Source organism: Rhinoderma darwinii, chromosome 7, assembly GCF_050947455.1.
Source record: "Rhinoderma darwinii isolate aRhiDar2 chromosome 7, aRhiDar2.hap1, whole genome shotgun sequence".
Classification (NCBI taxonomy): Eukaryota; Metazoa; Chordata; class Amphibia; order Anura; family Rhinodermatidae; genus Rhinoderma; species Rhinoderma darwinii.
The window spans coordinates 46,569,779-46,858,136 of NC_134693.1; the positions used below are offsets into that span (position 1 = coordinate 46,569,779).

General features: G+C 42.4%; 2 protein-coding genes across 2 annotated transcripts; one reads left to right on the top strand and one right to left on the bottom strand.

Moving 5' to 3' along the window:
- Positions 1–63,498: 63,498 nt before the first annotated feature.
- Positions 63,499–74,965, top strand: RGS4 (regulator of G protein signaling 4). The gene is made up of 5 exons (XM_075833329.1): positions 63,499–63,743; positions 69,687–69,785; positions 70,595–70,656; positions 71,714–71,880; positions 72,656–74,965. The coding sequence occupies exons 1-5, from the start codon at positions 63,577–63,579 to the stop codon at positions 72,890–72,892; spliced, it is 732 nt and encodes a 243-aa protein (XP_075689444.1). The 5' UTR covers positions 63,499–63,576; the 3' UTR covers positions 72,893–74,965.
- A 15,032-nt stretch (positions 74,966–89,997) lies between these two features.
- On the bottom strand, positions 89,998–206,658 carry RGS5 (regulator of G protein signaling 5). The gene is made up of 5 exons (XM_075833330.1): positions 206,389–206,658; positions 169,795–169,905; positions 162,980–163,041; positions 145,463–145,629; positions 89,998–97,582 (listed from the first exon to the last, which is right to left on the bottom strand). The coding sequence occupies exons 1-5, from the start codon at positions 206,430–206,432 to the stop codon at positions 97,421–97,423; spliced, it is 546 nt and encodes a 181-aa protein (XP_075689445.1). The 5' UTR covers positions 206,433–206,658; the 3' UTR covers positions 89,998–97,420.
- Positions 206,659–288,358: the final 81,700 nt, after the last annotated feature.

A 288,358-nucleotide genomic window follows, 5' to 3' on the forward strand; every position in this document is an offset into this window, starting at 1 on the left:
TATTTTGTTTGCGGCGTTCACAGTGCGGGAAAAATAACATTATAGTTTGGGTCGTTACAAACCCGGTGATACCAAATATGTGCACTTATTTTAACGGTTTAATTTTTTTCCTATAATATATTACTTATTATTGGAAAAAAAAACTTTTATTTTTACACTTTTATAAAATATTTTTCTAAACTTTTTTTTACTTTTTACACTCTGTTTTTACCTGCAGCTCTAATCACTGCTAGAATACATGACACCACTTAGTAGTGTAATGTATTCCAACTGTCAGTGTGACGTCACAGTCACTCTGACAGTAAGGGTATGTGCACACGATAGCTGCATTTACGTCTGAAATTACGGAGCTGTTTTCAGGAGAAAACAGCTTCTAAATTTCAGACATAATTGCTCGTACTCGCGTTTTGCGGGGCGTCCATTACGGACGTAATTTGGAGCTGTTCTTCATTGGATTCAATGAAAAACGACTCCAATTACGTCCCAAGAAGTGTTCTGCACTTTGACGAGGCTCTTATTTTACGCGCCGTCTTTTGACAGCGACGCGTAAAATTACCGGTCGTCGGCGCAGTACATCGGCATACCCATTGAAATGAATGGGCAGATGTTTGCCGACGTATTGGAGCTGTGTTTTCAGGCGTAATTCGAGGCGTAAAACGCCTCGTTTACACCTGAAAATAGGTCGTGTGAACCCAGCCTAAGTCTATGAGGACCAGCTAGAGGCTGGTCCTCATAGGCTTCCATACATGGCAGACCCGGAGGCCGTTGCCTGGCCTCCAGATGCCATCACAACCTTCAGCAACCCCCACATGGGGGCTGCCGATGTGCTCTAAACGCGGCGATCGCAAACGATCGCCACATTTAAAGGTGTTAATTGCCGAAACCAGTGTCAGTGACAGCTGACCTACCGGTTCCGGTCGCCGACAGTCTGCATCGGGAACGACTGTGACTTCCTGTCACTCTGACAGGAAGCCCATCAGGACCAGCTGGAGGTTGTCCATGGCAGACACGGAGGCCATTGTTTGGCTTCTGTTCGCCATGCTAACTATCGGCAAACCCTGCGATTTCAGACCGGGGTCTGCCAATATGCTAGAAACCCCTAAAATGCCGCGATCGCAACCGATTGCCGCATTTAAGGGGTTAATTCGCCTAAATCAGTGGCAAAGGACCGCTGGCCGGCAAGAGTGGAGTGTCAGCTGTTGGCGACAGCTGACCTCTCGGTTCCCGGTGCACACTGTCGCCGACAGCATGCACCAGAAACAATTTAGTAACTATACGTCCTCGGGCGGGAAGTAACCTCCCGCGACGACGTATAGTTACTTACTCGTGCGGATAGGGGTTAAGGGGATGATTGAGATAGAGCCTTAGTTCAGGCGTAGCCAACATTGTGCAGCAATGTACTCTTGACGTAGTCAATCATTAAGGTAACGTCAAAATCAAATAAAAAGCAGACGTATATTTCAACAGACATTAATTTATTTTATAAAAACAAAGGCATATTACAGTTGAAAGTTATTAAAATATGTCAGGCAAATAAACTTTAAAAAAAAAAAAAAGGGACATTTAGTAAATATTTACAGAAAAAAAATACATGTACAGATCAAAAAACACAGGAACAACAAATATTTACAGCTAATCAATGACAGGCGTAGCCGATAGGTACAACTCCACAGTTACAGATTTAACTAATTTACAACAGGCAATATCATATCAAAGAGTCTCCTTGACAGTGGGCGACCTGGGGGTGCAGATAAACTTGGGGAACCTAAAGAAACATTGAGGGGTGTAGAATGCCTTTTCTGAAGTGTTAAGGGCTTAGTCACGGGTGAATTATCAGACTTATTGTTAAGCATTTCTAAATGATCCAGGTGCTGTCTAGTAGATGCATTAACAACAATTGTAGACGGCAGCATTTAACCATGGAACCCAGAAAAGTGTTCCAACCGGGAGGGGCTTTGCTGTCGGTGATGTTACGGTTCTGTGTAACAGTGCGGATTAAGTCCAGTATATTAGAGCCGGGTATAACACAGCCTTTATAAACAAATTCACCTTTGTCATTCCAGGATGTAGTTTGCTTGGCTTGCGACATTTTACAGAGTAACAATTCATCATTTTTCTTATAGCGGTCGTTTACAGAGCTAATTATCTCACTAATCACAGGGTCGGCGCTGTCCAAAGACTTTAACGGGTGAGCTTGTAAAGGCGGCGGCATTGTTGGGTCAAATACATCAGGGGGCAGTAAAAGAGTTCAGCTCGTCTTTTCCGGTTTAAGTTGCATGCAACAAGTATTTCTGCAACACAGTTGTTATACCTCTTGATCTTTTCATCTTCTGATAAAAAAATTTTTTTTAAGTATCTCAGAAATTTCTGAATCGAGTCTTTGTGTAAACGAAATAAGTTTGTCGTCGTTATTCAGAGAATTTCTCTGTAAACGATCCAAATTGTGTTTAGGAACCATGTACATTTTCTCTGCATATTCCTTTATCGGTTAGTCAGAAGTCCAGTCAACAGAGGTATAGCAAAACCCAGCAGGGAGCCAAGAAATCCGCCCGACTGCTTCACAAGACGCTTACGCTCGGCAATTGAGCATTTCCTGATGCTCAGTGTTTTTATAACATTATGCCACTTTTTGAGAATACCTACATGGCGTTGTTTTAAGGGTATTTTGCCTTTCAGCACATTGAGCGCTCTTTCGCACAAAATAGACTTTCTTTGCTGTGGCGATGCGCTCATTAGAGCTTTCAAGCTCTAACAATTGCGGCGTATCCCCTCAGAATTACTAACAGCCTTCAAAGGATCTTACAGGAATGAACATATCCCAGAAAGTCAGCTAATTTTAGATTTTCAAAAACATACAAAGGGGGCGGAAAGTGACTGGTTCTTAAATGGTATCACCGGCGAATCTTAACTGAACAAAATCATTGGGCCCCACATCAGCCCCCCGGTAGACTGTCTATATTTGCAAATCTTAAGTGCTGATAATGCTCAGAGTTAAAATTGACAAAATTCCTACGGTACCGGTTGTTGAGTTCCAAAAATACAGGCTCTTCTGCAGCACCGTTGGGGTTATTCAATTTATACACTTCTTCAACATCATTCTCTGGGCCAGTAGAACCATGGCGTACGGGCGATGCATGCGGCGCTAGTTCATTATGTGTAGGGGGTGTTAGACATTCTACCGGTAAAGACAAAAAATTCTCAGGAGAATTTTCTCTGAAACCTACCACTTCCACAATATTTTGCATACTGTAAGGCACTTTTCGGCATCAAAGACGATTTAAGGTTTTTACCGCTTTCTTGACAGACCTACAATACCTGTAGTTCATTGTTTTATTGACAGACCTACTATACCTGTAGTTTGTATGTCGTCTGTGTGTCGTCAACCGTTCTCTACAACATTTAAGACCGTCCCCAGGCATGTCTAGTCAGAGTTATTTTATTGCTTTTAAACCTTTGTGAAAATCACCGCTACTTCTCGTGATTTTTAATTCAGAATATACACCTGACACCCGCTGACGATGGTGCGGGCTCAGCTTCTGAGCCCGCATCGGCAACACAGCGTATCAGTATGTTGTGTTGTGTTAAGTCCTTAACGACAACGACGTACCATTACGTTGGATGTCGTTAAGAGGTTAAATATAAAATGTTTATTACACATGTTGCGTTTATAAGGCATGGGTCATCATTTTATAACAACTGTCACAGGTTTGCATTATCATCCTCCGTGATACAATTCTCTTATTTATACGTCATTGATATTTTAGCACAAAACTTTCCACTAAATTGTCATTCTGTTTTAACGATTCATTAAAATAATTTATTATATTTCTAAATGACAACCCTTTACACATTTGAATGACAAAAAATATGCAATATTGTCCACATACAAATGAGAGAGTTCTCTGAAATTGTGTGTTTTGAAACACAACGTTGGTAGGATTTATATGTAAAAATTTCAATATTTCTTTATGGTATATCAAACTTTCACGTGAAAGCCTGTATGAGTTTAAAAAAAAGCCCTGTTTTCGGAAGTAATGTAAAGCGCCAGCCAGTGCTCGCCCGGTGTTCTAGAGTCATGGGTATTTACAATAAAGGCAGCAGGCACGGATTCCAGGCACCAACAGCTGACACTCCACTCTTGCCGGCCAGCGGTCCTTTGCTGCTGATTTTGGTGAATTAACCCCTTAAATTCGGCGACCGGTTGTAATCGCCAAATTTTTGTGGTTTCTAGCATATCGGCAGACCCCGGTCCGAAATCTCGGGGTTTTCCGATAGTTAGCATGGCAAACGGAAGCCAAACAATGGCCTCCGTGTCTGCCATGGATGGATGCCCCTCAGGACCAACCTTTGGGAACTGGGAGGTCAGCTGTTCCCTGTTCAATTAACCCGATAAATGCGGTGCTCGATTACGATCGCCACATTTAGGGGGTTTGTAGCACATCAGCAGCCCCCATGCAATTGTGGGGGTTGCTGATGCTTCTGCTGGCATCCGGAAGCCAGGCCTCCGGTTCTGCCATGTATGGAAGCCTATGAGGACCAGCCTCTGGTGGTCTTTTCTTTGTAAAAGTAGTAATATATAAAAAAAAACTATGGGTGCCTATGGGTGATGGATGCCACTGTATGGCATCCGATGCAGGTATACATTAAACGTATACCTCCAGGAGCTCCCAACATCACTGTCCATATATAGACAGTGTCGTCAGGAGCAGTGTTGGAGTCCTCGGGCAGAGTGCTAGTTCCTAGTGGCAAATTAGGGCCTAGATACGGGGCCCAGTATAACAAAGGTAAGCTTAGATAAAGGGCCCAGCATACAGTCTGACCATGTGATAGTGTCTATGACCAAAAAGCACAGCATGGATCTAGAGTGGTTCAAAATAAAGTAAAGATGCGGCTGTCAGCAAGCATGTTAAATATGAACCAGATCCAGGGGTGTATACCCATAGGGCATCCAAAGCATGATATATGACCGAAAAGAGAACAGATGCCAATGCACAAGAACATTTAGAAAAATGAGCAAAATATTTTATTCAAAATGACATATACATACAAAATGATACATTTGTGTGTGTCATCTTGGTTTTTGCGTCAATACAACCATTAGTGTAATATTTTGTGCACCTTTTAACCAATTTTGTCAAAAGACGTTAAATTAAACTTAATTTTATATTGTCACTTTTTCACATTATTTACCTTAGTTGTGTGCATATAAACACATATATATAAACACAATCATTCTTTTCTCTTTTTTCTTTCACTGCACCGCTCATCCATTGGGCATTACTCACTCTACTTATTTTTATATATATTTTTTCATTCATTCTATATTCATTCATTCACTTACTTTCACAAAACACATACATACACATACACATATTCCCTCATCTAATATATTCTTCACTTTCATTACATATATTCTTTTCACGTATTTTTGCATGTTTCCATCATTTATTATTTTACTGATGCAGGAATTTATTTATCATTTTTATTTTTTCTTGCTCCTAGTACTTAGGCACTGTTTTTCAGTGCATTTGTCTTTTTCCTCACGATTTATTAAAATTCATTCGGTATAATTTCACGGTTCACATCATTTCATCATCTTTTCACCATAGAGCTATTTAGCATTCATGTTTCTTTAAGTTGTCTTTTGTCATAATGTTACACTTCATTCAAATTTGTCTGCTTATATGTGTGCTATACTGAAACATACGTTGTTTTTGACGTTTTGAATAATTTGGCACTTCATAATGTTACACTTCATTCAAATTTGTCTGCTTATATGTGTGCTATACTGAAACATACGTTGTTTTTGACGTTTTGAATAATTTGGCTTCACGGCCAATTCTGTATATACTGTCCTATCCTGGGTTACTTACCTTTTCGCTGTGTCGCTCCTTCTGATTGGTAGAGGGGTGCCCGGCCTCCGTCCCGCCCTCATGATGCGCCGGGTTTCGGATCCACGTGACCGCGTCCTCTGACGCGATGACGTGCATCCGACCCTGGCCTCTCGTGATTGGCGTTTCTGGTAGGTGCGGCCACCGGCTTCACCACGAGGTAAGCGACCGGTAAACATGCAGCGAAACATGTATTATTACATGTTTATACTTGGGTTTCTCCCCCTTTCTTTTATTCTACGATCGGCTGGCCCATCCCCATATATAGTGGTATACACATCATTTAAAACGCTACCCCCAGACGAAGGCAGTTGCGCCGAAACGCGCGTTGGGGCAGACACATCGCCGTGCTTCCATCTGGTTGATCAATGGGTATGTGCTTGATGTTCATACATTTTCTTGCATTTATTCACTAATGTATTATTCATACTTATGCATTTATGTACCCTGATTATTAGATCATATCTTTTGGTTGTCATTATTGTACGTCAACTTCAGACGTTACCTTCCTTATATATTGTATGGCGGTTTGGTCTTTTTAACCTGTTGGTTTATGGATTCTTTTTATCATTTTGTATGTATATGTCATTTTGAATAAAATATTTTGCTCATTTTTCTAAATGTTCTTGTGCATTGGCATCTGTTCTCTTTTCGGTCATATATCATGCTTTGGATGCCCTATGGGTATACACCCCTGGATCTGGTTCATATTTAACATGCTTGCTGACAGCCGCATCTTTACTTTATTTTGAACCACTCTAGATCCATGCTGTGCTTTTTGGTCATATCATTTGCTTTGTTTCTGTTTTTTACAGATATTTCCAGCAATCCAACCATGGATTTTCGGGCCAGGGAACAATCCTGGCTTTCTCAAATTTCTAATGTTTTTAAAGACGGATCCATGGCCACAGGTGCTGGCAGTCAGAGAGATGTCAGGGAGTCTCAAAATTATTTTAAAAATCTTATGCACAAAAGAATGAAGATATGGTGGAATCGTGCTTTTCTTCAGAATTATCTGCAGTATAATCTTATACCGAGGGGCCTGAGGGTCCAGGTGTTCCCATCGTTTCCCATTGAGGATGAGTCCTTCACATCCTCATGGGAAAACAATTGTAACGCCTGTTCCCGCAAGATGATGGAGTTGCTCATTGATCTCAACACTAAATCCATTAATACAATGGATGTTGAGCTAGAATCGATCCAGTCACGCTTTAAATTGGAGATGCCTAGGGAAAGTCTTGAGACTTTTAACATCCATTTGGAACAACAATGTACCATCTGGGAGAAGGAAATCGAATCAATTAAAACTAAAAAATTGATTCGTGATCACGATGATTTCACCCAAAAACGGATGTACAGATGGAACCGCCGTGGAGCTCCTTTGAACACTAGTCGCTCTCCGTCTGTTTCATCCGCATCATCCCTTAGTGATCAATATGATATGACTACACGCAATACAGGCCCCGGACGTATTAACACCAGACAAAAACGCAAAGTCAACTATAATAATTCAGTCTATCCAAAAAGAAGAGTCAATAGAGAAACTGATTACAACTCCAGACAAGTGCATCCCACTTTTACTCCGGCTTCCAATTTGGGTCCTCCACAGCTTAAGGTAATCAACCTGTCTCAACATTTACTCACACCAAGTGACATGTCTCTTTTGGAAAGGGGGTTAACTTTTTCCCCCGCCTCTTCTTTTGATCATTTTTCAGCAGTAAAGGATCTGCAACTCTTCGGCAGATCTCTGATTTTTAAAAAATGGTACTTTAGAGAGGAGGACAGTATCTTCACGACAGTACAAGAAAAAGAGACACTGCGTATTTTAGAAGAGTTACTTGATCAAGATGAGAGTACACCCAGAGGTAAGATACCATTATGCATTAGGAATAAGTCAACCAAATTTCCACCTTTGTCCATTTGTCCAGCAGTTGACCTATTTGTCAAACTTGTTTCTAAGGATTGGGGTACTATACCTAGTGGCATCGATCATGACAATCTGAATCGGTCTGAGCGAGCAAGTCTCAATAAAATGAAAGCTTGGGACGATATTTTGATAAAACCGGCGGATAAGGGGGGTAACGTGGTACTTTGGCCACGCCAATTATACATTCACGAAGCTAACCGCCAACTAAGGAATACAACTTGCTATCAAAAGCTTACTTACAACCCCTTGTCTTCCTTTAGATCGAAGTACCATGGAATTTTGCAAAATGCTGTGGCAAAAGGCACTATTACAAAATCTTTGAGTGAGTCTTTATTCGTGTCAGAACCTACCATACCAACGATGTACTTATTGCCCAAAATTCACAAGGATGCCAAGAACCCACCAGGTAGGCCTATCATTTCGGGCACCGGAGGCCTCATGGAAAAAGCATGTAGGTGGATTGATTTTCATCTGAAACCCCTTGTTGAGTGTTTACCATCCTATTTGCGTGACTCAGCCGATCTTTTATTGAAGGTCGAGGGGATTCACATTGATTCAGATTACTTATTAGTTACATGTGATGTTGAATCCCTTTACACCAGCATCCAACATAGCGATGGTCTACATGCAGTCAAGAGCTTCCTATCCATGAGTGACATTGAAGGTGAAATTTCTCAACTCATATTGTTGTTGTTGGATTTCACACTCAAACATAATTTTTTCACCTTCAATGGATCGTTTTTCCTACAGCTCCAGGGGACGGCGATGGGGGCAGCCTGTGCACCCTCATATGCCAATCTGTTCCTGGGGCTGTGGGAGAGAGATCTCTTCCTGTCAGATCATGGGCCGTCAATGAGTCGTGTCCCCTTTTGGGCACGGTTCATTGATGACATTTTCATGATCTGGCAGGGCACTCCTGAAGATCTTTCGGATTTCATTAAAGTTCTGAATTGTAACCTACTTAACATCAAACTCACATATAAGTGGAGTTACTCTAATGTCGATTTTTTGGATATATTAATCAAGAAAGATGGCAATGGTTTCTTACAGACGGATTTATACCGTAAGGAAACCTCAACCAATTCACTTTTGCATGCCACTTCATCGCACCCTCGCCATACCATCGATGCTATTCCAGTGGTTCAATTTTTACGTGTAAAGAAGATTTGTTCCACCAATGAAGATCTCAAATTTCGCTTCAAAGAACTAGGCGACAGGTTTACTCAAAGGGGTTACAGTCAACGCAGTATACGCAAAGCTCGGGATCGAGCGTCAAAGACCAATCGACAACAACTGTTGCAAGTTACTCAAAGGTCGGGCACAGAACCTAAGGTGAGATTTATTACCACCTTCAACTCTCGGTGGACAGAAATGCGCAGTGTCTTGAATAAATTCTGGCCTATATTGCTGACCGATCCCATCTTATCGAAAGTTCTTCCTCCCTATCCTGCCATGGCACCCCGCAGAGCTCCCAATCTGCGTGATGCCATGGTACGCAGCTATCTCTCACCTACTCAACCTGGTAAGGCGTTTGGGACTAAGGGACCAAAATGGGGCTGCAAACCTTGCGGTGACTGTATCAGTTGTCCTAATATCGAACGAATAGGAAAATTTACGGACTCTAGTGGCAAACATGATTTTAAAATCTGTTGGCCCATATCTTGTGGAACTAAGGGTGTCATATACTATGCTCTTTGCCCCTGTCCGAAAATATACGTAGGTATGACTACCCGTGAGCTTCGGTTGAGGGTAAGGGAACATGTACGGGATATCGAGAATGCAAAAACGGCTGATAATATCGAGCAGCTCAAGACAATCCCTAGGCACTTCCGATCACACCATGCCTGTAACTCCAAGATGCTTAAAATCAGGGGCATCGACCATATTAATCTTGGGATGCGTGGGGGTGATCTCAAAAAATGTTTACTGCAACGTGAGTGCAAATGGATATGGAGACTCCAAACTATGTACCCCGCAGGTCTCAATGAGACCGCTGGATATTCATCATTTCTCTGACTGTCAGCAGTTTTTAATGGTGTTGGAGTTCATTTTTTCATATAGGATCCTGTGTGTTTATATGATTTTAACATTTTTTTATTTATTTACAGATTAGATCTTTGATGTGATTCTCTTCCTTTCATTATTTGGATTCCTTGTTTTCCACTCCTTGGGATGCCAGCATATCTTTCCATCGATTTCGTTTACTCATGATGCGCAGTGACCAGTCAATATAGAAATTTTCATCCACATTTGTGTGTGTCATCTTGGTTTTTGCGTCAATACAACCATTAGTGTAATATTTTGTGCACCTTTTAACCAATTTTGTCAAAAGACGTTAAATTAAACTTAATTTTAAATTGTCACTTTTTCACATTATTTACCTTAGTTGTGTGCATATAAACACATATATATAAACACAATCATTCTTTTCTCTTTTTTCTTTCACTGCACCGCTCATCCATTGGGCATTACTCACTCTACTTATTTTTATATATATTTTTTCATTCATTCTATATTCATTCATTCACTTACTTTCACAAAACACATACATACACATACACATATTCCCTCATCTAATATATTCTTCACTTTCATTACATATATTCTTTTCACGTATTTTTGCATGTTTCCATCATTTATTATTTTACTGATGCAGGAATTTATTTATCATTTTTATTTTTTCTTGCTCCTAGTACTTAGGCACTGTTTTTCAGTGCATTTGTCTTTTTCCTCACGATTTATTAAAATTCATTCGGTATAATTTCACGGTTCACATCATTTCATCATCTTTTCACCATAGAGCTATTTAGCATTCATGTTTCTTTAAGTTGTCTTTTGTCATAATGTTACACTTCATTCAAATTTGTCTGCTTATATGTGTGCTATACTGAAACATACGTTGTTTTTGACGTTTTGAATAATTTGGCACTTCATAATGTTACACTTCATTCAAATTTGTCTGCTTATATGTGTGCTATACTGAAACATACGTTGTTTTTGACGTTTTGAATAATTTGGCTTCACGGCCAATTCTGTATATACTGTCCTATCCTGGGTTACTTACCTTTTCGCTGTGTCGCTCCTTCTGATTGGTAGAGGGGTGCCCGGCCTCCGTCCCGCCCTCATGATGCGCCGGGTTTCGGATCCACGTGACCGCGTCCTCTGACGCGATGACGTGCATCCGACCCTGGCCTCTCGTGATTGGCGTTTCTGGTAGGTGCGGCCACCGGCTTCACCACGAGGTAAGCGACCGGTAAACATGCAGCGAAATTATTACATGTTTATACTTGGGTTTCTCCCCCTTTCTTTTATTCTACGATCGGCTGGCCCATCCCCATATATAGTGGTATACACATCATTTAAAACGCTACCCCCAGACGAAGGCAGTTGCGCCGAAACGCGCGTTGGGGCAGACACATCGCCGTGCTTCCAATTGGTTGATCAATGGGTATGTGCTTGATGTTCATACATTTTCTTGCATTTATTCACTAATGTATTATTCATACTTATGCATTTATGTACCCTGATTATTAGATCATATCTTTTGGTTGTCATTATTGTACGTCAACTTCAGACGTTACCTTCCTTATATATTGTATGGCGGTTTGGTCTTTTTAACCTGTTGGTTTATGGATTCTTTTTATCATTTTGTATGTATATGTCATTTTGAATAAAATATTTTGCTCATTTTTCTAAATGTTCTTGTGCATTGGCATCTGTTCTCTTTTCGGTCATATGTGATAGTGTCTGCTGGGCCCTGTAGCTAAGCCTACCACATGGTAGGCTTAGATACAGGGCCCATGTGTGATACTGTCTGCTGAGCCCTGTATCTGATCCTACCACATGCTAGGCTTAGATACGGGGCCCAGCAGACAGTATCACACATGCGGGATACTGTCTGCTGGGCCCTGTATCTAAGCCTACCACATGGTAGGCTTTGATACAAGTCCAATGTTTGATACCTTCTGCTGGGACCTGTATCTAAGCCTACCACAAGGTAGACTTATATACAGGGCATATGTGTGATACTTTCTGCTGGGCCCTGTACCTAAGCCTACAACAAGGTAGGCTTAGAAACAGGGCCCAGCAGACAGTAACACACCATGCGTGATACTGTCTGCTGGGCCCTGTATCTAAGCCTACCACATGGTAGGCTTAGATACATGGCCTCAGCAGCCAAAAAACGTATACTTACCCTCCTCTTCGGCTCCGGGCATGGTGCAGGTCCTGACACCATACAGCGTCATGACGTTGTACTTGGTGCATTTTGCGTCGTGACGTCATGACTCTAAAGTCATCTGGACCAGCGCTGCGCCTGGAGCAAGGAGGGTAAGTATAAAGTTACTTTAGTAACAGGGGCCCATGTAGTATATTACATTGGCCCCAGTTACTATAGTAACTGTAAATAGGTGTGGTGTGGGGGACCATGGGCTCCCTTGGCTTTGGGGCCAGTCGCAATTGCGACAGCTGCGACCCCTATAGCTATGCCACTGTCTCTGGTGGTCTAAGATGAAGAAAAGGGATTGATCTACTTTATAAAATCTATTCATGGGTAAATATCTAACATCCCTGGTGCTTTAGTGGTTAACACTTAACCATTTTTTGTAATTATATTATTATAAAATATTATCATGTTTAGGATAGTGCATGGGTTAGTGGTGGTCCCGGACATAAATGTGTACCTAAAATTTGACGTCATTTAGCCACTTCCCAACATCCACTGTATACATACGGTGGAGATCGGGTGGTGGAGTATGGAGCGGGCTCACGGGCTGAGCCCACTCTATAGAACGAGCATGTTAGCTGCATGCTACAGCTGACACTTCAATGCACTAGCTGATTATCATTAGGGCGGTTCGGGCGGCCGCCTGGGGCCCAAGGTTCCCGGGGGGCCCATGGCCGACCGAACCGCACATGATCGCACGGACCCCCTCATGCCCGGTGGCATTGCTAGCACCGGAGGGGGCCTCAGGACTTAGATACAAATGAATACTATAGGCTGAAGCCGGTCACGTTCGGCTTGCAACCTATAAGGCGCTGGGAAGACTCCCTGCGCAGGCCAGCATGATGAGGTACTGCATCACGCCGGTCTGCGTATGCGTCTAGTCTGGAGGATTCACACGCGTCCAGCTGGAGTGGCCGCCACTGTGTAAAGTAAGTAAACTTTATATATTTTTTTAGTTGGGGACTATCGCTGTGTATATATTCAAGGAGGGGGGGATTGCTCCATTACACTTTATACAAGGGGGAGTGCTGGATGGCCATATATACAAGGGGGAGGGTAGCGCTGTTTGGGCCTGTATACAAAGGGGGGGAGTGCTCTGTGACACTATATACAAGGGGGGTAGTGCTGTGTGGCACTATATACAAAGGGGGGGGGGAGCGCTGAGTACACCATATACAAGGGGGGAGTGCTATGTGGCCCTATATGCAAGCGGGAGCGCTGTGTCGCCCTATATACAAAGGGGAGCGCTGTGTGACACTATATACAAAGGGGGGTGCGCTGTATGACATTATATACAAAGGGGGAGGGCTGTGCAGCACTATATACAAGGGGTCTGTATGGCACTATCTATAGGGAGCTGTGTGTAACGCTCTCTACGGGGGGGAATGTGTGATATCTACAGGGGGCTGTGTGTGGCGCTATCTATGGGGGTGTGTAATATCTACAGGGGCTGTGTGTGGAACTATGTACAGGGGGCTGTGTGTGGCACTATGAACAGGGGGCTGTGTGTATGTGATGTTTTACAGTGTGTGGTATTATTATATTCAGGCGCACAGTGTTTGGTGCTATTATATTTAGGGGCACAGTATGTAGCACCATAATAACTTTATTTTCGTTTATAGGTGTGGAAATGTTGGAAAAGTGAGGAGCCGAAGACATCTGAGTGGCAAATTCTGCAGAAACGAGCCAAGGCCGGGAGAAGTCGTCATGAGCTCTGGACCGGATGGAGAAGAAAAGAGGAAAAAAAACTACTAGAATCTGAGACGTCGTCACCTGTGAGTCACTAGATTTATAGAGAATCTTTCACCTCTCCTGACATGTTTATTATAGGAAATCTTTGTATTTCACAAAAAGGTCTTTCTGTAGTCCAGGACTGATAGACAATTCCCCTTGTCAGGAAGATGTGTCCCAGCACAGTGGGATATTGTCAGTATGTAGGGACACAGCACTGTGACAGGGGGAATTGTAACACCCATTTGTTAATGCTTGCCCAAAAAGGTAGTGTTAAAAATAGTTATGGCACGGCAGGGCGGCGGTGCGGAAGGGGGGGCCCAAGTTTGGTTAACAGCCCAGGGCCCATGGTCTACTTAATCCGCCACTGCTTCAGTGTAATGGGCGGACCCCTTAGATGCTGCGGTCATCAGCAATTGCAGTATCTAAGCCATTAGAAACAAATGGGCGGCCCTCCTCTGACGTTCCATCCCCCCACCACGCGATTGCGAAGCGCTGATGGTTGCCATGGCAGCCTGGAAGCCTAATGAATGCCCCCATGTCTGCCATCTTTGTATTCATATTAAGCCCTGCCGAATTTATGGTTCATAATGATGAGTTCACAATGCAGGGCTTAAAAGGAGCCTTTCATAATCATGATATACTGCAATACATTAGGCTAAGTTCACACGGGCTATTTTCAGCCGTATTTTGGGGCGTAAACGGGCCGAAAAACGGCTAAAAAATCAGAAGCAGAACGCCAACAAACATCTGCCTGTTGTAACCGTAGTAAAACATAAAAAATACTATATCAATTTTGCCATAATCGTATTGACATGCAGAATAAAGTTAACATGTCGTTTTTATTGCACGGTGAACTCAGTTTAAACGAAACCCAACTACAACTTGTCCCACAAAAAACAAACACTCATAAGGCTATATTGACGGAAAAATAAAAAAGTTATGGCTTTTTATAAAAATGGCTGAGGAGGGAAGGGGTTAATAAATAGGTCTAGAACACGCTGTGATTTCAGGCATAAATCGGGGGGGTTTACGCACCAAAATACGCCTGAAAACACAGAGTGTGAACATACCCTGAGGATATGTTCACACGCTTAACAAAAAAAGGCTGTAAAATACGGAGCTGTTTTCAAGGGAAAATAGCCTCTGATTTTCAGGCGTTTTTTAAACAACTTGCGTTTTTTACGGCAGTTTTATTGTAAGGGTATGATCACACGGCTTATTTTCGGCCGTTTTTCGGGACATAAACGCCCTGAAAAATGTTTGAAAATACGGGGGCTGAATGCCTATAAACATCTGCCCGTTTTTAAAAACGCCCCGTAAAAAAATGCCCCGTAAAAAAGAAGTGCATGTCACTTCTTGAGAAGATTTTGCAGCTGTTTTTCATTGACTCAATAGAAAATCAGCTCCAAAAATGGCTGTAAAATATGCCGCAAAAACCGCAAGTTTTTAAAAAACGGCTGAAAATCAGGGGCTGTTTTAGTTTGAAAACAGCTCCGCATTTTACGACCATTTTTTGTTAAGCATGTGAACGTAGCCTTATAGTGTAACATGATAAAATTCTCTCTCCCTGCAGCTGCCACTAGGGGAGCCTACTGTATAGGAAATCAATAAAAAAAAGTAATGTGCAGTGTGGGCAGAAAGAATTTCTGGTTCTCACACAGTGTAAAAACGGCGGAATTTCCACAATCGAATTTCGTGCAAAGAATTCTGCGGCATTTACAGTAGCAGCAAAGTGGATGAGATTTTCCAAATTTTAGGCCCACACTGAGGAAATAAATCACAGAAAATTGTCCTGCGGTGTGATTTTCATATACACAGCATGTCAATTTATGCTACATATTCTGTGCCGAGATTCTGCGTTTTTGGCCCATAGACTTCTATAGGGAGCGTAAACTCCACACTAAACATCGCATGTTGAGTTGTGTTGCGGTTTGTACAGCGATTCTGCAAAAGAATCACAGTAAAATATGCAGAAAATCCGCAGGTGCACATAAAGTTTGCTATAATCAATGCTACACACTAAATCCAGTGATAAAACCGCTGCCGGTTTCCGCAGCAATATGGGTCACAAAAACGCAATATTTGCTGACGATTTCTGTGACTGATTTACATGCGTTTTTTTTAGATTCCACTGCAGATTTCCTGCATGCTGCAATGTCTATAGAATCACTTACTAACTAGTTTAAAAAGTAAAGAGTAACAAGTTTATTTTAAAGGAAAGGTGTCATGATTTTTTTTTAAATTTATTAATTTGTTTTTGTTTAATAAAATATTATATTTACTTTATTAATTTTTTCACACACAACGTTTTTTTTTATTAACACTTTTTTACACTACTGGGGGCTGTCATGTTTTCTTTCATCTCTGTATGTGTCTCTTAACGATGGAACACAGATGGAATACGACAGCTACAGTGCATAGGACATAATGAACGGGAGCCGTTCGTTACATCCTCTGCCGCTGCCGTTTAGCTCTGTACTGTGCATGCGCAGTTCAGAGCGACCCAGCATGGAAGCTGGTTTGTAGGGTGAAAGTCGGCGCCATTTTGGAGGTAAGGTGTGTGTGTATGTGTGTGTGATACACAGAAAAAAAGGGGAAATAGATATAATAAAAAAAAACACAAAAACAGGCCATACTTACTAAATGGGCAGGTAAGTAAGTATGGCCTGTTTTAGTAAGTATGGCCTGTTTTTGTGTTTTTTTGAGTATATCTATGTCCCCCTTTTTTCTGTGTATTGCTTTTATATAGGGAAAGAAAAGTTCTAGCATAGGGAGTCGCAAGACGGTGAGGACCCTTGACATGGGTTGCGAGCTTGCGTATTTTGACCAAAATAACAACTAATACCTCATGTTTATCATGGATACTTTTACTGTATACACTTTTTTCCGGATGCAGCCAGGTATTATAATGTTGGGAGAGCATGGTGTTCCAGTGTCTGGTGTGGCGTGCAGGGCAGCCCGCCTGATCTAATAGTATGGGCGTGAATAATAGGCTGTGATCTGGCAAGATACGCTACGCCTTGCGACTGGCACATTATTTGAAGCTTTGGTTGTGTGCAGTGATAAGACTGAGCAGCCCTTCCCCTCAAGAGTAGTGGGAGTCGATATTACTATTTAATGCACCTGAGCCCTCACTCTCTGTAGCATTTTTAACTTGTCTGCGTCCTGTTGGGAACTGGTGTATACCTGCCCATTTTGTAAATATGGCCTGTTTTTGTATGTGTGTGTGTGCGCGTGGGGGTTTGTGTGTGGGGGGGGGGGTTGTGTATGGAGCGGTTGCATGTTTGTGGGGGTTTGTGTGTGGGGGGGGTGGTGTGTGTGTGTGGGGGGGGGCGCTCGACAGAGCAGCTGTGCTCGCCGCGCTTCCTTCAAAACAGCTGATTGGTGGCTATGAAGGATCAAGTATTATTGGAAAAGGGGGAGAAAGATGTGTTGTACCAAAAAATAAAAAAACTTTATTATAGGCACCGCTGATCCTTCATAGCACGTCGTTTTTTAAAAATAAATAAATTAAAAAGTGTCATGGGGTCCCCCCATTTTCATAACCAGCTAGCTACAACACACCAGCAGCCTAGCATTACAAGGGTGGGAAGGGCCATGGTTTTTGGCTCTTCCCAGCCTCATAATAGCAGCCTGCAGCCGCCCCAGTACCCGACCGTCACTACAGATGGTCAGGTACTGGATCGTACCCGACTCTTCTCGATACCCCTGATGGTAGTGGGTAGCGGGGTAATAATGGGGGTTAGTGCTAGCCTTTTTACTGGCTAACACTAACCCCAACCTTAGTAATGGACGCAGTCAAACAGACAACTGCCATTACTTAGGCACTAATAAAGTATTAAAAAAAACACAGACATAAGAAAATATTTTTATTTAAATAAAAATTCCCCCACACAATCCTCGTTAACCAATTTATTTAAAAAAAACAACTCAGATCATCGCAGTAGTCCATCAAATCTACGACATAGTCCAATAGGTCCAGCGGAACCTGCAAAAAAATAAAATAAAGTTAGGCCTCAAGCGCACTTCAGTGAAATGATTCAGTGTGCTATCCGTTTTTTTTAACGGATAGCACAGTGACCCATTCATTTCTATGGGACCATTCACACTTCCATTTTTTCTTTGCAGGGTTTTTTTGCGCTTTTTGCGTGTGCTTTTTGCACGTTTTTTGGCGCGTAATTAGGACTCCCATTGACTATGGGAACATCTGGCGCATTTTACATGTAAAATAATTGACTCGGCACTTCGTTATTTACACAACGCGTGTATTAACAAAATGCGTTGTATGTACTAACAGTGCGCTTTCCCATTTAAGTAAATGAAAAGCATAATCAAGCGTGTTTTGATGTGGTTTTCGGCATGTAAAATGCTAAAAAAAAAACGTGGCAAATACACGCCGTGCGAACCTGTCAACTGAAAAGTTATTCACCGTAGGGTCCCTCGTGACTTCCATGATTCTCAGCCTTTTACCAGCTGCCATTGTAAAAGCACTCCCAAATGGGAGCTGGACAATGCTTAGTAATTTGAAGACACCTTTTTCTGGCTTGTATCCAAAAATAGGGAGGGGGTGAGTCTCCCTCCCACATTTACAGCAGCTGTAAGTCAGGCTGCTTTGCCTGATTCACCTTGCTGTAACTCTGGGAAGTGCTCCCTCTGGTGGCCAACATAGGAAACATAAATTATTATTTAATTTTTAATACTTTCCACTTTGTGGAAGAAAAAGAAAAATACAGCTAAAAAACTATTAGAAAAATAAGTAACTTAGATAATTTTTTTAAACATTTCGACACATTCCCTTTAACCCAATGTTGGGCCTCATAAAAAAGGCAATTTAGACTTGTACAATTGTTTGTATCGGCAAAACTTCATATTGCAGGTTAACATTTGCTCCACTATTAGTAGCAATAACTGAACCCAAGCACCAAGCCTATAATTTATTCACCCTTTCAATTCCCTGTTGAGCTATTAAGCGCAATCGTTTTTGAGAAATCAATTTAATTCAGATGCATTAGTAGGTTCTTGTTCTTCAACTGTTTACTTCTTGCCGATCCCCAGAGTACATGAAGTTATATGGAATATATTAGTCTGGAAAGGTTAAAAACTAATTTAGAAAACTCTGGTGAGTACCATCATCTCTAAAAGACTGGAAACAGTGGTGAAAAGTTCTGCGAGGACACGGTGAAAACTCATCCAAGAAGTCAAAAAGGATCCCGGACAAAATGTATGAACTGCAGGCTACTCTAGCTGGAGCTAAGGCGTCCATGACAGCACAATAAGAGAGACGGCAAAAATGGGATTAAGACTAGCAAGAATAAGTAAAAAATGCATGAAATGGTGCATATTTTCCGCAGCGGCATGTCTTCTAGTTGATGCGTAAATGCTGCGTACATTTTCTGCAGCAAATCTTTTACTTGTGGACAAGCCCTTTGACTCGAGTTTGGTTCAATTATTGCTGCTAAAGGTTGTGCAACTGGTTAAAGGGTATTTAAAGGGGCAGTTTATCTCATGGGTGATATATGGATGTTGGATAGCTTTATTCCTTAAATGAGTTGTCAGTTTAAGATAAGTTTAGTAGCAGCGGTAGTTATTTAAAGAGATCCGGTACCAACTGATTAATAGTAGATGAGGCAAATGCGGGCTGTAGCTAGCTCATCCATGCCAATGTCACTGATATAATCACATGGTCACCTTGTCCATGACCTCAGGCTGGGCACTATAAGACACCTTGCATCTCATCTATCCTTGTATCATATTATCCATGAATGGTCATTTCCTTTCAATTCTTGTAATTTGGTATATTTAAATGGGTTTTCCCTGGTCAAAAATAAAATAATCTGCTCAAAAACCTTCATCTATACAATAAAAAAGGTTAAATTATTATCTTTTTGATCTTTTCTCGAGGATCTGATGCAACAGACATGCGCCGTTTGTTTACATACGCCATTTCTGGGCCAGAAGCCCCATAGACTACTTATTCCTTAGTGCCTTGCACTGGCATCTCAGCCAGCTCTGTATCCGATCCATAAATTCACTTAATGGGCAAAACAGCACATGCTCAGTAGAAGGAGCAGCTACTATGGCCCAGTGTACGCAACGTAAGGGATTTAGACACTGATTCTTCCAGAAGGGATGCCGGTAGGAACGAATGGGACATCAGTGGAAGAAAGGAACTTTGTAGGCGGCATCATGTGACCCGCAGGCAGAACTAGAAATTGGAACACTTTCAAAAGCACAAGTATATTATAAACTTGCTTTCTTTTACTAGTTTTATTAATAGATGGTTGTATTTTGGACTCGGAAAACCTCTTAAGCCCTGTTCACACAGAGTATTTTGACAAGCTTTTTGGAGCGGAAACCGCTCCACAAAACTCGTCAAAAACCGGCCGAAAATACCTCCCATTGATTTCAATGGGAAGCGGGGTTGGTTTTCTCCCGCGAGGTGTAAAACCGCCTCGCGAGAGAGAGAAGGGACATGCCATATCTTCGCACGTTTACGCCTCTGACCTCCCATTGACATCAATATGAGGCAGAGAAAGCGTATTTCAGTGAGTTTTTTGCCCGTAGCACTCAATGGCCACGGGCGAAAAATGCGACGAAAATCGCATCAAACGACGTGCAGGAAGGACAAAATCTGCCTCAAAATCCCAAACAGAATTTTGAGGCACAATTTTCCTCCTGCAAAAAATTCTGTGTGAACGAAGAGTACTTAGAACTGTATTATGTGTTTACGCAGACTCAATGTCAAATATTACGTTGTGTAAATAACACATAACCGTACAGTCTGACAAATATGCAATAATAGATGCAAGGAAGCATATATACCATAGATATATATATATATATATATATATATATATATATATATATATATGTATAGCACACAAGAAAATGGCGACAGTACACTACGAACACTAATGACTCCTAAGCAGCCAAATATAAATAAATATGCATCACTGCTAGATCTGCTTACAATAGGGAGGTTCTTAGTGCACATTTTGATCAAATTGTGTGAGCCCACCTACCATAATATATATATATATCTATCTATAGCCAAAAAATAAAATCGAGATTTTTTTCAACCCCGTGAGCAATTTTCGATTTGAATCTCAATTTTCTTATTACTATTAAATAAACTGAAAAAAATACCAAGAGATAATTTAAAGAAGAACTCCCATGAAATTTTTTATTGCTTTGCCCGTTTGAAATGGGCACCTTGTACACGTATATGATATTTATTTCCTCACTGAGCATCTAGCTTTCAATACATAGGCTCCGTTTGGCTCCCCCATGTGGTCACGTGATCTTTAAATTGATTCGCTGATTCACACAGCGTCTTATGTGTGGACCGGAAGCCGGTTTCTCTATGTAAGGCCTCATTTACACAAGCGTAATATACGCGCGTGCTTTTCACGCGTGTCGTACGCACCTAAATTAGTCTATGGGGCAGTGTAGACGATGCGTGAATTTTGCGCAGCACGAGTGCGTTGCGTAAAACTCACGACATGTTCTATAATCGTGCGTTTTTCGCGCATCACGCACCCATTGAAGTCAATGGGTGCGTGAAAACCACGCATGCCGCACAGAAGCACTTCCGTGCGAACTGCGTGATTCGCGCAAGAGCTGTCAAAAGGATGAATGTAAACAGAAAAGCACCACGTGCTTTTCTGTTTACAAACATCCAAACGGAGTGTCAAATTAGAGATAGGCGCACCGAACTTCACCGGGTTCGGCCGAACTCGTTTTGACCGAACCCGGCAAAAAATGTTCGGGTACGCGATGGCAGGAGACAGTCACTGTCCACGGTGCTGAAAGAGTTATACTGGTTCAGCACCATGGACAGTGACTTCCGATCACAATATACATATACGTGTAAAAAAAAAAGAAGTTCTGACTTACCGAGAACTCCCGGCTTCTTCCTCCAGTCTGACCTCCCGGGATGACAATTCAGTCCAAGTGACAGCTGCAGCCAATCACAGGCCAAGCACAGCCTGCAGCCAATCACAGGCTGCAGCGGTCTCATGGACTGCCGCGTCATCCTGGGAGGTGGGGCCGGATGACAAGAGAGGGACGCGTCACCAAGGCAACGGCCGGGAGACCGGACTGGAGGAAGCAGGAAGTTCATGGTAAGTATGAAAGTCTTTTTTTGATTCACAGGTTACTCGATATGGTGATCGGAACTCACTGTCGAGGGTGCTGAAAGAGTTACTGCCGATCAGTTAGCTCTTTCAGCACCTTGGACAGTGACGGGCGTCGACTAGCCTCATCTCTATGATGGCGGCTGCGCGAAAATCACGCAGCCGCGCATCATACACGGATGACACACGGAGCTGTCAAATGCCTTTTGCGCGCGCAAAACGCAGCGTTTTTTGCGCGTGCAAAACGCACACGCTCGTGTAAATCAGGCCTAAGTCTATGTATTGAAAGATAGACACTTGGAGAGGAAATAAATAAAATATACGTGTACAAGTTTCACCATTACCAACGGGCAGAGCAATAAAAACTTTCAAGGGAGTACTTCATTCATAAATTATTTTCTTTATGTAAATAACTTGTTAACATATATTACTATGGTAATTGTACGTAACTTCACAACTTTTAACCTCTGCAAATACTGTTTTCTATCAGAAATACAATTATTTATTTACTTTTTATAAAATTGTGCATCAGTGTGTTTGGTGAAACTTTGTAATTACATCTTATTAAAAATTATTTTAACTTTTTGAGATACAGCTGCTTTGTATCCTGTATACAGAGCAGCTGTATCTAGTGCTGAAACCTGAATCCGTCAAGTCCGCGGGATACCTGGGGCTCTGAGGAACAGCTAATTTTTAGCCGCTTATTCACCTAGCACATGTAGCCTATAAAATGCGGAAAGAATTAGCCCTGCCTCTCATTCTTTTATATACAAATAGCCAGCCTGCCCTCTCCAACCCTGCCCACCAATCAGGGTTGGCTCCAGGTTTATGTGGGCCGTTGGGCGACACAGACTTAGTGGTCCACTTTGCGGGGGAACTCATGGCGGCAGTAAAATGGCAGAAAACGTCACTTTGTGCCCCATATTCGAAGTTAGGCCCTGTTTATGCCCCCATAAAGAAGTTAGGCCCAAGTTTGTACCCCCATAGATTTAATGCCCACTGTAGATAGTGCCACACAGCCCCCCTCCCTGGTAGTGCCACACAGCCCCTCCTCCCAGGTAGTGCCACACAGCCCCCTCCCAAGTAGTGCCACACAGCTCCCCTCCAAGGTAGTGCCACACAGCCCCTCCTCCAAGGTAGTGCCACACAGCCCCTCCTCCGAGGTAGTGTCACTCAGCCCCCCACCCAGGTAGTGCCACACAGCCCCCACCAGGTAGTGCCATACAGCCCCAAATCCTAGATTGTGCCACACAGCCCCCTTCCCTGGTAGTGCCACACAGCCCCCCTACCTTTAGGTAGCGCCTTTGGGGCTCCCTCTAGTAGTGGAATCCCCAACCAGAGCATTGCCGGAACTCTGGCCAGGGATTTCACTTCAGGAGGAGCCCCTAACATCACTGTCCATATATGGTCCTGGGCAGAGTGCTATTAGCACTCTGCCTAGGACTCCTGCTCTGCTCCTGACATAACTGTCCATATATGGTCCTGGGCAGAGCGCTATTAGCACTTTGCCTAGGACTCCTGCTCTGCCCCTGACATCACTGTCCTTATATGGATAGTTGTAATGTCCGTGGCTGCGGGCTGTCAGCTCCAGCCTCCCGCTGACAGCCGCAGCCACGAGTCGGCAAGCGCTGGCCCCAGCCTCCTCCTCAGGAGACGCCAGCGATTGCATCCACTCACCTCCCCCGGAGCCCGCAGGGTGCGCGCGCACGCTCGTCCCCGCTCTTAAAGGGGCAGCGCGCGCACCGGACATCTTGAACAACCTTTGACCCGTGAGTACCCTGGGCTATAAGAGGGGTCCAGCCCCCTAGTTCGATGCCTGAGCGTTGTTAGTTTTCCCAGTCTGTCTTGCAAATGGTCCCTTAGTGTTTCCTGTTCCTGTTGTTACCCGTACCTTGTTCCCCGTTCCTGTTTCCCGTGCTTTGCCCTAGTATCAAGTCGTGCCACGTCCTGTGTCATCTGCCACGTCCAGAGGAATCCACCACGTCCTGTGTCATCTGCCACGTCCGGAGGAATCCGCCACTTTGTGTCATCTGCCACGTCCGGAGGAATCTGCCACGTCCTGTGTCATCTGCCACACCCGGAGGAATCCGCCACGTCCTGTGTCATCTGCCACGTCCGGAGGAATCCGCCACGTCCTGTGTCATCTGCCACGTCCGGAGGAATCCACCACGTCTGGCGCAACTTGCGGCTCCTGTGTCATCCGCCACGTTTGGCGCCATCTGCTGCACCCATCTCATCTGTGCCAGAGCTGCGGCCACCATCTGGACTATTCAGGTACCCTTGTGCGGGACATTGTATTTCTGGGGTGTCCTGTTGTTTGGCCAGCTGCCTCCCCACTGCGGTGGTACGGCCTAGTGGGTCCACTAACCCGCCTCGTGACAATAGTCATGTCTGGAGCAGAGCTGAAGTCCCGGGCAGAGCGCTAGTAAAGGCTCTGCTCCGGTACTCCGGCTCTAGGGAAGCCCCTGACATCACTGTCCATATATGGATAGTGATGTCAGGGGTAATCCCAGAGCCATAGTGCCAGGCAGAGCAGTACTAGCACTCTACTTGGGACACTGCTCCCGACATTGTCCATATATGGACAGTGATGTCAGGGGCTTCCCCAGAGACTAAGTTCCGGAGCAGAGCTGCTTCTACCGCTTTGCCTGGGACTCCTTCTGTCCTCCTGGCATCACTGTCCATATATGGAATGGGATGTCAGGGGCTTCCCCAGAGACGGAGTCCTGGACTCATCTCTGTTTACACCCCCCCATCCCTTTTCTGAATGTCCTCCTGCCATTGGCTGGCAGCATATGACTTCATAAGCTGCCAGCCAATAGAAGACCAACAGATGCAGTACTGGCATTCCATGCCAGTACTGCTGAGCATTACGTCGGGCAGCTACAGGAAGAGGTGGGAGGAGACAGCATTGTTGTGTCCTGTACACTGTCTCCTCTCTCCTCACTGAATTTATGGAATGGTGGCCAGCGTCAGCGCAGGGGAGCAACAGTGGTAAATGAGACTCAATTTTAGTCACAGGTGATTATGCGGTGGGGCGGGGACAAACGGTGGGGCGGAGCTTCCTCCTGTAGCTCAGCCCGATGGTGAAATTATGAAATTGATTCAACGATTCTGTTTAAAAACTGAAGTGACAGGTTTCCAGGGCGAATGAATCAAATTAATTTGATTAATCGCTCAGCCCTAATATATACTGCATATATTTTTACAGTACTCTAGGGAAAGCTTACTCTTCTATTATGAGCTTTTGAGGTAATTATTATTAATGGATTGGTTTAGTAGATGGAATCTTAATAGGTAAGACCCTGAGCAGGATGATATACAACTTCAGGGTTACAACAGTATCTGGAAACCAGGGAAGTTCTACCTGGAAACAAACTCTGAGCTATGAGCACAACTAGGTACTGTATATACCTATGGGTGTAAACATGAATGTTTTTATCCACTGATAGCAAACATAGGTCTTGAAAATGGTGAGGATTTGAAACACAAAGTGTAATAAAAAAAGTTGGTGTTCATGATACCAAGATTAATTAAGACTGAATTTCTTGCTATTTAGTGTGAGGGATAAAGTCATTATGTATCTCTAGTCCAAAAAAACAAAGAATTTATCAGAGCATTTATTTTAATTAACTAGAGCAGTGGTCTGCAACCTATGGCTTTTCAGCTGTGGTTAAACTGCAACCCCCAGCATGCTCTGAAAGCCTGCAGTTTTGCAGGTCATGTTGGGACTGGTTTCACCACAGCTGGAGAGCCACAGGTTGCAGACCACTGTCCTAGAAGAATTATTCACTTTACACAGTATTAAAGGGTAACTAAATGTTCAACAAACTTCTGACATGTTATAGTGACATGTCAGAAGTTTTGATTGGTGGGGGTCCGAGCACTGAGACCCCACCAATTGCTAAAACAAAGTGGCAGAAGCGCTCGTGTGAATGCTGAGCTGCTTTGTTTCTGTTCAGCTTTTTCTGGAAATCGATGTAGCGGTGTGCGGACTCAATAGAAAGTCTATGGGCCCATACACCGCTACATCGGCTTTCCAGTAAAAGCCAAACAGAACAGAAACAAAGTGCAGCCCCGACTATGACATGTCAGAAGTTTGTTGAACGTTTAGTTATTCTTTAAAGCATTCATCTAATAAATTTTTTTAAATGACACATTTCTTAGTTGGAGCACACATAACTTTTCAGGTGACTTTTCAGAATAAGCTGTCATATGTGTGTACATGAGGAATAACACTATTTCTGGCCATTATATGACTTGTGTATGACATTATTTAGCAGTTTTCCCCTCTGCAGGCTCTATATCTAATTCTCAGTTGTCTCTGAGCTAGGGGGTGGAGCCTAATAGCTATCAAGTCTTCTATACACAGCACACAAAGAAGAGGAGAATCCTGCTCTCCTATCTCAATCTAGCACATATTTAGAAACTGCAGCAGCATAGAGGACATTATGCGGGAGTAATGAGCAGTGTAGCTGAGAATCCAAAACCCGGGTGACATAGGAAGCTAACCAGCAGCTTCAGCACATCGGTGTCTTTCTCACCCCTCTCCTGCTCCTTCTTCCTGCTCCCCTTCCCCTCTCCTTAGACTTGTATTGGCAGTGTGTCTGTGTCTGACTCACTCTCTTCTCCCTCCTCCTGCACCCCCTCTCTTCTTCATAGACTTGTATAGGCAGGCAGTGAAAAGACACCCCCCCCCCCACCTTATGCAGCCCGTCAATTCTTCTCTGTAACCAGGGACGAACCTTTCTTGACAATGGGGGGTGGACAGCAGATTACAGAGTTTTCATGGATAAAACAACATTTTAACAGTAAGTAAATGACAAAGTTGATCTATGTCAGGTATACTATTAGATTATTAGTATAAGTCGTTTGAAAAGTTAGTGTCCATTTAACAATGAGCATCTAAAGTAATTTCATTATTTAAGTCCTAGTTTTAAGCATATATGTTGCATTTAAATTTAGTAACTCACAGTAGTAATGTTTGAATAATATATGACCATTTTATTTTGTTCTGATCCTCTGAGGCCCTGATATGACCTTGCAATCTTCTGCGTACAATAATATTCATGCTCAGATAGTACATCTTAGCCGAATCAGCTGGTCGTATAGATGCCACTGAATGATTCCTCTGTGTTGGATGGAAAAAATGAGCTAGCACAAATATTTGTAAAGTGGATTTTCAATGGATCAAGTGCTAATGAATTGCTCTGGAAACATTTCCATGTAAGCCGCAGGCAAAGGTTTATATTACCTAAAACAAGAGTAACCCTTGCTCTGTCTGCCTCATTGTAGTCCAGAATTTTAGAAATAGAAATACCAGTCCTTCTCAATGAATTAGAAAATCATAAAAAAGTGAAATCTATATTATATAGATTCATTACACAGAGTGATCTATTTCCAGCATTTTTGTCTTTTAATGTTGATGATTATGGTAACAGTTAATGAAAACCCAAAATGTAGTATCTCATAAAAATAGCATATTAAATAAGCCCAATTTCAAAAATGGTTTTTTAATAAATAAATGTAGGCCTACTGAAAAGTATGTACAGTATATGCCCTCAATACTTGGTCAGGGCTCCTTTTGCATGAATTACTGCATCAATGCGGCGTGGCATGGAGGTGATCAGCCTGTGGCACTGCTGAGGTGTTATCAATGTGGCGTGGCATGGAGGCGATCAGCCTGTGGCACTGCTGAGGTGTTATGGAAGCCCAGGTTGCTTTGATAGCGGCCTTCAGTTCGTCTGCATTGTTGGGTCTGGTGTCTCTCACAGTGGCGGATTAAGTAGACTATGGGCCCTGGGCTGTTACCCAAACTTGGGCCCCCCTTCTCCCCCGCCGAGCAGTAACACTACCTTTTTGTGCAAGCATTAACAAATGGGTGTTACGATTCGCCTTGTCAAAGGGCTGTGTCCCTACATACTGACAGTCTCCAACCATCGCTGACAGTATCACACTGTGCAGGGACACATCCTCTTAACAAGGGGAATGGTAACATGTATTTGTCTATCAGTCCTGGACAGCACAAAGACTTTTAGTGAAACACAAGGATTTCCTATAATAAACATGTCAGGAGAGGTGACAGATTCTCTATAAATCCAGTGACTCACAGGTGACGACTCCTCAGATTCTGGTAACTTTTTTCCTCTTTTCTTCTCCATCCGGTCCAGACTTCATGACGACTTCTGACGGCCATGACCCATTTCTGCAGAATTTGCCACTTAGATGTCTTCTGTTGCTCACTTTTCCAACATTTCTACACCTATAAACGAAAACAAAATGATCATGGTGCCACAGACTGTGTCTCTAACTATAATAGCACCAAACACTGCACCCCTGAATATAATTGTGTCAAACACTGTATAGTAAAGCACCACGTGCACAAAGGCCCCTGTATATAGCGTCACACACATCCCCCTGTATATAGCGTCACACACACATCCCCCTGTATATAGCGTCACACACACATCCCCCTGTATATAGTATCACACACACACACAGCCCCTGTATATAGCATCACACACACAGCCCCTGTATATAGCATCACACACACAGCCCCTGTATATAGCATCACACACACACAGCCCCTGTATATAGCATCACACACACACAGCCCCTGTATATAGCATCACACACACACAGCCCCTGTATATAGCTTCACACACACACACAGCCCCTGTATATAGCATCACACACACAGCCCCTGTATATAGCATCACACACACACAGCCCCTGTATATAGCATCACACACACACAGCCCCTGTATATAGCATCACACACACAGCCCCTGTATATAGCATCACACACACACAGCCCCTGTATGTAGCATCACACACACACAGCCCCTGTATATAGCATCACACACACAGCCCCTGTATATAGCATCACACACACACACAGCCCCTGTATAAAGCATCACACACACAGCCCCTGTATATAGCATCACACACACACAGCCCCTGTATATAGCATCACACACACAGCCCCTGTATATAGCATCACACACACAGCCTCTGTATATAGCATCACACACACAGCCCCTGTATATAGCATCACACACACACAGCCCCTGTATATAGCATCACACACACACAGCCCCTGTATATAGCATCACACACACAGCCCCTGTATATAGCATCACACACACACACACACACACACACACACACACACACACACACACACACACACAGCCCCTGTATATAGCATCACACACACACAGACCCTGTATATAGCATCACACACACACAGCCCCTGTATATAGCATCACACACACAGCCCCTGTATATAGCATCACACACACACACAGCCCCTGTATATAGCATCACACACACACAGCCCCTGTATATAGCATCACACACACACACAGCCCCTGTATATAGCATCACACACACACACAGCCCCTGTATATAGCATCACACACACACACAGCCCCTGTATATAGCATCACACACACACAGCCCCTGTATATAGCATCACACACACAGCCCCTGTATATAGCATCACACACACACAACCCCTGTATATAGCATCACACACACACACACAGCCCCTGTATATAGCATCACACACACACAGCCCCTGTATATAGCATCACACACACACAGCCCCTGTATATAGCATCACACACACACAGCCCCTGTATATAGCATCACACACACACACACAGCCCCTGTATATAGCATCACACACACATCCCCTGTATATAGCATCACACACACACAGCCCCTGTATATTGCATCACACACACAGCCCCTGTATATAGCATCACACACACAGCCCCTGTATATAGCATCACACACACACAGCCCCTGTATATAGCATCACACACACACAGCCCCTGTATATAGCATCACACACACACAGCCCCTGTATATAGCATCACACACACACAGCCCCTGTATATAGCATCACACACACAGCCCCTGTATATAGCATCACACACACACAGCCCCTGTATATAGCATCACACACACACAGCCCCTGTATATAGCATCACACACACAGCCCCTGTATATAGCATCACACACACAGCCCCTGTATATAGCATCACACACACACACACAGCCCCTGTATATAGCATCACACACACACAGCCCCTGTATATAGCATCACACACACAGCCCCTGTATATAGCATCACACACACACACAGCCCCTGTAGATAGCATCACACACAGCAGTGATTAAGGGAGGGAGTGAGTTATGGAAGAATGAAGGGAGGGAAGAACAGATGGAGGGAGGGAGTGATGAAGGGATGGGGGTTTGGAAAAGCACTCACCAGCCTGGAGCGCTGTGTAAAAACTTGACTGGTGGGCGGGCCTTCTTCCATGCAGATATTCTGCTCCTTCACTGTGATAGACAGACCTGATTGGTGGGCGGGGGTCACATGGGCACGACGTGATCAAAGGTCCTTTAGCCTTCAATTCGGAGCACATTTATGTAGAGGTAACGTTCACTATCCCGGCTAAGCCTGCCCCGAATTGTTCTGCCTGCACCTTTTCTCTGCAGTGACAGTTAGCGCTGCATAGTTTTTACGATTATGTGCAGTTCGGGAAGCAATGGGCCCTCTGAGTGCCTCGGGCCCCGGGCGACCGCCCGAAACGCCCATATGATGATCCGCCATTGGTCTCTCATCTTCCTCTTGACAATACCCCATAGATTCTCTATGGGGTTTAGGTCAGGCGAGTTGGCTGGCCAATCAAGCACAGCGATACTGTGGTTATTAAACCAGGTATTGGTACTTTTGGCAGGGTGGGCAGGTGCCAAGTTCTGCTGGAAAATTAAATCAGCATCTCCATAAAGCTTGTCAGCAGAGGGAAGCATGAAGTGCTCGAAAATTTCCTAGTAGGCGGCTGCGTTGGCTCTGGACTTGATATAACACAGTGGACCAACACCAGCAGATGACATGGCTCCCCCAACCATCACTGACTGTGGAAACTTCACACTGGACCACAAGCAACTTGGATTGATGCCTCTCCCCTCTTCCTCCAGACTCTGGGACTGAGATTTCCAAATGAAATGCAAAATTTACTTTCATCTGAAAACAGGACTTTGGACACTGAGCAACAGACCAGTCCTTGTAAAGGCTTAGGAAACCTTTGCAGGTGTTTTGTGTTGATTAGCTGATTAGAGTGTCACACCATAAGTCTACAGTCTTCAACTTTTACCCAATATTCTAATTTTCTGAGACACTAAATTTTGGGTTTTCATTAACGGTTAGCCATAATCATCAACATTAAAAGAAAATAATGCTGGAAATAGATCACTCTGTGTGTAATGAATCTGTATAATATATGAGTTTCACTTTTTGAATTGAATAACTGAAATAGATTTACTTTTAGATGATATTCTAATTCATTGAGAAGGACTAGTAATAGCAAGCCGTGGAAAAAGCCATCATTGTAAGGATCAGGATGAGGTGGCTATTCACTGAACACAGTTGATGGCTTACTGAAGTGCTTTTATAAGTTTTACCAATAAAATCTCATTGAAGCTTTCAAAGAGTGCTGTGCAAATGTCTGATACCTATGGAGAATAGCTGTAGTGGCTATAAAGAAAAACACAGCCAACCTTTTAGGTCAGATGTGGCGTAATATTTCCGCTGCAAATGTTGGTGCAGATTCGGGGCAATTACGCAACAAAATCTGCGCCAACATTTGCATATTTGACAGGTAATTCAGACGTTGCGGATTTCACAGCAGAATTGCCAAAGATTTGAATTTTTGCATTGCAAAGGCTGAAGTCCGCAGTGAAATTTCGCTGCTTCTCCGCAACATAATGTGCATGCTGCGGAGGGGAAATTCTGCACCGCAGCCTAAATTCCGCACAGTTATTTTCCGCAACGTCTGAACAAAGTTTCCTAAAAATGTGTAGAAACCAATGTAAAAAACGGCTGCTGCAGAATTCCACTGCGGACTGTCCACAGCGGAATACAACAGCAATAACGCCACGTCTGAATGTGCCCTAATAATCAGTATAGCACATGAGATTTTGTGTTTAAGCAGTGTCATCACAGCTCGACTTCTTGTTTTCTGTGTCGAAGTCTGAGATACTATTAGGCCGAGTTCACATGTTACGTAAATACTGCAGATTTTCCGCAACTAATTTTGTTGCAGAAAATGTGCAGCATTATGCAGTAGCAGCAGAGTGGATGAGATTTGAACGAATCTCATCCACATGCTGCGTAAATGATAAGTGGAAAAACGCTCAGAAATTGACCTGCGGTGCGCTTTTTTAGTCTGCAGCATTTTAATTATATTTGCGGATCACTGCTTCTTTGTTGCGGGTTTACCCCATTGAATTCAATGGGGAGGTAAAGCCCGCAACAAACAGCAGATGTTGCAATTTTTGCCGCGGAAAATCTGCAATTCCGCCGCAAAAATCGCAATTCAGAATCTTATACTTACCCAGAATTCTGGGCTTCTTCCTCCAGGCCGGCCTCCTAGAATGACATTTTATCCTATGTGACCGCTGCAGCCAATCACAGGCTGCAGCGGTCACATGGGATGAAACGTCATCCCAAGGCTGCTGAATGTCAGGTCGTCGGACGGATGCGTCACCATGGTAAGTATAGCCGGGGGTTTTTTTAATTGCGGACATTCCGGGTGAAAAACTGCACCACAATTTGGGTTCCCACAAGTCGGATACGCTGCGTAAAAATCACGCAGCGTGCCCAACCAGGAACCCGCAGTACATTCCATCCGAAAAATTGCACCACATTGTAGTGCGGTTCTTCAGGTGGAATTTCCGCTGTGTGAAGCAGCGTTTATAAACAAAATGAAAAACGTTGATACTTACTTACTCCCTCCCTCTTCTCTGAGTGTAGTCTGGCCTCCTACGATGACGTTGCAGGCCATGTGACGCTGCAGCCTGTGATTGGCTGCAGCGGTCACATGGAATTAAACATCATCCCAGGAGGCGGGACTGCAGGAAGAAGGGGGGCATTCTGGGTAAGTACGATTAGGAACGCAAAAGTCACAAAACTTGGCTTTCTATTGCGGGTTTTGCATCCCATTGAATTCAATTGGGAAAACCCGCAACAGAAAATCAACAAAAACGCAGCATAAATTGACATGCTGGGGAATTAAATTCCGCACCGCAGGTCAATTTATTAACATTTTCGCTGCGTTTTTTTTCCTGCAGCGTGGGTATGAGATTTTCTAAATCTTATTAACTTTGCTGCTACTGTAAATGCTGCGGGATTTCGGCACAGAATTCCGTTGCGGAAATTCCACAGGGTTTATGCTACATGGGAACCCGGCCTAAGGTTTCAGAGAGAAAGCCACAAACTTAGCTTTTTTATCAGAGTGATTTTCTCATTGGTTCTCCCTGCTCAGTCTGCTTCTGGCATTGGGAAATTCCACATTATATTGTAATCCTGCCCTCGAAACTTGCGCAAATTTATCAGACTTTCTGTATTATCCAATGCAGAATTAAAAGGATTTCACTGTTTTTACCCAAAATTCACACTTTATTCTGTTTTCTGTAGCAACAGAGTGAAAATGAGAAAGAGAACAAGTTTACAATCTTTGTATCAGTTCATCTTGTAGATGCAGTCAGGACATCTGGGTGGAGGATGGTTTTGATATCGCACTGGTCAGGAATTCCATAATGACTTTCATGTTCTGAATATGGCTGAAGTGAACTGCCCTGCGCCGGTCTGGATGCTTCACTGATCAGAGTTGGATTACACATGGAGGTTAAGATGAATTGTTGTTCGTGTCACTGTGTAGAGATTGATTTTCTGAAGGTTTCTAAGGCTCAATAGAGCAGTACATTGTACCTTCTAGTGCCGCCATATAGAGAAAGCCGAGTTACATACGTTTAAAAAAGGCAACATCTATAAAGTTCATCCCCTCTCAGACATAGCTGTTTGGTTGAGAGAAATGCAGATCAGAACCCCTGAGCAATCCTTCCATAGCATATAAGTGTGAATTCACACGTGGCTATTTTGTGGCTTTTTTTTTTCACAAAATACATCTTGAGTTTAATAAAATTAACTCTATACCTTCCCTTATTAATCATAACTCTCAGTGCCATTTCTCCACACCGACTACGGTACTTCTTCCGTCAAAACGACGGAACCCTTGCACAACGGAGACTAAGGCTTCATTCATACGAACGGGAATTACGTCCGTGCAACGCGCGTGATTTTCACGCGCGTCGCACGGACCTATATTAGTCTATGGGGCCGTGCGGACATGTGCGTGATTTTTACTCAGCGTGAGTCCGCTGAAAAAAAGTCACGACATGTCCGTTCTTTCGGCGTTTTGAGCGAATCACACACTCATTGAAGTCAATGGGTGCGTGAAAACCACGCATGCCGCACGGAAGCACTTCTGTGTGAACTGCGTGATTCGCGCAACAGCTGTCAAAAGGATGATTGTAAACTGAAAAGCACCACGTGCTTTTCTGTTTACAAACATCCAAATGGAGTGTCATAATGATGGCGGCTTGCGCGAAAAGCACGCAGCCGCGCATCATACACTGATGACACACGGAGCTGTTAAGTGGTTTTTGCGCACGCAAAACGCAGCGTTTTTGCGTGCGCAAAAACGCCACGCTCGTGTGAATCCAGCCTAACGGAATCCATTTGCACCGGATCCGTCACCATTGAAATCAATGGTGTTGCAAACGGAAACCGGTTTGTTTCAGTCATGGGTTCCCCTGACGGAAAGCTCCGAGGGAATGCCTGAACGGAGCCCTGACGCAGATGTGAACGAAGCCTAACGTAGAAATTAAATTCTACTGCTAAACTCTAGCAGGAAGGCACAAAGTCCACTGATGCCCGCCCCCTCTATAACCGTGCTAATAAAAAAAATCAATACTTCCCAAGTAAATTCACAATCCAGTGGGGCTTACTGGTTATCACTGTTGATTTGCAGCACTGGGGTCTTGGGTTCGAACTTCTGCAGGCAGTTTGTTTCTTCTTCCAGTTCTTGTGTGGGTTTCCTCTGGGTACACTGGTTTCCTCACACTTTTCAAAAACATTCTAATAGGTTTAATGGAGTTCTATGAAATAGGCCCCAGTGTGTTTGAGTCTTAGATGGGGAAATTAGGTTGTGAGCTCCATAGGGGAACAAGGTCTGATGTGAATGCTGCCAATCTCTGTGCTGCAGAATATGTTGGTGCTTCCTGTTCACACAGAGTTTTTTGACGAGTTTTTTGATGCGGAACCGCGCCGCAAAACTCGTCAAAAACCGCCCGAAAATGGCTCCCATTGATTTCAATGGGAGTTGGACGAGTTTTTTACCGCGAGTAAAAAAAACACATCGCGGTAAAAAGAAGCGTCATGACCCATCTTGAGGCGGTTTCCGCCTCCAAAACCCCATTTCAATCAGTCAGAAAGAGGAAAAAAACGCCTCAACGAGTGTTTTGACGAGTTTTTGTCAAACCACTGAAGCAGTTTTTGCAGGAGGAATTTTCCTCCTGCAAAATACTCTGTGTGAACACGGCCTATAAGCAACAATGACTAAATAAAAAAATTAAAAAGCCCTTCTGTGATTTGGTGATTGAGAATGCCATCTCCACATTAGTAATTAGATCTGGCAGTGCCACCACTAGCCATGTTCCTAAGAAGCAACCAGCACATATTTGGGCCACTGCTTAGACATTTGGCAATCTGAAATGCTCCCTAATGAAGGACAAAAGGAAACTCAGCATTATAGCCTTCTGACCATAAATGAAGGCTTTAGACCACGTTCACACGTGGCAGAATTTTTCCGCTGCAAATGTTGGTGCAGATTCGGGGCAATTACGTAACGAATCTGCACCAAGATTTGCATACTTGACAGGTAATTCAGACGTTAACCACCAAAAAAGGCCATACTTACAAATGGACACAGCCAGGTCAGAAACGCTGATGAAGGAGTGAGCAGGTGCTTTAAAGGCAATGTGTTGCCAGAAAAACATGTTGTTTTTTTTTAGATTAAACATTTAGTGTATAGGTGATTAAACATTGTTCAAATTTTTTTTATTTTTTTCACGAGTCAGGAAATATTATAAATTGGATTCAATTGGATTCAAATTTATAGTATTTACCATTTCTGGTCACTAGATGGAGCCATTCCCAAAAGCATGTGGTAAAGCAACCACATAGCTTTTCTGCTGCAAAATTGGGTAAAAAGCCCTCGCTCTAGTGAGCTCTCAGCATCCCCCCCCTCCTTTATCCTGGCTAGTGCCGGGATAAACGAGGGGTTTGAACGGTGTAACCTCCTACACTGTGTGTCGCCATTTTTTGAGCTAACACACAGTGTAGTAGGTTTACATACAGTAGTAAACACACACAAACACGAACATACATTGAAATCTCTTACCTGCTCCTGCCGCCGCGGCTCCCTCCGGCCCGTCCGCTCCGTCTGCTGCCGCTGGTCCAAGTGCACAAGTCCGGAAGCCGCGACCGGAAGTAGTAATATTACTGTCCGGCCGCGACTTCCGGTCCACAGGAAAATGGCGCCGGACGGCGCCAATTTCAAATTGGACTGTGTGGGAGCGGCGCATGCGCAGTTCCCACACAGACGCCGTACACACAAGTGAATGGGACGGGAGCCGTTCGCAGTCCCTATGGGACTGTGGCTGCCGTATTCCATGTCTGTATGTGTCGTTAATCGACACACACAGAAATGGAACAAAAAATGGCAGCCCCCATAGGGAAGAAAAAGTGTAAAAATAAGAAAAAGTAAAACACAAACACACAAATAAATATAAACGTTTTTAATAAAGCACTAACATCTTGAACATATGAAAATTTTTTTGTGATGACACTGTTCCTTTAAATAATAATAGCCACTCCCACTGGTCTTGAGGGGAGTGGTGTGGGGTGCATGGGAAGTGTAGTAAGAAATAATAAATGAATAGTGTGTGTGCAAGTGTAATACTATAAGTGAAATATAGGGGGCAGTAATGAGTGAAGTGCCTCAATAGAAATAAATGGATAATGGGGTGCAAGCGTGTGAAACATGGAGGGATAGTGTGTACGTCATGAGGCACAACGTGTATAGCCAGGTAGAAGCCTATTTGTGACGCCTTTATAGTTCATAGAGCGGGCTACCCTGCTTGCTATGCCAAACAACAACACACCATGCTCTCCCAGCATCAAAGACCCGGCTGTGTCCAAGAGAAGCGAATATACGTAGTAATGAAAAATACCTGGGGTATTAGTAATCATTTTGGCCAAAAAGACGCAAGCTCGCAATCCACGACAAGGATCCCTAGACTTGCGAGTCCCTAACTCCTTAAATGGAACATAATGTTCCTGATGTACAGACAGAACCGATAAAAACAAGGGGACATATACAAAATGGACACAGCCAGGTCAGAAACGTTGCAGATATCACAGCGGACTTGCCAGAGATTTCAGTTTTTGCATTGCAAAGGCTGAAGTCCGCAGTGAAATTCCACTTCTTCTCCGCAACGTCATGAGCATGCTGAGGAGGGAAAATTCTGCACCGCAGCCTGATTTCCGCACAGTTATTTTCTGTAACGTCTGAACTAACTTTCCTAAAAATGTATAGAAACAAATGTAAAAAACGGCTGCTGCAGAATTCTACTGCGGACTGTACGCAGCGGAATTTAATAGCAATTACGCCACATCTGAACGTGGCCTTAGGCCTCATGCACATGGCCGTGCAGTGTTAGGGCTTATTCAGACGAACGTGTAATACGTCCGTGCAACGCGCGTGATTTTCACGCGCGTCGCACGGACCTATGTTAGTCTATGAGGCCGTTCAGACTGTCAGTGATTTTGACGCAGCGTATGGCCACTGCATAAAACTCACGACATGTCCTATCTTCCGTGTGACGCGCGTGATTCGCGCAACAGCGGTAAAAACTATGAATGGAAACAGAAAAGCACCACGTGATTTTCTGTTTACAAACATACAAACAGAGTGTCATAATGATGGCGGCTGCGCGAAAATCACGCAGCCACGCATCATACGCAGCTTACACGCGGAGCTGTTATGTACCTTTTGCGCCCGCAAAATGCAGCGTTTTTTGCGCGTGCAAAACGCACACGCTTGTGTGAATCCGGCCTTAAAGTCAGTAAATACTGGATGGACGGGCCGCGGGCGGACCACAGACTGTCCACCCACTGTCCATCCATTTGCGGGCGTACTCACATTAAAAAGTATATAAGCATGTCCCGTAAATGCAAAAAATAGGATATGCCATTAATTCCTACGGCCCGGACACACACCGGGAATTTTTCCGTGTCCGATAGAAAAATAATGAATCAGTATTTTTATCCGCAATTACGGATCCGTAATTGCGGATAAAAATTACGGTCATGTGCATGAGGCCTGGAATGTAAATTACAACCATTACCATACAGTACATCTATGGCTGTGTTCACATCTGACCATTTTGCCACTGTTTGGCAAAATGGCATGAAGATTGGTCTCCTTATGAAAAAAGCCTAGTGGAAAGAATTGATTGGATCCCATTGATTCTCTTATTGGAGATCCACTATATGTAGGTTTATCAGTCTATATAGGATGAGCAGCTAATGAAGTCGTAAAATGTGATTCTTATGTCAGCATATAATCATGTTACCCACTTATTGTGTATATTTTGAAAAATTGAGTTTGCAAACCAGTATATATTTAGCCACTGTATGATATCAGACAATAAACGAATGCCATGTCCTAAGGCCAACTTATGAAAGGGAAGGATGAAAGGTGGTTGTTTAGTTTTGGTTCTGAATTCTAACAAAGTATTTAGCTGATTGTATCCCAATGTAAATAATTTTTAGTACCAGATTTTCATTTTGGAATATAGAGAAAAAGAGCTTAAGGTGTAATAACAATCAACTAGTACTACTTTTTCCTTACCTTTTTTTAATATTAGAAGAAATAATATGAGCATTAAAAAAATGTGATGGCATCCCATTATCCCAATGTAACAATCATATATCAGTTACTGTGCCCTAAGCGATTCCCTCACCATGACCTCCTAGAATTGATGACTTAAATGACTTTTTCTTATCTTATAATATGAAAACACATCATTTGTATATAGTGGAACTTCCAGAAAGAGATTAGACCCGTGACGGCTGTATGAGCAGGGACGATTGTGACCACCATGTGCATCCAAAATTTACAGTACAAAGTAAGTCGTTTTTTTTTTTTCCATGCTCTGATCTTCAGGGTCGTGAGATGAATCTTGTTTATTTCCTGTCATGTTACTGGAATGGTCCCAAGAACGTTTGCAACCAAGAGTTTATATAAATGTTGTCTAGGAGAAATGTACTCTACAACGTATTCAACATAAAATATGGAACGGAATATGAACACTGGAAAGGTAATGAATTCTGGTGACACCTAATAAAGTTGTGAGCGGTAAACCCAAGGTAAAAAGTTGAACTCAACTCATTGTCATTGTTTTAAAGCCTATGTTCCTAAGGAAGCAGTTCTAGGAAAGTTCTAGGTTTCTATGATTGCTTCTACACAGATCACCATTGTGGTGGCATATACAACTCCATTTTTCTATTCTTTATTAATGAATACATCATAACAAATTTCAAGAAATAAAAGACAAGTGCGACCATGTATGCAACACCAATTTATAAATATATTCTGTGGTTTTTACTTGCGGTTTTATATGCTGTATCCTTCCTAGAGTTGAAATTACTCCCTTTAGTAATGACTTTTGGATGTTTTATATAGTCTTTGTCCCATTCACAGATTATTGTCTGCTGTAAATGGCAGTCTGTAGTCAGCAGATCACAGAACAAATATTGGAAATGTGAATTATCTCACTGCTAAAGGATGTGGTCCTGATAATAACAGAAGAGAAGTAACTAAATACAGTTCTGTTCACATCTGCGTAGGAGCCTCTGTCGCAGATTCATTATATTTAAAGGCCGGACATCAAGTCAGGTCTGATTGGTGTCCTTCGTGTGCCCGATTCGGCACTCCACCAATTTAGTTTTTCTGCTTCTAGGAGCAGGTGTGAACCCAGCCTTAGTCATTTAGCTCTTTGGCAGTAGTGTACCTGTCATGTCCATGGCCGCGGGCCGTCAGGTTCACTCACCTTCTGACGGCTGCAGCCATGGGTCTGCGAGCGCTGGCCCCAGTCTCCTCCTCAGGAGATGCCAGCACTTACTTCCGCTTACCTTGGCTGGGTCCCGAAGGAGGTGCGCTCGCACGCTCGTGCCCGCTCATAAATGGCCAGCGCGCGCACCGGAGTTTAATGTCAAAATGATCCCATGAGTACCCTGGACTATATGAAGGGCCCAGCCCCTTCCTCCTATGCCTGAGCGTTGTTGTTGTACCCTAAGTTTGTCTAGCAAATGGTCTCCTAGTGTTTTCCAGTTCCCCGTGTTCTCTGTTCCTTTACCTGTATCCTGTATCCCATGCTACCTGGTCAAGTGCCGTGCTGAGCTGTAGTTGTGCTGTGCTGTATCCCACGCTTGTCCTGCTACTCCATGCCTGACGTCTGCCTGCTGCCTAAGTCCCAGCTGAGCCTGTCTTGCTACTGTCCGAGCTGCCACAGGTACACTATACGAACTATAGACTGTGACCTGCGTCTTGTTGGCCAGCTGCTATACCGTCAAGGTGGTATGGCCCAGTGGGTCCACGCACCCAATGTGACAGTGCCTACCACAGAGGCAAAACGAGCTACTGCCTGTGCGGCCTAGTGGAAAGAATGGCCTCAACACGATGTAAAACAAATATAACACAAACCATATATCAAAAACTTAGCTCTACTCAATGTTTAATACTTTATAATGCTTCTGGTTTCAAGGAAAAAACCTAAAACATTTTTAAAAAACCTATCACAACCCTCAAGTATTAGCCAGAGTGAAGAGGGACTTGCCATTTATTTTGAAGGGTACTATATAAAACTTAATTTCCCCTATGGTGGTGCCATAGGATTTTTTTCTAGGTTCCCCCGCAGATTACAGGTGGACCCATCAGTGGGACACCCTGTGATCAGCTTTAAACAAAAAGGGATTGTCCAAAGCCTACATGCCCTTTATCCAGCATTTATGTGATAAGAAGCTTTTCTTCATAAATAATCTAGAAAATAAGTATTTGTTTGAAGTGAATTAAGGGATTCTGACTTTACTACTACTACTACTACTACTACTACTACTACTACTACTACTACTACTACTACTACTACTACTACTCTTGCTACTACTCTTGCTACTACTACTACTACTACTACTCTTGCTACTACTCTTGCTACTACTCTTGCTACTACTACTACTACTACTACTACTACTACTACTACTACTGCTACTACTGCTACTACTACTGCTACTACTGCTACTACTACTGAGCCGCTATTATAAATAAATGTGTAGCATGTTACATGGCTGGATAATTTGTGGTTTTAAAAATGGTGTCAGTGATTCTTATTGTTAGAAATTTCTTTCTTCTGTTCTTTTTATCTACAAAGTTAGTATTGTCATAAAGCGCAATGTAAACATTTATCTACAGATTAGAGAGTTGATTTCTGCATTTAGTTTCCCCTTTCCTGTATCTTTATAATCCACTGCTACACCTTAGTCTAAAGGTCCATTCACTTCCTCACAGTGACTTCATTCATATGAGCTGACCTCATCGTTTTAACTCCGTCATTCTCTGCTAATCAATAAATTGCCCAATTATACTGACTTAGCCACTACAACAGAGATAAAGTGCGTGCCGGCATGTATTTTTTTTTTACAGCAAATCTGCATGATTTTGGAGTGCTTCTTTATGCTTGCCGTTTTTGCCTGCTGCATATGGCTTTATCCTTGAAGTGACATTTAAAAGATATGTCCACCTTCAAAACCAATTTTTTTTATTGTCCCAATTCATCTAAAATGAATCTAAAGCAACTTTGCAATAGGTCTTGATTAATAATGTCCTTTAGTTTTGTCTGTACTGCTCCTCTGCAGACCTACAGTATGAGTTTCCAAGGTAACAGACAACATACAAATCCTGTGCTGTCGGATTCTTCAGTCATAATCTCTTCCATCTGTCTCAACTTCTTGCCAATCTACCAAATGTATGTTAGCATAAAGTAGGGAACAGATGGAAAGATGTATGACTACATAATCAGACTCCACAGGGTTTGTATGTTGTCTGTTACCATGGAGACTCATAGTTCTGCATAACGGCTGTACATACTAAACAATAGAATATTTTTAATGAAGACATTGCAGAGCTGCTTTATTTTTCATTTTAGATGCATCGAAGGAATACTTTAAGCCATTCATGCTGTATTTTAGCACCCGTGCAACCTTGGCCTTGGTCTTTCAACCTCATTAACAGGCAGTCAAAACAATGAACTCATTTACAATTACATTTTTAAGTTTCAATTATTTTCACAACCTCTTTATTTCCGTTTCTGTGGTCCCCTTATTGAACCGTCTTTCGTAACTAGAGTCAACATTTTCCAGTAAAAAGAGCCTGGTAAAACCCACTCACTATCCAGTGAGAAAGATTTCCCGGCATCCTTGGAAAAGTATTTCAAACAGGCTGGGACGTGTTTGGCTATGAATTCCCAATGACATGTCCTTATATGAAAATCCCCCTGCTAAAAATATCCCTTGTCTCCGAGACACATGTATTACACAATGGTCAACCAATATCTCTTTGTTGTGAAGCAGCAGCATGTGACAAGACGGCCGCTCTGATCATTTCCAGAAACAGTACTGCTGTATATACAAACTTTCATCAGTAAAATACGTTTATAATTTGATATTACGGCTTAGTACCTTGGTTTGCAGTTTGAACTCTTTTGCAACTGTGTCTGTGGACGTTATTATTACAATGAACAGTTCAATGTGTGAATTCCAGTTATAAGAGTTGCAAGTGCCAGATATTTAAACTATAAAAACAATACAGATGTCGTTTTTAGAGAAGTTTTCTCATCACCAACAACCCTTTAATATGAGAGCCGCCACAGGAATCAGCAGATCACATTGGATCCGGCTCCCAAGACCACCAGCCAACAGCTAATTTTGCCAGGAGAAAATTTGGCTACACAAATGTTGTATTACATGTAATGCATGGATGGCCTGAGAACCACCATAGTGAGAGCCGCTGCTTGCTAGCTCTCTTCTCTATCTTATTTAGTATATGAAAAGGGATGTCTTGAAGATAATGCAAGTTTGTCTGTAAACGACTGTCCTTAAAAATAAAGATAATGCTGATTTTATGTTCTTTTGAATTAAAATAGATGGAACCACGAATGCTATGTTAAAAGGATGTACTTAAAGAGTAACCGTCCTTCAGTGGGGCTCTGGGTGCTGAGAACCCCACCGATGCTGAAACAAAGGTATGGAAGAGCTCAGCTGAGCGCTCTGCGCCTTCGGTTGTGATCGGCGCTCCTTGTTAGACTGAAGACGGGCTCATAGATGTTCTATGTGAGTTTGTCTTCAGGCTAACGGGGAGCGCTGATCACAACCGAAGGTGCTGAGAGCTTTTTACACCTTTGTTTCAGCAACAATGGTATTTTCAAAAGTTTTCTGAAAGTACAGTTACTCTTTAAAGAAGAAAAAAAATAATCTGTATCTAAACTCCTTGTTGTGTGTTAAAATTTTTATAAAAGGCTTCCTGTATGGAGTTATTGGAGGCCTTCCTAAAACCCCTTCCCTCCTATTTTTTGGATTTTCACTTTTGTTTTTTCCTCCCCACCTTCCAAAAGCTATAATTTTTTTATTTTTCCATCTACATAGCCATACAAGGGCTTGTTTTTTGCGGGACAAGTTGTAGTTTTTCATGGCACCATTTAGTGTACAGCATAGCGTACTGGGAAACTAAAAAAATTATTTGTGGGCTGAAATGGGCAAAAAAAAAATCTAAATTTGGGGGGGGGGGGGGGGGTTTGTTTTTACGGCATCCATCAGGCGGTAAAAACTACATTTTCACCTTATTCTACAGGTTGATATGATTACGGTGATACCAAATTTATATGTTTTGTTTTATGTTTTACCACTTTTAAAAAAATAAAACTGTTTGCTAAATGAAAAAAATCTTTTGTGTCGCCGTATTCTGAGAGCCATAACTATTTCATTTTTCCATCAATTTAGTGATGTGAGGGCTTAAATTTTGCGGGGCAAGCTGTAGTTTTCAAGTTTTCAATGATACCATTTTGGGGTATATACGACTTTTTGATCACTTTTTATTTCATTTTTGTTGGAGCGCTAAAGTGACCAAAAAACAGCAATTTGTATGTTTTATATATATTTTTTATGGCATTCACCGAGCGGGTTAAACAAATGCTATATTGTGATAGTTTGGACTTTTACGGACGTGGTCATACCAGTTTACTTTTATTTTTTTAGCATTGATTTAGGGAAAAAAATTGAAAAGGGTTTTTTTTTTAACTTCTAATACTTAATTTTTTTTTCGAACATAACAAAAAACTTTATTTAACAGTTTTTTTTTACTTTTTTTTTATTAGTCCCCCTAGGAGACTTGAAGCAGCGATCGTTGGATCGCTTGCATGATATACTGCAATACTAATGTATTGCATTATATCGTAATTCTGACAGTCTCCTTTGAAGCCCTGCCGGAGGCACAGCTTCAAAGGAGTACAAAGATGGCAGACTTGGGGGCCTTTGTAAGGCCTTTGTTAGGCCCCCAGGCTGCCATAGCAACCATTGTTACCAGCCGATCGTGCCGTGGGGGGCGCGATGGCTTGTTTGAGGGGGCGCCCCCTGATTCTAACACTTTAAATGCCGTGGTCGCTCCGTTCTTCCCATTAACCTTTATCACGTACAGTTACGTGATTTTGCGTTAAGGGGTTAACCCCTTCCCGTCATCCGCTTTATATATATATATATATATATGGGGCTGTCAGGCTGGTGTTCCCGCAAACTGCAGTACCATTATGTCGCGTAATAATGCAGGCTCAGGAGCTGCTACAGCTGACACCCTGCTCTAGCGGTTAGGACCAGAGCTAGCCTCCGATCCGGCCGATTAACCCCTCAGATGCTGCGTTCAATAGAAATGGCAGCATCTGAGGGTTTTTTAGCCCCTGGCACCCCAGCAACGTGATCGCCGGGTAACCGGTGGCTGCAGAGGCAAATACTGGCCTCCTGCTCTGTCAGCTACGGAAGCCTCCTATGCCCCGCTCGAAGGCGGGGCCTAAAAGGCTTCCAGTACCAACGGCAAGATGTCGCCTGATCATCAGCAGTGGATGTCCGCTGTATGTTACAGCAGGCACCCTGCTGTGTAACGTCAGGAACCGGAGCTAGCTCCGACCCCTCCTTACAATGGTCTCTTGGTCTGCCATTACGGAAGTCGGTTACGTCTCCATAGGTAGTGCAATGTATTAGAAAAGCAATCAAACAGTTGGACCTTCAAGTCCCCTAGTGGGACTAAAAAAAGTGTGTAAAATAAAAGTATAAATAAAAGTTGTAAAAAATAAAATAAATGTTTCAAGTAATGAAAGTAATTTATTATTGAAAAAAATAAAAATAAACCATAAATATTTGCTATCACCACGTCCGTAATGGCCTGATCTAAAAAAATATTATGTTGTTTATCCCGCGCAGTGAACGCCGTAAATAAAAAAACAACCTAAAAAACATTGCCACAATTGCTTTTTTTGGTCACTTTGTCTTCCAAAAATTGAAATAAAAAGTGATCAAAAAGTCTCATGTATCCAAAAATGGTACCTTTACCAATGGTTGCCCTCATACAGATTAGTCGACGAAAAAATTAAAAAGTTATGACTCTTACAACATGGCGACAAAATACATTCTTTTTACTAAAGTAATTTTATTGTGCAATAAGTTGTAAAACATAAAAAAGCGCTATAAATTTGGTATCGCCGGAATCATACTGACCCGCAGAATAAAGTTAGCATGTAATTTATAAAGCGTGGTGAACGCTATATAGAAAAAAACAAAAAAAACGATGCCAGAATTGCTGTTTTTTGGTCATCTTGCCTTCCAAAAAAAAAAGATAAAAAGTAATCAAAAAGTCACCTGTACCCCAAAATGGTACCAATAAAAACTACAGCTCGTCTCGCAAAATAACAGCCCTCATACCACTACGTCTATGAAAAAATAAAATAAGTTATGGCTCCAATAAGTCAGGAAAGAAAAAATATGCGGTTGTGCAGGCCCGAGGGGAACATTTCTTCTGTTTCAAGTGGCGATTTATCAAGGCCCTAAAATTAGGGAACCAGGTAGGGGAGGGCCCCAACATATGTGCTGGAAGGAGAAGGAAGGGGAATAAGAAAATACATTAATCAAAGTGACACTGGCCTGTGCAGAAAGGATTGCTTCACAGCGTAACACACATCTATGGATTATTTTATTGTTTTTTTTACCCTATTATTATACCACCTGATTATGCCCTGATGTACTCTGCCCGGCTTACATTTGCCCCCACATTATAAACTAAAATACCAGTAAAACTCCAAACAAATCTACTACCAAGCAAAATCCATGCTCCAAAAGCCAAATGGCGCTACCTCCCTTCTGAACCCTACAGCGTGCCCAAACAGCAGTTTGCTTCCACATATATGGCATCGCCAAACCCTAACCAGGGAGAACCCTTTTATCAATTTTTGGGGTATATTGTCTCCAGTGGCACAAGCTGGGCACGACATATTTGCCACCGAAATGGCATATCTAGGGAAAAATTTAATGTTTTACTTTGCATCATCCGCAATACAATAATTTACGGAAATGACCTGTGGGGTGAAAGTGCTCGCTACACCCCCTAACAAATGCCTTGAGGGGTGTAGTTTCCAAAATGGGGTCACTTCTCAGGGGTTTATTTTATTATTTCACATCAGAGCCTCTGCAATTGTGAACCAATACTTTTTAAGTCGCCAAATTAGGCCTCAATTTTGCATGGTACTCTTTCACTCCTGACACCTTTCGATCGTCCAGGTAAAAGATTAGGGCTACATTTAGGGTGTTTCCAAAATCATGAAACACAGCATAATAATTAGAGAGCTGTGTTTTCATTGTGGCAAAAGCTGGGCACCACATATTGGAATATCTATGGAGAAGTTGCCATTTTCACTATGCAACATCGAGTGTACACTAATTTCTGTAAAACACTTGCGGGGTTAACATTCTCACTACACCCCTAGGTGTACACCTTGAGGGGTGTAGTTTCCAAAATGGGGTCACTTCTGATTGATAATAAAATCTATGAAACACCTGTGGGTTCAAAATGCTCACTACACCCCTAGATAAATTCCTTGTGGGGAGTAGTTTCCAAAATGGGGTATTTTTCAGGGAGCTTCCTTTGTTTTGGCATCTCAAGACCTCTTCAAACCTGGCATGCTGCCTAAAATATATTCTAATAAAAAGAAGGCCCCAAAATCCACTAGGTGCTACTTTGCTTCTGAGGCCTGTGCTCCACGTCCATTAGCACACTAGGGCAACGTGTGGGATATTTCTAAAAACTGCAGAGTCTGGGAAATAAATATTAAGTTTCATTTATCTCGTAAAACCTTCTGGGTTACAGAAAAAAAAGAATTAAAAATTAATTTCTGCAAAAAGAATAAAATTTGTAAATTCACCCCTACACTGCTAGAATTCTTGGGAAATGCCTACTAGGGTTAAGAAACTTTCTATATGCTGTTTTGAATACTTTGAGGGGTGCAGTTTTTAGAATGGGGTGATTTATGGTGGATTTCTAATATATAAGGCCCTCAAAGCCACTTCAGAACTGAACTGGTACATGAAAAAAATAGCCTTTTGAAATTTTCTTGAAAATGTGAGAAATTGCTGCTAAAGTTCTAAGCCTTGTAACGTCCTAGAAAAATAAAAAAACTTTAAAAAAAGATGCAAACATAAAGTAGTCATATGCGAAATGTAAACTAGTGACTATTTTGTGTGGTATTCCAATCTGTCTTACAAGCAGATACATACAAATACATACAAATTTTTGCTAATTTTCTCTAAACTTTGTGTTTTTCACAAATAAATATTGAACTTATCGACTACATTTTTTCACTAAGATGAAGTCCAATTTGTCACTAATTTTTTTTTATCAGAATCGCTTGGATAGGTAAAAGCATTCCAAAGTTATTACCACATAAACTGACACATGTTAGATTTGAAAAATAAGGTCAAAAGTGTCCAAAGAGAGAAGGGGTTAACGGATATGGACTAATAAACATTAGAAAATTTTATCTCCAGTGCTGGCTGAACATTTGTATATTGTCAGTGACCACCGTTGTTGTAGGAAGGTAGTCCGTGCACGGAGAACTGGCTGACATTATGCCAAGGGTTAATGGCCCTGCAGTTCTTCTTTCGTTTGCTAATTAAAACACATGGTGGCTTATATGGCCAAAAAGGATTTCAGTGCTTAATAACTAGTTCAATTACGTGGTATGTTAGGGTGTCCCCACACTATGCAGCCAACACGTGGTAATTGCATCCGAGAACCGCACAACAAAAAAATGCACACGGTTTAACATGAATTGACATTGTTTTTCGGCAAGTACAGGTAAAGCACATAAAACCATGTTCTTCACCTCTCCTTACAGCCAGACCAGAGAAATTTTTGTCAAACCGTTTGAGGGGCCACCTCATGTTCAAGCACTCTTAATAAATCTAATCAGAAAATGTCTGAACCTTTCAGCCAATTTGGCACCACACATGTGTGGTTAAATACTATCTTAAGGGTGTCCGCACACATAGGCGCTTGTGCTGCATGGCCGGGGACTGCCCGGCAAAAACTGCAAATGGTTTACTGTGAATTGTCATGGTTTTGTGTTGTGGTTTTGAGCCTCGCGGAAAGTACAGGTAAAGCACATGGTGTAACTGCGTGGCAACTACAACGGCTCGGGCGCAATGTGTACGGGCACCCTAATAAATATGACTGACATCTGCTCTCTTGTTACATTGAACAAATATCTTCCATACTCTCAAGGAAAAGTCCCATAATGTCCACTGTGCAATTGTGTCCTAGGTTACTTGACCACAAATGATGTATTATATTTGGGGTAATGCCTTAGGATTTAGATGGGAGTCAACTAACTCAATCATCGAAATCCTGTATGATTTAAGGATGTTAGGAAACATTATTAATAAAATAAATGGTAACTGGATTACTACATAAAGATGTGATATCTACCCAGAATTATGTGGACAGTTCCTGTATTTCTAGTATAAAAATGTCATCATGAAAAATCTCACCAGCTTTAGCTAGAGCAATGCGTTGACTGATTTATTGCAAGTCACAGCATGATTGTGTTTATGGCAACCAGGTTTCCAGGCGCAGGCTACTCTCCTGACAGCTATACTTAATTGTACTGTCCTTCAGGGTAACAGAAGCATCATGCTCTTTCTTCAAGAGTTTCCGTCTCTCATCTCCCATTGACATCGATAGAAGGCTGTGTTTTTTTGCCATCGACGCACAATGGTCACAGCCGAAAAATGCAGCGAAAAACGCTGCACAAAACGCGGCACAGAGAGTGCAGGCAGGTCAAAATCTGCCTCAAAATTTTTCAGATTTTCTGCCTGCAAAAAACTCAGTCTGAACATACTCTTAAAATGTTTTTCGACAAAATAAGAATAGAACTTGACATGTGCTATTCACTGCATTGATGACGTGTCTGCCTTACTATTACAAATAATAGAGAACTAAAGAACCTAATAGATTGTTAGACCCTGGAAATTGTATACGTTCTTACCAGCTGTAATAGTGCTCCTAGGTAAGCCTACAAATACATTATTTCACTATAAACTATTCCTGCTTCACTATAGTATATCCAAAGGAAAAATGTCTGGTTATTGAGCAGCGTATGAAGACGTCTGGGAAATATAAATAATTATATGTAATGCATAACTATGTACTTTACATTTATATTATTTCTAAGTATAGTATTGGTGTCATGTTCCTAAAAGGATACTATGATGGCTATCCCATATTAAAAGGCTGTGTTATTGAGTGTCTCTCTTCCTAGCGGACCTGTTCATCTCAATGTTGCCAGCCAATGGCAATTTGTAATATGTATGATCAGCATTGTCCATGGGCTGAGGTTGAATACTTGTTTCTGCGCTTTTTCAGACTGCTATGAGCAGATTGCGCATAGGATGAGGTACGGGTTTGCAGACTTAGGCCCCATGCACATGACCGTATATTCCATCCGTAATTACGGACCCATTCATTTCTATTGGCCACGGACACCTTTCCGTATTTTTACACCGGATGGGTGTCTGTGCTGTGCCTATGGGTGCTTCCGTAAATATGGACGGCTACAGGTGTTAATCCGTAAACCATCCGTATTTACAGAAGCATTGCTATGTAACATGTTGGGGACATCATTTGCAGCCTCCCTCTTTTTTTAACGGATACGTATATGCGGATCAAATACGTATGCACTACGGACCGTAATTGCAGATACCGTTCCGTATATACGGATAAGTTACGGATGACTATGGCTCCGTATTTGCGGACAGTATTTACGGATTGATGAAAATGCGGTCGTGTGCATGGGGTAGCACATAAATGATGTGGTCACATGACCATATAGCATGTTATGTTATATGGACAAGGTTTATGCGTTGTCGGCACGCAACATTGAGACAAATATTAGGGGAGATTCATGAAAACTGTCTAACAGTCTTTGTTGTCCATAGCAACTAGTCCCTATGGGCAACAAAGAGAGAATGATTCTCACCCATTGTGTTAGTAAGTGGCTTATATAAATATTGTATGTTTGTGGCCAACCCACTTGATTTACTCGATAGGGCAATGTTGTATTGCCTAAGGCTATGTTCACACAGAGTTTTTTGCAGGAGGAATATCTGCCTCAAAATTCCGTTTGGAAGTTTGAGGCAGATTTTCCTCTCCCTGCACGCCGATTTTCGCTGCGTTTTTCGCCCGCCGCCATTGAGCGCCGCGGGCATAAAACACAGCGAAATACGCTTTCTCTGCCTCCCATTGAAATCAATGGGGGGTCAGAGGCGTAAATGCCCAAAGATAGGGCATGTCGCTTCTTTTTCCCGCGAGGCAGTTTTACTGCTTGCGGGAAAAAGACGCCGACGCCTCCCATTGAAATCAATGGGAGGCATTTTTGTGCCATTTTTGACTAATTTTGCGATGCGGTTTCCGCGTCAAAAAACTCGTCAAAATACTCTGTGTGAACATAGCCTAATAGTTTCTAAGAGGTTTTAGTGCAGCTAAACGTGTAACAAACTTCTGACATGTCATAGTGACATGTCAGAAGTTTGGATTGGTGGGGGTCCGAGCACTGAGACCCCCACCAATCGCTAGAATGAAGCAGCTGAAGCGCTCGTGTGAGCACTCAGCCACTTAGTTTCTGTTCGGCTTTTTTCGGAAATCAATGTATCGGAGGACAGACTCAATAGATAGTCTATGAGCCTGTACTCCGGTACATCAGCCTTCCCGGAAAAAGCTCAACAGAAACGAAGCGTCTGAGCACTCACACGAGCGCTTCAGCTGCTTCATTTTAGTGATTAGTGGGGGTCTCAGTGCTCGAACCCCTACCAATCAAAACGTCTCACGTGTCACTATGACTTGTCAGAAGTTTGTTAAACGTTTAGCTACACTTTAATTTAACAGACTCAATGTAACATAATATAGCATAGGCAAAAAAATGCCAGATGAATTTTAATGTTGATAAATGTAAAGTAATGCACCATGAACGCAATAATATTATTAACGCATACACAATAAATGAAATAATATTGGGGATAACAGAACAAGAGAAGGACTTGGGTATTCTGGTAACAAATAAGCTACGCAGCAGCACTCAATGTCAGGCAGCAGCTGCAAAAGTGAATAGGTTTTTAGTGTGTTTAAAAAATAAAAAAAAGGAGATTAAAATCTGTGATTCAAATGTAATATTACACCTCTATAAATCAGTTTTAAGGCCACATCTTGAATTTGGAATTCAGTTTTCGGCTCCAAAATGTGAAAAGGATATAGGAGAACTGGAGAGGGTACAAAGGCGGGCAACTAGAATATTAGATGGGATGGAAGGTGTCCCTTACAGTGAAAGGCAAGAGAAATTGGGCTTGTTCAGCTTGGAAAAAAGACGTCTTAGAGGTGATCTTAATAACATGTATAAGTATATGTGTGGTCAATACAAAGAACTATCACATAATCTGTTCTTTCCAAGGACTCTACTAAAGACCAAGGGACATTCATTGCGTGTGGAAGAAAGACATTTCAGACATCAATATAGGAAAGGGTTCTTTACAGTTAGAGTAGTCGAACTATGGCATACCCTATCCCTAGAGGTAGTAATGGCAGATACTATGTCAGCATTAAAAAAAAGCTAGATGATTATTTACTGACAAATTGCATTAAAGGCTATAACTAATCTAGCAATGAATGACATATAATTGATCGAGAAAGGATTGAACTTGATGGACCTGTGTCTTTTTTCAACCTATGTAACATTGTAACTATATGGAAAATGCTAGATTCTGTTGGCACTCAGCTATATCAGGATTGACACTGGGTGAAGGTGCTAGAAATTAAGAAAACTGCCCCATTCATCATTTAGCTCTTGAAATATTCATTTTCTCAGCACAGGCTAACTTCTGGTATATGTTAAAACGGGGTCTCAAACACGCAGCCCACATGCGGCCCCCGAGGCTTTAGCCTGCGGCCCGCGGGGCACTGAAGCAGAAGAGGAGAGAGCAGGCCGAAGGAGGAGCGTGCTGGCGCTCCTTCTGAACGTTGTGAAGGAGCGCAGTCCCTTTCCCGCGATGCTGGATTGTTGGTGGTATGTGAGCAATGGCCACACAGCCCCCTGTAGATAGTGCAACCCCCCCGTGGATAACGCCCCACACACCCCACGCTGTTGACAGTGCTACACCCCTCCTCACTGCAGTTAGCTCCATTGGGGCTCCCTCTAGGAGTGGATTCCCCAGCTAGAGCGTTGCCGATGCTCGGGCCGGGGATTCCTCTGCTGGAGGAGTCTCTTAGGTCACTGTTCATATATGGACAGGGGCTTCTCAAGCAGAGGAATGCCCGGCCAGAGTGTCGGCAACGCTCTGGCTGGGGATTCTACACCTAGAGGGAGCCCCAATGGAGCTATCAATAGGGGGAGGTTGGCACTATCTACAGGGTGTGTGTGTGTGTGTGGCACTATCTACAGAGGGCATTGTGGTACAATCTACGGAGGGCACTGTGGCATTGACAGAGGGATCTGTGGCATTATCTACAGAGGGCAATGTGGCACCATCTACAGAGGGCACTGTGGCATTATCTACAAAGGGCACTGTCGCATTATCTACAGAGGATACCGTGGCATTATCTGGGGGGGTTGGCAGTATCTACAAAGGGCACTGTGGCAGTATCTAAAAAGGGCCTGCCCAATCTTGACATTCTTGCCAAACGCTGCCAACTGAGAAGCCAGACTGCATGTAGCGACACTTAAACTGGAAAACTGGATTCTTAAAATAAGAACTTGGAGTAAACTCGCAAGTTTCCAGTAAGTTTAGACCTAGCGGTATTATTATAGTAATGTAGTATTGTTATAGTAATATCGTATTATAGTAATGTAGTATTATAGTAATGTAGTATTATAGTAATGTTGTATTGTTTATAGTAGTTCAAATAGCTAATTCATTAACAATAATTTTGTATTGTATCAAATTTGAAAGTAATGCGGCCCTTTAACTTCAATTTTTTTCTATGTGCGGCCCATTTACCCGGCTGAGTTTCAGACCCCTGTGTTAAACTATATTCTTACATGAGTTCCTATCCCCAGTTTGTATAAAATGTTACATTTATGGTAAGTTTGTAAAAGTAAAATCTAGTTATACAGGTAGATAGATATCTGGGGCAAATTTAACTCAAACCCTAAAAATCTAATAAGGATACATAAAATGTGATTGTTACAGCCAAAGAAATTAATAATAATAAAAACTATAAAGATAATGCTTTTCTTTAATTTTATAAATTTAGAGATACCAGTACCCAGTCTTACTTATACATTTATGGTATTTGAAATGGATGACAGCCCTCAAACTATTCTACATTGATTATCTATCCATTTTGGTGACATTCCTTAGGTGCAAGAACCTTGTGAACAGGATCATAGCAGCTCAAACAAGCATGGTTGGTTTTATGGGCAGATTATGAACAAATTGTTCTTTGCAAGCTGTGTTTTTTTCAATTCTTAAACCGATTAACCCTATTGTGAGTATCTCTGTGTGTTTATCTTAAAGGACTACATAAAGAAGTACAAGACAAAATATATGATAGGCCCATACTCACCCCGTTCAGCCCATAAAGTATCCAGCTCCCATAGTGCCTCCCCATAGTATAATGTCTCTATAGAACCCCCACACAGTGTAATGCCCCCATATAACCCCCCACAGTATATTGCCCCTATAGCTGCCCCCACACAGCATAATACCCCATAGTGCCTACCACAGAGTATAATGCCAAATAGCTGCCCCATACAGTATAATGCCCCATAGATGCACCCATACATTATAATGCTCACACAGATGTCCCCATACAGTATAATGCCCACACAGATGCCCCCAAGCAGTATAAAGTCCCCATAGTTGCCTCCATACAGTATAATGCCCCCATAGCAGCTCATATACAGTATAATGTTCCCATAGCTGCCCCCATACAGTATAATGCCCCCATATAGTATAATGCCCCCATAGATGCACCCATTCAGTATAATGCTCACACAGATGTCCCCATACAATATAATGCCCACACACATGCCCCATGCAGTAGAATGCCCTAATAGCGGCCCATATACAGTATAATGTTCCCATAGCTGCCCCCATACAGTATAATGCCCCCATAGCTGCCCCCATAGAGTATATTTCTTTCTTAGCTGCCCCCGTACAGTATAATTCCCCCTTTAGCAGGTGCCCCTTTAGCAGGTGACCGCATACAATATAATACGCCCCTAGCAGGTGCCCTCATACAGTATAATGTCCCCTTAGCAGGTGCCCCATACAGAATAATGCCCCATAGTGCCTAATAAAAATAAAATAAAAAATACTTACCTAGCCCTATTCCCGCGAGAAGTGGAGGAGATCCCTCTGCTCCTCTACTCTGTGCTGAGTGGCTCAGTGCAGACAGACGCGGTGAAGTCACTGCATTGCGCCTGTCTGTGTCGAGCCTCTCACGACTGCTTACACAGTGAATAATAATACACAGTGAATTCTGAAGCAGGGAGCTAACGGTTCCCTGCTTCAGCATTGGATTCAACTGTGTCTGCATACTGAGAGGACGCAGATACAGCAGAAACAAGGACAAACCACCGGCCGCCCAGGACAGCGGGACACTGGAATCAAGGACTGTCTTGCTGAATCCAGAATGGTTGGAAGGCATGCATATACACAGATAAGTGCCACTATTTAAGCCAAATAAAATGTTAACATTGAGCTGAATAGTGATTTGGAGCTACACATATTACTGAAGTTGACAGAATTCAAAGCAGGAAATGTTAAAATAGGATCATAGGAATAATGGAAATGCGGGCTTCTCGTCTGTGACGTCAAGCACTGATAACACAGCATAGAAGTCAGATATTTGAAACTGTCTCAGATAAATTTATGTATGGTAGGTATTCTTTAGTTTAAAGGGAATGTGTCGCTAGAATTTTTTTTTTTTTTTTAGTTAAACAATTAATATTTAAGTGATTACACATTGTTTTAATTTTTTACATTTTTTCACAAGTCAGGAAATATTATAAATTAGATTCTAATTTATAACATTTCCATGTGCTGGGCACTAGAGGGAGCAGTTCCAAAAATTGCAGCATGGTCAATGTGGTAAAGCAACCTCATTGCTTTATGCTGCAAATTTGGGGTAGACACACTCGCTCTAGTGTCCTCACACAATCCCCCCTCCCTTATTCTGGCTAGTGCCAGGAGATGGAGGGGTTTGAATCTTCAAACCTCCTACACTGTGTGCCGGCATTTTTTGAGCGACTGTACTGTGTAGTAGGATTAGATACAGTGCTCAGCAGACAGTATAAGGCCCGATTCACACGAGCGTGTGCGTATTGCGTGCGCAAAAAACGCTGCGTATTGCGTGCGCAAAAAACGCTGCGTTTTGCACGCGCAAAAGGTACATAACAGCTCCGTGTGTCAGTAGCATATGATGCGTGGCTGCGTGATTTTCGTGCAGCCACCATCATTATGGCACTCTGTATGTTTGTAAACAGAAAAGCATGCGGTGCTTTTCTGTTTTCATTCATACTTTTTACCGCTGTTGCGCGAATCATGCGCGTCACACGGAAGTGCTTCCGTGTGCTGCACGTGATTTTCACGCACCCATTGAGTTCAATGGGTGCGTGATGCGTGAAAAACGCACAAATATAGGACATGTCGTGAGTTTTACGCAGCGGACATACGCTGCGTGAAAATCACGGACAGTCTGAATGGCCCCATTGACTAACATAGGTCCGTGCGAGGCGCGTGAAAGTCACGGACGTATTACACGTTCGTCTGAATAAGCCCTAACACGAACATACATGAACATAATACACACATCACATACACGAACATAAGTTACCTGCTCCTGCCGCCTCCACTCCTATGCCTTGCGCCTTCGCTTCCTTGAACATATGGCCGGAAGCCGCGGCCGGAAGTCGTCATCTTACTGTCCGGCAGCGGATTCCGGTCCACAAGAAAATGGCGCTGGAATTCGCTCAGCAAACGATCTTCGTTTTGGTCTGTGTGGAAGCGGCGCATGCGCCGTTCCCACACAGACGGCGTACGCTGCAGAGAATGGAACGGCTCCCATTCACATTTTCTATGGGGCTGTATGTGCCGTATTCCATCTCTGTATGTGTCATTAATCGACACATACAGAGATGAAAAAAAAAAATGCCAGCCCCCATAGAGAAGTAAGAAAAAAGTAAAAAGTAGAACACAAGAACACAAATAAATAAAATGTATTTTAATATCATACTAAAAGAAATATTATTAAAAAAAAATCTATATTTCATGACACCTTCCCTTTAAAGTGAAGCCCCACATCAGGAATATTATATTAGGCAATTGCAGTTAACAATTTCAAAATGTTATGATATTATTGGAATAAACAGGGGCTGCAATGAATTTAACATTTCTCGCTCTTGCAGTAAAAGGTTTTTATCTACTTCAAGTTGCAACATTTATGAAGTGTTCTATGACATATTCATTAATATGTTGCAGATTCCAGGGAATCACATTGCCAAATATGCCATACAAGTAACACTTACAGATGTTACATTACTCCATGATCTGAACTTTGGAGTTGGTTAAAAAATAAATAAAGGCAAGGGACGCAGAGAAAAGATCCTGTCATGTGGAAGATGTGCATGCTTGATTTGTACCAGACTTAGCATTTTCCATTAGGGCAAAGCCACACGTGGCGGAATTGCTCTTGAATTCCGCTGCGGACACTCCGCAGCGTTAATCTGCAGCGGAGCCGTTTCTCCATTGCCTTCCACTTCTTTTTAGTAGGCTTCGTTTAGACAAGGCTGAAAATTCCGCTGCGGAGCATAGGCTGCGGTGCGGAATTTGGTGTCCACAGCATACAATGGATGTTGCGGACCAGTGGCGGACTGGTTGCGGACTCATGGCGGAAGTTCTCCATTGACTTCAATGGAGATTCTAAATTCCGCAATGAAGTCCGCAGCTGTCATGCACATGTTATGTGTGCTGCGGATGCGTCTTGCTTTTTTGACATGACATTTCTTCATTCTGGCTGGACCTACAGTGAAGGAAATAAGTATTTGATCCCTTGCTGATTTTGTAAGTTTGCCCACTGTCAAAGACATGAACAGTCTAGAATTTTTAGGCTAGGTTAATTTTACCATTGAGAGATAGATTATATATAAAAAAAAAAAAAGAAAATCGCATAGTCAAAATTATATATATTTATTTGCATTGTGCACAGAGAAATAACTATTTGATCCCTTTGGCAAACAAGACTTAATACTTGGTGGCGAAACCCTTGTTGGCAAGCACAGCAGTCAGACGTTTTTTGTAGTTGATGATGAGGTTTGCACACATGTTAGATGGAATTTTGGCCCACTCCTCTTTGCAGATCATCTGTAAATCATTAAGATTTCGAGGCTGTCGCTTGGCAACTCAGATCTTCAGCTCCCTCCATAAGTTTTCGATGGGATTAAGGTCTGGAGACTGGCTAGGCCACTCCATGACCTTAATGTGCTTCTTTTTGAGCCACTCCTTTGTTGCCTTGGCTGTATGTTTCGGGTCATTGTCGCGCTGGAAGACCCAGCCACGAGCCATTTTTAATGTCCTGGTGGAGGGAAGGAGGTTGTCACTCAGGATTTGACGGTACATGGCTCCATCCATTCTCCCATTGATGCGGTGAAGTAGTCCTGTGCCCTTAGCAGAGAAACACCCCCAAAACATAATGTTTCCACCTCCATGCTTGACAGTGGGGACGGTGTTCTTTGGGTCATAGGCAGCATTTCTCTTCCTCCAAACACGACATGTTGAGTTAATGCCAAACAGCTCAATTTTAGTCTCATCTGACCACAGCACCTTCTCCCAATCACTCTCAGAATCATCCAGATGTTCATTTTCAAACTTCAGACGGGCCTGTACATGTGCCTTCTTGAGCAGGGGGACCTTGCGGGCACTGCAGGATTTTAATCTATTACAGCGTAATGTGTTACCAATGGTTTTCTTGGTGACTGTGGTCCCAGCTGCCTTGAGATCATTAACAAGTTCCCCCCGTGTAGTTTTCGGCTGAGCTCTCACCTTCCTCAGGATCAAGGATACCCCACGAGGTGAGATTTTGCATGGAGCCCCAGATCGATGTCGATTGACAGTCATTTTGTATGTCTTCCATTTTCTTACTATTGCACCAACAGTTGTCTCCTTCTCACCCAGCGTCTTACTTATGGTTTTGTAGCCAATTTCAGCCTTGTGCAGGTCTATGATCTTGTCCCTGACATCCTTAGAAAGCTCTTTGGTCTCGCCCATGTTGTAGAGGTTAGAGTCAGACTGATTAATTGAGTCTGTGGACAGGAGTCTTTTATACTGGTGACCATGTAAGACAGCTGTCTTTAATGCAGGCACCAAGTTGATTTGGAGCGTGTAACTGGTCTGGAGGAGGCTGAACTCTTAATGGTTGGTAGGGGATCAAATACTTATTTCTCTGTGCACAATGCAAATAAATATATATAATTTTGACAATGTGATTTTCTTTTCTTTTTTAATATAATCTATCTCTCACTGGTAAAATTAACCTAGCCTAAAAATTCTAGACTGTTCATGACTTTGACAGTGGGCAAACTTACAAAATCAGCAAGGGATCAAATACTTATTTCCTTCACTGTATGTATTTCTAGGTCTACAGCCAGACTGAGGAAGTCAATGGGGCTCCCGTGATTACGGGAGCGTTGCTAGGCGACGTCAGTAAATAGTCACTGTCGAGGGTGCTGAGTTAAGCGATCGGCAGTAACTGTTTCTGCACCCTGGACAGTGACTACCGATCCCAATATACAGCAACCTGTAAAAAAAATAGAAGTTCATACTTACCGAGAACTCCCTGCTTCTGTCTCCAGTCCGGCTTCCCAGGATGACGTTTCAGTCTAAGTGACGGCTGCAGCCAATCACAGGCTGCAGCGGTCACATGGACTGCCGCGTCATCCAGGGAGGTTGGGCTGGATGCCGAAAGAGGGACGCGTCACCAAGACAACGGCCGGTAAGTATGAAATTCGTTTACTTTCACGAGGGAAAGGGCTGTCCCTTCTCTCTATCCTGCACTGATAGAGAGAAGGGAAGCACTTTTACCGCAGTCCGCAGCAGCTAGTCCACATCAATTTACTGCACATTTTGGGCAGAACCGCCGCAGAATCTGCAACGCAGATTCTGTGCGGCATTGATGCGGACAGTTACGGAGGAAATCCGCCACGTGTGGGCATGCCCTTAGTTTTCCATAAACTGAGTTTAATGCGCCAATTTCAAGACATAGCTGCCTGTGACGTTCTCATCATTCACTGTGGTCATATAGATTTAAGCAATAGAAATAATCAAAAATGTCTACATGAGGAATACTGAGATGTGAGTTCTCTTACAATCAATGTACTAAAAGCACAAAAGTTTACAAATGACATAGTTTACCTTTTATTTTACTTCTAATGCTGCAATGTTCAAGGTCTACAAGAGAAATTAAGGATGGTGATGATCATCTCCTCATCTTCATCATCATTTAGTATATGTAGCACCTGTGCTGACTAAAGCATGTTGCTAGTTATCAAGCAGTACACATAGTGGACAGGCAGCCCAATAGAAAACAAAATAATGATGGGGTCTCCTTCCTTGTGGTCCATGCCACTGCTCAACCCCTTCATCCTGGACAGAGACCTAGAGTTTGGATTTGTCTTCTCTATTCTGTTCGAAAGCCTTCCCATGCCTTGTATGAAAGATGAGCATTGTCACCACAGGGCTTATTCCCCAATTTAATGTGCAGAACGCTGCAATGAGAAAGAAACATGGTGCCAAGTTAGCACTGCTCTCTGCAGAGGCCCAATAGCAGATGCATGAGCTGCATTTATGGTACATGCTTCATTTTTGGTAAGGCTGTATAATCTGCTAAATTACATGCACAGGCTGTCCTGATGGTGTCAATAAACCTGACAGGTACAGGCTGACCTGATGGTGACATTAGACCTGACAGGTACAGACTGACCTGATGGTGTCAATAAACCTGACAGGTACAGGCTGACCTGATGGTGACATTAGACCTGACAGGTACAGGCTGACCTGATGGTGACATTAGACCTGACAGGTACAGGCTGACCTGATGATGTCATTAGACCTGACAGGTACAGGCTGACCTGATGGTGTCAATAAACCTGACAGGTACAGGCTGACCCGTTTGTGACATTAGACCTGACAGTTACAGACTGACCTGATGGTGACATTAGACCTGACAGGTACTGACTAACCTGATGGTAACATTAGACCTGACAGGTACAGGCTGACCTGATGATTATTAGACCTGACAGGTACAGGCTGACCTGATGGTGTCAATAAACCTGACAGGTACAGGCTGACCTGTTTGTGACATTAGACCTGACAGTTACAGACTGACCTGATGGTGACATTAGACCTGACAGGTACTGACTAACCTGATGGTAACATTAGACCTGACAGGTACAGGCTGACCTGATGATTATTAGACCTGACAGGTACAGGCTGACCTGATGATGTCATTAGACCTGACAGGTACAGGCTGACCTGATGATGTCATTAGACCTGACAGGTACAGGCTGACCTGATGATGTCATTAGAACTGACAGGTACAGGCTGACCTGATGATGTCATTAGACCTGACAGGTACAGGCTGACCTGATGATGTCATTAGACCTGACAAGTACAGGCTGACCTGATGATGTCATTAGAACTGACAGGTACAGGATAACCTGATGGTGTCATCAGTGCGGGCTAATCTAATGGTATCAACAGGCCTATAATTACAGGTTTGCTAATTATAATGGATTACAGTAGCTTGACGTTTTGTTTCTTTTATGCAATTTTTGGGGATTTGCTCTCCTGGGTGATCTAGGGATTAAATTATGTGATCCTGGACCTTTAAAGTTTTAGAACAAGCCCCAGTTCACAAAGTGATCATTATTCAGATGAAGGAAATTATTGTAATTTAGGGCACGGCCAGACGTGGCAGAGTTTTTCCGCTGCAAATGTTGGTGCAGATTTGGGGCAATTACGCAACGAATCTGCACCAACATTTGCATATTTGACAGGTAATTCACACGTTGCAGAAAAGACAGCGGACTTGCCACAGATTTCAGTTTTTGCATTGCAAAGGCTGAAATCCGTAGTGAAATTCTGCTTCTTCTCCGCAACAGACAGTGCATGCTGCGGAGGGAAAATTCCGCACCGCAGCCTATGGTCCGCAGCGGCGTTTTCCGCCACGTCTGAACTAACTTTCCTAAAAATGTATTGAAACAAATGTAAAAAGCGGCCGCTGGAGAATTCCACCGCAATTCCGCCACATCTGGCCGTGCCCTTATAGTGATAATTGCTCTGTGATAATGAACAAAATGACCAATGATGAACAATAAAAACATTGCCCATTATTGATCCTTTGTATAAGCTCTAATGCTTTCAAAAAAGTTCTGTTTGTCATGTGCAAAAAGAAGTCTTTATGAATCCAACCACTTTGCCACTCAGCAACTGCTTAATAGCGATCACTTTTTTTTTTGGGGGGGAGTATGGCAGATCATAGAAGGATATTGGCAAATAAAGAATGATGACGAGGTATCTTTCTAAGGCTTCATTCAGATGGCTGTAAAGTAGCAGCATTCTAGTATCTGTATTATGGAAACAAGTCCCAGCTCTGCCGGTGGTATCATGTTTCAAACTAACACATTGCAGATCCCTATGATGCTGGCAGTTCAGGTCATTAGAATTACATTCAGGTCGGGACGTGCGGACGTAATATGGACACTACAATGTGGCCACTTTACAGCTGTCCGAATGAGAAAGGTAGAAATGCATAAATGGGCAGTTTGACCTTCTTTTGCAGTAGCGCGTGTACATGGTCCCATCAGCAAAACTCCTTGTGATCAGCTTATCGCCAGGGGGCTCATCTGACAAAAAGGGATTATTAAAAGTGGACAACCCTTTATGTGCAGAGAGAATTTTCTGTAATATTGTCTACCCCTTAAGGCCTCATGCACACGAACATGTTTTTGCGTCCGCAATTCATCCGCAAAAATGCGGATGAATTGCGGACCCATTCATTTCTATGGACCCATTCACACGACCGTGGTTTCCATGGTCCGTGCATTGGCCGGGAGCCCGGACCGCAAAAAAATAGGGCAAGTCATTTTACGGGCCGCATTTGCGGTCCGGGCTCATTGAAATCAATGTATAATATATATATATTAACATTGTGCATCTCCTTTAAAATGCCATATTAATGGCTGTACTTTGTTGGGTTCCCCTGTAATAGTTCTTTAATAACTGCAGCTTCTAGAAAGCATTTTTAATATCCTTTTCACATATACGTGTACATATTTCTGGAGTTGTGTGACTGCTTGGGGAGGCCAATCTTTTTCTGGACTCTTCAGTCATTCTATTGAAGAACACTACATACGGATTCTCCCCAGCTTGAGATGGCTGATAACAGGGAGCAAGAGATTCTATTTAACTGCACAGCAAATGCAGATACAATAAAGCTTAGGTTTGGTGTCTGTTTACTAGGACTGTGTTGAGATGAGCATAATATCCCCCTAGAAGTTTGTCTTTTTATCCCATTGCTTAGGACATAATAACTTTAGCCTCCCGCTGGGTCAGACTGATTCAGAGCCCAGTTGGTACCAGCATGGAGAACTCTTGAGGACCATGAGTCAGACATAAATAAGTGGTTGCGCTTAATGCGCCTTCTCGCTGTGTAAATATTGCTTATTCCCATAACTCTTAGTGTTGGATAAACATTTCCAGACTTTGCCCCACATCAGCCCACAACCTTTCAGGTTCAGTGTTACAAACTCTTCCCTGATCACCTCCCTGGCAGCTCTGGCGTCTGCTTCTCCTCCTCCTCACACGTCAACACTGGTTTATTTCTCCCACTAAACCAAGAGGAGGAGAGGAAAAAAAGGGAAATCAAAAAAGCGAAAGGGAGGGATGATGCTTGGAGGGGGTGGGAGGATGCTGACAGCAGATCAGGGGGTGGATGTCATTGGCTGCTGACTGCATCGGAGTCCTTCTGTTTGAGGCTATAAAAAGATGAGAGGATGGGAAGCAGCAGCAGCAGAGCAGTGACAAGCTGGACACACAAATCCAGCGAGACAGAAACAAAACAGAAAAATAATACTCTCCACATCTGGGAACCTGACCGCACAGCCAAGATGTGCAAAGGACTTGCTGGAGTGACCTCCTTCCCCGCCACCTGCCTGAAAAGGTGAGGCTGCAATCTGCTCTGCAACACACAATGGCCATTCAATTGTAAATATGGGGTATGCAGGACCTTCAGAAAAGGGACATGTCCATTGCAGAGTAGAAGATCTTCATATGGTGGGCATTGCGTTGTTGTGGGGGCTTCCTATGCTCCTATACAGCACTGCAGAGCATTTCATCCCAGGTCCGGGAGCCTCAAGCGAAGGCTTCCAAGCAGCAATTATTATTGGTTCCTTATCCCAAGGTGTTAACCCACTGTGAGATGGTTGCTTATAGCTTGCGTTGCATGGAGTTTAGGCCAGGATCAGATTTTAATTTGGGTTTAGACACGACTTGTTTTTTTTTAGACCCAGATTTTTACGTGGCTTCAGGATGTTTGATTCTGCTTGAAATGAATATTTTACTGGTTACCAGATAAGATGGCCGTAGACTGTGCCGGGATTAGGTGAACATTGCAATACTCGACTATTTCTATATGCCGTACATGTTTTGTTATTATCATAAGAATTCAATACAGTCATTTCTGAATCTCATTTGCATTAGCTCAAATGGAAAATGTCTTAGGCTGAATTCACACGCAGCGTTTTGCTGCATTTTTTTTTTGTGCGTTTTTTGCTGCGTTTTTTAGTGCGGCCAGATGTTACATCAAAGTCTAGAGTAAAATATCAAATGCACTACACACAACTGCATTTCAGTTTGTGGAGTTTTTGAGAAAATTTTGTGGTCGGTGGCATTTTTTACAAAAGCAGCATGCACTGGGTATGGCTTTTGTTTTTCAGGTGTTTTTCCCATAGACTTCTCCATGGGACTTCAAAAACTCTAGAAAAAAACCATGTACAAAATGACACCAAATAAAAAAACGCCACTAAAATCGCCTTAAAAAACGAATGTTCCAGTTTAATAACGCTAGCGTTTTGAGAAGTCCTTTTCGATGCAGTTTAAAATGGCACAAATGTTGTTTGCGTGAAGGAGGCCCTATGAATGCTGTATGCTATAATAATAAGTACAATCTTTCAGCAGGTCCGATACATTTAACACCTGGTAAAATAGATTTCCATTGGTCGGAGCCAATCATATTGTTACCGGAGAACCCCTCACTATCAATTGGGAAAGCTGAATTATCAAGAATAGTTACATGGGCACTCAAATAAATATAATATAACATATAATATAACATATAACATATGCTGTTATAACACAAGTGACTGGCATATGTCCCGCATTCATAGAAGACTTTGGCAAACAGCCTGAAACCACTAGCCATAAAATGTCATCGTAATGGCAGTGTTTAATGCTAAAATAGCGTACACTGTAAACCACAGGATGTTATTGGGTAAATACCCTGTGATATAGTGGTAGTTATTACATAACCAGCTCTAAAGTAACAATGTATCTCGCTGAATGTTGTGTGAAACTGAGATGATAATATTAGTGCATATTATATATAAATATTTACTGAGTAAACTAAATATTTACTAAATAACATTAAACATTTATTAAACATGGCAATACATTATTTTACTGTTAGGCTATGTTCACACGGGGTCTTTTGCCGAGTTTTTTGACGCGGAAACCGCGTCGCAAAACTCGGCAGAAACGGCCCGAGAACGCCTTCCATTGATTTCAATGGGAGGCGTCGGCGTCTTTTTCCCGCGAGCAGTAAAACTGCCTCGCGGGAAAAAGAAGCGACATGCCCTATCTTCGGGCGCTTCCGCCTCCGACCTCCCATTGACTTCAATGGGAGGCAGGAGAAAGCGTGTTTTATGCCCGCGGCGCTCAATGGCCGCGGGCGAAAAACGGCGCGATAATTGCTATTCACACGGAGTATTTTGGGGGAAGAATATCTGCCTCAAAATTCCGTTTGGAGCTTTGAGGCAGATATTCCTCCCCCAAAATACTCCGTGTGAACATAGCCTTACTGTTGTGTATGCTTTTATATATACCTGATGTAGTAATGGCGAAAGCAATGAACACGTAGAGACACTTTACTGCAGTGCTATAGGAACTATCCCTGGAGATGACAATGTAGCAGTCATGTATGTATTAGGGCATGTTCACACTGCTTATTTTCGGACATTTTTCAGGCTGTAAACGTCCCGAAAAACGACTGAAAAATCGTAAGCAGAACGCATACAAACATCTGGCCATAGATTTCAATGGGAAATACGGCGTTCTGTTCTGACGGGGCGTTATTTTACGCCTCATTGTCAAATAACGGCGCGTAAAAAGGTGCCCCGTAAAAAGAAGTGCATTTCACTTCTTGAGAGGATTTTGGTGCCGGTTTTCATTGTCTCATTAGAAAAACAGCTCCAAGAACGGCCATAAAAAACTCTCTTTCTCTCTCTCTCTCTCTCTCTCTCTCTCTCTCTCGTTCCCATTCCTTATATAGCACCACCATATTCCATAGCACTGCTCATTATAATCACTCTCATCAGTCCCTTTCTCCAGTGAGGCTCGCAATCTAATTTCCCTATGTCACATACATGCATGCAAACGAGGGTCATAAGAAGCCAATGAACTTATTAGTGTGTCTTTCGAGAGTGGGAGGAAGCCAGAGTATGCCGAAGAAACCCACACGATAAACAGGAGAGCGTTCAGACTCCGTGCTGATCTTGCCCCTGCTTAAAGTCGGGAACCCTGTGCTGTAAACATAATCACTATATATACAGATGTAGCAGAGCTGAATATGTCATGAAACTGTTTCTTTTGTGTATTGTCATAAGATAATACAGTCACTTTTTAGCCTTCGTTCACATCCTCGTCAGGGTCCCGTTCTGATGTTTCATCGGAGGTTCCCGTCAGAACGGGACCCTGAGTGACATAAACGGAAACCATAGGTTTTCATTTGCATCATCATTGATTTCAATGGTGGCATATCTGGTGTCAATGGTTTCCGTTTGTCTCAGTTGTGCAAGGGTTCCGTCGTCTTGACTGAATGAATAGCGTAGTCCACTTCAGTGAGGGTCCCATTCTGACGCGAAGCTCCGACGGAACGTCAGAACGGGACCCTGACGCAGATCTGAACAAAGCCTTACCTGTAGCTTTATGTTGATAACACAACAAGATCTGAACCGAATGACAATCTCAACCCTGCTACATCTTGTTTGGTGCTGCGTTATCAGCTCACCGATCTGAGCTTTTGTAGCAACACTTTTTGATATAACCTTGAGTTGAACTCAAAGGGCAAACTCAGCTCTGCTACATCTGTGCTGTGCTATAGGGAAAATGCTTCATTACTGGCAATAAGGTAAAAGGAACATTACAGAGGTAAAACGCAGATAGTTGAAAGTAAACAATGTTTCTTCATCGCTGTTGGCACGTGTTGTAAAATATTGAACATACTGCAGACTATTATATATATGGCTCCCACTGCATCGATGCTAGATTATTCTACACGTCTGTGTGGGAGTACAGGTTCTGTTTTGAATCGGTTGCGGGACAATGGGTTGTTATATATTCACATGTCATTGTGCTCTAGCTTTCACATATAATTCTGGTGACGTATAATAATATCGATATAGATGAGTTAGGTCTGCCCTAAAGAGCTTACAATCATTATACCACCACAACACTGTGTAAATGTTGTTGATGTGTGTATACATCAGTACCATAAGGATAATTATCAATCTAGGGGAAAATGTTATATTTTTCACACTACTTTACTAACCAGTAGGCGGGGCTTCAATGAATGGGTGTGGCCTCCGACAAATTTGCTCTAATTTACCCCAAAAACTGGCAGAAATTATAGCGCATATTATTCCGGCTCGTAGCTGGGGTGGATTTGACTTTCTTGCGCATAGACGGCGGCTCCTAATAAATTAGGGGTATCTTACTCCAGCGCTCTTTAGATTAAGACTGGCGTCTGAAACGGCAGTCTAATTATATTTCCCCCTAGTGTCTGTAGGCTGAAATCTGGTCCATCTCAAAGTGAAGTTTAAATTAGGACTGCTTTCTATATGGCTGGGGAATGATGAGAATCTGCCTTTGGTCTATGTCACTGTATGACAGGGCAGGTTAATCCTATTTTATTGCTGTGAGATATAAGGCACCAGGCACAGTCTGACTCATATATAGTGTCTTTTATCGCTCATCTGCCTTCCCACATCATTGTCCCTGATATAAGGGACTTCACATGATATATTATGATGGCACCATTAATGAATGATTTATTGTACAGCACTTTATTAAGGATAGTCCAGACTTACATCATTGTTTATCAACCAGGGTGTAGTATGTACCATGTGAAATTCATATGTGATATCATCACGATTATCATTTATTGAGCAATTATATTTCATACCATACATAACAGTTAGATTACAGGGGATATATGTTACTGCAATTCCTGTACCTTCTAATATAAAATAACATGGAATCAGTAGTACAGTCTAAAGCCCCATGCACACGACCGTAAAAATTCTCAGCAATTACGGACCTATTCAGTTCTATTGGCCACGGACACCTTTCCGTATCGCTATGGATAGGTGTCCGTGCCATAGAACTGTACCGCAAAATATAGAACATGTCCTATCTTTTGCGTCTTACGGGCTGTGCCCCCATACTATGTATGGGAGCACGATCCCAAAATCCGGGGCGGCTGTCCGTGGCCGTCAGCGGATGGCTGTGCCCGCAATCGCAGCCCGTGATTACGGGCACGGCCGTGAGTGTGAGACCTAAGTAGAGCGCGAATAAACTCAGCCTCCTCTAACTTCGCCCCTGAGTTTTCTTCGTTGGCGTACTCACTTATTTTTTTATTAGAGTCAGTGGCTGCCTGTCTGTGTTCATATAATAATGACAGGATATTACAACCGAAATTTGCATCTCCTTTTGATATAGCACAAAGTCCATGATATTTTTATATCATTGATGAATCATTCAGCTTGCTCCACTTGCAGAACAGATTCTAATAATCATTGCTGCGTCACTACAGTTTACAAGCAGCGATAGTGGAGATGGGCGATATCAGTCTTGGAAAATTGCATAGTCTTTATGTTACTGCCACATTCCCAGTCATCCCTTTATGGACCTTGCTTAATGTAATTGGGCACAGTCATGCTGGAAAAGAAAAGGGTCTTCCAAAAACTGTTCCCACAAAGTTGGAAACATATAATTGTCCAGCATTAAGATTTCCCTTCACTAGAACTAAGGGGCCTAGACCAACCCATGAAAAACAACCCCATAGCATTCTCTTTCCCCCACCAAATTTACAATTGCCACAATGTGGTCAGGCAGGTAATGCTCTCCCGGCATTCACCAAACCCAGACTCGTCCATCAGACTGCCAGATAGAGGACAATGATTCGTCACTCTACAAAACATGTTTCCACTTCTCCAGAGTCCAGTGACGGCGTGCTCTACACCACTCCCTCCGACGCTTGGCATTGTGCTTGGTGATGTAAGGCTAGCATGCAACTGCTCGGCCATGGAAACCCATGCCATGAAGCTCCCGGTGCACAGTTTTTGCAGCACAGCGTTGGTGACTTTTATGCACTATGAGCCTCATCACTTGGTGACCACGATCTGTAACTTTACATGCTCAGCCACTCGGTGGCTGAGTTGCTGTGGTTCCTAAACGCTTCCACTTTGCAATAATACCGCTCACAGCTGATGGTGGAATATCTAGGAGGGAAGAAATGTCATGAACTGACTTGTTGCAATGTTGGCATCCTATTACAGTACCACGCTCAAATTCCGTGAGCTCTTTAGAACGACCCATTCTTTCAGAAATATTTGTAAAGGCGGCTGCATGGTGAAGTGCTGGATTTTATACGCCAGTGGCAACGGGACCAAATGAAACACCTGAATTCAATGATTAAGAGGATTGTCCCAATATTTTTGTCCATATAGTGTGTGTAATGTATTTGCCTGAATTGTACTTTGTAAAATTTGTCACAATCACATAAAATGTAACTGATTACTATTTACACATTTGTTTTGTTTCCTTACAGCGCCAAAGATATGAAGCATCGACTAGGATTTTTTCTGCAGAAATCTGATTCTTGTGATAACAGCACTTCCGTGAAGAAAGACAAACCTGGATGTCAGAGGTAAGTCATCCTGTCTCTTGTGTGTGTTTATGATTTACACAAATGACATAATAATTGCCAGTAACCCATAGATCATTGCTGATGGGAAGCTCTGTGTAGCTCTAGGGAATGGAAATCCATCCATAAAGTATAATAAGCAGCACTGTTTACTAATCACATCTCTGGGCTACTGGTGAAATACTCATCTGGTCCAGGGTTTTATGTAATACTTTATCACTGCACGCTCAGCCAGGATCGCTAATACCTGAGAATAGTTATTACTACTAAATTGTCTGGATCCTACAGTGAAATCAATATTTACAACTAGTCAATTTTGGGATAAGAATAATGTATCTGTACAAATGTATGCACCAGACAACATACAGTACAGAGTTCAATGAAGTTGTCAGATGGAAACCTGACTTTGTCTGATTGATCTTAGGCCAGATCTCTATTCGCAAATCATTATAGCTCTTTGCGATCGCCGTCGATTTTTTTGGTCACTTTTTCTGCAATCGCAAAAGAGATGAATGCACAAACAGGCAGAACCGGGATTACAGCATCAGACTACCTGAACTGAAATTACACAATACATATTTACACATTTAATACACATAAAAGACCACACACTTAAGAGTTGTACCCAATCTTAGAATCCTACACACCCATGTGGAAATGTACAATGAATAAAAAATGATGATGTATTTATTGATTAGAGAAAATAACTCATAGCATGGGTCAAAAGTAGAAGTTTTCAAATGTTGTTGTATAGTCTATGGTCTGAATTATTATATTGTAAAACTTATAGAATATATCTTTCTGTTTTCCAGGCTAACTCAAGAAGAAGTTAAGAAATGGGCAGAGTGTTTGGAAAATCTGGTTAACAATGAATGTAAGTGAGCAGCTGTCAAGTTAAGATCAATATCAACAAGTCAGGAAAATAAATATGCTATTAAAGTAAAAAACAGTGAGACCCCCACCGATCGCTAGAGCAAAGGGTCTGTGGACCTTTTCTGATCAAAGTGCCCATTAGGCTCTCCTCAGACTCTCTCGGCTTTACTCAGGAGAAATACTTTTGGACTGTAATGATCCCTCAGCCCTTTTCTTTTTAGAAATCAATGGCGGTGTCACTGGTCTTCACATTAAGAACACGGGATGATATTTTAGAACCTAGTAGCTGGGCTAGAAACCAAAACACATGCAGCATCCTTCAGCAGATTGGATATAATTAAAGTTCATCCACAGCTGAAGACTCACCAGATTGTTAAATCCCTGAACTAAATTTTTAACTGTATGCTTTCTAGACATGTTGACCTGGAGACCCTTCCATAGTCTGTAGTTGTGTATACGTGACTTAAGTCAGCTAGGAAGACCAAAATGGTTTGGACGTCACGTGAGAAACTCGACTTAGAGATATTACTCTTAGTGTATTAGGAATTTTAGAACTTCACTACAGATTTCAATGACGTCAATTTAGGGTCACTTCTTGTCTCATAGGGCCTTGGTTTGGCCGTCGTACAAGACACTGAATGTTGTTACTAGTCCCTGGAGACAAAAAAATGTAAATTGATTTGCTAGTTCCACTGCATTGTGGTTCCCAGATTAAATAATTTTTGCTGCTTCCTGACCTATAATACATGAGTCAGATGTTGAGATGTTAGACATACGGTGAGAGCTGCTGGTTGGTCCTTCATCATTAAGTCCAACCTTCACTATTTTTTCATACTGTATGTAGAAGGTCAAGAAACTTTATGATGCAATACAATAAAACACATCTTAGCATGGGTAATATGTTTAAGATTTTCTGTAGTTTAGGACATGTAAAGTAGTACTTGTGCTTCTTCTACTACTTATGGCATTATCTGAAGGACATTGTTGGACAAAAGTGTTTAGAGAATTTATAGACAATTGTCTTCTTCAACTTCTAATGGAATTAATGTTACTTTTAGGTGGCATAGTGGCTTTTAGATCCTTCCTTCAATCAGAGTACAGTGAAGAAAACCTTGATTTTTGGCTGGCATGTGAAGATTACAAAAAGACAAAATCAACATCAAAGCTTTCAAGCAAAGCCCCAAAAATCTACGAGGACTTCATTTCCGTGGAGGCTTCCAGAGAAGTAAGTTTCCAATATTTCTGACTTACCCAAGTAACTTGATGATAAAGAAGTAACACAACCATCTCACGGGGTGCTCATTTTAGTTATAGATGACCCCTTGAGAATTATACCTCACCATTCTAAAGCTGAAATCCAGAAAAAAAAAGTTTAAAATAGGAACAAAACTTTGGAAAGCTGACACATATAATTGTCAACCAATTAAATTTTTATTGGGGTTTAAAATGTTACTTAACTTAGAGGAACATCTTGACAGTAAGAAACGTAGGAATGTTATAACTTCAGTTACAGCAAATTGTAACATTAACATTATTTGGTGCCACATTTAGGGATGTCATATAAGGAAACATCTAAAATGGAAAAAGCTAAATGAAACATTGACCAACATATATATTAAAGCTAATTCATTCCCATAATAGGAGGTGGGAAGCTTAGAAGAACTGGTAATCTTTCTAGTGCTTTATGCAATAATTAAAAATGATTAGGACTTTTTCCATAAATGATAAGACCTGGTGTAAGAATATGGGGTGAAGGTTGTAAAACATCCAGCCACCTTAATTTTGAGAACAGTCTGTCTCCTCTATTTTTTTGTGGAGATCCAATGTGTACATCAGACCTCCTAGCTGGATATATCTAGAATTCCACTTTACATATAATTAAGTATCTGTCAAAGCAATATTCTTTTCTTGTGTCAAAACCAATATTCTATTGTTTTTTTGCTTAGTCCCCTCCCAAGCAATAGTATCTAAAATATTTTTATTTCTTTACCTTTGTTCAGGTCAACCTGGATTCAACTACTCGAGAAGAGACAAACAAGAGTATTCTTCACCCAACACATTCTACTTTTGACCAGGCCCAGCACAGAATATTTACGTTAATGGAGAAGGATTCATACCGACGCTTTCTCAAGTCAAATTTCTACCTGGACCTTGTCCACTCTACCACTGGTGGAAGTACAAAGAAGATGAAAGGTCTTAGCACTGACAGCAACCCCTTCATTCCTCAGTGCGCCTAAGACACAGACTGTGGATGGCCACAGCTACGAACTAATCGTCTATGTGCTCTTATCTATACTCTACAATGGCTCAGATCCAATCTTGAGCTAGCGCCTCTTATTTATTAGATGTGTGTGTCTTGCATGCATTTCTGTTCTATTGGGGCGAGCTGGAAGAAGCATTCAGACGCTTCCAATGTTGTACAGACTAGGGACTCGCTGGTAAATGAGTGAGGCAGGTCTTATAAAATATTCTCAGGTGACACTTGTGAAAGATTTAAGGTGCCTTCATTATGAAGGACGTAGCTAATCTATCTTGTACAAGACATGATGCTATAGCGCGCCAACTGACGCTAGCCGGCAGAGCATGACGTTAACTAGCCTTGTAATTGTAAATGTACAGGCATACGAGCTTCCCTTTGAGTGAGAAGACGAGGTCAGGATCAACAGCAAAGATGTTCAACCTTCTCTAACCAAGGGAAGCCATTAAATAGCAATATTTTATTGCTGTATTACAGTGTCATATGTCAATAGATGGATACTAGAAACTACTGACTGAAGCAGACAACACTGCAATTATTTTATTACAGATATTTATTTTGACAATGCTGTTTTTAAGTTATTTACATGCATTTGCCTTTTTCTAAGCATATTTGGTGTTTATTTTGCTTTTTATGCATTGCTTTTATAATTTATATTTTTGTTAAAACAAAAAGAATTGTTCTCATGGAGATTTCATTTATTAAACACCTTGTCAATGAGCAGCTGAGAGAGACAAAAGCAGAACAAGGATGGTGATGAAAGTCGGCAACTTTTGCTGGTTTTGTCAAGGAACAATCCTTTAATTCAATAGTGTTAGGAGCATTTCTGCCTGGGTCCCTCATAACATGTGCATGTTTGTGATATCAAAAACGTATGTGACGCTAAACGTCATGTAAATAGTGTTATATTGTAGAGACGGCATGCTGGGGTATATTACCCAGTGCAGACACACTGGACGTGTGATGAGTATATTCTCAGGCACTTAATAAAGGAATGAATGTCTAATCCAAAGAGATGGAAATGTTTATTTCAGTCAAGCCACATTTACTACCTAGATACCATTTTGGTGTCTGAATATTATAGTTTAAAAAGCTCAACTACTGGAACATAGACACAGACTTAATTCCCATGTATTGTATGCAACCGACTGGAGGCCATATACTACTATGAAGCATATATACTGTAAGTTTCCCCATGGAGAGAAAAGGTTAATATGGGCCTGCTATCAATAAAACAATTGAGACAGACATTTTTTGCTGAGCTATCATTTATTTGTACTCTATCACCAGGAACTAGAGACTTCCTGAGGTTTGAGGCACTCTGTACACCTTCCTGGCACAACATGGCTGCCTCCATTGTGGGTAGATAATGTGTCCATTGGATGGAGTAAATCTACAGGTTCATAAAAGAATAGAGGGCATATTATGGGGCCAATAGGATTCTATGATACAAAAATTCTCAATAATGTATGCTAGTAATACAAGTAACAAAAACACTAAATACTGGCAAACATGCGCCATAAACATTACACCGAAAGGCATATTGGATTTAATTTTTCAGCATAATGATAGGGCAGTGCCAATATTTTTGTATCACTCTTTTAAATATATTTCTAAAGGAGCATAAAAGCCTTGGTTGCTTTGATCCAGTATAAAATAGCGACACGTGTTCGAAAGGCGTTCATACGTGAGAATGCGAGAAATAATGCTGTGATTCATTGGCAACCATAGGCTGCCATCAGCTTTGTGTTTTAGTGAAAATTAAGTCAAATATGCCTAAATATTTTAACAACTTGTAAAGGCTGTGGAAATAAAAACGTGGTAAAGGGAAAGACCTTTTGTGATTAACATTGTATTTGTCAGATAATCTCTGACTGTACATATGTTCCCTATAAGATTTGTGTGTAGCTCTTCTGTAATGTTAGTATGCAGTACATGGTGTTAACAGCATACTTTATATATTCTGTGTTTGGGTCATGCCATATGTTGCTGGATTTGAATCTATTTATTGTATTACTTGAAATAAAGATGTTTCCTAATGACAAACCCTGAATATTGATGTTGTGTCGACTTTTGTGTATTTGCGGTGTGTTACTTAGATTCTCTTACAACAAAATAGTAGGTTTTAGGTACAAAGATTGACACAATTTTTTTGCGTCACAAAGAAACGATGCATTTAATGTCCCATATTTACCTATGCTCTTTATTAGTTAGACAGTGTAAACTTAGACTACTCAGGCACAAAATGTAACTGCACCAATTTGCACCAAAATTTGATGCATTTTTCAACACTTTCTAGACACAGAGAGAGTAGGAAATCTGCCCCAATATGTTTCTGTCCGGTAGGTCATTGATATTAATTGAGGGATTGGGGCTATTGATATTAATGGTGGGACAGATGAGAATGATCTGTGTCCGTCGTTCCCATTCAGCCATGCTTTTTAAAGGCACTGAACTGATCCCCCTCCGGAATATATAATAATAATAATAATAATAATAATAATAATAATAATAATAATGAACTATAGCTTGCCATTAAATATGTTTGCATTATTTGACAGTTAGCAGTGGTGATGCCTCTGGCCTATACTATATTGTGGTGATTAAAACTCCAGGCCAGGGCCGGCTCCAGGTTTATGTGGGCCCTTGGGCGACTCCGACTTAGTGAGCCCCTTTGCAGGAGAACTGATGGCGGCAGTAAAACGGCAGAAAACTGAAATTAGGCCCTGTTTTTGCCCCATATAGAAATTAGGCCCACAATTTGTGCCCCCCATATAGAAGTTAGGCCCTGTTTATGCCCCCATATAAAAATTAGGCCCCCTTTATGTCCCCATGAAGAAGTTAGGCTTACCAGTTTGCGAGCCCCATATATATACAGTGCCCTATGTAGATAATGCCACAGTGCCCTCTGTAGATGCCACAATGCCCTCTGTAGATAGTGCCACAGTGCCCTCTGTAGATAGTGCCACAGCGCCCTCTGTAAATAGTGCCACAGTGCCCTCTGTTGATAGTGCCATAGTGCCCCCTGTAGATAATGCCACAGTTCCCATTGTAGATAGTGCTACACACCCCTGTAGATTGTGCCACACAGCCCTTTGTAGATAGTGCCACACAGAACCCTTGTAGATAGTGCCATTCTCACCCCCTTGTATAGAGTGCCATGCACACCCCCTTGTAGATAGTAACACACACACACACACACACACACACACACACCCTTGTAGATAGTGCCACACACATCCCCTTGTAGATAGTGCCACGCACACCCCCTTGTAGATAGTGCCACGCATACCCCTTTGTAGATAGTGCCACACACCCCTGTAGATAGCGCCACCCCCTCCCTGTAGAGAACACCACAGGGGCTCCCTCTAGGAATGGAATCCGCCGCCAAAGCATTGCAGACACTATGGCCGGGGATTCCTCTCCTGGAGAAACCCTTGATGTCACTGTCCATATATGATCGTCCGCAACGCTCTGGGTGGGGAATTCCGCTCCTAGACAGGGGCTCCTTCTAGAAGCAGAATACCTGGCAAGAACGTCGGCAATGCTCTGGCCTGGGATTACGCTCCTGGAGGAGCCATGACGGCAGCGTAATGTAGAGAGTTAGATAGATATTTTGCCCTGGGTGATTTTAATTTGTTTAATACTAGTTCCCACCATCCCCACATATATGTAGGTTTAGTCCAAGTTCTGGGTGTATGAGCAGCGTTAGGGACCCACCTTATAGGGGTCGCCTTGTTGTGGCAGGTGGGCTCACACAATTTGAACAAAATGTGCGCTAAGAATCTCATTATTGTAAGTAGATTCAGCAGCAATGCATATTTATTTATTTATATTTAGTGGTTTTGGTGGCATTGGTGTTCACAGTGTGCTGTCGCCATTTTCTTGTGTGCTGTAGATAGATAAATGTCATGATTCCGGGGTATGTGTACCCACTAGGCCGCTCCGCCATACCGGAGTGGCAGCTGACAAGACAACAGTCAATGGAAAGTCTAAGTACAAGAGTACCTGTTTGAAAGTCCAGACAGACACGAGATGTAGCAGGTGCTTTGGCACAGATGATTCGTGGCACCATGCTTGGCGTGCCAGACGACACTGGAGGTGGTAGATTACACATGACATGGCAAATGACACCAGACATGGCAAATGACATAAGACGTGGCAGAAGACTCCAACACGACTCCAACACTAGACTTTAGCTCGGCAACAAACACAGTTACTGGATACGAGAAACAGGATACGGGAACACTGGGAACAGGATACAACTAAGGAACCATTTGTTTAACTAACATGGAATGACAACAATAGCGCTCAGGCACAGGATGGTGGGCAGGGCGGATTAAAGTAGGGCAGGGTGGACAGGGATGAGTTAGGGAATGAAATAGTGGTGCGCGCGCTGGCTCTAGAAGAGGAGACCAGGGCGCGCACGTGCACCCTATGGGAATGAGCAGCAGGGAGAAGCAGTACTTCCTGGCATCTCCGGTCTCCGCTGGCGCTATAATAGAAAGATATATCGATAGAGATCTGAAATGATAGATAGATAGATAGATAGATAGATAGATGGATTTGAGATAGATAGTTCAGAGAATCTTGTGTCATCAGCCTCCCTACAGAGTGAGCAAGACTTTGCAAAATTAAGCGTAGCTTATCTTTATTATTATATAAAATGTATAAATTAAAAAAAAATCTTTAACTTTTTTTAAGTTAAAAGTTTATTTAATCATTCCAAACACCCACATTATAATAAATGTCTAATATAATAAGCTACAAGGACCTTCATAAAGTGGATGGTCTTCACAGACATTAGAATGTGTTCCCAAGGTTTCTGTTAGTTTCCGGACTAAAAGTCACAATTAGAAATCATTGGTGACCACCATCTGCTCAGTGTGGAGGACTCTGCCAAATAAATCCATATAGCTCAGCTTTTGATACTCCTGTGAGTGTGACATTGATGAGGGGAGATATTTTTGTCAACTGGGAAATAAACTCACAAGAATAAATTTAACCTGAAAAACATTGTGCTCTCATATGCAATCTTAAGGCATTAAAAGATTAACTGGATAAAGTAAAACTTACTCTATATATGGATCTGTGTATCTTCCAGACGGGACCAAAGATCAATACCAACCACTGCGCATGGACTGGTCTTATTACTCCTGTGCGGGCGTTCTATTATTACTACTGCACTAAGCATCTAACAGAGCTATCATCGCCTGGCCATCAAACAACTGCGCTGGCACTAGCAATGTGGATGGCGCCTGCATGTTTGGCTTCAGATCTCCACCAATAGAATATCAGTGAGGAATATTACCATGGAGATGCAAGATGCGTCTCTCTGGTAATGATCATAACAATATAGACAGGAAGGTTGTATTTAAAGGACTATTGCAAATATGAATTGGGCTTTCCCTTGCTGAATGCTTAGTCACTTGCGCTTTAGGGTAATTGACCATGTGCCCCCTCTTCGTAGGGGTGGGGATAGGCAGACTTTGCAACAGAAAAAGGAATTATGGTGGATATTATAATTGTTCCGACAGAGCAATTACAAGAATTAAAAAGCAATGTTTCGGTGTTGCAGGATCCTTTTCAGGTTCGGCGAGTCAGGTTGTGGGTACATTTTGGAAATTCTACTCTATAGAGGCTATTTTCTTTTGGTGATAAACAGTCTGGGCTCGGAAAGCTGCTGACTGGATTCAAACCATGGTGGAACTACCCATAGTCCTATAGGTTGTCCCTAGTTTAAGCCAGAATTGTGCACCACTTCCTAGCTTGGCCAGGCCTTTAATGGTTTTGTTTGCTGATTGGCCAGTTACTGTAATAACTAGAGCATTTCGTACTTTTGTCTAGTATTTCTACTGTCTAGTACTTCTACTGTGGTTGTTATTTCAATGATTTTAATCAAAGCTGTGGCAATTTATCAACCCAATAAAAGTGTGTTATTTATTTTAGCTTGCATTCATCTGTTGTTTGGATAAATTGCTTTAAAGTAGGGGGTACCATTCTGTATCCAAAAGTCATAAATGTAGTTTCATAAAGTTACTAATAAAAAAGCAAAAAATCCCAAGTTAAAAAAAAAAGGAAAAACCCATCTTTTGCCCTAACAAAAAGCTTTATGGAAAAAGCTACATTTAATTGCTATTGTCGTGTCCATAACAACCCAAACGTTAAAATCATAATATTATTTAACCCGCAAGATGAACGCCGTAACAAAAAATAACATAAAAGCAATGCTGAGTTTCTGTTTTCTGTTCATCCTGCCTTCCAAAAAAATGCTATAACTAGTGATCAAAAAGCCATATGTTTTTCTAAATGGTACCAATAAAAACAATAAGTCATCCTACAAAAAAATAACCCCTCATAAAGCTGCGTCGGCAGAAAAATAAAAAAGTTTTGGCTTTTGGAATATGGGGACATAAAACAAATACTTAAAAAAAGAGTTTTATTGTGCAAAAACCTAAAAAAAACTTACAAATGTGGTAATAAAAAAACGTAATAAAAGTTGATTAATAAACTATATGTAATCTTGTCCCGCAAAAAACAAGCCCTCACATGGATATGCCTACGAAAAAATAAAAAAGTTATGGCTTTTTAAATGCGACGTTCGAAAAACGAAAAAAATTGCTCCTTCATTAAGGCCCAAAAATAGGCTGGTTACTAAAGGGTTAAAGAAGTGTTTTTGTTTTTTTTAAAGTTTAAAATAATTTCTGTATAAAATCTATATCTTCACTGTAATATTATTATTCGTTAATAGTACGTGCTCTTTCAGTACTTTACCCCTTAATATTTAGATTATGAAGTTGTAACATATTTAACCTCCAGACAACAATAAAGTAAATAAAAGGAAATACATTATTAATTGAAAACTAAAGCCATGGTTTGGGAAGCCATCTCCCAGGCTTATTCTGGGTCCCAGCCAGAGAAGCTTCAGAACCTTAGCTCGAATAACATATAATAATTCCCTTGTAATACCATGACTACAGGACGTGATTATATTGTCATATTCTGTTAAATCTAAGTAAAACGTCTCTAAAATTATACATATAAATATATCCAGACTGTAATAATATCCGGCATCTTGATTTTTCCAGTACTATACTTGGTCTCTCACAATGAACACATTTGGCATCAATTTGATTGGATCATGATCGTGATGACCAAATCGGTAATGTACAGTACGTTGCCACACAATCATTCGATTTAGCAGCTGGGTTTCAATATGTATTCAATATGCATCAATTTGCCTTGTTATTTAACCCAATGCTTAGAATTTGATCAAGTTGCATGATACGAAAGGTGCTTAAAGCTATGTAAATATTTAGGAGGCAATTTTTTTAAAATAAATTGACATATTTATTGATAAAATATTTGGAGTTAACTTTTATTAAAAATTGTGTTTATTTTTCGAGACGCAGCTTCTTTGCATTCCCTATATATAGAAGCTGCATCTCGGCGCTTAAGGCTGGATTCACACGACCATGTTACGTCCGTAATGGACAGAACGTATTTCGGCCGCAAGTCCCGGACCGAACACACTGCAGGGAGCCGGGCTCCTAGCATCATAGTTATGTATGACGCTAGGAGTCCCTGCCTCGCTGCCGGACAACTGTCCCGTACTGTAATCATGTTTTCAGTACGGGACAGTAGTTCCACAGAGAGGCAGGGACTCCTAGCATCGTACATAACTATGATGCTAGGAGCCCGGCTCCCTGCAGTGTGTTTGGTCCGGGACTTGCGGCCGAAATACGTTCCATCCATTACGGACGTAACATGGTCGTGTGAACCCAGCCTAAAGCTGCATTCGTCAGTGAACTGCACTGACGCCATGGCTGTCAGCATTTACTGTGTCCCTCTGATGCCTTCCATAACCCTATTACCGGATCATATCTAAATTGATCAGATTAGATGTGATCGGTAACGGCCCGGTTGGGACAGGCTGCAGAGCCTGAAGTCACTTTGGCACAGCCCGTCTTGGTGGAAACCCCTGAGGAGCTGAGATCTCCAATGTCGGTGTAGGACCGCTCAATAACGGGTGTGCTACTGTAAAGTAAGAGAGTTCAACTGCAAAATCCATGTAATCTCTTGAAGACCCTGTTACAAGTCTTTAACCTCTTCCCTTCTGGAGTACACTCATATACTATATAATAAAATTATAAAAAAAACTAGAACACCAGAAGTTTCACCGGATAGAGGCTGCTGTACGACAGTACACAAAGATTCTTCTAGCTTTTTAAGACATTCTGTTTGTATTTGTTTCCTTCAGAAATCATTTTTGCAATAAACGTGCAAAGAGGGGGGAATATTTATGTACATATGTATTGTGAGGTAGGAGAACTACAGAGGAAAGAAGCTTATTTACCGGCAATAGGCCGCTGAGGCACAGCTGAATCTGCGACAAAATACGCATGTGTTACACTTGGATGCAGATTTTATGGGGGATTTTCGTGCTGTTTTCACCTTATGCCTTGCAAAACGTTGTATATGCGGTGAAAATCAGCAACATAATTGACGTGCTGCAGATTGAAAAATCCTAAGCAAAAACAAGTGCTAGATAGGCAAAATTCGTCCAAAAAAATAAATTCTTTACTAGATAGGTATTAAAAAAGTAGATTTACAATGAGTCACACAAGAATAAAAATGGAGATCATCCAGCAGTCATAAATATACAGTACAGTCAAAGAAAACATAATTAAATGTAACTAAACGTTCAACAAACTTCTGACATGTGACATGACAGAAGTTTTGATTCGTGGAGGTCCGAGCACTGGGACCCCCACCAAATCACCAAAATGAAGCGGCAGAAGCGCTCTTGTGATCGCTGAGCCGCTTCGTTTCTGTTCGGCTTTTTCAGGAAATCGATGTATCGGAGTACGGCTCAATAGAAAGTCTATGAGCCCGTACTCCGATACATCAGCTTTCCGGAAAAAGCCAAACAGAAACTAAGCGGCACAGCGCTTGCACGAGCACTCCTATCGCTTCGTTTTAGAAATTAGTGGTGGTCTCAGTGCTCTGACCCCCACCAATCAAAACTTCTGACATGTCACTATAACATGTCAGAAGTTTGTTGAACGTTTAGTTACCCTTTAAATCAATGACATGAAACCCATATTGCAGGGGACCACAGGACTGGTGTCCACCCCGACACACATTTCTGCACATGTTTTGTCTAAAAGCCCTTGTCTGATGCCATTCCTGTGGTCCCAATGGGTTTGTACATTTTCTTTACTACTTGACATACTGATTATGTTTATAGATATTTGTACTTTTGCACTTTACTGCATGGTAACTCTAGTTTTCACTCTTTACTTGGGGTATACTGTCATTGATTTAATCATTTTTGCTTTGACTACATTTACGACTGCTGGATGATGTCCTTTCTTATGTGTGACTCATTTTTAATCGACTTTTTTTTAATACATATCTAATAAAGAATGAATTATATTGGACTAATTTTGGTTACCTAGCTCTCTTTTTTGCTAAGTTTTGTTCTATTTATCATGAGTGTAGCGCTGTATGTATATTTTTTTATGTATACACTGATTGGTTAAATGGTCAGGGGTACTTGAATTTATGTGTAAAACAGTTACATAATACGTATGGTATTTAGTACGGTTGAAAAAAGACACATTTCCATCAAGTTCAGCCAAGGGATGGGAAAAGTTGCTACTGCACTATATATTTGGTTTAATAGATTAAAAAATCCACAGCCTACCCTTAATTCCATGAACGGGATATTGAAAACCCAACCCACATGTATTGTACTGTAAATTGCTGCAGATTTTCAGTGCGGAATCCGTATTGATAAAGCACAGCAATTCCACAGCATGTGAATTCAACCACCTCAATTTTATTTGGTTGCAACTGCTAGAATTTCCCATCATCTAAGCTGGATTTGAGGTTGGGTACTTTCTCTGACCATGATTGTCATATTACGTAGGTATCCTCCCCTAGGTGGCTTGAATTTTACTATTCTACTCGGGCAGACCCTGAAAATGAGTTCCATTCTGTAGCAGGGCTTTACTTTATTGTTACTTCTGTACTTTGCCTGTGTAAGCAGTGTCGGATCCTCATATGGGCGTTTCGGGCGGCCGCCCGGGGCCCAAGGCTGCACGGGTGCCCATAGCTGCCCAAACTGCACACAAGACAAAAAAAACTCTCCAGGGCTGCTGCCGGCCGCATTCTAGGGGTCATCGGTCCCACGTGCTGCTGATGAAGAGGAGGGGGGGGGATGTGCAAGGGGAGTGAATTGCGGCCAGGGTACAGGGGCACAGCACATCAGCTGTAGAGAGCAGACTGTCAGAGATTGTGATTGGCAGGTGCTGGAGTCTCCCTGACAGTCTGCTCCTCTGTGCTGCTGTGCACTGTCCCTCCTGTTTAAATCTCCAGCAGCTGCCTGCTAACGGCAAAACTGAAACTAGAGGGTGAAGGACCTGTGGTGACGTAACAGTCACATGATTAAGGTCCGGGAGGCTGCCAGAGACAAGCACCGCAGAGGAAGAGACTGTGGTAAGTGTGTGTGTGTGTGTGTTTATGTGTGTTTATGTGTGTGTGTGTGTGTGTGTGTGTGTCATAATGTAAGTCTATATAGTGTGTGCTGTGTATATAGTGTGTGCTGTGTATATAGTGTGTGCTGTGTATATAGTCTATATAGTGTGTGCTGTGTATATAGTGTGTGCTGTGTATATAGTGTGTGCTGTGTATATAGTCTATATAGTGTGTGCTGTGTATATAGTCTATATAGTGTGTGCTGTGTATATAGTGTGTGCTGTGTTTATAGTGTCTATAATGTAAGTCTATATAGTGTGTGCGTGTAGTGTGTGTGGTTTGAATAAATAGTGTGTGGTGTTAGTGTGAATTGTATGTAGGGTGTTTAATCTCTCATTTTTTGTGTGTGAAATAATTTTCCACCCATAGAGCACTCTGCAGTAAGTCAGATGCTCAGAACCCCCCCTGCAATATAATCTCCCCCATAGAGCCCTCAGTAGTTATTATACTGCAGGGGGGGGGGGTCAGAGCGTTTGATTGACTGTTGAGGGTTCTATAGGGGAATAACTCCTTCCCCCCCAGAGCCATAAGGGCGGATTTACACGAACGTGTAATACGTCCGTGCACCGTGCGTGCTTTTTACGCGTGTCGCACGGACCTATGCTAGTCTATGGGGCAGTGCAGACCGTCAGTGATTTTTGCGCAGCGTGCGTCCGCTGCGTAAAACTCACGACATGTCCTATATTTCTGCGTTTTTTGTGCATCACGCACCCATTGAAGTCAATGGGTGCGTGAAAATCACGCATGCCACACGGAGGCACCTCCGTGGGACAAATGCGTGATTTGCTCAACAGCAGTAAAACTATGATTGCAAACCGAAAAGCACCACGTGCTTTTCTGTTTACAAACATACAAACAGAGTGTCATAATGATGGCGGCTGCGCAAAAGGCACGCAGCCGCGCATCATATGGTGATGACACACGAAGCTGTTAAGTGTCCGCCCTAAGTGTCAGACGCTTAGACCCTCCCATAGGGCACTCAGCAGTCAGTCAGATGCACTGGGGAGGGGTGTCTGACTGCTTAAAGTGTAACTAACTAAACTTTTTTTTAAAAATTACATGTCATAGTGACATGTCAAATGTTCTATTCGGTGGGGGTCCGGGCACTGAGACCCCACCAATCGCTGAAACAAAGTGGCAGAAGCGCTCAGGTGAGTGAGGAGCCACTTTGTTTCTGATCGTCTTTCCTCTGATAGCCGAGCAAGCGGTGTATGGGCACAGCAGAAAGTCTATGAGTCCGTACACCGCGCCGAGCAAAGGCAATCCGAAATTAAGTGGAACAGCGCTCACCCGAGCACTCCTGCTCCTTTTAGTGATAGGTGGTGGTCTCAATGCTGGGACCCCCATCGATCAAAACTTCTGACATATCACTCTCACTATGACACGCCAAATGTTTTTTAAAAGTTTAGTTACCCCTTGGGGACTGAATTTATTGGTTTGAGTTAATGTATGGGCCTGGGGTCTTAATTTGCTTAGGGGTCTGGGGTATAAGACAATTTATGGTGTTTATGTCTGAATTTTTATGTTGCTATAGACGCTGAAAATGGCTACAGAATCAAGGGGAAAAGATTTCTCATCAGGAAACTCTGCAGTCATCAGGAGAAGTCGCCATAGCGGTCTGTGTCAGATGGAGAAGAAAAGAGAACGACCCATCAGTGAAGACATCTCCTGTGAGTCATTGCATTTATAGATCTGTTACCTCTCCTGACATGTCTGTTATGTATTCCACATAAAGTCTTTGTGTACCCAGGACTAATAGACAAATGCGTGTTACCATTCTCCTTGTCAGGAGGATGTGTCCCTACACAGTGTGATACTGTCAGCGATGGTTGGAGACTGTCAATATGTAGGGACACAGCCCTTTGACATGGGGAATCGTAGCACTCATTTGTCAATGCTCACACAGAAAGGTGGTGTTTAATATAGACATGACGTGGCAGGGCGGTGGTAGACAAGGGGGCCCAAGCTTGAGGAACAGCCCAGGGCCCATGGTTTACTTAATCCGCCACTGTGTGTAAGGCTTTGTTCACATATCCGTTAGAGCTCTATTCTGATGTTCCATTGGAGGGTTCCGTCAGAATAGAGCCCTGACTGACACAAACGGAAACCATAGGTTTCCATCACCATTGATTTCAATGGTGACGAATCCGGTCCCAATGGTTTCCGTTTGTCTCAGTTGTTCAAGCTTTCCGTCGTTTTAACGGAATCAATAGTGTAGTTGACGTTCCGTAGTCAACGGAACGTCAAAATAGAGCCCTAACGGATATGTGAACGAAGTCTTACTATGCTATTTTCTGTCAATTTGTATCGTCTATTATGAACAATAGATTGTATGTAAACATGTTTTCAGAATTTCCTTATGGCTTTTGTACTTTTTCATATAAACAGTAACGATGCTTGAATACCACTTTGGTTGTTTTTATGATTTATTTGTTTTCTTGTTTCGCTTATCTGTCAAGAGAGTTGTTTTTCTCTTAGAGCTGATGTTTCCATTTGCTTTATATTAATGCTGAAGTGGAGCTATCAGGTACTTTCTCCAGAGGCGACATGACTTGATTTACTGAAGATCAATACACCTTCTAGAAGAAAATCCTGCATTTAATTGCAACACATTTCATTGAAACTAAGTGTACGTTTGCCATTAGTCATTCACTGTAGTCTCACTCCAAAATACATCTACCCCCTCCCCTAACTTTTTTAAATATTCTTTCACTGTTTACCTGCTTTCATGTAATGCTCAAAAAATGCTCAAAAAATAAATACAGTAGATGAAAAAAAAATATGGCCTGTCAAGTGGCGTAACTAGGAAAGACTAGACCCCATAGCAAACTTTTAACTGGGCCTTCCTCTCCCACAACCCCTGACCTCCCGACAATGCACATTTATCAGTTCTGTATACAATTTTAAAAATACAGCTAGGCCGCCAAGTGTAAATTTTTTATCGCTTAATCCCTTTCTGACATCCACCGTATATATAGAGTGCCACAGAGCCCCCTTTGTAGATAGTGCCACACAGCCTCCCCTTGAACATAATGCCACATAGCCCCCTGTAGATCGTGCCCCACAGCCCCCCATCTAAATTGTGCCATACACAGCCCCCACTTGTAGATCATGCCATACTCCGCCCCCCCCCCCATTGTAGATAGTGTCGCACAGCCCCCCTGGTAGAGAATGCCACACAGCTTTCCCTTGTAGATAATGGCACGCAGCTTCCCCTTATAGATGATGCCACACAGCTTTCCCTTGTAGATGGTGCCCCACACAGCCCTGTAGATAATGCCACACTCCCCCTATAGATAGTGCCACACACAGCCAGTCTTGTAGATAGTGCCAAACAGCCCCACTTGTAGATAGTGGCACACAGATTCCCTTTGTAGATAGTGCCACAAACAGCCCTGTAGATAATGCCACACCCCCTCATAGATAGTGCCATACAGCCCCCCCCATGTAGATAGTGCCAGACAACTCCCCCTTGTAGGTAGTGCCACAAAGCCCCACTTGCAGATATTGCTACAAAACCCCTCAAACACATTAAAAAAACTCGTACTCGCCTAGGCCATGTCAGGCTTGCATCCTATGGGACGCCAAAACAGTAGCCTTGCGTAGGCTGGTGTGCTCCAGTGACGTCATCACGCCGGCCTGCGCAGGAATCCTGTCCTGCCAGCTCTCTGCTCTGCCAAAGTATTCAACTGTATGTACATCCTGAAGACGCAGATACAATTGAATGTGGAAGTTGCTAGCACCGTGCTTCCGGCGCCCCCCGGGTGACAGGTGCTATCGACGCCATCGGGAATGAGGGGGCCCATACCGCCCAGCCCGGCACATACAAGTGCCGTGTCGGGCGGCATGGGCCCCCTCATGGCATGAGCCCCGAAGCAGCCGCTTTGGCTGCTATAGCGGTATTTCTGTTACTGGGCCTGTCCTATCCTTAGGTTAGGCTTTTTCAGAAAATTTGTGAAATCATGAGCTGTAGCCTATGTCTAAATAGGCTATTTATTGACTCCCCGACCCAGATGTTTAACAGCGTCTAAATCGCACACATGGACAAACATCAATAAAGTTTATACATTTTACACTGTCCCTATCCTGTCTGTATCCGATCTTTAGCATAAATTCCGCTGGCCGCTTCGCTAACGATACTCGTTACACGCTACAGTCAAAGCGATAATGATTATCACTAGAGAGGAATGTCTTATACGTTTTTGATAGATTAAAAAGATTTCTTTCAATCATAAAATATATTTTCATCCACATACATTGCCATAAACAATCATTTCAAACTAGTTCCACTAAAAAAAAAATCTGTATTCGTTAATGCATTCGATTAGGTTTAGGGATTTGCGATTATTAATTAGGGTTACGCTGTGGTCACATTTTGTTTGTGCATTTTAGAGCGGTTTTCCCACAACGTGCAACAATTATAGTTTGTATAGAGAGATGGAAAATTTTGTACCTATATAAACCCCAATTTAATTTGTATGTAAAAATGTGTTAGTACATTCCTGCAGTTTTAGAGTTTCCTTTAATCACACGGTCATTCTGAATGTAGATTTGTGAATTCCTCACATCTTATAGATTTTGCAGAGTACAGGGGTTTGTTAGAGTACGTATTTTAGCCACATAGTTAAATTTTAATAACACTTTTTGCTTCTAATCACTGTTTAATGCAAAGCTACATGAATGTGGTTGTGTGTATATATTTTAATTTTTACATTTTTTTCACACAATATGCTGTGTGCGTTCAATAAAATTAGATTTTCGTAGCACTGTAGCTGTTTGCCATGTGCAGAATAGTTATTAAACAGATTTGTGGATGATGGCCAAATATTGCATGGTCCCTGTTTCAGCGTTTTTTTGAGAGCACACGCTCTTGTTGATGTAGACGCTTGTGGTATACATGAACTTTGCACACCTTGGACTATTATTTTTACATTGTTTTTGTATGTAAACCTCTGCTTGTATGTGAGTTTTAAGCTGAAATGTATTTTTTAATGCATGTAAAAAAAAATAGAAAACAATTCCTGATAGGCGGACATGACTGCCAACACCACATCAAGACAACCTCAATCGTCAGGTCATCTGCTTTGAGGAAATATATAGGGTTTGGGGGTGCACTCACTTTCAACGTGTGCAATCTCTGTATTTTATAGGTTGTTACTTTTTTTTAAATTCCAGTTGAAGACCAAATTTTTTTCCGGAGATTTTGGGAAGATATGTGCATGTAGACATAGTCATAAGTGGTATGTATAAACTGTACATATATTGAACTTTTATTTTTAGGATGTGTAATGCATCAAATTTTCTGTTGATATTTTTGCAATTTTACGGGAACATTTTACTTAGACACAAAATGATATGACAGTGAATGTCTGTCTGTGTGTGTGTGTGTGTGTGTGTGTGTGTGTGTGTGTGTCTGTGTGTGTGTGTGTGTATAAAAGTAGTAGTAATCCTTCAATCAAGGAGATACAACCCATACACAAAGTACACTGCAGATTAAAAATATAAAATTTACTTTATTGAGAAATTCATCATGTAAATAACATATATAAAAAATGTGGCAGAGAGACAGTGCAGAGGGTGAGTATCCACAACACTTATATATAAAATCGAATACATTTCCACACCTAACACTGTGTCTGGCCTTTGACCTCTTCGTGAAAATGGTGACCAGGGAATTTGCATCTTTACCCTGTCATATTAAAAGGGACAATTTGTCGGCCACCCAGAGACAAGCATTACACTAGTTAAAACGCGTGAAAGATTTAGTATTTAAGGCCGCAGATAAGCGGTGGGCAACATGGTGATATTGCCGGTTGATATGTATAGAAAGGAGGCATATTGCCAAGTGAATAACACTGAGTGTTGTAAGAGATTGTATAACAACCCACTCCAGTTATTTAAAGTGGAGTTTATTAAGATCCTGACCACAGCTTTGGAAAAGAGAACTGTCCCAAAAACAGTTTGATCGGTTAGTTGTGCCTCACCTCATTGTGCCAACACCATACTTGTTACCTAAGGTGCACAAAACCTTACCAACCACGCGGACAGACCAATTGTGCCTTGGGTGGTAGATCTCCAGTGTGCAAACTGATTAATTGTTATCTCAAACCATTGATTTGAATGCTTCCCATCTTTCGTTCATAATACCACTAATGTCCTGTTGCCACTGGATGACATCACAAAGGATGAGAAAACAATTCTCGCCACTGTAGTATGGAGTCATAGTAATATGGAGTCATAGTAATATGGAGTCATAGTTGAGCAAAAATCTTGGTGTTGCTTGAATTCACTTTGAGCCACAATTTCTTTACCGGACACCAAATTATTCTTACAGACCCAGGGGACCGCCAAGGGCACGACCTGTGCACCGGCCTGTGCAAATGTATTTTTGGGAGAGGTCTCTTTTCAACTCGGTATGCTAATTTAGTACACCAATTACATCAGAACTCAACTACACACGCACACCCAATACTTAGCATTTTATCATTCATTACTGTCTACACCAGCTTGGTCCCATCAGCACTGATTACACAAACACAAGGCTAGTTATTACTATTTATTTCACATGCAGTGTTACATAGATTATATATCATATTAGCCAGATAGATCCAAAGACAAATATAAATTCATATGCAGTACATGCAACACATCACTATCACACTCCGCCATGAGACAGCAGAGATGGATTGAAACCTCAGTAGTTAAACTGCTGCACCTCAGTATTATCTGTAGTGGTCTTATTAATATCTAGGATATGTTTGGCAGCTATTTTTTTATTTGAATTTGGGGAACAAAATGTGTGCATATGTAAATTTTGAATTGTTTTTTTTTGTTTTTGGAAAATGCAACCTTTACGCATCCATAGATCTCAAATGTGCTACAAGATACATTAAAAACTATAGATTGCATTTTTCTGCTTTGTTAAGGGCTCATACACATGGAAGAGCAGTGTACACAGAGGCTGTATGGTGGCACATGGCATCCTTATGGCTCCCTACTATGATGTCGTAAGCACTCTGTATGGTGCCATGCTTCTAGGGGTGAATACCTCTATAATACACCAGCATCAGTCTGTCTAATTCCATATGAATCCCTATGACCTACCTCCTTATGCCACTGTGTGAAATCAGTGGAATGGGGAGGTACAGTATATACCCATTGAATTCCTTATGTGCTGCATACGGCCACGTGCATCAGCCCTAAATGTAAGAACAATGAAAATAAATAATACAGTACCTACATTGGGCCTCAATGAGGAATCTGAAATAATCATTAAATGGAAGACGCGACAAGCGTGGCATTTTCACACTACTAACTTGAGGGAAGACGATATACTCCGCACTGTGCAATGGTCCACGGGCAACATAGTGCTTTTTAGATCTCAGTCATTGCCTAGTAACAGGAAAACATAACAGCAATGATTTAAGTTTATCAACGTCCTTCTGATTCCTCTTTGTGACCTTTTTAGGTATGCTTATAGCGCAGATATTTTGAGGGGAACATTTTGTTATCCAGGAAATAACCTGGCAGTGTTTCTAACCAAGATGTGAGGCTTCGGAGAGGAAACATGCTCAGCTCTGGCTATTACAATACCGTTACTTTCTGCACGTCATTGTAGTGTTTATAACCTCTTCTAGTTGTATCCAAGTACCTCAGAGGGACACATGGATCAACTAGTATAACGCGAGACTGTATTTCAGTGTCCGAATGATAAAGGGAGTCTGCACATGATAGACTTCAATGATTCACAGTGGGAAGGTTTAAACAAGGCTGATCTAATCCCTGGAGTGCGGGCGCCTAACATTTCACTGCTGGCGCCTAATTTTATTTATTTAATATCACAGATCTGTGAGTGCTTCTCTTCCCCGGTTACTGAGCAAACAGGCCGACTCTTAAATCATTGCCTCAAAATGTCAAGTATTGCATGTTCCCTCTCTGACTTCAAATCTACGCAACACTAGAAATCTGCGGAATGATTTACAGATAGAGCGCCAAACACGTGTAACTGACAATTTTTCTGCTGCCGGAATTAGCTGGAAGATTAATTGCACACATTAAGTAGACCGTGTTATATCGTCATGCCCATCTGATCAAATCTAATGCAAAACATTCCAATAAGTGCATGTATTCCATGGAAAGTGGAGAAGGCCATTTAGATTCATTAATCTGACTGGTCACGCTTATATTTTTTCCATTAATATAAACGGTAGAACATTTTACTTTGTCATATCACAATTACAAAACCCAGTACTGTTACATTGGCAAACTCAGTTCTGCTACATCCGTAGGACATAGAAATGATTTGTCAATTAATACATATGGACACATTGATTCCCCTACAGTATTCTATTTTTACATAGAAAGCAAAATATTAATTGGTGGGATAAAGCCCAGCTTTATGAATACATTATTATTAAAATGAATGAATATAGTATTAGTGATAACCTGCTAGTTGACATGTATGAGTGCAGCGAAAGAGCTCCTTAATTTCTCCCAGTCTTGGTGATGTATTCAATAAAATCGTTTACAAGCACATTATTCTCATTATTCGAGTCCAGATAATGTATATACTAGTGAAAAGGTTAAACAAGATGATGGAGCTGCTCTTATATAATATGTAGGAGATGCAATCTCTGCTTCATAGATTTCCCTATAAGTCCTGGTACCAGTAGAAATAAAATCTGTGTCCTGTTCCTGAACAGTCTCACAGATAAAAGTACTAAAAATTGATAGTGTAGGAGTAATGTATAGTCTATGAGCCACCATATTCACGAAAAGCAACATAGGACACTAAAAGGAATTAAAGGGTACGTGCACTTTTGCTAATAATCTTATAATAAAATATGCCACTGTTTTGTGTATACAGCTCTTATGCAGATCTGTGTGTCTCCTTGGTTACAGACTACAAACAATCCCTGTAGTCATGTGTTACCCCACTCACTCTGCTTACTAGTTTACCTACAATCAGTAGAAGAGGGGCCGATGGAAGGAAATAACGTATGACAAAGTTGTTTCATTCTTTATTTTTGATGCATCGGAGAAATAAGAAAAACCTGGATACAAAAGTGCACATAGCCTTTAAAGAGGCTAAGCTTTTCAGTGTATAACCAAACTGTAAAATATTTTATGGTTGCAAAAAAACATATAGGGAAGAATTTTAGAGTCCACTTTAATGACATGGATTGTTACACAGTGACTTTTTGGCTCTTATACAGATGACGTCACTCTATACCCATACATATTAGATGGATTGGTAATTATTACTCATCACTATCGTAGACCTTTACTGAACTTTTTAATAAGTGCTATGCCAGATGGCCAGTATAGCCACCCATTATACCTCTTTAAGAAGAGACTTGTCACCCTGAAGTACATGTGCTTTGTGAACCATGTGTTTACCAGGGACAACTGCCTAAATCTAATGGTGACATGGCCTTTACACTGCCTGAAATATGCAGTTGAACCCAACATATCAATATTGGGTTCTTTCAAGGGAAGGTGGAGACAAACCATAGCCCTGAAATACCCTATTTAGCGGTCTATCCGTGTCTACCAATGTATTAGCCACTAGTAAATCTCTGGCTCTTGTCCTATTCTTCAGTGAAATTATAGTAATCATTTTTCATGATGGCGGATTGGATATACTGAACCCTCTATGACAGGTTTCTCATGCTGGCTGACATGAGAGGAATACTACCCTTTCAAGTTCACCCATTTCTGTAGATTAACCATCCTATATATTCCCATTAGTGGGGGTTCTTATATGGTGTGATACCAGGATAGTGTGCTGAACAAATAATACCACATCACCCAAAAAAAAAAGTGCTTTACTCTTTTTTTATACAATAATTTTTGGGGTATGGTATAGGGAGGTTTTTCTTCAGATACAAATATCTGATGACTATGACAGAACATAAGATTGACATTCCTCCTACAGAGCAAGAATACAGCATATAACATATTGCAAAAATAAACCAGGTAGAAGACTCAATTTGCATGTTACGGAGCTGTGCAGATGTTCCATAAAACGATTCCAAGCAAAAGCTTTAACATATTGGTATTATTTTCTGTTATTGCCAAGGTGTCCTGCTTTATAGTATAAGTAGATGAGTGGCCCTTAGGGTATGTTCACACGGCCAAATTTCAGACGTATACGAGGCGTATTATGCCTCGTTTTACGTCTGAAAATACGGCTCCAATACGTCGGCAAACATCTGCCCATTCATTTGAATGGGTTTGCCGACGTATTGTGCAGACGACCTGTTATTTACGCGTCGTCGTTTGACAGCTGTCAAACGACGACGCGTAAAAATACAGCCTCGTCAAAAGAAGTGCAGGACACTTCTTTGGACGTTTTTGGAGCTGTTTTCTCATAGACTCCAATGAAAACAGCTCCAAAAACGGACGTAAAAAACGCCGCGAAAACGGCGCGAAAAACGCAGCGAAAAATGCGAGTTGGTAAAAAAACGTCTGAAAAGCAGGGTCTGTTTTCCCTTGAAAACAGCTCTGGATTTTCAGACGTTTTTGTTGACTACGTGTGAACATACCCTTATGTCATTGGTTTCAATGGATAATGGACCTTTGTAAAGAGGATGCAGATTACATAGAATACTTGTATGTGCTTTTTAGTATGTGAATACTTATTAAATCTTGCCAGATTTGAATCCAATACTGATCCCCTTATATCATCATTACATGTCTTGGATTCATGCACATTGAATAAAAAATATTGAAAAGCAAGCAAGACAGTCTTTTCATTCTTCCTGCTGAATGACTTAAAACAAGTTTCTTGGAGTTTCTTGTACAACAGATGTAACTTTTAGTGACCACTTGAGAACAAGTAATGACATGTACTGAAATGGTGGTCACCCAGCTTGGAAGACTAATGGTTGCTAGGCAACCTGAACGGAGATTGCAAAAAACCCTTAGGCCCTGTTTACACAGAGTTTTTTTGCAGGGAGAAAAACCCGTCCTAAAATTCCTTCAGGAATTTTGAGGCACATTTTGACGTGTCTGCACTTCCTTTGAGTGCCCCAAGCAAACAACAAAGCGAAAAACATGTTCGCTGCCTCCCATTGATTTCAATGGGAGGTCAAAGACAGAACCGTGACAAGAAAGAGCATGCTGCTTTTTTTTTTTTTTTTTTTTTTTTAACCGCGAGCGGCTAAAAACCACAGCCGAAAAAAAAACCACCTCCGCCCAATGGGAGGCGGTTTTGGTTGTTTTTTGCTGCTGATTCCGATGCGGTTTCCACGTCAAAATCAGTGCACAAAAACTCTGTGTGAACTGGGTCTTAGGGGAAGGTGCAGTAAGAGAAATAAACATCAATTCGGCAAAGATACTCTACTAATTAAGCGCTCTGTAACCCCGTATATAATTTCGGCTAACTAATGTTGACTATGAGCAATGAAGGCAGCCATATTTAGTATAGACCAATATTCACTTCAAAGCATCTCATAAATTTACTAGAAACTAGTGGCACCACTGACAGACAAAACGACCACCTACATTGTATACATGTGATTGATACTCTTATGTGACAAAGATTTCATGGTTGCCATTACGTGACGCAAGTTTTGTACATTTTATTACAGAAAAAAACTAAAAATTAAGGACAAACAATGATCCCTCATACTGAACCAGTCCTAGCAGAGAACGGTTACATCACCTTAAGGGAATCTATGCATTTGCTTTTTTTTTTCCACCTCCACAAGATGACAGTCTGAACAGTGTTTCCATAGTTTCCATATAAAGTGCTATCCTAGGTTACACGTAATACAATTATTAAGCCCATTTGCCTGCCTTACAGAAAGGATCCCTCATGTACAGGCTGTTCTTTGTGTAAACCTAGCCAGGTTTAACACGTAACAGGACATAGTACATTTGTGTTCCATGATTCAGGAGATGACACTATGTACGGAGTTGGTGACTCTGATCAATCAGAACATTCTCAGAAGCAGAGAGATATAGCGGCCTATAGGAAAATGTCATGATTGTCTCAGGTTCTTGGAATTAACTCTGATCTTACACCTCAATAGGGAAAGAACGGTTTCATTTATTGTTAGTATTTTAAAAACCTTAGCTTATCCTTATAGGGCCCTCTTCTTTACATTCACACATTAAATTAGAGGATATGTCATGCTCACACTCAGGGCTAAGAGGCCATATTGCCATGTATCTAATTTTCACTTATGAGAGAGAAAGTAATTGACAAATAGAATAGCCACGTGCATTATTTAGGGATTACTTCCTTTCTTCTAAAATACTCTCAAAGCAAAATTGGTGTTTTTTTTTCTTTTTTGAAGTGTTACAGTCCCAGATGTAAAAAATTACACTGACCCGTCTAGAGTAGCCATCCCTCTAACCCCATTTACATTACCTTGAACTTTCATTGCCACCTCATCACATAAGGTGCCTTTATGGCAAAGTCCAAATACCATTACACCTGAGTTCTTGTCTCCATGTGAAATAATTTAGGTCATCCTGTACTTTTGAAACTACCTATTTCTTGTCATACCTCTCTGTAAGCTTTTCACCCCATTCCCGGAACCTTACAACAGGTCTCCTTTACAAATACTTATCCTGAGACTGGAAGTGCCATCCTACAGGTCCTGTTTGGGTAAGGATTGCCTTTAAAAAAATAACTTACTGTGACAGTCTCTGCAGGCCACTAGGACATGTACATTTTCCGAACGTGTATTAACGTTACTGTAAACAATCAATGTAATATTGTAGAGAAGAATTATTAAGCATTATAGGGTTAGGACACTTGACGTGTTCCTTATGGTCAGCAGTCTTGACTCTCAAATTAGTAGGGAAGGTGCCTATGTATATTAAATAGGTTACTTTCAATAGCTCCCAAGACTTTTGTCCCTCTTGCTTTACGAGAGGTCTACATATGAGCTCTTTGGGATTTCTTTTAAGTGTACACACTATGAACCTTGATCGGCATTCATCTGGAACACTGTCTCCTACGCTGATCAATTCACCTTGATGAATTCGAGTTAACCTTGGCTTTAATCCAATAGTTATTTTGTGATAATTTTTCAGGTCATTTAGTTATATGGTACATATAAATTGCTGCTCTGGCTAAAAACAGCCCCTTTTAACCTGGATATATGGCTTCTTTTACTAATTCATAACATGTTGTGCAAAATTCTCTCTCAAAATCCCATGGGACCGGTGGGGCAATAGAATTAACAGACCAAACATCTTATATGTGGTTTAACAAACCACTGCAATCACTACATTCCACTAGGTATGGTTTTCTACAATTACTCACAGGGTTAAAAACTTTTTAAATTAATTCAATTGGATAACTTTTTTATTTCTTTTTCTCTTAGGGCTCATTCAGACGAGTGTGTTCCTCGTCCGGGTGCTGTGCCTTAAATAACTCACAGTGCACGGACCCATTCATTTCATCAGGGCTATTCAGACATGCGCAAGTTTTCACGCAGCGAGTGTCCGTTGCGTGAAACGCACTGCAGGTCCTATATTGGTGCGTTTTTGCGCACCTAGTCACCCCTTAAAGTCTATGGGTGCGTGAAAACCACGGACAGCACACGGACGACATCCGTGTGCTGTCCGTGTTTCATGCATCAGTTACTAAAGAAATGCAGAGAAATATAAAAAAAAATAAGTGCTAGCACGGACGTGAAAAACGCAAGCACACGGATGCCAACACGCAACACACACTGATGGCACACGGACATGAAATTGAGAAAAAAACGCTGTGTTTTTTTACGCGCGCAAATCGTACTCGCTCATCTAAATGTAGCCTAATTTTACACTTTATACGTAACAAAAGTTGTGCAGACTTTCTATATTCTGTAAAACAATGGACAGATTGGCAACAACAGTCAATATAAAGGGCCTATTAGAAAAAGCAATTTCAGAAACAGACCAGCAAACCAGAGGGTGAAACCCAAGGTGTGCGGGGGGTGCACTGCACAGCTCTATCACACTGCTAGATCACTAGGTCTTGATAGATCTCTGAGCGGATAAATCTGGGCAGTGAGTCCTTCTCCATTAGAGCAAAGATCTTCTTCTGGGCCAGGTCAAAACTTGAGGATGATGGTTCCACCAGGTTCTTCATGGTCACGGCTTTGGTGAAGTGGTCGATGTTGACCTGCCAAAATAAATAATAGAGTGTTTAGAAATTAAGTATATAATCATAAATTCCGAATTCATGCGTGTACATGTCAACATATTTCATACATCTGCATTTCCAAAGTAGATAAAGTATTGTCCACCTTGTCCGTTGTCCACACAATGAAGAACTATAGATAAGAATAATATAAATATCACAAATTCTATAAACATGAAAAGCAATAAAGACATAAACAGGGCTATATTTATTGTTGATCTAAAAATTGGTGGTAGTAGTGTTTTACATTAAAGGGTAACTACACGTTTCGCAAACTTCAGACATGTCGTAGTGACATGTCAGAAGTTTTGATTGGTGGGGGTCTGAGCACTGAGACCCCAACCAATAGCTAAAACGAAGCCGCAGAAGCGCTCATGTGAGCGCTCAACCACTTCGTTTCTGTTCGGCTTTTTCCGAAAATCAATGTAGCGGTATACGGACTCAATAGAAAGTCTATGAGCCCGTACTCCACTACATCAGCTTTCCGGAAAAAGCCGAACAGAAACAAAGCGGTTGTAGATAATGTAGTAGACTTACTTGTAGTTTTTTTTAATTCACAGATTTCACCGCATGATTTCATGATGGGGCATTACAGAATTAGCTCTGCTACATCTAACAACTTGCAGTACTCAGCTGTATGTGTTCATTGCTTGTGTGCACACAGGTTATTGGGACATATTGCTCATACGGTTTTTAAAGAGACATTGTATTATATTTACAAGACATTATAACCCCGATCAATAAAAAAAAGTTATGGTTCAAGCAATTTTATAGATTGACAATTTTTGCATGAAAGCTTCAGGAATATAGTTTTATTGACCCAGTACTGGATTGGTGTAAACAAGTCCCATTTTTAACGGTAAATTTTGTAGTTTTGTGGTAACAGGGGCAAGTGTCATAATCCTCGTATGCATAGAATAGACCGGGACTAATGTGTAAGTGCAATATTTTCCCACAAGAAGATTTCTATTTTTCATTAAGAGTAGAGCTCCGGAGATATTCTACATAATATTCAGGAAATGAATAAACGACAATTGCTTAGTATATTGTTACTAGCCGAGTAACGGTTATTAGCCACAGGGAGAATGGCCAAAGAAACTAGTGGAATTTCCGGGTTGATCTCTTTCTGTCTGTCAGCAGATTACAGGTTATTTTAGGTTATAGTCTCTGCCCCATTTACAGACAAAGACATAAATGGCAGTCTATAGCCTGCTGACTGGGGTACAGGGCAATTGTAAGTAATATAAAATAGCTCTGGGTGCCATGCTTTGTTTTCTGGTCCCTCGTATTTCTAATGGGAGAAGCGACATAAATATAGGGGGTCGTAGTGATCACAATTTTGTCTGGGCTTTGAAGTCTCGGAGCCTAAAGTTTCCCTGCCACATCAATCATTGGTGGTGGGAAGAGTGGACATCGAGTACACTGTGTGGGTGGCTACTGCTGATTAAAGGGGTTTTCCCACGAGGGACATTTATGACATGCCCACAGGATATGTCATAAATGTCAGATAGATGCGGGTCCCACCTTTGGCCCCCTAAACCCCGTTCTACCTTCTTCTGCTCTCGCTGCCTCCCGGCAACTTCCTGACTTTATGGTTGGGAGTTACGAAAACAGCGTAAGTCGCTGGGCTATGCCGTTTCCGTAACTACTATTCAGTTCTATGGGACTTACAGGAAACAGCAAAGCTCAGTGAGTTACTCTGTCTCCTTCTTTACGGTCGGAATTCACCTGCTTCAGCCGCAACACAGAGTGGCAGAATGGGGTTTAGTGGGCCCTGTTCTAGAGATACATGCGGGTCCCAGAGGTGGGACCAGCATCTATCTGACATTTATGACATATCTTGTGGATATCTTCAGAAAAAGCGTGGTGAACAGCAGCACACGTCTCCCAAGTTTCAATCAATATGTTCTTTTATTGGTCAAACATCCAGTAAAAAATGGCAACATTTCGACCCTTGACAAGTGGAGGGTCTTTCTCAAGCCTATTTTACTTTTTGGATATCCTGTGGATATGTCATAAATGTCTCTGACGGGAAAACCCCTTTAAGCCACTCCTCACCCACCACCCCCGCCTAGCTATTGCACAACTCTGCACATGCTGAACCATTGCACCCGAATCCATAGCCTTTAGCTACACCTCTTAATTGAGTAATTTCGTTGGTAATTATTACGTTGAGCGCAGTGATGATAACACACATCGTTATTTCATGAACAGTCCCAGGCATAAAACATGCAGAGGACAGACTGTCCCTGGTTATGTTTGAAACAGATCAGGGGAGTGGTCAGTTTTCTTCTAAAATTTTATTTTGAATTATTGGCAGGTAAAAAAGTATATAAAACATATTCCGTCATTCAGAGCCTACACATGCAATACTGATGTTCTAATGCAGCAATGCGGCAATGTACTATTTCCCATGTCTCTGTAAGCGAAATCTCAGTGTCTGTTCACATTTGAGTCGTGGCTTCCGTTTATTAATGGAAGCCATGACGAAGCGCCAAATCAGTTTTGCGATGATACCAGCGGTGCCTTAAGGACCCCATTGAGGTGTCTGTCATTTTCACGGGAAAAATAGAATCTGCAATGGAGGCTCCAAATGGAACCTCCAACAAAGATGTGAACATAGCCTTAAAGCGGTATTCCATATAAGCAAGTAATATCATATTTTTTATCATATGCCATTACTTCTTGATGGTGGGGGTCCAAGTTTTGGAAACCCATTAGAGCGTTAGAAAGAAGGGGGGGGATGGGGGATTCCCCTGCACAGTGCTGCTGGTGACCAGGCATTGTGCAGTGATTGGCAACTCAGGGTTGCTGTACCTGTAAGGGACGGCTGTGCTCTACAGAGACAGTGGCCCCTTCATTCATGCAATTGTTAAGGCTTCTAGTGATCGCACCCCCTTAAATCAGTAAAGGACAGCTTATCATAGCAATAAGCCATCACTTAGTTATGTGGGAAAAATCCCTTTCAAGTTCTGTAGCCCTAAGGAAGAAAGTATATACCATGCAGAAGAATTTTCAGCTACAGTGAAAAAAACACTTCGGCCTCTTGGAAATTAAATAAGTATGGACGCTTTTTTTCTCTTTTGCCATATGAGTTTTTTTTCTATTCTATTCTTTTTCTCTGCCATAAAATTGCTGCGGCTCTTATGTTACTGCTCATTCACAGAGGGTTATATATTCCCAATGCTTTTATTAGAGTGGAAAAACTGCCTCATGTTCCTTTTACACATGCTGACATACAAGATGAGGCTTTAATACTAACATAAAAGGATGGTAAAAATTCTATTACAGATGATGAATGATTCCTGCAATCAGCACAACATAAGGGCAGAAGAATACATGATGGACTGAGATGAACTGCTGATAAAAGACAAGTTTCCCCTCAATACCTAAAGTGATATTTCAAGAGCAGTTCTGGATAAAGGCTTTTTTTTTATGTTCCCTTTTATATTTATATAAAATAAGATCACGGGCCTCAGATTCATCAATGTAAAGTAAAAGGGGGTTGCCACCCAAAGCATAAAAGTTGCCATATATTAGTAAATCAGAAGTTTCTCTGATATTTTCTTCATTTTACTTCGTTACATTGTTTTTTTGGTTTGTTGCAGAGCCCTTTTTTGCAAAAGTGACAAGAAGTGCAGCCATATTTGATTTCACCTTTTAATTAACTTCTCAGTCCATGGTCCATGTTATATATAGCTTTAACATGCTGTCAAAAGGACAGTTTGTTCGTAGACACGGGTTCAATGATCCACCTGTAATTGATCACATCTAAGTTATGAACTTAGATGTGATCTGCATGTCAGAGACCCACAGGACCCACGGACACTGAACCCGTCAGTCCCACGTACCAGATGGATTCAGGTTTCAGCACAAAATACAGCTGCTGTGTATACAGGATTTCAAAGCAGCTGTATCTCAAAAAGTATTTTGAAAGTTGTACCAATCACACTGATAGACATTTTTATATATAAAAAAATAAAATAAAATAAACGATTTCAAAAGGTGTACGTAGCCTTTAAACATGAAAGTTCTTAGTGGTCAGAGGATTAGAAGACCAGCTGAAAGGATTGTGTAATTGAACTGATGTTACCATTACGATGCACTTTCTGCTGTACAATATAATGGTATCTAATTCATAATGGAAAAAATAATTTGCCTGTGCTTTTATGTAATCATAGAACTCCCATAATACCTATAACAATACTATATTATACAGTCATTCTACAGCCCATTTTTTTTAAAATCTATTCATGCACCTATCCAAGTCCAAATCCAAGGTGTATTAAGAGCCCATAACCATATTACTGTACTATCAAGTAGCAGTCCTAAAGTGGCTCATGAATATTTTTTATAATCACCCTAAAGAACTGAGGGTTCAGCATGAACAACAGAAGTCCATTGGCCTACTTCTATAATACTTTTGGGTAGCTGGAAATTATCTACCTTCTCTTGATAATCCTTCTTCATTTATTAGCTAACTAGGTTGAATTCTGCAGTGGAGATTATCTAAAAATTGATTTTATTTTTTAAATTAAGGCTCTTATCTAATTAAAAATAATAATAATTTATTTCTGACCGTCAAAAAATAGACCATGTTCTATTTTTGGCTGTTTTTATGGCTCCAATACAACTCAATGGATCAGTTTTTAATAAATCAGTTTATTTGTTTTCTGTTAAAAGTGTGAGGGGCTATATGTGGAGCACTATCTACAGGGTGTGTGGGCTATATGTGGAGCACCTGTAAATCACTTAATTTAAATGTTTATTCTGCCTCTAATTAGTACTGTAGTCACTGTATGATCTGCAGCAAGATAATGGATGGTATGATTTTGGTTTTTTTGTGAGGCTGCTAGTGATATAGAACAGCCATGGGGATATCAGTCAACATTTGGGGGCGCAATTTCAATTTTTGCCTCAGGAAGCAGAAATGCTAGAATCGGCCCTGACCTATTCTATAAATCTGGTGTTATTTTTGGCTACAAGTGAACAGTATAAAAAAAAAAACAACAATAATGGAATTGCAATTTTAAATGCATTTAGTCAATAATAACAAAAATTAACATAAATTAACATTCATTTATATGCTCCCCAAAAAGATTTCCTAAACTTTGTCCCACAAAACCTTATAGAGCTATGTCAACAAGGCGCATTAGTTAGGAAGCGCTATAAGGGTATGTTCACACGAGGGCGTCCGTAACGGCTGAAATTACGGGGATGTTTCAGCCTGAAAACATCCCCGTAATTTCAGCCGTACCGGCATGTGCAGGCGCTTGAACGCCGCGTCCATTACGGACGTAATTGGCGCTGCTATTCATTGAAGTCAATGAATAACGGCTCCAATTACGGCCAAAGAAGTGACAGGTCACTTCTTTGACGCGGGCGTCTATTTACGCGCCGTCATTTGACAGCGGCACGTAAATATACGCCTCGTGTGAACAGACAAACGTCTGCCCATTGCTTTCAATGGGCAGATGTTTGTCAGCGCTATTGAGGCGCTATTTTCAGACGTAATTCGGGGCAAAAACGCCCGAATTACGTCCGTAAATAGGCCGTGTGAACATACCATACCCTTACTGTGTGAATCACAAAGAGGACAGACAGGGCAGGCTGTACAGTACAGCAAACTCTGCCGAACCGAGGATGTGGCTGTCAGTGTTTGATTAGAAAGGATGCCAAACTCCTCCCCAGACGAGAAGACCCGGAACCTTTGTCCCCGATCCCTGGCAGCGACATCCTCTGCTCCGTCAGCTGTAATAATATCTTTGGGAATGGGGTGTGCACCACAAGTCTGGCCAAGACTTCATAATTATTTTTTTTTATTACCCCTCCTTGAGAAAATCCTGCATATGTCCCTGGGTCATGGTGCTTCAAGGGGTTAACAAACTGAAAGCCATACAACCTATAATTCAGTGAGCAATGTCTTACAAATGTAGTAAACCCTAATATTGTCATAATTTATTACTTGAAGTATCAGGATTTATGTAAGTTTAAAAACACTTTAAAGGGATTATCTGTATTAGTCTTATATGACAGATCACTAATAATGTTGTTTTAAATATATATTATGACAAGAATTTGGCCCCAAAGAGCTGATCTCATGGACCATGGCTGTGGTGAGTCTATGGTTGTTTACATCTGCATAGCAACCAATGGATACAGGGTAAACATATAGAACAACGTACAAACTGATTTCATAAAGCTATAAGGATGTGTACGTGTTAAAAAACAGCCTCCATAGCCCTCAATGCCGCTGCGCTCAAGGACTACACTTTGGCATTCTTGGAGCACCTTAAATGTCCTGTCACGAGACTGACTAAGGATCTTTTAACACCCCGTTTGGCCATACAGTTGGCAGAATTTGGGCTCGTCCACACGCTGGACTAAATTGCCACATTTTTTTCGTCTGGAATTTTGGATGGAAAAAACGCAGCAGAATACAGTTAACAAAAACATTTAACAAATCTCATCCAAACGCTGCGTAAAAATTCGGAGCAGAAATTGGCCTGCGGTGCATATTTTTCGTACCCCCAACATGTCAATTCCTGCTGCGGAAAGTGTCCAGAATTTCTGAGTTTTTCAGAGGAGATGTCACCATCTCCTAACATTGTAAAAAACGCAGCAAAATACGCACCATTTTCTGCCGTAAGAAACGCAGGAAAGTGTGTGTTTTGCCGCAGAGTGTGCGGCTTTAAACGGAATAGCTGCAGAAATTTTCTGCAACAATTCCATAGTGTGGGGACAAGCCCTAAGTCTGGAATTAAAGTAAAAAGCATTGAGACATACTGTAGAGTACTTTTTATGATATGGGGAGAAAAGTATGCCAAAAGAGTATCTTTTGGTCTACTTCGGCAGGGTTACCTCTTACTTTTGGATCTGCCTGGGAAAAAAATATATCAAAACAATGAATAAAAACATGATACGGATGGCAACTGTATGCACCTGACATTTTTTATGGGTCAGTGTGACAAATCAGTCAAAAGATGTGAAGTTACATCAATTTTTCACAGTTTACTTTTTATAGGTATTCTATTAGTTATATTTCTGATACAGGGAAAAATACATGGTGTGGATCTGGCCTAACATAAATGTAAGAGACACTTTCGCAACCAAAGATTTGCTTCTATAAAGATTTGTATTAGACAGACATTGCATGATAGTCTGAAAGAAAATATATTGTGTTTTTCTTCATGCACGTCATTTCACTTAGTGGTCATTTTCAGGAAGAGAGTGCATACCCTCTTGGAGATAATCTTCTGCCAGCTGCACTTTTGGCTATGATCCAGTTAGACCCATCACGCCGTTTTCCACAGTGCCGCATGTCACGAGCTGCAGCACTAAATATTTACACAAGTGTCTGAGCACAGGGAGGGTCACCATGACTTCCCCCGAGAGACTCTACATCCGCAGAAAGTGGCAGGACCAGATCTGCTGGGATAAAACATCTGTGTCTTGCTTCGGTAGATCACCATGGGAAGCAAAGTCCTTGACATTCAGTACGTGCAGCATTCAAGCTGTGAGAAGACTCAACTGCCTCAGGGCTAGATGTTCAGACAGGGGATATGTCTACCATATATTGAATGCCAAATGCTCCTACTTAATTAGCCTACTTATTAAGCCTTACCTTGCTTTGTATTCTTGGAACATGCTTCCAAAAATATATTTTTGTATGTAGGCATTTTAAAAAGAATATATCAGAAAATTATTTATTTAAATTTGTTTTTTATTATAAAGATATATTTAAAAAAATATTTAGTTTTCACGCTGGCTATAGTAGGACACACAATAAACTGTCATTTCCTGTTTTTTGCAACTCACTTATATTTGCTGTGTAGGCTGGGGCAGTTTCATCAGAGTCACTCCACCATTAAGGGGCAAGGGATTTAATGACAGATGACCGCTCTATTGTAATGCTCTTGGAGGTCTAGGTAAGAAAGGATATGAACACATAGAAAAGACTCTATATTCATCTCCCCTGTCCCCCTCTAGTCTCTGGGGAAGGGAGCTGTACTGCATGTTTTTCGGAGGACTGTATTAACCTATTGACATTTTTCTGACCATTAACTCACATTCATTGCAGCTGAATGGGTTCAGAATTTACCACAATGCAGTGTATACGATACAATATGAAGAACTCTTAGGGGAGTGAATCATTTTTATAGGTACTGTATGTAATAATATCATTGATTATCCTCTCAATCCCCAAGGGCCTTATGTACGAGTTGTGTGGGGATATGTGGCCTTACCCGAATGATAATTTTGCCAAAAAAATAACGTCTAATTATGCTTTTGTTAAATGTCCTGAGATTTTAAGTACATCGATATATCTTGTGAATGCACATTTCATTGTAGAATTTGTTCTCAATTCTTTCTTCTATGTAGTGATGGTTTTAGCTGAACTAAGAATATATTATAAGGTTTCACACATTGAGCAGCTAATGATAGTTTATTTTTATTAGTTATGTGGTGGACTGATATACAGCAGAGGACTGCCCTATTCTAACCTTTGTTATGGTGCCACATGATTTAGCGCTAAAAAGAGGCATGATCTAATTAAAACCAAGGAGTGTTGGGCAGCAATGGTTTGCGATCCAGGCAGACCAGAGTTAAGGGGGATTTTCACTGGGCGATTATCGGGCAGACGAGAGTTCATAGAACGCTCGTTCCCGATAATTGCCCTGTGTAAACAGTGCAGCGATCTGCAATGTCTGGGTAGGGAGACAGACAGGTGAGCCCTAATCCACCCACCACTCAGTCCTTGCCTACTTGCACGGCCCGTCCTAGGCGACTGCGTACAACTGGGCGACAGTCCCTACGCTCAATATGTGTACGAAACCAACAAAGAAAAATGATCGACTGAAGCACAACAAATTGATAGCAAAAAATACAAAATTTTATTAACATGAAACCATGACAAAGGTTAAAACTGGAACAGGGAATGAGTCACTCAATAAAAAGACATCGACAACAATCATGCACTAGATGTAGATGTAACATAAATCTATACAAGCTTGTTTATTTGTTGATACAGCAAAAGAGGACAGTGTACGTGCCTATGCGGACCTGAGGCTAATGAGGCCTAATGAATGATGGCAAGAAGAAGGTCAACAAGGGATAAAATGCATGTATGTACTGCCTGGGTTGCCTCTATAAGAGTATATATGTGGCAATAATTATGTGCAGATACCTGATTATAGTGATTATCTGTATATGTATGATAGTCTAATATACGCCATAGTGTGTATTACAGGATCAGTGCTACAGGTAACATAAAGCAATGTGCATGGACGCACAGAGAGGTACCAGGCCAATACCAGGCAAGAAAGTCAGTGAAAGCTGTATAACATACCAGTGGACATGATGAGGATGTCTGGACCCGACGCGCGTTTCGGCAACTGCCTTCGTCCGGGGTTAGGGTCAAGCTGCTAAAATCTACCTATATATGGAGCATAGTTCAGGTGTTTGTAATATAAGAAGAGGAGGAGGCAGAATCAAATGACGAAAAACGGCGTCTGGTGCGGGGTACCAAGATGGCGCTGCCCCACTTCCGGTCCGCGTCATCAGAGAGGATGTGGGGCAGCGCGGACTAACCACGCCCCCCACATATCCTACTCCGAGTCTAGACAGCGGTCTGAAGAGGCCAGGGCCACTCCCCCCTCGGACATAGACATCTGATCAGGATGTCATGAACACCAGCGCGCGATCCATCAGCGATATGTGCCAGAAGGAAACAAGAAAAAGAAGAACTTACAATACGAATGGTTTGCAGGGTGTTGTGTATAGTTGGAAATAAAAAGTAGCATAAAACGGCTTCCTATGGTGTGAATTCTGTGATGTGTAACATGGAGAAGAAGGGGGGGGGGAAAGGGGGGAGGAAGGAGGGTTGGTTATGATGTGAAACAATAAATGAATGCACCACTGGCAATAGTGAGATGAAAAAATATATATGATGAAGAATGTGAATGTAGAAAGTTGAAAATGAAAATTTGTGAATGTATAGGATGATGAATGTGAGTGCTAATAAAATTGTGAGTGGGATGACAGATGTGAAGTGTGATACTGGTGAATTGTGCTGGGAATGTGATGAAACATAGAGAAAGCAAAAAAATCCGGTTAATGTGTGTGTAAAAATACAAGTGTAGTGGACACCCAATTATACTATAAAAATCAATACTGAGTAACACCTAAATGAGAAAAAGCAAAAAACACGGCGCCACATAGTGCAGGTTACCCAGGTATGGAGTGGTGTACAAGAAGAGTGGTACTCACCTGGTAACGGATGGTAGAAGGCAATAAAGGATAAAGGTACAGCTGCTGCCAGGACTCGGGACCGGTGATTCAAATGAACGACCGCGAAGTTTATGCTGGTATAGCAGGAAAAGGAGTCACCACGGGCGCTGCTGCACTTCAATGGAACCAAAATGCTTGGAAGGTTCAGATCGTTGGTAATAATGTACGGAGGATTGTAAGAATAAATGGAATTTATTAATAATAGGACTACGCGTTTCAATGCCGTACTGGCATCTTCATCAGGTCATCAGCTGCTTGTTTTTGTGCCAGTTTTCTTTTAGGCCGAGTGTTGAAGGTATTCAAGGCAGCAGATAAAGGGGGCAATGTGGTAGTGTGGCCATGTGTCATGTATGAGGCGGAGGCAAACAGACAGCTGAGAGACAAACATTGCTACAAGAGGCTGACCTTCAACCCTCTGTCGGCCTTTAAACGGGAGTTGCAGATCAAACTTCTCCAGGCAGTGGAAGATAATGTCATCTCCAAAGAACTCAACTTGGCACTTTCAATTGATGAACCCACAATTCCCACCCTTTATCTGCTGCCTAAGATCCATAAAAATGAGAGGATTCCACCAGGGAGACCTATCATCTCAGGCAGGGGCAGTCTCACTGAAGGGATATGCAGATTCATTGACCACCATTTAAAAAATCTGGTGGTCAATTTACCATCGTATATTCGCGATACTGCTGATCTTTTGCAGAAGATCAGCGGTATCAGCATTGATGGTGACATGCTCCTAGTCACCATCGATGTAGAGTCTCTTTATACATGCATTAAGCATGAAGATGGTCTGAGAGCAGTCCAGTACTTTTTGTCAATATCAGAACTTGACAAATCACTATGTGCATTTATTGCACAGATGCTTGAACACATCCTAACACACAATTTCTTTGTGTTCAATGATCACTTCTACCTACAGCTCCAGGGAACAGCCATGGGGGCAGCGTGTGCACCATCTTACGCTAACCTTTTCCTGGGGCTGTGGGAGAGGACTCTATTCTCAGATGACCGGGAGGAATCAATGGCGCGGGTCCTCTTTTGGGCCCGCTACATTGATGACATTCTGGTCATCTGGAAGGGCACACATGCAGACCTGGATTCCTTCATGGTTGGGCTCAACATGAATGATATAAACCTCAAATTCACCCATAAAGCACATCCTAGTTGTGTGGATTTTTTGGATGTCAAGATTTTTACTGATGAGAAGGGCTTCATACATAGTGACGTATTCCGCAAGGAAACCTCTGTGAATGCACTGCTCCATTCTTCCTCATCTCATCCCCCACAGACCATTTCAGCGGTCCCCATTGGACAATTTTTACGGATTAAGAGGATATGTTCCTCTGACTCGTTATTTGAGAAACAGGCAGCAGATCTGAAACGTCGTTTCCTAGAGAGAGGATATAGTGCTAGATCAATTAAAAAAGCCTATCGTAGGGCAAAAGGGACTCCTAGGGATGATCTGCTGTTTCCTAAAAAGAAGGCAGAGAAACAGAACCAGGTCAGGTTCATTACAGGATACCATTCTCGATGGCCTCAAATGAAGGAAATCCTTAAAAGATACTGGCCGATTCTCCTGACCGATCCCTCCCTAAACAGATTCATCACAAAATATCCCTCCGTGACTGCAAGACGATCCAAAAATCTAAAAGATCATCTTGTAAGAAGTTTCTATGACCCAATAAAAACTAAATATCCATTCGGGACCAAGGGTCCAAGATGGGGATGTAAGCCTTGCGGAAGATGCGTAGCGTGCCCTAATGTAGAAGATGTCACTACTTTCACCGATGTATCTGGCAGTAAAACTTTTAATATCACTCATTCCATCACATGTACTACCAAAGCCGTCATATATTATGCTGTATGTCCGTGCCCGAAGATTTACATTGGTCTTACTTCCAGAGAGCTGAAGGTGCGGGTACGTGAACATATGGCCGACATAAAGCGAGCAGCAGGGGCAGAAATTTTGGAGATGTTGAAACCTGTGGCCCGACATTTTAGAACACACCATGCATGCGATCCCTCTAAGCTGAAAGTGAGAGGGATTGATCATATTATATGCGGTACGAGAGGCGGGGCCACTAAACAAAAACTCGCACAATGTGAGTCTCGTTGGATCTGGACCCTTGGGACAATGTCTCCACATGGATTAAACGAATCTTTGAGCTTTGTTTCGTTTTTGTAACCATTGACTCCTTGTGGGTCTTGGCTCTTATTTTTCCTCATCCCTGTTGTCATTTTTTTAAAAACTAACTACCCTCTTTTGTTGTGTTTTCCTGATATACAGAATTATGATATTCTTCCATTGAGTTCATCTGAGGAGGTGTCTTGCAGTCCATTCTTCGCTACTTCTAGGAGGAAACAAGATACACTATACTGCGCTCTATATATATTTTCTGCATTGGTCATTATATAGATATGGCATTATTTGTATCACATATTACTCATTTTCTATTTATTTCCATTTTGTATGGATCATTTCGATCCTTTATTTTGTACGATTCATTTCCAATACTTTATTTCTGTATTTTGCTATATTATGTTTTTGTGTATGTGTTCCTTACCAATTTATTTAGTGCCACCAGTAGCATCTATTAGACACAATTATATATGTTCAGTTCTTACAAACATAGAGAACTTAAAGTGATGTATATATTGCTTACTGTATGTATAGACATTGGTGTGTAGTGTATTTTTGTACCAATACATGCGGCTTCAATATTATGGTTTTTCTAGACTTAGCATTTAGGTGTTACTCAGTATTGATTTTTATAGTATAATTGGGTGTCCACTACACTTGTATTTTTACACACACATTAACCGGATTTTTTTGCTTTCTCTATGTTTCATCACATTCCCAGCACAATTCACCAGTATCACACTTCACATCTGTCATCCCACTCACAATTTTATTAGCACTCACATTCATCATCCTATACATTCACAAATTTTCATTTTCAACTTTCTACATTCACATTCTTCATCATATATATTTTTTCATCTCACTATTGCCAGTGGTGCATTCATTTATTGTTTCACATCATAACCAACCCTCCTTCCTCCCCCCTTTCCCCCCCCCCTTCTTCTCCATGTTACACATCACAGAATTCACACCATAGGAAGCCGTTTTATGCTACTTTTTATTTCCAACTATACACAACACCCTGCAAACCATTCGTATTGTAAGTTCTTCTTTTTCTTGTTTCCTTCTGGCACATATCGCTGATGGATCGCGCGCTGGTGTTCATGACATCCTGATCAGATGTCTATGTCCGAGGGGGGAGTGGCCCTGGCCTCTTCAGACCGCTGTCTAGACTCGGAGTAGGATATGTGGGGGGCGTGGTTAGTCCGCGCTGCCCCACATCCTCTCTGATGACGCGGACCGGAAGTGGGGCAGCGCCATCTTGGTACCCCGCACCAGACGCCGTTTTTCGTCATTTGATTCTGCCTCCTCCTCTTCTTATATTACAAACACCTGAACTATGCTCCATATATAGGTAGATTTTAGCAGCTTGACCCTAACCCCGGACGAAGGCAGTTGCCGAAACGCGCGTCGGGTCCAGACATCCTCATCATGTCCACTGGTATGTTATACAGCTTTCACTGACTTTCTTGCCTGGTATTGGCCTGGTACCTCTCTGTGCGTCCATGCACATTGCTTTATGTTACCTGTAGCACTGATCCTGTAATACACACTATGGCGTATATTAGACTATCATACATATACAGATAATCACTATAATCAGGTATCTGCACATAATTATTGCCACATATATACTCTTATAGAGGCAACCCAGGCAGTACATACATGCATTTTATCCCTTGTTGACCTTCTTCTTGCCATCATTCATTAGGCCTCATTAGCCTCAGGTCCGCATAGGCACGTACACTGTCCTCTTTTGCTGTATCAACAAATAAACAAGCTTGTATAGATTTATGTTACATCTACATCTAGTGCATGATTGTTGTCGATGTCTTTTTATTGAGTGACTCATTCCCTGTTCCAGTTTTAACCTTTGTCATGGTTTCATGTTAATAAAATTTTGTATTTTTTGCTATCAATTTGTTGTGCTTCAGTCGATCATTTTTCTTTGTTGGTTTCATCTATTGTTGATCGATGCACCAAGGTTATCTTGGTCATTATCTGGGACGCAAACACAGTAGATTTTATATTGTTCAGCAACGTTGCTTTATATTGAACATTACTCTGTGTCTGTGCCCCTTTTTTCGGTGGTATTGTATTTGTATATACTTAACCCTTTCTGTGTTCTCACAGAGTCCAATACATCGGGTCCCATGGACTATAAAGCCAGGGAATGTGCCTGGCGTTCTCAGATGGAACAGGTTTTTAAGGATGAGTCCCCAATACATGGTTTTAATGTGTGCAGAAACGTGACTGAGCTCCAGAACAAATATACCAATTTATTACACCGCCGCATGAAAGTGTGGTGGAACAAAACCTTCCTGGAAAATTATATCCAGAGAGACCTTGTCCCAAGGGGTCTAAGAATTCAGATCTTCCCATCGTTTCCTATCATAGAAGAAGAATTCATCTCCAAGTGGGAAGAGGTATGCAACCAGGGCTCCAAAAAATTCATGGAACTTCTGGTTGACCTCAACCACAAAATGATACTGGCCATGGATGTAGAGATTGAAAGTGTACAGGCACAATTGTTCCCACTCATGTCTGCAGATGTTATGTCCAAATTTAAACATAACCTTGATATCCAATTTGTGGAGTGGGAGAAAGACATCCAAGAAGTTAAGTCCAGAAAATTTTCCAGAGATATTGGAGATTTCCAAAATAACAAAGTATACAGGTGGAGAAGAAACCAGGCCCCAGGTGGTCTCAACCGTACCCCTTCCATCTCCTCCATTTCGTCTCAGAGTGAAACCGATACCATGCCCTATAGATCTACCTTCAACACTCGGCCTAAAAGAAAACTGGCACAAAAACAAGCAGCTAATAAAAAACGACCAGATGTACGCGAACCGAGTAGTCAACTAAAGGTAATTAATTTGTCATCACATGTATTTTCTAAAATTGATTTGGAACTGATAGCCAAGGGCCTGACTTTTTCACCCAGTGCTGCCTTTGATATATTTTCTGCAGTAAAAGATTTACACGTCTTTGGCCGCTCACTCATTTTCAACAAATGGTTTAACAAACCAGTGGATAGGGATCTGTTCCCTACATCTGAGGAACAGCAGGCACTCAAGGCGCTTGAAGATTTTCTGGGAGAACATAACATGGATGAAACTGCAGGTAATATTCCTGCATGCATTAGGATTAAATCAAAAAACTTCCCTGCCCTTAGTCTATGCCCCGCGGTGGACCTCTTCATTAAATCAGTAACTCAAGAATTTCATAACATCCCTAGATACATCAAATGTGATAATCTAACTTTGCTAGAGAGAAACAGCTTAAAACAATTGAAAAAAATCAAAGATGTGGTATTCAAGGCAGCAGATAAAGGGGGCAATGTGGTAGTGTGGCCATGTGTCATGTATGAGGCGGAGGCAAACAGACAGCTGAGAGACAAACATTGCTACAAGAGGCTGACCTTCAACCCTCTGTCGGCCTTTAAACGGGAGTTGCAGATCAAACTTCTCCAGGCAGTGGAAGATAATGTCATCTCCAAAGAACTCAACTTGGCACTTTCAATTGATGAACCCACAATTCCCACCCTTTATCTGCTGCCTAAGATCCATAAAAATGAGAGGATTCCACCAGGGAGACCTATCATCTCAGGCAGGGGCAGTCTCACTGAAGGGATATGCAGATTCATTGACCACCATTTAAAAAATCTGGTGGTCAATTTACCATCGTATATTCGCGATACTGCTGATCTTTTGCAGAAGATCAGCGGTATCAGCATTGATGGTGACATGCTCCTAGTCACCATCGATGTAGAGTCTCTTTATACATGCATTAAGCATGAAGATGGTCTGAGAGCAGTCCAGTACTTTTTGTCAATATCAGAACTTGACAAATCACTATGTGCATTTATTGCACAGATGCTTGAACACATCCTAACACACAATTTCTTTGTGTTCAATGATCACTTCTACCTACAGCTCCAGGGAACAGCCATGGGGGCAGCGTGTGCACCATCTTACGCTAACCTTTTCCTGGGGCTGTGGGAGAGGACTCTATTCTCAGATGACCGGGAGGAATCAATGGCGCGGGTCCTCTTTTGGGCCCGCTACATTGATGACATTCTGGTCATCTGGAAGGGCACACATGCAGACCTGGATTCCTTCATGGTTGGGCTCAACATGAATGATATAAACCTCAAATTCACCCATAAAGCACATCCTAGTTGTGTGGATTTTTTGGATGTCAAGATTTTTACTGATGAGAAGGGCTTCATACATAGTGACGTATTCCGCAAGGAAACCTCTGTGAATGCACTGCTCCATTCTTCCTCATCTCATCCCCCACAGACCATTTCAGCGGTCCCCATTGGCCAATTTTTACGGATTAAGAGGATATGTTCCTCTGACTCGTTATTTGAGAAACAGGCAGCAGATCTGAAACGTCGTTTCCTAGAGAGAGGATATAGTGCTAGATCAATTAAAAAAGCCTATCGTAGGGCAAAAGGGACTCCTAGGGATGATCTGCTTTTTCCTAAAAAGAAGGCAGAGAAACAGAACCAGGTCAGGTTCATTACAGGATACCATTCTCGATGGCCTCAAATGAAGGAAATCCTTAAAAGATACTGGCCGATTCTCCTGACCGATCCCTCCCTAAACAGATTCATCACAAAATATCCCTCCGTGACTGCAAGACGATCCAAAAATCTAAAAGATCATCTTGTAAGAAGTTTCTATGACCCAATAAAAACTAAATATCCATTCGGGACCAAGGGTCCAAGATGGGGATGTAAGCCTTGCGGAAGATGCGTAGCGTGCCCTAATGTAGAAGATGTCACTACTTTCACCGATGTATCTGGCAGTAAAACTTTTAATATCACTCATTCCATCACATGTACTACCAAAGCCGTCATATATTATGCTGTATGTCCGTGCCCGAAGATTTACATTGGTCTTACTTCCAGAGAGCTGAAGGTGCGGGTACGTGAACATATGGCCGACATAAAGCGAGCAGCAGGGGCAGAAATTTTGGAGATGTTGAAACCTGTGGCCCGACATTTTAGAACACACCATGCATGCGATCCCTCTAAGCTGAAGGTGAGAGGGATTGATCATATTATATGCGGTACGAGAGGCGGGGCCACTAAACAAAAACTCGCACAATGTGAGTCTCGTTGGATCTGGACCCTTGGGACAATGTCTCCACATGGATTAAACGAATCTTTGAGCTTTGTTTCGTTTTTGTAACCATTGACTCCTTGTGGGTCTTGGCTCTTATTTTTTCCTCATCCCTGTTGTCATTTTTTTAAAAACTAACTACCCTCTTTTGTTGTGTTTTCCTGATATACAGAATTATGATATTCTTCCATTGAGTTCATCTGAGGAGGTGTCTTGCGGTCCATTCTTCGCTACTTCTAGGAGGAAACAAGATACACTATACTGCGCTCTATATATATTTTCTGCATTGGTCATTATATAGATATGGCATTATTTGTATCACATATTACTCATTTTCTATTTATTTCCATTTTGTATGGATCATTTCGATCCTTTATTTTGTACGATTCATTTCCAATACTTTATTTCTGTATTTTGCTATATTATGTTTTTGTGTATGTGTTCCTTACCAATTTATTTAGTGCCACCAGTAGCATCTATTAGACACAATTATATATGTTCAGTTCTTACAAACATAGAGAACTTAAAGTGATGTATATATTGCTTACTGTATGTATAGACATTGGTGTGTAGTGTATTTTTGTACCAATACATGCGGCTTCAATATTATGGTTTTTCTAGACTTAGCATTTAGGTGTTACTCAGTATTGATTTTTATAGTATAATTGGGTGTCCACTACACTTGTATTTTTACACACACATTAACCGGATTTTTTTGCTTTCTCTATGTTTCATCACATTCCCAGCACAATTCACCAGTATCACACTTCACATCTGTCATCCCACTCACAATTTTATTAGCACTCACATTCATCATCCTATACATTCACAAATTTTCATTTTCAACTTTCTACATTCACATTCTTCATCATATATATTTTTTCATCTCACTATTGCCAGTGGTGCATTCATTTATTGTTTCACATCATAACCAACCCTCCTTCCTCCCCCCTTTCCCCCCCCCCTTCTTCTCCATGTTACACATCACAGAATTCACACCATAGGAAGCCGTTTTATGCTACTTTTTATTTCCAACTATACACAACACCCTGCAAACCATTCGTATTGTAAGTTCTTCTTTTTCTTGTTTCCTTCTGGCACATATCGCTGATGGATCGCGCGCTGGTGTTCATGACATCCTGATCAGATGTCTATGTCCGAGGGGGGAGTGGCCCTGGCCTCTTCAGACCGCTGTCTAGACTCGGAGTAGGATATGTGGGGGGCGTGGTTAGTCCGCGCTGCCCCACATCCTCTCTGATGACGCGGACCGGAAGTGGGGCAGCGCCATCTTGGTACCCCGCACCAGACGCCGTTTTTCGTCATTTGATTCTGCCTCCTCCTCTTCTTATATTACAAACACCTGAACTATGCTCCATATATAGGTAGATTTTAGCAGCTTGACCCTAACCCCGGACGAAGGCAGTTGCCGAAACGCGCGTCGGGTCCAGACATCCTCATCATGTCCACTGGTATGTTATACAGCTTTCACTGACTTTCTTGCCTGGTATTGGCCTGGTACCTCTCTGTGCGTCCATGCACATTGCTTTATGTTACCTGTAGCACTGATCCTGTAATACACACTATGGCGTATATTAGACTATCATACATATACAGATAATCACTATAATCAGGTATCTGCACATAATTATTGCCACATATATACTCTTATAGAGGCAACCCAGGCAGTACATACATGCATTTTATCCCTTGTTGACCTTCTTCTTGCCATCATTCATTAGGCCTCATTAGCCTCAGGTCCGCATAGGCACGTACACTGTCCTCTTTTGCTGTATCAACAAATAAACAAGCTTGTATAGATTTATGTTACATCTACATCTAGTGCATGATTGTTGTCGATGTCTTTTTATTGAGTGACTCATTCCCTGTTCCAGTTTTAACCTTTGTCATGGTTTCATGTTAATAAAATTTTGTATTTTTTGCTATCAATTTGTTGTGCTTCAGTCGATCATTTTTCTTTGTTGGTTTCATCTATTGTTGATCGATGCACCAAGGTTATCTTGGTCATTATCTGGGACGCAAACACAGTAGATTTTATATTGTTCAGCAACGTTGCTTTATATTGAACATTACTCTGTGTCTGTGCCCCTTTTTTCGGTGGTATTGTATTTGTATATACTTAACCCTTTCTGTGTTCTCACAGAGTCCAATACATCGGGTCCCATGGACTATAAAGCCAGGGAATGTGCCTGGCGTTCTCAGATGGAACAGGTTTTTAAGGATGAGTCCCCAATACATGGTTTTAATGTGTGCAGAAACGTGACTGAGCTCCAGAACAAATATACCAATTTATTACACCGCCGCATGAAAGTGTGGTGGAACAAAACCTTCCTGGAAAATTATATCCAGAGAGACCTTGTCCCAAGGGGTCTAAGAATTCAGATCTTCCCATCGTTTCCTATCATAGAAGAAGAATTCATCTCCAAGTGGGAAGAGGTATGCAACCAGGGCTCCAAAAAATTCATGGAACTTCTGGTTGACCTCAACCACAAAATGATACTGGCCATGGATGTAGAGATTGAAAGTGTACAGGCACAATTGTTCCCACTCATGTCTGCAGATGTTATGTCCAAATTTAAACATAACCTTGATATCCAATTTGTGGAGTGGGAGAAAGACATCCAAGAAGTTAAGTCCAGAAAATTTTCCAGAGATATTGGAGATTTCCAAAATAACAAAGTATACAGGTGGAGAAGAAACCAGGCCCCAGGTGGTCTCAACCGTACCCCTTCCATCTCCTCCATTTCGTCTCAGAGTGAAACCGATACCATGCCCTATAGATCTACCTTCAACACTCGGCCTAAAAGAAAACTGGCACAAAAACAAGCAGCTAATAAAAAACGACCAGATGTACGCGAACCGAGTAGTCAACTAAAGGTAATTAATTTGTCATCACATGTATTTTCTAAAATTGATTTGGAACTGATAGCCAAGGGCCTGACTTTTTCACCCAGTGCTGCCTTTGATATATTTTCTGCAGTAAAAGATTTACACGTCTTTGGCCGCTCACTCATTTTCAACAAATGGTTTAACAAACCAGTGGATAGGGATCTGTTCCCTACATCTGAGGAACAGCAGGCACTCAAGGCGCTTGAAGATTTTCTGGGAGAACATAACATGGATGAAACTGCAGGTAATATTCCTGCATGCATTAGGATTAAATCAAAAAACTTCCCTGCCCTTAGTCTATGCCCCGCGGTGGACCTCTTCATTAAATCAGTAACTCAAGAATTTCATAACATCCCTAGATACATCAAATGTGATAATCTAACTTTGCTAGAGAGAAACAGCTTAAAACAATTGAAAAAAATCAAAGATGTGGTATTCAAGGCAGCAGATAAAGGGGGCAATGTGGTAGTGTGGCCATGTGTCATGTATGAGGCGGAGGCAAACAGACAGCTGAGAGACAAACATTGCTACAAGAGGCTGACCTTCAACCCTCTGTCGGCCTTTAAACGGGAGTTGCAGATCAAACTTCTCCAGGCAGTGGAAGATAATGTCATCTCCAAAGAACTCAACTTGGCACTTTCAATTGATGAACCCACAATTCCCACCCTTTATCTGCTGCCTAAGATCCATAAAAATGAGAGGATTCCACCAGGGAGACCTATCATCTCAGGCAGGGGCAGTCTCACTGAAGGGATATGCAGATTCATTGACCACCATTTAAAAAATCTGGTGGTCAATTTACCATCGTATATTCGCGATACTGCTGATCTTTTGCAGAAGATCAGCGGTATCAGCATTGATGGTGACATGCTCCTAGTCACCATCGATGTAGAGTCTCTTTATACATGCATTAAGCATGAAGATGGTCTGAGAGCAGTCCAGTACTTTTTGTCAATATCAGAACTTGACAAATCACTATGTGCATTTATTGCACAGATGCTTGAACACATCCTAACACACAATTTCTTTGTGTTCAATGATCACTTCTACCTACAGCTCCAGGGAACAGCCATGGGGGCAGCGTGTGCACCATCTTACGCTAACCTTTTCCTGGGGCTGTGGGAGAGGACTCTATTCTCAGATGACCGGGAGGAATCAATGGCGCGGGTCCTCTTTTGGGCCCGCTACATTGATGACATTCTGGTCATCTGGAAGGGCACACATGCAGACCTGGATTCCTTCATGGTTGGGCTCAACATGAATGATATAAACCTCAAATTCACCCATAAAGCACATCCTAGTTGTGTGGATTTTTTGGATGTCAAGATTTTTACTGATGAGAAGGGCTTCATACATAGTGACGTATTCCGCAAGGAAACCTCTGTGAATGCACTGCTCCATTCTTCCTCATCTCATCCCCCACAGACCATTTCAGCGGTCCCCATTGGACAATTTTTACGGATTAAGAGGATATGTTCCTCTGACTCGTTATTTGAGAAACAGGCAGCAGATCTGAAACGTCGTTTCCTAGAGAGAGGATATAGTGCTAGATCAATTAAAAAAGCCTATCGTAGGGCAAAAGGGACTCCTAGGGATGATCTGCTTTTTCCTAAAAAGAAGGCAGAGAAACAGAACCAGGTCAGGTTCATTACAGGATACCATTCTCGATGGCCTCAAATGAAGGAAATCCTTAAAAGATACTGGCCGATTCTCCTGACCGATCCCTCCCTAAACAGATTCATCACAAAATATCCCTCCGTGACTGCAAGACGATCCAAAAATCTAAAAGATCATCTTGTAAGAAGTTTCTATGACCCAATAAAAACTAAATATCCATTCGGGACCAAGGGTCCAAGATGGGGATGTAAGCCTTGCGGAAGATGCGTAGCGTGCCCTAATGTAGAAGATGTCACTACTTTCACCGATGTATCTGGCAGTAAAACTTTTAATATCACTCATTCCATCACATGTACTACCAAAGCCGTCATATATTATGCTGTATGTCCGTGCCCGAAGATTTACATTGGTCTTACTTCCAGAGAGCTGAAGGTGCGGGTACGTGAACATATGGCCGACATAAAGCGAGCAGCAGGGGCAGAAATTTTGGAGATGTTGAAACCTGTGGCCCGACATTTTAGAACACACCATGCATGCGATCCCTCTAAGCTGAAGGTGAGAGGGATTGATCATATTATATGCGGTACGAGAGGCGGGGCCACTAAACAAAAACTCGCACAATGTGAGTCTCGTTGGATCTGGACCCTTGGGACAATGTCTCCACATGGATTAAACGAATCTTTGAGCTTTGTTTCGTTTTTGTAACCATTGACTCCTTGTGGGTCTTGGCTCTTATTTTTTCCTCATCCCTGTTGTCATTTTTTTAAAAACTAACTACCCTCTTTTGTTGTGTTTTCCTGATATACAGAATTATGATATTCTTCCATTGAGTTCATCTGAGGAGGTGTCTTGCGGTCCATTCTTCGCTACTTCTAGGAGGAAACAAGATACACTATACTGCGCTCTATATATATTTTCTGCATTGGTCATTATATAGATATGGCATTATTTGTATCACATATTACTCATTTTCTATTTATTTCCATTTTGTATGGATCATTTCGATCCTTTATTTTGTACGATTCATTTCCAATACTTTATTTCTGTATTTTGCTATATTATGTTTTTGTGTATGTGTTCCTTACCAATTTATTTAGTGCCACCAGTAGCATCTATTAGACACAATTATATATGTTCAGTTCTTACAAACATAGAGAACTTAAAGTGATGTATATATTGCTTACTGTATGTATAGACATTGGTGTGTAGTGTATTTTTGTACCAATACATGCGGCTTCAATATTATGGTTTTTCTAGACTTAGCATTTAGGTGTTACTCAGTATTGATTTTTATAGTATAATTGGGTGTCCACTACACTTGTATTTTTACACACACATTAACCGGATTTTTTTGCTTTCTCTATGTTTCATCACATTCCCAGCACAATTCACCAGTATCACACTTCACATCTGTCATCCCACTCACAATTTTATTAGCACTCACATTCATCATCCTATACATTCACAAATTTTCATTTTCAACTTTCTACATTCACATTCTTCATCATATATATTTTTTCATCTCACTATTGCCAGTGGTGCATTCATTTATTGTTTCACATCATAACCAACCCTCCTTCCTCCCCCCTTCCCCCCCCCCCTTCTTCTCCATGTTACACATCACAGAATTCACACCATAGGAAGCCGTTTTATGCTACTTTTTATTTCCAACTATACACAACACCCTGCAAACCATTCGTATTGTAAGTTCTTCTTTTTCTTGTTTCCTTCTGGCACATATCGCTGATGGATCGCGCGCTGGTGTTCATGACATCCTGATCAGATGTCTATGTCCGAGGGGGGAGTGGCCCTGGCCTCTTCAGACCGCTGTCTAGACTCGGAGTAGGATATGTGGGGGGCGTGGTTAGTCCGCGCTGCCCCACATCCTCTCTGATGACGCGGACCGGAAGTGGGGCAGCGCCATCTTGGTACCCCGCACCAGACGCCGTTTTTCGTCATTTGATTCTGCCTCCTCCTCTTCTTATATTACAAACACCTGAACTATGCTCCATATATAGGTAGATTTTAGCAGCTTGACCCTAACCCCGGACGAAGGCAGTTGCCGAAACGCGCGTCGGGTCCAGACATCCTCATCATGTCCACTGGTATGTTATACAGCTTTCACTGACTTTCTTGCCTGGTATTGGCCTGGTACCTCTCTGTGCGTCCATGCACATTGCTTTATGTTACCTGTAGCACTGATCCTGTAATACACACTATGGCGTATATTAGACTATCATACATATACAGATAATCACTATAATCAGGTATCTGCACATAATTATTGCCACATATATACTCTTATAGAGGCAACCCAGGCAGTACATACATGCATTTTATCCCTTGTTGACCTTCTTCTTGCCATCATTCATTAGGCCTCATTAGCCTCAGGTCCGCATAGGCACGTACACTGTCCTCTTTTGCTGTATCAACAAATAAACAAGCTTGTATAGATTTATGTTACATCTACATCTAGTGCATGATTGTTGTCGATGTCTTTTTATTGAGTGACTCATTCCCTGTTCCAGTTTTAACCTTTGTCATGGTTTCATGTTAATAAAATTTTGTATTTTTTGCTATCAATTTGTTGTGCTTCAGTCGATCATTTTTCTTTGTTGGTTTCATCTATTGTTGATCGATGCACCAAGGTTATCTTGGTCATTATCTGGGACGCAAACACAGTAGATTTTATATTGTTCAGCAACGTTGCTTTATATTGAACATTACTCTGTGTCTGTGCCCCTTTTTTCGGTGGTATTGTATTTGTATATCAATATGTGTACGACAGACAAACAGACAAGGGTACACAGAAGCTAAGGGAAATAGGGCAGTTGCCCACAGCAACACCGTGAGCAACAAGAGTAGTGAACGAACCGAGTCAAACCAGGAGTGTACGAGGTACCAAACGCAGAGCAGGAGCGTAGTCAGTAAAGCCAGGGTCAATTAGAAGCAGAGGTCAGTAGTACTAGCAGGAACAGCAGAGCCGGGAAACCAGACAGAATCACAGGCACAGGTAGAGCAGGAAATGAAGGTATAAATAGACCGAGGGCGGGAGCTAGCTCCGTCTGGCCAGGCTGTGATAGGTTCTCCCACTCCTCAGTCTACCAGCCTGAGTGGTAGCAGATTGAGTCACTCTATCAGACCTAGGAGCAGATGCAGACTGATTAACCACAGGCGTCGACACAGAAGCTGTATCTGGCAGATCCTTTACACGATCAGCAGATGAACGGGCAAATGCTCAATCATCTGCTGATCATATCGTTTTAAAAAAGTAAAATATTATTGTTGTCGGCAGAACATCTTCCTGTGTAAACAGGGAGACGCGCTGCCGACATGATAATTGTTACGGCCGCGGTCACGGACTGCAACCTCCCCTTACCTGCCTCCCGCAGGTCTTCCTCTTCCTATTGACGTCTCCCTCCCCGGAGACACCAGCACATGCGTCTGCTCTGTCCCGTAGTGTTCACTAGACAGCGCGCACATGTTCCCGGCCTTAAAGCGCCAATGCGTGCATATGTAATTAATTAATTATGCTCAGATCACCTTGAACTATAAAAAGGGTCCTGCCCTTTCGATCCTTGCCTGAGCATTGTTTGTAATTCCCATGTTAAGTCTTGCAAACGGTCCCTTAGTGTTACCCTGTTCCCAGTGTTCCCGTACCCTGCTACCTGTATCCTGTATCTTGTGCTGTGTTATTGTTTCTGAGCCTGTTTAGTGATTGGAGTAGTTTCCTACTGCTCCTGCTGTCATCCGCCACATCTGGCGCAACCTGCTGCACCTGCTGTCATCCGCCATGTCTGGTGCAACCTGCTGCACCTGCGCAACCTGCTGCTCCTGCTGTCATCCGCCACGTCTGGCGCAACCTGCCACATCCACCTCCATCCATGATAATGCCCCTGCCAATTGTCTGGGCTATCTCAGGTACACATTGACTGTGACTTGGCCAGCTGCCTCTTCTATACCCCTAGATCGTGACAATAATAATGTATGGTTGTTATAATATGGGTGTAATAATAATAATGTACGAGCGGTCGTTACTCCGATCGCTCTTCCACATCCATAGCTCCCTCTGACAGGAGCAAACGAGCGCTGATCAACGATGTCTTGTTAAATGGCGCTCGCTGCACCGGCCGGTGTAATAGGGCCTTTACATGTATTTATTGACTGGTTATTTCTCTTTGATTGGGGTACTCGAGATTAGTGTAGCCTCATGCTCTCACAAATGCTTTGTTGGTGCAGACAACTAACAGTGTCCTATGGACATTTGAGGATCCTCAGATATTACCCTGAAGTATGAAAGAATTGGATATTTGTAAAGTAAAGGAAGTAGGATCCAGTCCGTTACCCAGTTTTTCAGGGACCACCTTATCACTCTTTGTCTGCTAGTTATAAAGAAACCATACCATGTAGAGGTCTATACCATGTGTGCCCTAATTTAGATGATTTCACCAAGGGTTGATCTTACTAGGATGTTCATTTTGTCAAGGCTACATGACTATATGCAATTTGTGAAGATCAAATTGGTAATATAACTTCAAAATTGGCCAGTTGCTTGATGTCTTCTTTAGAACTGAGAAATAGTTTCTCAACATAGAATATGAGCCAAGTAGCACACAGTGATAATAAGACTTTATCCATACATGGAGTGACTTGACATGGCCAGCACAGTTTTCTTCCAAACAGAACAAACTTCAACAATATTTTAACAGAAGAGATTTTTTTACAGATCAAGTATATCTTCTTGGATATGTGTTAGTGGCTGCGAATGGCTTGTCTGATCAAGAAGTGCTCACCCTTATATTTGCTTGAATTTGGTTAAAACTCAAATTTCACAAGAATTCAATTCAATACAATATTGCAACATGATAGCAAAACCCTTGACAGGCTGCCACTCACATCAAAAGCATTAGGTAGCCACCCATGAATACATATAGCATAGAAATCTCATGACAGAGTATCACGAAATAATGTTGTTTTTTCAAAGCTGGTCATCTCGCGCCACAAATCTCAGAATATGATGATAAAAGAGGAAAGGTAGGCAAGGACACATCTGTAGATATAATCTCCATAATATGGCATCTGATGGAAGATGACACAATTATTTCTCTGTTGAATTCTGTATAAATCTGACCAAACAAAAAGTCCTGGCATGTATTAACTCTATCTCTGGAAGGCCTTATTCACACAAACATGTTAAATGTCCGTGTGATGCCGTTTAAACAACAGCCATCAAACGAACCTATATAATTTAATGTGGCCGTTCACACGGCCGTTGTTTTAACGGACCGTGTGAAGGGTCCGTGAGCAAATAGGACATGTCCTATTTTTTCACACTTCACGCATCCCTCCAGAGACTCTAGTTAATGGGGGATGCGTGATATCGCATCCCGCAACGCAGAGCATGGATGCATCTCGGACGTGAAAAACAGCAGTTTTTCCACGTCTGAGATGTGCAACGCGCTTGTGAATCTAGCCTTAATGAAATTGGAGGAATGCAGAGGTACAGCAGGGCCCCATAGATTTCAAGGTTATACATATTATGATTGTGTGGATGAGTGCTAAAAAATGAAAATGGAGTAGGATTGTCTACAAAGTATCAAAAAATTAAAAAAAATTGCCACAAATAGGCGCAATTTTTAAACTTGAACCTAATTAGACACTTTTTTTTAAAGTGTTCTGATAAGGGGTGTTACTTAGTGAGAAAATGGTGTGACTTAGCAAAAAACAGGCATGGCTTAAAATGCACCAAAAGCATTGGAACAAAATTCTTGCACAACACAAGCCAAATCAAAAGTGAAGAGAAAAGCGTCTAAAAGGTCATGCAAAATGCACCAAAATGATCACACAGCACCATTAAATGTGGGCCATTGTTTCTCTCCTTTTAGCAGAAGGCCTAATTTCTTCATTTCCATTAGACTTGGGCAATGCTAAAGAATTAATTGATATTGCAACATCATATCCATAGCCAGTGTATTGTGTCAGGTACATGGCTATGTAATGCTACTGCAAGCTGTATTGCCATATTATAGGTGGACTCCCTGAAGCAATGGCTAGTTAATTTTGGCTTCTAGAAGGGACAACGAGTGACAGCAGTATATATTATTCTACAATGCAGTATTCTACATAGGACTGTTGGTTCAATGATCTAGAACTGCTCTTACAAAGTTAAACACATGACAATTACTACCAATACTACAAACTGGCAGTAGGGTTAGGATACGGCTACATGGAGACTTTGGTCGCAACACACATTGAGCGGAAAAAGGTCGATGTGTCGCCCTTCCTGCATCCCAGGTAATTAAAGACAATGTGGCTGCAGCGCGACCCACAGATTGCCGTATCCGCGACAGTCGCAAAAAAATCCACCAGGTTCAGACGTCTTGCAACTGTGGTGTTGCAGTAGTGGAAACCTGCGGGTCGCAACGCGGACACTTTGACCTTCATTACCTGCGATGCAGGCAGGGCAACTCAGCTATTTTTGGTCGTTCGATCTATGTCCCAGCTAAAGTCGCCATGTAGCCCTAGCCTTAAAAGGGTTGTCCACTACCGGACAACTGATGATAGGTCATCAGTACATGATCTGTGTCGGTGGGTAGGTCATCAGTTGTCCGGTAGTGGACAACCCCTTTCATTTACCAGTCTCTTTACTTCCGGAGTAATGGACTTATTAAAATGAATGTATCCCTTTAATTTAATCTACTTGTGGCAGAGCACCAAATAAGTGTTGCCTTGTCCAATCAGGGCAACACAGGCTGGAATTTTACAATGCGTTTTTATCGTGTTTTTTACCACAGTTTTGTAGTGATTTTCATGTGCTTCTTAATTGCTGTAAAAAAACAAATGGTAAAAACCTGATGTGTGTTATTGCGAATCATAGTGTGCGGGCATTACAGGTGAAGTACATGGTTTCAATGCCTCCCCTGTAATAATTGCACAACTAAAAACCACAATGCAACACTGCTGCGATTTGCGGTTAAACACATGCGGTTTTTACAGAAATTAAGAAGCACATGAAAATCACTACTGAATTGCAGTTAAAACGTAATCAAAATGCTTTGAGGAATTCCAACCATAGTATTTGCATTCACTTCCATGTGATAAACGGACAATATTTACACTGGTAAAAATATAGACATAATTTGCGATGTTACTGACATCAGTCTTCACACTACGACAGACATTGTACTAGTTAAACACAACGCACATACTGCATGGTAGCTGCACATCATAGAAATCAACCAATTTTTTTTAATTATACATCTGTAGATCGTGACTTCATTTTGCTTCTGACCTTTGAAGCTTCTCCTTAGAAACCAGCGCATCACGCACAATGTTCATGCTAAATTCACGTTTTCTCGCTGCTGTGAGGTGCACCTGGTATAAGTAGGTGTGTAGTAAGTGCGGTTAACCTTTCCATTGACAAACAAAATGTTATGCATTTAATGAAAATGTGTAGGGATGCATTTACATTAGACTTTTTGCCACAATTTTTATGCATTTTTTACCGCGCAAAAAACATGTTATGTAAATGCACCTTAACCCCTTTAGGACACAGCCTGTTTTGGCCTTGGACACAGCCTATTTTTTCAAATCTGACATGTGTCACTTTATGTGGTAATAACTCCGGAATGCTTTTACCTATCCAAGCGATTCTGAGATTGTTTTCTCATGACATATTGTACTTTATGTTAGTGAAAAAATTTGGTCGATAAATTCAATATTTATTTGTGAAAAACTTCAAATTTTAGCAAAAATTTGCAAAAATTTGCATTTTTCTAAATTTAAATGTATTTGCTTGTGAAACAGATAGTAATACCACACAAAATAGTTACTAGTTAACATCCCCTATATGTCTACTTTATGTTTGCATCATTTTTTTTCACGTACTTTTATTTTTCTAGGACGTTACGAGGCTTAGAACTTTAGCAGCAATTTCTCATATTTTCAATAAAATTTCAAAAGGCTATTTTTTCAGGGACCAGTTCAGTTCTGAAGTGACTTTGAGGGCCTTATATATTAGAAAGTCCCCATAAATCACCCAATTTTAAAAACTGTACCCCTCAAGGTATTCAAAACCACATTCAGAAAATATTTTAACCCTTTAGGCGTTTCACAGGAATTAAGGCAAAGTAGAGGTGAAATTTACAAATTTCATTTTTTTTGCCGAAATTCATTTGTAATAAAAAAAAATCTGTAACACAGAAGGTTTTACCAGGGAAACGCAACTCAATATTTATTGCCCAGATTCTGCAGATTTTAGAAATATCCAACATGTGGCCCTAGTGTCCTAATGGACTGAAACACAGGCCTCAGAAGCAAAGGAGCAGCTAGTGGATTTCGGGGCCTCCTTTTTTTAGGAATATATTTTAGGCACCATGTCAGGTTTGAGGAGTTCTTGTGGTACCTAAACAGCCGAAACCCCCCCAAAGTGACCCCATTTTGGAAACTACACCCCTCAAGGCATTTTTCTAGGGGTATAGTTAGCATATTGACCCCACAGTTTTTTTGCAGAATTTAGTGGAATTAGTCTGTGAAGATGAAAATCACCTATTTTTCTGTGGAAACATAGAATTTTTTCATTTTTACAAGGAATAAAGGAGAAAAAGCACCCCAAAATTTGTAAAGCAATTTCTCCCGATTACGGCAATACCCCATATGTGGTCGTAAACTGATGTTTGGACCCACAGCAGGGCTCAGGAGGGAGGGAGCGCCTTTTGGATTTTGGAGCGCAGATTTTGCTGGATTGGTTTTCAGTGCCATGTCGGGTTTGCAACGCCCCGGAGGGACCAAAACAGTGGAAACCCGCCAAAAGTGACCCCATTTTGGAATCTACACCCCTCAAGGAATTTTTCTAGTGGTATAGTGAGCATTTTGGCCCCTCAGGATCTTTTTTAGAGCTAGAGTGACCAAAAAACAGCGATTTTGGCGCTTTAAATTCTTTATTTATTACAGCGTTCACCGTGCGCAATAAATTACGTTTTAATTTATTCTGCCGGTCGGTACGATTACGCCGATACCATATGTGTATAGTTTTTTTTAAGTTTTGCAGCGTTTGCACAATAAGGCCTCATTTACACGAGCGTATTATACGCGCGTGCGACGCGCGTGCTTTTCACGCGTGTCGTACGCACCTATAATAGTCTATGGGGCTGTTTAGACGATGCGTGAATTTTGCGCTGCGTGAGTGCGTTGCGTAAAACTCACGACATGTTCTATATTCTTGCGTTTTTCACGCAACACGCACCCATTGACTTCAATGGGTGCGTGAAAACAACGCATGCCACACTGACGGTCCTGCGTTGTATGCGCGAAAATCACGCAAGAGCTGTCAAAAGGATGAATGTAAACAGAAAAGCACCACGTGCTTTTCTGGTTACAAACATCCAAACGGAGTGTCAAATTAGAGATGAGCGCACCGAACTTCACCGGGTTCGGCCGAACTCGTTTTAACCGAACCCGGCAAAAAATGTTCGGGTACGCGACGTCAGGAGACAGTCACTGCCCACGGTGCTCAAAGACTTAAACTGTTTCAGCACCATGGACAGTGACTTTCGATCACAATATACATATACGTGTAAAAAAAAACAGAAGTTCTGACTTACCGATAAGTCCCGGCTCCTTCCTCCAGTCCGACCTCCCGGGATGACAATTCAGGCCAAGTGACAGCTGCAGCCAATCACAGGCCAAGCACAGGCTGCAGCCAATCACAGGCTGCAGCGGTCTCATGGCCTGCCGCGTCATCCTGGGAGGTGGGGCCGGATGACAAGAGAGGGACGCGTCACCAAGGCAACGGCCGGGAGACCGGACTGGAGGAAGCAGGCAGTTCATGGTAAGTGTGAACGTCTTTTTTTATTCACAGGTTGGTGTATATTGTGATCGGCATTCACTGTCGAGGGTGCTGAAAGAGTTACTGCCGATCAGTTAGCTCTTTCAGCACCTTGGACAGTGACGGGCGTCGACTACCTCATCTCTATGATGGCGGCTGCGCGAAAATCACGCAGCCGCGCATCATACACGGATGACACACGGAGCTGTCAATTGCCTTTTGCGCACGCAAAACGCAGCGTTTTTTTGCGCGCGCAAAACGCACACGCTCGTGTAAATGAGGCCTAAAATGAAGTTTCTATAAAATAATTTATTTTCTGGGACACGCTATTCTGAGCCGTAACTTTTTTATTTTTTCGTCAAAAAAGCTGTGGGAGGTCTTGTTTTTTGCGGGACGTGTTGTAGTTTTTATTGGTACCATTTTGGGGTAAATGCGACTTTTTGATCACTTTTTATTCTATATCTTGGGAGGGGTGGTGAGCAAAAAATAGCGATGCTGACAGTTTTCAGTTTATTTTGTTTGCGGCGTTCACCGTGCGGAAAAATTAACATTATAGTTTCATAGATTGGGTCGTTACGAACGCGGCGATACCAAATATGTGCACTTTTTTTTTAACGTTTTCATTTTTTCCCTATAATAAATGACTTATTATAGGAAAACAAAACCTTTTATTTTTACACTTTTATAAAACATTTTTAAACTTTTTTTTTACTTTTTACACTTTATATTTTTGTTTATTAACTTTTCTTTTACTTTTTACACTTTATCTTTTTGACCTGCAGCTCTGATCGCTGCTAGAATACATTACACTACCTAGGTAGTGTAACGTATTCCAACTGTCAGTGTGATGTCACAGTCACTCTGACAGTTGGTCTACGAGGATCAGCAGAGGCTGATCCTCATAGGCTGACATACATGGCAGACCTGGGGGCCGTTGTCTGGCCCCCAGGTGCCATCACAAGCATCAGAAGCCCCCACGATTGCATGGGGGCTGCTGATGCGCTACATGCGGAGATCGCAATCGAGCCCCGCATGTAACGGGTTAATTGCCGAAATCAGCGGCGATGAGCCGCTGATCGGCAACACTGGAGAGTGTCAGCTGTCGGGGACAGCTGATCTCCAAGTTCCCGATGCACACTGTCGCCGACAGTGTGCATCGGGAACGGCACAGTGACTTTCTGTCACTCTGACAGGAAGCCTATCAGGACCAGCCGAAGGTTGGTCCTGATGGGCTTCTGTCCATGGCAGACCCGGAAGCCATTGTTTGGCTTCCGTTTGCCATACTAACTATCGGCAGACCCCGCGATTTCAGACGGGGGTCTGCCGATATGTTAGAAACCCCTAAAATTCGGCGATTGCACCCGATCGCCGAATTTAAGGGGTTAATGCGCCGAAATCAGCGGCAAAGGACCGCTGGCCGGCAAGAGGGGAGTGTCAGCTGTCGGCGACAGCTGACCTCCTGGTTCCCGGTGCACACTGTCGCCGACAGTGTGCACCGGGATTAACTCAGTAACTGTACGTCCTCGTGCGGGAAGTAACTTCCCGCAACGACGGACAGTTACGTCCTGGTGCGGATAGGGGTTAAAAAGCATTGGACTAAGTGCCCAGGGGCTGCACAACAGTTTAAGGCCTCATTTACACGAGCGTAATATACGCGCGTGCGACGCGCGTGCTTTTCACGCGTGTCGTACGCACCTATATTACTCTATGGGGCAGTTTAGACGATGCGTGAATTTTGCGCAGCGTGAGTGCGTTGCGTAAAACTCACGACATGTTCTATAATCGTGCGTTTTTCACGAAACACGCACCCATTGAAGTCAATGGGTGCGTGAAAACAACGCATGCCACACGGACGCTACTGCGTTGCATGCGCGAAAATCACGCAAGAGCTGTCAAAAGGATGAATGTAAACAGAAAAGCACCACGTGCTTTTCTGTTTACAAACATCCAAACGGAGTGTCAAATTAGAGATGAGCGCACCGAACGTCACCGGGTTCGGCCGAACTCGTTTTGACCGAACCCGGCAAAAAATGTTCGGGTACGCGACGTCAGGAGACAGTCACTGCCCACGGTGCTGAAAGACTTAAACTGTTTCAGCACCATGGACAGTGACTTTCGATCGCCATATACATATACGTGTAAAAAAAAACAGAAGTTCGAGCTTACCGATAAGTCCCGGCTCCTTCCTCCAGTCCGACCTCCCGGGATGACAATTCAGGCCAAGTGACAGCTGCAGCCAATCACAGGCCAAGCACAGGCTGCAGCCAATCACAGGCTGCAGCGGTCTCATGGCCTGCCGCGTCATCCTGGGAGGTGGGGCCGGATGACAAGAGAGGGACGCGTCACCAAGGCAACGGCCGGGAGACCGGACTGGAGGAAGCAGGCAGTTCATGGTAAGTGTGAACGTCTTTTTTTATTCACAGGTTGGTGTATATTGTGATCGGCATTCACTGTCGAGGGTGCTGAAAGAGTTACTGCCGATCAGTTAGCTCTTTCAGCACCTTGGACAGTGACGGGCGTCGACTACCTCATCTCTATGATGGCGGCTGCGCGAAAATCACGCAGCCGCGCATCATACACGGATGACACACGGAGCTGTCAAATGCCTTTTGCGCGCGCAAAACGCAGCGTTTTTTGCGCGCGCAAAACGCACACGCTCGTGTAAATCAGGCCTAACATTGATGTCATTATTTGCTTGCCATTATAGCAGACAAGCAATATGGCAACACCATGTGATATTTTATAGGAGTGCAGCAGGCGATGGGGGAGATTAAGGCCAAATGCACACGAGGCGTATTATGTGTGGATTTGCGGTGCATATTTTCATGCAGCAAATCCACAGCATAATAGAGTACCAGCAAAGTAAATGAGAATTCAAGAAATCTCATATACATGTTGCAGAATTTTTCGGCACGTAAATCAACCCGTGGAGCGTATTTTAGAAACTGCAGCATGTCAATTTATCTTGCGTTTCCGCTTGCAAATTGTACCTGACTAGTTTTTAAAAAAACGCATTAAAATGTAAAAACCGCACCTAAAAACGGATAAAAAAACACACTATTAGTTGCGGATTTGACCTGCGGAACTTCCTGCGTTTACCTGCCTTGTCGATGCAAATTTTCTGCATCAAATTCCACAACGTGTGCATGTGGCCTAAGGCCTACTAAAAACCAACACGTATAATTGCCAGCATTTTTTAATGTAAGATGCGTTTTTCTGGCGTTTGTTATTTAGGGTATGTTCACAGAATGTCACATGTGAAAGCTGCTTGCATTTTATGGAAAATTTGTGTGATTTTGTAATGCTGCAATTGGCTGTGTGGTTTTCACAGGGGAAACACATTTTTAAACATACATATATGTAATTTCTTAAAGTTGTGAGGACTATAACGTTTTAAGTTTCACCTACTCTTGATCTGCTGTTTGTTTTTACTATTTATCTCATCCAGTGATATTTTTAAACATGTTTCAACTGTAAGAACTGTGTGGCTACTTACCGCATCACAAAACTGTTGCAATTCACGGTAAACACACACAGTTTCACATGCGTTTTTAACACGGTTTTGATGTGGCTCTTAACCATTATACCCAAAGGGTATATTCACACGTGGTCAAATAGCGGTTAATTACAATGCATAATAATTATATAAAAGTATAATTGCAATGTTATCCCAGGAGGCCAGACTGCAGGAAGAAGGAGGGCGTTTTGGGTAAGTTTTTTTTCCTAGTTGCGATTTTTGCGGCGTACGAATACGCCGCAAAAGTCGCAACATTGGTTTTCTGTGGCGGGTTTTGCACCCCCATTGAATTCAATGGGGAAAACCCGCAACGGAAAACCAACAAAAACACAGCATAAATTGACATGCTGCGGAATTAAATTCCGCACCGCAGGTCAATTTATTAACGTTTATGCTGCGTTTTTTCCTGCAGCGTGGGCATGAGATTTTCTGAATCTCATCCACTTTGCTGCTACTGCAATTGCTGCGGAATTTCCGCACACAATTCAGTTTCGGAAATTCCGCAGCGTTTAGGCTATGTGGGAACCCGGCCTAATTTTGTACATGCATTTTTTTCCGGCATTTTTAAAGTCCTATAGAGAAGCCTATAGGAAAAACGCGAGAAAAAAACACCACAGCTAGAGCATTCTGCATTTTGAAAAAAAACACTGAACCCAAAAATGCTACCAATACAGCACTAATTGAAATGCTGTGTAGACTTTTCAATAATTTACTATAAACTTTAAAGTAACATCTGGCCGCAGCGTTTTTCTAACCTATAAACCCATACACACCTGGTTTAGCCCACACTGATCATGCTCCCATAGTGCCTCCCAGACAGTATAATAACAAATAGCTGCCCCCACACAGTATAATGCCCTCCAGCTGCCCCCATACAGTATAATGCCCCCATAGCTGCCACCATACAGTACACTGCCCCATAGATACCCCCATACAGTATAATGCCCACACAGATGCCCCCATACTGCATAATACCCACACAGATTCTCCCATGCAGTATAATGCCCATACACATTCCCCCATACAGCATAATGCCCCCATTGCTGCCCCATACAGTATAATGCCCCTTTAGCTGCCCGTAGGGCCAGTGCTCTTGTAGATAGTGACACAGTGCCATGTAGATAGTGTTCATGTACATAGCGCCACGGTGTCCCATGTAGATAGTGCCCCTATATAGTGCCACAGTGTCCATGTAGATTGTGCCACACCCCCCTTGAAGATAGCACCACCCCCACTGTAGATAGCACCATTGGGACTCCTTCTAGGAGCGAAATCCCCAGCCAGAGCATGGGCCGAGGATTCCGCTCCTAGGGGGAAGCCCTGATGTCACTGTGCATATATGGACAGTGACATCAGTGACTACTCCTTGAGTGGAATCTCTGTTGCAGACTGGCCAGGGATTTCACTCCAGGATGAGCCCCTGACGTCAATGTCCATATAAGGACAGTGACCTCAGGGGTTTCCTCTTGGAGCGGAATCCCCGACCAGATCATCGGCAACGGGGATTACGCTCAAGGAGTAGCCACTAATTCTGAAGCAGGGAACCATAAGCTACCTGCTTCAGAATTAGTTCATAGCGGAGGAGCAGAGTGAGCTCCTCCGCTCGCTGAGGACTAACCAGGCACAGCGCTACTTTAAGTGTTGTGCTTGGGGAAGCTGATGACTTTACTACCCATATATGGACAGTGATGTCAGTGGCTACTCCTTCAGTGGAATCCCCGTTGCAGACTCTGGCTGGGTATTCCGCTCCAGGAGGAGCCCCTGACGTCAATGTCCATATATGGACAGTGGCCTCAGGGGTTTCCTCTAGGAGCGGAATCCCCGGCCAGTTCATCGACAATGGGGATTCCGCTCAAGGAGTAGCCACTGACGTCACGGTCCATATATGGACCGTGACATCAGGGCTTCCCCGAGCACAGCGCTTACACATGTGCCCAGGGAGTCCTCGGTGAGCGGAGGAGCTCCCTCTGCTCCTCTGCTATGAACTAATTCTGAAGCAGGGAGCTGATGGTTCCCTGCTTCAGTAATAGGTTTAACTAGTTGACAGCTGGAGATACCCCCGGCTGCCCAGGATACCGCCCGGAATCCGGAACTGTACCACTAAATCCGGGACGTTTGTAATGTATACAGTTGTTAAAATACCAACCGGTTTGCAGAAACCAGGAGAGACGGGATGCCGATCCGTTCCCCCTTCCCTCGATTCAATTGTACCCCGTATGCATATCTGTTGTTAAAAATGTGAACCACACCTCTGCTATGAGTGCTTTACTACGGATCAATAAGTCCATGTGCATGAACCCTAAAATGCTATTATAATTCAAATTAAATATCCTATAAATATAAAGAGGCATAATTTCTTGTTCACAGTATATTATTTATGTGTATGTTTCCACATTTTACGTGCCAAAATACGCATCAAAAAGCGCTTGGAAGAAGCTTTGCATTGACTTTAATCAGAATATTCATCATTAGTGCATATGACGCATTTTTTACACTTGTGTTATTAAATTATGTCATGTAAAAGGAGAAGCGTTTTGTAAATTTTTGGGTGCATTCGTTTAATTTCAATGGGTAGAGAAAAAAAACACATTAAAAAAAAAAGCCTCCAAATTACGCAGTGTAAACATAGCCCTTAAAAGGAATGGTAGATATTAGTAAAGAACTACCCAAAACGACTATTATTGTTGTGTCTGTAAAAAAAAGTGTTGGGGACCATTCACAAATATGGCGTTCATGCCAGTAAAATGCAGTTATTTAAATGACATTTCTCCCCTAATATATATGCAGCTATGGAATTATATCACATCATCTCATTTTGCAGATCCTGTGTCCTGTGACTCTTAATAGAGGAAGTATAGAAAAAGATGACGATGATTAATTACATTGTTCATATCTGGATGAATTATTTTCTCTTAGAGAAAATATTTCCTTGTTGCCCATAGCAACAGCACGGCACTGGACGAATAAAATCTGGACTCTTGTTACTATGGGAAAAAACACAGGAAACATTGGATTGAATACAAGTATAGTAATGTGAGCTTTTCTGTTTGTCTGTCTTTGGAATTTAATGCAATGAGACATGATGAGAAAATATGAGAAAATATAATCCACCAGTACATAAAAATAGATTTAGTGAAAGATTTAAATGAATATATTTCTCTTTGATTTGGAGACCTATTTTAAGTAAGGTGATTTACAGATCATGGGTCAGATTGACCTTTACTTAAGTATCTGTTCAAGCGGACAGGAAAGTATAGTTTATTATACCTATTATCAATAGATATTTTATTACCTCTCATTACACTTCATCTAGACAACAATCACACAATAAAGTCCAATATGTTATGCAGTTGCTCGCCGCAAGCAATGAGTATAAGCAGTAGTTGCTTAGCAATAGTCCTACATCTACTGCAGCTGGTTATCGGCATTTACACTGTATTACCATGGTTGATCAGCGGTTAACACGGTTCCCTCACAACACTGATGTCCTGGGTTCAAATCCAACCAAGGGCAACGTCTATGTGGAGTTCCTATGCCAAAGAGCGATGACAGTTTGGCAGAATATGTTATCGCTATACTCAGTGGCGTTCTTTAGCACCATGTAATTGCCCGGAGCCCTGGAGGTCAGGGAGCCCTTGCAGCCTATGAGATGCTGGGACAAGATCCTGGCGTGGTGATGTCGCTGCATCGAGCCAGTCTACGCAAGTGTCCAGTCTTGACATCTTATAGTCTGCAGACTTAACATGACTGAGGCCGCCAGTTGTGCAGCTCCGTTCATCATGGGGCTAGATGAGCTTTATTATTTGTTTAGGGGGCAATATTACTAAATGGGGGCAGTATCTACAGGGGGCACTGTGTGTGGCACTTTCTACAGGAGATACTCTCTGTGGCACTATCTACAGTGGGCACTGTGTGTGGCACTATCTACTGGGGCACTGTGTGTGGCACTCTCTATAGGGGCAGTATGTCTGACACTTTCTACAGGCGGCATATTGTGTGACATTCTCTACAGGTATCTTTGATTAGGGCCACCAGACATAACTTTGCTTGGGGCCGCAGAAATGCCAAATCCATCCCTGGCTATACTGTATTTCTAATTAAGAAAACTTATGTCAGTATGCCCTATAAGAACATATGGGTAATAATATAGAGGGGGGACCCCCCTCTATTTGAGACAGAATGGAGAGACGCTTTGTACTAGTGGTGCAGACTCGAACCATCAGAACAAGACTTTCCCCAGCAATATCCGGTCTTTGCCAGGGATGCCAGTTACTGGACCAGTGGCGATCTGCGGAACTTTATGGCTGATGCAATCTGAAAGGGGTTGTATATGATATGATCACCCCTTTAATTGTAGCTCTGCTCTTTATATTGTAGGCTTGATTAAAAAAGCCTTAAACTGTACCTCCAATGTTTGGCCCAAGAGGAATAAAATCCATAGCTTAATCCTACTTGGAAATACAATTAAATCGCTATACAAATTGTGTTTCTACCTTACTCCTGTCCGTAATTATCCCCCATGATCCTGTTCTAGCCATAGATGTTCATTCAGCTATGGCGTGCTGTGCAAATGGGCGGTCAGTTCCGGGTCCTGGCGTCCTGTACTGTGCTGCTGAAAACGTCTACTCATGAATGCACTTGGCAGGGCATCCAATCAGCATTTAGAGACGCCTGATTCTGTCTTAGTGGCCAGCAGCGGTCGCTATTCTATACAAACTTTCATCGGTTGCGCGCACGCTTCCTGCATGGCTAGCAAGATGCTTCTGTTCTCCCTACAATCTGTATCCAGCATCTGTAAGAGCTGGATACGGATTGCTCTTGACAACGAGCGTGCAGGGCTCAAGTAACAGCAGGCAAACCAGAAGAAGGTAGGAGTGAAGACGGGACAATAAGAGGAAAACCATAGGATATGAGTAATTACTATACTGTCATGAACAAATACACAGTAAACAGTGAGGTCCCGGTTCTTCCCAAACCTCTGTTCCTACCTACTTGTACGACCCGACCTAAACGACGGTGCACAACTGGGCGGCATTCCCTATACTGGTACAAGTGAAACTGACAAACAGATAAGACAGAGACAGTACGAAATAACAAAGGGTCACCTGGGAAGTACACTGAGGGAGAGGGAGGGCAATTGCGCCGCGGACAAGCCCGGGCGCAAAAGGCGGAGTCAGGCAGGCAGGGTCAAACCGGGAGAGTGCGGAAAAAACAAAAGTCAGAAGGCAAAGAAAAGTCAGGAGTCCAGCCGAGGTCAGGTCACAAGAAGTCAAAAAGCTAGTCGCTCAGGGGAGTCTGAAACAAGGGAAAGCACCAGGCAAGGAAACACTAATTACAGACAAATGCCAAATATCCTAGGCTGAACTAAATAAGGAGAGGGCGGGAGCTCAGGAACGTCAGCCAGGCTTTGATTGGCCTGACGCCCCTGAGCTCCTATTGGCTGCAGACTGCCTCAGTCTGCCAGGCCGGGCGACGCCTGAGTGAGTAACTCTTGATGTCCTGGAGACCGAGGGAGCCGCAGGCAGAGAGTACGTGACATATACATTATGAATATCCTTAGATTTTTAATTAAAAAACAGCAATGAAAAGTTGATGACCTTTACAGGTACACTATAATACATACACATACATATACAAGTCCAAACTAATCTCTCTTTAACCCCTTAAGGAAAGCTAATTTTCGCATTCAGGAGGCAGCATATTTTTTCTTTTTTGCCTCAACGCATTCTGAGTGTATTTTGTATGGCACATATAACATAGCATTTTGTTTATATTCATTTTTTTATTTTTGTGGAATGCAAATAATGATTAAGGTGACACCTAAAACTCTAAAATTTTTTTTTTTTTTTTTTATAATTTCATTCATTCTATTTTTTTTTTACTTTTGCAAAAAATGTTTGCCTTACAAGGGGGATTGACTCAGGGCAGCACTGGGGAACTTTAAAATTGATCACTTGGGTTGATAATCAGGGTACAAAGGGAGCTCGCATTTAACCCTTCGTTAAACAGACTGGATCTTAGTTTTCTTCTATACCGCCCATTGCCACGGGGTGGCATTTTAAAATCACAGTTGCCCATCCTCCCACTACTGCTGAATTTTCAGTGCCCAGCTGCCAGTACCGGAGAGGTAGAAGTTAAAAAAATTAAAGGACACAAAGCTATGAATAGCAAAGGATAAAAAAAAAGGGCAAATTAATTAGTTAATCAAAATGAATGGGCAAGATATATTGTATAATTGTAAGGTGTGATCCTCTGATAGACAAATGTGTAAGTGGGCATCTTGTTTGCCGCTCAAAATCTGCTTTTGGGGGGGAAAAGGAATTAGGCTGGTTGGGTTAGAACATGCTTGATCCTTTTATCATGCAGGAGATAATCGTTGCCAGAGGTGTCAAGCAACAACATATTTAGATCTCCATATGGCAAAAAAAAAATGCACGCTTACGTGAAATCGCTGCAGTAACAACAGTGGTTAGCACACATAGGGGGAGAATTTAACAACGTTTTTGATGTTCAAAAGTCACATACGGCTCAAAAGTTGCAATAATTATGACTTCTAAGCCATTTCGACCACTTTTGCCACTTTGTAAACTAGAAGGTGGAGATTAGTGGAAGGAGTTTGACCACCTGTGGCCTGTCATATTTACTATAAACTGAACTAGACCCTGGCTGGCATAGATTTCATTCAGTGGTGCACGGAAATTAGAAGATGCATAAAGTCATTGAGTTTGGCTTCTCTTTTAATAACTTTGTCGAAACTTACTTCAGCTTGTTTCTTATGAAGACTGGCGTATGAAGCGCCAGTCTTACTAAATCCCTCCCATAGAGCCTTCTTGTTTGAAAATCAGTGGTGGTCCGAGATCACAGACTTGATCTTTGTGATCGCTTCACATCTATCCATGGCATATCAGAATATATTTTGATTAGATTTCCCCTTTAACGACAATTAAATTGGTTTCAGGATTTACTGTGTATTAAAAAAGGGTAAGACTTGTACAGTGAATGTATTAAAGCCGGGCTGAGATTGAATGGAGAATACGTTCGATAAGCATGTGACTTTCATACATGTCTCTTTCTGATATCCAGATTTATGTAAAAGACCAACTAGCACTTAGGAGAATGCTGCATGAACTTCAGTTAGGAGAATGGGGAAGGTCCTAGACATGTCCACAGGATGTAATTCTCACAAAAAGCATGGTTCAACAGCAGCACACGTCTCCCAAATTTCAATCAATATGTACTTTTATTGGTCAAACATCGAGGTAAAAAATGGCAACGTTTCGATCGGAATTTGGGAGACGTGTGCTGCTGTTCAACCATGCTTTTTCTGAGGATTACATTACGTCAGACTGGGTTTGTCTGATTTTACAGCGTGACACCGCTCCTGATATCGGGATTTGTGCTGCTTCAAATACTTTATTTTTTGGATGTCCACAGGATGTGCCATAAATGTCAGATAGATGCGTGTCCCACCTCTGGGACCCGTGATTTCCGTTTGCCTCTTTTTTGCCTCTTTTTTGCCTCTTTTATGCACCGGACCCGTCGTTTGGCTGGAAGCAATAGCGTAGTCGACTACGCTATTGCTTCCGGCCAAACGACTGATCCGGTGCACAAAAGAGACAAACGGAAACCACAGGCACCGGCTCCGTCAGCATTGAAATCAATGGTGATGGAGACGGAAACCTCTGGTTTCCGTCGGTGTCAGTTTGTGTCTGCTCAGGGTCCCATTCTAATGGAAACCTCCGACGGAACGTCAGAACGGGACCCCAACGCAGATGTGAATGAAGCCTTATGCATTATGTTTAACGGATACGTTTTTTTTTCCTGCACATGCACAGACTAAAATTGAAAGCAAGAGAGATGCAAAGATAAAAACGGATCCGGTAAAAGCGGAGTATAACGGATGACAAACTGACACAAACGGAAAGAAGATAGTCCGTTTTTTTGACGGATCCGGTAAACTGATCCGTCAAAAAGAAATATATTTTACCCTCTGCTGCATTCAGTCTGGCATCAGTCAGTCTGTCAGTTTGATTTAAAATTCAACGGATCCGATACAACGGATGCCACAATGCAGTTGTGAACAAAGCCTTACTCGCTGAGCTATGCTGTTTCTGTAACACCCATAATAGTTAATGGCAGTTATGGAAGCAGCAAGCTACGCTGTTTCCGTGACTACTATTCAGTTCTATGGGAGTTACGGAAACAGCGTAGCTCAGCAAATTATGCTATTTTTGTAACTCCTGACCACCTAACCATGAAGTGGCCGGGAGCCAGCGTGAGCACAAAAAGCTAGAACGGAGTTTAGGGGGCACTGTTCTACAGAGAGGTGCGGGTCCCAGTGGTGCGACCTGCATCTATCTGACATTTATGACATATCCTGTGAATATGTCATAAATGTCCCTGATGGGAAAACCCCTTTAAATTAAATTACTTTAAAAAAAAAAAAAACACATACGAATTACTCACAATATATACCAAATTCCTGTATGCAAAAGTCAATAAAATAGTTTATATAGGAAAAATAGATACAGTATGTTCTACATGAATCCAGGCATCAGGCAAAAGAACCTGAAAATATGCTTTAGTTCTTAAGGAAACAACGTATGCAGCCCGTTATCCTGACTCTTTGAAGGCTGCGTTTGCGGTACATTGAGTAACATCCTTTCTACGCTGAAGATAAAGGATGACATGGCCTGATAAATGCTAGAAGTTGGTTTGAAGCCATCTCCTACTTGAAAACTTGTTTATAAAACTTTAGGCCCCATTAACTGTTTGACAAGGAACAATGAAGTTATTCTCTCTTGTGGCCATATTTGTTCTGGTTTTAATCTTTTTGGCACGAGTGATTTGCACTGACTTGGGAGCAATTAACCAGCTGTTTGGCACGCTTGGGTTGGCTATGTTTCATATGTCTGCATGTGACAGAGAAGCAGGAAGCCAAAACCAAATCGTATTACCTATTATGATAAATGTCTTTTAGTTGATGTACTAGTATGGTGCCAAGTCTTTCTACATGCCATCACTATTTTACCAAATGCATTTAGGTATCAATGTTTTTGTATTCTCATTTTTTTAGAAGTCAGAAAAAAAAAAGTGTCCAACATTAGACCTAAAGTGAATCTGTCAGCTGAATATGCTGTCCCATGTAAGGCCAGCATATGATAGTTCTAGGTCCATATTTGTAGTAGCCAAAATGGCATGCAAGATGTTGTGCTGTTTAGCTAAAAGGAGAGCTGAAATAATACACCGGAGTTATAGTTATGAGTCTGGCATTTTCATGGGGAGAGCGCTGCCCCCGCTTCTCCCTGCCTCCCCCCGCCCTACGGGCAGGTCATTGACAGGCTGCTGTGTATACAGATGGTTTACATATTAAACAAAGGAGTACAAAATAAATTTAGCAAGATTATGTCATCACATTGCATATAAGTAGTGTATGCGCAAAAGTAATAGCCTGTCTGTATACAGAGTATATTAAACAATATAACTGTCAAAATTAAGAAACAAGGGTGCAAAGAAAAAGAATATAAATATACAGGAATCACACCAAGACTGACACCAGAACTGCCAAGCTATGGAAATTTAGATATATTTGACTTATGTCTGGCTATCATATGTTTATGAGTATAGTTAGTCTTAATTGATTGGAAAATTTCTGTCTCGGAGGGAATTGTAGTTGATTTCCAGTTTCTTGCCAGGAGGTCGTTGATGAGTACGGTGGTGGGGTTGGATGGAAGATATATACAGATATAATATGACTAATGCGGCTGTCCGATCAAAGTAAAAACAAAAACAGAAGACACATATGAAGTTCCACATGGTTTCTATTCATGGGCAAGCCTAAACTACATGTAGAAGCATAGCTGTAGAATCAGACCCACACCAGCATAGGGGGGAGGGAGAAGTAAAATCAGGGAACATCTTAGAAAGTTTGTATGGGAGGTTATACCATCTCAGTAATAGTTTGTAATATGCAGGTAAACCTACTAGGCGCTCAGGATTTAGATGCCACTGTTGTATAAAAAATGATATCTGTTGGTCTGAGTCCCACCTAGTCATATGAGAATGTTTGGTGAATAAAGTGTCAGCATTATAGTATTGGTAGAAGACTTAAGTACCTTTTAGTATTTTGCCTTATTCACATCTCGGTTTTTTTCTTCCATTGGAGGTATACTGTATGTCAAGAGGAGTCCCGTTGTATACCTCAGACGTCAACGCTCTGGCCGGGGGATTCCACCCCTGGAGGAGCCCCTGACGTCACTCTCCATATATGGACAGTGATGTTAGGTCCTGGAATTCCAGGCCATATATGGACAGTGATGTCAGGGGCTTTCAACTACAATCAGAAGTCAGAAGTGCTCCGACTGGAGAAGCCCCTGATGTAACTGTCCATATATGGACATCTTGTGCATGCCACGGGATTTTACACACCTGAACACATATTTGGCAAATTCTGCCATCTTCAGCGATACCAAATGTGTGTGCATTTCTAACATGCAGGACACACGGCGGAGGTTACTATGAATGGTGCACAAACTGGCTTTTGTAGAGTACATTTTTTAATTCTGGTTTGCTGTCACCACATAATAGTTACAGATGTTATGAAGTGCCAACACACTGTGAATACTCCCAAAATTAAATGAGACCTCTAAGGTATTCATGTAACAACATATAAAAGATTTTAGCCCTTTGTTTTTTCCAGACAATTCATTGACTTTGGTGTAAAAAACTTAAACCAGCATTTTTTCCAAATATGTGAATTCAGGTGACGCTTTTTTACATCTGCTGCATGTCACCGGGAAAGTACACTTGAACACATATTTGGCAACTTCTGTCGTCTTCAAAGATAGCAAATGCGTGTGCACTTCTTAGACGCTGGGCCCAAGGTGGAGCTTAGACTGAATAGTGTGCAAACTGGCTTTTGGAGAGCAAATTTTCCAAAGATGGTTTGCTGGCACCATACGACCATTACAGATGTTGCGAAGTGCCAAAACACTGTGAACGCTCCTCGAAAATGACTCTGTTAGGAAATTAGATCCCCCAAGGTATTCATGTAATAACATATAAAAGATTTGAAAATCTGCAGCATAAAATGTCTGCAGCATGTGGAGGAGATTTATAAAATTTCAACTAAATTTCCTGTACTGTAACCGCCTGAGGACTTTACCTGCACAAATCTGCAGGTAAAATCTGCAGCAAATACACCACATATAAAATTACCCTACGGCTTGGGCTACATGGTGACTTTGGCCATGACATAGGTCGCACGGCCAAAAATCTCTTTGTCTCTTAGCCTACATCACGTTGCGATCTGCAAGTTTTCGCAACACAACTTATGTATAAACTTATACAACTTTTTGGATTCTTTGCAACTGTCATGTCGTGGCAACTTGCGCGTGACGACGCGGCCACATTGACTTTTATTACTTGCAATGTAAGCTGGGGGACATATCGATCTTTGGCGTGCAACCTGTGTCAAACTGCACAATACATCAATATATTTATGATATTAAATAGAATAAGCAAAGGGTGACAGCACTCCGTTCAAATTTAGTGAAAAAGCAAGTGGAGTTTATTCACCTCTGCAACGTTTCAGCCCAGCTTTCTCTGCATGAGAAAGGCCCCATTGAGCTGGGCTGAAACATGGCGGAGGTGAATAAACTCATCTTGCTTTTTCATTAAATTTGAACGGAGTGCTGTCACCCTTTGTTTATATTATACCCTATTTGGATACTGGATCAGTGCTCAAGGACTTGCACCAATCTCTATTCCACAGTGCTACTTTTGCTTTGATTTTTTGTATTATATTAAACAGACAGACAGATAAATAGATAGAAATAATAATAATCTTTAATTATAGGACACAAAAAAATCTGCATTTAGATAGATATATAAAAATATTATAATTATCATGATCTATTTATCTAAATGCAGATTTTTAGTGTCATACAAATAAAGATTATTATTATCTCTATCTACCCATCTACCTACCTATCTATCTCATATATATTGATATATAGTATAGTTTTAGGCTGGGCCTACACAACGACTTTGGCTGTAATACAGGTCGCACGGCCAAAAATCGATTTGTCTCGTAGCCTTTATTCCAAATAAAAAAGTGACCTAACAAAGAAATTTAATATTATATTGTATAATGGATCCATCATACTAGGCATGGCTACATTAAGATCGGAAGCCATGACGGTAGTGTGAACAGAGCCTTCGTTCTGCAAAACTTTCTTGCCCATTTTGTGCCCTCAGTGGCAATTCTGCCTTGGGTTACCTTGAGCGGACTAACATGAAACAGACTGGTTGCTATGGACATGCGGCCTGGCGACCGCACTTAAAAATTATGGTTGTAAGTAAAAGCATCCTTAGTAACCGGACTACCAGACATAAGTAACACTTTGCCATTACTATTGTATGTTTTTACCTCTCTAGGAGCCTCGGTTTGGATGAATTCTTCATAGATTTTCTTAGCTTTTGCTGCCTGCTTGGCTGGGGACTTGGTCTTTTTGTAATCCTCACAAGCCATCCAGAACTCAATGTTCTCCTCGCTGAATTCCATCTTCAGAAAACTCTGGAAGGCAGAGAGTCCATCTAGACAATGGGTAGAAATGGATTTAAGGTCACAATATGTTACATTTATTTATGTGTACTCAAATAACGTCACAGATAAGTCAGACGCAGTGTGCAGACTATATTGACCTCATAGTAATCTCATGATGCTGACAGATTGGTCAACTCCAGACAAATTGGGAAACCATTGGGAATATTTGTGTGCATTAACCTTTTCATGACCAAGGGTCATTGATGCACCTGTGTCTAGGTCACATTTTTCATTTCGGATATGCACTTATTTAAATGATAATATCTTTGTAACCGTTTTGTATATCATAACTATTTTTACTTTAATTTTTTACAAGACTTATGAAGTTTTCATTCTTTAGATTAGTTTAATTAATTACAAGTTTTTCATGAGAAGACAATTAACTAAAAATGTAAAGAAAACACTATATATATATATATATATATATATATATATACACACACACACACTACATATACCGTTTGTATATAAATATATATACAATTAGGCTACATTCACATAGTGCCGCAGTGCCCACTGTAGATAGTGCCACTCTGCCCATATAGTGCCACAGTACCCACTGTAGATAGTGCCACAGCTCCGACATAGTGCCACAGTGCCTATTGTAGATAGTGCCCACATAGATAGTGCCACAGTGCCCATGTAGATAGTGCCACAGTGACCCCTGTAGATCGCGCCACACCTGCCTCCCCTGCCATATATGGACAATGATATCAGGGGCGGAATCCCCGACCAGAGCGTTGGCAATGCTCTAACCAGGCATTCCGGCATCTCAAAGCCTCTAACGTCACTGTCCATATATGGACAGTGATGTCAGGGGCTGCCTCTGGGAACAGATTCCCCGGCCAGAGCACTGCTGACGCTCTGGTCTGGGATTCTGACATCTCAAACATCACTGTTCTTGAGCTCAAGTTTAAAACTGTATTTGAGATACATAAGTTTATTTGATATTCTTCTGTAATTATTTTCTTTCAATAGTCACAACGTTTTGGCTTCTTCAAAAGGAAAGCTGTAAGAAACGTTTAGGTAAATGAAGTGCCTTATTTAAAGAGGCTCTGTCACCAGATTTTGCAACCCCTATCTGCTATTGCAGCAGATAGGCGCTGCAATGTAGATTACAGTAACGTTTTTATTTTTAAAAAACGAGCATTTTTGGCCAAGTTATGACCATTTTTGTAATTATGCAAATGAGGCTTGCAAAAGTCCAAGTGGGTGTGTTTAAAAGTAAAAGTCCAAGTGGGCGTGTATTATGTGCGTACATCGGGGCGTTTTTAATACTTTCACTAGCTGGGCGCTCTGAAGAGAAGTAACATCCTCTTCTCTTCAGAACGCCCAGCTTCTGACAGTGCAGATCTGTGACGTCACTCACAGGTCCTGCATCGTGACGGCCACATCGGCACCAGAGGCTACAGTTGATTCTGCAGCAGCATCAGCGTTTGCAGGTAAGTCGATCTTACCTGCAAACGCTGATGCTGCTGCAGAATCAACTGTAGCCTCTGGTGCCGATGTGGCCGTCACGATGCAGGACCTGTGAGTGACGTCACAGATCTGCACTGTCAGAAGCTGGGCGTTCTGAAGAGAAGAGGATGTTACTTCTCTTCAGAGCGCCCAGCTAGTAAAAGTATTAAAAACGCCCCGATGTACGCACCTAATACACGCCCACTTGGACTTTTACTTTTAAACACACCCACTTGGATTTTTGCAAGCCTCATTTGCATAACTACAAAAATGGTCATAACTTGGCCAAAAATGCTCGTTTTTTAAAAATAAAAACGTTACTGTAATCTACATTGCAGCGCCTATCTGCTGCAATAGCAGATAGGGGTTGCAAAATCTGGTGACAGAGCCTCTTTAAGGACTCTTGTCTCCTTTGCCTTCCGGTGTGTATGACATGTACTATGTTTTCTCAGAATCGTTCCTGTTTACTGTTAAAGGACATTTGTATATATGAATGTCCTGTACAAGTTATTTTTTCCTCGAAGTCAGTTGTACGGAATATGTGATAAATTGGTACATAGTGACAAGAATTATCTCTTCTGCTCTATTTCCGGTTGTGGATAGGAAGGTACATCATCGCTTTGAGTTTTCTCCCACTTGCCCACGCTTTCATTTAATTTACATCTTGAACAATGTTTACGCTAAAGATAAACAATTATTTTCTGGAAGTATCTAGGAATATGATGTAATTACAAGTCTTAATTTATTCAGCCAGAGCATCAGTCTGAAACAGTAGCACCAATTTATGCAATGCTCACAATAAGAACAATAGGAATGTAAGTAAAAAATAATGACAGTAAGTAAGAAATGAATTGCAGGATGTAATGATAATGTGACAATGGTGCCAGACTCAAGAAAAGACAAGTTATAGGAAGACCATCCTCAAAATTAATTTTACTATATTCTTGGTGCTAGTTTTCTGAAAATATCAGTACAATTATATAAAAGTTTACATTAATGGTAACATTGGCATTGGTCCCTTTAAAGAGGCTCTGTCACCACATTATAAGTGCCCTATCTTCTACATAATGTGATCGGCGCTATAATGTAGATTACAGCACTGTTTTTTATTTAGAAAAACAATCATTTTTTACGGAGTTATGACCTATATTAGCTTTATGCTAATGACTTTCTTAATGGACAACTGGGCATGTTTTACTTTTTGACCAAGTGGGCGTTGTGGAGAGAAGTGTATGACGCTGACCAATCAGTGACCAATCAGCGTCATACACTTCTCCCCATTCATTTACACAGCACATAGTGATATAGCTAGATCACTATGTGCAGCCACATACACACACACACACTAACATTACAGCAATGTCCTGAGAGTTAATAGACATCACCTCCAGCCAGGACGGGATGTCTATTCACAATCCTGACACTTCGGTAACGTTTCTGTGAGATTTACAGCAAGGCAAGCGTAATCTCATTTTAAATGACAGTTTACAGCGTAATCTCAGCGTCATACACTTCTCTCCACAACGCCCACTTGGTCAAAAAGTAAAACACGCCCAGTTGTCCATTAAGAAAGTAATTAGCATAAAGCTAAAATAGGTCATAACTCTGTCAAAAATGATCGTTTTTCTAAATAAAAGACACTGCTGTAATCTACATTATAGTGCCAATCACATTATGTAGGACATAGGGCACTTATAATGTGGTGACAGAGCCTCTTTAACTGACTTGCCTTGGGGAATTCAAATTCTTTGCACTTTCCCTACTCTGACATTACCAGACTACTTAAGGCATCTGTGCCCTGCAAATGGGATCCCAACTGTCGTAGATTAGGTCCTGGGCTGGATTGTATTGAGGGCAAAAGGGGCAATTGCACTACTTAGGGGTCTTTGCCACACAGCTCCCTACAGATCCTTATAAGACCCTCCCAGCAGAAAGACATGTGGGATTGAAAATAGCTTGTATTTATTACTAATGGTCGCAGCTCCATTCCCCTGCCTGCTGACTAGAAGAAATCTAGTTTTTATTGACAAATGGAGAGGGGGATTGGCAATAACTTCTCTCCCGGTTGAAAATTTGATCGATTATGTTAAAATCCAACATGCCAAAACTTGTTTCCTTGAAAAGCAGACAGCGGGAGACAATGGGGTTAAGAGTGGGACAAGGAGTAGGCGAGGTACGCATTTGCCTATTGTGTCAATCAACTTCAGGTCTGGGGGGCACTATTTATGTAAATATAAAAAAAACAGTCTCTTTAATTTTTTGTTTTGGCCGCTCGGACATAATGCCTGAACTAAACTGGTTATACAGTGGTTCCTGTGTCCCAGGAACAGCCTGTAACCAACTAGAGGCTTTACTTCATTGTAGGGGAAGCGCCTGGGACCATCACTTCCTGCCCTGCCCCTCCATTGTGTCTGGTCTGCCGATGCTCTCCTCAGCTTTACACATATTTACATACAAAAACAACTTTGAGAATCCAATCACCTGGAGCATGTGTGTGGAGCACCCAAGCATGTGTGTGGAGCATATATATATATATGTGCATAGTGTTTGTGAAATTTATGCCACCCAACAGTCTATTTTTCTTTTGTTCTGCTGGGCTATTCTGCAAACCGGATCACAAAAGGGATGGGACTTAAGGAACTTTGCATAAATTAGGCTAAATTCACATTTTCATCATATAATTCGCTACTCATCCACTTTTAGATCAAAATAAGGATAAAACGAATCCATTAAAAATCCCATTGAAATCAATATCAATGGGATTTCTAATTGCATCTGTTAGCGTCCGTTCGCGTCCAATATGTTAGTTAGTCATCTTTTTTTTTTATGGACATAAAAGTGCAGGATTTTTTCTCTGAGCTCAATACACCTTAGGTGTGCAGAGCGAGTGTATGCAGGTTTGAGAATCATGTGTTTGGAGTGTATGCAGGTGTGTTTGGAGCAATGGCGGATCATCATAGGGCGTTTTGGGTGGCCGCCCGGGGCACGTGGCTCCCGGGGGGGCCCATGGGCACCCAAAGTACAATATAGTTTTGTTGCGTGTTTGCCGCGATTTTGCAGCGAAACGCGGCAAATAACTAGACAAAACAGCATTGTATATGTCCTTCAGAGATGAGGTCACATGATCCCATCGCTGATGTTCTTACTACTGTTTAGGGACCTGCTGGTCACATGACCGCAGCTCCATGAGCAGCAGCAAGACTCCACAGAGAAGACTGAGGAGAGCTGCTACGTAAGTATAAGGGGATGGATTTATTTAAGGGGGTCTGTATTTAGGGGGTCTGTACTTGGGGGGCCAGGTTTGGGGACTGTATTTAGGGGGTCTGGTCTGTATTTAGGAGGTATGGTGTCTGTATTAGTTTAAGGGGTCTGTATTTAGGGGGTCTGAGGTCTGTATCAGTTTAAGGGGTTTAGGGTCTGTATATTTAGGGGTCTGAGTAAGTTTAAGGAGTCTGGGGTCTGTATTTAGGGGGTCTGTATTAGTTTGACATCTCGGGTCTTTATTTAGGGGGCCTGTTCCCGGGTCTGTATTAGTTTAGGGTCTTTATTTAGGGGTCTGGTCAGGGGTCTGTATTAGATTAGGGGGTCTGGTCTGGGGGTCTGTATTATTTAAGGGAGTCAGGTTTTGGGTTATTATTCATGTAGGGGGCAGGTCTGGGGTCTGTATTTAGGGATTTGGTATGAGGTCTGTATTTAGGGTGCTTGTTTTGGGGTCTGTATTTGTTTAGTGGGGTCTGGTCTGGGGACTGCAATAGTTTAGAAGGTCTGGGTTTGTATGTATTCTATGATCTAGTCTGGGGTCCAAATTTATTAGTCTGAGTAAAAGGGGTTGTCCAGGCACATCGATAGGTCATCAGTATAAAAACCGGTCCGTGCCCAGACAACCCCTTTAATGTATGGTTCTGGGCCTTGGTGTCTAAATTTGTGTGTTTCTATAGAGGCTGGAAATGGCTGCAGTTGTGATGGGCAAAGATGTCTCATCAGGAGAAGTCGCCATAACGGTCTGCATCTGATGGAGAAGAAAAGAAAATGACTCCCATCAGAGAAGACGTCACTTGTAAGTCACTGGATCTATAGGGGATCTGTCACCTCTCCTGACATGTCTGTTGTAGGAAATCCTTGTATACTACATATCTTTGTGTACCCAGGACTAATAGACAAATGTGTGTGACCATTCCCATTGTCAAGAGGAAGTGTCCCTGAACAGTGTGATACTGTCAGCGATGGTTGGAGACTCTCAGTATGTAGGGACACAGCCCTTTGACAAGAGGAATCGTAACACCCATTTGTCAATGCGCGCACAAAAAGGTGGTGTTCACTATAGACACGGCAGAGCGGTGGTGGGGAAGGGGGGCCCAAGTTTGTGGAACAGCCCAGGGCCTATGGTCTACTTAATCCACCACTGGTGTGGAGTGTATGAAGGTATTCTGAAAATGTATGCAGGTCCGTGAAGTTGTGTTTGTGGAGCATATAGAGGTTTGTTGGGAATGTATGCAAATGTGTGGAGTATGTGTGTGTAGGTGTGCGCATCGTGTATGTGGTGTTTACAAGTGGGCGAATCATGTGTGAAGAGTGTATGTATATTTGTGTATGGAGAGTATGAATGCAGGTGTGTAAAGTGTGTGTGTGTGTGTGTGTGTGTGCAAATCATGTGTGGAGTGTATGCAGGAGTGTGAATTATGTGTAGTGTATGCAGGTGTATGTGGTGTGTATATGTGTACAGGTATATAGAGTATGTGTGTGCAGCATTTGTAAGTGGGGAGTGTGTATGTATCCCATGTAAACGACAGCATTCTTTTGGCTTTGTATGTATTTGGTCAAAGCATTCATGTTCAGATAGATGATTTAGGTGTGGTAGAACAATAATTCTACATTTGACATTTATCACACTGAACTTTTGAGATTTAGGGGGGAATTATTTTTCCAGTCTTTGCACTGGTCACTAAAAAAGTTTTCCCGTCCCTAGAGGGGCTACTTTTATATACATTAGGATTTCATCAGCTGTCTAGCATAAGTTAGCCATACATTATATCATACTGCTATTGGTGAAGTGACTTGTCATCAAAATGTATCCCTAGGTGCCTCTACAAACCTTTGATATTGGTAGCCTATTCTTAGGATAGACCATCAATATCAGATCCGTGGGAGTCCAACTTTCTGCACCCTAACTGATCAGCTGCGGCACTTTGACAAGCGACGCGCTCCCTTTATTGTTTCCAAACTCTTATTGGTTTTCCAGGAATAACTTTTTCACTGCTTTCTTAAATCAAAGGTGCTATCCTACCTAAGGCCGGATTCACACGAGCGTGTGCATTTTGCGCGTGCAAAAAACGCTGCGTCTTGCGCGCGTTGCAGTTCCGTGTGTCATCAGTGAATGGTGCGCGGCTGAGTGATTTTCACGCATATGCCATCCTTATGACACGTGGTTTTGCTGTTTAGAAAAAGAAATGAAGGAAGTGCTTTTATTTTTTCCTTCATTTCTTTATCTACTGTTGCGCGAATCACGCGCGACACACGGAAGTGCTTCCGTGTGCGATTTTCACGCACTCATTGACTTCAATGGGTGCGTGATGCGTGAAAAACGGCCAAGTATAGGACATGTCGTGAGTTTTACACAGCGGACATACGCTGCGTGAAAATCACGGAATGTCTGAACGGCCCCATTGGCTAACATAGGTCCGCGCGACGCGCGTGATTTTCACACGCGTATCGCGGACGGTAAACACGTTCGTGTAAATAAGGCCTAATAGGTATTACTCCTGTGGTCCACACTGGCCCCATTTGTTATACTCTGGACAAAACACATTGGATTACATTTCATGTGCAGCCACATTGTTTACATGGGGCCATGGTGTTTTAAAAAGAGGGCAGCGGGATTAGAGAAGATATTTTTTTTTATCACCTATTAGTAAGGAAGCTTTATCCTAAAAATTTAATGGAAAATCAGTTATTTCAACAGATGAAATAAAACTTATTCCTCACAAATATAGCAGGCAGTATAAGTTAAAGGATGTTATTGTTGACCTTTTTCGATTAGGAGATCCATTTTGCTCATACTTATTTCATAGCGTTACAATCACTCCATTTTTATGAAATGTTTTCTCAGAACATACCTATCATTACGTTAAAAGGCTATTCTCATCTTGGAAATGTATGGGATATCCACAGGATATTACATAAATGTCCGATAGATGCGGCTCCCAACTCTGGTGCTACTCTATTTCCGTATCTTCCATTCCCTTTTATGGGAGTCACGGAAACAGTGTAGCTCAGCAAGCTCGGATGTTTCCATTCTCCCGGCTGCCTCGTAACTCAGTGGCCAGAGATCAACGAAAGCAAGAGAAGGTAGGACGGGGGTCAGGAAACCTTGTTCTAGAGATAGTTGTGGGTTCCAGAGGTGAAGCCCACATATATTGGGCATTTATGCCATATCAAGTGTACACTCCATAAATGTGTGAGATGTGAATACCACTTTAACAGTAATTTGAGTTTTGTTTAAAGAGCCATAGTCACATTACCTATTAGGAATATTATGCAAAGAGGAGGCACTCGAAAGTCCATATGGCAAGAAAGTCCATATTCTCAGTATCGGAATGGGTTTCTTTGGGTCCACAAGAGCAGATGATCCTGAGGGCCCCTTCCATTTATGAAGAACATGTGCAGGTCCACTTTTATTTGAATTGTAATATTTGTTGTTGTCATATCAATAAGGTTTAATAGGTTATTTATAAATCATCCCATAAGATATAGACACTAGTGGTAAGTGATTGGCTCCAAAGTCACCTCCAAAGGGGGTTGTCTTCTGCTTGATCATTGGGGCCCATTATTGTGTCAGAGCCAGTGCCCACTGGGCGATCCCCTGGTACCATGGTGGGCCAGTCAACTCCTGCATATTGTAGCCAACATGCACCCTCTACTCTTTTTTTTAAAAGTCCCTTAACCAAAAAGATTTATAAAAAGAAAGGAGTGGGTTGATGTGAGTAATGTTTTACTGGGTACATGCCCACAAGACTTGAGATTTTACTCTTTACTTTTTATTTACTGGTACAGGGAAAGAGCTGTCTTTGAGTTTGATTCTAACAAGAAGCCATCGATCAAAAGCTGGAACTAATATCCATTAATGGGATTAATATCTGTTAATGTCAAGTAGTTACTAATTGTAATAATAAGGCTGTGTTCACATCAGCGTTGGTTTCCGTTGAGGGGTTACATCGGAGCTTTCCGTCGGGGGAAGCCCTCAACGGAAAGGCAAACGGAAACCATAGATACCGTTTGAAACACCATTGATCTCAATGGTGACGGATACTTTGCTAGTAGTTTTGGTTTGTCACCGTTGTGAAAGGGTTTACGTTTTTTTGACGGATTCAATAGCGCAGTCGACAGCTATTGATTCCGTCAAAAAAACAGAAACCTTTCACAACGGTGACAAACAGAAACCATTAGCAAAGTATCCGTCACCATTGAGATCAATGGTGATTCAAACGGAAGCTATGGTTTCCGTTTGCCTTTCCATTGAGGGGTTCCCCAACGGAAAGCCCAGACGGAGCTCCTCAACGGAAACCAACTCTGATGTGAACAGGGCCTAATATGGCATTTTTGTTCATCATTATTTAAAACCTACCACACTGCCACAAGCAAAAGCATGGGGAGATTAAAATCCATGTCAACATACTGCTAAAATATGGATATGCCGTTGAAAGGCAAAGCTCAAGTTTTGCATTTGAGTTATATTTACACACGTACGCCTGGGAAAAAACTGACACTTAAAAACTGATCTGCTGCAAACACCATGATATATAGGTTAATCCCACACATAGTATTTCTGTACTCATGTATTTTTAACTTAGTCATTGAAATTCTAGAAACGTAATGTTTCCAAAACCAGCAGGTGATGAAAGCAATAAATTCTAGTAATACAAATAAGCATACAAAGGGAATGCTACACCCTGTAAAAGGCTTTTTCAGTAAATAAACAGTAATGGCACTGTGATTAATTTATCGGACTCCTACTTTCCCCAGAAACAGTAGAGCGGTGGAAAATTGGAAGTTGATGAAAACCAATCATGAATCAAAAGCCTTTTTAAAATCTTTTTGGAACACAGCAAATTTTCACAAAGACTTGTATGACCATAGATGGATACAAGGGCATATATGCCATGCAGCTGCCATGGGGCCCAGCTGGAGAAAGACAGCCGAGCTCAGGTTGACCATACTGTTCTTCCCTTTATATGGTGAGAACATAAGCAAGGCACAAGGGAGCAAAACAGCCAGAGGATCATGATGTCCTTCTTTCCTTGAAGGGATGGAAAAAGCCGAGCCAAAACAAGCACTGGGCGCTTCATGCCCTGAATGAGGGAGAAGGAAATTCTGTAGACCATTGTGCCTAAGGGGGGTAAATTTTTTTAAATTTGGTATAATTCCCTCTTTACTCTGTGTAAACCCTTCATTGTGCCCAGGAGTTGCTGGTACCCGATATTGCGGTTTCTGGGACATTGATGATACATTCGTATGTTGTATTTTTCTTACACCACAAAGTAACAGCCAATAATGTGTAGTGCACCGTGCTGGCTTACAGCCTATTAGTTACACCCATAGTATTCCATCAGAAGGGCTGCCCAGCACATACCAGGTGCTGACAAACTATTCTCCCCAAGCATACTTGTGGAAGCCTTATTTATGTACAATGATAATACTAAGCAGCCTCCCCCCTCATGAATAGTAGGCGTGAGAGTAACTGTTTATCAGTATTTTGCGCCTGTGGGTTCTTCACTTATATAGAAGGTATACGTCACAGGAGAACTGAGGCCAGTGATTGGCTGCAGCGATCACATGTCTAGACGAGCACGTCATTGCCACAGATATGTCAAAACACAGTGGCAGGAAGGAACGGAGCCATGGCCAATGTTTTAAATAACTTGGAAAAACCCTTAGAGGGAATCTATTCATGTTTTACACTCATTCATATGGAATAATTAATTTTTATCACATATTCATCAGGTTAGTACAGATGACACAGTGAACCGTATTATTGGTGTATAGATACTATGTATCACTGACTTCTATACAGCTTTTGTATATAGGTGTTCAGTGCTATTCTGTGACAATGTCTAATTTATGTTAATAAAAGTTATATTTTAGTTTACTTTCTGGCAATATTTAGTAGTTGGAAATCAGTGCTTTTCTGTAACATTATGCTTATTGTATTATTAGTGATATTACAGAGTGCGGAGTCTGCTTTTCCTTTAAATACTTTGAATTGGGTATACGATCAATAAGCATGTGACTTTCATATATGTCTCTTTCTGGTATCCAGATTTATGTAAAAAGCCAACCAGCACTTAGGAGACTGCTGCATGAACTTCAGTTAGGAGAATGGGGAGGGTCCTAGAAAAAGGGACCTTCACAAATCATTTCCTTACTGTAGTAAGTCGTGAAGTTTTATTTTGTCATTAAAGGGGTTTTCCCCATCAGGGACATTTATGGCATAACCATAAAAGTCAAATAGATGCTGGTCCCAACTCTGGGACCCGCACCTATCACTGTGTCTTGTGCAGGGGTGCACCATTCATGAGGAGAGGTGAGGACTTTACCTTCCCTGCCTGCAGGAGGCAGTATTCCATCACTGCACTTTCCCATTTCTAATTTTGGAAGGATAGTAATTACATTTCACTGTTTTCCTTGGGCAGCAAAAAGACAAGAGGAATCACTGGGCCCAACGGTAACGACTAGTGAACATAGCATGTCCTGTCTCAAGGTCTGGTATAGGTTCTAGTTTGAGAATTTATGTTCCGGCATCATGTTTGACAGTCTTTCAGTCACTGTCCGGTAAGCAGATAACTACTTATGAAGAGAAAGGAACACCTTTTCGAATGAGGTATGGGAGGTGGTGGATTTTTTGGTGAAGGACACTTAAAGGAACAGTGTTACCACAATTTTTTTTTTAATATGTTAAAGATGTTAGTGCTTTATTAAAAACGTTTTGATTAATTTGTGTGTTTGTGTGTTACTTTTTCTTATTTTTACACTTTTTCTTCCCTATGGGGGCTGCCATTTTTTTTTCCATTTCTGTATGTGTCGATTAACGACACATACAGACATGGAATACGGCAGCTCCAGTCCCATAGGGACTGCGAACGGGGCCCGTTCCATCCACTAACATGTACGCCGCTGTGTGGAGTTCAATTTGAAATGCGCGCCGTCCGGCGCCATTTTCCTGTGGACCGGAAGTCGCGGCCGTACAGTAAGAATACTACTTCCGGTCGCGGCTTCCGGACTTGAGCACATGGAGCAGCGGCAGCAGACGGAGCGGATGGACTGGAGGGAGCGGCGGCGACTGGAGCAGGTAAGGGATTTCTATGTATGTTTGTGTTCAGTGTGTGTTTACTACTGTATGTAAACCTTCTACACTGTGTGTTAGCTCAAAAAATGGCGACACACAGTGTAGGAGGTTAGAACGTTCAAACCCCTCGTTTCTCCCGGCACTAGCCAGGATAAAGGAGGGGGGGATGCTGAGAGCTCACTAGAGCGAGGGCTTTTTACCCAATTTTGCAGCATAAAGCAATGTGGTTGCTTTACCACATGCAATGCTGCAATTTTGGGAATGGCTCCATCTAGTGACCAGCAATGGGAAATATTATAAATTAGAATCCAATTGAATCCAATTTATAGTATTTCCTGACTCGTGAAAAAAAAAAAAAAATTAGAACAATGTTTAATCACCTATACACTAATTGTTTAACTAAAAAAAAAAAATCATGTTTTGCTGGCAACACATTCCCTTTAAGTTAGGAACGAATGGAGGCAAAAAATGTTTGTAGAGTATGTTTAGGAGAAGGTCACTTGCTAACTCCTATTCCATAATCCAGGATGTTTTTAAAATGATAGAAAAGCTATAATGTTATATGGCAAGGGGTAGGGATGTATCTTGAAGCCAGAGGACACCAATACTAAATATTTAATAGGGCCCCCTACCATGTGCCATTTATAATACTGGTGTTTTCTTATGTGGCAAAGAAGTTTATGGGCCTCAGTCACCAGGACCCAGGTGTGATTGGTACCACTGCATCCCTTAAAGTAACGCCCCTGGCTAGCATAGTATAAATTAAGCTGCTCCCACTGGCGTAGCTATAGGGGTCGCAGCGGTCGCAATTGCGACCGGGCCCCGAAGCCAGGGCGGCCCACGGCCCCCCGCACCACATCAATAAAAAGTTACTATAGTAACTCGGGCCGCGGGCCCCTGTTACTATAGTAACATACTTTACTTACCTTCCTGGTTCCGGATCGCAGCGGAGGTCCTGAGGTCAAGCGCTGTGCGCAGCGCATGACGTCACAGCGCTATGCCGCCGCGCACAGCATCGAGACGACAGAACTCCCGCCGCGGCCGAAGAGGAAGGTAAGGTTAGCCCTGACTGGCGGGGTCCGACTCCCGGGACCCGCCAATCAGCTGTTTTGTACGAGAGCTGCTCCCCTTCATTCCTGTCACTTCATTCCGGTCACACTGTGAATCGGTGTCGGCGATTCACAGTGTGAGCGAGTAGTGAAATGAAGGGGAAGCAGCTGTCGTACGAGTGCTGCGGCCCCTTCAAAACAGCTGATTTGCGGGTCCCGGGCGACACATCAGCTATTGATGGCCTATCCTGTGGATAGGCCATCAATGTTTAGGGACTGCACAACCCTGAAGCCTACGATGTAGCAGGCTTAGGGGGCCCATGAGACAGGATCACAGATTGTGTGATGCTGTCTGCTGGGCCCTGTATCTAAGCCAATCACATGGTAGGCTTAGATACATGGCCCATGCGTGATCCTGTCTGCTGGGCCCTGTATCTAAGCCAATCACATGGTAGGCTTAGATACATGGCCCATGCGTGACCCTGTCTGCTGGGCCCTGTATCTAAGCCTACCACACTGTAGGTTTAGATACAGGGCCCCAGCACACAGTAACCTTATACTGTATAAGATTACTGTCTGCTGGACCCTGTATCTAAGCCTACCTTGTGGTAGGCTTAGATACAGGGTCCCACAGACAGTATCACACATGGGCCCTGTATCTAAGCCTTAGGGTATGTGCACAGACACTAATTACGTCTGTAATTGACGGACGTATTTCGGCCGCAAGTACCGGACCGAACACAGTGCAGGGAGCCGGGCTCCTAGCATTATAGTTATGTACGATGCTAGGAGTCCCTGCCTCGCTGCAGGACAACTGTCCCGTACTGTAATCATGTTTTCAGTACGGGACAGTTGTCCGGCAGCGAGGCAGGGACTCCTAGCGTCGTACATAAGTACGACGCTAGGAGCCCGGCTCCCTGCACTGTGTTCGGTCCGGGACTTGCGGCTGAAATACGTCCGTCAATTACGGACGTAATTAGTGTGTGCACATACCCTAACACATGTGTTACTAATCATTTTTTGTGTGTTTTCTTACAGGTTCGGTCGTTGGACTACGGCGGATTCCAGAACTACTTCGATGACGGCTTTTTTTTTTATTAATAAAATGGTTAATGAGGGTTGTGTGGGTTTTTTTTTTATTTCAATAAAATATTTTTTCTATGTCTTTGTGTTTTTTTTTAAACTATATTACTACCGCCTTAGTAATGGCCGCCGGCTGATTGACAGCATCCATTACTAAGGCGAGGCTTAGTGTTAGCGGATGCAGAGGCGAACACTAACCCCCTTTATTACCCCGGTACCCACCGCCACCAGGGGTGCTGGGAAGAGCGGGGTACGATCCAGTACCTGACCATCTGTAGTGATGGTAGGCCACTGGGGTGGCCGCAGGCTGGTATTATCAGGAGGGGAAAGGCCAAAAACAGTGGCCCTTCCCATCCTGGTAATGCTGCCTGCTGCTGCTTTATTGTATCTGGCTGGTTATGAAAATGGGGGGGACCCCACGTCATTTTAAAAAAAAATAATAATTGGAAAGAACGATGTCGGGTCCCCCCCAATTTTCATAACCAGCCAGATACAACACAGCAGCAGCTGGCAGCATTACAAGGGTGGGAAGGGCCACTGTTTTTGGCCTTCCCCAGCCTAATACTACCAGCCTGCGGCCACCCCGGTGCCTGCCCGTCACTACAGATGGTCGGGTACTGGTTTGTACCCGGCTCTTCCCAGTACCCCTGGTGGCGGTGGGTACCGGGGTAATAATGGGGGTTAGTGTAGCCTCTGCACCGGCTAACATTAAGCCTCGCCTTAGTAATGGAGGTTGTCAATCAGCCAGCGGCCATTACTAAGGCGGTGATAATAAAGTTTAAAAAGATACAAGCACATAGAAAAAATATTTTATTGAAATAAAAAAACACAACCCACATTAACCATTTTATTGAGAATAAAAAAAACGCCGTCATTGAAGTCCTCGTATCCGAAGTCCAACAACCGAACCTGTAAAAAAAACACAAACACACAAAAATAATCAGTAACACATAAAGAAGCAAAATTATTATTCTTACCTATCCTGGGTCCAGCGCTGGAGCCGCAATGTCAGCGAGCTGGGCCCTGTCTGCTGAGCTGCGTATCTAATCCAATCATGTATGATACTGTCTGCTGGGCCCTATATCTAATCCGATCATGTGTGATACTGTCTGCTGAGCCACTGTATCTAATCCTATCATGTGTGATACTGTCTGCTGAGCCACTGTATCTAATCCTATCATGTGTGGTACTGTCTGCTGAGCCACTGTATCTAATCCTATCATGTGTGATACTGTCTGCTGGGCCACTATCTAATCCTATCATGTGTGATACTGTCTGCTGAGCTGTGTATCTAATCCTATCATGTGTGATACTGTCTGCTGGGCCACTGTATCTAATCCTATCATGTGTGGTACTCTCTGCTAAGCCACTGTATCTAATCCTATCATGTGTGGTACTGTCTGCTGAACCACTGTATCTAATCCTATCATGTGTGATACTGTCTGCTGAGCCACTGTATCTAATCCTATTATGTGTGATACTGTCTGCTCAGCCACTGTATCTAATCCTATCGATAGTTTATAGGGTCGTAGTGCTATAGATATGCTATGCTGTCTCATATACACACTTTTTTTGGGGCGGACACATATGTATTGGGGCTATTTCCCTGACATTTTAAGCCCTGAGGGTATGTTCACACGGCAGCGTCTGTTACGGCTGAAATTACTGTGCTGTTTTCAGGAGAAAACAGCACCGTAATTTCAGCCGTAATGGCATGTGCAGGCGTCTTTTGCTGCGTCCATTACGGAAGTAATTGAAGCTGGTTTTCCATGGAGTCCATGGAAAACGGTTCCATTTACGTCTGAAGAAGTGACAGGCACTTTTTTACGCGCCGCCTTTTGACAGCGGCGCGTAAAAAAAATGACCGTCGGCACAGAACATCGTAAGACCCATTCAAATGAATGGGCAGATGTTTTCCGACGCTTTTGAGCCGCATTTTCGGACGTAATTCAATGCTAAAACGCCCGAATTACGTCCGTAAATAGTGTGTGTGAACCCAGCCTTAGTGACGCCCCGGCTGCTAGTGCTGCATTGTTGGGTCACTTAGGAGACCCAGCGATGCAGCTGAAAGCGGACCGTCGGCCATGAGAAGTTTGCGGGGGGGGGGGCCCAGTAAGAATTTTTGCATCGGGGCCCATGAGCCTCTAGCTACGCCCCTGGCTGCTCCATATGGAGAAAAATACTTTCTATTTTTCTTTATTGAAGCCTCTACCAAGCCTATGAGATTCAAGTAAGAATATTCATAATGTAGGGTAGAGTCCATGCATTTCTATGAGATGGCTTATTAGCTGTTTTATGATGAAAGGTAAGTAAATATGGTAATTGTATCTTTATTTTGTAGTTTTACTACTTTTGAAAAGTATACAGAAAAACTTGAAAAGTCTAATGCACCGCATTCTCCTAGGGCACGTTTTTGATTGGCAGTCTGAGGCAGTTGGCAATGATGGATGTGCTTTTTCTTCTTTTTTCATTATTCTTATTCATCTTCTTCTACGTCTATAGTCATTATTATTATCTGTCTTCTCTATCTTCAGATGCACATTGGGTTGATTTCCAAACATGTTATGCATGTCTGTAGTGACAATGGGAGGGCTAGACTATTTTTTTCTTTATTTTTAGGTATTTGGTGACACATTTCATGGGCTTACAGCCAGAAAGTTATGCTGGAGGTAGTCAAGACATTTTTGTTCTTATTTAGATTATCTACCTACATAACAGGACACTGTTTCTTTTGGTTTTATGAATTCAACAATAATGTAGTATGCTTTAAAAAGTAATATGTTATAAAATAAAACTGAGACAATGTGACCATATTAATATGTGACTATAGTGTAATAAAATATAAAGAATAATAAGAATAACAACAATGTAACTAGTCCATGGGGAAAAGTGCAGCCTTATACTGTAGACTGCAACAAAATGTACATATTTGGGCTCCCTAGAAGGGAGACATCGAACCCCTAAAGATGTTTTTTTTTTTTGTTTTTTTTTTTTAAACTAACACTCCCTGAGCTATTACAGACCTTTTAATTTGCAATATGTCAATTTCCAAATTGGTGTGAAACAGTCAAAGTGTTGAAGTAAAGCAGAGTTTGAGCTATTCATCTCTAACAATTCTTAATGAATCATATATGTAATATTTACTACTACTTAAAAGTATGTGTAACAAATTTTTATCTGGATTTTGGAGGGCCCCTCTTAAACCTTTCCAGGAATCCAAACCAGGACAGGGCCATCTGAGAATAGAGGACAGGAAGGTCTGGATTTTCCAGCTAGGGAAATATTGTGTTTGTGGGAAAAGACACGAAGCTATATGGGGTCAATGGCATGGATCATAGTGATGCTAAGCAATTACGGACGGGACACAGACAGGAAGCTGAGGGAAGCGGAGAAGACGGAGATGGTACTTACAGCTGTTCTGGAGAAGCTTCTCCAGAGAATCTTTCCACTGCACGGCCTCATCTACTGATGGTCTGGTAAAGGAAACACACAAGATAAACCAAATGAGCTCATCAGGCACCAGGTAATCAAGATGGTGACATCATAGGTTCATCTTTCATTAATCTACACTAGAATATTATGAATCTATATCTAAATCCTGACAGAATCCGCAATGTGTGGACATGACCCAATATACAGTATATCTCTTACATTGGAAATTATGTCTGATAATTAAGCATGGGGTTATTTAAATTCTCCATATCTGCCGGGATTCCAATAAAAAGAGTATGTTAGGGAATTGTTGGAAATAGTAATGATAATAGGTAAGCAAAAAATAAATGATTGATGGTTGTGTACCGTCCGTAAAATATATGTTACAATTAGTTGGAATTAAGGCTGGGCGATTTTGGCAAAAAATAAAATCTCGTTTTTTTTTCAATCCTACTGCCAATTTTCCATTTGAATCTCGATTTTCTTATTGCTGTTAAATAAACTGAAAAAAATACCAAGAGATAATTTAATACATTATTTTCTTTATATTAATAACTTTAACATATATTACTATAATAATCGTATGTAGCTTCACAACTTTTAGCCTATGCAAATACTTTTTTTTTATCAGAAATAGAATTGGAAAAATGTATATCATTGATTATAACTTGTTAACCTGTTCCCCGGCAGGGAACAGGTTAACAGAATCTATAATAAATGATGCACTTCGTGCACTAACATCCCTCTCTGCCCGTCACCACCTCTCCGACATTGCAGGCGAGAGCAGTCTAAATTTAATCTGGGCCAGGCAGATAGCGCTGAGCAAGTACTTTGGGGAGAGATTAATCTGCACTGGTAATAAATGAAGGTCCAGAGTGTGGGACCTCTCTCTATTAAGTCAGAATTCTCTAATAGGGTATTTAAATATTTTTAAATTAGGGAATAATTCCTTTATTTCTCAGTCAGATATTCAAGTGTTCATATTAAATCAGTGGGTTGGTTCTTCTTTTGATAGCTCCACTAATGTTTTATTTATGGAACGTGAGGGAGTTGTGCTAAATTACTTGTGAACATGTCAAGAATGGAACAATCTCTCTTGGTGCCCAAGGCCAGAGTTTCTGAATGCTTCCCACCACCCTCAATTCCTGAAGTTCAGCCTAATAGCTGCTGGATGGAGAATCATTAAAGAGGCTCTGTCACCACATTATAAGTGCCGTATCTCCTATATAAAGAGATCGGCGCTATAATGTAGGTGACAGTAGTGCTTTTTATTTAAAAAAACGATCTATTTTCACCACTTTATTAGCAATTTTAGATTTATGCTAATGAGTCGCTCAATGGACAACTGGGCGTGTTTTACTATTGACCAAGTGGGCGTTGTACAGAGGAGTGTATGAGGCTGACCAATCAGTGACCAATCAGCGTCATACACTTCTCTCCATTCATTTAGGCAGCGCATAGGGATCCTTTTAGATATCTATGTGCTGTCTTATACTAACACATTAACGATACTGAAGTGTTTAAACAGTGAATAGACATTCCACGGGATGTCTATTCACAATTCCTGCACTTCGTTACTGTTTTTGTGGTAGTTACAGCAGAGGACGCGTAATCTCGCTGTAACCTGTCATTTACAGCGTAATCTCGCGGGATTACGCTTGCTCTGCTGTAAGTACCACAGAAAGAGTAACAAAGTGCAGAGATTGTGAATAGACATCCCGTGGAATGTCTATTCACTGTCTAAACACTTCAGTATCGTTAGTGTGTTAGTATAAGACAGCACATAGTGATCTAAAAAGATCCCTATGCACTGCCTAAATTAATGGGGAGAAGTGTATGACACAGATTGGTCACCGATTGGTCAGCGTCATACACTCCTCTGCACAACGCCCACTTGGTCAATAGTAAAACACGCCCAGTTGTCCATTGAGAAACTCATTAGCATAAAGCCAAAATCGCTAATAAAGTGGTGAAAATAGATCATTTTTTAAATTAAAAAGCACTGCTGTCCCCTACATTATAGCGCCGATATCCTTATATAGGAGATAGGCCACTTATAATGTGGTGACAGAGCCTCTTTAATTTCAATGCCACTCATCACTCCTCTTCTTCACCTAGCTCTAATCTTCTTATTTTTTAACACTCAATCCCCATGTCTTTCTTTTGTAATAAATTTCGCCCCCCCCCCCCCCTCCCTCAATGGCTCCCTAATCTGTCTACCCACACACCTGTTTTGGAACAAGTAGTTTCTTCCAGTTCTGAGTTTGTAGAAGCGTTTGGGGGAAGAAAGTGGCGGTCACGGTTGTAATGGGATACATATATCTAATATTATTAAAGTTTGTATATTTCCCATAAATAATAAGCATCTTTTACTAGGTTTTTCACCTTTTTCCTTACAAACTATAAACTTTAGGAATGAAGGCACAGAAAGGAAAACGCGTAACAAAGTTAATGCAATATATTTATTAAAAGAACATTTTAAAAGGTTATTTTGTTCATTAAATTGTCCCCACACAGGAATCACTACATGTAACAGTAATTGACATATTGGCCTCAGGCCCCGGCACCCAGAAGGAGAGAAAATCAAAATTAGATGTTCAGTGGGATATTTCGCAGCCGTCCTATAATTGCTTCACAATTGGATTAAAGAGGTAGAACAGCCACAATATTCATTAAAACTTTGTCATTTACTGAGGTGTTCAGAGCAATGAGAGGTGAACAGACATTTATATATGGATCCTGCAGTGCCGGGGGGAAGAAGCTAATGTCACAAGATGTGTACTGGTCTATGGGAGAGAAGTAATGGCTGAATATGCACGACATGATTATATGGAGCAGAAATGGCAAATAAAGTGTGTAGTTACAAAAAAGCAAGTAAATAAAACCAAATACACATGAGACCAACTTGAAGCAGCTAAAAGAGACAAAGCGCAGGTTCAGACGTGGCAGAGTTTTTCTGCCGCCAATGATGGTGCAGATTTGGGGCAATTACGCAACGAATCTGCACCAACATTTGCATATTTGATAGGTAATTCAGACGTTGCAGAAAACACAGCGGACTTGCCACAGATTTCAGTTTTTGCATTGCAAAGGCTGAAATCCGCAGTGAAATTCCGCTTCTTCTCCGCAACAGACAGTGCATGCTGTGGAGGGAAAATTCCGCACCGCAGCCTATGGTCCGCAGCGGAGTTTTCCGCAATGTCTGAACTAACTTTCCTAAAAATTTATTGAAACAAATGTAAAAAACGGCCGCTGGAGAATTCCACTGCAATTCCGCCACGTCTGAACCTGCCCTAATAGGCCAGGATCACACACACAGTTTTGATGCAGTTTTTGTAGCAATTTTTGGCTCAGTTTTTTTTTAGCCAAAGCCATAAGTGGATCCAAAAAGAAGCAAAGGTATAAAGAAAAGACTGAGCCAAAAACTGCAACAAAAACTGCATCAAAGCGGTGTGTGATCCTCGCCTAATTAAAACTTCTAAGATCTGTCAATACTGGATTTATTATTTGTGCAGCCTGTGCCTCAGGGTCAAGTACCATCAAGGTTTGGTGTGGTTGTTATTGGTAGCCTGTTTGTGTGCAGTAACTAATTTCAAACCATATTGACCTCTTGTCCCACCTGATGCCCGTAAGTCCTGGTGCGGGGATTGGAGCATGGAGCAGGCTCATGCACTGAGCTCGCTCCATTCGCTGTAGGTGGCACCCAGCTATGTGTGAGACCTCGCACCAACATCCAGGAACAGAGAGAACTCTGATCCTGGCCATTTAACTACTTAGATGCCGCTGTCACTAGCGACCGCAGCATCTAAGCCATTAGAATGAGGGGCTGGCTCGCTCCGACAGCCCATGCCCCCCCTGCGACGCAATTTCGGGGTGCCGATGGTTGTCATGGCAGCCCGGGGGCCTAATGAAAGCCCCAGGTCTGCCTTCTTCCTGCTCCTGATGAGGCCTGTCTCTGACGGAGCCCAACAAAAGCTCTTAAAAATGACAACACACTGTGATACATTAGTACGGACGATCGCTGGTCTAAACCCATAGGGGGGTAAAAGTAGTGTACAAAAAATAAAATAATATTAAAAGTAAAAAAAAAAACCTTTCCCATTTTTCCTCTAAAATAATGTAAAAAGATAAACAAAATTGGTATATCCGCTTCCGTAAAAGTCCAAATTATTATAATATAGGATATCACACCGTGAACGCTGTAAAAAAATGGCAGAATTGTTTTTTGGTCACATTAGCGCTTAAATTTTTTTTAATAGAAAGTGATTAAAGAGTTGTTGATATAAAAAATTGAATAAATAAAAACTACAGCTCATCCCGCAAAAAATAAGCCCTTAAACTGCTCCATTGTCAAAAAAAAACCTCATGGTTTTCAGAATATGGTGACAATTTTTAATTTAAAAAAAAACAAAACGTTTTTCCTGTAAAAGTAGTTAAGCATAATAAAAACGTCATAAATTTGACGTTTTTGCCACACAGTGATAGACGTAAAACCGAAACCCTTCAAAAAAAAATGGAGGAATCATTTATCAGTTTTTGCCAATTTCCCCCCACAAAGATTTTTTTTCAGTTTCCCAGTACATTACATGGTACTTTAAATAGTGCCAATAAAAAACTACAACTCCTCCCGCCTTCACACTACCCCACACACTCTGGAAAAATAATAAACAGTTATGGCTCTTGGAAGGCGGGGAGTGAAAGACAAAAAATGTCTGTGGCATTAATATACAATTTGCTTTCTAGTTTACATATCCATATATGGACAGTGATGTCAGGGGCTCCTCCAAGAGAGGAATCCCTGGCCAGAATGTCGGTAAAGTTCTGGCTGGGGATTACACTCCTAGAGGAAGCCCCAATGGCGCTATCTACAGGGAGGGGGAAGGGTGTAGTGCTTTCTACAGGGCGGTGTGGCACTATCTACAAGAAGGGGCTGTGTTATTTTATCTACAAGTGTGGTGTGTGGCACTATCTCCAGGAACAGAGAGAACTCTGATCCTGGCCATTTAACTACTTAGGTGTTTGGCACTATCTACAAGGAGGGTGTTGCACTATCTACTCGTTGGGGAGTGTGGCAGGATCTACAAGGGGGCTGTGTGGTGTGTTGCTCTATATAGAGAGTTGTGTATGGCACTGTCTACAAGGGTGTGTGTGGCACTATCTTCTAGGGGGGAGTGTGCCAATATCTACAGGGGGCTGTATGGCACTATCTACAAGGGGGCGCTCTGTGGCTGTATCTACAAGAAGGGGCTATGTGGCACTATCTCCTAGGGGGCTGTGTAGCACTATCTATAAGGGGGGCTGTGTGGTAGTATCTACAAGGGGGGTGTTGCACTATCTAAAAGTAGTGTGTGGCACTATCTACAAGAGGAGGCTGTTCATTATGTCACCATACAGGCTCATTAGCCTCAGTTATACAACCTGTTTTAGTCAGGCACACTGACCTCTTTAATTTATTTTCTATTAATTTATTGTTACGTTAACTACCTTAGAGAACTATTTTGCTTGGAAAATGTAGGGAATGTGGAGATGGTAGAGAAAGCAAACATGGCAAGGAGAAAGCAGATGTCGGCAAACTGAATATTTTCCCAGGGTGCAGGAGAACCTAGGTACGCCTCTGATGAGATAGTATTGAGTGTCACAAGTGGCCTACTTACTTGGCAACATTACCTTCCATGTCCCATTAGGGTATTAGCCAGAAGACATATGGCTGTAAATTGTGACTACCTCTTCAATGTGTTATGTGATGTCACAGTCATATAGACACAGCTCAGTGCCATTGCCTGTGGTCTTCAGTGAGACGACAAAGGGGAGTTTAACCCATATCCATGCCATGATCCAGATAATATTTGTTAAAGCATCAGTACACTGTTTAATAGAAGATTCCCCTGTAAATATCTTCTGACAAGTCATTGATGAGGGTCTGTGACCATTGACCATTGCAGATCTCGAAAATTCCCCTTGTCTTCTGACTCTGTAATGTGTAAGTATTTCAATGATATACTCAAATATCAGGACATTTCTGATTATGAAGACAACGGGGCATAGTAAAGGTGAACCTTTGTTTGCCCAACTTAAAAGGGGTTTTCCCATAATAATAATTTTTAACTTATCCTCAGTATAGGTGATAAATGTCTGATCCGTGGGGGTTCAACAGCAGGACCCCACCGATCCAGAGAATGGGGTCCCCAAGTGCCCTATGTGAATGGAGTGGTATTGCGCATGCTCGGCCACCACTCCATTCTCATTCTATAGGTTTCCAGCAGATAGCGGAGGAAATAAATGATGATGACCATTGGAAAATTCCTTTAAGAATAGAAGTACTCATCACTGGTACAGTAAATATACAGATGTTTAACTGATCAATAGAGATCTGCATTATGTAAAATAGCAAATACAGTACCGTGTACCATACTACAGAGATCTGTCTAATGATCTTTTTATACTAATGTATGTGACAATGACAAGAGAACATCCACTACGTCTAAAGAAAATAAGGTTTTTACATCATCATTAGTGGGTTATCTTTACTGTAAGAGCAGTGAGACTATGGAACTCTAAATTTCTTTTTTTTTACTATAATCAATAAATGTAATCATTAGCAAAGAAACCATCAAACACTTTTGTATTAGAATTAAAAAGTGTCATATTTATATTACATACAGACAATATATTAAATTATTTCCTTACACTAGATTATTTTTTTATATTGCATAGAGTAGGAATAAAGAACAAGGAGCTCTATTAGTACTATAAACTATATTGGCTGTTTAAATCCTTCATATCTGGATACCTACTTGGATGCCTTGATTGTCTTCTCAGGCTTCTCGGTGTATGGGATAATTAGGTCGATAACGGTTTCTGGCTTTTGAAGAAGGGTTCCAAGTTTGGTCTTTATTTCCTTGGCCCTAAGGTAAAAAAAGGCAATAATTGTAGTCACTTAGACACTTCACATATATTGAATACCCATAAACCTCCAATGCAACTGCCCTAAAGATCTGGCACAAGAATAAGATTCCTATAGCAATACTGCAGTTACCTCAATGTTTTCCACATAGGAATATATCATTTTATTTCTGAAAGAAACAATCAACTGAAGAGATTATATGATCAAGCACTGTATTTGGAGCATTATGGATGAAAAGTTTTAGTGTTTAATGTACCTTTGGAGCCAGGTCAATGGATAGTATAGGAAATTACATAGCAATTGCGTAATATCATTGTGGTATTGAATATGCTCTTTTAAACTGTGTGAGTAGCCAGAAGATGTAGGAGTTTCAAAACTACCATAGTCCTGCATGTGTAGTATCAGAACTCGGGGAAATCCAAAGCCTTTGGGGTATACGGCGCGCGAATCGCAGCAAAATGGTGGGCATCTCCATTAAACAGGTTAGAAAAGGATCACATGACTTCAGGTGGCTTTCCCATAATGCCTTGCAGGCACCTTCCCAAAATGCACAGAGGTTAACCCTCCCTCTAGCACAGCCAATCAGGATCAGGAGGGGTATAGGTGGATGACATTACTAATGCTGTCATGGTGTTAAAGAGCTTAAAAGCGGTTGGATACAGTCCTAGAAGACATCAGAAAGTCAGATGCGAGTTTTTAGTGCAATCGGGACACTTGCGATTCACATCAAATTTATTCGATTTTGTCAGCCGATTCAATTGAATTGGACCCAAAGCTAATTCTCCCATCTCTAGTGCCATGAATAACGTGATTATTCCTACAGCAAAATGAATAGTAAGCAACCAAATGCGGTGAAGGGTTATTCAGTAGTGGAAACCCTTGCGATCAGCTCATCAATGGGGGGGGGGGGGCTCGGATAATGGTTATCTAAAGTGGACATCCCCTTTAAACAACCTCCTTATATTTTTGTACAGTTCACACTTTTTTTTATTGATAAGGCAAAATTAAACATGAGCGTAAAGATAACAGAGCTAGATAAATAAGTAAGCACAACTGGAGTGACCAATAGTCCTATATTCATTATGTTTTTTGACACATGGGTGCAATTATTACTTAATTACATGATTTTTAATTGTTTGTTTGGTCTGAACTTTGTAAAGAAAACATGATTTCCCCTCATATACAGTGTATGGGCTTCAAGTTTCCATAAAAACAGCAGTACTTTTTTATTTTGTCTATTGGTTCAAAGTCCTTTATTCAATACATTCCTTTCTGCATGTTGTTGTTGTTGTTTGTTTCATTGCAGCGTGATTAATTTACGCAGTTAAACGGGTTTTCCAGCCAGTAAAAATTGATGGCCTATCCTCAGGATAGGCCATCAATAGCTGATGGGTCGGGGTCCGACTCCCTGGACCCCCACTGATCAGCTGTTTTGAAGGGATTGCAGTGCCCGTATGAGAGCTGCTTCTCCTTTATTTCTATTTGCTCACTGTGAATCATCGACATGCATTAAGCGGCGATTCACAGGTATTGCAGTCCTGCCATCAATTTTTACTGGCTGGAAAACCCCTTTAATAGGGGGACCTCCTAATAGGGCATATGGACACGGATTGTCATGATAGGGAAACCCATGTCCATATGACCTATGATGCCGTACGGATATCATAGACGTCCGTGTCCCCCAGTAGCAAGATCAGAAAGCTGCTAGAAAATGCAGCTCCCACTCTGGAGGATTTGACACCTTCATGTGTGTTACATGGACGCCCATTCGTTTGAGCTTGTGCAGTGTAATACAGTATAAAGCAGTGCAAAGTTGTGCCCCCCTCCCTCAATGAGCTGATAGGCCAGGATTATAGCAGCCAGGCCCACAGTGATCAGCTGATCACCGGGGGAGCTATGTTTTGAGGAAAGGTAGTCCTGATGGGACAATCTCTTTAATTTAGAAAGACACTAAAACTGTTTCATTGGAAAGAATCTGAATTGTTCCATAGACTAAAATAATGGGAAAATCTGTCAGAAAAACTATGTCTGGATGGGGGGTCTTCTCAAAGGGTTGATAGTCTTGGGAGGTTTCACTGTATATTATTTGTCATGTGTGTTTTTTTCCCAATCAAAATCAGGAGTGAATCTTAAAACAGATGAGAAGTATAAAAGAGATGTTTACATCTTCCTTTTTTTTTTGTGAAAACCTGGCTAACAAACATGCAAAAACTGCACTGTGTGAACAAGACCTTGTAATTTCACTGGAATCCATAGACGAAGGCCCCATGCACACGACCGTGCCCGCAATCACGGCCCGCGATTGGGGGCACGGTCGGCCGCTGACTGACAGCCGCATTTTTGGGCCGTGCTCCCATACAAAGTATGGGAGCACGGCCCGCAAAATGCGAAAGAACGGACATGTTCCATAATTCCCGGAACATTTCCACGGCACTGAAACCCTTCCGTAGTGCTGCGGAAAGGTGTCAGTGTTCAATGAAAGTGAATGGCTCCGTTTATGCGGACCGCAATTGCGGTCCGCAAAAACGGAGGTTTTTTGCTGTCGTGTGCATGGGGCCTTATTGTTTGCCACTGATATACTTTCACAGCAGGTGGTCTAAATGCAAGACTTTAAAAAAATGTTTTTGTATCTCTGGTTTATACTTCAAAAGGGTATCAAGTGGTAGGTCTTTAAGTATTTATTCATAGCTGAATGAATTCCACATGAATACAAGAACTATTGTGTCTACAGCAACACCAAATGGCTTATTTACTCGTGGTCATAATGGCTAAGGTTACTAACGAGAAGATTTTGCTAGTCCTACAGTATTTACAGCTGCAGCTTGAACCCGACTGTCTCGGTGAAGTCAACAACTGCATTCCAGATTATTGTCTGCATAATGTTTCTTTCAATGGTATCTGGTTCTTTCCTTGAAGCAATTCCCCGTACAAGTAAATTTTCTGTTTTCCGCCAAATTTCTGAAAGGCTAGACATAAAATATTTTCCATAAGTGTTTTTGGATCACACCATTTGCATTTCTCACATTTCTGCAAAATTGTTCATTTCTACACAATCTAGGATAAGAATTTGCTAACATCTAGATCTCTTAACATCTCTACACATTTAGTTTTTGCCAATGTGGAACACTGTCATATTTACCATGTGGTAAAACGACTGGGTGAACTGAATATCACAAGAAAAGGCCATAGTTATGGATACAAGGGCAGGTTAAATTCCCAGTTCCCATCAGGATGTAGAGAAGTCACAATGAACTAAACCATTACGGAAAGACTGCAGTAAAAAAAAAACAGGGACATAGACAATACTAGACTTTTGAAAACTTTTCTACCCCTATGTCAGGTGTTAAATGTAAAAGTAAAACGTTTGAGACTAACACAGCAGGTCATAGATGGTATTCTAACTTTCCATAAGTATCGTTGGAATTCTCTCAGGAAAGAGTATTGTTTAGTTACTTGCACACTTGCATAGGTGGCTGTGGGACCTGTTTACATATAGCCCAATGTACATGTAGCATCCATATAGAACCACCAGTGTGGACATGTACAAGTGAATAAACAATGTAACCTCCTTCACCCAGTAGCAGCAGGAATCTACAAGATCAGTACTAGGAGAATGGATTTTTCCCACTATAAATATGATAGAAGGTCAAAAGAGACTGAAAAAAAGGATTTTAGCAAGAATAAATTAAAGGAATGGTAGGAAATTCTAATATCGCCTATGAACATGAGGCTATGGAGCCCCTTTAATTAAAGGGAAGAGCAGTATAGCACTCAATGTTCACAGAATGTTCATACATGGCGATTTGTTGCAGAATTTGATGAAAATTTTTTGAGCCAAAGAGAGAAGTTGATCCAGGAGGAAGAAGTATAAGATATTTCTTTATATTTCCCATCCTTTTGAAACCCCTTCTATTTTTGGCCCAAAAATCTGCACCAAAATCAGCAACAAATCGCGATCAGTGAATATTGCCTAATGGTGTATTTACGGCAGAAGTTTTATTTTTTTTACAGGTTTGCAAATTTTTGTTTCACAGCACAAAAAAAAAAACCAACACAACCATAAAACTGTTTTGTGTGAATATACTTTCATGCTAGTCTCTTCATATATAAAGGTGGCTAGGTGGTTGCTCTCTAATATTGCTTGGTAGAGCTTGCATGTGTTTTCAATGGGAAGATAGGAATAAGCGACTGCCAGACACATCTGGCAGCGGCTTATCATCTAAGGGGGACAAAGGATCGGACATGTTGAAATAAATCCGACATGCCCGATCATTCTTTTCTCCGACATCTGCCATCTGGAAACTTCGGAGGCTTTGGCCGATTGTCATCTAATGTGTTTAGGCAATTTTAATTCTTATATTCACAGACTATGGCTGAGCTAATTATAAATAAATACATACCTAGGTACAATTTGGACAATTAATAATCTTGAAACAAACAGTAGGAGGGGCTGTGGTGCAAGACTAAACAGAAAAGTCGCAACGCTTTTGCATAGAAACAGACAGGGGTAAACTTGAGGATACTGTAAAGCCATCAGGTCATATTTATGTCTTGGTGATGATTTAATGGCCATATCAAATAGGTAAATGTTTACTACAAAGCTTCCTACTTCAGGCTCTCTTGTATAAAAACTTTTACAACCAGAAGGACACCCAGTAGGGCAAACATTCTACTTCATGTAGAAAAACAGCAAATGTTACCCAAACTTCATTTTAGCTTATGTATCCAAGTCTGTTTTATTTGTACAGTACCTGACCCTATTATCATTACATTTCCTGGGAAAACAGCACAGAAGGTGAACTGAAGTGTTTCCGAGCTGAAGATGGAACTTGAATAGAGAATTACGTCAATAAGTGGCAAAAGAAGAGGTGGCATAGCATGCCGATACCAGGTGTGAGTATCCACTTGTTGTTCACGGTGGTTGGAAGGGTCCCGCTATGATAAGCTGATCCCAGGATGCCTGCTGCTCAGATCTGCTATAAACTTTATGGAAACCTGGAATAAAATATTGAATTTCCCCACTACGCTGCCACAGTAGAGATATAAAGCATTACACAGTGGTTGTTGAAATCAATGCACAAACATGCCGAATCCCCCAGAGTGACAGACGCTCTTGGTAGCCGCTCTCCACTTTATCTAATTTAGAGGGTTCTGAATGGGGGGACAACCTCTATTAATTCAGAAGTCTCTAATAAGGCATTTGAAAATGGGATTTCTAAACTGGACAATCCCTTTCAGGTTGAGAAATAGTAGTTTATGAATCGTCAAATTGTCAGAAGGGAACTTCACGTGGGGCACATATACATGACCAAACAAAAAATGAACAAATCAAAAACTGACAAGAAAAGTGAGAAACACAAGAAAGAAAGTTTCCATATTTGGAGCAATGTCTATTCATCTACATGGACAGCTGCTATTTTCAGAAATATGGTTTATTTATTCAGGGTAAAACCGCATTAAAGAAAGAATTTTGCTTTGTTGAAAACACACGGCTTTAGTTTTTCTTTTTAAACAATTTATCTTTCCAAAATTAAACATATCTTGAGTTTTCTGATGGAAAGAACAACAGGTTTGACAGAGACGGGAACAATCTTTATACAGGGATGCACACAGTCCATGGTTCATACAAGGTAGACAAAATGGAAAGTTGTCTATTCAAGTTTGTAAGGTGGCATCTGCTGCACATTATATTTGATGACCTCTTGACTCACCATGTATTTCGTTTGCATTCTTACATCCTATGCCGACCTTTTGGAGTTCCGTTGTCCTTTGCTGATATTTCTTTTTTATGGGACTGGATTTGACCTATGGAATACTTACCATATGCTTGCAGCTAAGTACTAAAGAAATATTCTAAGGAGTAGGTTGGGTCTCTCACATATTAGGAAAAGATTAATTCATCAGTGGTCCTTAAAGGGTAACTACATTTTCAGAAATCTTCTGACATGTCATAGTGACATATCAGAAGTTTTGATTGGTGGGGGTCTAAACACTGAGACCAACACCGATTGCTAAAATGAAGCAACAGAGGCGCACGGGTGAGCGCTGAGCCACTTTGTTTATCATCGGCTTTTCTCGGAAAACCGGGGAAATGGTGTACGGACTCAATAGAAAGTCTATGAGCCCCCACACCAACTGCTCGGCTTTCCAAAAAAACACGATCAGAAACAAAACGGCACAGCGCTCACCCAATCGCTTCTGCCACTTCGTTTTAGCGATCGGTGGGAGTCTCAGTGCTCAGACCCCCACCGATCAAAACGTCTCAAATGTCAGAAGTTTTCTCGAAGTTTAGATACCCCTTAAACCTTCATAAAGATGACTGGTCCAGATTAATGTTATATAGGAGGTGACACCACACCTTGACCTGCATGTCACCCACGCTTAATAACACCAACCAAAGCCAGCACAGTCTTTTTGTTGACCATATGAACTAATTGCTGTGCATTTATTGGTTTTGCCACTAATTTTGTCTGTTCCACGCAATAATGATAGACTATATTATAGATATCATGCACCTGTCCACCTTCTGTATTAATATCTGTATTTGTTAAAATTACTGAAAGACTATTGTTTGCTACCGCTTTCGCTGAAATACTACATTGTTGACTAACTTCTAATACTTCTGATTGACTAACGTAAATCATGTGAGAAACCACTGTTTCGAAGTCTTCCCAGGTACTGACTCCATATGTCCAGTATAAATTTCTGGTTTATACAAACATTTGTTAAATAGCCTATTAGGCATTAAGCGGTAGTGCCAGTGGCGGAAGGGGTTTTGCTCTGATCCGTACCTCTTATCTATGGTTGGCTCACTCATTGAATGAAATGCAGTGTAATACTTATCATATATATGAGATCAATTAAAATATTCCTATCATTATAAAAAGGAGAATATCGATCAAGAACTCAGAAACATGTATGATGGCAAAACACCACCAAGTGTAATAACAGTGTCAAGACTTCCCAGATATTCTAATGAAATGCATCATCGAGCATTTATCTGTGTCTTGCCAGTAACAACTGATTATATGGTTTAAATAGTTAGGGCCCGCTGTGATCACCAAATTGTCAGTGGGCCTATCAAAAGATTTGGACAAAGAAACATCTATAAGTTGTATATTAATCCCATGACAAGATATTACACATAATACACTTGATTCAATGGAAGTGTGCAAATGGGCCATTAGTAAAAAGTCTGAATTGAAGCCAAATACGTGCAATATTTAAGGCCAAAATAGGATTAGGAGGAGACAATAGACGGGCACAGATTGTTTTGAGCAATACTTCCTCTATGCCTGTGCCACCCAGTCTGTACATTGCAGAAGAGGAAATGCTGATCAAAAGACTAAAGAAAAAATTGCCTTCCTTTTACCAACAATCTCAAGGGAAACAAGAAGCAGGAACCTTTTTGCTGCTGATGTGGACAGTTAATGGACATAATTCATACAGTCGATGACGTAACATGGTCTTACACAATGCTTCTTTCTTTTTGACAACAGGAAAACTTGTTAGGTCTTGGCCATTCGATAATTACGGCTAAAAGACAACTTGTAAGGGTTTATCCTCTACCTCAAGTTAGAATCTGGTTGATGAAAGTTGATGTGGAGGGTCAGTTCAGGAAGGTGTCCTGGACTTGTTACAATGTCTAACTCAACATAGTAAAATAATAGGCAAAAAAGAAAAATACTCTATAAAACAACTCAATGGAGCAGGGTAATGAATTAGGAATTTTGCATAAGCAATATGGGATCATAATACAAAATGCTTACTCATGATTTTCTAGGAGGCTGACACATCAGGTTGCCGTTACAATGGGGTTAGAAGGAACGCTCCCTCCCCTGTATTGCTTTCTGCAACTGCACTAAAAAATGTGTACAAACAATTCATCTGATGTTACAACATGATCATCAATCCATGCTGAACTTTCATCCATGACATGGTCTAATGATGCACAGACTCTTTGTTATTTCTCATCAACAATTGATGACAGCATTTACTTACTTGCAATGTGCGGGAAGTGTGTGCAGACGCTTCACTCTGCCAATAATCATGGCAAATTGAGGCCATATGGGATAACTATGTAGAATGCTAATATTATCCAAATCCAGCTAGACAAGGAAAAATGTTCGCAAACTTTATAGAGAGAGCAAATTATTAGAGATAAAATATCAGCAACAAAGATACAGAAAAAATAATGTGGAACAGAGGCGGCTTCATAGTGAACAAACTTTATTTTCGGGGACATACTGTACAACGGAAATTTTCAAAGGGATATTCCAGATGTATAAAATCTCAGCCTGCATAAAATACAAAAATAATATGCTTCCCGACCCACTGCCGCTGTCTGGGTCCCCTGCCACTCTTCTACTTATACGCCAGCATAACGATGTGCCATTCATGGGCATTGACCGCCATGGTGACATGTCATCCACAGACCATTTTTAGTGGTCTTGCTCACATGTCATATATTCATTAAGCCAGAGAACAAACAGAAAAGTGGTGGTGACCTGAACAGTGGTGGTTAGGGGAAGCGCATAATCTGAAAGATAAGTCTATCGAAACATTTCTTGCTTGCCATGATGCCCTCTCTACCCTTGTCCTGTTCTGTTCTAAATAAGCCACTCATATTTTTCCCAGGAGAAAATTATTTTGTGCCCCCCTTTTTTTCCACCTTCTAGTGCTAGTGCATGTGAAACAGGAAAATATGTGAAAGGGGATTGTTGAAAACTGTACTATTGCTCTGTTGGCTAAGGCCTCATGCACACGACCGTGCCCATAATTACGACCCGTAATTACGGGCACGGCCGGCCGCGGACAGCCGGCCGTTTTTACGAGCACGGTCCGTAAAATGAAAAAATAGGACATCCTATTTTTTCCGGCAGGTTTCTTTGGCTCGGGCACCCTCCCGTAGAAATACGGGAAAGTGTCCATTGGCCATAGAAATGAATGGGCCCGTAATTATGAACTGTAATTATGGACCGTAATTACGGTCCGTAATTATGGGCGATTTTACAGTCGTGTGCATGGGCCTTAAGGAAACCAGTAAAGGGTCCATGTACTCGGCATTCCTGCATGGACAAAGCCAATAGAGGCATTCAGAGTTCCTATGACTCTGTGTTACATACCCATATGCCCTATGTGTGCCGTCTTGTTGTATTGATTCTAGGGCAGAATTTCTACATAATATGGCATGCAATGAAGCATGCCATGATTTTTTTTCTCACAGAATAAGTAAGAAAAAACCTTTGTAGAAAAGCAGAGCCCCACGAAGCCATAGTATGGACCTATAGAATAATACGGGTGCTGTATGACAGAATTGTACCACATGGATCCATAATAAAATGGTAAAGAGTTGTGGCCCTCATGTGACTGATGTGCGGCCCCAGAGGATGACAAGTTATTATGACACAGCCTTTCCAAGGAATTTGATAAGGCACGAGAGATTCTGTACGCTGAGGGCTCTACCAAACCATAAAGGTCAGAAGAGCTCCTCTATTTTATCCTCTGTTATGGACTGAGGTATCTTTCCCATCTCAAAAAAATGCGTTGTATGTATGTTAATATCTATGTATGAGCTTTTTCCATGTGCCTTTGATCTGTGTTCCCACTAAATGTATTTCTCAAAAACAAGGATAGATCTCAAACACTCTATTGTGAAAAGTATTTTCAAACCTGTTTTTTAGCTAACATATATGGAGAAAATTCTGAAAATACAGTGGTATACAAAAGTTGTAGTGTACATGTATTTGCATGTTCCTACCCCTAGATCCGACCCCAGCTATATGTGATGAGGAGCTTGGAGACCCTCACAATAAAGTACGTCTTAAGGCCTTGTTCACGCAGAGTTTTTTTGCAGGCAGAAAATATCTGCCTCAGAATTGCTTCAGGGACTTTGAGGTGGATTTTGACCTGCCTGCACCTTTTTTCTGAGTTTTTTGCCCGCGGCCAATGAAGCTAATGCAAGGACAGTGGGCAAAAAACGCTTGGTAAGGAGCACCGTGTTTTTTTTTCTGCATCCCATTGATCTCAATGGGAGGTCAGAGGCAGAAACTGCGGCAAGAAGGGAAATGCTGCTTTTTTCCCCGCGAGAAGCTAGAAGCCACCCGGGAAAAAAAAAACACCTCTGCCTCCCGTTGAAATCAATGGGGGAGGGGGATATTGCCGGCTGTTTTTTGGCACGGATTCCGACATGATTTCCGCATCAAAAGCTCTGTGTAAACAGGGCCTTAGAGGACTGGAATTGGTCATGTGCATGTCCATCAGGAGGTCTGGAGGTTTTTTGGGAAGCTAGAGTTCATGTGATGTGAATATGTTTCAATATAAATTGAAGTTGATGTCCTATGACAGATTCTCTTTTAATTCCGTTCCAGTTTACAGTCATTGCCTAGTTTTTGTGAATGGCAATAGGTAATGTCCATGTTTCCTCAGTGTCTCAAGTGGATGATCAACAGTTTTGGTGTGAAATGCTAAAGTGATATGCCTCGTGGAGCAGCATTAAGACTTTCTATCCACTCTAGGCCACGACAGGCCATTAGCTGCGATAAATGAGGCTAAGAGGACACTTTACAATACGGTGGCTCGCGGTGCTTCTGCCAATTGGCTGAGAAGGATTCCTGGCCAAAACGCGCATCACATCAACCTGCAGCCGGCTTAATGCTTTCCTGCTGATAGATTCAGAACTAAACATTTACACAGGCGACACTGGAGTTCCCATTAACGAGCAAACAGACGTTTACATACGGCTGAAAAACTTGCTGAACTGAAATCTAATGGGACAAGATGATTTCTATGTATAGCGGGCTCAGTAGAAATGCGGACTACACCATAGGTCATTCAATAAGAAGAAAATATATTAAATATTTGCTCGGAGCGACGATTCTACCGACCTGGGAGAACCTTTATTACCACCGAACAAACCTACATCAGCAAATTTCACATAGATTCATTGGATGACACAAACAATATATGTGTGAGATATTGCTGGTTATAGGTTCCAAATAAAATTGCTACATACAATACATTACAGTCATTTTATCCCATTTACCCTTTAAAGAATTAAGGGCGTAAAATATTAAGCCTTTGTAATATATTCACTATCAATAACGTTCCATGGCGGTCTTGCCAGTTCCCAGGCCTCTCTGCTTACAAAATGTACAGTGTGTGATGTAGTGACATTCAGGTGACATTTCAGGACGTGACCACAGAGGCCAATGATGACATTGCATTGAAGTCACATCCTCACATGTTCTCTATGAGCAGCAGTAGTCAAGACCGGGCGCTATTGACAAAGGCGCTTTGTTTTTAACCCAAATAACCCTTTTAAGTTCATATCATACAAAAAATATTACATTTGCTGAACCTTGCAAACACATCAAGATCGTAGAAATTTAAGAGAACGATACCGTAGCGAGTGCGATGAAGGATTTGACTCATACATAGAAAGACAAAACAAAATAAAATAACAAGAATATACGAAAAAACAAAAACAGAAGGCTATTAGTGGAACAGTAGTTGAACTGCCTCTCCTACATATCCATAATACAACTTTTGCCGAAACCAGCCCTTGAGTGCCCAGCACTGAACAAAATACTGTGTATGTACAAAAATAATACATGACACCATAATTGAATATCCATTGCATAGTACAGCCATCTTCAGAAGATATGGATCATTTTATATTATTAGTTAAATGGAAAAATAACGTAATTGATGATAGAACAATTTATATGCTACTGTGAATGAGATAAGTCTGCAATCTGCAAAGGTCTGTCTATAAGTAGGGCCATTTTCATACATTGATGGGCCCAATGCAAATATTTTATAAATTGGCATGCCCTGAATATTTTTCCCCTAACTTTTGAAAATGGAAAAGAGGTAGAAATCCCCCACTGCCCTTCCTGAGGAAATTGAACACCGCAGCAAAATGTAAAATTTTTTACTAGGTTCCGATTTTTTTTCCCCTAGTGGCTGAAAATGAGATAGATTTACAAAAGAAGCAGTACTGATCTTTCCCCGGGCGGTCCAGCGCTGACGTTGCGGCGACATTAACAGTGATTGTTTACATGCATGTGACCGCTGCAGCCAATCAGAGAGCTCAGCAGTCATGTGATGTATTTCTGGCATTATGCCAGAAATACGATTTGTCACTGCTGAGCTCTCTAATTGGTTGCAGCAGTTGCATGCTGTGTACATGTAAACAATCACCCGGGGTGCCGCCGAAGCGTCAGCGCTGATACAATGTCCAAAAAAAACGACAATAACAGGTTGATTATTATAAACAACATCACAATGTCAAGATCTGTTGCTGTGGTGCTGTATTTGTGGGGGGACGTGGTCCAGAACCAAGGTGGATTAGACCGGCAGCATGGGTGCTGTTGGTCTCCTGGGTTGCTCCCTCTGCAGGTGCCATGTTGCAGCGGCATTGGTTGCCATGGGATACTACACTTGGTAGAATAGGGACCCATTTGAAAGAGGTCGCAGTGAAGTGGCAAGTCGGCTTATACAGTTTGATCAAAATATTTACTATTGTGCTCCAGTAAGTAGGGGAAAAGGAGTACAGTGCAGGCCAGACAGGTGATAGTGGTGGGGGATTCAATTATTGGGGGTACAGATAGGGCAAAATATCACAGACTGGGAATGCCAAACTGGCTGTTGTCTTCTTGGCACTCCAGTTCGACATATCACAAATCAGGTTGATAGATTACTGGGAGGGGCAGATGAGGACCCAGCGGTTATGTTGCACATTTGCACCAATGACAAAGTTAGAGGTAGGTGGAAGGTCCTTAAAAACATTCATTTTTTTAAAAAAATACTACCCGTACCACACCAGACAGTTTAAAATAAAAAATTACCAAAGATCGCTAAATTGTATGATAACCAATGTTAAAAGCCTAAGACCCCATGCACACGACTGTGTTTGGTCTGTGATATACAGACCATATGTCGGCCGCATGTCCCGGATCGAACATAGTTCAGGGAGCCGGCGTTCCAAGCATCACAGTTATGTATGATGCTAGGAATCCCTGCCTCCCAGCGGGAATACTGTCCCATACTGTAGTCATGTTTTCAGTACGGGACCGTATTTCCGCGGGGATGCAGGGACTCCTAGCATCATACATAGTTATGATGCTAGAAATTCCAGGTCGCTGAACGGTGTTCGGTCCAGGAAATGCGGCCAACATACGGCCGTATATCACGGACCAAACACGGTCATGTGCATGACACCTTACAAAGGAAATTTATGAACTGGAATTAATAATGTCTAAAAATATGTACATATGAGTCAACCCTTCCTTACCTTTGCTACAATTTGGTTAAGGACATAACATGCTAGCAAAACCCTTCACAGGCAGCAATTCACATCACAACCAATAGGTGGCCTCACAATACACAGATACATATAGCATAGAAATCTCATGACAGAGTATCATAAAATCATTTTTTTTTTCAAAGCCAGTCATCTCGCGCCACACATCTCCAAATAGGTTTGGATAAGAGGAAAGGTAAGGAAGTATAATACTGTATGACATAGTGGGGATAACTGAGACATGGCTGGATGATAGCTATGACTTGCAGGCTTAACAGTTTGCTCAAAATAAATAATGGAAAGTGGTAAGAGTTAATAAAACAGAGTACACAAAATGTACTATTAAATAGATGAGGCAGCAAATCTCAATGAGGAAGTTATTATGGGGACCTTCAACTACCCTGATATAAATTGGGAACTGAAACCTTTTGGATCTAATAAAGGAAAGATGTTTTTGTCAATAAAAATGTGTGTGTGAAATATAACTTTATCTCTTATTCACCCAATAAAGGGTTATTCAAACATGTTGTTGCTTTTTAAGAGAGAGTTTCACAGACGTCAGATGTCAGGAATGATATTTGAAACCCAAACACTATGGGTGATTGATTCCTTGCCACTGCATTTATGCGCTCTTTGAAATGACAGCCATAATAACCTTTTCTCGCGTCCATGGAATCCGAGTAAAGCTGGTTTTGGCCCATCTCTACTGAGGAATAGTTTGGCCGAGAGGAAACGGGTCTGGAGGATTTTTTTTTATGGAGAGCGGTTCCCCGATCCCCTTGTACTGATTAAACAGTGGATATTATCCAACATCTGAACAGGTGTTGACCCCTATATTCCATGACTGTAAGGCTGGGTTCACACGACCTATTTTCAGGCGTGAACGAGGCGTTTTACGCCTCGAATTACGCCTGAAAAGACGGCTTTAATACGTCGGCAAACATCTGCCCATTGCTTTCAATGGGTTTGCCGATGTACTGTGCCGACGACCTGTCATTTTACGCGTCACTGTCAAAAGACGACGCGTAAAATTACAGCCTCGTCAAAAGAAGTGCAGGACACTTCTTGGGACGTTTTTGGAGCCGTTTTCTCAAAAAACTTCTGAAAATCAGGTGCTGTTTTCGCTTGAAAACAGCTCTGCATTTTCAGACGTTTTTGAGTTTGCGTGTGAACATACCCTAAGGGTATGTGCACACGATATCGACAATTATGGCTGAAATTATGGAGCTGTTTTCAGGAGAAAATAGCTCCTGCATTTCAGACGCAATTTCTCGTACTCGCGTTTTACGAGGCGTCAATTACGGGCGTAATTTGGAGCTGTTCTTCATTGGATTAAATGAAAAACGGCTCAAATTACGTCACAAGAAGTGTCCTGAACTTCTTTGCCGAGGCTGTAATTTTACGCGCCGTCTTTTGACAGCGATGCGTATAATTAAAGGTCGTCGGCACAGTACATCGGCAAACCCATTGCAAGCAATGGGCAGATATTTGCCGACTTATTGGAGCCATCTTTTCAGGCGTAATTCGAGGCGTAAAACACCTCATTTACGCCTGAAAATAGGTTGTGTGAACCCAGCCTAATAGAAATTTCTGTGAAACCCTCTCTAAAAAAGCAACAACATGTTTGAATAACCCTTTATTGGGTCAAAATCTTGCTGTCTAGTTTGATCAAAAGTCTAGAAAAATAATGTTATAGATATACGTTATACGAGATACAATGTGACCTATGATGATGATGATGTATAAGTACACGGCATATGGAATAATTTTATATGTATGTTAGTACTTTTCTATTTAAAAAAAAAAAAAAAGAAACAGTAAAAGTTATATTGTATATATATATATATATATATATATATATATATATATATATATATATATATATATAAACTCTGGATCCATTTATTTTCTTTATAATTATATAATACGGAGGACTGTTAAATCTAAGTCTCGGTGGTGGACTTCTAAATTACACCATCAATCTTCATCTTCAAACTGGTATAACTGGGGAGGGCAGCGGCTAGGACGAGTTTAAATGGAATGGAGGCTGGGCATGCATGGTGCCGCTCCTTGTAGACACTGAAGCGCCTAGGGAGAGTGTCAGGGACTGCAAGGGGTTAAGAAAGGATGGAACGGTTTAAAATAATGCCCAGGACCAGGATTGGTCAACAAGGGGTAAGAGGGGCGTGGTTAAGAAGATATAAGGCAGGGGTTTGGAGCGGGAAGCCCTCTTACCTTCAAGCTGCAGTGGAAGAAACACCTTTGCTGCTGCTGTGGGTGGAGATTCAGAGCGTGGTCGTTGAGAAGATGGCAGAAGAACTATTGCGGAAGGTGGCACAGCGGGTAGCGTCGGAGGGACCTGCCTGGCTGGAATCCCTGTTGGAGGAAGGAGAGAAGCGAGGATCTGAGCGGGGCACGGAACAGTCGGGAGCGGCTACCCGAGGTAGGCCGCAGCGCGTTACACGCCCTCCGGTTCGACTGAGCCCTAGCCCTGTTGCTATGAGGGGTGCTGTGACTGCTGCACAGTCATGCGGTGGTCCCAGCAGGTCCCCTAGGCCTATGTCGACGGGTGCTTCGTCGGTCGACATAGTGCCCCCCTCCCCCCCGTCCACTCGTCGCGCTGGCGTCCTTCCCCATGGCGGTAAGAGGGCGGCTGTTAAACCGGCACGGGCACGGTACAACCCGCCTCGAGCTGCTGATGCGGGCGTGGAGGCAGCGGCCGACTATCGTGACAGTGGGGTGAATATGGCGGACTCAGGCGACTGGTCCGACATGGTCGCTTACCATGCGGCAGGTTCACAGGAGCTGGGACTTGCTTCTGGGGCCTGTGTGCAGCCGGGGTCGGCGCCATCTTTCCCCGTCCTGTTCTCTACGCAGCCAGAATTGGCGGCGGGGGGAACAGGGGCGGGACGTCCTGGCAGGCGCAGTGCAGCCAGGACACAAGATGGCGGCGCACGAAAAAAGAAGATGGCGGCGGGTGCGGGGAGGCGGACGGTGAGCAAGCAGCCCAGCCAGGGGGCGGGGGCTTCTGCGGTGCCTGTCGCTTCTCCACCCCGGTCCCCCCCGGGCCCCTGTCAGCATGGGTCAGGGGCAGGGGGGGAGTGTGCTAGGAAAGATAGGATTGAGGGTGTTTTGGATTCTATTTGCCCTTCTCCTGCCTTGTCATCTTTCTCTCCTGCAGGTCCAAGAAGGGAGCGTTCCAGGCGAGGGAGGAAACGCCGGGCTGGTGGACATCGCCGGCACGGCCATCATGGACGTCGCAGGTCAGGTGACGGGAAGAGGCGTGGTCGACGGTATTCCTCGTCTTCCAGCGATGGTTTCTCCTCCTCGTCTGCGACGACGTCCGCATCATCCGGATCATGGAGGAGGTCGTCGAGGAGATCCTCACGGCCGCAGAGACGCAGTCGACGCCGGGAGGTGCAGCGCTTGTCGGTGGATCAGGAGCAGCTGTCCCAGGTTGTACCTCCCGCCGGGCCGGTGGAGGAGGTGCAGGCCGTGGTTCCAGTGCCGCGGCAAGTGGCTGAAGGACCCTCTGGAGTCGGTGGGACCTCTGGGAGCGGTGAGTCGGCCTGCGGTGACGCATGGCTTAATAAACCTAATGCAGCGGGTGCGGATTTGATTTCTGTTTTAAAAGCCGTGGTGGCTGGGTTGAAAGTGAATGAGGGAACGTCGTGTCCCTCTGTGCCACCAGAGGGAGCTATGCCCCCGTCTGAGAAAGAGAATGCTTTAGCTAGTTTGACGTTTAGAGATTCATTGTTTTGTGGAGTCGCTCCTCTCGGGACTCATTTGTCAGCTGAGGTCAAGGACAAGATTTGGAGGAATGAATTTGTGGATATTTGGTCCTTGGTCTCGGTGGAGCAGGTGACTGTCGACAAGGAGCGGGGCTTTGAGAGAGGTTCGGATAGGAAAGCGAAAGTAGCGAAAACATTTGGCAACTGGGTACAGTGTTACGCTACACTGGCTCATGTTATTTGCCAACGCTATCCTGGGAAAGGGGCCGAGTTGTTTGTCTATTTTGACACAATTTTCAGCGCCCACAGGCTGCACGGTGGTGCGGCCTGGTGGCGATATGATGAAGAATTTCGGCGACGTTTGGCTTTGTCGCCTGATATTAGTTGGGCGACGAAGGCAACGGATGTGTGGTTGCAGCTTATTTTAGTGCAAGGGAGTAGGCAACAACGCCCCTTTCCCAGTGCGGCCGCAGCTCCGGGCCCCGCCCCTGGAGTTGCGGCCGCTAGGCCCACGGGTGCCTGTTGGCTCTACAACGAGGGCCACTGTCGTTTCTTTGCCACGTGCAAATTCCGACATGAATGCTCCATCTGTGGGGGCGCTCATGCGGCGCTCCGGTGTTTCCGGAGAGGTAAGCAGCCGGTTAAGGCACCTCCTTCCGGCGCAGCGGAGAACGCCGGTGAACGTGCTCGAGATGGGCCCATGGTTAGAGCGGTACCACAGGAGGCGGGAAGCAGAGGTGCTCACTAGCGGGTTTTCGTTTGGGTTCGAGATTCCTTTTGAATATTCTGCGACATTGTCATTGGCTGACAATTTGAAGTCGATCAATGAGAATGTGGGCATTGCGCGGTTAAAATTGGCAAAAGAGGTGGAATTGGGGAGAATGGCAGGTCCATTCAGTGAGCCGCCGTATACGAATCTGCGGGTTTCTCCCCTTGGTTTAGTTCCAAAGAAGGAACGAGGAAAGTTTAGGCTGATTCATCACCTTTCCTTTCCTCGCGGTGGTTCGGTTAACGACGGTATTTCTAGGGCGGAGGCGGCGGTTTCGTATACGTCTTTCGATGTTGCAGTAAGGCTGGTACAGGCGGCTGGACAGGGGGCGTTGTTAGCTAAATCTGATATTGAAGCGGCCTTTCGTTTGTTGCCGGTTCATCCGGAATGTTTTCACCTGTTGGGTTGTTGTTTAGACAAAGGGTTTTACGTGGATATGTGCCTTCCCATGGGTTGTTCAATATCATGCAGTTACTTTGAGATGTTTGCGTCATTTTTAGAATGGGTAGTTCGTTTTGAGTCTGGTTGTGACTCGGTTATTCATTATCTGGATGATTTTCTTTTTGTGGGCCCGGGGGGCTCTGGGTTGTGCAGCACGTTGCTGAGAGTTTTTCGACAGGTGATGTCGCGTTTCGGTGTACCTATTTCTGAAGATAAAACAGAAGGCCCTGTTACTGTTTTGTCATTTTTGGGTATCGAAATAGATAGCGAGCGGATGATTTTTCGCTTGCCCGATGATAAATTGGCAAGGCTAGTGACGCAAGTTGACCAGGTCATGGGGTCGAAAAAAGTGACGTTAAAACAGTTACAATCGTTAATGGGATTGCTGGTGTTTGCTTGTCGTATAATTCCAATGGGTCGTGTTTTTTCTAGGCGTTTGTCTTTAGCCACTAGAGGTATCTCGAAGCCAAATCATTTTATCCGGGTAACTTCTTGTATGAAGAAGGATTTGTTTGTCTGGCATTCCTTTTTGAGTTCGTTTAATGGGAGGTCGGTGTGTCAGGAAGCTGAGTTGTCTAATGTAGACTTGGAATTGTTTACGGATGCAGCCGGAAGTGATGGTTTTGGAGCAATTTTGGGCCGAAGTTGGTGTAGATCCCCTTGGCCCTTGCATTGGAGTGATTTGGGAGTTTTACGTAATTTGACGCTATTGGAATTGTTTCCTATTATAGTGGCAATAGAGTTGTGGGGTAGCGTGAGGGTTAACAAGAGGATTGTATTTTGGACAGACAACATGACGGTGGTGCATGCGGTGAACGGGTTGTCGTCTAGTTCATTGCCGGTGTTAGCTTTATTAAGACGGTTGGTTTTGAAGTGTTTGCGTTTGAATGTGTGGTTTCGTGCGAAACATGTTCCGGGTGTCCGTAATGTGATGGCTGATGCTTTGTCTCGTTCACAGATGTCTCGGTTTCGGGAATTGCACCCGGCAGCTTTGGCAGAAGGGGTGTCCCCCCCCCTTCACTTATGGGCCCTGGTCGAGGACAACTTATGAGGCTGTTGAGGGGTTCGGTGGTACCGGCGACTTGGAAGAGTCATTGCAGAGCGTGGGATCGGTGGTTGGAGATTGCGGGGAATAACTTCCCATCACAGGATGGTTGTCACCTGGACGTCACGTTAGCAAGTTTGGTACAAATACGTCAGGAAGGGGGTAGTGCGGCCACAGCGAGCAAGTTTTTAGCAGGGGTGGCCTTTATGTTAAAATTGTGGGGATGCAGAGATGTTACAAAAGAATTTGTAGTTCGGCAGTCTTTAAAAGGGTGGAAAAAAGAGGCGTGTTCCAGGGACACGAGGCGGCCAGTATCTTTTTCACTTTTGGGTCGGCTTCTAGCCGTTTTATGTTTTGTGTGTCGGGATGAATATGAAGTGTCTTTGTTCGGAGCGGCGTTTTCTTTGGCTTTCTTTGCCGCGTTACGGGTTAGTGAGCTGGTTCCGCACAGTGTAAGTGCAAGCGGTGGTCTTCTCGGATCGGATGTAGTAACGTTGGGAGATTCTCTCAGGGTCTGTGTGCGGAGGTCAAAGACTGATATGGTAGGGAGGGGGGCTTGGTTGTCGATTGGGAGGATTGGGGGGCAGTATTGCCCGGTAAAATGGGTACAGGAATTCGTGTTGGTCCGAGTGCCCGGGTCTCAATTCTTGATCCATCAGGATGGATCCGCAATGTCGCGTTTTCAATTTGAGGCGATTTTTAAGGCCGGTTTGAAGTACCTAGGTTTGCCACCGGGTGAGTTTGGTACACATTCGTTTAGGATAGGGGCGGCAACTGAGGCAGATGCCTTGGGCTTGGATTCAGCGGCTATCATGAGTCTGGGTAGATGGCGTTCTAATAGCTATAAGTCATATGTGCGACCTGATTTGGTTTTAAAGAGTGTGTAAGCTGGAAGTTTTCATAGTAGAAAATGTCTCCCCCTTCCCCCCCCCCCCCCCATCCCTGTTTTCCTTCCTTGTTTTATATGGAGTGTTATGTTAATCCTGCCTGTATCTTCATTTGACCGGAATGTAGCTTAATTTCTTTGTTAGGGTCGCGGCGCCCCCAAGTGTGGATCTTGGGGCATTCGTATGTGCACTGGGCAGCGGTTCGAGCGGGTCGAAGGCCATTAGGTCCGAATTTGGGCCTCTCACAGGCCGACGTCCATTGGAGAGGTGTACGGGGATTACGGTGGGTGCAGTTACTGCCAGAAGTAGTGGCAGTTACAAGGCACACGTATGGACCTGTTGTCCTGATCATACATGCGGGTGGAAATGATATCGGCCAAGTGAAAATGGCTGAGTTATTGTCATTTATACGGACTGATTTGGCGCGTTTTCAGGACCTGTTCGCCCGTTGCGTAGTAGTTTGGTCCGAAATAGTGGCGCGCACGGTGTGGAGAGGAGCGAGGAATATGGCAGCGTTGGAGAGAGTGCGCAGGCTAATCAATGTGCGGGTGTCGCGGTTCATTCGCTCTATAGGGGGGATTGGGTTGCGACACCAATCCCTGGAGGGGGATAATGCTGATCTGCTGGCGCCGGATGGAGTGCATCTGAATGATATCGGGCTTGATATCTTTCTATTGGATCTCTTGGATGGTGCCGAGAGAGGGTTGGCGTTGCTTGGTGGGGGTGGTCGGGGGACTGAGTAGGTTTCTCAGTTCCCCCTTCTTGGCGGAAAGTACGGCAGATGAAGACGGAGGTAGCACCCTACATGCCTGATGGAGACAGGGAGCATCGGCATTTCAGGAGGAGAGAGAGAGAAAAATAAATATATTTATGTCTTCATGCCGATGTTTGTAAATAAGAATAAAGCTGTGGCCACTTCCACATTTCCATAAAGAAGGTGTTGGTGTGTTAATTCAAAGAAGGATGGTTAAGGTCCTGGGCAGGTAAAGTGGATAATGGGTCCTTGCAGTCTTGTAGACACTGAAGCGCCTAGGGAGAGTGTCAGGGACTGCAAGGGGTTAAGAAAGGATGGAACGGTTTAAAATAATGCCCAGGACCAGGATTGGTCAACAAGGGGTAAGAGGGGCGTGGTTAAGAAGATATAAGGCAGGGGTTTGGAGCGGGAAGCCCTCTTACCTTCAAGCTGCAGTGGAAGAAACACCCGCCCTCCCTCCCCTGGTGGTTTTGGTTTTGTTTTTTAAAAGATTTTTCGACGGTTATATTCTTGTTCTGGCGTTTTTTCTGGTTTTTCGTAGATGTCACAGCTGGCGGAAAGTACGGCAGATGAAGACGGAGGTAGCACCCTACATGCCTGATGGAGACAGGGAGCATCGGCATTTCAGGAGGAGAGAGAGAGAAAAATAAATATATTTATGTCTTCATGCCGATGTTTGTAAATAAGAATAAAGCTGTGGCCACTTCCACATTTCCATAAAGAAGGTGTTGGTGTGTTAATTCAAAGAAGGATGGTTAAGGTCCTGGGCAGGTAAAGTGGATAATGGGTCCTTGCAGTCATTCAAAGCCCGTCTAGCTGCAATCTTGCAGCTGGAGGGACCGGGCTCCCCATGTTCTGGTGATTGGTGGGGGGTCTCAGCTGTTGGACCTTCACCAATCCAGCATTTATTACCTATCCAGTTGATAGGTTAAAAATGCAAAAGGCAGGAATACCCCGAGGGGAACCTAGGAAATAGCGACCATTATATAATAAATTTCAACTTGTGTATCAATAGGATGTTTTGTTGATGAGCCACAAAAACTCTGAACTTCAGGAAGGCGAAGTTCTCTGGCAAAAGTAGTAAAACTAAGCCTAAAATGTACATTAAGTATATAAATAATAAAAAGGTTCAAACTGAAAGTGTTGCCCCTTTAAAGAGTAATGATGTAAAAATTGTGGAGGGTAATGAGGAGAAAGCAAATTTATTGAACCTTTTTTTTTTCTCCCCATGTTCACAGATGAAAATAAAATGAAATGTCACCTGTCCTTCCCAGGAAGAGGTGCAGAGCCATCTAAAAAAGATTAAAATAGACAAATCACTGAGTCTAGATGGTAGACACCCTCGTGTTCTGAAGGAATTAAATACAGGGATAAACAGACCATTATTTCTGATAGTTAAAAAATTTAACCGTCATTTACATTTTCTTCAATAAATCAATAGTACAACCGATGATATGAAACTTTGCAATAAATCTTATTACAGAAAAATGTCTCCACTTATCAGTCTCCTCCCCTTCTCCCCCTCCTTTAATCTTTTACTCCAAATGAACTGGTAAAAGCGGTTTTCAGAGAGGCAGAGATGAAGAGGGATGATCAGCTCAGTGGGAGAAGGAGGGAGTGGATACAGAGAGACACAGAGACGCAACTGCTGCTTCTAGTAAGTCTTCTTCTACCTTACCCCCAGTGCTGGATCTACAGCAACACTGCTCTGTACTGCTGTATAATGTCATCCATGTTGCTGCATGTCTTTGTGTATGTAAGAGAGATAAAGGAGTATGATCAGCAAGCGCCTGCCGCCATTTTACAGATATAATAATATTACAAATTACGGGCACTAGATTTCTAAAAATGGGTTATTGATCCAGGGATATTCTGATATTTAAAGTAGGAAAGGAATTTTTTCCCTTAGATGAGGTAAATGGCCATTTTTTTTATTTATTTTTTACCATCCTCTGGATCAATATTGCAGGATTATGGGATGAACTGTATGGATTTATGTATTTTTTCAGCCCTGCAAACTATGTTACTATGTTAAATTTGTCCTCGGTAAAATTTTGCATTGTAAAGTTCCATGCTCTATCGCCCTTTTGAGAACATAGGACATTAAGAGTCAATTCACACGTTGCGTAAATACAGCGTTTTTTCCGCAACGGAATTCGTTGCGGAAAATCTGCAGCATATATAGTAGCAGCAAAGTGGATGAGATAAAACTAATCTCATCCACACGCTGTATAAATACTGAGCGGAAAAGCAACTGAGAAATTCAACTGCAGTTCTGAATTTTATTCCGCAGCGTGTCAATTGTATTTGCGTAAATGCTGCATATTTGTTGCGGATTTTCCCCATTGAATTCAATTGGGAGGTAAATCCCATAGCAGTTGCTGCATTTTCTTGTGGCGGGATTGCAGCGATTCCGCCACAAAAAATGCAACGCTGAATAAAAAAAACCACTATACTTACCTAGGAGTCTTTGTTTCTTCCTCCAAGCCGGCCTCCTGGGATGTTCCGTGTGACCGCCGCAGCAGCCAATCACAGGCTGTAGTGGTGGTCACATGGATGAAACATCACCTGCCTAGATGACGTCAGAGGGCCGGCCTCCTGGGATGACGCTTCATCCCATGTTACTGCGGCTGCAGCCAATCAGAGTCAGAAGCATCATCCCAGGAGGCCGGCCTGCTAGCAGGGCGGTTAATGCAGCAGTTTTCCGCAGTGGACATTCTAGGTGAAAAACTGCACCACAGTTTGGTGCGCTTTTTCATCCTGAATTCCCTGCGGCACATATGGCGGATACGCAGTGTACTTTTACGCAGCGTATCCGCCCCGTTTGAACACGGCCTAATAAAAGTTTTAGTACTTTACAGCTGCACAATAAACAACCTGTGGAATTCAATTAATGCTAAAACATTCTTCAAAAGAACCACATGGGTGAAAAGGAAGTAGATAATACAAAGTACAGAGAGGATTAAGTTACTTGAATTGAAACCACAGGAATTGTGTGGATCCAAAGAGTCTTTCAGGTAAGCAGTAATTCTTTCCATACCAAGATTTTCCCGTATTTTGGATTTGTATTGAGTTTCCATGCATTTTTAGAGAGGCGTTTCTTGCTATGTAATATACTGTGACTGATTTGAAGACATTATGTAACATATATAATTACAGTGGGGTAATCGTATTGACGGTTTTTACCTCCGCAATCTTTGACAATACACAGTGCAGAAAGTATTCCTATGCCTCACCTAAGTATATCGAAATGAAATAACATGCCCATTGTGCCTTGTAAAAGCTAAAATGCTCAGTATAATTTTCACAAGTCCCTTCATATTGGACAGATTTGACCATATTACATTATAGGTAACCTGATGCTTCAAATGAAGCCGGATGTTAAGACAACGTGCAAATTTGTGATAGTAAAAGGAGGATTTAACTAAATTACTTCAATAAATGACTTTGCAAGTGACCTCTACTTCAACAGGATAAGAAGAAAATAGTAGAAATTAGAATCATATGTTGGTTAGAAGTCATCAGAAAAGTAGCAACAGACAATGCCAGGCCAGAAATAGTAGGGGAAATGTACATTTCTATCAGCTTACCACTTGCCACCTACCAAGTGATAATCATTTATGAGAGTGCTTTTCCCCATATTAAAAATTAGATATGCACTTTTTTGCGTTTTACACTATTCATATGGCATATCTGATAGCAGCTATGCCAGTATTTGGAAACCTCCATAGTAGCCACATAATATAGATTGATACCTACTATGGTTAAATTAATTGACTAGTTGATGCCCAAGTAACTTGGAGGTTGACACGTGCACGTTAAAAGCCTAACATACTCTGCGTCCAGCTATGATACAATGCCAGACAACAGCAGAGGAGGGCACTGCCATGTGTTCACTCTAGAAGGGAATTTAAGGCGGTTCATAAGTGACGCCAAGCTCCTACAAATAGTAACTCGATCCCTTTTCTTTATTATTTCCTTGCTTCAGTACAAATGCCACAGGATATTTTTTATTATTCAGAGTAGATTTTTTTTCTAAATATCATTTGTCATTTTTGCATTCCCCTGTCTCGGGACTGACCAAATTGTATCCTCAAAAGTCATGGAAAGGTCAAAATGACTGTGTACTCAAAAACATTCTTCAGGCCTTTATGAAGTTTTCGTAGAATAATAACCTGAAAGGACTGGTTTGGACAACCTGAACCTGTTCTGCAAAAATTACTTGTTGGTTTTCACTTAGATTTTCCATAAACAAATATCTTTAACAAATATAATTTTGTAACAATTTTACAGAAAAGGACATCCCAGTACAAGCCATAAATGTTTGATTTGTGAGGTCCAACCACAAATTTGAACCCAAAAATGGTTTTGTATACAGCTCAATGAGCACATTGTCGGATCCCTGTCAGACATATCCTACAAAATCTGTCATGGATACCTTAGATAATTAAAAATAGGTGTTTTGGAGGGACAGTGCTGCATATATACGGCGGGTGCTCCAGAATGCAGTATTAAGGTGACATTTTGCTAGTTGAAGGGCATCATTACTCACTGGGGCAGCATTGACTATCCTTACCATTCTTGTTTGTTGGCTCTGAAGGTTTGGGTGTGTGAGAGCTTCTTTAGTGGTGGACATAGAAGAGAAGGCTCCATAGGAAAAGATCGAAATTGGCCCCCAATTATGATGCCTGGTTTTGACACCCAGGACAGAAATGTCTAGAGTTTGTTTTCCCTCTGTTCCCTTTCCATGACCCTTTGGTCAATTCCTCACACGCCTGTTTGCTAACAATGCAGTTCCTCTTTAGAGACCGGGGTCCTGCACAAGTGCTTGCCACCCAGTAGCAATGGGGATGGTACTAACTAGGGCTGGGTCCCCTATATCCAAGGGCGCCATAGCAGCCAGATGGTCTGCCTCCATGTTATGTACACCTTTGGCTCCATTGAATAATGAAGAATCAAACAGAAATCTCTGAAAATAATGAGCCCTGGTACTTATGATTAGTTTTGGGTCTCAGTGCTTAAATGCAATGCAATAGTTCGACTTGCTTGTCACTTGACTTAACGTTCCACAATGTATTTTCCGCATAACAGCAGGTACAACAACTACATTATCTTACTATAATGGAGATACAGATAAATAACGCATTCAGTAATGTATTGTGCATAAGAGTGAAGTTAAATAAGAAATTCAGCCTCGTTTCCTCTACCTACATTATATAAATAGGTTTATAAATCAATAAACACTATTATAAATGTCAAGTCCTGTTCTATGTTTACCAATTGACAAGATATCTTCCCGTACGACTACAACATACTGTTAATCCAAAATGAAGCAAGAAATTGAAATGTCACACAATGCAGTTCTAACATTTGGATTCAAATGTTAATATTTTCTGTTTGAGAAGATGAGTCATTTATGAAACTGTAGTTCTAACTATTGTGACCTTACAAACTAAAATAAAAATGCTTAATGTGGATGTCCAGCTTTGGGGAAAATTATGAACGTTGCCCTGATTACACAAGGCAGTGATCGGGAACGAATGTTCATATGAACGCTCGTTTGCCCGATCATTGGCCCGTGTAATAGGGTCTTAAGTGTTACTACAGCTATCTACACCTTTAGTAGTAGTAGATTGCCAATGATACACATACAGGAGTACAAGGACATTTTCAAATCCGCCACTATTGCGCTGTGTATCCATCAGAGTATAAGTAACAAGATAATGGCAGTCAAAGAGATGACATAAATTGCAGCCTGTATTGTGTTAATGGATTTGCAGGGCAATATAATGGAAGGTGAACCTATACATATAGCAACATTTTAAAGTGAAGTGAATGGTCTATGTAGAGGTTTTAGTCAACGGCACCATTGCTATATTTATTATCAGGCCAGTTCATTTATTTTTGCTATTTGTAAATGTAATACCTCCATTGGGTGCTCTTCTATGACAGCCAGAAGGCAGACATAGAAGCATCATTAGGAGATGCCTAATGAAATTTTCCTAATTTCTGCTCCATCAAAATGCAGAAATAATGTTATAGCCTCTGACAGTATGTTTACTTCTATTTATAGACGTAAAAAATATACAGGCACCCATGTGTTATAGAGTACGTCAGGTTATTTTTAAGTTAGGGTAGCTATATAATGCACTTTTGAAGCTGAACAAGTGGCACCAATGAGCCTAAAAAATGTCTAGAAGTGCCATTAGTGGCAATAAGGGGTCCAGAAGAAGTATCTCCCTGACTGTTGTTGTATAGTAGTATTTGACCCCTCTGCTGAATGGCTGAGGCAGCTCACAGTTGGGAGTACGTGCGTGATAATCTATTTTCCAGCCCCATGACTGCCACTCCAGGGGGCTATTTGGGTGCCCTAATATAAAGGGGCTTGGTCTATTGAACATACAGGAGGGTCTCTATTTGTTACCACTCATTAATCATTGCTTTCTCATAGAGAGTTGGCAATGGTGCCAGGGCACAGAATGACTCAAAGGTCAAAAATGTCTATATTTGTCCTTCCAGTCCGGATTCTAATTTGAGGTTTTCTCTTAGTACACCAAATAGTTGCTCATCGGGTCATATAAAGAAAAAACAATAACAAACTTTTAAGCTTTGAGGAGGGATTAAAGTTATTGGAGTGGCAGAACCTGAACCCCCACCTGCTTCATTAAATCTCCTGTAATAAAGTATTTCCCCTTAGTTCATGGACCTGTCATCCATATTACTTTAGAACAAAGGGATTGGTTACATGATCAATGGGCCTGATCCTTTCAAGGGTTATCTCATAGACAATCCCTTCTATAAAAACACCCACCAGATTATCAGCTATAATAATATTAATAATACATGGCCAGGCTAAGAGCCACCAGAGTAGTAGCCGCTATTAATCTGTGACTTCAAGCGCTGGCTCATAAATAGGATCTCGAATGGGGAAACATGTCCATATGCTTTAATGTCCATGTGCCCAATTAGGGTGTACGGACAGGGGATTAAATCACCAAACACATAGGCACAGTTATGCTCTTCTACACTCGGGCAAAGATTCAGATGCTGCCCTGTATCTAAATACCCTGTCTAAAGCATAGTGGCTTGTAGGTAACCCCCTGGCATGCAGCACCTGAGGGCACATGCTCCATCAGCTCTCCTCAGTTTCGCCTCGAACCTAACAGTATATTTGGAATAGAGGATTTGAGACCTTATGTACTCTAATATCACACACATATATATATATATATATATATATATATATATATATATATACACATACACACACACACACACACACACACACACACACACGTATTACAAATCAGTCCATGACAGAAGAATTTTGGGACCGAAGATAAAGCCAATGTGTTTGTTGAAATAGTCAGCAGTTTGCAGCTGGCCTTTAGAGTTTCATACACGGAGGCCCCTTTAAATATAATTATATTAAATAAAAATGTACTGAATGTTTCCTTCTGTTCTTTTGTTAACAAGGAGTAACACAGTGAAACACTTTTTACAAAGGGTCGAGTTTCCACAAAGAATAAAGTGCCTAGGCACAGAGTCCCAATTTCCCAACCACCATAGGAATGGTATCGGTTAAAATGTAACTTTTATTAATGTATCAAATGGAGACAAACAACAAACAAGCAAGAGTTAAAATTGTTTTCAAAGGACGGCCAGTGTGTGTCACAGAGGATAGAACAAATGTATGCAGCACATCGCTGTGCACTGTGTGAGAAACTGATTCGGCAGCTGCAGACTGCCGTAACAAGAATACAGTCCCACACTAGTAGAGGGGATCACTGGACCGTCGGTGAATATTAAAATGGCGATAGCCCCCCCACAAAGCACCAGCTCGGCAATGATCCACGATACAGAATGGAAGTAGTATTTGGCATGCCGAGTCTAACAGATGTATCACCTTACAGAAATGAAATGTGTGACTGATAGGAAGTTTTGTGGTTCTAAAAATAACTCATGAATTGGTTAATATCCATCATATCCTGCCCAGGTGATAATAATTCTGCAAATCTCAGTTCAACATTATGTCATAAAGACATTATTAATATGAAGGCAGAACCATAAGTTTATATCAGGACAAAAGCGGAGTTAAAACACAGGTCTGATCTGCAATGTTTCCAAATAGCAAAGGAGTAAGAAGCAGGAAAACAATATTTTAGAATTATATTCAAAGCAATGGTGAATATATAAAGCTGCCCCTGCTGCTTAGAGTCGGTTCAATCACACTAGTCATACTTATACCTTCATGGCCATGAAGGGGGGTAGTGATGTTCAGCATTATCACACCAAAATTGAAAAAAAACAAATCTTTGGATTTTGTGCTGCAATTGTGGGGGTTTATTTTAATTAGAGATGGTCGAAGGAATTCTTCATATAACTGTATCTGTAGAATATAAGGGTATGTTCACACGTAGTGAGCAAAAACGTCTGAAAATACTGAGCTGATTTCAGGTAAAAACAGCTCCTGATTTTCAGACGTTTTTGTAGGAACTCGCGTTTTTCGCACCGTTTTTTACGGCCGTTTTTGGAGCTGTTTTTCAATGGAGTCAATGAAAAACGCCTCCAAAAACGTCCCAAGAAGTGTACTTCTTTTGACGAGCCATCATTTTACGCTCCGTATTTTGACAGCGACGGGTAAAATAAGGCTGGGTTCACACACCCTATTTAAGGACGTAATTCGGTCGTTTTAACCTCGAATTACATCCGAAAATACGGCTCCAATGCGCTGGCAAACATCTGCCCATTCATTTGAATGGGCTTTACGATGTTCTGTGCCGACGGTCATTTTTTTTTTAAGCGCCGCTGTCAAAAGACGGCGCGTAAAAAAGATGCCCGCGTCAAAGAAGTGTCTGTCACTTCTTGGGATGTAATTGGAGTCGTTTTCCATTGGCACCATAGAAAAACTAATTGCTGCTCTTCTGTTACAGGTTTCCCCATTGAATTCAATGGGGTGCTTAAACACGCAACAAAGTAGTGTGTGTTGCGACATTTCCGCCTCAAAAATCACAAGTAAGAAAAAAGTTAGACTTACCCAGAGTTTCCTGCTTCTTCTCCAGACCTGACTCCTTGGATGACGTTGCAGGACATGTGACTGCTGCAGCCAATCACAGGCTGCAGCGGTCACATGTCCTGCAACGTCATCCCAGGAGGCCGAACCACGCACAGAAGAGAGCGAGACGGTAAGTATGAAAGTTGTTTGTTTTTTTTTACGCCGCAGCTTTCCGCAACAGAAATTCCGCCCGAATAAACGCATGCAGATTTTCGGACGCCATTCCCTGCAGTGTTCAGGGTGGATACGCTGTGCAGCTTGAAGCAGTGTATCCGCCCTGAATACGCTGTGTGTGTTCCTACCGTAAGACTCATAGGACACATTCAGACATGGCGCAATTGCTGTGGAATTCCGCTGCGGACAGTCCGCAGTGGAAATCCTTGGCAGACAGTTTTTCCATTGGTTTCCACAGCTTTTAAGTTCTCTTCGTGCAGACGTTGCTGAAAACTTTGTTGCGGACCATAGGCTGTGGTGCGGAATTTTCCCTCCGCAGCAGGCACTGTCTGTTGCGGAGAAGAAGCGGAATTTTACTGCGTATTTCAGCCTTTGCAATGCAAAAACTGAAATCTGTGGCAAGTCCGCTGTGTTTTCTGCAACGTCTGAATTACCTGTCAAATATACAAATGTTGGTGGAGATTCGTCGCGTAATTACCCCAAATCCGCACCAATATTTGCAGCCGAAAAATTCCGCCACATCTGAACGTGCCCATAGGATAACAGACAAAGAGGTCCGGGGACGAGTCTTCTTGTGTTATTTTACAATGACTCTACCTTGAAAGTGTCCAATGCAAAACCCCAATTGATTACTAGTTATTGTGCTAAATAACACACTATTGTTCTATCTGTATAGACCTGAAGAATAAATTCTAACAGCTGCCAAAGGAAATATTGGGAAATCCCTCAGTTGCTTACTTATAACCCATCATGGATAATGTCCATGATATTGTATAATTTGTTTTCTTTTCCTATTGTTCTGCCATAGCTTTCTTCTTTCATTACACAAACTACGCACATAGAGAAGATTTGTGTTGCTTTTGTTTCTATTATCACAATCTTTTCTGGTTGTGTCTTATAATTATAATGCAATAGGAAAATCTTCCAAAGTATACGCCAATGTGCCCATAGAAGATCCAAAATTTACTATAAGGGTATGTGCACACACACTAATTACGTCCGTAATTGACGGACGTATTTCGGCCGCAAGTACCGGACCGAACACAGTGCAGGGAGCCGGGCTCCTAGCATCATACTTATGTACGATGCTAGGAGTCCCTGCCTCGCTGCAGGACAACTGCCCCGTACTGTAATCATGTTTTCAGTACGGGACAGTTGTCCTGCAGCGAGGCAGGGACTCCTAGCATCGAACATAACTATGATGCTAGGAGCCCGGCTCCCTGCACTGTGTTCGGTCCGGGACTTGCGGCCGAAATACGTCCGTCAATTACGGACGTAATTAGTGTGTGTGCACATACCCTAAGGGCATGACCACACATGGCGGAATTCCTCCGCAACTGTCCGCATCGATGCCGCACAGAATCTGCGTTGCAGATTCTGCAGCGGATCTGCACAAAATGTGCAGTACATTGATGCGGACTAGCTGCTGCAGACTGCGGGAAAAGTGCTTCCCTTCTCCCTATCAGTGCAGGATAGAGAGAAGGGACAGCACTTTCCCTAGTGAAAGGAAACGATTTTCATACTTACCGGCCGTTGTCTTGGTGACGCGTCCCTCTTTCGGCATCCAGCCCGACCTCCCTGGATGACGCGCCAGTCCATGTGACCGCTGCAGCCTGTGCTTTGCCTGTGATTGGCTGCAGCCGTCACTTACACTGAAACGTCATCCTGGGAGGCCGGACTGGAGACAGACGCAGGGAGTTCTCGGTAAGTATGAACTTATATGTTTTTTTACAGATACATGTATATTGGGATCGGTAGTCACTGTCCCGGGTGCAGAAACAGTTACTGCCGATCGCTTAACTCTTTCAGCACCCTGGACAGTGACTATTTACAGACGTCTCCTAGCAACGCTCCCGTCATTACGGGAGCCCCATTGACTTCCTCAGTCTGGCTGTAGACCTAGAAATACATAGGTCCAGCCAGAATGAAGAAATGTCAAGTTAAAAAAGCAAGACGTATCCGCAGCACACATGACATGTGCATGACAGCTGCGGACTTCATTGCGGAACTTTGAATCTCCATTGAAGTCAATGGAGAAATTCCGCCATGAGTCCGCCACTGCTCCGCAACAGACAGAGCATGCTGCGGACACCAAATTCCGCTCCGCAGCCTATGCTCCGCAGCGGAATTGTACGCATCGTGTAAACGAACACTGCTAATTTAAAGTGAAAGTCAATGGAGAAACGGCTCCGCTGCGGATTAACGCTGCGGAGTGTCCGCAGCGGAATTTAAGTGGAATTCCGCCATGTGTGAACCCGCCCTAAGAGTGTCCTTTTGGTATACGTTTTGTCGGTAAGGGTATGTTCACACGACAGCGTCTGTAACGGCTGAAATTACGGGGATGTTTTCAGGAGGAAACATCCCCGTAATTTCAGCCGTAACGGCATGTGCAGGCGCTTGAACGCCGCGTCAGTTACGGACGTAATTGGCGCTGCTAATCATTGGAGTCAATGAATAACGGCTCCAATTATGCCCAAAGAAGTGACAGGTCACTTCTTTGATGCGGGCATCTATTTACGCGCCGTCATTTGACAAATATACGCCTCGTGTGAACAGACAAACGTCAGCCCATTGCATTCAATGGGCAGATGTTTGTCAACGCTATCGAGGCGCTTTATTCGGACGTAATTCGGGGCAAAAACGCCCGAATTACGTCCGTAATTAGTGCGTGTGAACATACCCTAAACCGTGCGACACTACGGCCTCAATTGTATAGAAAAGCAAAGTCAACTCCACTTTTTGTAGTAATACTGTCCGCAAAATCTGCTACGTATATATATATTTTAATGGGAGTCCATGGCAGACGCATCAACTATATAGGCATACAGTTGCATATATCTGGGGCGTACATTCAGCAGACCCTTTCTAATGGTCCCTCCAAACATAATTGCCGAACATGCGGTACAGAAAATTTTCTTTTTTATAACAATTTTTGCCCTGGCTGAGATTACAGTCTGATTTATGTATCATAAGTACAGTATACACACACACACACACACACACACACACACACACGGTAGGTTTAGTCTTCTGGGAAGACAATCAACCTGCAAGTATATTCAGGATTTATGCAGGTTGTACTTTAGTGGGAAATTGATACATAGCCTCAGTGCAGCAGCAGCATCAGTAATACAGCCCCAATACCCGGACCTCCAGGTGTTGCGGGAGTTATAACGTGTTTGTATAATGGCTGTTTGAAAGCAGCCTCAATATCCTAACTGTGAAGGAAATGGGTAGCATTAGAATGTACAGATGTATCAGAGATGAGTTTATTACCTGTTATCAGTAGTTTGCCATAAGACTGCATGTAAATGTACAGAATTACAGTAGCTCCACTTTATTAAAGAGGCCTATATTGTACATAATGTGATCGGCGCTGTAATTTAGATTACAGTAGTGTTTTTTATTTCGAAAAACGATCATTTTTGACGGAGTTATTAACAATTTTAGCTTTATGCTAATACGTTTCTTAATGCCCAACTGGGCGTGTTTTACTTTTTGACCAAGAGGGCGTTGTGGAGAGAAGTGTATGACGCTGACCAATCAGTGACCAATCAGCGTCATACACTTCTCTCCATTCATTTACACAGCACATAGTGATCTTACTAGATCACTATGTGCAGCCACATATACACACATTAACGTTACTCAAGTGTCCTGACAGTGAATAGACATCACTGTCAACCAGGACGCGATGTCTATTCAGAATCCTGACACTTTGGTAACGTTTGTGTGTGATTTACAGCACAGCACATAAGATCATGCTGGGCTGTCATTTACAGCGTAATCTCGCGAGACTACGCTTGCTGTGCTGTAAATCAACCACAAACATTAGCAAAGTGTCAGGATTCTGAATAGACATCACGTCCTGGTTGGTAGTGATGTCTATTCACTGTCAGGAAACTTGAGTAACGTTACTGTGTGTGTGTGTGTGTGTGTATGTGGCTGCACATAGTGATCTAGCTATGTGCTGTGTAAATGAATGGGGAGACGTGTATGACGCTGAATGGTCACTGATTGGTCAGCCTCATACACTTCTCTCCACAACGCCCATTTGGTCAAAAAGTAAAACACGCCCAGTTGGGCATTAAGAAACTCATTAGCATAAAGCTAACATAGGTCATAACTCCGTCAAAAATTATCGTTTTTCTAAATAAAAAAACACCGCTGTTATCTACATTACAGCGCCGATCACATTATGTACAATATAGGGCACTTATAATGTGGTGACAGAGCCTCTTTAAGTCAACTCATTGCACAAGAAAAAAAGTTGAAATGACAAATTCAGCACTACTACATCAACATCAATATTAATTCAGCTGTTTAAAATGTTTTGGCGTGTTAAAAATAATTTTTTTGGGCATTAGACAGTCTCTGAGTTTATGTGCATATATTGTACTTGGGAGCTTCAGTGACACCTTGAAGACAATTGTAATATACCTTCATGGTCTGAAAGCATTGTAAACAGGCAGGTAAGAGATGGTTAATATTTTCAGGTCGTACTTGTGCTTCCATATTGACATCCAATAAAAAAATGTTAAGACATAATTTGACTGGAAGATTTCCATTAGAAATATTGGATTTGGGAAGAATTCGAGCAGTTCTGACCTGATACTAGTCGGCATAATGAAATATTAAATTTATTCTGGGCATCGGATTGATTTACATCGAGAAGCCTTTCAATGGAAATTATGCGCTGAATGAACATGTAACAAAGCCACCGGAGAGTTGAAAGTGTGTATATAAGTGAGACGCTGAGCCTGGTTTAGCGGGAGGTTGTAGATTGTATGTATTAAAACAGACTCACTGAGCTGTATAATTCTCCGCAGCAAAGTCACAGATTTACATGATATTAGGTGCAAGTTCCAAGTTAAACAAATGTGTATTTTTAATGTACCTAAAAGTGCAGAGTCCCTTTTCCATGCATTTTCACATATTCAAGAGTAACAGAGCTGAATTTGTCAATGAACTTACTCTTGTGCGTACCACCAGAATCTTTTCTGCATGTAAATTCACCTGAAGTGCAGGTTTTAAAATCCGCCGCATGTCAATTTATCTTGCATTTCCGTCTCAGAATTGTATTTGACAAGTTTATAAGAAAAATGCACCAAAATCCACAGCATAAAATCTGCACCTGTTTCCGCATCAAAATGTTGAATCTGCATCTAAAATACACCTAAGGCTGAGTTCACACGGTGCTGATTTGTTGCAGATTTTCATTGCGGATTTTACCTTTTGCAATGCAAAAGGATGAGATCTGGTTCAAATCTGCAACAAAATCTGCAACAAATCTGCAACGTGTGAACTCAGCCTAAATATTAAGTGTGGATTTTTCCTGCCTTTATCTGCGTCAACATTTTGACATTAATATTACGGTCCAAATTCAAAGTTCTACTGAACCACACGGAATCAACCCTATGTAATCTACGTTCAGTTTGGTAGAACAACAGGGAGTCCGGGTGTTGTGACTGTAATCATGACACTAAAATATGGCTCAACCACGTGAAAACCACACATAACACATTGCGATAAATAACCATCCACTCTTCTATAGTGATAAACTCAGCTCTGCTACATATTCAGACATAAAATATACAATTCTATTTATAGATATATATCACTATGTGTGGGTGTAAGTGCATTATCCTGTTGCTATAAGTTGTTCTCCATTTCTCAGATGAATTCCCCTGGGATCTTCTTTCTTTTTTATTACATATACATAAAGTTTGAATAGTAGCAGATGCTCATGTTTAATATCACACGTCCCACCATCCCACTTCTGTTGGTGGAAACTTAAATGAGCAACTTTCTTGTTACTTTTAGTAAGATTTATTTATGGGTCATGAGATTTAGAGACAATAAACCATCCATAGGACAACATCACAACGTCTCCACGGTGTCATACAAAACTGCCCATCACCGGACATCATCTCACCTGTGCTACCATATACAAATGATCCTCTAAACCCATGTATATTTGCTGAGCTGCAATGACGACAGAAACCGGTTAAACTTTACTTTAAGCAATAGAATTGTTCACTATATGTAGCAGAGCCGAATTTGTTATTCATCAGTTTCTTGGCAACCGGTGATAACTTTCTCCCGGAGTTAAGATAATTCAATAGATTTACCTGCAGTCCTGTGTAAACCCATAGATAACACATTCTTGTATCTTAATGAGTTGCGCCAATCTCAGATCTGCTACATATATATGTAGTATTGTTAGATATTAGTTATAAAGAGTACCTGACCCCTATGTACCCATCATCCCGGCTCTGCTATGCCTAGTGACATGATATATAGCACATCCAAGTTGTCTCACCTCTCCAGGCAGGTGTGGGGCAGAGCTGCTAATCCTTTACACATTTTGGCTTCTGTAGTCTGGGTCTGGTCCTTGAGAAGTAATTCGGGAGCACTTGTCCTTTCTTAACAGTATCTGCCTGGTCTTTGTTTTTGGAAGGCGGCTGTTTCTGGTCTTCTGCTTCTCTTTTGAAGTCTTCAGTCCAATCTGCCTCTGGCTGTCTGATAAAGCTGTCTTTAGCTTTGACAGAAGCGCTCTCTCTAGTTCTCTCACTCTGAAGCAGTCTCTTATTAGCAGAAGTATATAGAGGTTTAACCCTGGATGAGAGCCAGCCCCTCATCCAATGACATTCTCCCTACACCACAAGCTGCACAGCAGTAAGATCATTGCGTCCTCAGAGTTGGGGGATTCAGACCCTGGTTGAGAAGAGAATTTAGAGGGATCCTTCAAAAAGTACATTCCTAACTATTCCTAACATTGAATATTTAAGGTTTTGAACATTTATACAAAACATATAGTAGTATATTGTATATAAAAGTAATATATTCTTCATTATATATAAAGTTGATTATTTTCTATGTACGTATGGACCTGAGTATTTTGGATAATATTATTAATAATAATATTTTAGACTGACATGACACCAACATTTTCTACAGTATTTTACAACTACAGAGCTGACTTTGCCATTTATAAAGAGGTTAAAGAGGTTTTCCCATATCACACTTTTATAGCGGGTCCATTAACGCCCTCGCCAATCTCAAGAATGGGTTGTCCCGTCACTATACCGCAAATGCGCGACTACCGCACCATGCAAATGGCAAAGCTTCTACATGCGGCATCTGATGCAACATGCCAAAACTTTTTATCTGTTGGATTCCATCAAAGGCACACATTTAGGCAAAATTCACACGTACGTGTGCGTTTTGTGCGTGCAAAAAACGCAGCATTTTTTGCGCGTTGCTGTTCCGTGTGTCATAAGTGTTTGGTGCGTGGCTGCATGATTTTTGCGCATATGGCATCGTTATGGAGGAAGTGCTTTTATTTTTCCCTTAATTTCTTGAACAACTCATGCGTGAATCACGCGCAGCACACGGAAGTGCGTTTGTGTGCCGCGCGTGATTTTCACGCACCCATTGACTTGAATGGGTGCGTGATGCGCGAAAACCGCTCAAGTATAGGACATGTCGTGAGTTTTACGCAGCGGACACACGCTGCGTGAAAATCATGGACTGTCTGAACCGCCCCATTGAGTTACATAGGTCAGTGAGACGGAAAACCCATTTAACTGTTTGTAGCTCATGATAACGCAAAGAGTTAATGTAACAGTAGGTTTACCTGCAGTCCTAAACAACAGATAATAGATTGTGATGTCACAATGACTTGTGCCAAATGACAAACTCAGCTTTGATACTTCTGGCAAACTCAGCTCTGCTGCAACTGTACAAAAAAGAGACACTTTATCAAACTAACTGATTATAAGCAACAAAATCCAAAAGAGACGTGGAGATTCTGAACTTGTATTAAAATAGCTTCTTTATTGTTCCTTAATTCTTAAAACATTAACTCATGTCACAATAAAAGTCCATGAGTAAAATGTTCTCTGCCGCTTACGCGTTTCAAACACAACGGTCTTTGGTCACAGCATGGATTGAATTCACACACATTTGTTTTAAAAACATTTTAATCCTGTTCTGTAAGAATTAAGGAACAATAAAGAAGCTATTTTAATACAAGTGCTGGATCTCCACGTTCCTTTTGGTTCTTATGGACTTACTGCTAGCCAGCAGGCATCCGTACATTTGTAGATACAGATTGGGATAATAATAACTAGATGTCAGAAGCGGTGAGCCTATTTTATTTTTTTCTAAGCAATAAAACAATGGATCGTGCCCGTTAGAGCTTAAAATAAAAAAAATAAAAAACACCCTCCAAGTGTCCCTTTTTATGGAGTGACAGTCTCTTTTTTGACGTGAAAGTTCCAGACCCTCATTGCTCTGAAAAGGTCCTGTTCTTTGCAGCTGATTAGCAAATTTGCATCAATATATTTACTATATTGATATATGAGATTATAAAATAAGTTGTTTTTTTCAGAAACAGCGCCACCCTTGTTTATGGGCCACATCAGGTATTGCAGCTCACCTGTATATCCTTGAATGGGAAGAAGCTACAAAACCAGACTCAGCCCATGGTTAAACGTGGCACTGTTTCTGAAAAAAATCATATACAACCCCTTTAACCCTATATATTAAAACTACATCAGCATGTTGTTTACTCCTTATAAAAGAAAATATATTCTACATATTTTAAACTATACCAATTATTCAGTGTAAATCCAATAGTTAAGGAGCATGAAAAATATCACAACTAAACTCACGAAGAGTCTAATTACACATATACTTCTGACAATACTTATATATGATATCTTTATATTGTTTGTAACATAATGTTCAACCTGGTCAGCAGAGGATGAACTTTTATTTTTGTTGATGTTGTTGGTTTTTATTATATCCTCACCTATTTTGTCTTTCCCTCTCTAACCCTTGCAATAATTATTCACCCATGTCTTCCCTTCCTTTACCCAAAATTTAAAATAAAGAATCTACAAAAAAATTAAAAATAACACAACTTAAAGGTTCAGATCCCAAAAATTGCTACCCCTCATGTTCTGAAGTTTGTGCCATTACCCTGAATTACGGAAACATATCAACAATTATCTAGTAAGCCAATTCAATCTATCTAGTAAGTGAAATGTTAGTACATCAGCCCTATAGTTAATGGAATATACTTATACATACCTTGACGCACTACTTTTCTCTGTTGCCAAAGACCCCTTGGATTAATATCCTATTTATTAATATAGTGATTGATAGAAATAGTTGTCATTCGTGATTGTTACGGATGTAGCCATCTTTATCTTGACTATGATAACTTGATGCAGCGCGCACAACATAAGCCATTGAAAAGTAATTGAAAAAGTCAAGATTAAGGATCTAGCCACTGTGTATTTAATGCGTTAAAAGTCAAGATAAAAACGGCGACATCTGTATGTAATATTTGTAGATATGACCTTGACATCATTGTATGAAGTGTGTTGTGGCAACATATCCTAAATATTCATTAAAACACAATATAAATATGAGTAAAATATTATTTACAGCACAATATTCATGTATTAACATGACATTAACGCACAGAAGCAGAGTTTCAAGCTTTGTCAAAAAAGGATACAAATGTTACATTAAAGGGGCTTTTACACCGGCCGACAATAGGCCGGTGCAGCGAGCGTCGATCAACGAGACATTGTTGATCGGTGCTCGTTTGCTCCTCTCACACGGGGCTCTTGACGGGGACAAGCGGTCATTACTCATCTCTCCAGCTCCTACACTGTCCGTAGCAGCGACATGCCCCCTTGCCAGTTCGGCAGACAAAGTACAAAACTGATCTCTCGCAAGAGCTGAAGAGAGGAGAGCGCGCATGCGCACTCTCCTCTCCACAGCTCTTAGGCTGGGTTCACACGAGCATGTTACGTCCGTAAAGGACGGAACGTATTTCAGCCGCAAGTCCCGGACCGAACACAGTGCAGGGAGCCGGGCTCCTAGCATCATAGTTATGTACGACGCTAGGAGTCCCTGCCTCTACGTGGAACTACTGTCCCGTACTGACAACATGATTACAGTACGGGACAGTTGTCCTGCAGCGAGGCAGGGACTCCTAGCGTCGTACATAACTATGATCTTAGGAGCCCGGCTCCCTGCAGTGTGTTCGGTCCGGGATTTGCGGCTGAAATACGTTCCGTCCTTTACAGACCGAACATGCTCGTGTGAACCCAGCCTTACACTGTCCGTAGCAGTGACACGCCCCCTTGCCATTTCGGCAGAAGACTGATCTAGAAAGGTGGAGAGTGAGAGCGTTATCTATAGAAATCAGGCACGATTTTGGCGGATTTTCAGCACATTTTACGTGCCAAAAAATTGAGCTGACGCTTCTTTTTTTTATGCAATGAACGCGTCATGTGCACTAATGGCGCGCTATACCATTGATGTCAATGGGAAGCTTAAACCAAACATTTTTGACGCGTTTTTCCAGCGTGAAAAATGCATGCCGTGTGAACAGGGCCTTACAGTACAAACAAAAGCACCAAATGCCCACAATACATAACAATGATAAATGGAGTGGGGGGCACCAAAGGGCAATTCCGCACTGGGCACCCTGTAGCCTAAGGCCTGTCGTGTGTATATATATATATATATATATATATATATATATATATATATATATTATTTTGGCTTAAAGGGTATGTCCACCCATTTGTTATTGCTCCTACGCATCTACACTCAAAATGAAGTCTCTTTTCATATATTCTTGATTAAAAATCTCCTACTTTTTTGTGTCCTATGCAGATCTGTGAGTTTCCATGTTATTAAGAGGTATGCGACATATGGGAGTATGACTGAAGGATAAGACTGCACAGGGTTTGTGTGTAGTCTGTTACCATGGAGACATTTAGATCTGCATAAAAAGGAAGGATATTTTTAATCAAGATTATTTGCAAGGTTGCTTCATTTTTATTTCTTTTTTGTAGATATAATGGGACATTAAAAATAATGGTTGCAAAGTTGGATATAGCACAAAAGGATGTTGTACGCGATTAGAAAAACATTGTCGCATTCTTCCGGAAACATTTCCACACCTGTCCACAGGTTGTGTGTGGTATTACCTATTCACTTCAATGGAGCTGAGATGCAATACCAAACACAACCCATGGACAGGTGTGGTTCTGTTTCTGGAAGAAATGTTCACACAGGCCGGATTCACACGAGTGTCGGCAGTATTTCCCAGATGGAACACACTGCAGGGAGCCGGGCTCCTATCGTCATGGTTATCTATGACGCTAGGAGTCCCTGCCTTCGCTGCAGAAAACTGTCCCGTACTGAAAACATGATTACAATACGGGACAGTTTTCCCGCAGCGAGGCAGGGAAAACTGTTAACTAAGATAACTATGACGATAAGAGCCCAGCTCCCTGCAGTGTGTTCGGTCCTGGGAAATACTTCCGGCATACAGTCCGTATATCACGGACCGAAAACTTTCGTATGAATCTGGCTTTAGGGTAGGAACACACAGAGCATATTCACGGCGGATACACTGCGTTAAACTGCGCAGCGTATCCGCCATGAACACTGCAGGGTATGCCGTCTGAAAAATCACACCACTTTGTGGTGCGTTTTTCCAGCGGAATTTCCGCTGCGAAGCATCGACGGAATAATGAAAAAACTTTCATACTTACCCCCTCCCTCTTCTCGGCGCGCAGTCCGGCCTCCTGGGATGACGTTGCAGGCCATGTGACGCTGCAGCCTGTGATTGGCTGCAGCAGTCACATGGCCTGCAACGTCATCCGGGACTGGAGAAGAAGCAGGGATCTCTGGGTAAGTATAACTTTATTATTATTTTTCTTGCGATTTTTGCGGCGTAATCGCTGTGATTCTGCCGCATATATCACAACACACACTGCTTTGTTGCGGGTTTAAGCACCCCATTTAATTCAATGGGAAAACCTGCAACGGAAGAGCTGTGAATACGCAGCATTAATGGACATGCTGCAGTTGAAGAAACCGCACCACAAGTCAATTTATGAGCGTTTGTTTGGCGGCATTTTTCCGCAATGTGGGGACGAGATTTGTTGAAATATCACCCACACTGCTGCTACTGTAAAACGCTGCAGATTTTCCGCAATTAATGCGTTGCGGAAAATCCACATTATTTACCATGTGTCTGTTCTACTCTAGAAAGGCACATTATTTAAATTGTGGTGAAGGTAATCTTCTTACCGGTGGCTGTATTTGTGAGTTATCCGCTCCCTTCTGGTTGTCAGCTGTGTCATGTGACCAGCAATAGGACTCTAGTGTCAAGTAGGATTAAAAAGTGGCATATTTTTCTGCCACAGATTTGACAGCAGCAAATCTCCTGCAAAATTCACATTTGTTACAGGCAGCAAGTCTGCAACGTTTCTGCATCAAAATCTGCATGCAGCTGATTTACTGCAGCCAAATCTGCACCAAAAAAAATCAACCATGTGTGAATCCAGCCTTTATATTAGTAGGCTCATAGTAGGTACTACTATTATTTACTTCTGCTCTGCTTTTGTTAGTGCCAGTTTTAAATGTATTTCTGCTTTTTGATTTTTTTATGGACTGGTATGTTATTCAATAGTTTGTAGACTTGGACCTGTCTATAAGCAGAAAATATGTAATAAAGCATACAATTTTGCACTGTAAAGCATCTTAGACGATGACTAAACCTAGAGTTTAGCAAGACGCACTAGATCAAGATGTAAAACCTGTCTCTGCAAATTCTTAGATGTACATTTAGATGTTATGTTAAAATGTAGTTGGCAAAAGTACTATAGTGCTTAAGGTTTGAATCATCATTGTATTGAACATTTAAAATGAATTGATTTTACAATTTACATGTACAATTAAGGCTTCGTTCACATTTTCGTTGGAGGCTCCTTTAGGGGCTTCTGCAGCAGATCTGGCAGAGATTACAGGAGACAATAGCACAGCATGCTGCACTATTGTCTCCAGTAAAGTCACGGACACCCCGACGGAAAGCCGACAGAACCTATTAAAATCAATGGGTTCTGTCGGCCGCCGGTGTCCGTTGTGCAACGGAACCGTTGCTTCCGTTATTCCCATGTTCTCCTCATCTGGTGGAGCAGAACAACGGAATGTCACAATGCAGATGTGAACGAAGTCTAAACTACATGAAAATTTGTGTTACTTGGTAATAAATTGCATTACTAATCTTGTACAGATCCTGACTTTTGCCCCATGCACACAACCGTAGAATTAGTCCGTAATAATTCACTTCTATTGCCCACGGACACCTTCCCGTATATTTACGTGTTGGAATTTGCAAGAACGGGGTCTGTTGTGACAGTACAGCGAAACTTTCAGAATAAATTTGGCTCCGCATAGAAAATGCATTTCGCGTTCGGTCCAAGCCGCCCAAACAGTTCTGAATAGACAGTGAACATGATTCAAGCCGTGTACGAGTATAATCCTAGAAAGTTGACTAGGCTGACTAGTATGGAACTAAGGGTGCAACAAACCACGGTATGGCTTATTTTACAAAAACGTAGATGTTGTAAGCCATACAGATTAAATCTTCTTCAGGAGCTGAAACCACAATTCTTCCATGAAGACCACTTCTGGCCAGACTTCTCCAAACAGTAGATGGGTGTACCTGAGTCCTACTGGTTTCTGCCAGTTCTGAGCTGATGGCACTGCTGGACATCTTCCGATTTTGAAGGGAAGTAATCATGATGTGTCTTTTATCTGTTGCACTAAGTTTCCTTGGCCGACCAATGCGCCTATGGTTCTCAATGCTGCTCGTTTCTTTGTGCTTCTTCAAAAGAGCTTGAAACAGCACATCTTGAAACCCCAGTCTGCTTTGAAATCTTTGCCTGGAGGACACCTTGATGATGCAGTATAACTACCTTGATTCTTGTTGATGTGCTGAGTCTTGGCATGGTGGACCTGTGACATGAAACTGTCTTCCACAACCTCCCCTTTGTAGCAGAGTTTGGCTGTTCCTGACACAGTTTTAAGCCTCCTGTTTCTGTAACATTTAATGAGTGTGTTTCAACCTACATATGAAAATGATGATTATTATCACCTGTTTGATATAATTGGTTAATCATACACCTGACTATAATCCTACAAAATCCATTACTTTGTGCAAGTGTACCTAGAAGAATTGATGCTGTTTTAAAGGCAAAGGGTGGTCACACCATATATTGATTTGATTTAGATTTCCCTTCTGTTCATTCACTTTGTATTTTGTTAATTGAGAAAAAGAACTATTAACACTTCTATTTTTGAAAGCATTCTTAATTTGCAGCATTTTTCACAACTGTCTAAAACGTTTGCACAGCACTGTATGCATATGCATGTGTGTGTGTGTATATATATATATATATATATATATATATATATATATATATATGTACCATAGCAAAGAGAGCGGCACTCCAAATATTGGTTTAATCCAAATGATACGTATATTCACCCATAGCGGACAGGCAACGTTTCGGCTTGGAGGTAAACCTGCTGAGATGAGCACCTTTCTCTGCTGATTTTAAATCCATCACACAGTGCCGCCCTATCATTTTCTTCTTTTTATATATATATATATATATATATATATATATATATATATATACAAACAAACAAACAAGTGATCGTGTGCAAGTCAATTCTCCCAGACTCAGGCTACGGGGCAAAAAAATTCCAATGGCAAAAAAACAGAGACAGCTCTCTAATAGTGTGAATAAAGTGGTGTGTTTAATTCACTCCAGTAGCAACGTTTCAATCATGCTTGATAAAGATCCCACCGAGTCGGATTGAAACGTTGCTACTGGGGTGAATTAAGCACACCCCTTTATTCACACTATTCGAGTGCTGCCTCTGGTTTTTTGTTTTTTTTCCTATATATATAAATATATATATATACAGTGAAGGAAATAAGTATTTGATCCCTTGCTGATTTTGTAAGTTTGCCACCTGTCAAAGTCATAAACAGTCTAGAATTTTTAGGCTGGGTTAATTTTACCAGTGAGAGATAGGTTATATAAAAAAAAATAAAAAAAATCACATAGTCAAAATTATATATATTTATTTGCATTGTGCACAGAGAAATAAGTATTTGATCCCCTACCAACCATTAAGAGTTCAGCCTCCTCCAGACCAGTTACACCCTCCAAATCAACTTGGTGCCTGCATTAAAGACAGCTGTCTTACATGGTCACCTGTATAAAAGACTCCTGTCCACAGACTCAATTAATCAGTCTGACTCTAACCTCTACAACATGGGCAAGACCAAAGAGCTTTCTAAGGATGTCAGGAACAAGATCATAGACCTGCACAAGGCTGGAATGGGCTACAAAACCATAAGTGAGACGCTGGGTGAGTAGGAGACAACTGTTGGTGCAATAGTAAGAAAATGGAAGACATACAAAATGACTGTGAATCGACATTGATCTGGGGCTCCATGCAAAATCTCACATCGTGGGGTATCCTTGATTCTGAGGATGGTGAGAGCTCAGCCGAAAACTACACGAGGGGAACTTGTTAATGATCTCAAGGCAGCTGGGACCACAGTCACCAAGAAAACCATTGGTAACACATTACACCGTAATGGATTAAAATTCTGCAGTGCCCGCAAGGTCCCCCTGCTCAAGAAGGCACTTGTACAGGCCCATCTGAAGTTTGCAAATGAACATCCGGATGATTCTGAGAGTGATTGGGAGAAGGTGCTGTGGTCAGATGAGACTAAAATTGAGCTCTTTGGCATTAACTCAACTCGCCGTGTTTGGAGGAAGAGAAATGCTGCCTATGACCCAAAGAACACCGTCCCCACTGTCAAGCATGGAGGTGGAAACATTATGTTTTGGTAGTGTTTCTCTGCTAAGGGCACAGGACTACTTCACCGCATCAATGGGAGAATGGATGGAGCCATGTACCGTCAAATCCTGAGTGACAACCTCCTTCCCTCCACCAGGACATTAAAAATGGCTCGTGGCTCGGTCTTCCAGCACGACAATGACCCGAAACATACAGCCAAGGCAACAAAGGAGTGGCTCAAAAAGATGCACATTGAGGTCATGGAGTGGCCTAGCCAGTCTCCAGACCTTAATCCCATCGAAAACTTATGGAGGGAGCTGAAGATCCGAGTTGCCAAGCGACAGCCTCGAAATCTTAATGATTTACAGATGATCAGCAAAGAGGAGTGGGCCAAAATTCCATCTAACATGTGTGCAAACCTCATCATCAACTACAAAAAACGTCTGACTGTTGTGCTTGCCAACAAGGGTTTTGCCACCAAGTATTAAGTCTTGTTTGCCAAAGGGATCAAATACTTATTTCTCTGTGCACAATGAAAATAAATATATATAATTTTGACAATGTGATTTTCTGTTTTTTTTTAAAATATATAATCTATCTCTCACTGGTAAAATTAACCTAGCCTAAAAATTCTAGACTGTTCATGTCTTTGACAGTGGGCAAACTTACAAAATCAGCAAGGGATCAAATACTTATTTCCTTCACTGTATATATATATATATATATATATATATATATATATATATATATATATATATACCGTATTTTTCGGACTATAAGACGCAGTTTTTAGCAAGAATAAATCATGGAGCGGGAGGTGATGATGTATGGAGCGGGCTCACGCGCTCTGCCTGCTCCATACACTGCAGGTGTCAGCTTCTGACATGCTGCACTAATGGCTAGGAACAGTGATGGCGCTGTTCCTGGTGGTTTAACTAGTTAAATGCCGCGGTCAATAGCATTTATAGTGGTTTTCCCATGAAGGACATTTAGGACATATCCACAGGATATGTCCTAAATGTCAAATAGATGCGGGTCCCACCTCTGGGACCCACATCTATCTGTAGAACAGGGCCTCCTAAGCCCCATTCAATCTTACCCAGCTCCGCTGTCTTCCGGGCCACTTCCTGGTTACATGGTCGAGTTACGGAAACAACGTAACTCGCTGAGCTACGTAGTTTCCGTAACTGCTGCTTCTGTAACTGCCATTTACTACTATGGGAGTTACAGAAATAGCGTAGCTCAGCGAGTTTCGCTGTTTCCATAACTCATCCATGTATTGCATTGTATTGTACCAGCGATCTAATGATCGCTGGTTCAAGTCCCCTAGGGGAACTAATAAAATGTGTAAAAAAAAGTTAGATACAGGAGTGTAAAAAAAAATTACAAGTTAAAAAAACAAACCCCTTTTCACACTTTTCCCCAAGCACAATGTAAAAATAAAAAAATAATAAAAATATTCGTATCGCTGCATCCGTAAAAGTCTGAAACTATTACAATATGGCATTAATTGACTCACGCAGTGAACGGTGTAAAAAAAAAATAATTTAAAACCCCAGAATCGTTGTCTTTTGGTCACCATAGCGCTAAAAAAAATTAAATAAAAAGTGATTCAAAAATCGTATGTACTCAATAAGCGGTGCGAATAAAAACTACAGCTCGTCCCACTAAAACTAAGCCCTCACACCGCTCAAACGATGGAAAAATATGAGTTATGGCTTTCAGAATGTGATGAAACTGAACAAATTATTTTTTTTAACCAATAGTTTTTTCTTTGTAAAAGAAGTAAAATATAATTTTTTTTCCTATTTTCTGTTGTCTAAAAGCTGGGTGCGTCTTATAGTCTAAATAATACGGTATATACTGTAGATGTGTTCAAAAGCAAACCCTTTAACTCTTTACTGTGTGGTTCGATCCAGATGTGACCCTGAGGATGAGAAATCATAGATCCAATATAAATACAAGGAGAAGGGATTTACCGGTGTCAAGACATTTTTGGGAGAATAAACATGGGGTCTCACAATTAAAATTTAGAATCATTGATTCTGTACCCCCAATGAGACGTGGTGGGGATAGAGACTTGGCCCTTAAAAGAAAGGAGTTGGAGTGCATCTTTAGACTAGAGACTATGACTCCCAAGAGGCTAAATGTGGAATATCCATATGGCCCACACATCTAAAGAACAGTGGGGGGTAGCTTGCCTTGATCCCTTGGGCAGGGGCGTAGCTAGAGGGGGGCAGGCGGGGCATGTGCCCCGGGCGCAACTTAGAGGGGGGCGCCAGTAGGACCGGTGAACAGTGGGCCGGGTGCTCACACAATCAATGTCGGATAGTGTTGGGCTCGGGCTCTGCCCCCTCGTGTTTACAACTACACTTTGCTTAGAGATGCTCCTCTGCAATGATGGGAGTGTGCAGTAAAGAACTCTAGTGATTATTGGCCGTGCCTCGGCTAATCAATGCTAGTCTTGTTTTCTGTACAGGTTCCCAGCTAATCAGTAGAGTCCTGCCTCCCTACATGTAGAAATCAAGCCTAACATTGATTGGTTGAGCTTTAGCCAATCAGCGCTAGGCTTGCTTTCTGCTCTGCCCACAGAGCACAGCTTCAGTTTTGCTGCCGAGAAGAAGAAGACTCGTGCCCCTGCCAGGTGTGTGACTCACAATTACTGCACAGCACCAGCAGGTTTATCTCTTCAGCAAAGCTGCAACCAGCCTGCTAAAGTGATGGGGATCAAACAGTATAGGGGGATGGGTGGTGCACACTGGTAATGGTCTGCATCTGCAAGCAGAAAGCAAGTGTAAAGGATCTGCCAGGCACAACTTCTGTGTATACGCCCATGGGTAATCAGTCTGCACCTGGTTCTATGTCTCTGAGACTGACTCTATCTTCCACCACTCAGGGTGGCAGGCTTAGGAGTGGGAGAGCCTATCGCAGCCTGGCCAGACGGAGCTAGCTCCCGCCCTCTGTCTATTTATACCTGCCTTTCCTGTTCCTCCTTTGCTTGTGATTCTTCCCGTGTGGTTTCCTGGCCTTGCTGCAGCTCCTAGCCATTTGACCTTGCTTCATACTGACCCCGGCTTACTGACTACTCTCCTGCTCTGCGTTTGGTACCTCGTTCATTCCTGGTTTGACTCGGCTCGTTCACCTCTCTTGTTGCTCACGGTGTTGCCGTGGGCAACTGCCCCATTTCCCTTGCTTGTGTCCCCTTGTCTGTTTGTCTGTCTTGCACCTACTGAGCATAGGGACCGTCGCCCAGTTGTACCCCGTTGCCTAGGGCGGGTCGTTGCAAGTAGGCAGGGACTGAGTGGTGGGTAGATTAGGGCTCACTGTCTGTTTCCCTACCCCCCTGTCATTACAGCAAGTAAATGCAGGAATGTGGGTGAAGTGGTGTGTTTGATTGATTTTTGTAGTGTGATTGGTGTAGTGTTTGCAGTGTATATTCTGTGTATGGTGCTATTATAATTAGAGGTGCAGTGTATGGCGGTATTATATTTAGGGGCGTAGTGTGTGGTATAATGAGAACTTTATCTTTGTTTATAGGTGTAGAAATGTTTGAAAAGTGAGAAGCTGAAGACATCTGAGCGGCAAACTGCAGAAATGGTCTGTGACCGGGAGAGGTCATCATAGAGGTCTGGACCGGGTGGAGAAAAAGAACTAGAATCTGAGACGTCACCGGTGAGTCACTTAATGTAAATGTTTATTCTGCCTCTAATCAGTAATGCACCAAAACGAAAAGATTCCACAGCACTGGACTGCAAGTGGGTGCACGCCTCAAATAGACCTGGTCCGCGGTCCTGGATATCAAGCAGACAAAGAATGGACAGAGGCAGCACTTCCAAAAAGAGCAAGAGCTATTTATTCACCCATGCGACGTTTCAGTCCAACTGGACTTTTTTCAAGCATAAAAACACACATCAAGTCATAAGTATATAAAGGCTTGCAAAGCCCAATTGAAATTAAACAGTGATTAAGACAAAATCCAATAAAAAATTGATGATACAAAAACAAAATACAATATTAAAGCTAAATATGAATGCCAGTGTACATGTGAATATACAAAGTGATAAATAAGGGACTAGTACAGGAAAAAGACAGTCCTAGGTTCATTAAAGTGTTAATGACATAATGACTCACCCAGATGTATATAATAAAAACATTCAAAGTTGTCAATAGCAGAAAACTGAAACAAGGGCTCGTTCCTCTAGGTCTCAGCTGTCCAGTATGTGTACAAATGTATTGCACACCTGTGTAATGAGACTATGCAATAAATATGTGTCCATCTAAATGTATAAGTATTAGAGGCATAACCAGATGTAAATGGCCGCATATAGATGATGAAAACAATTCTATAAGGACTCCAGAACCCAGAGGAAAGAATCCAGCCCAATGTCGGAATCTGAAAAAATGACAAAAATGTAGAAAATTTATGGATATATTAATAAAAACAAAATTTATTATTTTATATTGCAATGACAATGTCGTCATATTGAATGTGTTCACAGATACATATATAGTAGTGGACGACAAATTAAAACTTAAAGAACTGGAGTGGATCCATAGATTAGATTGTTTACATCCAAGGGGGTTGAATGTTGATTTTAAAGTTGGGGTGGTTCTCAACTAAATGGGTGCAGTGATTGTGTTTTCTCTCTGTTGTACCATGCATGGCCTTTCACTGTCGTCCACTACTATATATGTATCTGTGAACACATTCAATATGACGACATTGTCATTGCAATATAAAATAATACATTTTGTTTTTATTAATATATCCATAAATGTTCAAAATTTTTGTCATTTTTTCAGATTCCGACATTGGGCTGGATTCTTTCCTCTGGGTTCTGGAGTCCTTATAGAACTGTTTTCATCATCTATATGCGGCCATTTACATCTGGTCAACTTGGTCCGTTTTTTTGTTTCAGCAAAGGGGGCAGTATAATATGACATTTTTTGACATCCTTCCAGGGATAGCTACTACGGTAGTGGGCTTATAGTATATTTAGGGGAGTATCTACATGTGTACACACATTGTGACATTATTACATTGTTTATTTCATATTTTGAGGCGTTATGCCTCTAATACTTATACATTTAGATGGACACATATTTATTGCATATATATAATAACATAATACAGTATAAGCACTTATTTTATACAATGTGTGTTGCTGCTGATTAACTCCCCTATTCTAACATTTTCGGACTATTTATCCGGATGCATACCTATTAAAAATATATATAACTAACAATATATGGCCATATTATTAATCCCATACTAAATGGTTATTGCTGATAAAATCCTCTGTTTGAAAAATTTTCTGACCTGTTGTTCCATTCTAGTTACGTTCCTGGACGTGATATGTTCTTCCAGGTTGTAAAATGGCCGCCGCGTACTGGAATTCATACTGCGCATGCGCGAAATTAAGATAGCAAATTCTGGCCAAGATGGCTGCCGTGCTATCGAATGCGCATGCGCGGGAATAGCCACCCGCGATCTCGCGGGATTTCGCTATGCATTGCAAATAGTAATGATAGTCTCATTACACAGGTGTGCAATACATTTGTACACATACTGGACAGCTGAGACCTAGAGGAACGAGCCCTTGTTTCGGTTTTCTGCTATTGACAACTTTGAATGTTTTTATTATATACATCTGGGTGAGTCATTATGTCATTAACACTTTAATGTACCTAGGACTGTCTTTTTTCTGTACTAGTCCCTTATTTATCACTTTGTATATTCACATGTACACTGGCATTCATATTTATCTTTAATATTGTATTTTGTTTTTGTATCATCAATTTTATATTGGATTTTGTCTTAATCACTGTTTAATTTCAATTGGGCTTTGCAAGCCTTTATATACTTATGACTTGATGTGTGTTTTTATGCTTGAAAAAAGTCCAGTTGGACTGAAACGTCGCATGGGTGAATAAATAGCTCTTGCTCTTTTTGGAAGTGCTGCCTCTGTCCATTCTTTGTCTGCTTAATCAGTAATGTAGTCACTGTATGATCTGCAGCGAGATGATGGGTGGTATGATTGTGATATGATATTTTTTTTTAAACGGCAACTTCCATCATATCCTTACCATTGTTCGGGCCATGCTGGGAGCTGGAAACAATTTAGTGCAAACATATATGGCAGGGGTTGCACTAAATTGAGATGTATATGTGCTGGGCTTGGTTCTGGTGGTGTGTTGTAGCTTGAGAAAGGTTCTGTGACCAACCGAAACGTAGCTCACTTGAGGTGAATAAATCCACCCTGTTTCATCTATTCTGAAGTCCTGGGGCTGTTCCTTTGTTCTATGGTTGTTTTAGATATAGATATATATACTGTAGATGTGTTCAAAAGTTAGCAAACCCTTTAACTCCTTACTGTGTGGTTTGATCATATTAGAGGAAACATTAATATTTGGAGACGATTACGCAAATGGTTGCTAAGCAAATGTTAGACACCAACAAAATAATCTCAATTAAGCAATGTTTCGTGTAAGCATGCTGTAAGTACTTTTAGAAGATTTATAACTTCTATGTCTTTAGGCAATTAACTAATAGACCCGATTGACCTGTTTTAGCTGTTGTCAGGCCAGTTTATAAGCTAGAAGCACTAATCTAGTCAGTGGCGGACACAGACTGCAAAAGGCCCCTGTGCAGATAATGTGCCAGGGCCCCCCCCCCCCCCCACCCCGCAAACTTCTCATGGCCGACGGTCCGCTTTCAGCTGCATCGCTGGGTCTCCTAAGTGACCCAACAATGCAGCACTAGCAGCCGGGGCGTCACTAAGGCTGGGTTCACACACACACTATTTACGGACGTAATTTGGGCGTTTTAGCATTGAATTACATCCGAAAATGCGGCTCAAAAGCGTCGGAAAACATCTGCCCATTCATTTGAATGGGTCTTACGATGTTCTGTGCCGATGGTCATTTTTTTTTACGCGCCGCTGTCGAAAGGCGGCGCGTAAAAAACTGCCTGTCACTTCTTCAGATGTAAATGGAGCCGTTTTCCATGGACTCCATGGAAAACCAGCTTCAATTACTTCCGTAGTGGACGCAGCAAAAGACGCCTGCACATGCCATTACGGCTGAAATTACGGTGCTGTTTTCTCCTGAAAACAGCACAGTAATTTCAGCCGTAACAGACGCTGCCGTGTGAACATACCCTCAGGGCTTAAAATGTCCGGGAAATAGCCCCAATACATATGTGTCCGCCCCAAAAAAAAGTGTGTGTATAGGAGACAGCATAGCATATCTATAGCACTACGACCCTATAAACTATGGATAGGATTAGACACAGTGGCTCAGCAGACAGTATCACACATGATAGGATTAGATACAGTGGCTCAGAAGGCAGTATCACACATGATAGGATTAGATACACAGCTCAGCAGACAGTATCACACATGATAGGATTAGATACAGTGGCCCAGCAGACAGTATCACACATGATAGGATTAGATACAGTGGCTCAGCAGACAGTACCACACATGATAGGATTAGATACAGTGGCTCAGCAGACAGTACCACACATGATAGGATTAGATACAGTGGCTCAGCAGACAGTATCACACATGATAGGATTAGATACAGTGGCTCAGCAGACAGTACCACACATTATAGGATTAGATACAGTGGCTCAGCAGACAGTATCACACATGATAGGATTAGATACAGTGGCTCAGCAGACAGTATCACACATGATCGGATTAGATATAGGGCCCAGCACAGTATCATACATGATTGGATTAGATACACAGCTCAGCAGACTGTATCACACATGATAGGATTAGATACAGGGCCCAGCTCGCTGACATTGCGGCTCCAGCGCTGGACCCAGGAAAGGTAAGAATAATAATTTTGCTTCTTTATGTGTTACTGATTATTTTTGTGTGTTTGTGTTTTTTTTACAGGTTCGGTTGTTGGACTTCGGATACGAGGACTTCAATGACGGCGTTTTTTTTATTCTCAATAAAATGGTTAATGAGGGTTGTGTTTTTATTTCAATAAAAAAAATTTCTATGTGCTTGTATCTTTTTAAACTTTATTATCACCGCCTTAGTAATGGCCGCTGGCTGATTGACAACCTCCATTACTAAGGCGAGGCTTAATGTTAGCCGGTGCAGAGTCTACACTAACCCCCATTATTACCCCGGTACCCACCGCCACCAGGGGTACTGGGAAGAGCCGGGTACAAACCAGTACCCGACCAGCTGTAGTGACGGGCAGGCACCGGGGTGGCCGCAGGCTGGTAGTATTAGGCTGGGGAAGGCCAAAAACAGTGGCCCTTCCCACCCTTGTAATGCTGCCTGCTGCTGCTGTGTTGTATCTGGCTGGTTATGAAAATTGGGGGGGACCCGACATCGTTCTTTCCAATTATTTTTTAAATGACGTGGCGTCCCCCCCATTTTCATAACCAGCCAGATACAATAAAGCAGCAGCAGCCTAGCATCACCAGGGTAGGAAGGGCCACTGTATCTGGCCTTTCCCCTCCTGATAATACCAGCCTGCGGCCACCCCAGTGGCCGACCATCACTACAGATGGTCAAGTACTGGATGGTACCCGGCTCTTCCCAGCACCCCTGGTGGCGGTGGGTACCGGGGTAATAAAGGGGGTTAGTGTTAGCCTCTGCACCGGCTAACACTAAGCCCTGCCTTAGCAATGGATGCTGTCAATCAGCCGGCGGCCATTACTAAGGCGGTAGTAATATAGTTTAAAAAAAACCACAAAGACATAGAAAAAATATTTTATTGAAATAAAAAAAAAAAACACAACCCTCATTAACCATTTTATTAATAAAAAAAAAAGCTGTCATCGAAGTAGTCCTGGAATCCGCCGTAGTCCAACGACCGAACCTGTAAGAAAACACACAAAAAATGATTAGTAACACATGTGTTAGGGTATGTGCACACACACTAATTACGTCCGGAATTGACGGACGTATTTCGGCCGCAAGTACCGGACCGAACACACTGCAGGGAGCCGGGCTCCTAGCATCATAGTTATGTACGACGCTAGGAGTCCCTGCCTCGCTGCCGGACAACTGTCCGGTACTGAAAACATGATTACAGTACAGGACAGTTGTCCCACAGCGAGGCAGGGACTCCTAGCGTCGTACATAAGTACGACGCTAGGAGCCCGGCTCCCTGCAGTGTGTTCGGTCCGGTACTTGCGGCCGAAATACATCCGTCACTTACGGACGTAATTAGTGTCTGTGCACATACCCTAAGGCTTAGATACAGGGCCCATGTGTGATACTGTCTGTGGGACCCTGTATCTAAGCCTACCACAAGGTAGGCTTAGATACAGGGTCCAGCAGACAGTAATCTTATACAGTATAAGATTACTGTGTGCTGGGGCCCTGTATCTAAACCTACAGTGTGGTAGGCTTAGATACAGGGCCCAGCAGACAGGATCACGCATGGGCCATGTATCTAAGCCTACCATGTGATTGGCTTAGATACAGGGCCCAGCAGACAGCATCACACAATCTGTGATCCTGTCTCATGGGCCCCCTAAGCCTGCTACATCGTAGGCTTAGGGGTTGTGCAGTCCCTAAACATTGATGGCCTATCCTCAGGATAGGCCATCAATAGCTGATGTGTCGCCCGGGACCCGCAAATCAGCTGTTTTGAAGGGGCCGCAGCACTCGTACGAGAGCTGCTTCCCCTTCATTTCACTACTCGCCCACACTGTGAATCGCCGAAACCGATTCACAGTGTGACCGGAATGAAGTGACAGGAATGAAGGGGAGCAGCTCTCGTACGAGTGCTGCGGCCCCTTCAAAACAGCTGATTGGCGGGTCCCAGGAGTCGGACCCCGCCAGTCAGGGCTATCTTACCTTCCTCTTCGGCCGCGGCGGGAGTTCTGTAGTCTCGATGCTGTGCGCGGCGGCATAGCGCTGTGACGTCATGCGCTGCGCACAGCGCCTGACGTCAGGACCTCCGCTGCGATCCGGAACCAGGAAGGTAAGTAAAGTATGTTACTATAGTAACAGGGGCCCGCGGCCCGAGTTACTATAGTAACTTTTTATTGATGTGGTGCGGGGGGCCGTGGGCCCCCCTGGCTTCGGGGCCCGGTCGCAATTGCGACCGCTGCGGCCCCTATAGCTACGCCAGTGGTCCACGGGCCTCTGTCTCAGTCCTCAGCATCGCGCAGCTGAGAACTGAGTCGGCCAGCAGAGGAACGGGCCCCCTTCCCACGCGGGGCCCTTGTGCAGCTGCACCGGCTGCACATGCGGTATGTCCGCCCCTGAATCTAGTTCAAGCTAATTTAGAACTTGTCCAAATAAAAAGAAAATAGGAAATAAATTTGAGAGTTACATTATATTATTAAATCTGTTTCTAGTGAATTATTTTGTTCCTTAGTTTATGATTCTGATATGCAACTGTGTTTCAAAGTAGAGAATGTGTAGTCAACAGATGTCAAATTGGGCAGGGTGAAAGGCATGTACCTCTTTTCATATCCATGGCAGAGAAGGACTCTCCGCATACCCAAAGACCCAGCCATATTCCTATCATCCATGGCAGAGAAGCACTCTCTGTTTACCCAAAGAGCCAGTCATATTCCTATCATCCATGAAAATGAAATCAGTTTTAAGAATATATGTAACTTTGTGCTATTTTATGAGATCATTTGATTGTTCTTGACTAGTTCTGTCTATATAGGGTCATGAATATGGTTTAGACCGTAAAATTGAATTGATGTATAACCTGAATATTGATGGATAATGTTGTTCCGAGTTGAATATGAGATTGTGTTTCTAATCCTATGCACGCATGCTTGTAGGACAAAACATACCTGTAGATAGGTTTGCAAATGGAAGCATTGCTGAACTATTGTTGTTAATATTATCCTTATTATGCATAGGCATCTGCTTGTAGGAAGTGGTCCGAGCATGGGACAAGTGACACGGAACTCCTTGCCATGGCAGGGGGTCTGATAGTGACCACCCTGCAAGAGGAATGGCGCAGAACAACAGACACAGATCAATTGGCTTTTTAACTCAACTTTACTTTTCTTTTTATAGCCAACTGGCTTAATAGTTACAAGAACACAAGGCACAAAGGCGTACAGGTTCTCATGCAGAGGTTCACCCTTGGTTACACAGTTGATCAGGCTGGTGGTTGCGGTCCATTATCTTACTGATGGTCTGCATAACCCTTTTTTCTGCAGCTTGTCATATGTCCAGCTGTCTCATACTCCGGTGACTGCCCGTCCAACACAACTATCACTCACTGCTGTGGCAACAATCAGTCTCAGACCCACTGACAGTCTCTCTCTCTCTCTCTGCGAAGCACTTCTTACAGTTGCGGCCCAGTGGAAAGTCCTCACAGTCCGTGTCTGATGTCTCAGCAACCTGCAGAAGTCTCAGCAACACCCAGGTCAACAAAAACACTGGCAGGAGGCCCGCCTATTTTTGTTGGCCCTGGAACTCCACCCGCCATGAGAACTAGCGCTTGCATTTCCTCCGACCTACATTCATTTACAGGTCTTCCTATCCTAACCCCTGTGTAAACACCCAGCAGCACGTCATATGGCGGAGGTTATTCCCCGCCACCATGTTGCTAAATTACCTTGAATAACCACCAGCCTTTACAGTGAACAGATATCATGCATTTAAAAAATAAATAGTTGTCAACAATATAGAAGGCATACACAGCGCCCACAACTTGTTTTTTCTTCTCTCCTGTAAAAGAAAAACACCACCAACAACATAATTTATACACATCATAAAGTTACAGAAATAAACAGTAAATTGTGTCCATGACTGTTTCTTCTAGGCACACCTTACATGCTGATCACATGAACAGTTTCTCCAGAATGGCCTGTCTTATTTTGGGGTCTACATCCTTGTCTAGGTCAGTGGAGGCTAAACAGTAGATCATGATCTACTGGTAGATCTCAAAGTAGGGACTAATAGCTCTTGATGTTAGGTCACCATTAGGTTACGCTTACAGAAATGGGAAAGCTGTCTTCTTGTAGGTTCCAGTGTGTCTGTCACAATTATTTTTTTTCCAGTGAAATGTTAATTGGTGAATCACATTGGGACTTGTGAGTCTTGACTGTACTTGGTCTCATACACTCCCTGAGAACTTTTACCATCCAGTGCAGAATGGGGGAAGAGTAGCAGCAAGGTCATGTATAAAGAAAGCATGGAAGGCATGACTGTCGAGCAAGTGCATTAAGTAGCTGTGACTGCAATGACCATTATGGGGACACTGTCTCTAGTCCTGGTAGATCACTCAGGCTCTCCAAAAGTAGATCCTATACTATAAATGCTTGTCTGCTCCTGTTCTAGTTTCCATCCAGATTGTTGTCGTCTTCCATTTTTTCCTACATCTCTTCTGCAATGAGCAGTGTCTTCTCATAATATGTTCAAAACAAGAGTTTCAGTTCTGTTATTGGTGCCTCAAGTGGTACAAAAGAGACATGATTCAATCAAGGATCCACTGTTTATTTTATTGACATTTATTACTGTCAGGATATTAGTGGTTCAGTCTTGGCTTCTACTATTAATGAGAAACTCTTTGCTAGACTTAGTGGCACTTTATATGAATATTTTTTTTTCTCAAAAAGTAATGTAAATAAGATGAAATAATTGAGCAAAATAATAGGAAACAATTATACTCAAGAAATCAGGGTACAACATCTGAAAATGTTGCACAAAGCATCATTCAGAATGCAAAAGGGATGAGTAAGCAGCAGGAGTTCAGTTGAAGAAGGAATCAATGTATTGCTTCCCAAACATAAAACACAATGCAGCAAAACCTAAAACTAGAGGATAAACCAAAGTTCAACCAGCAGCTACTAAATGTTTAATGTAAAGCACAGATATTGAGAGGAATACATTTCAAATGTTAAAGAGGCTCTGTCACCACATTATAAGTGCCCTATCTCCTACATAAGGAGATGGGCGCTATAATGTAGGTGATAGTAATGCTTTTTATTGAGAAAAAAAACTATCTATTTTTACCACTTTATTAGTGATTTTAGATTTATGCTAATGAGTTGCTTGATGCCCAAGTGGGCGTATTTTTACTTTAGACCAAGTGGGCGTTGTACAGGGGAGTGTATGATGCTGACCAATCAGGGTCATGCACTCCTCTCCATTCATTTAGTCAGCGCATAGGGATCCTGCTAGATCCTTATATGCTGTCTTATACTTACACATTAACAATACTGAAGTGTTTAGACAGTGAATAGACATTCCACGGGATGTCTATTCACAATCTCTGTACTTCGTTACTCTGTCTGTGGTAGTTACAGCAGAGGAAGCGTGATCTCGTTGTAACCTGTCATTTACAGCGAGATCTCGCAAGATCACGCTTTCTCTGCTGTAACTACCACAGACAGAGTAACGAAGTGCAGAGATTGTGAATAGACATTCCGTGGAATGTCTATTCACTGTCTAAACACTTCAGTATTGTTAATGTGTAAGTATAAGACAGCACATAAGGATCTAGCAGGATCCCTATGAACTGAGTAAATGAATGGAGAGGAGTGAAGGACGCTGATTGGTCAGCGTCATACACTCCCCTGTACAACGCACACTTGGTCTAAAGTAAAAACACGCCCACTTGGGCATTAAGCAACTCATTAGCATAAATCTAAAATCGCTAATAAAGTGGTAAAAATAGATCGTTTTTTTTTTAATAAAAAGCATTACTGTCACCTACATTGTAGCGCCAATCTCCTTATGTAGAAGATAGGGCACTTATAATGTGGTGACAGAGCCTCTTTAAAGGGGTATTCCCAACTTAGACATTTATGGCATATCCACAGGATTCCAGACATGGATTCGTGGAGAGGGGGTCGTGCATACGGCTCTCTCTATTCTGTTCTATGAGAGTTACGGACACAGTCAAGCTCCCGTGTATAAACTCTTTAATCCCTAGTATCACGTTCAAGTTGAATAATCTTGCCTCGTAGGATAATCGATTTCAATTTATCAACGTTTTTCTTTATCTCAATATATATTTTCTCACACTTCAAGCATTTTTGATGTTTTCATATCGGGCATCAGTTCAGTTGCAACCACTTGCTGTTTATGTAGATTCCTTTCTGCAAAACATCATTAAGAAATTGATTAGATGTCTAAAGGACACTTATGACTTGATGAAGGATCTGTCGGCAGTCTGAATTCATTTCTTGTGTACTCTGGGTGTAAAAAGTCTGTACATGAATATTCCCCAAGATAATAGAATAAAGTTTGTGAGCTACGGATTTTGTAAAGATGCGTAATGAAGCAATAAAATTATTACATTCCTAGTCACTTTTGTACTGAACAAAAAATATTTAAATGGTAACTAAACGTTTAACAAACTTCTGACATATCATAGTGACATGTCAAGGTTTGATGTAAAATTAAGTAAAATGTTTCTTTATCTGCTAGTGCCCATGCAGAAGTAATAAGGTCATGTGTGACAATGGGTCATTTATAACCTTCTTAATAATAAAAATAAATTAATTTATTAAAACAATTATGATTAAATATATGATATTATTGTTCAGAGAAGTTCCCTAAGGGGAGATTTCGTATTTTAGTTGCAAGCTTCTAGTTCACTTTTCTATCTCCTTTTTCTATGGCATAAAAAAGATAGCAAAGAATGCTTCCAAAATCTCTCTTGACTTAATATATATTCTTACTTACTGTCTGAGTAATAATTTTGTTAAAATATTATCACATAATAATTCTGTTTAATCTGTTAAGGAAGGGTAGTTATTAAAGATATAGCACTGCCATATAGGAGTTATATGTGGTGGGGCTGTGGGCATTCAGCTTCTACCAATACATAGAAAAGTAGTAGTATGTTGTGACAGGACAAATATTACTATTCCATAAGTTATACCAAACAGTGGAATGCAAACTTGAGGCTCCAAGGCTGCTGGAAACTACATCTCATGGCTGTCAGGATCTGCTTGGATTTGTAGTTTCATAAAGAGAAACCGTTGGAGAACCGTAGCTTGCAGACCGATTCTGGACAACAAAGAGAAGTCTGTGTGTCTGGACTAAAACAATGCAGATGCGTCCATATGCTGCTAATTATCTTATTATAGGAACATGTTGCACACGATGGAAACGGTTTCATCTGTATTAGAGATCAAACTGATTCCATTCTCCAAATTCACAAGTTTACTTCCCTTCTGACAAATAATATTTGAGCTATACGACACACTAGATCCATGTGTTGTATTCACATGAAATTCCTGCTGTCCTCATACAGACTAGTGGGAAGATGACTTCATTATTCAAAACTAGCTGGATCACGAAGACTGTTGTTTATTTGTTGAGTCCTGCTTCCCGTCCTCTTGTTATGTGAAGATGAGCTGAAATGTTAGGGAATTATGGGGCATGTAACTTTTCTGTTTCTCATGGCAAATAAGCAAATAAGCTGCCTTCAAAACTCACGTACTTGTGATGCTAAAAGTATTTCAATGGATTTTGCTCTAGGAATCCAAAAAGTTGTTCTCTTCTGTCAAGTTGTTAAAAATGCTGGGATTTTTTTTTTTGAAAGCTGAATGACAACCAGCCTGTACAGCTGCAATTACATCTACCAGAAGGGTTGCCACCTAGCTTTCCTACACTGCAAAATGGCAAATCTACTTACTTATAAAGCAACATGGGAAGAGTGATAAATCGTGGCATAATAGGCAAGTTTGGCATTCAAGAGACTGGGAAAGCAAGGCAACAACCAATATTACCATGCCCTCAAAATTGATAATTGATTTTTAACAAATATACAGAAGAGGACAACTCATAGACTTGTATTTACTAGTCATTTATTTATCTTAGAAGGAAGTGAACTTTAATGGCTTAGGGAAGGCTTGGCTTGCTCCTGGCTTCCACATGGGCTGCCAACCCAGTCTCCACCAGGACTCAAAGTCAAGGTTTGGCTCCCCCAGAAGTGGGAGCTGGGGTTGTAGGAGGGGTGAGGAACCTGATGGCAACACCCCCTAAACCGCTAGGAGGGACATCCCATAAGGCTTGCTGAAAAAAAATAAAAAATGTTGATGGTGAGCACACAGTGACAAAAAAAATTAATTAAATAAAGATGCGCGCATTAAATACAGCCAGGATTACAAAAATGTATCTTGTTGTATTAGCCAGAGGGCCCGGGCAAATAGAGGTAGATGTGCTTGATTATGTGAAAGAGAAGTGCTGTGCAAATGTGTCATCACTTAGTCGAGTTCCATCCCCATTGAGTTCTGGCACCCAAGGGTCACCACCGCTGGGGCACCTCTGCACCTCAGGCTTTCAAACAACCTGAGCATATTGCTAAGATCTAGAGGGTCCGGATCATCTACAGACAGCTGTTGGGCCAACCTGCGGACACCCTGAAGCTACCACTCCCTGTGTATTGCATACCGGCTCCATACCAATGGCCCATGCTAGTCACTGATAAGAACCGATAAGGTTTAATTAGAATGCCAGATACTTCAAATAAGACAAAACATAATGAATTAGGATCATTCGTAGAGTAAATCCAACTTCATCATACTCAAACCATTTTTTTTTGTAATTATAAAAACAACATCAGAGCTAAAAAAAAATATTAAAAAACAAACAATAAAATTATACTTATCAGTTTCTTTCCAAATAAATCACAAAAAAAACAAACAAACTATATTTCTCCTCTTAGAACAAATGAAGCAACTTTGTTTCTTTTAACTTTAAAATCAAAGAAAAAAGGAAAAGTAAACTAAAGTTTCCAAACAACATTTCTGAATAAATTTTCCTCTCTATTCTGCTTCAGGATAATCATGCAACCAATCGGGAACATTGTAAGCAGCCATAAATCTCCAAAAGTTGTTCTTCAAACTTTCCAAAACCTTACTCCAAAAATATGTAAAGTCCAAACCTTCATCTTTTACTCACGTTGATATTTGACGACTGTGGGTCTAACTGCCTCTTAGTTTCCATTACAGTTTCTGTGGCTGATCTTTTAACTGGTGGCTCAATTTCTTCTTTTCTCTCCATCTCCTCTTTCATTATACCTTTAACATTACTGCACATCTCTTTTATTTTGTTCTTGACTAGTACCTACATTAGCCACTTTACTTAGCATTTCAACTTGACGCACAACCTATTCTTCCTCTGAATCTTCACTTTCTTTCTCCAGAGTCTTCACTTTCTTTCTACAGATCTTGTTTTTGTTTTTTCGACTGATTCCTTTATGGATAGTCGCAATAGAAATATCATCTGGCAAAATAAATGATTGATTCCCTGTGGGATCCTTCCGAAGGGATACTCTAAATTGCCAATTTTATTTCCAAAAATTATATAGCAGCCAACAAAAATTCCAGAATCTTCTCCTCAGCAACACATGGAGTACGTCTTCATCTCTACAATCTTTCATTATTTGTGTAATGCTGGACAATCTTCAATCCCTGCAACTTTACATATGTTTTGATCTCATCCAACTTCAATGGAAAATCTCTATAGATCTCAGGTCTTAGGAACATAAAGTCATAGGTTCCTCTCTTGTAGTAGTCCATTAAAGCCAGGACATCCCCTTTCTGAACACTCAAGAGCTCTCTTGACAATAAAGTCATTCCCTTTCGTCTCACGGAATCCTACTGCAACAAGAATTTGGATGGAATTCCGGACCCTCACATATTCCGGAACCAACTCTGTAGCATTTTGTTCCAGCAAGGAAATCGATTGGACCTTTACCACACCAATTGGATATGGTACGGCAATCACCCCCAGTTGTCCACAGACTAAGCCGAGTCCCCAATAGCAGCAAGGGGTGAAATTCCTCCGAAAGGAAAAACAATTCCCCCCAGGCCAAGAAGCCGTGTACCCTGACTAAGAGTCAAGGCAATACTGCTAAGTGCTACACTTTATCTTAGCCAAAAGGCAGAGAAGCTACTCAATGATAAATGCATTACATGAAGTAAGCTTAAGCAGGCGGTAAGAATTGTATCAGCTCAGTGGGGGATACATTGTTTCCCATTAAAAAAGACCCAGTGGGCGTATGGAGACTTATTTACAGGTAATGATCCATGGGAAAAAAAGATGCAAATAAATTAATTTCAGCCAAACCAGAGACTCTTCTTAATTTTTAGAGTTTCTGGTTCGTATCATAGTATCATATTCATAGTTTGTAAGGCAGGAAAAATAAAAGCCTATTATTCTGAAATGCTGATCCAAAGGAAGGAAAAACCCCCATGAGGCAAAAGCCAGTTTCCCTGATCTTAGGGAAAAATTATTTCCCGACTTCAATATTGCAAGCAAAATAAATCCCTAAATCCACCACTCATCTATAGTAATCTAATAAACATAACTTGTAATATTTTTACACTCAAGAAAGGCATCCTGGCCCCTTTTGAACTCTTTCTGCCAGATGAAGTTGTTATGGTGAATTTACTGAGAGTTCCATAGTCTCACTGCTTTTACAAATCCCCTTCTATGTTTGTGTAAAAAAAAAAAATATGTCTTTCCTTTAGGAGTTATAGTTACAGTCCTGGGTATAAATAGACCATGAGAGATCTTATAGTATAGATTGTATAGTTATTAGGTCACCCATCAGCTGCCTTTTTTCTAAACTGAATAACCCTAATTGTACCGTAATAATTTTTTGGGGTACTGTACTCCACCCATTCCATTTATTACTTTAGTTGTGCACCTTTGAACCCGCTCACGCCCTACTATGTTTTTGTGTGCACTGGTCCTAAAAATTGTACACAATATTCCATCTGCGGTCTTACTAGAGATTTATATCGTGGTAGAACTATCTTCTCGGCATGCATATCTATGGCCCTTTAGCTGCCTGAAACTGTTTGCTACAGTTAAGTTTACTGTCAACTAAAAACCCCAAGCCTTTTTCCATGCCAGTTTTACCCAGTATTTTCCCATTTAGTATGTGATTTGTGAGATGTATTTTCCCTTCCAAAGTTTATAACCTTACATTTATTACTGTTAAGCATATTTGCCACTTCTCTACCCAAGCCTTTAACTTCTCCAATAATAGAATACTGTCCTTCTTTGTGTTGAATACTTTACACAGTTAAGTATCATCTGCAAAAATGTTAATTTTACTGTGCAATCCCTCTACAAGGTCATTAAAGGAGTTTTCCCATCAGGGACATTTATGACATATCCCTCCTCTGGGACACGTACCTATCGATTGAATGGTACCCCCCTAAACCCTGTTCTACCACTCTGTGTTCCCGTTGAAGCATGTGATTTCCGACCATGTTAGATGAAAACAGCGTAGCAGTGAGCTAAGCTGTTTCCGTAACTGCTATTCACTACTATTGGACTTACAGGAAAAAGCGGAGCTCAGCGAGCTACGCTGTTTTCATCTAACATGATTGGAAATCACGAGCTTCAGCGGGAACACAGAGCGGTAGAATGTGGTTTTTGGCTACCCCGTTCTAGAGAGAGTTGGGACCCGCATCTATCTGACATTTATGACATATCCAGTGGATATGTCATAAATGTCCCTGATAGTAAAACCTTAGTAATGGTGACCCAATCTGAGTATGTACCATTCAGTACAACCCTCTGTTTTCTATCTCTGAACAAGTTACTTATCCACTTACACATATTTCCCCTCATTCTCATTTTATGTACCTGCCCTTTATGCAGCACAGCATCAAATGCTTTGGGTAAATCAAGATATATGACATCCAATGACTCATCCCGGTCCAGTCTAGAACTTACCTCCTCATAGAAGCTGATCATATCCGCTTGACAGGACCGATTCCTGATAAACCCATGCTGATATGGAGTTATACCTTTATTCTCATTGAGATATTCCAGGATGGCACCTCTTAGAAAACCTTCAAACACTTCAGGCCTATAGTCTCCGGGCTCACTTTTTGACCGCTTTTTGAATTTTGGCACAATATTTGCTATTCTCCAGTCCTGTGGCTCGTATGAATTTATTACATAGAATTAAATTGGTTAATTCCATGGCATAGTGGAGAGAAGCAGGGGATTTGGTGCTCTGAAACAGAAAATATATATTATGAATTTAATTAGCAAAGAATTCCAGACCTAAAAATAAAACTGTGTTAAAAGGTGTACATTCACTTTAAGTATATGTGCACAATGGGTACATTTTATTTTTCTGTTGCGTATTTGGCAAATTCTCCAAACTGTACACATTGTCATCACTAACATCAGTCCCGGTCCCCAATGGGGCTCACAATCTAATTTCACACACATACGCACGCACGCACACACACTAGAACTAATTTTATAGGAAGTCAATTAAACTATCAGTATGTTTTTGGGACGTGGGAGAAAACTAGAGCACCCAACACACACAGTCATGTGGAAAACATACAAGCTCAAAGCATTTATTGTATAGTACTGATTGGACAGTATCAGAGTGTGTAGGAACACAATTCATTGACAATGGGAATGGTAGCATACAGTTGTCAATTTATTCATACATTTCCAGGAAGAAGAACAGAGAAATGGCAGAAAGCAGAGTTCTAAGAAAATAATTGTTATTTCATGGGGAATCAGTGTATTTAATAAAGTAGACGTGTCAGTAGAGCTTACAGGTCCTTTTTTTAATAATGCAGTTTAAAAAAATGCTGTACGTGACTTCCATTTTTCCATTCGCTCACAGTCAACGTCTGGCTTTTACATTTTTTAACATTATATAAATAGAGTGTGAATCTGGTCATACAGAGATTCTTCCTCCCTAATTTTAATGTGTTAATTTACTCATCACCACCTCATCCCAATCTTCTCCAATTCTTTGACCTTGACTAAGTTAATTTGTCAAGGTTATGAAAATGGCTTTCTGTCTATTTCTGGATTTCATCACTTCATCCTGACTAATGCTATGTAATGGAAACTCTTTCCAGGAAATGTTTTGGTTTTCCATCATTTGGACAGCACAGAGTAGAAGTCAGAGTTGCCCTCTGGATATGTCTGTCATCAAATGCAAGTGACATTACTGACAAAACGTACTTATTGACGTAGGTTTTAACAGGGCTGAATATCAGACGTGGATACTACTTTCCCGAGACCTGCTCTCTCAGACTCCTCTCAGTAATAACAAACATATCTTAGAAAATGTCATTACTTGCAAGAAAAGAGTAAGCAGTAAGTGTTTGGGTATGTTCACACGAGGGCGTCCGTAATGGCTGAAATTACGGGGATGTTTCAGCCTGAAAACATCCCCGTAATTTCAGCCGTAACGGCATGTGCAGGCGCTTGAACGCCGCGTCCATTACGGACGTAATTGGCGCTGCTTTTCATTGGAGTCAATGAATAACGGCTCCAATTACGGCCAAAGAAGTGACAGGTCACTTCTTTGACGCGGGCGTCTATTTACGCGCCGTCATTTGACAGCGGCGCGTAAATTACGCCTCGTGTGAACAGACAAACGTCTGCCCATTGCTTTCAATGGGCAGATGTTTGTCAGCGCTTTTCGGACGTAATTCGGGCCAAAACGCCCAAATTACGTCCATAGTTAGTGCGTGTGAACATACCCTTTATCTTCATATAAAGAAGCACTCTATCTAATGTAGAGGTATGGAGAATGGGGGTCATTGATGAGCTATTAGTAATCTCATAAACAAAGGATAAGCATGGTAGAATGATGAGGATGGACGACCTCACAGACTCTTAAACTCTCTCTCTCTCTCTCTCTCTCTCTCTCTCTTTCTCTATATATTTTTTTCATATACATTGATCTACCTAGTTAACCTAGGCATGTGTCCTCTCAAGAAGCTACAACTAGAGATGAGTGAATTTACAGTAATTTGTCTCAAGCTAGATTAGATCAAATTTGCCATCTGATTTGACTTGATTTAAATAAATTTGCCGTAACTCTAAAGTGCTCTAATTGCCCTGAAAACCCATCTCTCACTCTCTTAGGCCCCCTTCACATTAAGTTATTCCTTTCAGTCGGATGTATATTTCGGAAGGCTGCCTTGCATTTCCACTGAGTGGCGAATTAATTAGACAATAGGCCCTGGGCTGTTCCCCAAACTTGTGTCCCCCTTCTCCACCGCCAACCTGCTGTGCCGTGTTCATATTTAACACCACCTTTCTGTTCAAGCATTGAAAATGGGTGTTACCTTTCTACTGACATTCTCCAACCATCACTGACAGTATCACACTGTGTAGGGACACATCCTCTTGACAAAGGGAATGGCAACATCCATTTGTCTATTAGTCCTGGGCTAACAGCCATGTCAGGAGAGTTGACAGATTCTCTATAAATACAGTTCTTTTTCTCTTTTCTTTTCTATCCAGTTCAGAACTCATGATTACTTCTCCCGGCCACGACCCATTTCTGCAGAATTTGCCACTCACATGTCTTTGGCTTCCCACATTTCCGCACCGATAAAATTCTCATGGTGCCACACACTATGCCCCTAAATATAATAGAACTATACACTGCGCCCCTGAATACAGTTGTGTCCAACACTGTAAAGTAAAGCACCACACACACATTACCCCCTGTAGACAATGCCACTCACAGTGCCCCCTGTAGAAAGTGCCCCCATATTGTCCCCCGTAGATAGTGCCCCCCATAGATTCCCCTGTAGATAGTGTCCCCTGTTGACAGTACCCCACATAGAGCCCACTGTAAATAGTGCCACCATAGGGGCCCCATGTAAATAATGCCGCCAAGAGTCCCCTGTAGATAGTGCCGTCATACAGTCCCCTGTAGACAGTGGCATACACAATGCCTACTGAAAAAAAAATGACATTACATACTCACCGTTCCTGATCCTTTAGCGACGCAGGCCTGGTCCCTTCCGACTAGGCCTGACTGATACAGCGGAACGACGCACGCAGCGCGATGACGATATCACGCCAACTGCATCATTAGTATTGCGCTGAATGGCTGGGCAGAGAACTTTTAGTTCCCATGCCTCGCCAGTGCTAGATTGATCAATTGTATCTGCATTCTAACAATGTGGCTACAATTGAATGTAGGGGGAACGGTACTGGGTCCAGTTTCTTCCCAGTTCTCCACGTCCCTTGTAAAAAGTGCCCCTGTAGGGCCCCCTGTAGATAATGCCCCTCATAGAGCCCCATGTAGATAATTCCCCCTTAGAGTCCCCTGTAGATAGTGCCCCATATAGAGTCCCCTGTAGATAGCGCCACTCACAATGCCCACTAAAAAAAATAATTAACATTACATTACCACTTATCCCCGTTCCTGCGCAATCCTCCAGCGACGCAGGCATGGTCTCTTCTAAATAGGCCTGACTGATACAGCGGATCGATGCAGGCAGCGCGATGATGTCACCACTTGCATCATTGGTATTGCGCTGAATGGCGGGGCAGAGAACTCTTACTTCAAGTGCCTCGCCAGCTCTAGACTGATCAATTGTATCCATGTTCTAAGGAGGCATATACAATTGAGGTACTGTGTCCCGCTTCTCCCCAGTTCTCCTAGTCGCTTGTAAAAAGTGCCCCAATAGAACCCCCTTTAGAAAGCGCCCCCAAAAGTGTTCCCTGTAGATACTGCCCCCATAGAGTCCCCTGTAGATAGTGCCCCATAGAGACTCCCATAGATTGTGGTTGGTGGGAAGAGACAGTTGTCTTTGGGGATAAATTTGTCAAATGGACTTCATCAATAGGTATCTGGATTAGATATATTGATGACGTGTTGTTGCTCTGGAATTCCACAGTGGAGGAATTCAATAATTTTGTGGCAGCCCTTAATACAAACGATCTAGGGTTCAGGTTCACATGTGAAATCAGTGATCAGGAATTATCTTTTTTAGATCTTAAGATAATTAAAACTAAGGAAGGCACAATACGTACTAAAGTACATCGAAAGGAGACAGCAACCAATAGTTTCCTACAATGGAACAGTTGTCACCCTTATCCCCTCAAACGTGGGATTCCCAGAGGCCAATTCATGATAGTACGCCGAAATTGTAGTTCAATGGACGATTTTGAGTCACAGGCACATGACCTCACAAACAGATTGAAGGAGAGGGGCTTCCCTAAGGGGGTAATTAGAAAGGCCTATGAGGGAGCGAGGGATGCAGATAGGCAGAGCCTTTTAGTCCCTAGACAACGTCAAGAGGAAAGGGTCACTAAGCTCATAGGTACTTTTGACTCCAAACAATCTGAGATCATGGAAATCCTCAAGAGGTATTGGCGTATCCTAGGAGCCGATGCGGACTTGGCGGATCAGATAACACAATGGCCTTCAGTCACGTTCCGTAGAGGTAAAAACATCAGGGATAGGGTGAAAGTAAAGGATAGAAAAAAGGGGGACCGATGCAAGGCGCTGCTAATATCAATATCGATGTTTATTAAGTGGTAGGCTACGCGTTTCGACGCAGGAATTGCGTCTTCCTCAGGCCATGAACATACACAAATGAACATCTCCCATATATATACACATGTCAGTAATCAAAAACCGACCAATCACAGGAGGAAATGGGGAGGGGACACAGGGAGTTTGCTACAAGGAATACAACAAAAAGCAAACACGAATGATTGAAGAAATATGCGTCAATTGGATAAAAGAGCAATAAGGTAGTTACATTTAACATAATTACATTTAACATATAGGAAAAAGTGACAGAACATAATAATATAATCCCAATTTATAAGATATATAAAATGTTTGATATACAAGCCGTATTGATGACAACAAAAAAGCCGGCAATTAGGGTTAGCGGTGAGTTAAAATACTATATAATTCTCAAAAGGGCAGAAAAATTTCTAAGTCTATAAAAAACGAAAATCCATAAATCCATTTCTTCCCCACCTGGTCGGCCTATTATTTCAGGTATAGGTTCCCTCACGAGTAACCTGTCTCATTATTTAGATTTACATCTTCAGCCCTTCGTCCTAGATTTACCCTCCTTTCTGAAGGATTCTTCACAACTCATCAGGGATCTTAAGGTATTCAATGATGGTTATAAGTTTAGTAAAGTGAGTTTCCTCACAGCAGATGTATCTGCACTATATTCTAATATTCCACACAATTTAGGGATTGACGCTATTTCTCAATTCTTGTCTATGGAAGTCCGCATACCTACTGAACAAAATAATTTTTTAATCCAATGCATTGATTTTATCTTACAACATAACACTTTTAGGTTCGAAAACAAATATTATCGTCAAATCAGGGGATGCGCAATGGGTTCCAGGTTTGCCCCATCTTATGCAAACCTCTATATGGGCCAGTTTGAAAATAATCATATTTGGTGTGAGCATCCGTTTCGCAAGAATATACTGTTTTATAAACGTTTTATCGACGATTTGTTTTTTGTATGGAATGGTGATGAGGCTTCTGCTATCTCCTTTATTGAATTTTTAAATACAAATTCCTATGGTTTGAATTTTACGCACACATATTCGGAAGACTCAATTGATTTTCTAGATCTAACTATCTGTAGAAATGGTGACACATTCACAACCAGAACACATTTCAAGACGGTGGATGTAAATAGCTATCTGGATTTTACAAGTGCCCACTATCCACCGTGGCTCCGGAATGTCCCCTTCGGACAATTTCGGAGAATTAGGAAAAACTGCTCCAATCCAGTTGATTTTAAAAATGAATGTTTGATTTTAACGAAAAGATTTAGGGAGAAACATTTCCCGATTAGTCTTATTGAAGGAGCACAATCCAGAGCAACAGAAATGACTCAAGAAGAATGTGTAAAAGTAGTGGATAAGAAAGTTGATCATTTTGATTACAAATATAATTTTATTACAACATTTAATGCTGGGAGTAAATCGATTAGGTCAATTCTGTGTAAGCATTGGCACATCCTTTGTAACGATCCGGTACTTAAGGGGTTACTCCCCCCTTTACCTAAGGTCACTTTTAGAAGGTCTAAGACTCTTAAAAATTTATTGGCCCCAAGTAAATTGCAAAACCAAGGAAATCTAAGCATCTCAAGGCTACAGCCATCAATATTAGGCTCATTTCGTTGTGGTTTGCCCAGGTGTATGTGCTGTTCCAACATTACACATAAGGTCACCAATTTTACGTCTATAGTAACATCAGAATCATTTGGCATAAAAAGTTTACTAAATTGTGGCAGTGAATATGTCGTTTATCTGCTACAATGTACTTGTAAATTACAGTATATAGGACGTACTACCCAAACCCTACGTAAAAGGATCAATAATCATAGGTCAAATGTTAGCAGAGGTTTTTCTAAACACAGTGTATCTCGACATTGCCTATATAGACATAACTGCAATTTCGACTGTATAAGCATTACTCCCATTGAGCAAATACCTGCAGACTATACTAATAGATTCTTATGTTTAAAACAGCGTGAGAATTATTGGATCTATAAATTGTGTACACTTCACCCTGAAGGTTTGAATGATATTAGTGAGACCTCTTTAGATTAGTTCTGATTCTTTAATAGTTTTGTCTCCCGTATATACATATAACCAGTAATTGCCCTCGTAGATACAAAAAAACATACAAAAAAAGTCACATATCCAATATAGGTTTATTATATTATATTTTATTCTAACATCAGGCGTATTTCTCATAAACAGATGTTCTGTTATATAATTGTTTCTTTTGTCATTACAGTGATATCGTCCATATTCCCTGTAATATATATATTGCTTCATATTTTGGGTTGAAAACCCATGTTATTAATGTTATTATTGGTATTGATATAACATATTATTAATATTAATACAACATATAATTAATGTGTAATTGTGGCATCAGATCATCTTAGATGTCATTCTTCCTTTGGTTTACGAGAGTATTATAGTAATTGTTTTTTTTAGATTGGCTTGGAATTTTTTATTATGAATTATAGTTTTATACATACATATTTTTTATTGGTTCTGATGTTCCATTGAATATAGATTTTATTCTAGTTTTAAATGCTTGATCGCCTTTTTACGATTTTCGAGTCAATAATTTGTGACGTTTTTTCGAAAAAATATAATTTTTATTTTTTTATTTTTTTTTATTTTTTTTTTATAGGCATAGTGATACTTTGCTTAATTTGTATTTTATATACATTTTGTTACTCATCTAACATGGTACTCGCGTACCGATGTATCAGCATAATAGTGTTGTTGTTATGACTACGAAGACGCCACTGATCTTTCCTTCTTTGCGGTGATTAGTATTCTAGTCTCCTATGAATTTATGAATAGTTATATTATCGCAATTTTTATGCAGTATCATCAGATTTAATTATTAAATGTTATTTTCGTTTTTTATAGACTTAGAAATTTTTCTGCCCTTTTGAGAATTATATAGTATTTTAACTCACCGCTAACCCTAATTGCCGGCTTTTTTGTTGTCATCAATACGGCTTGTATATCAAACATTTTATATATCTTATAAATTGGGATTATATTATTATGTTCTGTCACTTTTTCCTATATGTTAAATGTAATTATGTTAAATGTAACTACCTTATTGCTCTTTTATCCAATTGACGCATATTTCTTCAATCATTCGTGTTTGCTTTTTGTTGTATTCCTTGTAGCAAACTCCCTGTGTCCCCTCCCCATTTCCTCCTGTGATTGGTCGGTTTTTGATTACTGACATGTGTATATATATGGGAGATGTTCATTTGTGTATGTTCATGGCCTGAGGAAGACGCAATTCCTGCGTCGAAACGCGTAGCCTACCACTTAATAAACATCGATATTGATATTAGCAGCGCCTTGCATCGGTCCCCCTTTTTTCTATCCTTTACTTTCAATTGACGGTGAATTCACGCTCACCGGCCCTTGGACCTTGGCAGCAGCTACAGATCGCACCTGGCTGGACACACCCTGGGTGTGTCTCCTGACCTCGGATCTCCATAGCAGTGTGCTCCCTGGAGATCGTTTCACACCATCCAACAGTGTTATGCCTGGTCAGCATAACCCGACTAGGTGAGTGCAAATCACCTTAGCATTTATTGTCTGTTTTTGACCTCCGGATAATTGCACTATGTGGCGCCGTGTGTTTTTTCTTCTCTTCTAGGGATAGGGTGATGCAGAGTTGTTTTGATCCAATAATCCAAAAGGGTACTTGGTTAGACAGGCAGATACCGGGTACACACAGATGTGGTAGTTGTAGAGCCTGTGATTTCATTCAAAGTGGGAAAAAAATTCAAAAGTGTTACCACCAAGGTAGAGTATGATATCCAAGATTTTGTGAACTGCAAAACGGCTGGAGTTGTCTATTTAATGACATGTCCGTGCCCACTGAAATACGTGGGCAAGACAATACGGCAGTTTCGGCGCCGGATTAGGGAACATGTTGGAGATGTTACAAATGAAAGAGATACTTCCATATCAAAACATGTGCATGCAAAACATCAAGGCAGGGCAGAATGTTTAAAATTTCAGGCAATTGAATTGGTACGTCCTCCTAAACGGGGAGGGGATTGGGATAACCTCATTCTGCGTAAAGAGGCCCAATGGATCTACAGACTGGCTTGCGTACATCCTGAAGGTTTAAACGAGCAAACAAATTATACCTGTTTTATTTAATACACAATCCATATCAAGTCATAGGGCTTTTTTGGTCCTCTGGGTGGGGGTATGGTAATGTATTCCTAGTCCCAGTGTAGTCACTTGTAATATATCAATCAATAAGTAGCAGGTATGGCAATTGAGTGCAGGAGTGTGTCAAATGTTTTAAGTGAGGTTTACAATTACGTCGTTCTTCTATCCATATATTATGTATTTTCAGGGTAGGTGCTCCTATCGTGGTAGTCCGATTGCGGCCCTGAGCTGATCCGCAACATATATCCAACCTTATAGTGTTATACTTCATCCTTGAATAGCATGAGGCTTTGTGTAGTAAATAGATACTTCTACAGCCTCCCATTGAGTCCGCATGCTCTGTGTTGTTTACATTGTTACTTCCGGGTTACTTGAGCATCATGGATGTGGTGGGCCAGTGTGATTGGCTGTTTGATGTATGCTGCCGGAGCCAGGGGGCGGAGTATTCAGTTCATAGTGACTCAGAGTCCCAGAGTGAAGCATGCCGCTGACATCTATGCGTGCATGCTTCCGTGTTGTGCAGTAGAATATCTGCTGCTGAAGATATATCACTGGCATCCTGGCCAGACTGACAGACCCCTGATGATAAGTATAGAAACGCGTAGGGTCGGGTGAAGTGAGGGAATTTTGCGTAGGGGGCAGTGGCATTGTTGTGCATCTGTACATTGGGAGAATCTGGTGCGGTTAACGCAGGCTCCTGTGTGAACGAGGGTCCAAACCACTGCTTTACCAATGTTATACGCTGATTCCATATTTTGATATCTCTGTTTACATACCCAGTCATTAAGGGTTCGCAAACGAACTAGGACTGGGAGTATTCTGTTTAATACGTTTTTAATACACGGTTGGGCTTTTCACAGTGGTGATTGTACCCCTGTTTTTAGATAGCTATGAAATAAAAATTATAAATTTTACTCATTTATCACTTCAGTGAACTCCCATAGATTGTGCGCCTACAAAGTCTCCTGTAGATTGTAACCCCATAGAGTCCTCTGTAGATAGTGCCCCACATAGATCCCCCTGTAGATAGTGCCCCTCATAGAGTCCCCTGTAAATAGTGCACCTTCTAGAGTCCCATGTGGATAGCACCCCACATATATCACCTTGTAAATAGTGTCTCACATAGAGTCCCCTGTAGATAGTTTCAAGAGATCAGCAGCACAACCTGGTTTGCATCACAGGGAGGAAAGACCAAATCCCCAATAGTGGGTGGTGCACGCAGCAAAATGTCCCAGGTCTAAGGAGTCAGCTTGTATACAATGTAGATCAAGCTTTAGCAATGTTGATAAAGACCCAATATGGGTTGAAACATTGCAAGTCTTTTTATACTTGGTGAATAAAGACTGGCAATTTTTGGGAATCTCTGGGTGCTGCAGTTCCTTTCATCCCCTGTAGATAGTGCCACTCACAATGCCCACTGAAGAAAAATGAACATTACATACTCACTTGTCCCCGTTATTGTGCCATACTCCAGTGATGCAGGCCTGGTCTCTTCTGAGTAGGTCTGACTGATACAGCGTTACGACGCAGGTGGCGTGATGACAATATTGCACCACCTGCATCATTGGTATTTCGTCGAATGGCGGCGCAGGGAACTCTTAGTTCCCATGCCTCGCCAGTGCTAGACTGGTCCTTGTTCTAAGGATGCGGATACAATTGCGTGCAGGGGGACCGGATCTGGATCCCAGATCCCACCCCTGCTGCATGTCCTTTTCCAAGACCTACACAAAGCAGTTTTGTTGTTTTTTTGCTGTGATTTGATTTGTACTGTGAAGTTGTGTACTGGTGGGCTGTGGAGAGCCGTAGCAGCCGGAGTCCCGAAACGAGATTTAGATAGCTTCCCCTTTCTAAAGCCTGATTCTCTACCCAGTATCTCCGCTACTGGGGAAACTCCTGACGCATCTGACCTCACCCCACCTGCATAGTGTTATGACCAGCGGGTTTATGTATCTATGGTGCTACTACCTGGCTGTTTTTTAGCTTTACTGGTGCTTCCCCAGGGCAGCTCCTGTGCTGTAGCTTGCCCGGGGGAGATAAAAAGCAGCCAGGGACTACAGCTGCTTTGAAGGGGGGATAGTCGGGCAGGCACAAGGGTGGCTGTGGGTTATAAAGGCCACAGCAATGGGTTATCAAGAGAGAAGTGTCACCTGACTACCTCTGGTGCAGGGGGCAGGAGTGCAGGCAGCATCGACGAGGGTAGCAGAGGAGCTGAGTGCGCTCCCAAGCACTCATCGGTCTCAGCCAAACAGGGATCACAGGAGCTTCCCCTGTCTGCCTCACACAACAGACGGGGGATCCCCCCCATGGCTGTTGTGTGAGGACAGTTACGTCAGGAGCTTCCCCAGGGCCGGCATTGGGAAATTTCCTGATGTAACTGATGAAGTTCTCTGAATACCGATGTGGGACTCCGGCTACCACAGCTTTCCACAGCCCGCCTGTTGCCCCTAGCAGCATGTACACAGCTAGTTGCTGGGATACGTTGCAGCATTTCGTGATGTCAAGGGAGCCCTTAAATGGCAGCCAGCACATTTTTCCAGGATTTGTGCGCCGCAAAGCCCAAAAGTTTCGGAGTTTGCCAATTCCAAAACTTTTGGGAAATTCAAACCAAATTTGATTTGTGTAGAATCGATTCACTCATCTCTAACTATAATCCCAAAAGGATTGTTTTTATTTCTCCTCTTTTCTCCTGTATACCAGTATGTTTTTACCTCTCTGATTTCCTGCGGTTTGCTCTACCTCTGATCTCATTTAGTTTAACAATGTTTTTCTCTGTTGTTATAAATCTATAGATTAAAAGCAAACCATCACTCAACCCTGATAAGGCAGGTTTTAGTGCAGATAATCCCAATCCCAATCTTTTCCCAAATCATACTCATAGGGGTCCTGGAAGCAGAGTTGTGGACTGTTGTAGACAGGATCCTTCCACTGAAGTACTGATTCAGCTTTCATTCTGTCTACCTGTGTTGTAGAGGAAAAGTATTAACCACTGACATTCTTTCTCTGACAAACAAAGTAATGGTTCTTAAAGAATGATATGTGGCAAATAGGCCTATTTTGAGCATGCACATGTGTTTTTACTGTGCTCCATTCTGGTACCATATTTATTTACTGTGCTTCATTCTGGTACCATATTTATGTACTGAGCTTTGTTCTGGTGTTGTATTTATTTACTGTGCTTAGTTCTGGTATCGTATTTATGTAATGAACTTTGTTCCGGTACCGTACATTTATATACTAAGTTTGGTTCGGGTACCGTATTTATATACTGTGCTTTGTTCTTGTACCTTATTTATTGACTGTGCTTAGTTTGGTTACAGTATTTATGTACTGATCTTGGTACTAGTACTTTATTTTTTGTACTGAGCTTGGTTCTGGTACTGTATTTATGTACAGATCTTGGACCTTGTACTGTATTTATGCACTAAGCTTGGTTCTGGTGTTGTATTTATGTACTGATTTTTGTTCTGGTGCTGTTTTTATGTAATAAGCTTAGCTGTGGTGCTGTATTTATGTACTGAGTGTCACGGTCTGTGGGTATGTGGACCCACTAGGCTGCACCGCCATAGCGGGGAGGCAGCTGGCCAAACAACAGAGCACCCCAGCAATACAAAGTCCCGCACTAGGGTACCTGAATAGTACAGACAGTGGCCGAGGCTTTGGCACAGATGGTGGTGGGTGCAGCAGGTTACGCCAGACGTAGCGGATCACACTGGACGTGGAAGATGGCACTGGACGTGGCAGATGACAGCAGATGCAGTGGGAGACGAATCCAACACTAACAGGCTCAGGAACAAGAACACAGCACGGGATACAGGATACAGGTAACAGGGCACGGGTAACAACAGGAACGGGATAACACTAAGGGACCATTTGCAAGACTGATATGGGAATACTAACAATGCTCAGGCAAGTATCAGAAGGGCAGGGCCATTTTTATAGTCCAGGGAATCATGGGCAGTTGATGATGATGTGTGTGCGCGCTGGCCCTTTAAGGCCGGGCACGAGCGCACCCTATGGGACACAGCGGTCTGGAGCGGAAGTGAGCGCTGGCATCTCCTGGGAAGGAGATGCGAGCCAGCGCTCACAGATCCATGGCTGCGGCCACCAGTGGGTGAGTAAACCCGACCGTCTGCGGCCATGGATGCTACACTGAACTTGGTTCTTGTCCTGTATTTATTTACTGTGCTTAGTTTTGTTACAGTATTTTTGTACTTGGCTTTGTTCTGGTGCTGTATTTATGTACTGAGCTTGGTTATGGTTCTGTATTTATGTACTGGGCTTGGTTCTGGGGCGGCATCTATGTACTGAGCTTGGTTCTAGTGCTGTATATTTATGTACTGAGCTTTGTTATGGTGCTGTATATATGTACTGATCTTTGTTCTGGTGCTGTAGTTATGTACTCAGCTTGGCTCTGGTATTATATTTATGTACTAAGCTTGTTTCAGGAGTTGAATTTATGTACTGAGCTTGGTTCTGGTGCTATATTTATGTACTAAGCTTGGTTCAGGAGTTGAATTTATGTACTGAGCTTGGTTCTGGTGCTATATTTATGTACTGAGCTTGGCTCTGGTGCTGTATATATGTACTGAGCTTTGTTCTGGTGTTGTATTTTTGTACTGGGCTCGGTTCTGGTGCTGTAGTTATGTACTGAGCTTGGTTCTGGTATTATATTTATGTACTAAGCTTGGTTCTGGTGTTGTATTTATGTACTGAGCATTGTTCTGGTGCTGTATTCATGTACTGTGCTTGGTTCTATTCCTGTATTTATGTACTGAGCTTTGTTCTGGTGTTGTATTTATTTACTGTGCTTAGTTCTGGTATCGTATTTATGTATTGAGTTTTGTTTTGCTACCGTATATTTATATACTAAGTTTTGTTCTGGTACTGTATTTATTTACTGCGCTTTGTACTGGTACCATATTTATTTACTGTGCTTAGTTTGGTTACAGTATTTATGTACTGATCTTGATCTGGTACCATATTTGTGTCCTCATCTTGGACCTGGTACTTTATTTATATACTAAGCTTTGTTCTGGTGCTGTATTTATGTACTGAGCTTGGTTCTGGAGCTGTATATATATTGAGCTTGGTTCTGGTACCGTATTTATTTACTGTGCTTTCTTCTGGTACTATATTTATTCACTGTGTTTAGTTCTAGTATCATATTTATGTACTGAGCTTGGTTCTGGTGCTATATTTATGTACTGAGCTTGGCTCTGGTGCTGTATATATGTACTGAGCTTTGTTCTGGTGTTGTATTTTTGTACTGGGCTCGGTTCTGGTGCTGTAGTTATGTACTGAGCTTGGTTCTGGTATTATATTTATGTACTAAGCTTGGTTCTGGTGTTGTATTTATGTACTGAGCATTGTTCTGGTGCTGTATTCATGTACTGAGCTTGGTTCTGTTCCTGTATTTATGTACTGACCTTTGTTCTGGTGTTGTATTTATTTACTGTGCTTAGTTCTGGTATCGTATTTATGTAATGAGTTTTGTTTTGCTACCGTATATTTATATACTAAGTTTTGTTCTGGTACTGTATTTATTTACTGCGCTTTGTTCTGGTACCATATTTATTTACTGTGCTTAGTTTGGTTACAGTATTTATGTACTGATCTTGATCTGGTACCATATTTGTGTCCTCATCTTGGACCTGGTACTTTATTTATATACTAAGCTTTGTTCTGGTGCTGTATTTATGTACTGAGCTTGGTTCTGGAGCTGTATATATATTGAGCTTGGTTCTGGTACCGTATTTATTTACTGTGCTTTCTTCTGGTACTATATTTATTCACTGTGTTTAGTTCTAGTATCATATTTATGTAATGAACTTTGTTCTGGTGTTATATTTATGAGTTCAGGTTAGTTCTGGTACCATATTTATGAACTGAGCTTGGTTGTTATGGAAAAAACCTGGAAAACTTTTCAGAACTCTCCCCTTCTCCAAGAGCACACTTTTAGGCTATGTTCACACGGAGTATTTTGGGGGAGGAATATCTGCCTCAAAATTCCGTTTGGAACTTTGAGGCAGATATTCCTCTCCCTGCACGCCAATTTTCGCGGCAATTATCGCGCCGTTTTTCGCCCGCGGCCATTGAGCGCCGCGGGCATAAAACAGCGAGAAATACGCTTTCTCCTGCCTCCCATTGAAGTCAATGGGAGGTCAGAGGCGGAAGCGCCCGAAGATAGGGCATGTCGCTTCTTTTTCCCGCGAGGCAGTTTTACTGCTCGCGGGAAAAAGACGCCGACGCCTCCCATTGAAATCAATGGGAGGCGTTCTCGGGCCGTTTTTGCAGAGTTTTGCGACGCGGTTTCCGCGTCAAAAAACTCGGCAAAATACCCCGTGTGAACATAGCCTAAAGGGGTTTTCCCCACAAGGGACATTTATAACATATCCACAGGATATAAATAACACAAAAGTTTAAAAATCACATTCCAACAAAATGATACAAAACATGTATACAAGTGAAAGAACACCTGTGACTGCAAATATACAGCAGACAAAAAAATGGTGACAGCACACTGCGAACACTAATGTAAACCTAAACCACTAAATATAAATAAATATCCTTTACTGCTAAATCAACATACAATAGGGAGAGTCTTAGTCCACATTTTGATCAAAAAGTGTTTGCCCACCTGCCACGACAAGGCGTCCTCCATAGGTGGGTCCACCTATGGAGGACACCTTGTCGTGGCAGGTGGGCAAACACTTTTTGATCAAAATGTGCACTAAGAACCTCCCTATTGTAAGTAGATTTAAAGAGGCTCTGTCACCAGATTCTCAAATCCCTATCTCCTATTGCATGTGATCGGCGCTGCAATGTAGATAACAGTAACATTGTTGTTTTTTTAAAAACGTTCATTTTTGGCCAAGTTATGAGCTATTTTATATATATATATATATATATATATATATATATATATATATATATATATATATATATATGCAAATGAGCTTTGAAATGGACAACTGCGCGTTTTTTTTTTTCGTTATGTCCAACTGGGCGTGTATTGTGTTTTTAACTGGGCGTGTTTACGTGTATGACGCTGACCAATCAGTGACCAGTCAGCGTCATACACTCCTCTCCATTCATTTACACAGCAGCGATGTGCAGCCGCATACACAGAGATTAACGTTAATCAAGTGTCCTGATAATGAATACACATGAAATCCAGCCTGGACGTCATGTGTATTCAGAATCCTGACACTTCTGACTCTTTTCTTTGAGATTTCCAGCAAGGGAAACAAAATCTCGTTTACCTCCGTAATCTCGCGAGATTACGAGTGGCTTGCTGGAATCTCACAGAAAAGATTCAGAAGTGTCAGCATTCTGAATACACATGACGTCCAGGCTGGATAGTCATGTGTATTCATTATCAGGACACTTGATTAACGTTAATCTCTGTTTATGTGGCTGCACATCGCTGCTGTGTAAATGAATGGAGGGGAGTGTAAAAAAAAAAACGTTACTGTTATCTACATTGCAGCGCCGATCACATGCAATAGGTGATAGGGATTTGAGAATCTGGTGACAGAGCCTCTTTAACAGTAATGCATATTTATTTATATTTAGTGGTTTAGGTTACATTAGTGTTCGCAGTGTGCTATCGCCATTTTTTTGTCTGCTGTATATTTGCAGTCACAGGTGTTCTTGCACATGCATACACGTTTTGTATCGTTTTGTTGGAATGTGCTGTTCAAACTTGTGTTGTTTATGTAATTCATATATGTGGGGTTAGTGACTGCCTCCATTCTTTTTGTCTGCTGTATATCCACAGGATATGTCATAAATGTCAGATAGATGTGGGTCCCACCTCTGGGACCCGCTCCTATCTCTAGAACGGCGCCCCCTAAACCCCGTTCTAGTTTTGTCTGCTTTCACTGACTCCCAGCCACTTTCTGACTTTATGACTGGGAGTTACAAAAACAGCGTAGCCCAATGAGCTGTGCTGTTTCCGTAACTCCCATATTAGTGAACAGCAGTTACGGAAGCAGCATAGCATGCGAGCTACGCTGTTTCCGTAACTACCATACAGTTCTATGGGTCTTACGAAAACAGCGTAGCTCAGCGAGCTACGCTGTTTTCACCTTTATGGTCAGAAATCAGCCGACACTCAAAGAGGTACAATGGGGTTTAGGGGACCCTGTTCTAGAGATAGGTGTGGGTCCCAGAAGTGGGACCCGCATCTATCTGACATTTATGAACTTTATTCCGTGGATATGTGATAAATGTCCCTCGTGGGAAAACCCCTTTAATGTTCTGTGCATGCCTGTGATGCTAAATGTGCACATATATTCTATAATGGATTTGTAGAATATACTGTTGCCACTGAACTGGTAAATCACCGGTCCAACCGGCATTTACTCTAGGTAACAACTATTCACTAGCAATAGCAAGTGGCAGTCATTTTTCTTAAATACATAGCGCAGATTTGTTATCTAGACTACTCCTTTGGTAAGTAATACACTGCAGAATTTATTTTGCCGAATTTATCTTTTTTTATTTTTTTTAAATCCTATAAATTTCCATAACTTGTGAACATAAAATTTATATAATTTTTTAGACATGCGTCTACTTTTATGTCGGAAGCTTGATCACAGGTAATATTGTTCCATTCCCAATGTTAATAAGCAAACAAAGTATCATTGTTATTGTGGTTTCAATATCCAGTGTGATAAGATATTCAATGAGATTCAGGCCTGGTAACTGACAAAACCACTGAAGAAGGACTCACGCTCAATTATTGTCTATCCACCGTCTTGACAGGGAACTAGAGACGGGATTTGGTTTGTTCTCTCAGGCCCCATGCACACGACTGTGCCCGCAATCATGGCCCACGATTGCGGGCACGGCCGGCCGCTGACTGACAGCAGTATTTGCGGCCCATGCTCCCATAATTTTCGGAACGTTTCCACGGCACGGACACCCTTCCATAGTGCTACGGAAAGGTGTCCGCGATCAATGAAAGTGAACGGGTCCGTTTTTGTGGACCGCAATTGCGGTCCGCAAAAACTGAGGTTCTTTTACAGTCGTGTGCATGGGGCCTCAATCCGGTTATTAAATGGACCCTAACATTTTCAAATAACTTGTGCTAATCTAATAGTATACCTGATATAGATCAACTTAGTTGTTTTATCCATGCAAATTCTGTGTGAAGTTACTGCGAGTAGGTGTCTCTATTCCTGTAATCTGCTGTCCACCTCCTGATGTCAAGCATTGTCCATACCTGGTTACAGACGAGCTGCATAAGGTGGGGGCTGGCACTTCACTGCCTAGCTATAACTTTCTTTGGAGAGGGGAGGGGAGCAGGAGGAGGGAGCAGAGAGGGAGAGAGTGTGACTCACGCTGCATGTAAGTCTATGGATGGGGGAGGGGTGAGCAGGGGGAGGAAGAAGGAGCAGAGAGAAAAATACAGATGCGATGGTAAGATTTCTATGTAACCCCAGTTCTGGATTCTGAGCTACACTGCTCATTCTTGCTCTATAGTCTCCTCCATACTACTGCTGCCTCTATATATGTGATATATTGAGATAGGAGAGCAGGATTCTCCTCTTATATGTGTGCAGTGTATAGAAGACTTGATATCCATTCGGTTCCGCCCACTGGCTTTGAGGCAACTGAGAACTAGAGATAGAGCCTGCAGAGGGGAAAACGGCTAGATAATGCAGAATACAAGTTATATAAAGGCCAAAAATATGTTATTCCTCATGTGCACACATACATAAGCTTATTCTGAAAAGTCGCCTGAAAAGTTAGGTAAGCTTTAAAATCCGAACCAGCTGGCAGACCCACTTGTTGGCTGGATCCTGATCTGTTATACTTACTGTTGACAGCAGTTTACGGAACTAAAAAAGAAAAAAATGCCCCTGTTCACAGGGAGTAGGAGCCTATACGTGCCAATTCCTGATCAGTGATAATGTTTGGCACAATGGTGCCTATATGCAAATCGTGCATGCCATATAGAGATACATAGACAGATATTAGATAGATAGATAGATAGATAGATAGATAGATAGATAGATAGATAGATAGATAGATAGATAGATAGATAGATAGATAGATAGATAGATAGATAGATAGATAGATAGATAGATAGATAGATAGATAGTCTTTTGAAGGGAGAGGAAAAATAACAATACAAGTATCACCATATTATACAGGATATTGGGGAGACAGGATTCTTTTAAGGACCATTATTTGTTTGATCCCTTTCATGTAGACAACTTAAAGGGAACCTGTCAGCACTCATGTGATTCCTCCATAGAAAATTTCATGAGAATGGTTACATTTATATTAGGGAGGATTTACACGAACGTGAGCGTTTTGCGCGCGCAAAATACGCTGCGTTTTGCATGCATGGCAGCAGCGTGTGGCATGCGTATTTGGCGCGTTTCTGCGTTGTATACGTGCGTACGGCATGCGTTTTTTCCGCGCGTGAAAAAAACGGAAGGAGGTGTTAAGGTGAGGCCAGCCTACAAAAAGCCCAACACTGCCACACACCTGCTTGCTGTGTGCACCTGTGAAGCAGCATTTTGGAAGTTGAAGAAAAAGAGTCTTTCTAAAACCCTGTTTTTGGGCATTTTGCAGTCTCAACTGCATTGATGCCATCTAGCTTGCTGGCCCGTGTTCTGCTAGCGTGGATGATTTCCCGTAGATTTGGGGAATGGCGTCCGAATGCTACAGGCACACTCGCGTAGAAGAGGTAGGATTTGGGGTCATCCAATTGTGGCCCAACGCACCTCAAAAGACCACATTCATACCCTGTATGATGACCTCCATAAATTTAGCTCCTTTTGCCGCCTGTCTGTCGGCACGTTTGATATGCTGCTTGAGCTGATTCGGCCAGGAATCACCTACCAGGACACAAACATGCGGCGCTGCATTTCCCCAGAGGAGCGGCTCCTTGTGACCTTGCGGTATGTGATGTTTGAAAATACATGTGTGCTTTCTTGTTTGTGTTTCTGACTTCATGTAGATTTCTGGCCACAGGCAATAGTTACCATTCGCTACATTTCGAATTCCTTCTTGGGGTGACCACAATTTCCTGCATTGTCACATCAACCTGTGTCGTCCTGTGGCTGAGATTAAAGAGCACGGTGATGCCTCAGCCAACGGCCCAACACTCGCTTAGAATATCCGACCAGTTTCTTACCGACACCCAATTTCCACAATGTATTGGAGCACTAGATGGGAAGCACATTCATGTGAAGAAACCCCCCCACTCTGGCTCCAGATACTACCAGTACAAGCAGTATTTTTCGATAGTCTTGTTGGCCTTGGCGGACAGTAATTTATGCTTTACCATAGTAGACATTGGGTCGTATGGAAGCTCTGCTGATGCCCGCATATTTCGCTCATCCAGAATGGCCCAACGTCTTATGGCTAACCAACTTGCTGTTCCCGAACCTACCATCCTCCCTGGCTCCAGTGGCCCACCAATCCCATATGTCATCGTTGCAGATGAGGGTTTTGCCCTGAGAAGCCAAGTAATGCGTCCATTTGCGCGGAGGGGCTTGGATGAGCATAGGCGCATATTCAATTACCGCCTAAGCAGAGCACGAAGATGTGTCGAATACACCTTTGGCATCATGGCAAACAAGTGGAGGGTCTTTATGACAACGATGCAAATGTCCCCGCCCAACGTGACACGTGTACCCAAGCGTGTGTTGTTCTGCATAACTTTACCCGCATACATGATGCCACTTATGATTGCGAATATATGGTAACAAATGCACCCACCAACAACATTGTGCAGCCTGTTCTAGTAGGGCGCCCAGAAACATCTGGACTCCGAGTGCGTCAACGATTTGCAGAGTATTTTGACAGCCCTGCTGGAGCTGTACCCTGGCAGCACGATGGCATTTAACGTGTGGCGTAGTTATTAGTATTGTCTAGAAAGGACGTTACTCACCCTTGTATTTTTTAATTTTTTGGGGGGTAGTTGTGTTAGGGACTCGCAATACTTGAGGACCCTTGCCGTGGGTTGCGAGCTTAAATCTTTAAGGGTTTGGAGTTAGCATTTTTAGGCCCAACAAGTCATTGGCACAAAATACCCTTGGATAGACCAATGAATTCGTATCCTATGGCAGCTGCCCTTTGTGCGATAAATATGATAATTGCTGGCAACCATATAGTAACACCTTTCTACGACTAATTCCAAACCCCTAGAGAGAAACGAATACCTCAATTATGGCGCAGAAGCGTTAAGAAATTTAACATCATACCGTGAGATGCGAAAACATTTTGACAAATATGCAAAATCAGGATTGTCCACACTCAATAGAAAATATAACTTGATATTTTATGTTGTGGTCACACAAACCCAAACAAGTAGAAGAACATAGTTGTTAAAAAAAAAACACTTTTGCACCAACATGATGCCAAACGCAATAAAACAATCCAAAACACAGATGGATTTACTCAAATTACAGACAACGGCCTTCACCGCGCACGCCTACACTTCGTGGTACGAATGCGGAGGCGAGGTGTAGGCGAACATGTCAGCACCACTATGCTGTCCACGGCCCTGCTGAGGATGTTCCTGAACAGCATAGTGGTGCTGAACCTGTGGCTGGTAGCCGTGAGGCTGTATGGGAGCCTGATAAGTTTGGGCGGGTCGGGAGTATGTTGCAAAATGTCTCTCCCGGCCAGCCATCGGACCAGGGGAGAAGTGGCTAGGCCCTGGCGGATATTGCGGCAGATGAGTGATGGGGGTGGCTGGTTGGGAGGGCCCAGGGATATTGTACCCCACCGAAGTCAGCTGGACTGTACGCCACTGCTCAATAGCATCAAAGCACTGCCGTGGACTATTCGGTGGGGTAGCACTGTCTATCAGGGACAGCATGGCCGACTGGAGGCGCGCCAGGCTATGCTCCGGGACCCTGCGCATTAATGGGGCCAGGCTGCGGCAGAAGAAGTCGCAATTGTCCTCATCGGCCACACGGCGCAGGTAGTCCTGCAGGTAGGATCCTAGCGTCCACCTGTGCACATGCGGACGGGTTGATAGGCCGTCTGCGTCGGGGTACTGCAGGCTGTGGTGCCACTCCTCGGGTGGGACTGGTTCTGGCGCGGAGCCTACTGGCGATGGTTCCTCTGCTGTGGGATCCGGGGTTAGGGGCACCAGGGGAGCGGTGTGTTCGGCCAGCCTCCTCTTGCGAGTCGTTAAGATTGTCGGTAGTTCTATAATAATACAAACGTTTCATGAATAACACATTTTACAGAAGGAAAACACAGCCTCTTTTGCGTAGATGACATTTCAGCGAGGTAACTTTTTCAAACAGGTGATAGGTCGATTACTTACTGTCGCATGTCCATTATGTTTCGCAAGAACATCAGCTGGTTGTAGTACATGTAGCGACGCTTCTTGCTGGCACCATCACCGCTGCGCCCTCTGGAGCCATATTCCAGGCGGAACTGGTCCCGTGTGCTACGCCACTGTGTCTTTACATAATCAACTGTAGAATGAACCCAAAACAAAATGGTTACACATTATGTTACTGCACACACAGGCACTGTTGAAACGAGAGGAATACACCTACACACAAAAACAGACATTACTGAAGTTGATAAAGCTGCTACAGAACCGAAACGTTATAATATCAACATATGTCTCAACAGGAAAGTGGTTATCAAGGTTAGACCACCAGCAAGTGCGGATTTAGGCCTCCCTACTGTAGAAATAGAGACTCCAAAATAACTATGGAAAACACTGAGAACAAAGGAGTCATACACTATTGGGATGAAATTTGCCAATGGCATAGAAAAATAAGCTTTATTAGGACAATACAAATTACATACAATTTAAAATTAGACTGCAAAATCCAAGACCTGTACACCTCCCAAGTGGCATGAAAGAACACAGAGGAACCACCTCTTATAAATGCAGCTCCGAGAAGAAGAAGGTCTTTATAACAGATAAGCTAGGGCTCAAGCAACAGAATATAAGTTAAATATGATTAAATATCAGTAAGGGCAAAAAAGCCAAACTGTGAAATATGAATGAAATTGTATCATAAATTCATCCAGACTCATAGTAACATTTTGAGTAAGTAATTATATGCTGGACTCAGAATAATGACAACGAATTGTTTGCATAAGCCCACATCAAGCAAGACAGGTCTTCCCAGCAAGTAAAGCCACAAGAAGAAAGGCAAGTAGAAAAAGTATAGGGTACAACATAAAGTACTACTAAAAGTACTACTAACCCATATAGTTCCTGTAGTTCCTGTAGTTCAGTGACTTCCCGAGTACGGAGGGACCCCGACGCGCGTTTCGCGTGGAGGGGTATACTATCTTCGATCTAGTCTTTCTACCTTAAATACACTGTTTAATCCAGTCAGCTGGTACGGGTTGGCCAATGAAATCAACACGGCCGTGCTTGTCAGACCGAAACATCGCGAGACTCGCACACCTACCAGCCGGGTCCCCACTACGCATGCGCGGCTCCGGAAATCGCGCACGCGCAGAGAAGCACAAACGGCAGACAGGGTTAGAGCCAGCGATGACGCGTATGACAGGCAGGGCCGGTATACAACGTTATAGGATGAAATAAAGGTAAGTTTAAAAGACAAATTTTAATGCTACGAAGTTATATACTACAGTAATTTGTTTAGTGCGGATGTTAGAGCGTGTGGAAGAATCGATACAATAAATCGGGATCGCAGAAAAAGTGCTAAATGACAAGTGAACCCCAAGGTGCTGTGATAAATTAATAAATCTAATACATGGAAAAGAAAAAGGTTCATAAATAGGAAAAAAAAAACAATAAAAGATGAGAAATATATACATAAATATAATGAGAGTGCACAGAATACAATCCATGTTATAATAGCATGTTTATGTTATATTATCAGCATACAATGCTGAATTTAATCAACAGTGAAAAAAATAACGAATTAGGAGAGTCCCACTCTAAAGCGGAACACATTATGTGTTTGTTCCAACCATATCCCAGGCTGTCAAAAAAGCATAAAAAATAACATATATACAACAATAATGACAGAAGATTATAAAATACAGTGAATTATCCCACGACGTGTAGAGATACTGGACACGATTTCAAGCAGATCCACATAGGGAATTAAAGTCCCACAAACAGTAAGACAGGTGTTTCAAAGATATCGATCTTGGACCAATGTAAATACATAAAGGTCAGAGAATGGCCAAAGTAGAAGACTAGAAGGAGAAAATATAAAAATTAATAGACATACAGTTTAAAAACACAAGCATTTAAAAAATGGTAGAGGGATTACAGAAAGGGCGCAAAACTAAGTGTCTCATTCAGACCAACAGGGGCCATTGTTCCAAGCGTGATAATCCACTTGCACTCCCTCTGAGCTAGCAATTTCTTGGCATCCCCACCTCTGATGCCACATATCACCCTATCTATACCCCAAGCTTTGAATGATCTTGGGTCACATGCATGATAGATTTTAAAATGTCTGGGGATTGTTTTCAGCAAAGTAAGATCTTCAATTTCCCTAGTGGCGACTATGTCGCGCACATGTTCCCTAATTCTGAACCGAAACGTTGGGCATGTGAGGAAATGTTACCACAGGGACACACTAGTGAATATGGATGACATTACATATATTTACATAGTTACATAGTTACATAGTTTGTACGGTTGAAAAAAGACACACGTCCATCATGTAAATTTACATTCTTTGCCATGAATAAGAACACTGCGCCTGTTCGAAACGCGTAGGATTGGGCACCAGCCCGCATCATTCTCCACCTTGAGACTGCGTCTCTGTTCTATTTTAAATAATTTTTCTACTAATAAAAGTGGGAACAGAGTATCCCTTTTAACTCTACACAGCGCTGGATCATCTTTTTCTCCTTTCCTGTAATAATAAAACACTTTCCGTCCCCAAAATATCTATCTATCTAGCTGTCTAATTTATATTGATATATAGTATAGTTTTAAGCTGGAGCAACACGACGACTTTGGCCATGACACAGGTCCGATGGCCAAAAATCGCTTTGTCCAGTAGCCTACATCGCAAGTAAAATTACCGCGACCACATTCACAGTCATTACTTGCCATGTGGGCTCCGGAACATAGTCACCTGGACCTGTGTCGCGGCCAAAGTCGCCGTGTAGCCCCAGCATAAAACTATACTATATATCAATCTAAATGAGATAGATAGATAGATAGATAGATAGATAGATAGATAGATAGATAGATAGATAGATAGATAGATAGATAGATAGATAGATAGATAGATAGATAGATAGATAGATAGATAGATAACAGGAAAACAAGACCAAAAAAAACAACAAAGCAAGACCAAATACAAGTAGGTTGGAAGAGTAATAGAAGAACAATTTGCTTTTAAACTGGCACATAGCTAAAACTCTCCTATTTTCGGTGCAGATTGCACACTGAAAATTCACTACAAATTACAATATAACTCATGTGAATGGGGTTTACCTTTTTTTGAAGGATGAAATAGCGTAGAAGACTATGCTATTCCATCCTGAGAGATCCCGCAAAAGAAAAAAAAATGTATATCGCTCCTGACAACACTATATGGACAGCAATGTCAGGAGCTTCCCAATGCTGTACTCCCAATGCATCACAATCACTCTGCCCTTGGACTGTGGCCCTGAGGAAGCTCCTGACATCACTGTCCATATATGGACATCAGAAACAGCATCGGAGTCCCTGGGCAGAGCACTAGTAGAAGCTCCGCACGGGGACTCCAGCCCTGGGAATTCTACTAACGTCACTGGCCATCAGGGGCGTAACTAGGAAAGACTGGGCCCCTGTAATGATGGGGGTAGGGAAACGGACAAGTGAGCCCTAATCTACCCGCCACTCTGTCCCTGCCTACTTGCAACGACCCGCCCTAGGCGACGGGGTACAACTGGGCGGCGGTCCCTATGCTCAGTAAGTGCACGAGACAAACAGACAAGGGTACACAAAGCTAAGGGAAATGGGGCAGTTGCCCACGGCAACACCGTGAGCAACAAGAGAGGTGAACGAGCCGAGTCAAACCAGGAGGGAACGAGGTACCAAACGCAGAGCAGGAGAGTAGTCAGTAAGCCAGGGTCAGTATGGAGCAGGATCAAATAGTAAGAAGCTGTAGCTGGGCCAGGAAACCACACGAGAAGAATCACAAGCAAAGGAGGAACAGGAAAGGCAGGTATAAATAGACAGAGGGTGGGAGCTAGCTCCGTCTGGCCAGGCTGCGATAGGCTCTCCCGCTCCTAAGCCTGCCATCCTGAGTGGTGGAAGATGGAGTCAGTCTCAGAGACATAGACTCAGGTGCAGACTGATTATCTATGGGCGTATACACAGAAGTTGTGCCTGGCAGATCCTTTACAGTACCCCCCCCCCCTTTTATGAGGGGCCACCGGACCCTTTCTAAGTGGACCTGGTTTATTGGGGAAACGAAGGTGGAACCTCCTGACCAATACCTCAGCGTGAACATCCCGGGCGGGTACCCAAGTCCTCTCCTCAGGCCCGTATCCTCTCCAATGGACCAGGTACTGGAGGGAGCCTTGGACCATCTTGCTGTCCACAATCTTGGCCACCTCGAATTCCACCCCCTCAGGGGTGAGAACGGGAACAGGCGGTTTCCTCGAGGGAGCCAAGGACGGGGAGCAGCGTTTAAGGAGGGAGGCATGAAACACGTTGTGTATTCGAAAAGATGGGGGCAACTCCAGTCGGAAGGAGACAGGATTGAGGACTTCAATGACCTTATACGGCCCAATAAACCGGGGAGCAAACAAGGGGTAAGCAGAACGTCTTCTATCAGCCTGAGATTTTTGTACGCTCTGGGACGCCTCTAGGTTCTTCTGAACCTGGGCCCAGACTGTGCACAGTTCCCGATGAACGACCTCTACCTCGGGATTGTTGAAACTACCAGGTGAAACGAAGGAGAACCGTGGATTAAACCCAAAATTACAGAAAAACATGACGTCAAGCATTCATTACCCCATTTGGTAAGCTCCCCAGTATTCAAGTCAAACGTGGGATTATGCAACTGCAACCAGGGAAGGCCTAAAACCAAATCGGACGATAATCCCTGCATCAACAGTACAGAGCACTGCTCCAAATGCATGGAGCCAACAAGGAGTTCAAAAACTGGGGTATGCTGTGTAAAATAACCATTAGCAAGAGGAGTGGAGTCGATACCCACTACAGGGACAGATTTAGGCAAATCAATCAAAGGCATAGCTAGAGACATAGCAAATTCCACAGACATGATATTAGCAGAAGACCCTGAATCCACGTCGTTCCCTGAGACGTCGGTCAAGTCGTACCGCTAAAACAATAACCTGGTCAAGGGAGTCAGAAGAGGGATAGCTAACTAGCAGGTCTTTCAGGGCGTTCGACAGACCCAACCTAAACTGGCACCTTAAGGCAGGGTCATTCCACCGGGAAGCTACGCACCACTTCCTAAAGTCAGCACAATACTCCTCAACAGGTCTCTGACGTAAGGTCACCAGCTGACTCTCGGCAAAGGCAGTCCTGTCAGTCTCGTCATAAATGAGTCCGAGAGCAGAAAAGAAACGATCAACGGAGGAAAGTTCAGGGGAGTCAGGAGCCAAGGAGAAGGCCCACTCTTGGGGCCCCTCCTGGAGCCGGGACATAACTATACCCACCCGCTGGCTCTCAGAACCTGAGGAGGCTTTAGGCGAAAGTAGAGCCTACAACTCTCCCGAAAGGAGAGAAAAGTCCTCCGGTCCCCTGAGAACCGGTCAGGCAACTTGAGGTGGGGTTCAAGAGGTGAGGTGAGAGGCACCACCATGGTAGCGTCAGGCTGGTTGACCCTCTGAGCCAGGGCCTGGACCTGTAGGGAGAGACCCTGCATTTGCTGGGCCAGGGTCTCAAGGGGGTCCATAGTAGTGTCAGGGACCAGGGTAGACTAGGTATTGGGCTTGTGATTATGTAATGATGGGGGTAGGGAAACGGACAAGTGAGCCCTAATCTACCCGCCACTCTGTCCCTGCCTACTTGCAACGACCCGCCCTAGGCGACAGGGTACAACTGGGCGGCGGTGCCTACGCTCAGTAAGTGCACGAGACAAACAGACAAGGGTACACAAAGCTAAGGGAAATGGGGCAGTTGCCCAGGGCAACACCGTGAGCAACAAGAGAGGTGAACGAGCCGAGTCAAACCAGGAGGGAATGAGGTACCAAAGGCAGAGCAGGAGAGTAGTCAGTAAGCCAGGGTCAGTATGGAGCAGGATCAAATAGTAAGAAGCTGTAGCTGGGCCAGGAAACCACACGAGAAGAATCACAAGCAAAGGAGGAACAGGAAAGGCAGGTATAAATAGACAGAGGGCAGGAGCTAGCTCCGTCTGGCCAGGCTGCGATAGGCTCTCCCGCTCCTAAGCCTGCCATCCTGAGTGGTGGAAGATGGAGTCAGTCTCAGAGACATAGACTCAGGTGCAGACTGATTACCTATGGGCGTATACACAGAAGTTGTGCCTGGCAGATCCTTTACAGCCCCATAGCAAACTTTTGACTGGGGCCCCCCTCCCCTGGGTGTCACACAACCCCCCCCCCCCTTGTAGATAGTGCCTTTTTTACAGCCCCCCTGTAGATAATGCCATACAGCCCCCCTGTAGATAACGCCATACAGCCCTCCCCTGTAGATAACGCCATACAGCCCCCTTTGTAGATATCTACAGAGGGGGACTGTATGGCGTTATCTACAGGGGAGACTGTATGGAGTTATCTACAGGGGGGACTGTATGGCGTTATCTACAGGGGGGACAGTATGGCGTTATCTACAGGGGGCTGTATGGCGTTATCTACAGGGGGGGCTGTATGGCGTTATCTACAGGGGGAGGGCTGTATGACATTATCTACAGGGGGACTGTATGGCGTTATCTACAGGGGGGACTGTATGGCGTTATCTACAGGGGGCTGTATGGCGTTATCTACAGGGGGGGCTGTAAGGCGTTATCTACAGGGAGGACTGTATGGCGTTATCTACAGGGGGGACAGTATGGCGATATCTACAGGGGGCTGTATGGCGTTATCTACAGGGGGACTGTATGGCGTTATCTACAGGGGGGACTGTATGGCGTTATCTACAGGGGGGCTGTATGGCGTTATCTACAGGGGGGACTGTATGGCGTTATCTACAGGGGGGATTGTATGGTGTTATCTACAGAGGGGGCTGTATGGCGCCAACGCCATACAGCCCCCACTGTAGAGAACGCCATACAGCCCCCACTGTAGAGAACGCCATACATCCCCCCCTTGCAGGGAACGCCATACAGCGCCCCCCCCCCTGCAGGTAACACCATACATCGCCCCCCCCTCTGCAGGGAACGCCATTCAGCGCCCCCCCCCTGCAGGGAACGCCATACAGCGCCCCCCCTCTGCAGGGAACGCCATACAGCGCCCCCCCTCTGCAGGGAACGCCATACAGCGCCCCCCCCCTCTGCAGGGAACGCCATACGGCGCCCCCCCCCTCTGCAGGGAACGCCATACAGCGCCCCACCCTCTGCAGAGAACGCCATACAGCGCCCCCACCCTCTGCAGGGAACGCCATACAGCGCCCCCCCCCCCTCTGCAGGGAACGCCATACAGCGACCCCCCCTGCAGGGAACGCCATACAGCGCCCCCCCTCTGCAGGGAACGCCATACAGCCCCCACTGTAGAGAACGCCATTCAGCCCCCCCTGCAGGGAACGCCATACAGCGGCCCCCCCTGTCGGGAACGCCATACATCGCCCACCCCTCTGCAGGGAACGCCATACAGCGCCCCCCCACTCTACAGGGAACCCCATACAGCGCCCCCCCTCTGCAGGGAACGCCATACAGTGCCCCCCCCTCTGCAGGGAACGCCATACAGAGCCCCCCTCTGCAGGGAACGCCATACAGCGGCCCCCTCTGCAGGGAACGCCATGCAGCGCCCCCTGCAGGGAACGCCATACAGCGCCCCCCTGCAGGGAACGCCATACAGCGCCCCCCCCCTGCAGGGAACGCCTTACAGCGCCCCCCCCCCTCTGCAGGGAACGCCATACAGCGCCCCCCCTCTGCAGGGAACGCCATACAGCGCCCCCCCCTCTGCAGGGAACGCCATACAGCGCCCCCCCCCTTGCAGGGAACGCCATATAGCGCCCCCCTCTGCAGGGAACGCCATACAGCGTCCCCAACCCCCCAAAAAAATGCGACCTACAGTGTTGTTGTGTCCTACTAAAAGACATGGATAGGGGATACATGTGTGATCGCTGGCAGCGATAAGGAGAACGGGGGACCGAAATTCCCCCAAGTTCTCCATGACTCACCTCTGACTTCCGGCGTCTGCGCAGCTCAATAAAAATGAAAGGAGCGCTGGCCACACATGCGCACAAGCGCGACCGGCGCTCCATTCATTTGTACGGAGCTGCCGACACAGACCCCGGAAGTCCGAGGTTTGTGATGGAGAACTTCAGGGGACTTTCAGTCCCCTGTTCCCCCTATCAATGCCAGCGATCACACATGTATCCCCTATCCTGTGGATAGGGGATACATGTCTTTTGTTTAATGGCAGAGTGGGGAGATACCTCCCTGCTCTACCGTAGTGTTCAGTGGCGTCCCGCTGTAGCAGCCATAGCGGCTGCTAGCGTAGCCTGCGGCCATGGTGGGGGCCCGTGGCAGCTGCTACGGCTGCTACGGCGCTAGTTACGCCACTGCTGGCCATATATGGAAAGTGACTTCAGGAGTTTCCCCTGGGCCATTCCCCGGGTGACGTATCCCACTGTATGCCATACAGTGGGATACGTTTAGGCTGAATTGAATAAAATCCAGGGCATTAACCGGTCATGTGCTTGACCCATGGTTTAGTTCACTGTAATTGACATTAGTACGAAAATCAGTAAACGCACATAACGTACAAACGTGAACGCACTGCTTTCCGTTGCCCAACTCTTGGTAATGTAGGCGAGCCCAGACCGCTTGGCTGTATGGGGCCCAGCAATTCCTGATGGCGGCCCTGCAATAGTAGTACTGTATATTTAACCTGCTAGCAATTGCTCCTAATGTAAGGAACTAGCTCTGCTTCATCTCTTTCACATAATTCTAATTACACTTGACGGGATTCAGAGGGCCCCATAAATTGCACGTTCTGTTTTATCTTCAAAGAGAACATTGCGGAACAAAGTGAATGACATAAACATGGATCTGTTGGGTCTGCGAGATCTGTATCAGACAGGCAGACAATGACTGGTGATGATGATGATGATGATCAAGATGATGATGGGGAGCAGGAGGAGGAAGGGGCAGATAGAGGGGAAGATAAACTGTTATACTTTGAGCTATATGGATGTATTAGTTAGGTAGCATTTGGTTACATGGGCTAAATGATACCAGATACTTTTAGGATAAGAACTCTTAAACCCTGGAGGTATTATGGTGTCAAGTGTTCTGCTCTTAACTAAAGATATTCAAAGAAAATGAGACCATTTTCAAAATAGTTTACATAAATCCTATATGGTATCCATATGGTAACAAAATATTTAGTAATATGAAGAAACTGATATTGCTGATTAGGAAAGTTTCGGATATGATAAGGTTTAATTCCTTCAGGGCCATTGGATTTTTCATCTCGCCATTACGGAACTAATAACTTTTTTATTTTTGCTTTGACACAGCAATATGCAGACAAGTTGCACTTTACCATTTTGTGGTACATATATATGTTAGCGTATGGTTTTTAGTAATTTAATTTTGAAAGAAGAAGCAGGAAAATAACACCATTACATTAGGGTATGTTCACACGGAGTATTTTGCAGGCAGAATAAATCTGCCTCAAAAATCCTTCAGAAATTTTGAAGCAGACTTTGACCTGCCTGCACTTTCTTGCCGAGGTTATCACTGCATTTTTTGTAGTGTTTTTTGCCTGCCGGCAAAAGACGCTGCGAAAAACACTTTCTCTGCCTCCCATTGATTTCAATGGGAGGTCAGAGACAGAACCACGGGAAGAAAGACAATGAAATCAATGGGAGGCTGTTTCTGGAATTTCTGGGCACTGATTCCTCCAATGTGAGGACACAAGCCATGAGTAAGGACAGGAGCACTGTCCAAAACGTATAGGCATGCAATCAATGCAAAGCCAGTGCTGGATCAAGCCTTTTCCTTTTTCCTGTGATTCCTACCGTGTGCCGTCACGTGGATCCGAGCGCAATCCGGATTTTGACACATAACTGGTGAGCTGGAGGATTACTTCACTATTTGTTTATACATATTGTAACAGTTATGTGGATAACAAATATGCGGGGGTTATATTAGTGTATATGTGTGCTTTGTTTTTGTTTTATAAAATTAATTTTATCTTATTTCTTCTAGAACCAAGCTCAGTACATAAATACAATACCAGAACCAAGCTCAATACATAAATATAGCACCATAACCAAAATCAGTACATAAATACAACACCAGAACAAAGCTTAGTACATATATTCAGAACCAGCACCAAGCTCAATACATAAATACAACACCAGTACAAATACAGCTCAATTTAGTGCAACCCCTGCCATACAGGTTTTTTTTTTACGGCCTAAAACTACAGCTCCCAGCATGGCCCAAACAATGTTAAGGATATGCTGGGAGTTGGTGTTTTACAAAAAAAAAATCATACCACCCATCATCTCGCTGCAGATCATACAGTGACTACAGTACTGATTAAAGGCAGAATAAACATTCACATTACATGAATCACTAGTGACGTCTTCTCGGTTTCTAGTTGTTCTTTTTCCATTTTCTTCTCCATTCGGTACAGACCTCTATGATGACTTCTCCCAGCCACAGTCCGTTTCTGCAGTTTGCCGCTCAGATGTCTTCAGCTTCTCACTTTTCAAACATTTCTGCACTTTCTGCAATTTATAAACAAAGATAAAATTCTCATGGTGCCACACACTATGCCCCTAAATATAATAGTTGCATACACTGCACCTCTAATTCTAATACCACCATACACTTTTTCCCAGATTATAATAACACCATACATTGTGTCCCACAAACACACACACACTCACAGTGCCTCCCGTAGATAGTGCCCCCTTTAGAGCCCCCTGTAGATAGTGCCCCACATACAGCCGCCTGTAGATAGTGCCCCACATATAGCCCCCCTGTAGATAGTGCCCAACATATAGCCCCCCTTTAGATAGTGCCCCACATATAGCACCCCTGTAGATAGTGCCCCACATATAGCGCCCCCTGTAGATAGTGCCCCACATATAGCCCCCCTGTATATAGTGCCCGACATATAGCCCCCCCTATAGATAGTGCCCCGCCTGTAGATAATGCCCCACATATAGCCTCCCCTGTAGATTGTGACCCATATATAGCTCCCCTTGTGTATAGTGCCCCCTTAAGATATAACCCCCCTGTAGATAATGCCACTCACACTTTTAAGTGAAAAAAAAACTTTACATACTCATCTGATCTCGTTCATCGCGCCGCTTGCATTGTTGAAAGGGATGATTGGCAGTGCAAGTCATTCTACCCTGACAGCGCCTTTCATCGACCAAGCGGCATGATGACATTATTGAAAGGCGCTGAATGGTCGGGCATTCAGCGCTTATGCATGTAATTGTATCTGCGTCCTATACATGCAGGTACAATTATAGTGCAGGAGGAGGTGGTGGCGGCTGGTTCAGAGAGGCAGCAGGCAGCCGCCTGAGGCGAGAAGCTCATCTCGCCTCATGGACGGTGCGGCCCTGCAATCTACTGAAAACATGCTAATATTATGAGCCATATTATTACACCTGTTACAAGACCATGTTTAGACAGCGCCTTTGTGGGGCATTTATCTGGTAAATTATTTATATTTGAAATAATCCACAAACCATAAGTTACATGTGAGTATATAAGGTTTATGAATTCCCATTGACAAAATTCAGTAGTGTTCATTGTGTTTATGAGTCACTGCTACAGCATTAAAAATCATGGCATGCTATACCCACATTGTTTTTACCCGATTAACATCAATGAATAAAACACAAAGGCAAAATGCAACTGCTTTTATGTTTTTTGCATGCGGTACTCATTGTATTTTTAAGGAGAGAACACAGCTAGGGATATTTAAATTTTTCACCTTCTTTATAAAAAAAAGAACAATGTACAAGATGTTGGCAAATCTATTATGCTAAATGACCAAACGCAGAAACGTACACTTACGCTCTTTTTTGTACTTCAATCAGCATACCTACTTATTTAAGGAAATGTCTTCTAGGAAAAACTCATCTGATATCTCATGAGGTGCCCTCTACTATAAATTACATACACTCCAACGCTGTCACATTTTATTTAAGTGCAACCTTCCCCCATCCTGTGGTAATGAGTCGTAAAGATCCCACCCATAGAGGCCTAGTAACATTCTCTATGTCGTGCTTCACATTTTATTCTTGTTTTATCTTTTTCTCATTTATAAAATGTTAAGAAGTTTCTAGATCATTCTACTGACTTAGAGATACCGGCAATGACATTTTCTTAGATCATTCAGACATCAACTCAAAAGGGAAGAGGAGACATATTAAATGTGGGGAAACAAAAAAACATGACATTTTTGAAACTTTGCAGATAAAAAATTTAGTGGCAAATTTGGCACTCAGCAAACCCAGGGAGCTAATTATATCTTCTATTACGTATTGGCTAAATTGAAAAAAGTGGTTCAAGGAATGCTTCATGTCATATGTAGCACATTCTGAGCAAAGTGGGTCTTATGCCCTCCAAATTGGACCTGTTCGCAGATTAGGATATGTTTGTTGCCAGTGTATAAGGTCATAACTCAGGGCTCCTATCTTGAGCCACACAGCTTGGGGTCACAAGCCACATGTTATTCGCAAGCTAATGGTTGGGGCAACGGTTCTATACAAAGATTGCTAACTGCAGAACTCACAAACAAACAAATTGATTATTTCAAATGTGTCACCAACCAGAAATCTTCCTGAGACCTCAAGGCCAAACTGATGCATGGTGTATGCCTAGTGCAATGCCTGGAGGACTCTTGGATCATGCACCCAACACCCCCTCCCCATTCATGCCCCTTGGCATACCACAGTTTATCTGTTATGAATGGACTGTTCCTTTAATTAAAGGCTATGTACACCTTTGAAGGTCATCGGCACTGACGGGTTCAGTGACAGCGGGTCCTGCATGTCACTGACATGCAGGATCGAGCTGTTATCCATCACATCTAGGTTCATAATGTAGATGTGATGGATAACAGGTGGATCCTGCCTGTCAGAGAGATGCAGGACCCACTGTCACTTAACTCATCAGTCCCACTGACCTGACGGGTACAGGATTCAGTGAACGATACAGCTGCTCTGTATACAGGATACAAAGCAGCTGTATCTCAAAAAGTTAAAATAAATTTTAATAAAAAGTAATTAGAAAGTTGCACACTGATACACTGTTTTATTTATTGATTTATTTATTTTTAAATGATTTCAAAGGTGTACATAGCCTTCAAGTTTTTAATATGTTTCTGACCAGTAATAATTACTTCTATTGTCTCACTCCAAAAATATCAATGTGATGAGTATTGCAAAGTATTTTCAAAGAGATTCAACATTTAATGTTAATTTAAACTTTGGAATGTTGTAAATATATTGAGTAAAATCGGAGTATTCCACTAAGGCCAAATATAATAGGGCAATGACGTTATTTAAAGAGGCTCTGTCACCAGATTCTCAAATCCCTATTTCCTATTGCATGTGATCGGCGCTGCAATGTAGATAACAGTAACGTTTTTTTTGTTTTTTTTAAACGTTCATTGGGCGTGTTTATGTGTATGACGCTGACCAATCCGTGAGCAGTCAGTGTCATACACTCCTCTCCATTCATTTACAAGCAGCACAGCGTTCTTACTAGAACGATGTGCAGCCAGATACACAAGTGTCCTGATAATGAATACACATGAAATCCAGCCTGGACGTCATGTGTACTCAGAATCCTGACACTTCTGACTCTTTTCTTTGAGATTGCAGCAAGCCACTCGTAATCTCGCGAGATTACGAGGTAAACGAGATTTCGTTTCTATTGCAAGTCAGAAGTGTCAGGATTCTCAATACACATGACGTCCAGGCTGGATGGTCATGTCATGTGTATTCATTATCAGGACACTAGATTAATGTTAATTTCTCTGAGATTTCCAGCAAGAGAAACGAAATCTCGTTTACCTCGTAATCTCGCGAGATTACGAGTGGCTTGCTGCAATCTCAGAGAAAAGATTCAGAAGTGTCAGGATTCTGAGTACACATGACGTCCAGGCTGGATTTCATGTGTATTCATTATCAGGACACTTGTGTATCTGGCTGCACATCGTTCTAGTAAGAACGCTGTGCTGCTTGTAAATGAATGGAGATGAGTGTATGATGCTGACTGGTCATTGATTGGTCAGCGTCATACACATAAACACGCCCAGTTAAAAACACAATACACGCCCAGTTGGACATAACGAAAAAAAAACGCCCAGTTGTCCATTTCAAAGCTCATTTGCATATATATATAAAATAGCTCATAACTTGGCCAAAAATGAAAGTTTTTAAAAAAAACAAAACTTTACTGTTATCTACATTGCAGCGCCGATCACATGCAATAGGAGATAGGGATTTGAGAATCTGGTGACAGAGCCTCTTTAAGGGGTTCTGTACTTATTAATACAAATCATCAAATTAACAGAACATATGTAGAGCTACATCTAAAAGTATATACTGTCTTAGAATGTTATTCTAGAATATTTATCTCTGGAACTGTGGCTGCAGATGTTTCACTGTTGTTGATTGCATATATTCATCCATAGATATATTCCATGTTGACCATGTACCATGTGAGTATGCCATTAATATATGTAAATTGACAATGACCCATGCTGCCACAGTTCTCGTGATATGTGCTCAGTGACTAAGTTCTAAGACAATATAGGCTCCAAGTTAAAGCACGCCTGATGCTTTATTAGTTATAGGGATTGTTAACCTTTTAGATATAAAATACACGTAAAGTTGAGTAACTTTGTAAATAAATTGCATTACTTATTATGTACCTACCCTGAGTTTTGGTCTGTATAATAGCCCTGAGCTGCATTTACAATCCTTCTGGTTGCCATTGGAAACAGTCAGCAAACTTATTGCAAGACACATTCCTAACAAGGCTTTTAGATATTTAGTTTTTCTTACTACATTCGATTACTGTACAATGTTTGGGGTAAAGACAACTCTTCCCAAAATGAAGATCATCAGAGCAAACATTGTGCAGACACTGAATCAGCTGGGAATGCTGGAATATTTCATCTCTGAAACCTGGCAGCCATTCAAATAAATGGCTGTTTATATATATGCAGGTACGTCAGAGTGGGTGCTGTTCTAAAAGTGCACTTTTAGAGGGGTGTCCCGAGCGAGAAGGCTTTGCAAAGGCCTTTTAAAGATATTTTTTCCTAGAAGCATGCCACGTCATCCAAAGTAAGATAAGACTTTTTTTTCTCTTTCTAATTCATATGGAGGTACAGTAAGGCCACATATACTTCTATGGGTGCTCTATTATGGCTCCATACAACTGTTGTATATTGTCTTATTACAGCAATGTGCAGAAGGCCTTAGAACTAGAGTTTAAATGGCCACTAACTTTTCAGAAAACTTTGCATTAACCAATAGTACACGTGAATATAGGAAACTTTATAATATATCTTACTGTAGAAAAATGCATCTATCTCCACTTACCAGGCTCCTTTTTTTTCCCCTCCCCTCCTACTTAACTGTTCACTCACTTTGAAGTTACTGCTAAATCCATTTCCTCAAGACAAGACGGAATCTCAGCTCACCGAGAGATCAGGTTTCGGCTGCCCATAGAAGTCTATGGAGATGGGAGGGGCAGGGGGAGGAGGAGGGAGCAGGAGCAGAGTGAGTGAGAGGCAGAGAGACACAGACACAGATGCTGCTGCAGCTTCTGGTAAGTTTTATATCTCACCCCAGTGCTGGATTCACAGCTATACTGCTCATTACTGCTGTGTAATGTCCTCCATGTTGCTGCTGTTTTTCGTGGTGTTCTAAAAAGAGATAGAGGATCAGGTTGTTCTGTTCTCTATGTGTGCTTCGTTTGGCAGACATGATAGCAGTTAGGCTCAACCCACTAGCTCAGGGAAAACTGAGAATTAGAGATATAACCTGCAGAGGGGAGAAATAAAACAAAATGCCATATATTAGTCATATAATGGCCAGATATAGTGTTGATCCTCATGTATACACAGATGACAGTTTATTCTGAAAGGTCACCTTAAAGGTAAGTGAAAGTTTTAACATTTTCATCACAAGAGGACCTCACTAAAGCTCATTGCAGTAGCTATCACACCAACATCCATCACATACACAACATCATGAGTCATATAACTGGGATACGCATGGCTACTGTTTGGTAGTCATTTCCTGGCAGATTGAAGTTGCTGAAGCTTATTATCTCCCACCTTTTCTCTATCATTGCCTGGAACACCTAATTGGCAGTGATAGAAGCAGAGATCAGAACATGCAATGTATAAAATCCAGAGTTCTGGATAGAGAGAAATTAGACATCTGGCATCCTTCAGTAAATGGCATAGGGATGCAAAGCAGACAGCGAAGCATGGTGAATATCGAAGTTACCCACTGAACTGTGGGTGGGCAGGAGTGTTATTTCTTGCCTTAAGTATCCGCAGTATAACACATCATAACTCATCTTTATCCTTTATTTATTAAAATCCAGCATGTTCCACAGCATTGTATAATTCTATCCTCTTCCAGCAAAGCCATCTATATTAAGACTATAAATCAAAGCAGAAGAAAGTCAGTGATTAATGCGCCTTGAGCAATGACTAGATTTTCTTATTTTAATGTTGTTAACACAATGTATTTTCAATTATACTAACATAGTAAAGGCTTCACTGTCATGTAATAAATAAAGGCTTTATTTTTTATATTATATTTTCTTGGAATTAGTTTGAAATATCTGCCTGATTTATAATGTGTATTATTAATAAATGTTATTGTTAGAATATAGAATCATATATCAGTTCTTAGACAAAAGAAAAGAGAGAGGAAACAATGGAGGATGCATAAAAGAAAGTAGAACACTTTGTGGTAGATACTCATCAGGAAGGATAGAGAGTGAGCAATACTATAGGGAATGTAACTTCAGCACATGCAGCAAAAAATAATGGTCCCAGAAAGCTAAACAAAGTGGAAGCTGGAGTAGAGGACTGCACACGAACATATTTTATTACAACATTTATTTTAATTACATTATATGCAAATTATACTATAAACTATGAGGAGCTGCATACCGGACACATTAGTCTTAATCCCATAATGGTCTGTTGGATTCTTGCAAGGTTCAGAAATGTATAATAAAGGTCCCAGAGCATTATTGGATACAAAAGAATTGGGCCTAGTGGAGTTGCCCATAAGCATTAGAGATTGGTCACCGTCATGCATTGAATTGTTTGCGCCCTTCAGCAACATGCCAGATTAAATTGGTCAATTAGGAGGCATCTTTTTACGCAAAAATTCCAGTACTGCCAATCATCTCAGCAGACAGTGATAGGGTGACGCAAATGAATGTTGATAAAATGTGAAATTTTTATACAATGGCCAATATGGTCCACATCTTTATGTGTCAGACCAGCTCTAGGGATGTAGACGTCTCAAAGGGCTGAGTGTTTAGAGAGAGTACCGTGCAGCTCCAGGAACTTTGAAGGGTTTTCAGTAATCCATTTCCACTGATGTATCTGCTTTGTAAGGTCCCTTAGGAGCACTGAAAGAACTAAGAAGTACAATGTTTATTTGCTCTTATTGGCATACTTAAATCTCAAGTGTTGGAAAAAGGTAAAAGGCACCACTGATGAAGTTTTGAAGTATTGCTCTAGATCAGGGGTAGAGAGGTGGATATCTACTGTTGTAATTTGGGAGAGTCTTGAGAGCTATTTGGTACCAAGCCGTGAAATGACAATGGTGTGTAAGTTATCAGGAGCATTTCTAGGGTTTTAAGACACTGTTCCAGGATGGATATTACTATTTTTTTTTAATTAAATTTAGCGCTACAAAACATACTGGAGAATACAGCATTGATCAGACACAGTCACAGGCAGAATACACAACAATTACATCAAGCGACTCACAGGGGATATCTTCTCTAATTGTAGACATTCCCTTTCCTCATCTTCTCTATTTGGACCAGACCGCTATAACGACTTCTTCCAGCCTACACTTGTCTCTGCAGATACTCAACTCAATCAGTAATAGTGGCCACATAATGCCCACAAAATAATTGTACCAATCAGAGTGCCACCATAGTCATACCTCCCAACATTAAAAAAATGGATAGAGGCTGTCACCAGATGGCAATTTGTTTTCTTGAGCCACACCTCTAAGCATGGTGAATCCCCAACCAAGCACACCCTATCACGCCCAGCCCTTCTCCAGCAGACCAGCGCTAAAACCACTCTACACAGCGCCACCAAACTCAGAACTGTAGGTGTGGATAGGATGCAGGGGCAGGCAGCCAGGAATATGCTTGGTGCAGTGTGATGTGCTCTTGCTGGCAGAACAATGATATGGCGAGAGGGGACAGGCGATGCAGTGGGGCACGGAGCCAATGGCCTCCAACTCTGGTGCAGTTTTCAACTCCATTCGTATCCTGAGTACACATATGAAGTTGAAATTTGGATAGAAATACAAAAACCACAATGGGGAGAGTGCTGTTTTCAGAAGTGCCATAGAATTTGAATGGAGTGGAAGGGCACATGCTCGACCGCTGCTCCATTCAAACTGTTACTAGCAGTGGTCCACGAGGGGGGGAATGAGGGACGAGGCTCCACAGTTTTTGCGATTGGTGGGGGTCCCTGCAATCAGACATCCACCTTGTGTACCCACATACCTGTTCTATCTATCGTCTTCTCTGCCCTCTGTCCCATCCTGCTATCCTATTCTGTGAGCATTGCTGGGACACAGCAGTAGCTGAGGCTGCTAGCCGACAGGGAACAGGGCAGCAAAGCTTACATGGAACATATTATCTTCGAACTTTGCAATGTGACATTCTTTGTTATTCCTCCTGGAAATATATGAATATATTGACAACTGGGTGTTATTATTCCCCTTGTCAAAGGGACACATCCTATTGGCAAGCGGAATAGTCACAAACAGCTGTCAATTAGGCCCGGGCTACATGTAGATTTTTTGTTGTACTACTGATTGATTTTAACCATTGAGGACAGCTGCAGTCTGCAGGACAGCTGTAGCTCTTTAGTTAAAATCAGTTAGTTGCGTCACAAATACATTTCCAGGAGGAATAACAGAGGAAAATCTCAACACAGAGCTTTCCTATAACAGACATGTCAGGAGAGGTGACAAGTCCTCAATAAATCCAGTGACTTACAGGTGATGTCTTCTCTGATTGTAGATGCTCTCTTTCCTTTTCTTCTCCATCTGGCCCAAACCAACATGATGACTTCTCCTGAAGACTGCGGAGTTTGCTCGGTTCTGCAACTATCGCTCTATAGTAAAACAAATAAATTCAGACCCCAAACCAAATCCTCTGTTATAGAAAAATAAATAATACTGCACCACACAGTATGGCCTCATGCACACGATCGTAAAAATTTTTGCTGTCCGCAAATACGTATCAGTAAATAAGGATGCACATCCGTAGTCGTCCGCAATTGTGGAATTGACCATAGACCCGCAATTGCGTACAAGAATAGGACATGTTCTATATTTTGCGGTTCATTTATACGGCCAGGACACACATTCATTAATATACGGAATGGTGTCTGTGGCCTATAGAAATTAATGGGTTTCGCAATTTCATCCGTAATTACATGATCCATAATTACGGAAGAAAACTACGGTCATGTACATGAGGCCTTATAGTGCCATCTTTTGTAGCTGCTTGTCTTTTTTTTTTGCGTGGCGAGCTGCAGATTTTATTAGTACCATTTTTGGGTACATACAAACATTTTTCAATTTACGATTTAAGTATATGTGGACAGGTACGTCTACAGGAAAGGCACACAGTGCTGTAGAACAAGAATCTAGAGTAGTGTATACTGGTCTTCAAGATAGATTTAAAGCTATCATGTGACTGTTCAAACTGTATAATTTGTTAGACTCACTAGAAGAATATCATAGTGTTTGCTACCTAGAGACTGATGGTCTTTTTTATGATCAAACATATGATTAATTGGATTATTGGCAAATTTAAGACACATGAAAACTGATAGGGGTATCGAAATTTAAATGTTGTGTAGCTATTAAAAGAGACGTATGAAATAAAAAAATGATATATGACTACTTCCTTCTTAAATCTGTCACTATTATACATACAGTAGTTTGTGTCTGATATTGCAGCTCATCATCATTTAAAGGGTAACTAAACTTTCAGAAAACTTCTGACATGTCGTAGTGACACGTCATAAGTTTTGATCGATGGGAGTCTGAGCACTGAGACCTCAACCGATCGCTAAAACTAAACAGCAGAAGCGCTCGGGTGAGCTGAGCCGCTTCGTTTCGTTTCATTTTGCCGCATTTTTTGAGGCGTTTACCTCTTTCGTCAACAAAAAAAAAGCAAAGGAAAAAATTGCGAGTGCTTTTTGCCATAACGTGTCAAAAAACACGTCAAAACACAGCGGCCATTTGCAATGTTTTTTTTCTGTCTCCCATTGATTACCACGGTGTCCCCGCAGAAAAAAACGCGGAAAAAAAACCTCTGTGTGAACAGGGCCCTAATTGTATCTTATTTGTCCCTTGTTAACTTTAACAAACCACAAGTTGCATTTACAGTATCAGTCTGCAACCAAAGAATTAGTTTGTTTACTCCACCTGGGATTTGCTTCAGGCTTCAGACTATGCTTTCTAAACCACATGTAATATCAAACTGCAAAAGTTGAAATTTAGGACTGGCAATAAAACGAGGGAATGTTTGGTTTGTGTGTCTTCCAAAAGTAATTAGATTTAAAAACAAAAATAACAGTCCACAAGCCAAAAACACAAATGACTTCTAATCCCTTAATAATATATAATAGTTGCAAAACACAGGGACTAAAGTCAATTACTGATGAAAGCTGAAGGTCTGTAATTATTATGAAGAAATGGTAGAGAGTGTATACAGCGCAATCTTCAAAGAACACATGCTCAAAACAAGTAAGTGATTATGTATAGGCAACAAAATGTATAAATACAAAACATATAACATTGTGTGTTACAACGATAGTTCTGCAAAACCGTTGTCACAAATTCATAAACTTGTAATTGTCATATGGACAGGGCCGGTCTTAGGTTTTATGGGTTCCTGTGCAAAACTATATTCTGGTGTACCCTTCTCCCAATAAAGATGTGGTGGCACCTTTTCTCTACACTGTTAGAGATTTATGTAGGTGAAAAGGTAAATGTTTTCAGAATAATACCAAAATATGATACCACAGCACAGTGCTTAAAGAGACTCTGTCACCACATTATAAGTGCCCTATCTCCTATATAAGGAGATTGGCGCTGTAATGTAAGTGACAGTAATGCTTTTTATTTTAAAAAAACGATCTATTTTCACAACGTTAGGAGCGATTTTGGTTTATGCTAATGAGTTTCTTAATGCCCAAGTGGGCATATTTTTACTTTCGACCAAGTGGGCGTTGTACAGAGGAGTGTATGACGCTGACCAATCAGCATCATGCACTCCTCTCCATTCATTTAGACAGCAGAATTGCGTTCTTACTAGAACATGATCTGCAGCCACATACACAGCGATTCAGCTTGATTAACGTTAATCCATTGTCCTGATAATGAATACACATGACCATCCAGCCTGGACGTCATGTGTATTCAGAATCCTGACACTTCTGAATCTTTTCTGTGAGATTCCAGCAACGGAGACGAAATCTCGTTTACTCAAAGTTTGATGACCCTCATATTAGGGAGTGTACATATTAATCAGGTAAGCTTGCCATGGCATAAAAGTCAGACGTACCTGCTGGGTTTGTCCAACAATTTAATGTTATAGGGGTTACCTGGTTGTGCCCCAATGTCAGATGTCAGGAGTAAGATGGATCGGGCTTGTTGGATTTCAGTATCGCCAAGCCTTTGCTCCCCAGCCTTTGTTGTATAGCCAGCTTTACACATACAGTTGGAGATTTTATTTGTCTTATATGTTTTGTACATTTTAAAAAAAAGTCCACAAGAGTGTTATATATGCTTATCAACGATTGTGCATTATCTTTGGTGACATTAAATTCTAGGAAATATTGGAAACGAGATTTGGGAACATTCTTTGACAAAGCATGGAAAAATGCCTTGCAGTCTATTCAAGGCTCATGACCTAATTTTAATTACAAAACGGTACAAGTCATTCTAATTTACAGGTTACACTATACAGAATATTTTTTTTTTATATAAAATTACATATCGTTCCCCTGTTTGTGCCAGGTGTAACTTGGCTGGGGCTGTTTTGACTTCCCTTCTGTGCAACATATTAAATTAGTAGCAAGACTCCTCTTTCTTGGTGTCACACTTGTGGGGTATGTGAACGGAGAAGCAGATGGCCAAACAACAGTCAATTACAGTCTCTCAGATAAGAGTACCTGGGGAGATGATCTGGCAGATACTCAAAGTAGCAGATTCGTGGCTCAGATGATGTTTGGTGTGGCAGATGACACTGGACATGTCAGATGACAACGGACGTGGCAGATAACATGAGATGTGGCAGATGAGGCACACACAACTCCAGCAGTATGCTTAGGCTCAGGAACAAACACAGGATGCATAGACAAACAGAGGAATACAAACAACGCTCAGGCAAGGAAGGAAAGCGCAGGGTGCTTTAAATAGTCCGGGGTGCAAAGGGATTGGCTATGGAACTTTTACTTTGGTGTGTGCGCTGGCCCTTTAAGGCTGGGAGGAGCGCCCGCACCCTACGGGCGGTAGTGGGGAACTGCAGCCGCGTGTGCTGGCGTCTCCAGGAGGAGACACGCCAGCAGGAAGCATGTGTCCTGCGGCAGCAGCTGCCAGGGGTAAGCAGATTGTGCTGGCGGTCCGCGACCGCGGGCACAACACTAGGCTTCTTATCTGCAGGAAATAAGTCTTATCCAAAAATGTATCTAGTCTAAAATGGTTGTCTTTTTAAGAAAATTCACAAGTTTGAGATCACCCATAATGATAGTTCTAACTCCTCTCGATTAAGGTCTAGATCAGGGGTCTCAAACTCGGCCGGGTAAGTGGGCCACATATAGAAAAAATGGGAAGTTGACGGGCCGCATTACTTTCAAATTTGATACAATACAAAATTATTGTTAATCAATTAGTTATGTGAACTACTATAACACTATATTACTATAATAATACCGCTAGGTTTAAAATTTGAGAGAATTCTCCACGTGCTTATTTCAACAATCCAGTTTTACAATTTAAGTGTTGCTAAATGCAGTCCGGCGGCTCAGTTAGCAGTGTTTGGCAGACACACATGTCATGATTGAGCAGCCCCTTTTTAGATAGTGCCACAGTGCCCTCTGTGGATGCTGCCACAGTGCCCTCTGTGGATGCTGCCACAGTGCCCGCTGTAGATGCTACCACAGAGTCTTCTGTAGAAAATCCTTCAGTGCCCTCTGTAGATAATGCCTCAGTGCCCTCTGTAGATAATGCCACAGTGCCCTCAGTAGATCATGCCACAGTGCCCCATATAGATAATGCAACACACCCCTAGATAATGCCACAGTGTCCTCTGTAGATGCTGCCACAGTGCCCTCTATTGATGCTGCCGCAGTGTCCTCTGTAGATGCTGCCACAGTGCCCTCCGCAGATGCTGCCACAGTGCCCTCCGCAGATAATGCCACACACACCCCAAGTAGATAGCTTCATTGGGGCTCCCTCTAGGAGTGGAATCCCCAGCCAAAGCGTTGCCGACACTTTGGCTGGGGATTCCTCTACTGTTGGAGCCCCTGACTTCACTGTCCATACACAGTGATGTGAGGGGATCCTCCTGGACCGGAATGTGATATCAGGGGCAACCCCGGGGCCGGAGTCCAGGAGCAGAGTACTAGTATAGGCTCTGCGCAGGAACTCTGGGGAAGCCATTAAAATCAGTGTCCATATATGGACAGTGATGTCAGGGGCTTGCCCAGAGCTGGAGTCCCGGAGCAGAGCCGCTTCTAGCACTCTGCCTGGGATTCCAGCTCTGTTCCTGACATCACTGTCCATATATGGACATGGATGTCAGGGGCAACCCCAGAGCTGGAGTCCCGGGCAGAGTGCTAGCAGGCTCTTCCTGGAACTCCAGCTGTGCTCCTGACATCACTGGGACTCCTGCGCTGGGGAAGCCACTGACATCACTGTTGATGTATGGACAGCGAGGTCAGAGGCTTCCACAGAGTCCCAGAGCAGAGACTATGCTAGCGCTTTGCCCGGGACTCCAGCTCTGGGGAAGCCCCAGACATTGCTGTCCATATGTAGACAGCGATGTCAGAAGATTCCACAGAGTCTCGGAGCAGAGCCTATACTAGCACTCTGGCCGGGACTCCAGCTCTGGGGAAGCCCCAGACATCGCTGTTGATATGTGGACAGCGATGTCAGAAGATTCCACAAAGTCCCGGAGCAGAGCCTGTACTAGCGCTCTGCCCAGGACTCAGCTCTGGAGAAGCCCCAGACATCGTGTGTCCAAATATGGACACCGATGTCAGTGAATTCCACAGAGTCCCAGAGCAGAGCCGATACTAGCGCTCTGCCCGGGACTCAGCTCTGGGGAAGATATATGGGCAGCGATGTCAGGGAATTCCACAGAGTCCCGGAGCAGAGACACTACTAGCGCTCTGCCCGAGACTCCGCTCTGGGGAAGACCCTGAAACACTGTCTATATATGGACAGCGATGTCAGGGAATTCCACAGAGTCCCGGAGTAGAGCCTATACTAGCGCTTTGCCCGGGACTCCACTCTGGGTAAGACCCTGACACACTGTCCATATATGGACAGCGATGTCAGGGAATTCCACAGAGTCCCGGAGCAGAGACTATACTAGCGCTCTGCACGGGACTCCAGCTCTGGGGAAGCCCCAGACATCGCTGTTCATATGTGGACAGCAATGTCGGGGAATTCCAGAGTCCCGGAGCAGAGTCTGTACTAGCGGCTCTGTGTCCCGCGGGCTGCAAATGACAGCCCCAGGGAACGCATTCGGCCCGCGGGCCGTGTGCTTGAGACCCCTGGTGTTAGGGATCTGCCAGGTACTTCATCTAGGTATACTCCTGGGATTAATCAATCCACACCTGAGGCCAGACCTGTTCGACTGACACCATCTCCCACCAACCAGGGTGGCAGGCTCAGGAGTGGGAGAGCCTATCGCGGCCTGGTCTGTCGGAGTTAGCTCCTCCCCCTGTCCTTTATTACCTGCCCTGTTCTCTCCCTCAGTGCTTGTAATTCTTTTGGATTCCTGGCCCCACTGCTGCTTGCTCCAGCCTGCTTCTGCCGTGCTTCTGCCTTGCTGCAGTTCTGCTTGACCTGCTTTGCTTTGCCCCTGGCTTGCTTCTGTCTCCTTGCCCGCTCGGGTGTACTCACTTCGTCCTGGTCCTGACTGTCCGTTCGCCGCTCCGTTTCCTCGTGGCGTTCCGTGGCTACTGCCCCTTCCCTTGCATGTTCCCTGTTTGTTTTCCTGTGCACTTAGACAGCGTAGGGACCGCCGCCCAGTTGTACCTCGTCGCCTAGGGCGAGTCGTTGCAAGTAGGCAGGGACAGGGCGGTGGGTAGATTAGGGCTCACTTTCCCTTCACCTCCTTCCGGCCATTACATAATTACAAGCCCTTACCTAGTCTACCATTTCTCCTACGCTGACGCTATCATGGACCCCCTTGAGACCCTGGCCCAGCAGATGCAGGGCCTCTCCCTACAGGTCCAGGCCCTGGCCCAAAGGGTCAATCAGGGTGACGCTGCTTTAGTAGTACCCCTCACCTCACCTCTAGAACCCGACCTCAAGTTACCTGACCGGTTCTCAGGGGACCGTAAGACGTTTCTCTCCTTCCGGGAGAGTTGCAGACTGTATTTCCGCCTAAAGCCCCACTCCTCAGGTTCCGAGAACCAGCGGGTGGGTATCATCATATCCCGACTCCAGGAAGGGCCCCAAGAGTGGGCCTTCTCCTTGGCTCCTGACGCCCCTGAACTTTCCTCTGTTGATCATTTTTTCTCTGCCCTCGGACTCATTTACGACGAGACTGACAGGACTGCCTTAGCCGAGAGTCAGCTGGTGACCTTACGTCAGGGTAGGAGACCGGTTGAGGAATACTGTTCTGATTTTAGGAAGTGGTGCGTAGCTTCTCAGTGGAACGATCCGGCCCTAAGGTGCCAGTTTAGGTTAGGATTATCCGACGCCCTGAAGGATCTGCTGGTTAGCTACCCCTCGTCTGACTCCCTTGACCAGGTTATGGCCCTAGCAGTACGACTTGACCGACGTCTCAGGGAACGTCAGCTAGAACGCTTCAGTGTGCTCCCCTCTGACTTTTCTGCAATCCCCCCCGAGGTCCCGTCTCCTCGCCCCTCCACGGAGGACTCGGAGGTACCTATGCTACTCGGGGCCTCCATGTCCCCTCGACAACGTAGGGAGTTTCGCAGAATGAATGGTCTCTGCTTCTACTGTGGGGACGACAAGCATCTACTGAACACCTGTCCCAGGCGCAAGAATAAGAAGCCGGAAAACTTCCGCGCCTAAGTGATCATCGGGGAGGTCACTTGGGCGCACAGGTATTTCCCGTTAATGTGAAACGCAATAAAATTTTGCTTCCCTTTCAGGTCTCGTTTGCTGGCCGGGCTGCCACGGGCAGTGCTTTCGTGGATTCAGGGTCATCTGCTAATATCATGTCTGCGGAATTTGCTATGTCTCTAAAGATGCCTTGTATTGATTTACCTTATCCTATCCCTGTAGTAGGAATCGACTCAACTCCCCTTGCTAATGGTTATTTTACTCAGCATACTCCTGTTTTTGAACTCCTGGTTGGCTCCATGCATTTGGAGCAGTGCTCTGTACTGGTGATGCAGGGATTATCGTCTGATCTGGTTTTAGGCCTTCCCTCGTTGCAGTTGCATAATCCCACGTTTGATTGGAATACTGGGGATCTCACCAAATGGGGTAATGAATGTCTTATGTCATGTCTTTCGGTTAACTCTATTTCTCCCCGGGAGGAGGTAAACACGCTTCCTGAGTTTGTTCAGGACTTCGCCGATGTGTTTTCTAAGGAGGCCTCCGAGGTGTTGCCCCCCCATAGAGATTACGATTGCGCTATCGATTTGGTGCCTGGTGCCAAGCTTCCTAAGGGGAGGATATTTAATCTTTCATGTCCTGAACGTAAAGCTATGAGGGAATATATCCAAGAATGCCTGGCCAAGGGTTTCATTCGCCCCTCGACTTCTCCTGTAGGTGCTGGCTTCTTCTTCGTGGGGAAGAAGGATGGTGGTCTTAGGCCGTGCATTGATTATCGTAACCTGAATAAGGTCACCGTAAGGAACCAGTACCCACTTCCTTTGATTCCGGATCTTTTTAATCAGGTTCAGGGAGCCCAATGGTTTTCTAAGTTTGATCTACGGGGGGCATATAACCTTATCCGCATCAAAGAGGGGGATGAGTGGAAAACTGCGTTCAACACACCCGAGGGTCATTTCGAATACCTGGTCATGCCCTTTGGGTTGTGTAATGCCCCTGCTGTCTTCCAGAATTTTATTAATGAAATCCTGAGAGAGTACCTGGGTAATTTTCTTGTTGTGTACCTTGATGACATACTGGTGTTTTCCAAGGACTGGTCCTCCCACGTGGAGCATGTCAGGAAGGTGCTCCAGGTCCTTCGGGAGAATAATCTGTTTGCTAAGACTGAAAAATGTGTCTTTGGGGTACAGGAGATACCATTTTTAGGGCAAATCCTCACTCCTCATGAATTCCGCATGGACCCTGCCAAGGTTCAGGCTGTGGCGGAATGGGTCCAACCTGCCTCCCTTAAGGCGTTACAGTGTTTTTTAGGGTTCGCCAACTATTACAGGAGATTTATTGCCAACTTCTCGGTCGTCGCTAAGCCTCTTACGGACCTTACTCGCAAGGGTGCTGATGTCCTCCATTGGCCCCCTGAGGCCGTCCAGGCCTTTGAGACCCTCAAGAAGTGCTTTATCTCGGCCCCCGTGCTGATTCAGCCCAACCAAGAGGAGCCATTTATTGTGGAGGTTGACGCTTCCGAGGTGGGAGTGGGGGCCGTTTTGTCCCAGGGTACCAGCTCCCTCACCCATCTCCGCCCCTGTGCTTACTTCTCTAGGAAGTTTTCGCCCACGGAGAGTAACTATGATATTGGCAACCGCGAACTTCTAGCCATTAAATGGGCTTTTGAGGAGTGGCGGCACTTCCTGGAGGGGGCCAGACACCAGGTAACGGTCCTTACGGATCACAAGAATCTGGTTTTCCTAGAATCGGCCCGGAGGCTTAATCCTAGACAAGCTCGGTGGGCACTATTCTTTACCAGATTTAATTTCTTGGTTACCTATAGGGCTGGGTCCAAGAATATTAAGGCTGATGCTCTGTCACGTAGCTTCATGGCCAATCCTCCTTCTGAGAAGGATCCTGCTTGTATTTTACCCCCTGGTATAATCGTCTCTGCCACGGATTCTGATTTAGCTTCTGATATCGCGGCTGATCAGGGTGCAGCTCCCGGGAACGTCCCTGGGGACAAACTGTTTGTTCCCCTGCAATACCGGCTGAGGGTACTCAGGGAAAACCATGACTCCGCTCTATCTGGTCATCCTGGCATCTTGGGCACCAAACACCTCATTACCAGAAACTATTGGTGGCCTGGGTTGCCTAAAGACGTTAGGGCTTACGTCGCCGCTTGTGAGGTTTGCGCTAGGTCCAAAACCCCTAGGTCCCGACCTGCGGGCCTACTACGTTCCTTGCCCATTCCCCAGAGACCTTGGACCCATATCTCCATGGATTTTATCACCGATTTGCCTCCATCTCAGGGCAAGTCGGTGGTGTGGGTGGTAGTCGACCGCTTCAGCAAGATGTGCCACTTTGTGCCCCTTAAGAAGCTACCTAACGCCAAGACGTTAGCTTCTTTGTTTGTGAAACACATCCTGCGTCTCCATGGGGCCCCAGTCAATATCGTTTCTGACAGAGGGGTACAATTTGTTTCCTTATTTTGGAGAGCTTTCTGTAAAAAGTTGGAGATTAATCTGTCCTTCTCCTCCGCCTTCCATCCCGAAACTAATGGCCAAACGGAAAGGACCAACCAATCCCTGGAACAATATTTAAGGTGTTTCATCTCCGACTGTCAATTCGATTGGGTCTCATTCCTTCCCCTTGCTGAATTTTCCTTGAATAACCGGGTCAGTAACTCGTCAGGGGTCTCCCCGTTTTTCTGTAATTTCGGGTTTAACCCAAGATTCTCCTCCGTCTCCCCTGGTTGTTCCAATAATCCCGAGGTAGAGGATGTTCATCGGGAACTGTGCACCGTCTGGGCCCAGGTTCAGAAGAACCTAGAGGCGTCCCAGAGCGCACAAAAGATTCAGGCGGATAGTAGACGTTCTGCTAACCCCCGGTTTGTCGTCGGGGATTTGGTCTGGTTGTCGTCCAGGAACTTGCGCCTTAAGGTCCCGTCCAGGAAGTTTGCTCCCCGATTTATTGGACCTTATAAGATCATTGAAGTCCTCAACCCTGTATCCTTCCGTCTGGAGCTCCCCCCATCATTTCGCATACATGACGTCTTCCATGCCTCCCTCCTTAAACGCTGCTCCCCGTCCTGGTCCCCCTCGAGGATACCTCCTGTTCCCGTTCTCACCCCTGAGGGGGTGGAATTCGAGGTGGCCAAGATTATGGACAGTAGGATGGTCCAGGGCTCCCTCCAGTACCTGGTCCATTGGAGAGGATACGGGCCGGAGGAGAGGACTTGGGTACCTGCCCGTGATGTTCACGCTGGGGTATTGATCAGGAGGTTCCACCTTCTCTTCCCCACTAAACCGGGTCCCCTTAGTAAGGGTCCGGTGGCCCCTCATAAAAGGGGGAGTACTGTTAGGGATCTGCCAGGTACTTCATCTAGGTATACTCCTGGGATTAATCAATCCACACCTGAGGCCAGACCTGTTCGACTGACACCATCTCCCACCAACCAGGGTGGCAGGCTCAGGAGTGGGAGAGCCTATCGCGGCCTGGTCTGTCGGAGTTAGCTCCGCCCCCTGTCCTTTATTACCTGCCCTGTTCTCTCCCTCAGTGCTTGTAATTCTTTTGGATTCCTGGCCCCACTGCTGCTTGCTCCAGCCTGCTTCTGCCGTGCTTCTGCCTTGCTGCAGTTCTGCTTGACCTGCTTTGCTTTGCCCCTGGCTTGCTTCTGTCTCCTTGCCCGCTCGGGTGTACTCACTTCGTCCTGGTCCTGACTGTCCGTTCGCCGCTCCGTTTCCTCGTGGCGTTCCGTGGCTACTGCCCCTTCCCTTGCATGTTCCCTGTTTGTTTTCCTGTGCACTTAGACAGCGTAGGGACCGCCGCCCAGTTGTACCTCGTCGCCTAGGGCGAGTCGTTGCAAGTAGGCAGGGACAGGGCGGTGGGTAGATTAGGGCTCACTTTCCCTTCACCTCCTTCCGGCCATTACACCTGGTCTAGAATATTCATGTAAGACATTATTCTGTTTTTTTCTCTATCCTTCTGCTCCTCAATAGGTGGGTGGCTTGGCAGTTTATTGCATCATATTTTTGGAGAAAACAACATTTGTATATATATATATATATATATATATATATATATATATATATATATATATATATATATATATATATATACATATATATATATATATATATATATATACATATTAATTTTCATTTAAAAAAGAAAGAGAAAATAAATAAAGAGTTCAAAAAATAAGTCAACAAAGGTAAACATCTACATTTTGTATAAATAACATAAAATGTCATCTACCAAAGTTAGGTTGCAATAAAACCTATACACATTTAATCACAAGTAGTCTGTAATATTCTCAGCCTGGAAGTCCAGGAGTAAAAATCCCTATTGTAATGAAATTTCAATTTACTATTTAAATGTTGGCGTGCCTAACTTCCCATTGATCTGAGATAGAAATAGCCTTGTTTTCTGTCCTAGGATTATTTTGGATGTTTAATTTCTTTGGACTGCAAGTAAAGAACAGAATTCCAATAACAAATCACTGGAATAGTACCAAT

What these genes read in the sequence shown, in the direction of transcription:
- RGS4 (XM_075833329.1), top strand. Translation starts at nt 63,577, where the DNA reads ATGGGAAGCAGCAGCAGCAGAGCAGTGACAAGCTGGACACACAAATCC. An exon ending in GACAAACCTGGATGTCAGAG is followed by an intron (nt 69,786 to 70,594) that starts GTAAGTCATCCT and finishes TCTGTTTTCCAG; the next exon opens with GCTAACTCAAGAAGAAGTTA. An exon ending in AAATCTGGTTAACAATGAAT is followed by an intron (nt 70,657 to 71,713) that starts GTAAGTGAGCAG and finishes TGTTACTTTTAG; the next exon opens with GTGGCATAGTGGCTTTTAGA.
- RGS5 (XM_075833330.1), bottom strand. Translation starts at nt 206,432, where the DNA reads ATGTGTAAAGGATTAGCAGCTCTGCCCCACACCTGCCTGGAGAG. An exon ending in GAAGCTTCTCCAGAACAGCT is followed by an intron (nt 145,630 to 162,979) that starts GTAAGTACCATC and finishes CCCATTGTCTAG; the next exon opens with ATGGACTCTCTGCCTTCCAG. An exon ending in AAACCGAGGCTCCTAGAGAG is followed by an intron (nt 97,583 to 145,462) that starts GTAAAAACATAC and finishes TTATTTTGGCAG; the next exon opens with GTCAACATCGACCACTTCAC.